This window comes from Anser brachyrhynchus (assembly GCF_964034855.1).
Source record: "Anser brachyrhynchus genome assembly, chromosome: 3".
Classification (NCBI taxonomy): domain Eukaryota; kingdom Metazoa; phylum Chordata; class Aves; order Anseriformes; family Anatidae; genus Anser; species Anser brachyrhynchus.
The window spans coordinates 26,557,555-26,843,528 of NC_137696.1; the positions used below are offsets into that span (position 1 = coordinate 26,557,555).

A 285,974-nucleotide genomic window follows, 5' to 3' on the forward strand; every position below is an offset into this window, starting at 1 on the left:
GTTCTTACATGCATACACAGTGTCAGCAAGAAGCAGGTAAGACGCACCAGACAGATTTAGAGTCTGCTGTCATTACCATCTTTTTCAGAACTTGCAAGTAAAGAGATGCTTTAAACATTTGAGATAAAATCCAGCACAGAATAGTTCAGAACGCATTTTTCTTTGTATTTCAGAACATATTTATTTTTTAAAATCTTCTCTGATTGTCTCTGCTAAGACCTCTTTCCAGGAAACTAAGTCATTCCCTCATGTACGTTGAAACAAGACTACACAGTACTCTGCTGGTGCCCAAGAGTTAAAAATGAAATCAAACTGGGAAAAAGCTGAGCAGTGAATCTGCAGAACAAAAGTGGTATTTAAACTCCTTGCCCTTCCACAAGTCACTCTGTGAGTAACAAGGGCAATGGCACCCCATAACACTATTAAAACACTGGTTAGTTATTTCAGGCTGTCATGACATGCTAGAGTAAACTGGGAGTGAGGCCGGAATCAGACCCAAATTCTTGATGCAATCTCTAAATTGATCCATCTGTAGTTTAGTCATTACTTACTTGCTTTGCCTTGTAAAAGTCCTCTTTGCCACTAAACATGGCTTATAACTTCTAAGGATACAAATATTTATTGCCTCAATAGGCCAAACACATTACACATATTCCTCGGGCTGCTCCTACAAGGAGAAGTGAACTGCTTTCTTTGTGCTTTTGAAATGAGATTGGAAATGTCCTTTTAACTATTATTTTTATGATTGCAGTCATTTCTGATAAAGGGCTGAGAGGATGCCAAGGGGGCTTAGACATCCTTTATCATTCCTTTACCATATGCTCATCTGCAGCCTCAGGGCAGGGAAGAGCAAGGCAGCAAACCCATCGGAGCCAGTCAACAGGCAGAATGCAGGCACTGCCTAAGCACTGTGTCTACCTTCCTCAGAGCTTTAGAGCTCCTATAGGACTGTCAGAAATTCCTGACTCAGCAGCAAGTGTCCCTACATCCTGGAAACACCTTTAAGCTCCACAGTGGCCACTATCAACTCAGATTTCTCAGGGTACATTTCTGCTGCAGAATGTATGTGGTGCTGAGGAGCTCAACCAGATTCTGGCTGGTTTTAGCCTTACAGCAGGGCTAACCAGTGCTGAGTGCTGCACCGGCTCAGGGTGACTATGTTGTTTCCAAATACTCATTTGTTTCTGACCAGGCTGGCCCATGTGGGGACCTACCTACCAGGCAGCGCAGAGCTCCATGCTTCCCAGTTGACTGCACTGCTCTTTGCCCCTTGCATAAGCCCTGCCTCACATTTTGAGCACTTCATTTAAAAATAAATAAGGACTGACTAAATCGGTTTTGCTCTCTTGTAATGACACATGCATGTTTACGTGCCTGGCCAATTTTCACTGGATACACACAGAGGGAGTGAAATGTGTAAGTGCTTTTTCCTACTGTGCGTATGATGAGGTATTACAGAACTAGGATGCTCAGTTGAAAGCAAGGCTCTGGTTCAAAGGAAATGCAGGTGGTTTTGATTGTTTCTGTAGAGCAGAATGCCTGCTTAATAAGAACAAGCAAGTACATGCAGAATTCAGAGGATCAACAAACTGTTCTCATTAAAGGCTCTCTACCATAATGTGCTTACAGACACATGCACACAAAATTAAAGAAATGTCACAACATAAAAATGTGGACTATCAGCTATTGTATTTCAGTTCACTCAGGGATAATTGATCAAGCAGTGCATTCTTTAGTGATGTAACATAAGAAAACTACCTCCTAATTGGCAAGGGTAAGTAAATAATATGACTAGAAGAACAATACACAGTGTAGATGCAATTCAGAGTATATGTGTTCTGTTTACCAGGCCACCACGAAGGTCAATTACTTTGGTCAGCCATTTTTCCATAGTTTTAATATAGCTGTCTAAGCAGTAAAAAATTCTTATTTTTCCACATCTGCCACCTGCCTTGAGTACAGTAGACACGTCTTAATTGGCATCTATTCTTACTGGAAATAATGTACTAGCTACAAGGTGGTCCTGATTATAGGAGACTAGAAGGAATATATTGTTTGGAAGTTGTTCTATTTAACATCTTTGCCAATGACCTGGACTGGGTGATGAAGCACACCCTCATCAAGCCTGCAGATGATGCTAAAGTTTGGGGGGAACAGCCAATAAGCTTGAAAGCATGGCTGACATTCAGAAGGACTGAAACAGACTGGAGGAACTATCCAAAAGGAATTTTATGAAATTCAAGGACAAATACAGAGTCCCACACCTGGGAAGAAAGACCCCTTGCAGTCAGTCCTGACTGGGGACCAACCGGCTGGGAAGCAGCTGTGCTAAAACAGGTCTGTGAGTCTCAGCACAGCACAAGCAGGGTGCCCTGGCAGCAAAAACAGTCAACAGCATCCTGGGCTTTATCAACAGGATCAGTTACTGAGGAAAGGGATTATCCTCCTCTACTCAGCCCTTCTTAGACGCCATCTAGAACATTGGGTCCACTGTTGGTGCACCCAGAATAAAGACTTTAATTAACTGTCTGTGAAGACACTCAAGATGCAGAACAGGTTGCCAGAGAGGTTGTACAGTCTTGACTTGAAGGTTTTCAGCTAGATGAAGCTCTGCTCTGACCTCATAGCTGACACTGGCCTCTTTTGAGTGGGTGGTTGGACGAAAGACCTCCTGATGGCCTTTCCAGACTGATTTGTTCTATGACTCTGCAATTCTGTGAATTACTCTCATGCAGTTTTTTTTGTTTTGTTTTTTTTTTAATCAACTGATCTAAAAAGAATGATGCCAAACAAACTGAATGCTTAACTGATCTCTGGATGCACTAGAACACCTGAAGAAAACATAAGAAGATGAAATATAACAAAAAGAGGTATCAGTTCTTACCATCAATGCAACATTTTCTGCCTTTGTGTCTACTCTACTTGGGATGCAATGCAAACAAGAAGTGTTAGCCTAACCTGTTCTTTAACACATCTAAGAAAAAAGAACACAGTGTCCTTGAGAAATATATCCATAGTCTCAAATGTCCTCACCATTAAAACCAGTTCCTTAATCACTAACAAAATACTTTTCCTGTAATTTTAATCAATCTCTTTCTGTCCTATCCACTGTAGACATGAGGCCAGATTGTTCCCTTTCTGTCTGCCTTTTCCTTATTTGAAGATTATTGCAAAGTTTTCCAAACCCATCTCTTCCAAGTTTTCCTCTTAATTCATAGTTCTAGGCCTCTAATATCCTTGCCTTTCTTTTCACCTTATCAGGTTTGCCTGTCCTGAAGTGTGGTGTTGAGATTTTACCAGTGTTGATTAGGGAAAAAAGATTTCATATGTCTGGTAGTCTATACATCTGCTCATAATTTCCAGTATGACACTTGATTATTATAACATAGTGTGTCTCTCTGAGAGTGGCCAAATAACAAGACATCTGTGGAAGTCCCACCTGTCCCCTTTGCTGCCTTCCTTTAACTGCCCAGTAAGGCATTTCAACTAAGAAAATCAGCAGATGCTATTTTCTTTTTTTACTACTTTAGTTTTCCTCTGTATTTACAAGTAGACATGGCTACCTGTGCAGCCTAAACCAGAGCAAAAGATGGGCAGAAGTGTGAAGGTGAGAAAGACAGAAAGGGAATAGGATATTTTTTGTCTGTCTTCCATAAAAAGTTTGTGTCCTCTCTCAACATTTCTGGGGCGAAGAGCTTCCAGTGAGTGCTCGGTAAGTTTCACAACATTCCTATAGAGCATCTCTTCATCTTTAGCAGAGGGGTAAAGCAAAGTCCAGAAAGAAACTTGCTCAAGGAAATTAAGCAAGGTAGGAGGAAAGCTGGAAATAGGACTATGTTTAAAGCTTCCCATTCCAGCTACTTATTTTCTGCTTTATCGCCACAGCTCGCTTCTCATACCTGTGCTGCTTTGCAAATTTACAACATCTAAGTCATCGAAGGTTTTAAATACTACTACTGCAATTAATGTCCTTACATATAAAATATGCCAATAATGTGGATTTTGTCCAAACTGGGCTGAAGAGATCAAAGGGCATATACAATAAGAGAGGTAAATATTTAAAACCTAGGCAATGCAATATCTCTTTGATTTCTGGCCCCCATAAGAGAATTCCCAAATGATGGGCAACACGTCGGCTTTCAAAACAGAGCAAGATATAACATTATTGAAAAATTAAAGGAGCAAGCAAAATATGGGAAAAAATGGAAAATATTCAGGCCTGATCGTTTGAAGAAGACTTCCCATCCTGTTAGCACTAGTATGAAGCAATATTTGTCTGGAGCTTACAGAATTCATGCATTAGCCTCTATAACCAGGAGCTGCAAAGACACATAGGAGGTCTGCTTACAAACTGGTCTTAAAGCCTCAGCCTCAAATCTAGTCAAAAGTCACTTATCTCTGTCAACTGTTTGTACATCCTTAAATAAAGTGATTAGAAAATCTATTACATGGGTTTGATTTGCCTTTTCCCTCTGTTTCAAAAACAAAAGGTTTTTGAAACACAAAACACAAGTTACCCCCTTTTTCCTACCCAGACCCAGCTGAGTCTCCTTAAGCCATAGCAGTGAAAGGACCTTTGGCCTAGGCTAGGCCAGCGGGCGTTAGGAAAGGTCTTGGGACTTCTCCCACCTGTGCCACGTATTTGTCAGGTGTTATTTGTAAGCAGGACCTTTGGGGAGAGGGTTTTGTTGCTGAACCACTACCTTCGTGTAGAAGAACCCTCCAGGGCCAGACCCACCAGCTTTAGGTGGGGTTCAACCGCCAGAGCTGGGCCCAAAGTCTTGGCCTTGCCCTAGCTGCAAATTCAAACATACAGTTGCTGACGTACTAATCCCACATTAATAGAAGTAAATCTAAGTTTAAAAAAAAAAAAAATCCTCTCTTAAAATTCTGCTTCTAGTAACCAAGCTAAATATGACATAAATATCCTGGACAAATGTGTAGCTCTGGAAATACTGAAATCCTGGCCCCGTGACATGGCTGCTGGGATTCCTGCCATTCGCTAAAAAGTTAAGCTGGGAAACACTTTGTCCAATTACTAAAAAACAATGAAGATATAAAGGAATTATAACCTAAAAACAGAGGTGTTGAAAGAAAGAAAACAGACCAACGTAATAAACAATATTGTTTTAATTAAGGCAGTGGAGAAAAACGTCCACAAGCTTGGATGCCCTTAGTGTGCGTGTGAGCACGCATGCTTCTCTTGGGAGCGGTTTCTGCCCGGGTCCAAAAACAGGTGTCGGAGACACTAGGGACACAAACATCAGCTCTGCTGCTCCAACACTGCTGCAGAGAGCAGTCCTGGCACCACTCCTGACATGTATTCATGGCCTAGACCCCAGCTGCAAAAACCACATCTGGTTGTGTGTGGAGGGTGGACACTGAGATGGGCTTTCGTGCTCTGAACTTCTGAACTCTGTAGGGCATGGGCTTGGATACCCACACTTCGGTTGTTTGTGCAGAGACATTTATTGAGCTCCATCCTGAAAGAAACCACAAGACATTCTGAAGGGCAAAACTCAGCAGCTAAAAATATTCCTCCAGAATTGGATATGATGAGAAAAGCTTCAAGATTTAGGCAGATGCATGTTTCCAAGACCAGCATTTCATTCTTCAGCTCTCAGAAAGTAGTATTTTAGTGCTTTGGTAATTGGTACAAAGACACATTCAACTCCCATTGCATAATATCCAAATGATCAAAGGAGAATTTCTGTTTTTCCTTTTCAGGTGATAACTAACAGCAATAACATGTTTAGTAGCTCACATTTCTCTAACAGGAGTCTCCAGCATGCTTGTGAGTGATGTTTGCTGGAAAGGTGAATAAACAGATACGTCAGCAAAACGATGCAGAGAGAGCAAACGAGGAAAAAGAAAAAAAAAAGGAAAAAAACCTGGGTATCTTTTTATGTGTTTAACTTTGAAATTATGTGACTACAAAGACACATGATTCTTTTCCTTTGCCTTGTGGTTTCTGACCATCTCAGGAATACCTGCAGTACATTTAGATTTTCTTTCACACACATGGAGTCCAGAAATTTACTTTAAAACAAACTATAGGACTTTTAAGATTATCATATGATCACTCTAATGCTGCAACAGAGGATCTATGGCCACTCACTATTTGCACCCTTACCTTTGCTGCAACAATATCCACATACTGTTTCACTGCAGTTTTTTTTGCCTTTTCCCATGTTCAGCTACTTTTTCAACATTCTCACCTCCTAGTCTGAACTGGAGGACCCACCATCTTCACACAAGTTTTCTGCTTTATTATTTCCCTCCAGTCCCCAGATATCACTTTGTATGACTTGTGTATCACTGCAGGAATATATTCCTACTACCCTTAGCCATGCACCACTTTGAAAGACCATTCTTTATCTAGAAGAGAGTGCACTATGCATCTGATTTTACATGTGGTAGAACTGGGCAGCTTGGAGAAAATCTGCCTGGGAGGCATGCATGCCTTCTTTTAACAAAACAGACTGCCCATGTTCACCATGAGCACATGCCCAAAGCAAGCGCTGTTAAAAAGTAAGGAGAATTTTAATAAAAGGAGGGAAATGAAGGCAGCCAGGAAAAACACAGCTTCTTAATTTTGCTGCAAATTATTCTCCAAACCTCCCTTCTCCCAAACCACCTAGATCAAACAATCAGTATGCAGCTTTGACTATGCTGGGTCAATAGGAGCAAACATCCAGCTGTGCCTGGCATGCAGGTGTTTGGGTTATGTTTTGCCAGCTACAGGTGGACTGATTGATGTGGTTGTTTTTTTTCTTGGGAAGGGGGACATGCAGGAAAGAAGGTGAGGGAACAGGCCTGGGCTGGGCATGTTGTGCATTGCAAAGCTTACCATCCACTGGAATTGCAAACTTCCCTTACAGAAACAGTGCTGTATCAAGAGCCCCTTTCTCATTTCCCTGCCCTACCCTTATTACTGGGCAATCTGACACTTTTCCACTACTTGGAGCTTACCTCTGAAGTGCAGCTCACTTTGGGAGGGATTAGGTGGACACATAAACATGTGCTTGCTACCAAAAATTCTTTGAAATACATCTTCAGCTCTGCAGCCCTTCTCAGACACTTAGGCATTCAGGAAGAGCAGGTCAGGTTGCCATGGGCAGGGGTTCCACACAGCACATGGCAGAGGAAGCAGCTATTGTCCTAGATTGCTTATTGCTGCCTGGATTTTTCCTGTGGTTTTAGTTTAAGTAACAACAGTTAATTCCTCCTGAGCTCCCTCCTGCCTTATCATTTCTCAGCAATATGTTAGAAACTGACCGTATCTGAGAATTTCCAGCTGTTGGCATCAGTGAGAGGGCTAAATCGCTTCACTGACTTTAAACCTGAAATGTTTGTATGTTTGATGAAAATTAATGAAATTCTCCTGGTGAAGCTGTTATTCTGAGTTAATTGAACAACTCTGCACCTCTCTGTTAACATTTCCTCTGAACGTTGCTGCAGTAATGAGTCCCTGCCCCAAGGATTCCCTTTCGACTTGTTCAGAAATTAAGTTTAGTTGATGAATTAGCAACTAACAATTAACAATTAGCAAAAGGGCTTAATTCAGACTTCTCTGAGGTATCCACCACACAGTAACATGAAGTGGAGCAATGTGTCTTTGGCATTAGACACTGGGAATGCATGAACATCTCTCCAAAAGTGGTTCTATTTTCAAAAGCAAGCTCTGTAGCAACTTCTAGCTCTTCAGATGATCAAAGAGGGTAATAAAATGATACACGTTGACATCAATCACCATTATCAGTGCCCAATTCAATATGTTCATATTCCCTGGAATACAGAATAAATTTTGCAGACACTTTCTGTCCTTGGCAGGTGTGGAGCAGTGTTCTCCAAGGGAATGCCACTATCTCCCAGAGTGCTGGAGCAACTTCCACAGTTCTCTGTCTTCTCTCTTCCCTTCCAGCTCACCGTCTTCCACTTTCAATTGGTGCACTCTCTCCTCTGCTCCCACAGAAGGCAGGGAGGATGTTGGCAGCCCTGCTTACTTGCAGCTCTCCAGCAGAAGGGGCAACCTCATGCAAGCCAACTCTGCTTAGCTCTTTAATGTACAAAAGCCAAAGTAGTAAAGCCATGGTATGGGCACAGCTCTCAAGACCAAATCTGCTGTTTGCGTGCTGCGCTGCCAGTACTTTTATGCCAATTAATGCTTTTCTGCAGTCAGGTGTTTTTCATTAGCAAGAAAAGAGAGATTCCAGGTGAGGATTTTATAAATGTGTTGACAAATGCCAACATTTTTTATTCAAGTTATGATTGAAATGATTGTAACCTCCTAGGGAAAATGCTAGGAATGTTCTTGATGTGGTTAGCAGGGGGAAAGAATGACTGAGGTTGCCAGAATGAACTCTTTGATTCTGCAGAAAACTGGACACCAGGCCAGAAGGTAGTTTGTTCACATACACATTGTGGATATGCAGCTTAGCACAGTGTGGTGTGTATACAAGTTTATAACTGAACAACAGAGGTGACATTCTGATCCAGGTTATGTTTTAAGCTAAATGCTTACATTCAACCACTTTCCATACCCTGAAGTCCAAATCCTAACCTTCTGTTATAGATACTATTACATATTATCTGCAGGTTCTTCTTCTCATCAGTAACAGAGCACCAAGAAACAGGACTGACACTTGTCAAATGCTTCTACCACCTTTCCTTTAAGATATATGCATACTTAACATGCATGTCTTTATGTTGCACAAGGAGACAAAGAATTGTACCTTTCATTTAGAGCAGATATTCGTATGTTTTTCAATAGCCCCAAGCTCTTGTTTTACTTACAGATCCAGTCAAGACCTCTGTTTTGTGTTGTACTATATGGAGCCCTTGCATACACTACTGAGAGTGGGTGTGTAGTTTTAGCTAATAATTGAACCTGTTCCTTGAACTGGCTCACAGGGGAAGCTCTAACTGTGTGAAATGATTTTCTGCCCAAACAGAGGCATAGAAATGGTAACACTAATCTCATCCTGACTCTCTCATATAGCGAAGCAGTGCCATTGCTGTCTCAGATAGTGTAGTACCTCATCTGGAAGTTGTATTAACAACTCTAGTAAGTTTAAGAAACAGCAGACCAAGAATTTATATGTAGGTTGCCACTAAAATGGAGGATTCCTTCTCTAACCCAAAAAAGCTCCCTTATTTTGTCTTCTTTTACACTGATTTTTATGCACTTATAAAAGTGTTCTATCATGACCCTTCATGTTTAGAGCATCATTATTTAGAAGACTAACCATTCTTCACACCGGGATTCTGTCAACAGTAATGCTTATGTTTTACAAGTGTAGGATTTCCAGACCAAGGCACTTAACAAAGAGCAAGAGCTGCTGCTGAATCCAGGGTGCACAGGTGGAGGACTTGCACAGCAGGAACCCAGTAGCCAGCAGCAGGGCTCAGTGCTGAGACCCCACTTTCACTTTACTTTTGGTCTGCACTGGCACCTTTCACACTACATTTCATTAGAAACCCTTGCATAAGACTCCAGCACTGTGGCAAAATACATTACCACAGCAGTAGAAAGAGGTCATCTGTTTTACAAGTACTACAACCCAGCAATCCTATCACTCCAGTAACCTGCTTATGTGTACTTTCCCAGTCCTTCTATTAATAACCTAAGCTATGAAACTGCAGTTTACTTTCTGTAGGTGAACACCTAACCTAGTAACAAGAAAGTGAGCATGCTCTAAAAATAGAGGCAATGTGACACTTAGCACTCCAAGGCCTGTGTGATGAAGCTCTGGTGCTTGTCAGTGGATGTGAAATGTGTCTCCTTTGTTTTCAGCTTACACACATATTAGAGAATGGCCCCAGAATTTGGTCTGTAACTGACAGAGCCAGGCTGAAGTCAATGTGAATGTTTCTGAGTCCCCCCTCCCCACCTCCAACCCCCGCTCAAAAAAAAAAAAAAAAAACCACTCTTAACTGCAAGCTGTCTAGAAACAATAGGGAGAAATTAATAAATTATTTGTCAGTAGAAGTACAAAAGAATAAAATCACTATGGAAAGAATTTTTACTTTCAAAAGCAGACAGATGCTCTGTTGTGGTTTTAAAGGAGAAGGGAGGAAATGTTGGTTTGGCCCATTTTGATCTCTAAAGGCTTGTAAATCAGTGATAATAAGCTTTCCTAGTCTAGCCTGGGAGAGGCTGTCCTGGAGTGATTCACATTTCAAAGAGCTCAGGATAAACAGAGCACGGCTCTCCAGTGTGTTCCTGTGGAGTAAGCAGGGCAGCACAAATTGGGGAAGACTGCTATTCAGGGTGGACCAAATCTTCCACCAACCTCAAAGCCAGCAGAATAACTACAGCGGAGCTCAACTGCTTTCATATTCCAGCCAAAATCACTCCCTTGTTAAACTCTGGTAACTAAATAAAGGATAAATAAACTAAATAAAGGCAAAGGATGATTGTTCTCTTGGTTTTGTTACTGGGTTGTATCACAGGATCTGTTTCCTCCAAGACCCCATAGGGCTTTGTCTTTTAGACAAAGTCTGTTTATTTGGTTGGACTCCGCAGAAAGACATTGGTCCTGAGAAACAGAAGAGATTTATGGTAAATATAATTCACCAACAAAAGGTAAGCACACCAATCCCTTTTATTAAAGCCAATTCCACAGTACAAGGAAGGCATAAGACAGGGCTCAGAAGGGCAGCAATGGAGAAGGGACCATAGGGCAGAAATATTGACTCTAAGTAGACCTGAAAAACTTAAGTCCTGTGTATGGAGGAAAGTTTTCCAGTATAATTTAATGACTACATTTTAACCAGTAAATAAGAATACAGTATCATTTTTTTTCTCATGACACCTCACTTGTTATACAACAAGAGTCTCAAGTGGGTCTCCAGTTGAGAGAAGAAAACAAAAATTACATCTGTATCGGTGCATCAGATATTTAACAAAAAACAGAGGTCTTCAATTGGATTAGCTGAGAACAGACAACAAAATCTCAAAGAGTTTTGCAGACTAGGCAGACACAGCAGAACTTGAAAGGCAGCCAGCTGGCATAAAAATTACTATGGAGTATCAGGTCTGGGTAAAACAAAATAAATGGTATAAACTCTCCGTCACAAAAGTACAAGAATTTTAGAATCCCTGGAGTAGCCACAGTTTTCCAGGGACAGAAGAGGTGTGTATAAAGACTGCAGACCTGCACAGACCACAAAGCTAGTGCTGAATTAGTAGAGCTCATTATTTCTCTCTCCCTATGTGGCTTTGGCATGGACTTTGCCATGTAGAACTCAACACAGAACTGCATGGCACAAGCTCAACATACCTTATACTGTATATCTACTCACATTTATTTTTGTCATAAATATGTGCCACCTTACTCAAATCTTTTCAGTAGCTTATAGAAACAGACTGACAAAATAGAAAAATCTATTCAGAGAAAAAGATATCATGGTAGCAAATGGGTAAAGTAGCCCAAGGAAGAGGTGGGTCATTAGCAATCAAAGGATGAGATTTTGCATTTTGTGTTTGGTCTGCGGACAGCAAAAACAGAGTACTTTGGAAAGACTGAAACTCCCTCCCTCTTATTTATGTTAAGGTAGTGTCTCGAGACTGCAGTGAGCATTGAAGTTCTGTTGTGCTAGACGTTCCACAAACATAGCGAGAGATAATCCCCCAGCTGAAAATAATTTGAAATCTAACCAAAAATACAAAACAGAGAGAGGAGAAACAAAGAGACAGAGATGGAACGACTTGGCAACAGTTACACAACAAGTCAGTGGAAGAGCCGGAGACAGAATCATGTCTCCTGCCTTTCAAGTGAGTGCCCTCACTGCTAACTCATGCTCCAGCTCTAATCCAGGCAGTTTATATGCTACAAACCCATTGCTTATAACACTGCATATACTGCTGCTCCCACTCTGTCCCTGAAAGGCTCTGGAAAATAACTCTCCTTTCATGAAGGTATAAAAGAAACATCGAAAGACAAAAATAGATTGTGTGGAAGGATGTTGATTCACTTTTTGGAACAAAATTCATATTCAGAACATTAAATGCTTTAAGGTAGCAAACCATGCTGAATTATAACCATCTTGTTATTCACGAGATTAGATCTACACACACACCAAAAAAAAAAAAAAAAGTTCTCAGAATTTAAATAAGATCTATAGAAGAAAACATATACAGGTCCATCCCAGTCCATCTTCCTCATCTTTATTTTTTACACACTACACACTAGAAGAACGAGATTATTTCTGAATTACAAGGCAGTAAATTCTGAAACAACTACTTTACAGACACATTCTGGAAACATCTTGTGGAATTTGCTTGTCAGGAAGGTCATGCAGTCAAACAAAAGTTGGTCTTTATGAAGGGTTGAATAACTTCGTGAATCATTACCACTAACATTTGCTGTTCTGTGAGGGTAAGTATAAAAAATCTTATGTTCTAGAGGCCAAGATGATTCTTTACATTATTCATTTTTAATAGAATGAAAGACTGTGAGTAAGGGATTAAGAAAAATTGTTACTATTGGGTATTTATGCATCTCTCCTAGTTCAGTTTGCTCTTGCACGTTTATGGTGTCCTTTTTTAGTTGTGGATTTATCCTTTTGGGGAGAGGTTTTATGTTAATGATGACAGCCCAGCATACGTACAGAATTTGTTTCAGATGCACACATTCTATATTTGAATTAAAAATAATAATAATAATAATGTCTTTTTGCTCTACAGTTGGTTCAAATCTGTAGTTGCATGGGGCATGAACATTTCATATTTTGTAAATCCCAAAACTTGGCAGCTTCATATTTTGTGCTGTATTATTACTGACTATAACAACACTTCATCCCTTAAAACCATGCCAAAATTAAATCTCAGGTGTGAGGCTTGCCACTCTTACAATGTTCACTTAAAATGTCAACAGAAAATCAAAACAGAGGTCCTTATCATTTATTACACACACAAAGAGAAATCTGTATACTGCCAAAAAAACACTAGAAAACATTAAAACGCTATTATTTCAGTAATTTGAAATTCAATATTCAGTATAATGATGATTCTTGGTTTCAAGTAACCTCTGGAGATGACAAAGAATACCATATTTCTAGCCAGCTCTCCTATGTGCTCTGCAGTACCTCTGGAGGCACATGCTTCTTCCTGTTGACAATCTAAAGGAAAACTATCCCCCTAACCTTCAATGCTCCCGAATTCCATATTCTTTGGCTGCCTAAAATGATTTAAAATAAATTATGCAGATACCCTTGGGTGTGTCTACTGCTGCTTATTTTACTCACAGAAGGAATATGACTAATTCTATTTTAAGGCCAATCAGTCCTGTTAGGTCATTCAGCCTGCATCCTGTATAAAACAAGGCACATAATTTTTGTCACTCCTATACTGAGCTCAATGAATGTTACCTGGTTAAAGCTTGCTTTTAAGTTTTTTGGTCTGAATTCCCCAAGAACTCCAACAACTGTTGTATCAACGTAGATTTTTACCTAGATATTGCCACTTCCTTACAAATCATTAATAAAAATTTTGGAGTTGACAGAGCTCCTACAATCCCTGTAGAACTATAGCAAAAAGAGATTCATTCAGTAAAGTTGTCCCAGGAAATTTGAAGAGAGAGACAAGAAATGTCTCCATTTACTACCAAACATAAGAGATTAATCACCATGATAATTTTAAAAGATGGAACTTTATTTCTAAAAGTTGAATTTGTCTGGGGTGTTTAACGTCAAGATATTGGTTTCTGAACAGCTTTTGTTTCATTGGTTAAAGAAATCTTAAAATTCCCACCCCATCAAAGTAGTTAGGACCCCTAAATAATTACAACAGCAGGTTCTTGTTATACCAGAGAAACAGAGTATTTTTAATCTCTCACTGTAAAGCATTTTGCCAGGCGTTCGCATACAGCTTGCATTTCTTCTCCCCAGTTTTCCCAACCTTTATGAAAGTGAATGTAACCTTCCTAACACTGGCCCAGCAAGCTTTCATAGAGAGACAAGATCAGCCCTGCCTCTCCATTGCCTCCATTCAGCCATGCTAATGCTCACATTAAGTTTCTTCATGCCTCTGTGACCCCTCACATTTGTTGGAATCCTGCTATCTGAGATGTGGTCCTCTCCTCTGCAAGCATAGCCAGCAATCCCAAGTGCACCCAGCTGTTCTCAGGAGGAATTGTCTTCAAACAGGCTCAGAGCAACCAGCAGCCCGCATGAACCAGGCTGCCTACTCTGCCTCACCACCATTTACAACCCCATCGAGTCATTTTTGATAACAGCATCCTACTACAAATGCCTGCTTGCTGTCCAAAGAGCTAATTCTTCAACCACTCATCATGTGCTGCAACACGTTGTGTAACACTTTTTTTTTTTTTTAAACTCAAGTGAGTTTGTGTTGTGTAAGATGAGAATGACCCAAGTTTCATTGAGTCATTTTCCTGCAGAGTTGGGGGGAGAAGTAGGCTTCAGATCTTTGGGGTACCTGTCTTGTAGGCTGGGTCATGGCAGGGATAATCAAGATGACTACATCTTTCCCATAACAACCTCTTTCCCTCAAGTTTTCAGAAATGTAACTACACTGGAGTGAACTCCAGCTGGGGTTGTGTTGTAGTGCAGATACCACACCACAAAGCTTATTCCAGTTTCAAGGACACAAACCCAATGAGTAATTTCAGACAAGCTACAGCAGCCTAAACAAGAACAAAGGGCTGGTATATATAAATAATAACTGCATCCTCTCAGACTGAAGACTCTAAGAGACGTTAAAGAAAACATACAGTTTCTGAGGTTTTTCACCTTAAATAGAAAGACTAAAACACTCACAGGCTGGAAAAATAGAGTCATCCTGCCGCAGGACAGAAGCAAAACAGAGTCTTTCAGCAGATCAGTATTCAGGCATCTCTCCTCTCTTTGCAGCAATTTGGTTGTGAAGCCACAGTCAAGCCCTCACTCAGGGCTGGTGTTTGGGTTAACCATTGCCAGATGATACTGGGTTCTGACTGCTAATCTTTGTCTCCTCAGCCTTGAGGCTGGTGGCCTCACCAGTAGTCTTCATCATTCCAGCTCTCTCCATCCCTGGACAGAGCGGACACCATCACTGTTACCTGAAGCAGGAGTTAGAAGTATAGTTTTAGCTTATCTGGAATAAAGCAGAAATTGCACTAAACATTTCCAAATCAATACTTTTTTTTTTTCCAGTTACTCAGTTTTATCATGTTTTTAGGTTGCAAAGTTCTCCACCTGCCTTTTCCTTATGCTAAACAATTGTTTAAGCTGTTTGACCACAAACAGTTAAGCCATTTCTGAGCACGTTGGCACAAAAGCGTGTTTGTAAAAATTTGCTGTTTTTTTTTTTTAATATATATATTGGCAATCTTTTTTGTTTTGTTTCTTTTGAACAGTTCAGCATCTCAGCAGGAAGTGGAAGAGAGTTAAAATTTGACCTTAGGTCAAAAATGTTTTTTGATGATCCAGTGAAAATCTGCTTTTCTGCTATCAACCCTATAAGATACAGAGCTTGGTTAGTATGCAATTAAATAGTTTGTCAACCAGACAGTGGATCATTCTGGTTTTCATTGTGTTAGCTTTTGAGGTTTAACACCATACCACTGTTCCTAGCTAGCTCTGCTCTGACTTTTCGTATGGTGAAATTAGTTATTTAGGAACTAGTTGGTACTAGAGTGCATGTTTCTATCATTGTCTAGGATAAATAAAACCAGGAAATAAAAACTTATAAACTGAGTGAACTGTTATGAGTATGTTAAAGTTATGGACTGATGCTTTCATTTATGAATGAAGTTGCTTTAAGTCATGATTTAATGAAAGTATAGCAAAGTGGGATTATCTTTGCTTTGAGAGAGGGCATTTATATCAATTTTATCAACACATCCTCTTTCAGCTTTTTTATTTAACCTCATCCAATACTCATCTTAGCTCATAACCTTTGGTATAATATAGAAGGCCAGAACTATCTATATTCACTGAATTGGTTTCTAAAAGGGAAGGAAAGAACAGTGTTTTAACATGCTGCTTTTTCTTTGTGAGAGCAATCTAACACTTTGTGGTTTTATCACTCACCAGGTGCTTACACAGGTGAGGTGAGGCACTCCAACCCGGAGCCTTGCCATCTTAAGATCTGCTGGCAGGATGCAGATATAAGTTGTAGCTTGTGCCCAGCAGGAAGCAACTTGTAAACACAAGATAAAGCAATACATACAAAGGCACTGGCAGAAGCGTGGGTGTTAAAAAAGTTAGCAGTTCTCCTGTCTGAAGTGGTCAGGCCAGCAGATAATTCTTTGGAGTAGTTTCTTCCGCTTCAAAAAGTACTCAAGTGACCTTAAGCTGCTGAGCTGGCAGCAGATATGGCTCGAGTTCAGTGGATGCACATGTCTGCACTGCGTGATTCCACCATAGGGACCCGAGACCTTAGGAAAGCACTTTAATTGAATAAAGCCATCCAGGGCATGGACAGCGCACAAGTTGAGTGGCTGGAACAGAATGAACTGAAAGAAGCACTGTGGCCTACAAGCTGTAAAACTGTGCTGACCGCATCCTCCAATCATTTTTTTGGCGCTGAATTACACAAAGTTGTCTTTTCTTGTTTTGTTGCACAGATATATGACAGATTATTCATTCATTTTTTTTAAAAAAAAGATCATACATAAAAATTATCTTCAGAATGTCCTAGATACACTGCTGGAAACAGCAGCTTAAAATCCTTTGCAGAAAGCATTCCTTTTTTTCTTTCCCTCTGCAAAAGAATATAACAAAAATATATTTCTTCAATTTGGAATGCATGTATACCTGTTTATCAATATAAATACAGATCCACATGCATACAGAAAATGTACGTATATTAAACTACTGCAAGGCAGACTTCCTAGAAGTTTTATTTTGGGTTTTACTATCCTCAGTGAAACAGCCTCAAGTTCCTGGAGTGTTTATAGATTGAGTATACAATGCATGTGAAATATCACTGATAATAACTGACATTGACAGTACCAGTTGCAGAATAATCAGTTGAAATTACTTACTCTCAAAGGCTATCAGTCTCATTTCTTTGCATTTTGAACGGTATCATAACCTTAGTTTTCATTAAACATATTTCTTATACTATATTTTAGCCAGGAGCAAGTATGTCCAACCCCAACTTAATTCTACATGGATGATTAAAAAAAAAAAAAAAAGTTATCCTTAGCAGAAATCAACTATAATTTTTGTACTCCACAGACTACCCCAACTCTACTTGAAAGGATTTGAAGAAGCTTGACCATGGGTCAAGTCAGAGATTCTTATGTCTTCTTCTGACTGCTCAAGGAGTGCAAATTGCATAATATTACAAAGTCTAAATCAGCAGGTATTGTGCAGTGAGGAAGTTTTTTGTTCATTTTTAATCAGACAAAAATAAAAATAAAAAAGAAATTATAAATCCTAAGCATCTTCACTACAGTTTTGTTTTGTATGAGCTTACAAATTCTTCCCCTGGTGAAATTAAAGCTAAAGAAATGAAGTAGGACAAGCTAGAACTGTAGTCTAACACAGTTCATATGGTTACTAAACAAAATCATATAAGAAACATGAAAATGTTATCTTAGCTTATTTAGACAGTATTGTAGGTCGTGCATTATTCACACGTTTAACTTGAGAGTGAAAATAGATGCTGGAAATTTTGCCTCACACTAATCCTTTTGGCTTAGAAGAGACTCTGTGATGCTGTTCCAGCAACATGCAGGCTAAAAGGCTGTCCTGTTTGAATGGGTAAAAGCAGCACCAGATGGAACTATCTAGTGTGAGGTTCTCTTAAGGCTTGAACTTAACCTTAAGAAGACCTTAAGAACACCTTAAGGAGCAAATATAAACTCATAACAGGCTAGATGCTGATTATTAAGTCTTGAACGAGTTACAAATCTTTTGCAGCAATACACAAGAGGCATCAGTAGCATTAACTTCAGATTCTGTTGTCCATGCAGTTAAGCAGACAGTGGACACTCCTGAGCGTTTTTAAAAGGCTGCTGCTCCTGCCCTCTGATGCAGACGGAGGACATGCATCAAACAGTTTTTTGGTATCTTGCAAGGCCCTAAGTCTACCTGAGTGTCACTCCAGAGATGCAGGCTATGCCTGCCCTGCTGGGTTACACTCCTTTACATCTTCTTTAGAAAAGAGAGAGGTTAATTATATAGATGGCAGTCTTCCATGTGAATCTTTATTAAACAAGTGGCCCAGCACAGTATTAGGAAGCATTATTGTATGGTTAGCATGGGCTCTTTACAGATATAAAGAAAATAGAGGTTCCTATTATCATTAAAAGTACCACATACCTTCCTGTAAAATGACAGGAGTTAAATTTCAGGGTATCCTGTGAATTCTAGCCTTGATAATATGAAATCTGCCTTTTCATAAGGCTTTGGCTGGAAATGTTATTTTTCTGCACAAATTGTGTTCTGTGGGAAACCGTTCTTCCTCTTTAACATAAGTGACTTCAACTGAGGAGTTAGGGAGGTTGCCATTGCATAATTCCCTGCTTCATCATACTGCTTTAAAGCTTTATATTTGTTACTATGCTGTATATCAAAATCATGATCATGAAAGCTCACCTGTGACATTTCAGCAAAGTCAGCAAGTATTGCTGCAAGAACCTTGAGTCTAAACACCTTATAAAAACACTTCCATAAGTAAAAAATTACCCATACTTGAAAGCCTGCTCAGTCAGTTTTTTATACCAAGATTGTCACTGAGATTCCTTAGAAGCTGTGGGTTTTAGAAGCATATTTTCATTTCTTTGTCTTATTTTTCTTTCCTTTTCTCTAAAAAGGGTTTTCTGCTCAATGAAACATAAATAGCAGATCTTTCTCATCAAAAGACAGAAAGATATGTTGGATAACACTGAATATATTCCCAAACCATGATTATTTTTAAAGAAATATTAAGGCTTGAAAATTTATTCCTTTACTCCAGTATTCCATTTTGTTTATCAAAGAAATATAGAAAAAAAAAAAGATAAAAAGGCATAGAATTGTTTTTGGTTTGCGATTGGATATGCTATATGAGCTATTTGACCTAAGAGAAACTGTATGTGACACTGAAACATGAAAATTTGATACTCTGGTGGAGCACCTCGTTGTAGGCAGTAAACTAGCCCCTGCTGGTAAATGCAAAAGTTATAAAAACCTCATTCCTCCATATTTCATTCTATCACACTGTTTTTTTTTCTCAAACAATTCAGTGCTTCCAAGTGCTTCTAGAACTTACATAATTCCAATATACATGTTTCAAAGCAAATATGGTATATACATTAATTGCACACATTTTTTCAAAGGAATCATGTAGGTCAGCTGATGTTAGCATCATTAGAAAACACTGTATACCAATTAGTTCTTTAAATGCTGATACTCAATAAGAAATCTGAGTGGAACAAGTACCTTTAATTTGCAATTAAGGACAGCTTTATCCCTCCATAAAAGCATCAATTCCTCAGTTTTAGCTTGGTTCAGCTTAATTCAGGTTTTAACTCCTCATCTATCTATTAGATAGATTAGAGGAAACATGACAAATCCTTCTATTAGAGGAAAACATGACATTCCTGTCCTAATACAAGTTATCTAACCTATTTTTTCAGATGTAGGGATTTTAAACAGGCCATGTGAGATTTCAGAAAGCCATCCTCAATTTGGAATCCTTAGAAGGAGCAAAGCCCGATGCTGACACTCACAGGTAACAGCTGCAGGTAATGATGATTCAGGGGAAGTTCTTCCATAGTTTTTATACAATCTTCTTCAGGATAGCTCAAGCTATTTTCAAACACATTAAGTAGATAGATTGGTGACTGAGGAAAAGCTATCTTTAAATGGTAATTGCAACTATTTTTTACCTTTTCTTTTCATAAAGCATTTCCCATTCTCCTTTTTGCTTGCTGAGAAATGCTGGTTAGTTCAGCAGAGTTTCTGGAACGTTTTTGGTGACATTCAGCATACAGAGAACACTTTCTATTGGCCTTTCATCTTCCAGGAGAAATCTTGTCTTCATGAAGTTAAACACGGAACACCAGCTGACTTCAATGGGGTGTTTGAGGTTCTTCTCTTGCATCTATTACCATGATATGTGAAAATCTTTGGGAATCACAACTAATAATTATGTTTACTATGCATGGGCAGTAATGTCATCCCTTTTACTGAGATGGAAACTGAGACAGAGAGAGGCTACACATTCAATTCTAAACACTAAGGGCTTAAATTCTTAAAGAAGTCTTCAAGTTTTTTTGTTTTCATTTTCAGTGAGTAGATGTTCCCTGTCTTTCAGACAGAGGAATACCTCTTCTGTTAAAAATTTCCCTATATTTGTTGGATGGCAAAAGTGAATTCTGGGAATGTCACTGCTAAACATTTTTGAACTCATATTTGAACTTTTTAGTTAAAAATTATGCTCAAAACTGAAGTCAGCAGAAAAGGTAGAGGTTCCAGCACGAAATTCCATATCAACTTTCCTGAACGGTCTTCTTATTCCTTTCTATCATAGAATCATAGAATATCCCAAGTTGGAAGGGACCCACAAGGATCGTCGAGTCCAACTCCTGGCACCACACAGGTCAACCCAAAAATTCAGACCATGTGACTAAGTGCACAGTCCAAATGCTTCTTAAACTCCTATGTTACAATCCAATCTGTTTAGACTGTCCCTTTCTATTACTTAGTCTCCCATGCAGTGTGGTAACAAATAGTGTTACAAAACATTTCTGTGTCTGGTGGCCATTAAGAGAGTGAAGGGCGTGGACACAATGAGCTTAAGACCGGAGTGTGAAGGGATTTACACTGGGGAGAAATCTATGCAATCAGAAAAGACTGTCTTAACTCCTTCCAAATGCATTGGTGATTGTGTGCTTTTTTTATTCATGTACACAGTGATCTCAGCCTTATGCAGCCCTGCCTCTTGAATGCCCGTATTTCAACTGAATAGGTTTCAAGTAGCCAAGAGGGTTATGAAGCTTAGTAGCCTGATAAATGCTCTAGTTTCTGACAAGCATTTTCCCACCCTAGTCTTTGAAAGCATTTTGTATGTACCACTATAAAGGCTAGAGAAAGTCGGGAGAGTAACTTATTCTATCACTTCTGTATACTTCAGGTGTTCAGTTCTCCTTTCAAATACATCTGGTGAGAGTCTCATTTGCAACCTTTGTCCGCAGGCAAGTGCCAAAGGCCTCTAGCAAGGAAACATTACTCTCTGAAAAGGCCTATGTGCAAATGACACTGCTGGTTTTTGGTAGCCCTTACTCATCTTTCCAGGGCCTTGCATGATGAGGGTGTACTATGGAAGACTTTCTACAGAAAACACCTGTAGCAAGTATGTACACAGGGATTGTTTAACACCAACAATGGGTATGTTTACCAGACCATGATGCATTCATGACATATATTTGCAGATATTCTACAGCATGAATTATATATGAATCACTTAACTTAAGAGGCATCTGTAGTAGACATTAAAAGGGGGACCGCCTGAGATAGCTGCTGATACGTCAGCTCATGAAGCTGAAGAAGGTTGTGTTTGCAGGATTCTCACAAGTCTTTTCTCTCAGGATATGCTTCTACTTTCTAATTTTAAATTTGAATCTGTCTGCTGGAGAATGACTCAGAGAAAGGTTGGGTGACTTAGTATGGAGGAAATTAGAAGTTCAGTCATAGTCAACCCAGACTTCTGATCCTGAGCCTGAGTCACATTAGTTGTACATACTGTAACCGCCACAAATATACAAAGAATCAAATAATTTAAAAAAAAAAAAGTATCTGGGCTTTCATGAAGGTCTGACTCTGGCTTAGTCTGGAACTGAAAAGGGAGACGAGGAAAAAAAGATCCTTCATGCAGTTTTTCCAGTCCTCTTTAATGAAAAAGTGCATACAGAATCTCGGCCTCACCATAACCATCAGCAACATTGTGCTTGGCTTCACTGGGCTACTCAGAAGTCCAAAGCATGTTAAGTATGTTTGGGAATCTCAGTTGACACAGTATGAATAAGGCTTCTTATTTCCTTCAAAAAGCATCATCACAGCTGGTCTCGCTTGTCATTCTCAGAAAAGAGGGCAAAAATGGAAGGGACTGAGAGACAAAGTAGTTTCTCTCTTTATGATTTTTCTAAATTAAAAAAAAAAAAAGTTATGGGCAAAACTCTTACTCCATACTACCATACTAATTTTTAAAGTGATTTAAAAATCAGTTGGAAAGATATTTTCCCCATTTTAGAAAGGGAGAAATGGAGGAATCTATGGAAATGATCTGCTTGCAAAAGGTCACAAATAGAGGAAGACAGAAGTAAGAACTCACAGGCTACCCAGCAATGCACTAGGAAATCCACTAGGAAATGGTGTTCTCCTACCATGCAGGGGATATCCAAAGCAAATTATGTCCTTTTGTAAGATGATTCTTGCTGATTCAGTTAAAAAAAAAAAAAAAACAGCCATGAGAATTCATCATATTACTCTTCCCTTACTTAAAAACTCATATCTTGTGCTAATTTGGCCCCACATGCCCCCACTAAAGACCTCTTGTCATTTTAAAGGTAAAACTGGGATGATACTTTTTTTATTTACTTTTCTTTGCTCGAATCTGAACATAAAGTTAATTTTCTGCAGTAATTTAAACCATGAAATACATAGGAGATCAGAGCCTTTACATTTATAGTTGCTGGAATAACTCCAGTATTCACGATTTCCTTATTTTAAACCTTTTTTTTTTTCCTCACACCTGGGGAACACTGACTTTGTGCAAATTTCACCTCAAAAACAAGACAAAGAAAAGGAGAAAGAAAGTTGCCTGAATATCCCAGAGAGATTCTGAGTTAGATCAGAAACTGTGTCCTTCAGGATGTGCGGGGATCTTCCCAGCTAACCAGTGAGCTAGTGTGAGGAGGTACCAGACTAACAGAGAATTACTGAACTCTTTTCTTGGAAATATTCCTCCTCTCCCCTCCCCAAACACACACACACTTTCACCATCTCATCTTCATGTAATCTTTTTCAAAAGATTAGAGAGGAAGTCAGGGACCTTTGGAGGCTCTCAGGACACATCCTCGATGAGAGGCAGGCTTCACTATCCAGACCCTTCTCAGCAGCTCTGCACTTTGTAACTCTCAGTAAGGGACATGAAAGACAGGTCTGAGGAAGAAAGGTCAGACCGCAGGATGCAAGGGGAGATGCCCCTGCTTCTTGAGAAGATAAAGTATCTATTGCTTCTCAGACTTTCTTATTTTAATAACTTCCCGTAGGAGCACAGTTGTACCCAGGACCATGTCTGCAGTGACAACAGCGAGGAAAGATGTACTCTGTTACCATTAAGAATGCAACAATGAGTGCTGCTGTCATTAATCAGTTACTTCATGGCTGATCCCACTGAAACCAGTGAGCGAGTGCTCTCAGCCGACGTTGAGCAGTTCCTTGGATGGCCTAAGGCAACAGTCCTGTTACACAGTCCCAAAATTATTGCCTTTACTTTAGCTGCAGCACTTGCAATAGTACTTCACAGCCTGAATCAGACAGCAGTATGACCCTCAGTTCTTCTCTCTAACAGAGAAGATGGCAAGTCCTTAACTTTATAATAGAGTTTAAAAAATAAAAGCGGGGAGCCTTTGAAATTTTAAATGGTGCCAAAGAAGATTGCTTTTAGGAAAGAGAAAGCCCACAGCAATATCCCAAGGCAGGTCTCTGACACTCCTGAAATCTGAATTTTTCCACAATCAAAGAGTCATTTTTCTATTTTCATATCAAACCCAGAAAAGTTAACAGCCTATTATTGTCCACTACACTTTTGCTGAGCTTAAATGGAAAAGGACCAGAAAGAAAGAAAAATCACGAGGCTACCCTCTCCATATATTTTAAATCTAATGACTGGTTTGCCTTACTCATTGTGACAGTGAGTCTCCTCTTTAAAAATTGTTCCCAGCAGTGCAGCCCTGAATTTTCTATTCTGTTTCTGCCCCTCATGGGGGAATTGTTATGATAAATTGGAGACCTAGTCTGAGATAATCTGTTCAATAGATATAGTCACTTACTCAACTATATGAGCTCTACTTCTTTGGATGAGTTTCTGGGAATAGGAGAACATGGGTTTGGAGGAAGTTTTGTTTCTAAGAAACTCAAAAAGATCTCTAGAGATCAGATACTCATGAGACTGCAACCACTCTACATAAGAAAAAAAGGAGCATCTTCTGCCCCCAGTGAAATGGGATGATGTCTCCCTCTCACCAAATAAACTGTCTATTTGAATGTTTGTTCAAAGAGAAACCACTTCTACAGCCTTCAAAAGCCACTTTAACAACTTTCTACATAAGTGACATGTAGTGCATTAGACTATTTTCTGGAAGTGAAAGTCTGGTGAATATTTTTGTGTCTGTTTGCTCAGGAAAGGTTTCATATGCAAGAGTTAAAGCAGTCATCCCAAAAATGCTGAATTCTTTCCTCCCGTTTATTAGCATTCCAGTCAGCAAAATTGCAGACTAGTCATACCTCACTAGTCAGACTACCTGAACAAAGAGCAAATAGTTCATGACAAACTTCCAAATCCAAATGAAGTGATTCACAATAACTAAAACTGAATAGCTGGCTATTCATAAATAACTTACACAGAGAACAAAGGTTAACCTTTGGAAAGTCATTTAGTACTCAGAGTTGGCCGAGATCTTTCTCACCCCTTAAAATAAAAAGAGTGACAAAAAAATAAATAAATAAAAAATAGCAAGCTTTGAAAGACAAGCAACCTAATCTCAGAGAGATGAGCCTTTAGATCATGCTTGAAAGGCTATTGCTGGCTGGGAGCAGCAATTACTCTGTGCCATTCTATGAGAGGTGGGACCCCTGTGCCAAAAGCAAGAAACAAGGCCAGAACAAGCACCAACTTGCCACTAGCAGTAAAGAATGCAAGAATGTAAAACTGCTGCTTTAACTAGGCATTTCCGAATTCACAGGGCTCTCTGCCTGCCGATTACTTCAGCTTTCTTATTCTACCTGGCTCCACACAGGTCTTTATGGCATACTCAACACAGTATTTGGTGTTTGTTTTTTTTTATTATTGCAGTAAACAAAGTGCTTGGTATCTCTGACCTATGATATTTTATTTCATCTATCCTTTTCCCCAGACAAAGTGTATGTGTGAATCGAATATTTGAGACTTTCTTGAGCATGATTCATGATTCATCATTCCAGCTGAGTAATATATAACTGTCTCTTCATCTCACACGTCTTGTCTGATGTTTTGTTCCCAATGTGACTTTTCATATCACATCTTAACCTAGTCTGTGATTCTTAAGAATTATTGCTGAATAAGTGTTACAATTTTCTTCTTTTTATAGGGAGCAATTTTTCAGATTAGATCTGTTTAATGAAGACAAAACACTTTTGATATATACAATATGTATGTTTCCTGTGATACATAAAACTGCCCGTGTGTGTGCATACCTGATCATGGTTGACCTGTATTCACCCATCTGTGTGGGGGAAGACAATGTTAAAGAGCTAAACTGTAGGGGATGGGATGTCATTTCACTGATGGTTTTGTAAGGGCCACCTGTATTATTACTACAGCTACATTTGTGATCAGTGTAGCAAAAGAGTCTGTCAGTTATTAGCGTTCCCAGAGGTAGCAAAATAGACACATCCAAAACACTGTCATCTTTTGATTTCCTTTAATCATATGTTTTAAAAGCCTGTGTCTTTGGAGCTGTTTTTAGACGAAGATATCAAATGGATTTTAGTAACATTTTTCTTTCTGCTTCTGCCATAGAATATACCATTGAAAAGAACTTAATGGGTGTGATATACATAGACTCAGTAAGGCTTAGCTTTGCTCTTCTTTACCTCCATAATATATAAAATGTTGGCAATCCAACTCCTGCCCCATTCAGTTTGGTTCAGCCAGAGGTTGTCATTGCCTTTACCTATCCAACCCCTGCAACATTTTTAAGCTAAAGTGAGACAGTTTAATGATCTCTCTGACGTTGATCACTCATGGACTGGAACATCAAACTTATAAAAGATCTCTTACATGTGACCTGCTTATTTCTGAACTAGCACAATTGATCTTTGATAAACTGAGCAATTTCAGTATTTTAATGCAAGTAATACCTCAGTTTGTGAGACAGACACATTACATAAAGCAGAAAAACCTTTCCAAGCTCTGTCTGCCAGACCACTGAGAACCAAGTAGTGAAGAGCAGCATGGGCACTGTTTAGATAAGAGTCATATCTTGGTACCTATACAGGACACAGCAGAAGTTCACCCTGATTACCTCATAAAACTTTACACTAAATTAGTACCCACTTAGCAATGTACAGACTTACCCAGTGCCCTGTGAGATCCCCACAGGGTAGGAAGGATCCTAAAGTGGAGGAGGGGCATTAAAAACTTCCCTTAATTGTTCTGCTTGTCTCTAATGAACATTACAGCCTAGCAGATTTTTGGCAACACATTGCTGAGGTATTATTTTAAACTTTGCTTCCTAAATCAAATAGCCTACTGTTTCAAAGCAATTTTTTTCCCTAGCCTAAGGATTAGCTCAAACATTAACAAAGCAGGCCATGGAGGGCTGTGACAGAAATGGCGTGTGGGCAGTGCTTTTGCTAATTTGACCTCTTTTCACAGAAATGAGAGGAAACTGTGATCTGAAGCTGACATTTCCTTAGAACATCGCCCAGCTTTCCTAACACTGGGACCACAATTCACTGATAACAGAGCTTTGAAGTAGCTGGAGCAGAGCCAGGAAACATTGGAAGTATTCTTCAGAGAATATCTGTTTCAGATTACCCCAATTTATAGTAAGCCACACATGCTAACTTTAGCATTTCTTCTGCCTTTAAAGCTTTTCGTCTTCTGACTGATTGATCTTGAGCCTTTTCCTTTGGCTCAGTACAGCAGCATTTCTTCTCCAAACATTTCATTCCTACTTTGCATCCAACTTCTTCCCCACCATGTGTCACTAGGTCCACTTATCTTTCTCATCCTCTGACCCATATTAACTTTTGCAAATATATGATTTTGCTGGAGCTGAAGCAGAAACTGTGCAAACACATTGCACTGGATAAGGTTAAGCTAGTGCATTTTGTGAGTTTTTTTTTTCTTGTTTGTTCACACCTGAAGCACTGTCTTCCAGTTCTACTCCTCTCCTCACTGCTATCAGAGACTGCATAGGGATGTGTATGCAAAAGATAACACAGACAAGAGTTCAGTTTTCTAGTCCCATTTGAACTGGAGTTGTACATGCTGCTTTCTTATAAAGCAATGCAAACCAATAGATGCTCTCACAAGTGAACCAACTGTTGGTGAGAATCTGATTTCCAAGACACAAGCACCACAGCATGTGGTGTTTCTTCATGCTAAATCTGATCCGAGCCCAGGTACTGAACATTCATGTTCAGCTGTAGGGCTTTACATGCACATCTTCCAATTTGGTTTCATACAAAAGGAATCCAGTCCGTGAGTACCACAACCTTGCACTGGTGCAAATCAAAGTTCAGTAAGAGATGATGGCTAGGAATGCTTTCTGATCCAGTCTGTAACACTAGTGCACTCCTTTAGAAATTCTGGCTGAAGAAGGGTGCCAGAATAATCATCCTGCACAGTAAAAACAGAGTGCTTATTGCAAGTTGTGGCTGTACAAGCATCACTCTTGTCTAGCCAGCATTGTGGCTGGACAAGCATCCCACTTGTCCAGCCAGCACTGCATGTCCGTGGCTCTGACCAAGCACCTCCAACGCAAGTAATGATACATTGTCTGCTCTTCCATCGCTCCACAGGACTGCCAGCAAACATGACTGCCCAATGCATGTAATCATGGCTGACTGCTAGGGCATGAATATTGATATCTAAACAGAGCACATTAAATCTTTGCCAAGTCCATGGAACAATCAGTGCCAGCATGGCTTTGCATCTAACCTATGGAAATATTTGATGTGAAAAAGTCTACAACCTAAAAAAAACAAAAACAACCAAAAAGCTCTGAGACACTGTGTTGCCTATTCCCCAACTGGAACTTAGCATTATCCATTGCTATACAGAGCAAGAAAATGGGGTGGCAAGCTGTTCTGCTATCACACACACATCTTGGAAATACTTAGGTTTGATATATCATATCAAAACAAAACAAAACAAAACAAAACAAAAAAAAAGCAAGCCATGTAAAAAGGTCCCTTCTTTGTTAAATACAACAGAAGCACCTGTCTTCTTAGAGGAAGCCAATATTTTCTTTTATCTCTACTGCTAATAATCCAAGTCGCTTTGCAATCTAATCAAAGTAGAAATAACAAGATGGACTTCTGAACATACTGGGTTGCTATTTTCTGGTCCGTCATCTACTGACTGTGACATTCTTCTCTGTCTGGGGCATGGGAAGATTTTCTGAAACAGTGGGAAGACCAGCTCATGCAAGGGCAAGGAAGGGACCCTACACATAGGAGGTTGTTGCTGTTCCTCAGAAGCCATGAAATAAACAGTGGTAACAAAAAGCATGCATCCATTTGTGTGTCCTGCTCACCAGAAAGGACTGTGTACTGCAGTTAGGAAGTGCAGTAGCTTGGCCACAGCCAGATACTGGCAGCAGCCTGGAAGCTTAGGATAAGCTTTTCAGAATTGGAAAGTACACATAACAGTTTGAAGAATTTTAAAAAGGTCCAGAGAACTCCAACTAAATCTAAGTGCTGCCGTTAAGCAAAAAGCAGTCTCGTATTTGCCCAGAATTAGGACTAACTCCCCACGTTTCTTACCCCTCAGCAGTTCTCATTCTTATATAAAATAGTGTTCCCAGTGGTTTCGGCAGGACTTCCTGTAAAAAAGTTACTGCTGAACATGAGTACAGATATTCACCCAGTGCACGAAGCCAGTAAAGTTTGGGAGAGAGTAACTTCCCTGCTGTTATCATGTGTTTCCGCTCCTTCTCTCCTTGTGAAATTAGACTATGATTTCACAAAAGTCTGTCTCCTGAAATTTCTGAGCTTTCTTTGCTCTCACAAGAACAGCCAAAAAAGTAATAATTTTGGAAAAAGACAAAAATGGAATGAATCCATTTTCCAGATTGAAGCAAGATTTTGAGACCAAATTTACCTACATTTATTTTCAGTGAAACAATATTTCTCTTGATGCATTTTATTTTGAATGGAACAAATACTTAATTACAAAAATGTGATGGATGAGAACTGATCTCACCAAGAAAACTGTAAGTCTTTCATTCCAGGTTGACATACATGATGTTTTTTCCTTCCATTTTTTGGTTCAAATGTAATTGTTCAGACAGCCATTTGGCAGATGGCATCAACATTTTTAAGGGGAAAAAAAAAAAAAGTTGTTTATCAAAAACAGTTGTAGAAGCAAGCAATCCTGTTGGGGCAGACGGAGAAACTGAAAATACCTTAAAAATAATGAAATTTGATAGGAACTGCACTCTCCATGGTGACCTAAGAAGTTCAGTAAAGACATTGTCCTTATTTCTAGTTTTGGTTGCCATCAAGATTATTTTCCCAATTTTAAAATATGCAGTACCTGAAAAGTTGTAACTGGTTGACAGAGACCTTTATTAGATGGCAGTCAAAAGGACTATTTGTCATGAAGAGTCACTTTCAGCTCTTTGAATTGCCTAAATGAGGGCAAACTAGTGCTAGAAAAGAAGTGGAAGGCTCCAGGCAAGAGAGAGGTGTCTGCTTGATCCTGGAGGTCTTTATTTACTGTGTTGCATGGAACCCTGTACATTTTAGTGCATTACACTGGTGAAATGTTACTCTATGTATAAACCAGAATTAAACTACCTTCCAAATTGTAAAAGCACATTGTTAACGGTGGCAAATTTCCCACACACCACTGCAACAACTTTTTCAGGAAGCTGCCATGCAGCACATGAGTTAAAAAATGCCTAAGTACCATGATGTCAAGTCAGGGAGAGGAGGGGTTTTGTCAAGGTCACACAAGGGTTTCACAGGGAAGGTGAAAACAGTTTAGTTCTCCTCTGTCCCAGTAAAGAGCCTTGACAGCAGACTATGGTCTTTCTCTGATGTCAGCCTCTGTAATAAATGATGTCTCCTTGGTGGGGAACTGCCCAATTTGACATCATTAGCAGATTTGGAATTGCTAAAAGGTTTAGGACTTCAGCATGTTTTGTTTTTAATTGAGCATGAAGCTGTCTTGGCAATAATACCAGAAAAAACCTTACACCCAAATAAAATCTGTTTGGGTTGGCTGGTCTTCATGAAGTGATTCAGAACAACAAAGAAGCACCTTCTATCTTCATGTCGGCACAGTTGTCAGGGCTAAATATTGTGGGCTGCACGTCTTTGAATGAGTGATTGCACAACATTTGCGAAAGCGCAAAACATTTGAAATGCATCTTGTGTGGGAAGAAAACAAATGGATAAACCCTTCTCCCTTTTGAATCTATTTGGCTCATTGTAAAAACAGATAAACTGCTGAGTAGAAGACAAATAAGTACGGTCATTCTTGCAGGAAAGTGTGCTTGTGTCACGCTCACCCTGGGTAAAACTAATATATCCTCATTTGGCTTTGGAAAGATTTCTTCTTGGTTCCTAAAATGAACAGTTGACAGTCCATGAAAGCAATCTTTAAAAATAAAAACACATTTCTAAGTTTGGAAAAATAACACATTAAACCCTGAACTTAAAATCATCTTTAATGGCACTATTTTTCCAGAGATCATTGTTCCTACTAGAGCACACAATTTACAATAACACATGCTTTTGAAGAGCAGAATCCAACAAATACTGAAAGACATTTCCCCCTTCTGACTCCTGGTTCCCCAGCTCATGAAGGCTTTCCACATGCTCCATATGCCACACGCTTCAATTTCCAGGATGTATATTATCCATAATTGATTTAATCCCTCAGCATTGGGAACTGTATCTGTATAATAAATGGATTGTGTCTGTTTCTTGTTCTCCTCACTCCCATGATACATGCATTTTACACAGACGACTAAGATGTTTCTTCTGTAGCATCAGCAGATTTATTCAGTAAGAGTCCAGTCCCACCACATGGGAATTTTACTGCTCACTTCAGCAAGAGCAGACTTCCCAGTTTGCAACTGTACATCTAATGAAGCATTTTCACAGATGTCTTAAACCAGTCCATGAAGTGCCATTGAAAGGGTTGCCTTGCCTTTTCCCTGTGTACATTCTTGCTGCCATCCCTATAAAAATTCCACTAACTGTATGGCCCTGTAGTCAGCCCAAATCAATAAGCTGACCTGGCAGAAAGGGAACTCTACCATAAAACAAAACAAAACAAAAAGTCATCATTTTTAGTCGGATCAGCTTGCTTTATGACTGTTAGTGCCAAAGCAAGGGATGGATGTGAGCACCTAGATAGAGGCAGCAGTGAAAGTAGAACAGTTGCTTCTGTAACAGCTTGAAGTCAACTCAGCCTTGGAGGGCCATCAAGAAACATCCTTCAGATGTACTGGACCACATCATTTGCTGATAAATCACCACAGTTAGATCACTGTAGAGGTCTGGACTTAAACCAGCTAACAATTTGACCCATTATTGCCAGTCTCCCCATGAATACAAATATACTAGGTAGTTCTCCAGTGAGAATGAAATATATCCTCACCACCAATCATTTCTGTTTTCAGAAAGGTCTAATTAAGAAGATGAATTCTTAATCACATCTGACTGCAAAACACATTGTACTTATCTGTTCATCAGCCCATAATCATGATTCAACAGTAATTCTGACTCTACCCCTGAAATGGCAATTCCGTCTATCATTATTACTGCTTTTATTTTAAAAAAATAGCAAATAGAATCTACCTATGTGGAATGTAGGAGGACTGTTTTCCTTTCGATATTAAAAATTTATCTTGTAAAATAAGTAAACATTGGCTGAGCCTCAGAGTTGGTATATTGTTTAGGAATGCAGCCTTGCACAGAGCCAAAGGCTTTTCAGAGTCTTAAGAGAAACCTCAGGCACTGGAGTCATCCCCAGTAAGTATATGAAAATGATGTGTACGTGTGTCAAAATGCTCACTTCAACTGTGTGAATATGTCAACATGATTTGAGCTGGTAGGAAGGCAAAGGCTGTATGAAACAATAAAAAACACTTTTTAAAAGGCTGTTTTCTCAGATGTATTAACTCAAAGGAAGGAAGGAAGGACGGAAGGATGGAAGGATGGAAGGAAGGAAAATCAATGGAAAAAAAAAAGGAAAGCTAAAGTAGAAATTAAGAATGAAGTCCTGCTGCTCTATAAGACAAGGTTAGCAGTTTCAAGTACAAAAAAATATAAATAAATAAATAATCTGGAATGCCATACACTCTGTTCATTCACAGCTAAAAGCCATAGCTGTCCATCCTTCTCCAGGACAGAGTTTAAGATAAACTTTACCTTGCCATGATGTGCCATGGCATCCACCTAAATGAGTTAGGCAGTCATAGATACCTCTCATGAGCACTCTTATGATGAAATATCCCAGGTCAGAGGAGCCTGTCTCAGAGATAACCCAACCACTACAGCAACACACCACAACCAAAATGAGGCTGATGTTAGGCTTTGAGAATCTGAAGAATGCTATGCTTTCCGTCTTGATTTCTTTTTTCCATTTCCTGACAAAAAACAGCATTTTTACACACATAGAAATAAAAACACATTTCTCCCTCATATTTCTAATACAACTGAGCAATCGCGATGACTCAAAAGCTGAAATTCATGACCTAGCTGGAGACTGAGCTCCTTGAATTAGAGTAACATGAACAAGATATATTTGATGAAGATTTCTGGCTGGTAAGGGAAGGATAGAAAATGTTTATTGGCCTCTCATTTGTACAGTGAAATAACTTAATAAAGGAAAAGAATTTTTTATCTGTATAAGTGAAAGGTAAGATACAAGATAATGATGTGTCTGACCTCAAAACAAAACAAAACAAAAAAAAAGCAGATCAAAATCCATCTGCACAGATTCAGTAATGAAATGGCTCAGTAGTCATTGCAAAAAGATGCAAGGATTTGTGGTTAGGGAATCAGATGGGAAAATAAGATAGATATGAGCAATTCTGCCCTGAGTAGTGAACTGCCATAGCAGGTAAAATGAATGATGCAAGACGTTTAACAGAAGTTGCAGATGTTTAGCCACCTAAAAAAAAATAAAATAAAATAACTACATATTGTTGAAACTCAGTAGGGTTGCACCGATGACATTCAGACTTGTAAACTTATTTTAGTAAAACATTCAGGGAGCTTACTAGCACAACAGGAAAAATATTTTCTCCTCCTTTTTCTCAAATTAATGAGAAGTCACTTGGAATAGGACAGAATGGAGACCACCAGCTTTCCACAGGTGATGAGAGTAATTCTTTAGGTTCTTCTGTTCAGGCTTGCACGCTCCTGACTATCATTGCAAATTCCTTGAAATATGAAATGCAATTCACAATATATGCTACAAAGATATTGAAAGGAGTTCATTATGAGCAGAACTACGTGTCAAGTCACATGAAAACTAGCATTTTCACCTGCATAATATACAGTCATCGTGAGTTTCACACTTCCTGTTTCTCACTGAAATTAAGTAACAATAGACGAAGAAAAATAGTGATACCAGAAAATATAGGGCGCTTAATACGTATCATGACAAGAGCTGAACAAAAGATTTTGTCAAATCAAATCTACCAAAGGATTTTTAGAGCAAAAATTTCTGCACTGGGCACTAGCAAAGGACTTCAAGATTTGCACTGTTCAGTTCTCCGCAAGAAAAAGCACTGAAGTCCCAGAAACACTCAGACAATTCCAAGAAGAGCACCTGACAGTCACTATAGGATGGAATTACACAAAGTTGAGGTAAGTTTTTTTTGTAGTTTTTCTGATAATTCTTCTGTCTTTGTGACTTTGACCTAATAGTCAGTATCTGTAAATGTTAAAGGAAGTAAACCAAGTTTTGAACTTGTGCCTCCTCTATAAAAAGTCATAAACATCCCCCCATTTTAGCTCATACTCTTAACATAGATAAAAAGAAATCTGAAATACCTTATGAAACACATGTACGGATGACATAAGCACCATTACAGTCACAAATGTAGCCAAATTCTAGAGTCTTCATTCAGTAGGGTAAGGATAATTACAACTACATGTGTGTGTATATATATATATATATATATATATAAACAAATTCAGGTCCACTGAAACATCCTGCTTTGGTAAAGGTAAAATATTGCATTTGATTTTGCCTTTTTAATATTTTTAATCTCCTTATATATATATATATATATATAAACACACACACACACCCCTTAAAAAAAAAAAACTTTCAGAGGGAATTTCTCATTGTTTTTTATTTACAATAAGCCCAATATATAAATGAAATTTACCTCAATAACCTCAAAATAAAAATGCATTAAGATAATGGGACATACTCTTCAACCTTATCAAAGCACAGCATTTATTTTTATTTCTTTATGAAGATTCATTTAAATTAATTATTAAAATCCTTAATTTTTCAGCACCCCTTGCCCAGTCAAATATCCATCACCCCATCTCAGAAAAGTAACATTAGCTTTACTTCAGAGTATTTTTATACATCAAAGGAGCAGAAAGTCCATGTAGTGCTAAGAGCAACCTCCTGCCTGTCAGGACATCGTTAGCACTGGCTGGCACGGAGGTAGCTCGTAGCCCTTTTTCATCTAACAGCTATTCGATGCAGCACATTTGTTATTCTTCGCTGCTGCCAAGGAGACAATCTGTTTTTCATTTCCTCTGAAGAAGAGCACAATACTATGAGTAAAACATCAGATATAAGTAGACAAAATGGTTGAGTGCCTCACTGAACAGAGAAATGGATCTGTCCCAGATATGAAGAATAGCCACACACCTGAGAAAGAGGAAAAGGAAGAGAAAAGCACTACCCAACCCACTGGAGTGTGCAGAGGCTGTCACGAGTTATCCTTTCGTCTTGCAGGTGGGATACTTCCTAGGGCTTTTCCAAACTAATTATGTCCTCTCATAACATCTGGAAAAGAAAACATATGTATACAGATCCTGCATAATGAAGTAAAATGTAGCTTGAGATGGAAAACCTGATTCCCGCACATTTATAGATCTGTACACAACCCGGACACAATTCCCCAGCACTTTATGTCAATTATGTGTGCACTCGTATTTGAAAAATGTCCCTTAACTCACACAGTGAGTTTGTCAAAAGCCTTTTGCTGCTAACAGCAAATATCAATTGATTTGTTACAGTTCATTAGAAGGGAACATCTGGGAGCAAGGAAAGCTGAATGCTCATATTCCTCTGAGCCACTACTGTGAGCAGCTCCGCCTCACCCATGAGGTTGTTTAGGGCTGCAGGACCCTGCTGGAAATGCAAGGATCCTCTAAAAGAAAGCAAAAGGGTCAGCTATTGACTATCTAAAGCTTCTGCTTCATCTCAGGTGGGTGCATTTCCTGTACCACAACTCACTTCTCAGTCTTCTCCATCAAAACTTGGTAGCTTACTAAATACAGTATTGCTATGTCCAGTAACAGACCACAGGCTTAATACTATCTCTGCGAGGCCTCAGACCTTGTCTGAACTCGTCTTACCCTACCTAGAGCTTGCTTTCAGATTTATCATTCTGCAAAAACAATTTATTTTTTTAATAACCAGATGGCTGTTGCCTAATCACCACCTTATTTTGCTTAACTTTATTTAACTGTGTTGTACAGCCATCACTTTTATTGAGACTGTCACAGCAAACAGCCCTTTTGTAGAATGAAATACTTATGAGTGCAGCACAACAATATAGTGTGGGTGAATACAGGCAAGATATGGAAGCAGGAAGATGGAAAATGAGGACACAGGCTGCAGTGCAGAGCAGTCCAGGCATTGGATGGCCAGAAAGGGACATAAGACAGCACTGGAGGTCCTGTGGAAGGCAACATCCCACCAAATGAAGAAATGTAGACCTGAGCAATGGGCTGAATGGGCTCTAGGGGGGGGACAAAGCGAACAAACAACAAACATCCACCAGATGTAAGATGCTCCAAACAAAAATAAATTTGGGTACAGTGTGGAGCTGCAGACTAATGAAAGAAGCAAATGTTAAAACATGTTAGGGAAAAAAAATGTAAAAATAATCCTAAATGTATGCTAGGGTAAGAGGAAAAAGTCTTCAACACTGCCATCAATGTTCTCCCAGTGGAGGACCTGGGACATTCATGTCACACCATAACTCCTCTTCCTACCTTTCACACACAGATGATCTTCATACATGTGCTGGAGCCCCACAAATGCAAATGTGGTACGTCCATCCATATTAGTGATTGATTGGGGGCAGTAAATTCAGCACTGCCAGCAAGAGGAAGATCCTCAGAATTTCTTACCAGCACAAGGGCATGCCTGCATTGCATTTTGTGGGCTGAAGCCAGGTGGCTCTGCTTGTACACCAAGTCTGCCAGACATGACCATCTCCAAACGTGAAATCATACAGTCATGGGTAGCCCAGCGGTAAGCCCGAGCCCAAGCCCTGCTGACAGCCAGGTTTAGACTACCTCAGGTTCAACACTTCCCTAAGGTAGCCACAGTGCTCTGATTACAGCTGGCTGGCTCAGAGCACAGGCTTCTGTCCACCCACAAATCACCTCAGACCTTAACTCACTCATGAAAACTATTTGCATTCCCACTCTTTCCTTTTTGTTTATTCCTCGCTCCCTCCACCCCCCTCTCCCCCACCCTTTTTTTTTTTTTGTCATCTCTTCAGGTGTGTCTCCCCTCCAGGAGGCCACCTGAATGGTTTATTAGCAATTAACACTCCCTATTCTTTCAGTAGCAGCTAAGGCAACTGCAACACTATTAAAAAAAAATGTTATGAAGGGATCGCAGAGTTCTTTGTGAAGAGAGAAGAGGGTGACCATGGTTGGTCATTTGGTCATTCCAAACACTGCAGATTACTGCAAGAAGCACACCACCCCTCACAACATAGTCCTGAGCACAACATAGTCCTCAAGCTGATTTCCGTCTCATCACCAATGTTCCCATGAGGAACAATGCTCATCAGCTACAAGAGGCAAATGAATCTGTTGTTCTCTTGAAGAGCACATTCAAGGTGTTGCCTGGATGGACTCTACTCCATGAATGCTTTCAGATAACTGAAGATGGAGGCATGGCTCAGCAATGCCAAGTGGCTCAGTCTAACAACTGTCACAGCTGACAGTGTCAGGGGGAGGTTTACAGTGGTTCAGCAGTTTGGCTTTAACCTTAACATTTTGGGTGGAGACTGTAAAGAACTGGCAGCTGATGATAGAAATGGAATGAAATCAGAATATCTATCCTTTGTTTATTCATCATCTTAAAATATTAACTGTGGTCCAAGTAGCCCTCCACACACCCCACATCAGAGCACTGGAGCTTTTAAACGTGTACAAATTCAAGACTGGCAGCATCTTGAGTCCATCTCTGAATTAACTAAAACCCTTCTCCTTAGACCGTTAATGGATACTGACAAAATGAGACCAGAATCTCAGCTAGCCTCAGCTTTGTATTTCTGCCCAAATCCAAATTAACATTGGGTGTTACATTACTAAAATGATCCCTAATGAACCCAGGAAATGGCACCCTGGATGAAGTCATTCAAGGCCTGATTCCAGCCAGCAGGCCTCCACCCTAAATATAAATAAATATATATAAATAAATTTAGGGCCAACTGTCCTTATTAGGGCAGTCTATGTTACAGTACCTAAACAGATTTCAAGTATCCCTCTGACTTCAGTTTAATATCTCTCATCTCTCTAATTATTTTCTTTCAAAAAGAGCTGTACACACAGCATCCATATTAAAATCATAAATGTCCACAACACTCCTAGAGATCACATCTGCAGTTTTCTTTGTTCTCTTCAAGGAGATGGCTGCCAGCAAGGAAGATTACACGTTGCCTTAAATTTTCCCAGATTATGTCTGGATCAAACATTATGTTTCAGCCTCTTGTACGCATGAAGAGGGCAGCTGGAACATTTCAGATACAGATGTGAACCTTCCCAGAGTTAATTATTCACGTCACAGTTTGCATCTTCGATTTGAGTTACCCAACTTGTATTAAAGCCCTACATACTGTGCACTAACTTTGTTGTGTCAATACCTTTTGAGGACTGCTGGCTGCAACCAGTGCTTCGGGCATACGTTCCTAGACACGGTTTGGTTTGTGTGGTTAAAGACTGTGAGCCTTTTACCAGTATAGCAGTTATTTAAACAATTAGCAGCACAGAGGAGACTAAGAACAGCTCTTCTAAATACCTTTCTTTACTCTCCATCTTCCCTCATACAACCTCTCCCTTTTTGATGTGAAATTCCTAACCTGAGAGTAAGCGAGGAGACAACAGCACTGTGCAGACTGCCGTGTGCACTGTTTCTACTGGAACTGTAAGACAGTTTACCAAAACATTTTTGAAAGATGACCATTTCTCAAACCTGAAGGAAAAGCCAGTTCAGCTCTCTCCCATGTCATCCACACACATGTTACAGAAAAGCTGTGAGGTGTTTATGATGATCTATTTCAGACTTCAAATGTTCTGGTCTCATGGTCTGACAACTGATTGATATGTGCTTTTGTGGACTTTTTCCTCTTGGATTCCCAGTAAGATAGCCCAGTATCCACTTTCTTGACCAAATGCCATGGGAAAGAGGGTGTGCAAAGACAGTTCAAAGGCTGATGTATGAATTAAAAAGAAAGAAGAAGGAGGCAGCTTTGAAAATCATTCAGCACGACTGTGCACACTAAATATATGAGTCTTTTTATCATGTAAGGACACTTCCCTCTCTGTGCTGGCCTCATACCTTGAGATGAATTTTGCTTTGAATAAGTTTCCCTGGACATGTCTGATTCCTAGGAACTCTTTCAAACTTATTGTCCACTGGGATCAATTTCCAAACAAAATCCATCACACTCAGGGCATAGATTTCCAACTTTACAAGCCATTAGTTAAGCTGGAAGAACAAATTGCAAAAACTACTGTAGGTTTCCCTAAGCTCTTAAGTTATATGATCTTGTCAGTGTATCAGAGGCCAGCAAGACCATTACTGCTGGAATAGCTAATGAGAGGCTGAAAGGAAGGATGAGCCAGCCACTTAGGATGTGGAGTAGTCACTCAAACTCCCCGTGAAACTTCTAGGATTCCCTCTGATTTGATGAGGTGCTTTTCATCCACCACTTACTGCAAAGACACATTTTCTCAGTATAATATCGCAAAACATTTGGTAGCTTATAGAACTGCATTACCTGATTCGTATCCATAACACACTTCACCCATAACTCATAACCCATAAATCAATCCCTTTCTGAGCTTCCAGAAAGGTCAGTTGGGTGTGCATGTGTTTGAAGCTAAAAAGCTACAAGAAAGAAAAGAAAAGTTGCTTAAATATCCAAACTAAAGATCCTAGTTTAGAAGGGGGGAACAGGTTGTTAGTCCTGTGTGTCCCAGAACAGGAATAACATAGCAAAAACTGATCTTGCAAAGTATTCAGTCCAACATCTGTATGAAAGGTATCACTACAGTTATCCAAGCTATCCAGAACTAATCTTTTCAGACTGGATAAAGGGCTTCTGATGCATTTGTTTTTATACCCAGTCATTAAACACTTCTCATGAACAGCAATTTTTGTTAGAATTCCTCATTTTTGAGGATCTCCAAAACACCATGCAAATGATAGAATACTAGAAATTTAAACAGGGAGACAGACACCTTTAAAATCTATGTTTACATGTTTCTGTCACTGAAATGTGTGCATAGATTTCAATTTGATTTACCTTGTATTTCTTACATTTGTAAGAGATGGAAATAGCTCATTAGTTCTACAGCTTAAAACCTGTCACAACAAGGGAGAGCAAGGTAAACTCTGGTAAAGCAATGCCCTGCACAATAACTCAGGAATCTGTCAGTGCATATTTTGTCAAAAGTTGATAGGAGAAGGGCAGAGATGGAGAGAGATCTCTTACATTACATCTTGCTCTCTTACATTAACCAAATATTTCCCTAAACCTAGCAAGATGCTCATCATACCGTTGCTGATGAAACCCCTGTACCTGTGGTGCTCACACTGCTTACAAGTTCAAGCATCTAAGGAAGTGCAGAACAGAGATCCGAATCCAAAAACATGTAATGGATGTTTCCTATGATAGTCTAAATCTGACACCAGAGATCAAGTAACTACTGACCTCTGGTGCATCTACCGTCTGCAGGCCATGGGAAACAGAAAACCAATTTTGGCCATAAAGACTTTTGTGATAGTAAGAAGGAATCACAAAAAGTGAAACACACTGTGTGTCGTTATCACAGCCTATATTGGGCTCAGTTGTAGGATGGACAGGCTTTTATTAAAGATGAGTGAATTCTGGGAGCTGCTAAAAGAACTCATTCACCCAAAGCTCTGAGCTTGTTACTGCTTTCAAGCAAAAGCTGGAAGGTTTTCAGATGACAAGGAAGAATTTTGTAAGCTGGGACAAGAGAATCTTAATCCTTTTTTTTTTTTTTTTTTGATCCTGCGAGCAAGGAAAATTCAGCAGTTTTAGATTATTTGAAGTTTATATTTGGACAGATCATCTGGCACTGACTGTGACCACCTATAGAAATGCTTAACTCTTACCTCACATGATTTTTTTCTACTGAAAAGCTTTTTGAGATTAGAGGTGAAAATACTTATATGAGTTTAGTTTGAGATTTCCAGAAAAATAATTTCACTAAACAAACAATAACCACTATAATAAAACCAAAATGCCAGTGATGGAGTGCTTTAAGTCTGGCATTTATTTATTAATATTTTATGATTCCACAGAAAGACAGACATCCCAAGTTTATTTCAGTATTTATCAACATCACTTTAAACCATGATACTGCTTCATTGGACTGGACTATGTATCCAGTTAATTGTGTTTCCTGTAGGACCAGGAAAGGGGTTCACAGACAGACTCAAGGACTTGATAAGAAGGGATAAAAACTGGTAAAAGGGTATCTCCAGAGGAAGAAAAACAGCACACTATGGTAAAATACCCAAGTATACCTGAAGAGGAGGGGTACATTTCTCCAACATCAAAGGTGACAGAGCAATGTCCAATTCAAATGTCTAAAAAGTGTAACAGCTGAAAATTAAAATAAGCTGTCAGTTTGCTAAAAAAAAAAAAAAAAAAAGGATTTTTTAATTCAAAATAAAATGGACTAACAATTTGCAGATGTTTGGAAAGAAAATGTTAGGGTTACTTGTTTTCAAACCTCAAGCCCTCCCTACCTTTGGTATTCCACTTGCATTTTAATGGCTGTGGTGGCTTTCTGCCACTGCCTGCCCCCTCCATAGCACAAACCTCATGAGTTGGCAGGTCCCACACTCACTTTTGACTTTGAAATCACAACACTTCTGTCATCCTCAGAGTTAGGCAGTGGAGGTAGGGAGAGAAACCCAGGAGCTCGTTATTTCTGGACAAAAGGAATTTATAAAGCTAGAAAATCAAATGTGTATTTACATACATATATATCATACAAAAAAAGTTATACTGGAAAATACTGTGTTGGTGGAATGGTGGAAATCTTTAGTAGTAAATTAAATCCTTAGAGAAAGGAATATAAGACAGCTTTTGGGATTTATGTTAGCAGTTTCTAAAAGCACGTGTATGAAGCCAACCTGTATTGCTAAGCCAGAAATGGACTATAAACAATGATTGGAGTCTTTAAAGTTCCTATATCAAGGCCAATCCTTCCTGTTCCTAGGGAAACAGCAATGCTAGTGACCAGGCAGGTCAACTCCATGGAAGGTGTTTGCCCTCACCCAACACAGGATCAACCTCAGCCCTCCACAATTTCCAATAGAATTAAACAAGCAGATACAGGACATTAATCAGTGCAAGAAGAGAGCTGTCCCTGCAGATGCATCCATACACCCCCCTTTATAAGCCTGTCAGCCCTGAGCTCCAGCTCAGAGTCCCACCTATAGCACTGTGCCTCTGCTCTCAGACAAACCTTAGGCAAGGAACGACATGGCTACTACCTGTTATGCCTACTGGTATTTCTTTTAATACTGTCCAGTTTATACAGGTCCTGTTATCCACCTAGGGACTTTCTTTACTTTTTTCCTCCATGACTGGAATATATGGGATTTTTCCATGTGGAACTTTTTTTTTTTAACCTTAAGTTTTACAAATTTGGCTCCCTGACACACCCAGCTTCCTCAATGAAAGTGGAAAAATCAAACTTCATTATCTTTTCAACAGATTGTTTTCCTTTCTGAAGTTTTCTCTTGGCAAAAGTACTTATAGGAAAGGGGAAAGAAATGCTTTTTCCTGACAAATCTTACTCCCGACCAATGTCTTCTACTTCTGAAAGAGAGGAATGGGGGAGACTTCCCAAAAATTGATTATTGGCATGGAATAGATATTTTAAGTGTGAATGAGAATATAAAAGCTGAGATAATTAAGCTTTTTCACAAAATATTTTCCCCTCTCCAGCTCCAAAAAAGTGTGCATTATCGTCTTTACTCTAGTGTTGTTCTGATGAAAGTTTTTCTTCCCCTGTTTCTGACAACCTGGGAGAAGATCAAGAATGGTGGTGATGAACACCAAAGACATGACTACAGCTGGTTGTATCAAAGCACTGGTAGAAGATTTGCTCAGACAGCTAAGGCTTGCCCCCATTGAACCTATCTATACGGGTCTTTCTTCAGAAATGAACTTTGGAGCCCAGATCATTCTGAAACACATTCAAAATCACCCTGGACACATTTACAATATACACTGCAAAACTGCACAGACTTTTCCAACTCAATCTCTTAACCATTTGTGCCACCTAGTGAAAAAAAAAAAAAAAAGTTTGAGAGAAGGAAGATGGATCTTAGCCTCTCTTAAGAAAATCTTGCAAACCAGCTCTCAAGAATGCTTTGGTAGCCCAGAGCTTTTGTCAAATGCTGATGGACTGCCAGCTTCAAATCTTAGAATCACATGCAAATGAATGTGACCTGTTAATCCAGAGCCACCAAATCCTTTTCTGTGTCACAGGGCGAATGAAATAGCTGGGCCCTACCCTCATCCCCTCAGAGTCCCATAAGCAGAAAGTGTGTGAATTATTCATTACACCATTGCAAAGTCATCCTGATTTTAGGGATATAGGACTTAACACCTAAATTCAGACACCCCAGTATCTGCTGTTCTGCATGAATATATTTCAAATGAACATCTACTTGATTGTGAAAAACACAATGGTATTATCCTGGGGCACAGCTTCCTAAATAGCCTGTTGTTATTTTGGGACCATAACACATTATGAAGACATAGCATTATTCATAGCAATAGCTGTGGTGAGGCCCCAGCCAAAAAAAGGGCGGGGGGGGGGGGGGGGGGGGGAGTTTGAACATAGCTCAGATTTACAGTCTAATCAAATAAGAAGAAAAAGAAATCCTCATTTTACAGGTTAGAGCAGTAAAGTCAAAGTCAGGCAGGGTATATTTTAGGCCAAACCCAGCCAGCAGTGACAGTGAACATGTCTGAGGCTCAGGGTATACATGGATATCTAGATGGTTTAAGGACCTGCATTGGTTTAGTTCTTCCATGGCTGTGATCTGTAAGGAGCCCCATGTCATAGAAGAAGGATTTTGGAATGCGATAGATTTCTCATGAATCTCTACCCCCCTTAGCCACTCCTTTCCAAATCTTTACCTACTGAAGGACCCGTTTTAGTACTGGCAGCTGTGTAACCCTCAGATATGACTCAGGCTGCCGTTGGGATGAGCACACCCTGCTGGCTTTGCAGGGCCAGGCTGTGCATCCCCCAGCCACCAACACCAGTCCTCAGAGATACTGTTCTGCTCTGGAGGGGGAAAAGGGCACTCACACCATGGGCTGCAGGTGACAGGGGGCTCAAAGAGCCACTCAGATCATTTTAATCTTACATCTAGGTTGCTCATCAGGCAAAGCACCTATAAAAGAGAGTCCAAGGGATACCTTTTCCTTGGCCTCATGTCCCTGGACTGCTTCCAGCACTGCTCAGAGCAGGAGCTGAGGAGGACCACAAGGGTTTGAAGTCCTCAAACCTTTCAAAAACATTAGTTGATACGGGTTCAATTTGTATGATTTAAGCTTCAGCTCTGAAGTTTTTTTTCTAGACTCCAGACCAAAATCCCTAACCAAGTGTTTGAGTATTTTGTCATTTATTATATATGAATCGACCCATAGCGATAATCAGATGCTGTGTAAGGCACTAATTTAGCTTACCAGTATTTCAAACATAGCTACTTGAGCACTAACTTTCCCTGCAGAGTAGCAACCTCAGTTCCAGGACAAACGACCTGTACTTGCACTATTAAATAGTGCCATCTAGTGCATACTGGGTGTCAGATTAAGCAACTACTTTCCCAAGGAAAAACATCCTGAAGGTAACTGGTAGACTCAACCTTAAGACAAAATTTCAAATTTCAATTGGCTGTAAAATTTAGGTTTCAACTAATGCAAATTAATTTCATCTGTCCAATATTCATGTCCTTTCATTAAATTCTTACATACAACAAATTCCCAACCACACTGATGTTAGGCATACCTTTTATTGCAGCCATATCATTTTCACAGCCTGTGTCCTGAATTCTAAGTGTAAAACAAAGACAACTCACTAGGGAGTCTCAAGTAAAATATGAAGATTGCTGACCAACAGTATCCAATAAGACGTTTACAGGAGCTAAACTTCTAAATTTACAAACCCTTGCTTTACTCATAAAAGCAACATTTGCCATAGAGAAAGCCTAAAGATATCACTTACAGCACAGAAGACAAAATGAAAGCTTTCAGGGTAGCACCAGGTGATCCTGAGCAGACCTGTGAGAAGGCTCACACCTCAGGAAAATCCAGAGGCATGCTCATCCAGATTCACCACACTTAACACTGGATAATAGTAGAGTTCCAAATCATACTACGATGTATTACAGTGCATGTCAATCACAGAAAAGGGATGTCTAGTGCCCCCATGGCCTCAGCACAGTCATCTCTTCTTAGTATCAAGAAATTTTCTGCACCTCCCTGCTCCTGGATGCTCTACCAGAGCTTTTGTAATGTTAGCTGCAAGTATAATTTAAAAGGCAACGGATGCCACATAAGGAAGTACAACCTGCCCACAGAGGAGAAAACAGAGTTTATCCTTGCATCTCTGTTAAGAGCTGTATGCTTTTTTGGTCCCAAATACACATCAGTATCTTGAGCCACATTCACATGAGCTGTGATTTCAGCAGTTTCTGTGTGGTATATCATTCCTGTAGGAGGTGTTAGCATGCAAAAAGGTCTGTAACACTGTTAGCTGTAGCACTGATAATTCAATAAACAACTGTCTTCTGAATCTGCAGTGATCCAGCTTATCCGCATCAGCAGGAAAGGCACTGGTACCACAGGAGGGCCCGACGCTACACAAGGTAGACAGTCCTGACTGTTTGCTTTGATCAAAGGGTTTAGGGGCTGTTTCAGCTAGAGGAGAGATGTCAGCTCAGGTGTCTTGGATTAAGTCCAGGTACATAATGCAATCTTCCTGCCCACATTTCCTTTTGCTTTCAGTTGGATAAACTCTCTCTCATGCTACAGCCTAAATTATTATGTTTTGCTGCACTGCATGCTAAAAAGCTGCCATATTCCACCCCAAACTTGGCTGTATTTAAAGGATGGATTAACTGTTCTTTATGTATGCAACTTGGAACTGGAGTGCACAGTCCATTGTGTGTTTTAAGATCATTGTTATTTAAAATAGCCATTTACCACTGGTGTCTTCATCTTACACTCAATGCTTGAAAGGTGTATACAAAAAAAAAAAAAAAAACACAGACCACTGCAGAGCAGATTAATATCCACAATGAGACAAAATCAGTGTTTAGTTAGCCTGATTGCTGCAATGTTTTTTCTGGAGGGGGCTGGGAGAGAAAATGGCCTCTTCAGAATTAAGGAAAAAAATAATCCACTTACATCATAGAAAGCTGGAATCACATCAAAGGCTATGAAAGCTCAGAAATTGGCAGCTTGAAATCCACTAAGAATTGAAATGAATTTATACCTTTTTTTAATAGAGCTGGAACAATGATTGAAACAAGTTAATCCCTGAGCAATTTCACAACCTTTTGTTACTTTTCAGAAATCCCTCTCTTGTCCTTACCTCTCAAATAATCTATTTAAATCTTTTGCCTATTTAGGACTAGATTCTGCTCTAAGCATGTGATCTTGCTGAGTTCAACAACACTGTAGAAGTGTTTAGGAGAGCTGTAGAACCTGACCTCTGGTCTTTACGCAGAAAGGGAAACCAAAAAGGGTCAGCACAGTCTGAGGACAGCACATAAGCTGGTTCTGTGAATAGCTATGATTTGCCATGTCCCTTAGGAGAAAGCCAGTCAGCCCTCATTTTTAGAGTGGGAGTACTAGCAACCTGCTTCCTGGCAGAGCTGAAAAGCTACAGCACATCCACGTGACTTTTGGGATGATCTTGTAACAACAGGCTCATCTACCCTTCTGAATGGAGTGATTATAAATGAGTGACCTCTTCAGCTCCAAATTGCCAATGAAGCGTCATACAGTTGCAGGGTGACTGATGAAATTTAGCATCTCAGACCAAGTGTGAAGTCCTGTTGGTGTTTGAATAACCACAGCCGTGAAACAGCCAGGCAAGTTCCTGCTGGCACCAGCACTTTCTACAGCAAACCCTACTGTTCCCTTAAACAGGATGAATTCACACACACAAGCACACATATGCCTTTATTGTTTTCCTGCAACACTCATCCTGTTTGATCTCTGCACATTCTAGGTATAAAGTTACTTCTGTTTCCTCTGATGATAGACACCTTTAGTATCCAGCAGTCCCTCATTGCCCTTCTGAAAGGGCTTGAGACCTCTGTACTGCCAGCGTAACACTACTGCACAAGATCCGATGCTTCTGCAGAGCTGCTAAGGGTTCTAGGAAGGCTGACAAGCACTCAAGGGACATCATTTCTGTAGGAGTATAGCTCTGGAACCTAGGAAAGAAAGAATGGGGAATGTCACAGGCAGATCTTCTAGAGACAAGTGAGACAGGATTGCCCAAGGCTTATGGGCTGGACTATTCCCAAAAGCCAACATCTTCACTACAACACACAGCTTCGAGATAACACACTGAGGGAGGTCAGCATCTGCAGGAGTCAGTGACCGCCTAAAAACTTCATTTATTGCTGAGCACCTTGAGAGGTGGTGAAATCAATTAACACTCAAGAAACTTGCCAAGTTACATTTCTCTGTTACATTTCTCTGTTACATTTCTTCCTATCTGGAATAGATGCTTTTAAATATTTAATGGCACATGAGCTAGAACCCAGTTCTCCCATATGCTCATGTTGGGGCAGCATTGAACCTCAAGCTATTTGGTTATTCTTACCCAGGAAGCATTTAAGTTGAAAGATTAATTGGTAAAATTCTGATTTTCCCACAAATTCTGTAGGGTAGTGTAACATGTTAGCAAACAATGGTTTAGCCTCTTCCGGTTTCAGATTCAAGGTCTTAGTCTGGCTGACAGTCACATTCAGATGATTGCAACTGCCCAGTAGCAATGTCAAGAGAAGGTTCCTTACTGGAACGATAATTACAGTAGTTAATTATTTGCACAGTGTCATAGGTGTGCATAGCAATACATCGTTTAGACAAGTCCCTACCCCAAGGACCTTGCAATCTAATCTAGATGGACACAGTACAGATAATTAAAGAATGACCCATGGAAGTAGGAGCAGAAGAGAACAGAATTTGATCCCATCCACTATGACTGTGGGACATGTTTACCCCTTTGACCACTTACTGTTACGGCCAGATTTGCAAATGCATGGCACACACAGCTGTCGTCGCAGTTCACCTCCGTGGATGCAGCCACACATTTTTATTTCTCAGGCTCTGGTGCCCTCCTGTGGCCATTCGGTTTTACACATTTGGAAGTGTTACAGTCTGCACTTCCATTTATGAGTTATTTGATATTTATGTTTGTGGTATCTTGAAATCCCAGTTATCACTTCTCTGACAGCTGAGTTACACCCTATCTTTTGTGCAACTCAAATAATAAAATTTTCCCTCCGGAAAATATAAGTTGCTCCTGTTTCCTTCAGAGAAACAAGGAGATCATGAAGAAAAGAGCTAAAGTAGCTCAGGACATGTTGATACTATGTGGTCAATAACATTGACAGAGGGACAAACCAACACTTACACCAGAACCATCAACCTTTGGAGGTGCTATCTACATGGCATTGCAGGCTTGCATTAGCCATTTAAAATAAGCAACATTCCCAGACCATAGGAAGAGGGATAACTACTATATAATAGCTAATAGAATACATAACTAATAGCTAAGTGTGTCAAATATTTGTTACTTATATCAAAGTGTGAGGAAATTAGAAGTTGTTCTGACAAGAGCTTGAAAATACATTTCATTTGCTCTGAACAAACCAGCATAGAAAGCTTCTCATTTCCTGAACAACTCTTCTCATTTCTGTTCATCATTTAGATTTTGCTTAACTTCCTCCTTTCAAGACAGAATTATTCTATAGCTATGCACACACGTGCTTACTGTAGTCCTGATTTCTCCAAATCGGGAGAGAAGAATCCTCTACAAGCAATTTCTCTGATTTCCAGATAATCTTTCCATAGTCATAACATTCCTTTTATCAATCTTTTTTTAACCCCTTTTATTCTTTACTCATAGAATGCCATGACTAGTGTTCAAATTCTATTCCTAATTGTTCAAGACAAAACTGGACATTTCAAATTATAATTACTGTGCAACATTAAACTAGCCCATGCATTGCATCTCAACTGATACTAGCACAGTATCAAGATTACTCTACATCATCTGACTAAAACACACCCAAAGCCTCTTCCTGTCAGGATTGTTACGGGCTATGGTAGACGGGAAACATTAAACAACACAGAATAACTCTGCTCAGCTGCAGCATGGACAAGCCTACATAACTGAAGGGCCAGAAGACAGGTAGTCATGTACACCTTCCTGTGCAAATGTCACAAAGGTTGAATCTTTAACTTGCTGCAAGTCACAAATGTACACAATAGTCCCATAAAAAGAAAACACCACACAGGAAGAATTCAGTTTCTTAAACTATACTTCATCCAATCATACTTCTGTGAAGCACATTAGCACTTCAGTCGACAATTTACTGTCTTCCCGTCCCCCCATTAAGAAACTTTTTCTTATGTGTCTTGGAGTCTGAATGCCTCATGCAGTGCAGTATACAGAATAACGTCATGCTGGTAGTTCACGTCTTCAGCCTTTACCTACCCTTTAGCATTTACTACCCTATTCATGTCTTTTTCCATCAGTAGTGAACTGGACATCTGTGTTGCCTTGCCACACAACAAAAGACCGGGGGATTGTACCTAACAAACCAGTATGATCATTTAAGTAGCAAATCATCCTTCTTCTTTACATATTTTAACATTTAAAGAGTGCAGTTTAACAGAAAACAGCAGAAGCCCCAACTTACTCACACACAAAACATACAACCTAACATATCCCAGCCCTTCTATGCTTACAGCCAGTTGAAATTCCTTGTAAAATGCATTATTTTGAAAACAGGTTGATTCTACTTTGGAATAGCAATTCAGCCTTCTGAAACTTTTCTGAAGAATGTCCAGTATTTCTTGTTTAGAGAAAAAGTGAATTGATCTAATAAATAAAGCAATTGGTTTTTATTCTTCTCTCTCATGCCAGTTCCTCAGAGGACTCCAGAAATGAGATCTGCTTGAGATGGGCCCCCATAACCAAAGCACTGCCAGAAGTCAAAGTCTCCGTATGTTCTCAAAGGAAATTCTGTTCTCTTCACTGGCAAGCAAAACCAGAAATACTGAGAGCCTCTACTCAAAGAAGGGTTCCAAGATAAACTGGCAGAAGTCTGAGACACCCTAAGCTCTTCTCTCAAAGGTTCCTGATAAACCCACACTGGCAAACACTGTGAAGCCCTTTAACACCACTGAAGATGTTAAAGCATCACCCCAGCAGTCATCTACTATGCTTCAGCCAGGATAATCCGTATCACTACTTGACTACATAAACTGAGCAGTTTGCAAAAGAAAAAAGCCAGGTGAGGTCTTCAAAAATTTTTTACCATACCTAAAACTCATGACTCCATTTACTGACAAAAATCACAGGCACAGAAAGAGATACTTAGAGGCATAGCTTTCAAAGCACTTTCCTCTATCAAAAAAGATTTTCATTTCTCTCAGATGCTTCTAGCTAAGAAGCTAAGCTAATTAGTCAACACCAAAGCAGATAAATAGCAGATGGTTCATTAAAATCCATCAGGAGAGAAATTGATTTTTAAATTGCCATGTTGAATCTTTGAGGAAATTGCATTCACCGCTGTCCTTCAAACCTCCACCACCAAAATACAGACATACTAGGAAGTCAGGTAAGATAGTGGTGTAATCTTCCCAAACTAACCAAGAACCTACCATCTTATGCAACTGATATAGCACAAGAGTTTCCAGAAGCTGAAAAGAAAGACATACTAAAGCTGTTTCCAAAAAGCTTACTTGGTGACTTCAAGTCATCTCAAGCAAAGGTTACACAAGAAGAAAAAGATTCTATAACAAAAACTTTTACTTTAGTACAAGTCTACTCATATCACTTGTATCCAACTAAACATGTAAAACTCACAAGTTCTATTCTGTAAATACTATTCACTATTCCTAACATTCATTGTTTCATTTAGACTATCCCCAAACAAGAGAAAAGAATGCAGCACAGCATGTATGCACTTTCACACCCTAAGCATCAAAACGCCCAACACCTTAGAGTTATGTGTGCTGCTGAAACATTTCCTAAATGATCTGGGAGTGCTCTCCACTTATCTCTGTCAAACTGTAAGTGCAGAATAACAGCTTCCACAGGCAATAGGCAGAGAGTTACTATGTCATTGTTGTGGACAGATTTGCAAACTTGAAAGGATAGATGTTCTCATACAAAGACTAAAAATAAAACCTGGCACTAGGAAGAAATTACCATCTTTTCTCATTCTTCAATTACACAATCACCTTCTGATTGCCATCTGCTAGCTATACAGCAGTTCATGAATGCCTTCCTCAACAAAAAGGTTCTTAATCTAACACCTTTAATCAATAGTGTGCTAAAACACAGTCAGTGAAAGTCATGTTATGCCTAATCTCAAAAAAAAAAAAAGGCCACTGGAAGAAGACTGTTAGTCTTAAAAACGCCATATAGTACCTTGGGATGGAGAATGGCTGAAGCTCATGCCAATAACTGCCAAGTTCCAAAACACCCTCATGTCCCAGTTCTTCTGTAACCTGCCCCAGCCCTCTTCACAGCTGCATCCTCCAGTAACTACTTCCAGCCTTCATATCCAAATTACTCACAGCTTCCACAAGTGCAGTTTGATCTATGCTAATTTGCCAATTAGTTCTGTATTCTGCTTTCCAACATTCTCACCCCAGCAGACATGAAAAGCAGCCATCCAGTTCTACACCGGGATGACTGAACAGCTGAATGCTTAATGAATTAAATAGTTCAACTCACTGCTGATTAAATCCAAGCAAGGTTTCCAAAGTGAACTACATGCACTGTTTCCCACCAAATAAGCCCAAGTGCAAGGCAGTGAGCTTTAGTTTAGAATTAGTGGAAAAGAGATAAAACATTTGCATGTTAGGGGAAATAGTTTTCAACAGGCTCTAAAACTGTTTTGTTAAAAATCCTATTAGTCATGCTTTACTCAGCTAAAGTTTTAGTAGCCCAGATCAAGTTTGTTCCTTGGAGCTCTTTCAGCTATCCACACAGTTGTTCTTCAGAGTTTTCCTGTCTTGAGCCTAATATTTTTGAATGTGTTTCTTCCAATAGCCCAGTAATTCAAGTGCTGTGAACCTTTCAAACACTGGATTGACACCTATGCTTACAAACACATTGCAGCTTTTCGTCCTCAACCTTGTAAATGAATGCTCCTGTTAAATAAGAATATTTGCCAAAACTTTTTAAAAGAAAATGTGAAACTGAACCGATTTTTATACTTCAAGCCAAAATTTTACCAGCCTTTCAAAACCCCCATATCAGGTTCACTTTACAATAACCTTGGGATCATTTGATGTTTACATTTTTGACATGCTTTTAGAAGGCAGGGCACAGCTCTGTGATTGCCAATTCCAAGGTTGCACTGCACTCCTAGTCCACTGCAAGGGTAGAACCTATAATTTTAAAAAATAAACAAACTTTCAATAGTAGTAAAATCCTGTGGGTGATGCATTTTGGGGCGATTTGCAGATGCTTTGGGTTACTGGAGATGACTGCTTGCCTTAGAGTATATTTGAGCCATGTAACAGCACTCCCCGAAGAACCATGTTCTGTCAGGTCTGATTGCTTAGGAGCTCTACATAATTACATAAATTGCTTTCACTTCTTGTACGTTACTCAAGCATTGATAGAAGAGATTGGGCATTATTTGCCAACATACCCTCTTCTTTACTGCAAATGTGTCATTAGACTAATTAATATTAATATTGATTACTTAGCATTGCATAGCTCAGTAAGGCAATTACCATTACTACAGAAGTTGGCAAAAAATAATTTTTATAAGTAATATTTTGCAAGTCTGAAAATAAGGAGGTGATACATTGTAAAATTTTTCCTTTACCTGGAACAGTCCAAGACCAGGTATTAAGCTTTAATTTCCCTGAACTTGAGTCCCAAATGCAGAGCATGTTTCTGCAATTCATGCTCACTTTAATGGAAATAGAGCTACCCACAGATGCTTCAATTCTGCATTATCTGATCCAGATCCTTCTGGTGAAGATAAAAATTTTACTAAATTTACATATTAATATAAACACAAATAGCTAAACACAGACTAAATGATAAACTCTCCACACATAGCATGGGAGCCTCTACAAAGCTAACAACCTGCTCCACCTTTCAGCCATGTCCAATTGCCTGTATGGAAGCATCCCTGAAAGATGTCCCTGAACAACATCAGAAAGAAGCCAGTTGCCATCCTGCCTAACTTGCATCGTTTTGCTCTCCATGTTGTGGAGCATCCTTTTACAGGATTTCCACAAGCAGCTGACTTCAGCAGTCTCTGGAAACATGGTTCTCTTGAAGTACAGTCACAAAGCACTCTTTGTCTGCAGAGCAAGAGAGAAGAAATCCCTTTATTTTTATTTTTTAAATACCATCCTCACTACAAAGACAGTGGGGAACTCCACCAGCACCACTCAGTGGAACAGCTCTTGTGCCTCTTACAGGTGGGTTAAGTCAAAGCATGATGGAACATTTTGAACAGTTTTTTGTTGTTGTTGTTTTTCTAATGTAGTTTTCCACAGACACATTGATCTCTGGCAAGACTTGTGAATTCAAACATTTATTCTGTGAGGAGTACCTGGAATGATCTAATTCCATACATTTCAGTAGTTTCAAACTTTAGTCAAGTAAACCATGAACAAAACAAATGCCTTCATGTCAGCTGTGATTTAAATCCAAACTAAAATGTTACAAGATAATAACATAGCATATGATATCAAGGCAAATTACAGTCGTCAAAGCTTCAGACAGCTCTATTCTTAAATATTTAATACACAATGCCTTGCAGTGGAATTCTCTATTGTCTGACAATGGCAGAACCAGTTTCACTTTGAATTAAAATCATGTTTTCCTCCCTCCTCTTTGGAATTGAGTTAAAATTCCAGGGAACATAAAAGTCTATAGCAATACCAAGTCATCACAGCCCCAGGCCAGTGCCAAACCACTGCCTTTGTTTCCCATCCCTTTTTTCACCCCCTCCTCATGCCCCCAACACATGCTTATCTCTGTCTATAACTTATGTTTTGGGAATATAAATGAGAACATCTCTATGCTATCCCCCGGATGAGACCAAATTGGCAAAATATAGACCCTCCAAAGACAGAATACAAGGACATATCTGGATCATAAAAGTATTTGTAGGTTATGCACAGAAGCTGCAACATAGGTCTAAGAACAGATCTCCTATACTGACGCTACAGGAAGCAACGTGGACAAGCACAATTCACGAGTGGCACAGCTTATCAAGATGGTCCTTCTGCGTAGGAAGGCAAACTGTGAAATTACTACTGTCTGTCTGACCAGTGCATGAATGTCTCCTCTTAGGGCCCTGTCTTTTCTTATCACATGTAAAGAAGAGTCTGAAAATAGATACATTTGAAAACAACAATGTTTGAAACTCTTACCTTGAGAGGAGTTGTTTGTGATGCGGTCACAAGACATGGAAAATCATAGAATAGAATAGAATCATAGAATCATAGAATATCCCGAGTTGGAAGGGACCCATAGGGATCATCAAGTCCAACTCCTGGCACCACACAGGTCTGCCCAAAAGTTCAGACCATGTGACTAAGTGCACAGTCCAATCTCTTCTTAAATTCAGACAGGTTTGGCGCAGTGACTACTTTACTGGGGAGCCTGTTCCAGCGTGCAACCACCCTTTCGGTGAAGAACCTCTTCCTGATGTCCAGCCTAAACTTCCCCTGCCTCAGCTTAACACCGTTCCCGTGGGTCCTGTCACTGGTGATAACAGAGAATAGGTCACCTGCCTCTCCACTCCCCCTCACGAGGAAGTTGTAGACTGCGATGAGGTCCCCCCTCAGCCTCCTCTTCTCCAGGCTGAACAGGCCCAGTGCCCTCAGCCGTTCCTCACATGTCTTCCCCTCTAGGCCCTTCACCATCTTCGTCGCCCTCCTCTGGACATTCTCCAACAGTTTAATGTCCTTTTTGTACTGTGGTGCCCAGAACTGCACACAGTACTCGAGGTGAGGCCACACCAGCGCAGAGTGGAGCGGGAAAATCACTTCCCTTGACCAACTAGCAATGCCGTGCTTGATGCACCCCAGGATATGGTTGGCCTCCTGGCTGCCAGGGCACACTGCTGGCTCATATTCAACTTGCTGTCAACCACAACCCCCAGATCCCTCTCTGCGGGGCTGCTCTCCAGCGTCTCGTCACCCAGTCTGTACGTATATAGCCAGGGTTGCCCCATCCCAGGTGCAGGACCCGCCACTTGCTTTTGTTAAACTTCATGTGGCTGGTGATTGCCCAGCTCTCCAATCTGTCCAGATCTCTCTGCAAGGCCTTTCCACCCTCATTCGAGTCCACAACTCCTCCAAGTTTGGTGTCGTCGGCAAATTTGCTCAAAACACCTTTTAGTCCTACATCCAAATCATTTATAAAAACATTGAAGAGGACTGGCCCTAAAATCGAGCCTTGAGGGACCCCACTAGTGACCATCCGCCAGCCAGATGTGGCCCCATTAACCACAACCCTTTGAGCCCTGCCCGTCAGCCAATTGCTCACCCACCGTATGATGTTTTTGTTTAGCTGTATGCTGGGCATTTTGTCCAGTAGGATCCTATGGGAAACCGTGTCAAAAGTTTTGCTGAAGTCCAAAAAGATCACATCAGCTGGTTTCCCTTAATCGACTAGATGGGTGATCTTATCATAAAAGGAAATCAAATTTGTTAGGCAGGACCTACCCCTCATGAACCCATGTGGGCTGGGACCAATGACTGCATTGTCCCCCAGGTGCGCTTCAATAACTTCAAGGATCATCCTCTCCATAATTTTACCAGGCACTGACGTGAGACTGACAGGCCTGTAATTGCTAGGGTCTTCTTTCTTACCCTTCTTGAAAATTGGTACAACATTTGCCAGCTTCCAGTCCAATGGGACCTCTCCAGATTCCCAAGATCGTTGAAAAATAATTGAGAGAGGTCCCGTGATGATGTCAGCCAGCTCTTTAAGCACCCTGGGATGAATTCCATCCGGACCCATGGACTTGTATGGATCCAGGTGGAGCAGCAAATCCCACACACGTTCAGGGTCTTTCGGGATTTTGTCATTCCCACCGTCATGGTCCTCCAGCTCAGGGTGCCCTGGGTCCCTAAGCCCATCTTCAGTGTTGAAGACAGAGGTGAAGAAGGCGTTAAACATCTCCGCTTTGCCTATGTCATTGTTGGTGAGGAGACCCTCCCCATCTAGTAGCAGACCTATGTTTTCTTTGGTTCTCCTTTTTCTGTTCACATATCTAAAAAAACCTTTTTTATTGTCGCCCACAGACATGGCCCGCTTCAACTCTAGTTGGGCTTTGGCCACACGAATTTTCTCCCTACAAACACGAACAGCATCCCTGTATTCCTTCCTCATCGCCTGACCCTCCTTCCAGCAGCCGTACACTTTCTTTTTCGCCTAAGCTCCAGTAGAAGTTCCCTGGTCAGCCAGGCCAGCCTTCTGCCCCGCTTGCCTGACTTCCGATATTTTGGAATCACCTGATCTTGTGCTTTTAGGAGGCAGTGCTTAAAGATTGACCAGCACTGATGGACGCCAATGCCTTCAAAAGCAGTTTCCCAGAGGACCTTGCTGACTAGTTCCCTGAGCAGCCTGAAGTCTTCTTTCCCCATATCCATGGCTGAAGTTTTGGTGACAGTTTTCCTTCTGTCACCATAAATTCTAAACTCAACCACTTCATGGTCACTACGACCGAGACGGCCGCCAATTGCCATGTCTCCCACAAGACCCTCTCTGTTCTCCAGCAACAGATCTAGGAGCGCACCTTTCCTAGTTGGCTCTCTTAGCACATGCACCAAGAAGTTATCATCTAGGTGCTTTATGAACCTCCTGGACTTGCTCGTGTCAGCCGTGTGGTGATCCCAGTTGATGTCTGGCAAGTTGAAATCCCCCATTAGGACAAGGGGAGCTGATCTTGAGGCATCTCTTAGTTCTGCAAAGAAAAATTCATCGGTGTTGTCATCCTGGCCAGGTGGTCTATAATAGACTCCCACAATGACATCTCCTTTATTTGTTCGTCCCTTAATCCTTACCCAGAGGCTCTCAACTTTGCCATCCCCAACTTGAAGTTCCACACAGTCCAGCCCATGCTTCACATACATTGCCACCCCGCCTACCCTGCCTGTCCCTCTTGAAGAGCCTGTAACCGTCTATTGCAACACACCATCCACAGGACTCATCCCACCAGGTTTTGCTTATGCCAATGATGTCGTAGCTGCGAGACTGGGTCAAGACTTCTAGCTCATCCATTTTACTCCTCACACTGCATGCGTTTGTGTAGAAGCACTTCAAATGCGCCTCCCTACACGCAGCACCTTGTGTGGCTGACCGAAGAACAGCTCCAAGAGATCCTTCCTTGGCCATGCAACCAGATGTGCTGAAGCACAGGTTTAGATTTTGTCATGAACAGGGTAGGTTTTTCTGGTACACTGGGTAGAGCAGGCTCTACTTTTTCCTGACTGCCCACCAAGTGGGAGAACGTGGTGACTGCCAGCCCCCCCGCCTTCACAGGAGGCACAGAGCAGCTGCGGGATGGCAGACCTGAAAAAGGAAGCACTGGAGTTAGGTACAGGAGAGAGTGGAAAGAGATACGACACAAACTGATAAGAAGGCAGATTTCAGGACTATAACTCCTTCCACCAGCAAGCTGTGCAAGGGGCTGCTGGCAGGAGCTATGTTATGGTGATGTTATGATATCACCTGGAGGTTCACCCAAAAGTTGTCAGGTTTATATTTACACAAGGAAGCACTACTTGTAATATAGGATTACATTACCGATCCTGTAGGAAACTACACAGTGATACACTGCCAGATCAAAGGGAGAGGAGCTCACTGCTGAGGCTGCTACGTGCCTTCCTACAGAGACTTATCACAGTAACCACAACAAGAAAATTTTAATTCTAAATAACTTCTCCAGGACAGCTAAAAATATCTAACATCTCAGATGCTGTCTAAGCATTTCATACATTCCTATGCATATGCAAAATACATAAAAGTCTTCAGTATACACTATTTTGTTACAGGGGGCCAGCCGTCTTGGTCTTTTATGCTCTGCTCTTGTAACAAGATGTGCTGACAATGACTAATGATGGTAATGAAAAGCACATGATGTCTCTGGCCCAGAAGTAGGTGCTGCCTATAACGCTTGCTAAAGCACAAAGCCTGACTTTGTTTCTTGGTTGTAAATTGTTTGCATTTGTTTAATAGAAGTGACTGAAAAATTAAAAAGTCATTTCTATAAAATATTTAAGTCCTCTTTGAGGAAGAAATCATAGCACTTTGGGTGGTGCTTTTTCACCTGAAAATTCATGAAGTACTTAAGTAATATTTTCCTTTTCAAGTAATACTTAACACAATCTCATGATTTCAATTAAAAATAAATAAATAAATAAATAAATAGTGCTTTATAGGATTTTGCAAATGTCATTGAATGAACATTTTGGTGCTGTTTATCATTTATCATAACCATCGATTTAAAATCTTTTTTTTAATAGTAAATTTTAAGAACATTTAATCTTTATTTTATTTTATTTTGTTCTTTTCCCCCAGCCTTGGGCATTTCTTTCATTCATCCCTTTATCAGGCTTTCTGCTTTGTAAAGGGGCAGCACCGGTTCATTTGGAAAGTTTCCACTAGAGGGCTCGCTTCCATAGGACTTCAACAGCACAGCAGGCAAATCGCTCTGTAAGCATCCATCCCTGCCAACCACATCATGCCACTACGAACAACCATACACCCTTGTGCTGGTGAGGTGTATCCACGATTCAGCAACAGCAATAGCTCAGCTGCCCAGTGCATATTTATTGCCTGATTTAAGAGAGTGATTGTTAGACTCAGTTTTTCAAGCTACTTCACATCTGCAATTAAATTTAACCTTAGAATAGAAGGTTGATGCAACCCATCAATGAAGCACAGTTAAATGGGAGGAAGAAGGGAGAAGAGGTGACATGCAAGTATGGACATCTAAAGCCCACTGAAATAACTGGAAGGTTTTTCTGACAAAATGGGAATTGGTCAAGATTGAGGGAGGAGTGAAAATTCACTACACAGTTCTTCATACTGTAAGTAGTTCTTCATATTGTAAAATTCCCAGTTTCACTCAAGAAATGTAAAACACAAAAATGTGCCCCACTGCCCTAGTGTCCATCCCACAAGTGGACACAGCTTCTGCTTTCTAGCTGTCTAATCAACCTTAAAGATTTTGCCCACCTCACAGCCACACTAATTTGCAACAAAGCACACCTGAACCTCACACGCTCCCACATTAGCTGCTGGTCACATTGACAGTGGACACCTGAGAAAATATAAAGCAGGACCAGGTGGCAGCAATGGGGCAGGCAGCTCTATACCCTTTGAGCATATATCCTTCACCTGCTCTGCACAGCTCTGTGATGGGAGCTGGGTCCCATGGTGCACCAACTGTAGTGGTACAACCAGGAATAAAATTATGGCAAGTCTCAAAACATGGCATGGATTTTAATTAGCCACCTACTAGCTGAAATTGTGGGTGGCTTCAGCTTTCATCTGGGAGAAATTAGGTTTCTAGTGTTTCTGGTGGGGGAGGAAAATGACAGAAAAAGCTGAAGAAAGCACATCCTGGAGGCTAAGGTATCCTCTTTCTCCCCTCTCCTGTAACTATTCAAGCTGTCTTGTGGTTTCAGGGAGGGAGGGAGAGGAGTAGATTACGCTCATTCAGCCTTCATTCACCCCAAGTGCCTGCACCAGCACATGTCAGTGTGCTGCCCATTCAGACATCACTGCCCAGTGCAGAAGATCCAGCTTGCAGGACCACTGAGTGCATCAGCAGTATAAATGTGCTGTATGCATCCTTGGCAGTGCCAAGAGCCAATGGTCCTTCTGTACACGTGTTACACATTCCATGTGTCTCTTCTCTGCCCACCATGAGATGTCACAAGTGGAGGAGGGAACTGAGAGCCCTTTGCTGCCAGCAGAGCCATTTACGCAGCTGGTGGCTTCAGCAAAGCACAAGCTTGCTGAGCACCAGTTTCCTCATTTGTCCACGGGGCAGCAGCCCTGCCTTTCATCTGCTCTCTTTCTAATGTGAGTTGATGGCCTTTTCCTCTAGGAAACACACAATATAACCTGGCATGCAACAGTCCAAAATGCTAACTAACAAAGCAGCATGAATTATCTCCCCCCCACCCCCCCAAAAAAAGGGGGGGGGGGGGAGTAACTTTAAAATAAAAATGAGATCAAAGAAAAAGATACAAAAAAGAAATCAAAGGCAGATACCTATCCAAAGGACAGGTTTCCATACAGTGAGAGGCTGGTGTCATTCGGGGCATCAGGCAATGACACCAACAGGGGCAGTATTGGCTGTGTGGATGTTGCCTGCACCCCTGAGGAGAGCTCTGTTCTAGGAACACCACAGGAGCCTGTGGATGCAGACAGCCCAGACTGGTGCCCTTGCTCAAGGCAAGCACTGAATGGGCCTTGTTTGCAAAAGCAACACAAGCGTCAAGGACATGCAAACATTTATAACTTCCAGAGATTAAGAGAGTTCAGGGTATACAATTCATCTTTACATACAAAGAGCAAATTCTTATGAGGTTGTTAGCTACCTCTTATGGGCTGCAGATGTGAACTCAAGCCATGAGGTGAACCCAACAGCTACTAAGAAAGGCTGATAGCAGAGGAACAAACTCATTGTCACCAGGCTTCTCTGATAACTTGCACAAATGGGCCCCAGGATTTGCGTCACCTGCATCTGAAATCTGCTGCGTAGGCAGAGGTTTTGTCATGGTGTCTTGCATGTAGATGGGTTTTCTCATGCGGTGTGGTAAGTATCTCATTCTTCCCATTTTGGTGCTTTTTTTTTGAGCAAATGGAAACATTTATTTTTGAGAAATCTGTGACTTCAACTTTTAGTTGCAGATCCCTACACCACATTCCCTGGCTGCTGCAATCTCCACCCTTCCTTAGTATCTACCTAGCCAGGTAAAGAATTCTTTCTGCAAGGAAAATCCTTTTCACTCGTAACTGGCCCTGTCATAACACTAAGGAAATTTCATGTAGGGAAGGGTCCTGCAGTGTGTAGAAAGTGATGCTGAACAATTGACTTGTACAGCCTCCGTGAGAGACTCAGCAAGGCAGGCTCATTCTGTGAACTCAAGACACTCATCGTTCGTGTCAAGTAAACCTCATTCCTTGTGGGCAGTATCTTACATCCAGTCAGCAATACTTCAGCCATCTCCAAAGAAAAACAGATGTGTCCATTGTACTTGAGAAAGTGCAATGAAAATTTTTTGCGTGTTACAGTTATGAGAGTTATTGGGTTCAAACCATGTTAATTGCTCTGGGTGATCCGCTCTTCAGTTGACGTATCTATCACTTTTATTTAAAATGCTTGAAACATCAAGAATGTGCAGAGATGCCAGCGTCACAAGTATCGTTACCTTTGCACCAACTGTTGGTAGCATGCAACGATGATAACAACTGAACTACTTTTTTCTAGTTTATAGAACAGAGAAGAAACAAGGACATTCACATAGAAAACAAGACAACAACAACAACAAAAAAAGACTGCCACAGACATTGGGGAAGAAAGAGTTAAAAGATGAATTTCAGAAAAACATAAGAAAATATTTTTAAAGTACCTTTAGTCAAAGGGACTGGGTTTGGGGTGAGGGATTGGCCTGGTTTATTTTTTAATTCATAATCATGTTGAGCCTTTTGGAACAACCAAGTTCTACCTTGGCTCAGAGGTAGACAGTCCAAAAGAGATGAATGACTGTGCAAAAAAATGATTTCCAGAAAGATTTTGGAGGAAAGATTTCAAATGAAAGGAAATGCAATAGCCTTTAATTAATATTTCTTATGTCTCTTTCCTTAGACGGTACCCAGACTTTGAAATAATTTTTTTCTACACTGTCTTGCTTTCAAATATTCCTATACATGGAACATTTTACCACTTCTACTGTAGAAGAACTCTAAATTCCTCTGGAAGTTCCTTCTTAAAATCCACTTCTTCCCTGCACATTGGTCTCACCTCCATCATCACAACTAATGTCCCACCAGATATGTTTAATACTTAGCCTTCCCTAAGTTAGTCATTTAGCAATTACAATACCAAGGCAGGGATAGAATGAAAATCTCTTCTTTTCTAAGAAATTAGAATAATGAAAACAATGACTGGGGTGGAAAAAAAAAAATCTAAGTCTATGAACAAGGATCATCATAGTCTGGTGCAATTGGATGTAAAATACCCTTCCTAGGACTTCTCTCCCAAATTCTAATGACAACATCCAGAAATGTATATAGAAAGTCCTTTTAACTTCATGCCTCATCAGAGTTTAGTGATAAATGGACAGATTTATGAAAAAAAAAAAAAAATGTTTCCAAAGGCAAAGAGAAAATGTACTCCCTAAGGCTATCTCTTTGTGACGAAGATCTAATTTAACAAAGATCACCTTGGCTGAGCAATTTCTTAAGACTTTTAGACCAGAAATTTGTTGTGTTCATCTTAGATAATTACAGCATTGCTTTTCTTTCTGTAAGATTTTTTTAGCACCACTATTCTTCAGCATTGCCAGCTAGCAAACATAGTGGCTTATTAAATATTTTATTAAGTAATCTTTTATGCCTCTGCTTGCTATATGAATATGTGGTATTGTTCCAATTACTGCACAGAAGCTTCCTGGAAAATATTATTTCTGTAAGAGAAAATTTTCTAACAAAGATTTTAAATTGTATTTTGGGGGAAAGGGAAGTTAAGAAATAAAAGTACTGTGCAAAGATCTTCCTTTACATACTTCTTCATTGATGCATACTTCAGATGAGGGCTGAGCATTGGGGTCAACAGTTTATTCATTACAATTTCCTGGAATACCATTATAATTTCCTTGAACACTATGAGACCATACACCAGTTAGCTTACAGCAGCCAATCAGCACATATCCCCTGTTCTATTTCAGCCACTTTTATCCAACAACACCTTGAATCATTTGGATATATTACTTTGGGATTGTTTGCACTCAGTACACGTAAGTGTTGCTGGGAGGGGAAGGGAGGGATGGACAGACTAGCACTCGTTAACCTGTCTGTGCTTTAAACAAAGGTATTCTTTCCCTCAAATACTGAGCTGAACTACAGAATGACTGAGGAGTCCAGCAAGAGGTCTCTCTCACATCCAAAAAGGCATACACACAGCACCTGCTCCCTAGGGCAGTGATGTGGGACACCCTGCATGGACTTCAGTGAATTTGGATCTTCAACAGACCGAGAGTTCAACTGGTCATAGAATCATAGAAAGGGTCAGGATGGAAGGGACCTTAAAGATCACCTAACTCCAACCCCACTGCCATAGGCAGAGGTGCCACCCACTAGATCAGGTTGGCCAAGGCCCCATCCAGCATGGCCTTGAACACCTCCAGGGGTGGCGCATTCACTCTTGGCAACCTGTTCCAGTGCCTCGCTACCCTTACAGTGAAGAATTTCCTCCTAATGTCTAGTCTAAATCTATCCTCTTTTAGTTTAAGACCATTCCCCCATGTCCTATCATTATCTACCTGAGCAAAGAGTCCTTCTCCATCCTTTTTATAAGACCCCTTTAAGGGGTTAGCAAAGACATGATATTGCTCTTGCAGAAGGAACTCACCTGTAGCTAAAGTATCACAGATGGCAATGTGACACCGGTAACAATTTGACCTGCAAAACCTTTAATAAGGAGGTGAAAACAAAGAGCAAGAAGGAAAGATTATGAGACCATGTCCCTCCTGGTACAAGAACAGCAGCTAGCATGGTTGTGAGTGCCTCACAGACCTGCTTAACACTGCAGCTCCTCTTGTGCACTGCTGGAGGAGCAGCCCTGGGAGACAATAGAGTGGTGTTACAGGTCTCACTGTGTGCAAGGTTATTGTACAAGTATACAGAACCATAGGTGTAACAGGGACTGGCAGCAAGGACAGAAAATGCTGGCTTTAAACAAGAGTAAGACGTTTTTGTTTGCAAAATATTGGTGAGCAATAAATATAGAAGACCCTGGGAGCCATTCTCAGGTGCTTTCCAGGGGACCACTATTCTCCTAGAAAGAGGTAAGCCCCAACATTTAGGAAGGCATGAATTGGTAGCAAAATGGAGCTTCACTGACAGGATGATTCACCTCACCTTTGACCACCAGTTTCAGTCTTTCTATGAATCATTATTATTAATTATTAGTGAATCAAGAACTAGCCACACGTTGATAACTAAGGTACATGAGTCAATGTGAAACTTAACTTTGACCGTGATCCAAAGCCTAGTTAGATCATCAGGATTTTACATCTACTGTGCTTCAGATTAGATTTCTACTGAGACTTCAGGATATTGTGGTACTGATTCTCTTCTGATTTATTCCAGCATGAACCATAATTAATTCGATTTGCAACATCAACATGAAGCCAGTGCAAGTAAGAGAAGATTTAGCTCAATACAATATTTATCAGGCTTGCATCTCTGGCCTATGTCAAGGCAAAGAGAGCGACAGTGAAGGCCTTGCTGTTACATCACAGCTCAGGAGACTGTATTGATCTTCGAGTCTAAAGGTGGAGAAGGGCTGACTCAGCCCTCACTTTCCACACCTCAATGACTTCCCGCCTAATTCCAATGTTTTACTGGCATCTCACCTTTCCCTGGAGGATTTGGTACATGGTTTGGGATAGGGTGGAATGGTGTCAGTCACCTTCCATTCTCCAGAAATAAACCCAAAGTCTAAGCAGGCTGTTTTAAATGCCTTAAAGTGAGTGCCAAACTGGACCCTGACTGGAGGGCAGCAGGGTATGTGGTGATACAGATTCCTTCCTTATTCAGCAGAAGCCTATTTAGCACCATTCCATAAAAACAAGGTTGCTGAGTGTTGCAGTATGCATTCCAGCACAGGTGGACAGAGCCGTTGAATTCCCACCCACAATGTCAGCACGTTCCCTGACCTTATTTGTAAATCTGAAACTACATCTATACTGCTCACAGTGATCAAGAAAACGTGGCTCTAATTGTCAGGACTGCAAACCCAGCTCTTAAAAGAAGATTGTGGCCAAGTCAGCTTAGAATAGGAAGGCAAGAGAGAAGGTGAAAGGAGGAAACTGGTAATAGGATGGGGAAACTGCAGGGGATAAAAAACATGCTGGTCAAACAGATTTAAAAAGAAAGATTAAAAAAAAAAAAAAAAAAACAAGCATGGAAACATTGTTGAAAAGAGTTTGTGTCCAATAGGCACAAGTGTTAGAAAAAGAAAGGCATTCAACAGTTAGAAACAGTTAGAGCCTGAAAAGATGAGAAAGAAGGAAATCTCAACTATATGAGGATGAAAGAGAATGTAGTATATCAACTGGGATAAACACATCAGATCCCATGTGTCCTGTGATTTTCTTCTAATTTGCATCAGGCCCAGACAGATGCATGGGTAACCACTAAGATAACAATGGGCTGGTGCGGACTTACCTCAAGTACTGTGTGCAGTTCTGGGCACCACAGTACAAAAAGGACGTGAAACTGTTGGAGAGTGTCCAGAGGAGGGCTAAAAAGATGGAGAAGGGCCTAGAGGGGAAGACGTATGAGAAGCAGCTGAGGTCACTTGGCCTGTTCAGCCTGGAAAAGAGGAGGCTGAGGGGAGGCCTCGTCACGGCCTACAGCTTCCAACAGCTTTCAATGAGGGGGAATGGAGGGGCAGGCGCCAATCTGTTCTCTTTAGTGGCAAGCGACAGGACCTGAGGGAATGGTGTCAAGCTGCGACAGGGGAGGTTCAGGCTGGATATCAGGAAGAGGTTCTTCACCAAGAGGTTGGTCATGCACCGGAACAGGCTCCCCAGGGACGTGGTCATGGCACCAGGCCTGTTGGAGTTTAAGAAGCATTTGGACTGTGCTCTTAGTCATATGGTCTGAATTTTGGGGTAGACCTATGTGGTGCCAGGAGTTGGACTCAATTATCCTTATGGGTCCCTTCCAACTTGGGATATTCTATGATTCTATGATTCTATGAACAATGATATCTTAACCCATTCTGATTTTGTTTTTTGAGTAAAAACTAAGGTGTCATTCAGTTTATATTAAATTAGCTTATTTCACTCTGGGTCACAAGTGTCTGACTGAAAATGCAGAGCAAGTATGGAGCAGGTCATTGGGGAGCACCTTTAAAGTACCACCCAATATTGCCAGGGAATTCCCACATAAAGTCTAGGTTTCTCTTACTAAGTAGCTTCTGATCAGGAAAGCAAGTCTGACAGGAGCTGTCAAATGCCAATACTCTGCTGTTTCTTGCTGCCTCCCCAAATTTGTCTTGGTGTGAAGACCCAGCTCTTCAGAGGGAAGCCTGTTCTTGTGATAGTCAAGTGGACCCACACCATGTGAGTCTTCCTGACTCTTTGCTGCCTCCTCACAACGATACTGTCTGTACCAGTCCTTCCTACACTAAAAAGAGGAGAAATAAAGCTTTTTGTAGTTTAGAAGCCCTGCAGACTTCACAAAACACCTTCCTAGTATTACTCTGACATATAAGGACTAAGCTGTCACCTGTTTCAACAAGTTCAGCTTCAACAAATGAAATCAAAGAAGAGAAGGAAGTCATCAGAGAATTGCCACACTTAATTTTAAGGTGGCTTCCCCCCCCCCCTCCACCTTTGGAGAAGCTTTCCAACTTTAGTGTAGTTGTTTGCCTTGTTGGTACTCTTTGCTATCATACTGGAACCCACTATTTGACTACAAAGCTCAAGGCCCATTCAAAGCTCCCAGCAGCAACAGCACTGTGTTTGGGATTTCCAGCCCCACGTGTGCAGTCCAAAACCTGGAATCAGTTACAGAAAGTAACTCTGCAGCATGAACGATGAGGTACGTTTTCCAAATGGCAGGCTAAATAGACCAAGTAGCTTATTAAGAACCCCACGTTGTCTAAAATAAATGTTTAAGTTGTTCTGTGTATAACATTCAAGCTTAGCAGATTTCTGGCTACATGGTGGAGTAAGCAGATAATAAATAAGGGAACTTGTTCATGCAGATTATAAAATCCTTCATAAGACAGAACCTATACTTGCAGACAAATCCCATTCAGCATTCAGTAAAGGCTGTTTTCTGGCTGCTTGTGTTTGTCTTTCACTTAAAACTTCATGCAATATTTCCTGAAATACATTAATTGAATTATATGGACAAAACAAAGTCTACAGAAGGGTATCATCCCTTGACTGCCACAGGCCTGGGACCAGGGACCAAACAAATGGTTTTCTGAAGCAACCAGTGAAGCACATAGCTCGATACAGGTGGCAGCTACCAAGACTGAAAGTCACGCTGAGCACTCCTGTCTCAGAGGTGAAGAGTAGACTCATGAACTTAGTCTCTTCACTAAAGCTAAGCTATTTACATAATAACTGATGTCAGTGAGTTCAGTGATTAAAATATATCTACATGCATAAATTCTGATGTGCTAACTTGTAACTGGACTCAACATCACAAGGTCTGAAGTCAAGATGTAGCAACCAAGAAACAAAAGCTACGCATGCTTCTGAGACCCTTTTCACCGTAATGAGATAACTACTCAAACCAAACCCTGCTAAAAGCAAAATTCACATCAAAAACAAACAAAAACCCCCAAATTAACAGGAAGCTTGAGAACTTCGTCTATGTTTTAAACTCTTCAGGCTCAAAAGTGCTATTCATGTTATGTTTACAGTATGTCTGGCAAAACAAGGCTCTGAGCTTCACCAGTTCTCAGGTGCTTTCCTAATAAAGGAACATTTCATAATATTGCATGCAATAAATTGTAGGACATTTCTGTACAGGTTAATGTTTTTAAATTTTTACTCCTTAGTATACATTCAAACAACTTCAGAGAGTTTCTTAACAATGCTCAGCTGCACAAACAAAATTTGGCCTTTCTAATATAGTCTTATCAGTGATAGCCCAGTGGTGGGGGAAAAAAAATAAAAAAAAAATGAGAGGATGGAGGTATTGGTTTAGTCAGGCAAAATAAGCAGCAGCGATGAGTGTCAGAGTGGAGGTTCATACAGTTCAGTCCTGCAGCTCTTACAATAACCCTTGGTCTCAGAGAAGGCAGAATCACTGGTCTTTCAGATCAGCAGAATTTCTTTTTTAAGTAATCAGAGTGAAAAGCTAAGTGTCTGGAATCTTTACTCAAAATCTGTTTGACTTTTTTCTTTAAAATGTATAACAGAAGACAAATTAGTCACAACTGTTTAATCATTCTTACAAGAAAAGTTGCCTATCTCAAGGGAAGTGCCCTTGTAATCACTTCGGTAAATACAGTTGTATTATTCTGGTATAGGATAACAGGTTCAAAGTTGTAAACCCTGGAAATCTTTTACTATATGAAATGTTATTATAAGCATTAACTCATTGTGTCTGCTTGTTATCATGACAACAGCAGTTCCCTAGAGGTCAGGAGGTTTATGCAAAGGTGCATATCCTTCAGAGTGCTAAGTAAAGAGCACATGTAAATCTCTATTGTAACTGAACCCCAAACACCTGCTTTCCTTTCCCCCCACAGATACAATTCACTGATATTGAGACACACACAGATGCATCCTTCTTGATTTGTATTCACCCCAAGCTCCCTAAAATGCTTTTGATGTCTTGAGACAATCACGCATTGGAAGGACTTTAGGTGCTTGATCGAGTGCTGCTGGTGGGATGCAGCTGGCTGAGGTGGCAAAGGGGCAGAGGAACTGTCTGTGTGCAGGTCAGCTTCCTTGCAGCCCCAGCTGAGGGCCAAATTCTTCCTGTACTCCTGAATTTTCGTGACTCCCATTTCTGAGGTTTCACAGGTATTTTCTTAATGAGCACCTTCTCCAAATGGCTTGCAACGAGTCACCACTGACTTTTCATTTCATGTTGTTACTATTATTATTATTAAAACACACTTCTCCTTGGCCGTGGTAACTTGGTTCAAGCTTTTAATGTCCAACCTCCAGCTCTAGATATAAAATTGAAACCCAGATGTGTCAAGAGCAAGTTCGTGCTTGAGCTGATTGCTTGTTTAAGCCCTAGACTTAGCTGTGCATCTCCCTTTTCAATTTTTCCAACTCAAAGCAGACAGAGCAAATGCTGGGTGGTAAGCAGCACAGGCACAGCTGCTGCAGTGCCAGCACAGGAGAGATGGGCAGCCCTGGACAGATGGGCAAGGGATAAAGGAGATTAAGGAGGTGCTGGGTTACAAGGGGAAAGAAATCTGAGAAGAGCAAGGGGAAGGAAAATAATCGCAAGGATCAACTGGGCCGGAGCTGGGAGCTCTCAGATAGAGTCAGGGTGGAGCAGGGACCAGCAGGCTTGAGGAAGGATGATAACAACATGTTGGCTTATGGGAGTTGTCAACAGACAAAAGAAAAGTGCAGTGGGAATGACTACCTACTGAATCAAGTAGCAAGAGGACTTCCCTTGGAGGACTGACAATTGCCAGCATTTGGCCAGCCACAATCTTGTTCTTTTTCCCCAGTCATGTCCAGCTAACATCTCAAGACAATTTTAAGTTCCTCTCCACCCAGATCAACCAAAGCAGTGAAAATCAGTGTGAACCTCATAAGCCAATTGGTCCCGTTTCAAAGTGATAAGCAGGAGTGATGTAACAGATAGAAGGCATCAGGGATATATCCAGCAAGCTCTGTCTGTATCCCGCTGGGACTCAAGTAAAAACTCTCCTTTGCTGAATGGTAATGGATACACTCACATGTATGGTGGTATATGTGTGTGTGTGTGTCTGGGTGTGCAAGCAGAAATATATGCATATATCACAGAATCACAGAATCGTCTAGGTTGGAAGAGACCTCCAAGATCACCTAGTCCAACCTCTGACCTAACACTAACAAGTCCTACACTAAACCATATCACTAAGGGCTACATCTAAACGTCTTTTAAAGACCTCCAGGGATGGTGACTCAACCACTTCCCTGGGCAGCCCGTTCCAATGCCTAACAACCCTTTTGGTAAAGAAGCTTTTCCTAATATCCAACCTAAACCTCCCCTGGCGCAACTTTAGCCCATTCCCCCTCGTCCTGTCACCAGGCACGTGGGAGAACAGACCAACCCCCACCTCGCTACAGCCTCCTTTAAGGTACCTATAGAGAGCGATAAGGTCGCCCCTGAGACTCCTCTTCTCCAGGCTGAACGACCCCAGCTCCCTCAGCCGCTCCTCGTAAGACTTGTTCTCCAGACCCCTCACCAGCTTGGTCGCCCTTCTCTGGACTCGCTCGAGCACCTCCATGTCCTTCTTGTAGCGAGGGGCCCAAAACCGAACACAGTAATCAAGGTGTGGCCTCACCAGAGCCGAGTACAGGGGGACAATCACTTCCCTAGACCTGCTGGCCACACTGCTTCTTATACAAGCCAGGATGCTGTTGGCCTTCTTGGCTACCTGAGCACACTGCTGGCTCATATTCAGCCAACTATCAACCAATACTCCCAGGTCCTTCTCTGCCAGGCATCTTTCCAACCACTCATCTCCCAGCCTGTAGCGGTGCTTGGGGTTGTTGCGCCCCAGGTGCAGGACCCGGCACTTGGCCTTGTTGAACTTCATACAGTTGACCTCAGCCCATCGCTCCAGCCTATCCAGATCCTCCTGCAGAGCCTTCCTACTCTCGAGCAGATTGACACATGCACCTAACTTGGTGTTGTCTGCAAACTTACTGAGGGTGCACTCAATCCCCTCATCCAGATCATTGATAAAGATATTAAAGAGGACTGGCCCCAGTACTGAGCCCTGGGGGACTCCACTAGTGACCGGCCTCCAACTGGATTCGACTCCATTCACCACAACTCTTTGGGCCCGGCCATCCAGCCAGTTTTTAACCCAACAAAGCGTACGCCAGTCCAAGCCATGAGCAGCCAGTTTCTTGAGGAGAATGCTGTGGGAAACGGTGTCAAAAGCCTTACTGAAATCAAGGTACACCACATCCACAGCCTTTCCCTCATCCACTAAGCATGTCACTTTGTCATAGAAGGAGATCAGGTTCATCAAGCAGGACCTGCCTTTCTTAAACCCATGCTGACTGGGCCTGATCGCCTGGTTGCCCTGCAAGTGCCGCGTGATGACACTCAAGGTAATCTGCTCCATGAGCTTCCCTGGCACTGAGGTCGAACTAACAGGCCTATAGTTCCCCGGGTCTACCCTCGGCCCTTCTTGTAGATGGGCGTCAGGTGTGCTAGCCGCAAATATATATACATATATATATATATATGCAAATATACTTATATATGCAAATATATATACATGTATATATGTGTATATATATATGTATATAGTATATATACATATGAGTGTCATAAAATAATGAGGTTTCTCCATCAGACCCTCCCTGCTGACTCCCTTTCAGACTGCTGCTGGCACTTGCTGTGGAAACAACCTCCGTCCTGCAAGAGACACACTCTGCTCCTCTCACAGCTCAGAGTCCCCAGGCCACCTTTGCTGCAACTGTTTTCTGCTGTGTGTGTGTGTCCCATGCCAAGAAGGCTACCCTCAGCCCTGCTGGCTTCACAGACAGCACAGGCAAGCTGCCGAGCTCCCGGGCCAAGTGAATGAGCCCTCTGAAAGAGCTCTGTGAGCCAGGCTCTTCTTTGTTCCCCTCAGCCTCCCGTGGCTGCTGTCTCACGCGATTGCTCTTTGGCCAGGACACAGAGTGCTCAAGAGATCCAGTATTTGTCTTTCAGAAGGAAACATAACATAAATGCTAGTTGGGGGTTGCAAATATAACATAATTCGGGGAAGCCTTTGACTTCTGCCAGAAATAGTATGTATTTCAGAAACCTGAAAGAACAATGAGGACAGCAGTGTTTGGTCTGCCGGAAGACACCAGCCTTGCCCCCCAAAATCACCCGTTTGTTGGAGAAGCTGTACCCTGCTTTGCAACCAGGAGGTGGAGTTTCTGGGACAGTGAATGTAAGGAACTGGTTGGTTAAGACTGGATTTGATATTTTGGACACCAGGAATGGCAGATGCAAACTGCAAACAAACAAAAATGCTCACATCTGGAGACAATAGGAATTAAGAGAAAAATTAAGGGAAATCATTAAAAAAAAAAAAAAAAAGCCTCAGCACTTTGACAGTCCCTCCCCTTCGTGTCAAAACTATCAGCAGTAAGACAATGTATGCACCACTGCCCACTTCTGGACGGACTCAGAAACAGTGCCTGAAAAGAGCTGATACTCAGGGAATGGGGTCTGTGGGGCTCTGACATGGAGAAGGCAGAGGGCTGGGGAGCAGCTTCTCAAGGCACCCTGCACAGGCTCACTGTTATTTCGGGGACCCTGCATTTCTTCTTGCACCATGACTTATTGACCCAGACGATTTAGGGCTGCCCAGTTTCACTGTTAGAAATGACATGATGCCAGAGATGTTCACTAGCAGAAGGGTGATCCCCAGCTAGTAATGTGTCCGAAATCATTTTGGTGCAAATGCTGCACCTCTGTTTGAAACACAAGAGCTACAGGGATGGATGGTGAGTAATTTGTCACGGGGCAGATCCTGTACGTTGCTGTCCTCTTATGCCAGACTATGTCGTAAGAAAACATTTTCTGTGAATATGGGCAAGTGAAGGAAACTGGTCTATACAGAAAGGATAACATCCCTGTTTCACATGTCATTTTTAAAGAGAAATTGCTATTTAGAACAATTTCTGCAAGATTTCACAACATCATTTGTTTTGCTGATTTGCAGTAGCCTGGTGTGCTTTGTGTTTCAAAACTCGAGGGTTCTTCTCATCTGCACCAGATACTTTTTACAGGATTGATTTTTAATATTTATACTGAAAAAAGAAAAAAAAAAAAGAGTTTGTTTTAAAAAGAGTTTGTTTTCTTTAATTTTGCCATCCTTTAACCACAAAATTTGCTGTACACTAGGCTGTGGTCCTCCTCTGCCATTTCAATAACTTATATAAGGTCTTCACGCTTTCATTTGGCCATACATCCTCCAAAGTCTCATGCCATCATTCTGTTCCCATCTCTTCGCAACAAGGTGGGCAGCACTGTGTGGCCAGCCAGCCAGGTACAGAGCTTTCTAAAAATGGGTGGACAGTAAAAATAAATATAAAAAAATGTTCTGGGACTGGAAGCAGGTAAAGCAAAGTGCAATGCCATATCGAACGTGCCACTTGCCTTGCACTTCTTGTTTTCAGAGCCATGCAAGCAGCTGCAGTGATAGCGTTATCTGCTGAGTGCATTGCTGATCCCGGCAGCCTTTCCCCTCCCAGCCCGCCCTGCACTGATACAGCACAGCATAGGCGTGGAGAGAGGAAGCCCTTCAGCCCCACTGCCTACCAGAACTGTCCACGTCCTAAGAAACCACCACCTATTTCATCTCCTTTGGGTTCTGCAGCTACTGCTACCTTGCAATACACACCAGAGGCTCAGCATGCGAGGGCCACATCAATATTAGTAAATTAAACAGTGTCTGGGGGTGTTTCCAGGCACTGAACCATGACCATCTGCATTAGTAAGCTGTTCAAACATTTCATGGTCTGTGCCAACTAGCACTCTCCCAAACAGTTCCCGGGCACAGTCCAGAGTCAAGGACCTTTTTGCAATTGGCCATTATCAAGCAGCCACCCCCTTTGAAGTGGACAATATGCAAGCTATGCCAGTATATTTAATGTACTATTATAGAAGTAGTCAATAATGCTTCACTATTATAGAAGCAGTTGATAATATTTTACTGTTATAGAAGCAGTCGATAATGCTTCACAGTTATTTAAATATGCTACGTCTATAGACCAAGATATATGCTTCCTTCATCAGACATTTGCTTTCTCACTAAAGAAGAAAAAAATCCCATTAGAGCAAGGGACCACACTCCCATGGCACTGATGTTTCACCACACTTTAACAGAGACAAGTACAGCCACATACTTGCAGGCCTGTTCTAGCAACTTCCAGACTTCACTGGAGAGTTCATGGTGAGCATTACAACCATGCACCTCCACCTAGAATTTTATAGCAAAATAACTCTCTGGTGGTAAAATGCAGTTAGGACTCAACAATAAATTCCGTCTTTGCATCAAAGGGCAAAGCTTGTGTCCCTGAAGAGACAGAGGCTGATCCTTCTCCTTGGACACCTCATTCACTTCTCAACATTTCACTGCACACCTCCTATCCTCAGGTTGATTGAACCTTCACCTTGCCCTAACTAGAAGAAACAGCAACTTCATTCCTATGTTCTAAATTTGAAAGAGATCTTAAGTGACCCTTCATCTTCCCCTTGTGACCACTATTATTTCGCCACTTCCTACCACAGCCTTGGACCAGATCAGGACTCCATCAGATCATAAAGAATTTGCACCCAGCTGTGGGGAACCCATAGCAGTCTCCTAAAATATTCTTAGACAGGTATGTGTCTAAAACCACATGCAAAAGTCCAACAAACTGTAATTGTAAATATACATTACAACCTGAATACATAAGTAATCACTTTGTGTACAAGAAACCATACAGATTGTGGATATTTTTAGGAATATTTTCTTATAAATTTTTAAAAATGTAACCTGTTAGGTCCATCCTGAAATCTTCTTCATTCTTCTGTGGGTTTCTGGAAGATAGGAAAATATCAAAAAGCAGCAGCCCTCCAACACAGAAAATATCTTCTGCTCCAGGAGGAGAAAGATAGAGAATAAGGGGCCTCTGTGTAGAGGAGAAGACCTTGAGTTCCAAGTGCCTTATGCAGACCGTGCAGCATGGAATCTGTCCATTAAATGCCAGGGTTAAACCTGCACCTTCCACAGCTATAGCCCTTGTTCTTCTTGCCTGAAAATGGTGGGTTTTTTTCAGCCTTTACTAATGTAAGTGTAATCTTATCTCTTTGAAGAGAAATCCTAGGATACTTGGGCAGCATTGATGCAATGGTTTTCATCAGCCACCAACAAGAGTTAGGTTAACAACAGAAAACCAAATGTTGACGGTTTAATTGATTTTTCCTTGAATGTACAGATTTTAATTTTACAGATTTGTGTTAGTGTCCTCCAAACCACAAGTGCTCTACCAGCTACAGGCTGAGGGACATTAACTAAGCTTATACAAATTGCCAAGCACTACCACTCCCTTCAAACCTACCATTACTTAAAAAAACTGTGTAGCTACATGGGCAACTGAAGAATCAGACACTGTCAGGTAGGCCCCAGGCAGCAGATGACAGCACTGATGCTAAGGAGAGAGGAACTCCCTATTGCTACCACACAAACAACAGGTTTATTTAAAAATGCAATTTATTTACAACACATTCAAACTTTATTTTGAAAAAAAAAAGTAAAACTGTACATAAAATTCAGTTTTCCGCTAACAGTTAATAAAACCACAGTGAGATTTACAATTCATTGATTCAGCAATCATGGAAATTCCATTTTGGCACATTACTTAAATCACATTGTGAACAGAAAAGCTGGAGGAAGTTTTAAGCAACATAACTCCATAAATGTAACAACTTCATAGAGTGACATCCTCACATCAAGGTGTCACTGTTTAAATAAAGTATTTAACACAAAGTGCTTCCACTGTACAGCAGAGTAAATACTAAAACCTATAGAAATCTTCATAGCATTTGGATTACTTTTCCAGAAACATCCCTTTTACCTGCTTTCTAATAAGTGATCCAAGCTTTCCCTTAAGGTGTTAAGTAATGACTACTGACACCCCCCCCCCCCCCCCCGGTTTCATTATACCTTCTGAGGTTTAGAAACCAACTTTCTTTAAAAAGATGGTTCAGGGGGAGTGTAGTGGAATTTATATATTTATATATTTAATTTATATATTTAAAGTCCCAATCTACTTAGACAACACTTATGCTGAAGAAAGGACATTAAATAATCCCATCCACAGACCTTGGCCTCAGAATAAAAGGGAGCATTCAGGAAGGTAAGCATTATAATAGAGGGAAGGGGGGAAAGTGTGGGAAGAACTGAACAAGGTAAAACAATTGGTTTGCAATGGTAAAGTGCATCACACAGCAAGAACAGACAGCAGGGGGACTTGAATAAAAATGGAGTGAAAAAAAAAAAAAAGCCAGTATATAAAAGAGGTGTTTGTAAATTGTGTTATAGGTACACATCCACAACCAGAAGGATAGCAAAACTGATCTGCTTTTATTGAAAAAAACAAATAAGAAGAACATTAGGAGGAAGGAAAAAATGGCTGCACTACAAATCAAAATAAGTATCTCAAAGGACACAAGGAAATCAACTGAAAACTTGGCAAAACAAAGACAATACTGCTTTTAAAAGGCCTTATATATATAACTAAAAAAAAATATAACATTTTTTTACACAGAAAAGCAAAGGCAAGATCTGCGCTTTGTTACTGAAAAAAGAATTAACAATTGAATTTACACATTTGGTTAAAGAACATATGACAAGGTGACAAAAGTTTGAATTCACTTTAAACAAGGCCCACAACTGATGAAGGCCAGTAAATTCCTTTTGCATACAATGTCATGTATGCATACATGTTAATTTATTCCAGATTTAACTCTTGTTCCAGAACTATCTGCCAAGGCTAGCACGTTTTGTTGCCATACAGTTAAGTCACATATATGGCAGGTTGTGGATCTGGGGGACACAAACTGGCCAGCTGTTTGAAAAATTACCTGTGTTTTAAGCACATTTCCTTTGCTAAAGGACTTTGGGGGGGGGATCACTGCAAGAGAATCTGACTGCAGGAACGGTGAACTCAGAAGGGAGTACTTGAAGGGGACAGGGTAGCACAATCAACTTGCAACAGTCAGAAACTTTACATTATTGAACTGGAGGGGAAAAAAAGCAGTTAAAGAGGCCAGAAAGGAGAATTTATGACAATGCAATGTGCTCCAAGACTGAATTTAGAACAAGTGCCATAGATAAGTGCAAATACTGAAGTGTACTGTATTTCAAAATGAGGTAAACGTACTTCAAGAGAATTGGAAGAGGTACTAACAACTTAAGGGAAATTAGCCAACACAAGATAGACACTTATTGGAATGATGTCTTCTATGAAAGTAGAAAGGGACCACCCAGCAGAGCTAGTTGTCACACATTTAAAACAGAAGAAAAATATTCTGTTGCAGGGCTCAAAGACAGGCAAGGATACTCAGTCAAAAACCCTATCTGGGTACCCTGAAAGCCCCTACACAGAAAATGCGAGGTTCGTCTCATCAGTAACATAGCTCTGCTGGTTTTGCTTGCTAATAAAGCGTCTTTTAACTTTGCCTGTTTTCTAGGCCTGAAGATTTCTATATTCCCTGGTATTTTCCTATTTATTCACAGACAACAATTACAGCACATTCAACCAGACAAGAAAGTTCAAGAATGTTACTTCATTGTGTTTTCAGGTTACACCACTTTTAAAAACTTAAAAAAATAGATAACCACTGTTTTTACAAACACTGGAAGGATAGAGAAAAAGATGATAGTCCATTTTATCAAATACCCCAATATTACACATACTCTTTTTCTCTAATTCCAGGGTAAAACAATACTGACACTCCATCTTTCAACCATTTAGTAAAATGTGTATATAAAAAGATTACCTGATTTAAGACACAAATGCATAATTATGAAAGGGTGTTTGTTTTAGAGGATGTCTTGGAGGTAAGTTCCTGCACAGACTTTGTTGTTATTTTGGGAGAATTCTACTCCAGTTCCCAGAAAACAAGCGAACCTATAAATATATTTGTTATTTAGATTTACAATCCTCCATTTAAACATCACAAAAGATGAAAATAAGTACAAAAAGAACAGAAGCATGAGCTGTCTTACTTCATGCCACACACTTTAAAAGGACAGAGCAGTTCTTGAAATGTTTCCTGATTTACATTAATTTGTGCAATAAACGCAAAGCAAAATCCTGCTGCTGCTAACAGGACCAAACACACTGGAGGATTAAGCTTTTAATGTTATTAACAAATAGTTTAATTTATATAATACAAACCCACATTGAAAGGCTATAAAATACATTAATTCACCCAAGAATTGGTTCAAAAGGGGTAGGTACAAACCTAGAGGTGTGCAATTTAGACTGCAATCACTGGTCCAGTAAATATCATTTTCCAAGCAGCAAAATACCCTGCTGTGTGTTTTAATATTCATTGACTTTAACGTAACCATCCTTATTAAGGAGCTGGCTGCTTTAGAGCCAGTCACGGTCCTACCAGGTCTTGGTATTTTCCCAGCCCAGCAGGAAATCAATTTGCCCTTTCCACTAAGCTGTCCCTGAGGTAAAGACACCACTATTTTTTAAAGGTGTCTCTGTGAACTGCTAAGTAGCCTGTCCAGGCCACATGGAGCACTGAAAAGCTGCTTTTGAAAAAAAAAATGTATTTGAAAGCTTCTGGATCAGATCCACAGTGAGGCTAAGCACTGCCCTCAGTGTGTACTAGGTAGTGGGTTCCCTCTTCCAAAAACCCAGAGAGCAGACCCGACCAAAATCCAACACTGCTGACAGGGCAAGTCATCTTGTTTTCCTTAAAGCACCCTTGCATGTCTTCAGAAAGAAGCAGCAGCAAACAGGAGAATGGAAATGCTTCACTAAATACTTCAAAATGCACCTTTGGGTTTGGGGAGGAGAAGCAGGGCAGAGGGGAGGGCATAGACTTTTACAATAAATCAACAAGAAATAACTGAGATTAAAATAGGAAAATCTCCCAGTATTTCTATATATATATATTATTATACAAAAGCTCCCTCTAAGTTATAACACTGTTTTAAAAAACTTCAAATGGAATTTCTCAATTAATATTAAATTGTCTCTTAATAATAGAATGGCAGAATTTTAACTATTCATAATAGACACATTAGCTTATTTATTCAGCATGAATAAGGACAGATGCTCAGTGTTAAAGATACTGCAATCATTCCACACAACAGTGAATAAGACTGTGGCTATTATAACTTCTGTTGCTTGGGAGGTTGGGGGATAGAGGCAAGGGGTAAGAACTGAGTTGTTTAATCACAACAATGAACAAGATAAAAGTTAATTGGCTGACTACTTGCATTTTTGCTTGCCAAAGTCAGTAGAGACAATGCTAGTAATTCCTTAGTTTCATGACACAGAGCATATTCTTTAGCATCCTTCATCTGTGATTAGGCTGGCTCCAGCAGTTCTAGCAGAGAAGCAAGACCAGGTTCTGCTCTGTCCCCAAATACAGGGGTCACAAAAACAATGCAAGCCAACCCTTCCCAAGTGCTTCCCCTCCACTCAGACACCATTATTTTCATTCACAAACTTCTGAAGCACGACGGTTACTGCTAAAAATGAACTGTCTATGCAAAGTGGGTTTTGAGGATCAGTAAAACATCTCTACTTAAGTCCTTTATAAATATACAGTACTTCAGCCCAGTACAATCATTAACTCGCTACAGGGCTCTCAGGAAACAGCTCACTTTGACAGAAAGGCAAGAGTTTCATTCCCAGTGGCACTGGTCATACACTGCAAGCATCAGGGTGGACAGCAATACACCTCATCCACTCTAACAACAGGAATTCACACATGGTTTGGTAAGGAACTGTGTTAGGCTGTATCGGAAAACTCTTAGATGAATGCACACTTTTCATGGAAATATTAACCCTTATTTCAGATACAAGCTTTTTTAGGTGTATTTTGGTTTACAGCTAAAGCACAGAAATCTTTTTGCCACGTTAACTTCAGCTACAACCACTGATGACCCGCTTTCCTGCCTGGACACCTTTGTTCTATGAAAAAATTTTACAGAGTAGACCAAATTGTTTAAAATCGCGTACTGCTCAACTGCGACTTGTCAGACACTTCACAATTTTTCTCGTCTTTAACACTATTCTCTGTCAGTGCACACTCAATAGGGATTTCAATATCGCTTTTACTTGAACCATTGTCTTTATGCAGTGCAGAAAGGCAGCTATCATTTTTCTCGGTATAGCCATTACTTTTAGCCAGCGGTGCCTCCTGCTGACTGCAGCAGAGCTGAGAGTCACAAGCTTTTGAGATGCAGGGCGAGCTGCACAGGAGGTGGGAGGTCTTGTGGTCAATGTACTCAGGCTGGATGGTCACAGAATGGATCCCTGCTTCATGGAAAACCTTTCTTATTTTATAAGCAGCATCTTGGTAATCAGTAGGGGTTTGGCACTTGACATGAAGAGTAGCAATATTCTTGCCACCTGCAAGCTCCCATACATGCACCTCATGAAGGCTGCTAACCCCTGGCACACGAGCTAGTCTGTCAGCTGGAAAACATAAGAGAAAGATGTTAGATGGTTTGGTGTGCTGGCTAGGCCTCACTGAGAACCTAATCCAAAAAGAGCGGTCTCCAGTCTTTCAAGGAGCTGTACTTAATAAGACACATCTGCTACCTGCTGACTTTGGTTCTTATGCAAGGTGACCATGCAAGCAGTCCCCTCCACTCCTTCTGAGCCCACACCATCTCTGCCCACTGGCCATTTACCCACAGCTTATAGAAGCAATGTTGGAGTACCACTTCCTTGGCCAAGGTCCACGTATTCTGGTTTGTTTAACCCTGAGTGCGGTAGAACTCCAGAAAGACATATGTGCTATGCCACAATTAACCAGTGCAAACAGTGCTAGGGAGCTACAAAATTAGCCAGTCTTAATAGAATTTTCTAAGCTGTTTTGGAAGCCCTTCAGAAGAAGCCACTGCAGGGTTGGGAAATATTATAATTCAATGCCATTTCTTTCACAAACACCCCACATAAAGCATTAACAGCTCAAGACCTGGGTATTTTTGATGTTTTTGGAGTACCACATTCTCAAAATGCATGCTTTAACTAATCCAGAGAGATTTGAGTCATGTTGCTAGGACACAGGCACGTGACCATTTCCTCACAGTTCTTGAGAATTTAGGGCTATTATGAGTAAATAATCCAAACATGTCATTCCAGAAATAACATATGCATTGAAATCTATCATTAAAATTAATAGCATTTCAACAACAAATTTGACTTACTCAGTAGTTGCATATTAACACCTTTGGGAACCATCTGCAACAAAATAATTGAGGTCTCTTTGATGAGTGGGAATGCAGAAGACAAGATGATGACCACCATAATTATTGTCAGGCTCGGATCGATGTAGCACTGCCAGTTACAAGGAGCATTAGGCCCCAGAGGAAGTACATGGAAGATTGTAGCAGCAACTACCACAACCACAGACCCAAGTGCATCTCCCATAACGTGCAAAAGAACACCTGAAACAAATGAAAAATTCCATTAGTTTTTTGGGGTTGTTTTTTTTGAGCAGCAATAATGCTGTATTTTTCAAGTCTGTTCTACCTGACATGAAAAATGCAATATTCCAAGCACTCAAATCATTACCAGATTTTTCAATAACAGCTTTCAGAACAAAACATCAAGGGAAATACTGACTCCAAACCACAGCTGCTTAAGTGGGATGCATTATTAAACACATAGGGTACGCTAGCAACTGCAGTCCAACTCCAATGCCATGGCAACACAAAGTGTCTTTACCTAAATGCCTGCAGATTATTAAGAGATCCTGGCACATGAAATCTCAACTCACAATTAAAAATTGATGACTAAATCTATCAGTTCTACCCTGGAAGCTAAGTCAGCCACAGACCACCCCTGGTGACTAATAATTATTTCTCCTCAATCAGTTTCTACTACTCTGTTGAAATCCCAAAAAATTACTAGAGTGAAACCTAAGGATTGACTATTCTTACAGTTCCAACTGCTCTCAAACTCCATTTTTTTGGATCAAGCTTGATTACTAATATTAAACTTTGTCCCACCAACACTACTAGCGCTCAGACTCACAAAAGACCAGAATCCAGTTCAACGGTTAGGTGCATGGATGCCACAGGTGGTTTTGTTTGGTTCATTTTTTTAAAATGTGCATGTACTGCTCTAAATTCAAAGGAATGCTGTGTACCACTTCTTATGTCTATAGATAAATTTTTGCACTCAAGGTAAAGACAGAAAACAGGCTCTTTTAATAACTCTTCACTGCTCTTTCAAGTGCAATGAACAAAGCACTGTTCTTGCTACAGTTACAATAGTGTAAAAACTTCATTTTTTTCTTTGTTTTTCTCACTGCATAATCTTGCCTCTTCCTGTCACTGCAAGAAAATACTCCAGTTTTTTCTGTCTTTACTGTTCAGACTCAGGTTTCATTCCAACCTGTGCCTAATCTGTAGTACCTCTACGTATATGAGGTTAATTCCTTTGACAATACTTGTTATTCAGAGGATGTGACAGAATAAAACGGGCCAAATCCTTTTAATGTCCCTATTACAAGCAATTTCCAAAGCTCCACTCCAATGTAATCCCTTCCTCCAGGCTAGAGAAGCTGTGAATGGCTTCCTCTGAAACTCATTAACAACACAGCTAAGAGTTTTGACTCCTGTGACGATGGATTCTGGGTTTCTTCAGACCTAGAACCATGCCCGTGCTGCTGCTCCATGCCAGCTCTGTGCAGGAACGCAGATCCTTAGCACAAGGGATGGAGGCAATAACCATCGGGGTTCCTTGGAACCACTTGGATAAGATAAGAAAGCATAAACTCGCACTGAATCCAGCTCTTTCTGCTCGAGTCAGGAGTGTGCTGCCCCATTTGGCAAACTCCCACACAGTTTCACTTGCCGTAACAGTGTTGCAGTGTTTCCTCTTTCATTTATAAATAATCTGGATTCAGCATGTGCCATCAGCTATTGCACTAACAAGAGGGATAGGCAGGATGCAATTTCTAAGGTAACTAACTAAAGAATGGAGCTTAAGAAGAGTGTTCCAGGAAGACTTCTTTTGAATTAAAAAAAAAAAAAAAAAAAAACAGTATACATGTAAGAATTTTGAAAAACTGTGAATTGAGAATGTCAAATTAGAAAAATGCTTATTTAACTGACAGGCAAAGTGGTTAATACATATGTCTCAGTTATGCATCACATGAGGGAAAAGAAACGATCCCATTTCCCTGTAGACCCCCAAACGCTACGGGTATAAAAACAGAACTGGAAGGCAATTTTTATTTAATAGTCATTAAGGTAAGACTATAGACAACACACAGCTTCCAACAGCTTGTGTGGGAAAGTCTGAACTACTCTGCATATGTTCAAGAAGTAAAAGGAATAATTTTAGACTACAATAATTAATCCAATTAGACAGAATATCTGGATTCATGTTCTTACCATTTCTACAGCCAAGGAAGCAGTTCCTCTATCAACCCTGTTTGTCCAGCCAAGTTTTTTAGGGAGGCTCAGATTCTATAGTGTACCTAACTTTTTACCAAGTGACTGTGAAGTGCGTATAGCTATATAATAGCAAACTCAGATTTGCATAATAGCAAATACAGATTTTGCATTTTAGAGACATCTGTAACTCTGGCTAACCAAAATGGATTTTGCAAAGACAAAATTAAAGTAGCATCTAAAGAAAAATTATCTTTTTACAACTTAAGAAAGCCAGGCATCTTAAAATAACTGATAAAAAAAACTCCTCATCCTTCAGACATCTTTGACACTTGCCAGCATCAGTATGCCTAAACACTGTTGTTCAGGCAAATACAGCCTTCCCTAAAACACACTCACTGGTTTCTTATCCTTCTCTCCTCCATCCCTGAAGATGGCAGTTTGCTATGCCAATACTCCTAGCACTTTAATGCCATAAAATCCAGCAACACTGATGCCTAGATATTCAGGCAATTGTTGTCACTCTAGCACGTGGTTTAGTTTGCAAGGTGTCCTCCCCTACACACACATTTGCATAACTCTGCAAGCATTTTTTTAATCTGTTTTGAATAAACAGATAAACAAACCAAAAAAATAGGTGCCTGACTGCCATGACAACCTCATCAGATGAATTCATGTGATGCCAGCTTGTATGACTTTGGAGGAAGACCACACCTTCTCAGATGCTGCTATGTGACCACAAGAAGCCTGAGGCTATCACTTTATTTTTGTCTTTGTAACAGTCCTTTCCTAGAAGGGAAAATCATTGTCAAATACACCACCTTGTGCTCTGTTAGGAATAGGTACATAAATCCATATGCATATAAATACTTATATGCAGGGACTTGGTTAATTTATTCCTAGATGTAGTCATAATGTTTCTCTCTGCAGATAACAGAGATCTGCCAAAGCAGAACATAAAAGGGGCTTGACTCTGTACTAGACTCTCTCAGGAAGAGGTTCACAGTTCAAGGACTTGGAAAAACACATGCAGAGATACCGGTTTCAACACCTTTCTCCTCGTGCTGACTACAAAACTTGTGACTACCAGTGCTGGGATTTAAAGAAGCTCTGTTTTCTGCCTAAAAGCATTTCAAACTTGAGAACCACCCAACTAGTCATGCAACGACAAAGAAAAGTCTCATAGATACCTGCTTGACCTTCCTCTATGGCCTCTAGTGGCTTGAGCTAAGTGCAAGGAGCTTTGCTCCTTTCCACAAAGCCCAGCTGCAGTCTTCTACAGAACCAAAATGAGCCAAACCAGCACCACATAGATTTGCCATTACCCATGCTATCTAACATGACCAAAACCTTTTTGCTAACTGTGTCCAGACACGCAGAGGGGTCCTCAGCTCCATCTCACACTGACATTTGGGGGGAAAAAAAAAAATTAAATGGAAGGTAGAAAGTGTTTAAAGTTAATGCAACATTAGCCTCATGCTGCCATGCCATACATACCTCTGATGTTCAAGGCTTCGGACTTTTTCTCTACTTTCCTCTCAGACCCCTCTTCAGGGCTTTTTTGGTCGTTTGGGGATTCACCTGCATTCAAAGAAGAAACGCTGTGTTGTGTATAAGTTCTACAAACAGAAAAAACATCAACCTTCTCAAGACCAGCTCCTTTCCAAGAGACGACGAGAAGCCAAGCCCGAGGTCACCCCGCACCCCCACGGCCGGCCGCGCACAGACGGAGGGGGGGGGGGGGGCCCGGCGGGGAGGGGCGGCACCGGGGGCGGGCAGGGGGGGCCGGGGCAGGGTTGGGAGCGAAGCGGGGGGCACGGGGAGCGGGGCCGGAGAGGCTGCAGCCGAAAGGCACCTGCTCGGTCGGCGGCGTCCCGCGGCTCGGGCGCCCCCCCCGTCGGGGCGGCGGCGGCGGCAGCGGGCGGCGGGGCCGGGGTGGGGCGGCGGCGGCAGCAGGCGGCCCAGTCCTGGAAGACCAGCAGCCCCACCAGGTTGACGGCCAGGCCCAGGGCGCCGACGATGAGCACCAGCTCGGCGTCGTCGATGCGCTCGGGCCGGGCCAGGCGCAGCAGGGCCTCCACGGAGATGGTGAAGCAGAGGGCGGTGAGGAAGACGGCGTTGCTGAGGGCGCCCACCGCCTCGGCGCGGCTGTAGCCGTAGGTGGCGCGGGGCCCGCGGCGGCTGCGGCGGGCGATGCGGCCGGTGGAGAGCCCGACGCAGAGCGAGATGAGGTCGGACAGCATGTTGAAGGAGTCGGACACCAGCGCGATGGAGTTGCCCAGGTAGCCCGACACCAGCTCGGCCACGAAGAAGCCGGCGGTGAGCACCAGCATGAAGATGAGGCGGCACGTCTTGCCCGAGTACCGCCCCATGGCCCGCACCGACAACGCCGTCGGCACCCGCAGCGACCCCGGCCCGGCCCGGCCCGGCCCGGCCCGGCCCTTAACGCCGCCGGCACCGCCCCGCCCCGCGGACCGCCCCCGACCGCCCCCCAACCGCCCCGCCCCGCCGGTACCGGGGGGCTGCGGGGAGCCCCGGCGGTGGCGGACACGGGGGGCGAGGGGACGCTGGGGGGGGGTGGGAGACCGGGGGCGGCCCCGCACGGGCGGCGAGGAGAGGTCGGGGCGCGGGGGGAGCCCCCCCCGGTTCGCCCGGAGCCCCCCCGGGCCGCCCCGACGGCGGGAGGTGGGTGCGGAGGGGCCGGCCCCGCGCCGCGGTACCGACGGCCTGGGCGAGGAGGGCGAGAGGGGGGAGACGGACGGACAGGCGGACGGACAGACGGACAGACAGACGGACGGAGCCCCCTGCTGGGCCGGGCGGCGGCCGGGGGCGGCGTGCGCCATCCCGCGGAGAAAAGGTGGCTTCGTGCGGGTGCGCCCGGCACGGGGGTGGCTCCGCTGTTCGTGGGGGCTTTGTCGCGACAGTCCTCGGGACAGTGGCAGCCCTGCCTGCAAGGGGAAGAGGACAGCGCCCGGCCGCCGGCACAGCGTTTTGAGGCGAGGGGAGAGGCTGGTGATTACAGGGGGTGCCAGGAAATTAAGCCATTCGCAACTGCTTGGTCCTCAGAAACGACAGCCGATGTCACTAGACCTCCAGCGATCCCAAACTGGACTTGGGGTCATCATACCATTTTTTTTTTCCTCTGTCACTTCAGAAGCAGATAAAGAAAGAAAATCAGAACCAGGCCTAAGCAGAATAAACTTAAATAAAAGATGTGAGGCCTAAAGAAAATAAGGTCCTTGAAGTTACACCCTGTGAGATGCTGAGTGTTTCTGTTACCCAAGACACACAGCAGTGCTGGAGTTGTGCTTCCACAACTACAATCCGTGCTGAAGTGCCACGTCAGGCATTTCACCACGCTTGACAAACCATATATTGCAATCAGGTTATGGACCAGCACGGCTGGGCAACACTATCATGTCCCTCCTACCGAGCTGCTCTTCTCTACAACCAGAAATTAATTAAATGCCACGAGAATCTTAAGTCCAAAGCAATTGCATTGGTACTGCTGTTAACTAAGTTCAATGCTTTGCATGAATACATCTTTTAAACGAGGCCTCTTAGTTCCAACTAAATTCTGTGTACACAACCAAACCTTTTTTTTTTTTTTTTTTTTTAATTATAACCCAAAACACATCTTAACTTGTGGAGTGGACATAAGCAGCCATCCAGGGGATAACCTCTCATGTATTTGCAAGGATTAACAAGCACAACTCCCGGTTACTGGATATTGTTTTCTACATCCTTCCCACATTCAATGCCCAAGTGATGAAAGTACCCTGCAATACTCAAAATTAACAGATGCATAAAAATAAATGAATTGAAAAGAAGACTTTCAAGAAAGGTGTATCATAAAGACGAACACAGCAGTGGGAGCAGATAGCATAATTGCATCAACACACATTGCAGCTACAACATTAGACCTAGCAACATATGATGAGAGACTTTAAATGGTAGTGCCAAATAAAAAGCAGCGTGACAGAGCTAGGAAAAAAGAGAAGAAAACTATGCAAAAATTACAAGAAGTTTAAGCAAAAACTTAAAGACAGGCTATATCTTCTTTAGTATAATTAATGACAGCAAACGCTGCCTCTGGCACTTCACTTTACAGTCAGAAAAATCACTAAAGCCCAGTTTATTGCAACTGCATAGAACTGGAATGAATTATCAGTGGTTCTTATTTTAGGACTATGTATAATACAGTAGCTGAAACATCATTAATCCTCCTGTGCAAAATATACATTAATTCTCTTTGAAAAGTATAACATGTCATAGCCCGGAACTCACTTCAAAAACATACAAATATCGCAGTTGCTTTGAAGAAACCGTACTAAAAATATTATTTTCACCAAATAAGGTTGTGACTAAGTCCCCTCAGATGGAGCACAATTAAAGATGACTCACTGAACAAGTCAGGAGCAGTACATGCTAAGAGCCTCAGCTCCGAGCCTGTGTCTGCTGATCCACTGATTCTTCCTCCTCCTTCTGGATCAGGGTCTTTACTCCTTCCCCACTCCTGCCCAACATTTGATTTACTTTCTGTCCTCTGAGCACTTAGCAAACATTTCATTGGAGCATTTAGTGAACATTTCTTTTGACGTGATCATTTTCTCCTGCTTCTTGTTTCCTGGCTTCTGACCAGTTTATCCATGCAAAGAACTTTCCCTTCATCCTGTGGCCGCTAGAAAGCCTCTGGTCAGAAGCCTCTCAGAAACCCAAGCTTTCAGTCACCCCACAATGCACCCCACAAAGCCTCCCCAAGTCTGTTCATCAATGCACTGCAATCACTTCCAACAAACTCCCAAAACTGTCATCTGAACAAAGTTACATCAACCATTCTTGTTTAGTAAGTCAAGCCACTTTCAATAACAAGAATAATTAATTTGGCTCATTCTCCAGAATAAAGAGCGTGTGTCTTATCCCTGTTGCTCCTTTGCACTTCGATCCCCTTCCACATAGACCTAAAGAAAGTCTTGATCCTGCATGTAGGAGCCACCAATCCTTTTACTGGGGATTTCCCTTGTGGTTCTGCTTGCACTGATCCACTTGCAGTATTGGGGAGTTGGACCTTGAATCCTTTTAGAAAGGAGACATGGTCCCAATTGTTCTGCAGAGTGCTTAGCACCCCTGTGTGTTTTACGCTGGCTGTAGGCATCCAACAGTATAATGCTATAGTACCACTCACCCCTCCACAAATGAGATTGCCTGAGCAAGCTATGTGCTATTAAACAGAACAATCAGCCCAAATATCCCAATTCCCTCTATTTCTGAATACATTGAGTTGAACAAGTCCTTAATAGCAGGTTCAGAAAAGGTTGTCCAATGCTTCTTGAATTATTTGTCAACTTTATTTTCAGCTACAATACTGCTAGAAAACCTGTTGCTGCAGTTTCCCCACCCTAGTCAGAAGCAGGAATTGGTAAAATTCTTCTGAACAAGACAACTTTCCTTCTGAACAGCAAAGTCCCAAAGCACTTCTGCAAGCTTCAGGATTTCTGTGTGCCAAGTGTTTAAGGCTCTCTACGCACCAGTTGTTAGCACTTTTAGGTAAAACAGCCACGAGGGGTCAGCCCCTATATCTAACAGCCTACCCCGACTTTGGCCATGTGGGATGCTTAGGTAGCAGTAGGAGTAGGGTAAGTATATACAGAATCATAGAATATCCCGAGTTGGAAGGGACCCACAAGGATCATCAAGTCCAACTCCTATTGATATCATATCCTATATGATACTTCCCCAAAATACACTTCCATCCTTCAAGTGTTTTCAGCTCAAGTGAGTTTCTGAGCTAGATACCTCTGCATCTAGTAGCCTTCAATGAATTTCTCTTTCATGTACTTGCCCAGCCTTTCACTCATCAGTGTAAACTTAACATGTCTTCTACCCATGGTGAATTCATCTCTTTCTCCCTGGATCCTTAGTTCTTGAATTAGAGAACAGAATGAACAGGCAAGGACTACTGACCTTCCCCATGCCACTCATGCTTTTGCAGGCTGTGATCGCCTCCTCCTTAAACTACCTATTTTCAAGATGACAGGTTAAAATCTACTTAGCTGTTCCCTGCAGAGAAGCCATTACCAGCCTTTGAAAATAGGATATCTCTGTATTATTATGAAATATTAGACAACAGTAGCAGCAGTAACAATAGTAATATTCTTCCACGGCTGAATGAAGAATGAAAATAACATTACTCACAGCCTCGTGTTGCTATAGGATTCAGATAGTAAAATAATAATAATAATCACCAAAACAAAGACCTAATTATGGACACTATATTTAAGAGAGATCAGTTAACACTGCCTATCAAAGTCCTGACTGAGATTACTTTTTAACCTATCATAAAAGCAAAATGATTTATGAAAGCTATTTCGGGAATGATCTGGAAGAACCTAAAGGATGAAAGAAACAAACGCCCACACACCACCAGACATGAGGAAGAAGAGTCGTGCCTCTGTAAGGCTGCAGGAAGAAACTATTACACTTGCAGTGAGAAGCCAAGGCCGACACTAGGCACATTGCATTTAAAGACCATCCCTATCTGTAAGAGCCTGAAATCCAACAGGTGGGTGAGACGGGACCTTTGTGCTTGTGTTTCTCTTCTTGTACAGAGCCCAAACCATGGCCATTCCAGCAACACCTGGCGGCAGCCTTGGGAGGTTCTTGTCTGCACCTCGCACAGCAAATTGCTCTGAGGGGCTCTGTAAGACGATAATCTTTTGTGAAACCTATTTCTGTAGATTAGGAATACTGGGTCAAATCCATAAATGGAAGCAATGTGGCTGGCTTCCGTCACAGATAAATTTGACTGTAAGATGAGTCACAAAATAAACACCAGCGAACCTTACTGCACAATACAGTTGATAGAAGAGCACTCTGTCTGTAGGTCTCTTCTTCCTGGTTGTATGTTCACTGTATTTTTATCTCCCTCTGGTTCTAGTCAGATCAGAAAGGGGTTTATTGGCACACACCAAAGGGCTGAAGGACTGGGAAATCATTAGGTCTGCTTCACTCAGGCAGCAGAAACCTAAAAGTTGTCCCTCCAGTAAGACTCGGCAGTCTGGGTAAGAGCTTTGCCAGCCTCTGCTGCTGCGTGCAGAGGTGGTGGCTCCTGCTTGCTGCAAGGGCAGCTGTGACTCTTCACAGCAGCTCTGGGGTTGTCCCAGGCAGAGATCGCCTTCCACCTCCTTCAGGACATACCCAGTCGGTACATGCTCTACCACCTGGCCAGTGCTTCCTTGAATATTCTGACTATTTGACAATCCACTTCTAAAACTGTGTAGTTCTGCTAAATTTCCCATATCTATGTATTCCCACGTAACCTTTCCAACCCTGATTTAATTTTGGTAACCAGGCAGTTATGTAACATGTTGCAAAGACCATGAGGAGAAGACAGCCAGTCACTGATTTCATCATTGTAAGTTATATTGAGTCTGCAAGAACTTCATTTTCTGTCCCAGCAGCATTTCTAGTCTGAAACTGATTAAAAAAGAAAGAAAAAAGAAAAAGAAAACAACAACAGAACCGTGCCCGTGCAGAATAGCTGTCCAAACAAAACAATAGCAATGAACATATATAGTGTGCCCTTAAAATTGCTGTTGTATTGAGGCTGTTTATGACTTTGAACTTAGATCTCTTTCAGTCCTTTCATTTCCTTACAACTCACCACAGATACTGTGATGCAACCCAGCCAATCTGTCTGTGTCATTACTATGAAGCTGGTTCAAGGTTGAAACTGAATGTAGATACCCAAAGTTCAGTAGTACCAGTACTGTTGGAATCTGGGTTCACAAGTTTTGAACTTACTCTTATATGATTGTTTAAACCATGCAGGGGTACTTTGCTTTCTTTCCTTACAGACTTAAAAATGCTCGTTCTGCGCTTTCCATTTTGGCCAAAAGTTAGCCCCAAAATATTTGGGTTTGCTTGTTTGGATGCAAAATTTTCTGCTTGAAAATAACTGGAGAAAGTAAAACATCTCCCCATTAGATCAGCTTTTGAGGCTTATTTGAAGAGAATAAAGCATTCAAAAAAAAATAATAGTAACTGAAGAAAATTCAGAGCAGCATGCTGCTGTGTAGACTTTCACAGTCTCTTCCCACTTGTCTTGTCTGTCTTGAAGACTCTGCATCAGAGCTTCAGCTAACGTTAACACAGATCTGGTCACCTTTGGGGGTAGCTGCTCAGAAAAGCTTTGGTAGATTTTGGTGAGGTTTATTTGGCACACTATTTAACTAAAGAAGACATCATGCAGCAAAGATATGTGTCCAGTCTTATGTATCTGATAAATGCTAAAAATTACTTTGAAAGTTTCCCTTGCTTTTTCGTTCCACTTGAGAGGACTAACTCCAGTGATGCTATAGAAATCAAAGCCAGAAAATCTAGATATTTGGTTAGAGTGGGCTTTGGTTACCTGCATGCCAATGCCCTAACACCTCTGGGACTTATGGAAATAAACACACATAAAGGGACATATGTCCCCTTATTTACATATATTACTCTGGCAAGCATCTAGGAGTTGAATACCATGGTGCACTACCTAGGTAGCATAAATCTGTGAGGATGCATTGTGTGACTGCAGCAACTGTTTGGAGGTAAACTCAGGTTCTGCATGTGTGACCAGCATCTGGCTGTGAATGTAGTCAGGGCACGGATTGGCATGAAGTGTTTACTAAAGACTGGTGCTCTCAGGGAAGAGTAGCATCAGCCTGATGAAGATATATTTGAAATAGAGGTAAAATAGACGTAGTAATGCTGACCTTCAGGAACAGCTTTCAGGCTTACGTCAGAAAAGCATGGTAAGCCCAAGGTTTCTCATTATAGGTGTTAAACCCAGGGCTCTTCACCATTCCTCGAAAAAGTCCCCAAGCCATCGGGCTGGTGCAATCTGGCACCAGTTCCGCAACACTTCTCAGAGAGAAACTTGTTCAGACCAGAGAATGCATTCTTCTCTTCTTAAATAGAGGTGAATAAAGTGATTGGTTTTAAGCATTTACATGGTGACTTCTGCATTCCAGAGACAGAGCAATCCCACGTATTGAGCACTGGTTTCTTCTGTCCATTTTTCCTTGCAGGAAGACAGGTCTGTCAAGTCACATTTTCTTTACACCACTAAAAATGGGGATAAAGGAACAGTTCCTTTAGGGAGTTGTTTTGAGATCTGCAGCTCAAGCTGCTTTGTAAAGCAGATTTTGTGGGAAGACGATGGAAAAAGAAATTAAGTGCTAACAGAGCACCCATTTCTTCTATACTTGTGGTCACACAGCAGCATAGCTCCAAGTCTCCATTTAAAATAGAGTTTTGAGCATTTTAAAAATATTTCCAATCCCTAGAGCACTTTTATCTCCTGCAGTATATATATATTGCTGGGTCTGCTCAGTCAGAGAGTGCAGAGCAAAATACAATTGTGTTCCAATATCTGCATGGTTCTGCTCACCAGGTCTCCTCTGGAATGGCCCCTGGCATTAAGACACAGGTCAAGCAGCCGCTTATCCACTTCTTTTGGCCTATAAATGTTCTCACATACCCTGGGATCAGTATGTTTGCAACAATATCCACGTAAAATCGAGTTCAGAACATTATAGCAACAAAGCCCTCTCAAATCACCCAGCCAGTTAAAGCTGCTCCCTTTCTTCATCTCAATTCATTCACACATATATCCCCAACCCAATCCTACCTACAAAAGCTTGGGAAAAGAGAGATGCCTCCAAGCAAGGCTCAGAATAAACACTCTTACTCTGCATAAGGTCCAGGAGGAGAAAGAAGGCATGTTTTCCATTTATGTGACTGCTAGCTTACATGCTACCTCTTATCTGAGAGGCAGGCTGCTGGTGCAGAGTGAGATAGGAGAATGAAGACCCAGTGGTCTTATCACGTAAAAAGCTCGTGCAAATGCATGCTACATTGCAGCTACCAACATAAAAGCAAGCCACTTAGCTTTATTTAATGAGTTGTGAACTGTGCGAGGACCATGAGCCCTTGTATTAGAAGATTAGCTTGGTTTCTCACAGCACCAGATGCTGCATGCGCGGCTCAGTACCAAACAGGTTGGGCTGGGCAGTGTCTTCTTCAGTCCCTGCTGCCCCCCTCCCTCCCCCCTCAGTACAGATCACATGACAACAGGACAAATGTTTCCTCCACATTCAATCTTTATTATTTTTCTCAAGACAAACAACAGAGGAGTACTGTAACCAGACTAACGTGGTGCTTTTCAAACTGTGGTCCCCCAACAGTTGAAAATCATATAGAAATGAGCAGAAGAGATGATTACACTGAGCTACACAAACAGAAGTAAACTGATTTCTGTGTGCAGTAAAACAGGCTTCTGCACTTTTATGACTGACTATAAGGTGTATGGTCAGTTGTCTGGTATTTATTGTAAGAGCCTGATTTTATTTTCAGCTGCTTATTACACTGTCATAATCTTCATTTCCGTGCAAGATACCAGACCTCAAAATTGTCAGAAAACTCTGGCTAAAGCTGCTCTGTCACTTCCAACAGAAACAGTAAAAAGAGGGTTTTGTGAATGATAATTCTGGTAGAAGTTTCTTAGGGGAGCTTTAATATTTCTATGTTTTAGCAAGTATTTCCTGGATTTTCAGTCAAAGCAATAACCGGGCTGTGCTGCTTTCCATGCTGCCGTGGATAGCCCAGCCGGCCCAAGCACCTCTACCTGGCAGTTCCAGTAGAGTATAAAAACATTTTATACCTGTAATATATAATGTAGCACGGGGAACTAGACTGCCCGAATCAAGTGCAAAGATAGACCTAGACGTCCATCTCACCATCCAGGATGGATTCAGAGATCATCATTTAAGCAGGCAGGGAGAGATGGGTGCTTACAGCTGGCAGACACAACTAGTAAGAATCTGAATGTGCTCCAGAGACAAAGGAGAATGCATTGGATGAATACTTAGGACCTGGACAGAGAGTCAAAGGATAGCAAGAACCAGAGAAAAGGGAGGAGTGGAGGAGTGAGGGGTGAGAGGCACACCAAGCCCAGCTGGAGGGCCGAGGAGGTTGGCTGGGCCCGCCTGGTTGAGCAAGCAGGGAAGGCTGGCTATGGCAGCTCAGAAAAGTGTGCTTATGCTTGCTTGAGAAGAGTACGTTTTTAAGACGAGAACCTGAGGAGCAGATGTTGCAGTGAGCTGAACGAGGAGAGGCAGAGCAAGGGAAAAGGATGGATAGCCAGGTGGGCACCTGTGAGCAGCGCTGTTGGTGCCCACTGACGCTCAGACCCCAGCAGCCATGTTTGTTGTAGTCAAGGCTCTCCCAGCCCCTGATGACTGAACCGCTCTATTTTTTGCTTTGAGTTTTTCAAAGTGAAGCAAAATCACATAAAAGGGAGAAGAGTGCTGTTTAAGTCCATTCCCTGCATGGGGAACGGAGATCTGAAGCCAGCTCTCCCGCTTCCCAGAAAAGCCTAGCAAGCAGAGAGCTTCTCCGCAAACCTTTAGCCTTCACCGATCACTGGACGCCGAGAGATTGCACAGGTGTCATCGAGGGTATCGCCTGTGCACCGCTGGATTGCACCAGGGTGATTCAGAGACCATGACCATCCCCTTCCATTTTTGCTAGTGCTGTTGACGCACCAGAAAATTTGCCATGATTTCCGCCTCCTAAGCGAGAGGAAAGAGTATCTTTTCCTCATACGCAGAATGAGAAGAGAAAGAGAAGGAATCCCTCTTTTTTCACATTTTTAATACATATAAGAAGTATATGTATAATGTAAAAGTGTTATTTATATGCTTTCAGAATACAATTTTTTGAATAACATTTCTTTTCAAAGAAACATTAAAAAAAATCCTACTCGGGTTGAATTAGAAGAAATAAATGTGAAATTTTACTTAAAGTGAGGATTATAAAATCAAGTCCAGAAAAAGGAGCATTCTCTCTGCAGTATTAAATGGCATTGTTTTGCCATTACCACAGGCGGAGAAGACCTACCTTACCAGAAACGAAGACAAAACCCCAGACAAATCTACACATTGTGTTTATGGCACAGCACAACATTCATCCATGGCTTATACACCTGAAGGCAAAATGGAGCTGCCAGGCACTTCTCAGAGCAAAATCTGGACATATGTCCATGGCTGTGCTGTCCCAGTGAGCCATTAGAAGCAGCATCATCGAAGCTGAGGGAGAACAGCATTTACCCACGTTGTGTGGGTTGTGTGCATTAATTTTGGTTAATTTCCTAGTTGCCTGACACTCTCCATTTTTGGCTTTAAGTGCTGGTGTGTTTCTCCTCCCTGACTGCACCCAGAGGCACAATTTTCTGCTAGGATGAAACAGGTTTTCTTCCACAAAGCCACCACAAACAGAGATCATGACTTTGCGAGGAATTGGTGACAGTCCCAAAGGTAAAAGACCATTAACCCCCATCCTCCCCCCCCTGCTAATTACATCCTGCCACTGCTTTTGTCTAAGAGCAGCTCAAATTTTAAAGAATTGGGCATCTGAAATAATGGACAGACAAAAGCTGTGCGTGTGGCTTTGGTGTAAAACACCAGTAAAATTAAACCTTTAGTATTGTTTGGAGGTAGTTGTAATAAACAGAAATATTGTCCACTTTAAGTCCTATAGGAAACATATTAAACACTTAAATGTAAACTAACAAACTTTATTTTCCAGCATGGGAGAACAAGAACCTCCAAAGCCCTGTCCAGCCTTAAAGCTGAACCTCACATAGAGCAGTGTATAAAAGCCGCTGCTTTGTTAGACAGGTCTCTCAGCTATTCCACCAGGATGTCCAGTTAATGTTTTGCAAATATCTGGTTCCTATCCCAACTCAAATATTTCTCTTTTTAAGAAATATGTTTGTATGTGTGTGCGTAGATATATATACATACATATATACATATATATACACATACAGAGAGAGAGAGAGTGTACACACACATCTATCTTACGTGAAATAAAGTGAGGCATTTTCTGCAGGAATAAAATAAAGGGTCCTCATCTCTTTGGATTTGGAATTCCTATGCTGAGATTTGAAATTTGAAAAACCTGTGCTGAGGAAAACAAACTGAAAGGCTACACCTCCGTGAGCTCAACAGAACCTCCTGCAAATTCTTTACAGAAGACAATGGGCTGTTTGCAGTCTGACATTTTTGCAGGCATGTGGACGAAGTATTTATGTAGCAGAGTACCCCCGGTTCTCCTCTGCCTCCCTCTAAAGCTCATGCTAATGAACAGCAGCAAAGAATTCACAAGTTTTTCATCGTTCAAATATTCTCAGAACAGCCATCTTCAACTGCTCAGCCCCAATTCAAAGAAGGCTGAGACTCCCCTTTCGTCTTGACCTATTCTTTCTTCTTGTACAAACTGTGAATTCTTTGCAAAAGATAATCAGGTCCTGGAAGAAAGTTACAGCAGAATTACTCAATTTTTGAGAGTTATTGCCTGTGGACAATTGGTGTTTCAGGAACACATTTTTCCTAGTAAGAATCTCCTTACCGTCATAGCACATCTGTACTACACCTTGTCCCACGTTTTGCCAGCCAGAGGATTAGGGAAAAAATTTCTCTTGCAAGTCACTGTTCACTTTAGAAAGCCACTCTATACACAACTCACACACTATTTACTGAGAAGCACATTTAGTAATAGCTGCCTTACAGAATACGTGGGAAGCACATACCGGTTCAGGCATTGCATCCATTACCCTTACTAATAAAAGAATAGAAAAAAACTATGACATTTTACTTGCTCATCTCAGAAAAACAGTCAATAGTCTCTAGAAAAGTCATTAATTGGAAACAGCATGCTGAGATGCATAGTGACTGTATTAGATTATTTACCTGTTTCAGGGTCTCCTTGGGGTGCACGACAGTAACAGCAGTCCATGAAGATAACATAGTTGAACACATTGAAGAACAGACCTGCGATCCCGACAATGAGGACAAGCAGAGCTTTCTCTGTCTTCTGAGGATTGATGTACCTCTTGATCGCCTCGATGAAGATGCTGAACATCAGAGCGACAGCAAAAACAGAGTTGCCGAAGGCTCCCAGCACATCTGCCCGGGAGAAGCCGAAAGTGTTTGCCTTGTGCCATCTGACGCGGCTGAACCTCACCCCGAGCAAGCCGATGATCATGGAGATGAGGTGGGAGAGAACTGCAAAGGCATCTGAAGCTAAGGAAAGAGAATTGCCAACGTATGCTACCGAGATCTCGACAGCAAAAAGGACCAGGGTCACAAAGCACATGAAGATGAGCCTGCTGCTCCTGCCCGAGTAGCGACCCATTCCTGCTGCTCCCTGTCCCTGCAGGTCTATGGGACCGAGCTGCGCAGGGGACAACTGCCCTCTGCGCTCCTGCCCTCCGCCTGTCAGTGCTCCTCACACGTGGGAGCCGCTTTAATAGGCAGCGGTAAAGCAATAAATCAGTCTAAAGGGCAACTTAGCACGATTCATCATGTGAAGGCAGCTTGAAGGCTCCACTCCCGTGAGTGCTCCACCCTCAGGAGACATTTTGGCCCTGCAAAAACAAAAATAAAACAACATAATACCAGGAGTACACACCAGCTGCTGTAGAAATGGATCCCTGGGATCCCTGGCACTGGCTTGCTGTAAAGATGGACCAGAACGGATCCCAATGTCTCAGAAAGAAAATAACACACAGAGAGGAGATCATATGGCCCAGAATTTTAAGCAATTAGAGAGGGTTTTTTTTTTTAATGTAAAACATGTCCTCTGATACCTGTTGCAGCCATTTCTGTTGTCAGTAACTTCAGGACTGAAAAGATCCTACGTACCTTTAGAAAAAGACTTTTGAAAACCAAGCTGCGTTGACGTTTTTAAGAACACAGTGAACACACACTGCTTGAGAGTGTAGTTGAAAATGTCCAAAAAGCACATTTTGAAGACAAGGGAATTGTTCCTCCATTTTAGCAATCTACAGGTCTCAGCTGCTTGTAGTGTTGGTACATTTTGACATTACCCATGGAAATGGAGCCAGGTTAGAAGCCATTTTCTAAATATGTTGCCAATAGACATGAAGGTTGAACAATAAACCCAAAGTGCATTGTTTATTTCCTATTTAGAAATCCCTGCCCATCTCAAAATCCCATTGTAATCCTCTTACACTTGCAAAGAAAAGAGATAGATGTGGGGAAAACATGACCAGAAGTTAAAGGGAAAATAAGAGATACAGAAATCCTAGGTTATACTTGGTGCCATGTCTGGAACAGAGTGAAAAGAACCTGAAGCCGAGACTCTTCTTTTCAATCACTGCAGTGACTGTTGAACTCGAGTGTATGCCCTGCTGTTTTTGCACACACTCAAATCCCAGTGTTTAAGGAAATCTGTCCACTAACTGCATACTAGGCAGTATAGATAAGAACAGGTGCCTTCCTTGAAAAGTTTATGATCCAGTTTTTGTTTGGAAAGTTCATCTGTGTGGATACATACACACAGTTAGATACAAGATAAAACGGAAGGAAATGGCATGCAGCACCACCATAGAGAGATAAGATAATAATACTGATAACCTGAACTGACCAACTGTCCTTGCTGGCCTTAGACTTACCAAGTTGAATTAACTTAAGGTCAAAAACTCAAACACTCATCCCCAATTTTCATTTATTTTTTGCTCACTGGGATTCAACAGCCAAAATATTTATGTTTAAAGTTCAGTATGCCAGAAGCATTGCCTGCCAACAGATGTAATTTTTAACATGTGGTCACTTGTCTACCTAAACAGTGCAGCTTCAACTCCTGAGGTTGGTTTTGTTCCCCCTGTTTTCAGAACACCAGTAACAACTTTACAGGGAACTGGTATAGGCAATAACAACATTGAAATTGGTACATGCTTTTCTTCCTCTCCCACCTGTACTACTATTTTATTCCAGCTATTTTTATGGTGCTTTCTTCTTTTTTGCATGAAAGTGATGTTCAACAAAATTATTTTATCTGAACTACATAGCGTGAAAAATGAGATTTTTTCAACAATTATTCTCCTTTCAATGAGAATAGGCCAAGTTCAAACTTCAGAGCTCTCAAAATCCTACCTTATACAAGGTTTCAATTACCAAAACATGAGCTCAAGCATTACCTTTTCAGCAGAGCTAAAGTGCTCAAGTGTGCTCTATTTTGTCAATAGAGTGGCACTATCACTGTATCCCACCATACTAAGTTTAACCCAAATTTATCAACCCCAAGAACAAAGAAAACTATCTGCAATTCTATTATAACAGTTAATCAACCACATTATGTTATTCTGATTCATTTACTTAGTTTCTAGTACATAATTTACCAAGAGATAAAGTTTTTTATACTGGTATAATTAAGAGTATGGATAGTTCTACTTGCAGACAGCTCAATTTGTGCTTTTAGTGGAAGGATATCTGAGACAGAGGCATCTCTGCCAGACAGGCATTAGCCTCTCCTCTGTGGAAGATCACCACAGGAGATTCAATCACCTTCAGGTACTTCAAGTCCTACTATGACAGGAAGAAACATGCTGGGGGGGCAGGAGGGGAAGCTCTGTCTTCAAACCCGTTACGGATTGAGAGTACATCAGTTCTAAGAACAGCATTGTCAACATGTTTACTCATGAATTTAATCAAGTCAACTGGTTGAAGGCTGGCTGTTTGTTCAAACTGATAAAGGTTGCAGTATTTGAGACTGTATTTAGTTTTGCCTTTTCTTTGTTCTGTGCTGTTAGCAGCTTAAACACCTAATTTTTAAAATACCAGTTGTGTTTTGATGGGAGCTGAAACTGCTTATCAGTTCTTAACAACATGTTTTGCCCTGTCAGACTCTTGGCGCTCTCTGGTCACTTATGCCTGAGGACACCGAAGCTGCAGGTTACTGCTTTTCCTCCTCCCTGAGCGCCCAGTGTGTATGACAGTGTAAGCAATAGGCAATAGCTCTTAAAACTAGATTGATTTACCCATTTTTAGAGTCTGGGATAACAACACTCCGGTCCTACTATTAAAACTTGTCCTCAAAATGTATTTCCAGTCCATGTTAGAGGCAGGATACCAGGACAGAAAGACCTTAGGGCCACTCTTCTGTTACATCAGCTGTGAAAGAAAGACGAACGCATAGACTGATGTATTGTTCCCCAAATCCTTTGCTAAATACCACTCCTGAGACTTTGTCTATATAGTGAGAAGAAAAAAAAGATAGATGATGATTTTAAGATGCAACCAAAGCAAATCCTTTAGTACTAATCATTGTCAGAGAATTTCCAAGTGTTCAAGCATTCTGAGCAAGGCGGTCTGAAGTATTTAATCATTTTTGCAATTTTCTCTCAAAACCTGGGGTACGACCACAAGTGATAATAAGCTGGACAAGCCACTGGTTCAATTTCATATTCAGTATTTTGACAATATTTTGAAGGCTGGCCACATGAATCTATGCAAAAGCAAACATTTTACATGCTTTTGAAAAGCTGAGAAGTATGGAGACCTGCACTGTAAGTCTCATATGCTTAAGACTTTTGGACTATTGATACAAAAAATTGGATTTTGGAAACAGGAAGAACAGGGAGACGTAGTATTGATCTAGGAAGTGTCTGGGAAGGATCTTACTGGTCTAATTTTTTAATTGCCAAGTTTTCACTCAACTCTTCAGGACAAGGGGTTTAGGTAACCTTCCATCATGCAGCAAAAACAAGAATGAGGAACAAGCTAAGTATGCACCACTCAAAAGGTACTCTTTTGTGCTATGTATTGCCAGAACTTTCTTCTTCAAGCCAATCTTATGCTAGAAATGAAAGTTTTTTTTTTTTTCTCTTCAAATCATTTCATACCTCTGCAACACCCAACCTTCTCTGCTGAAGCTACATATAGTAAGTGAAGGAAAAGAAAAGGGACTTTAAGGAACATGGCATAGATATAACGAGTCTAAAATCTTTAGCACTGAAAATACTTCCCTTCAGATTGCCTATGCATTACTGATTGCAGTATCGCTATGAGACAGCTATAAATGCCAGTTTATAAGATAACAAAAACAGAGCTTTGCAAAATATCTGCAATGTCATTCACCTACATCTAGCTAACAATGTGGCATTTATTTTAAGATAGTCTTTTAAATGTGTTTCAGGATGGGGGTGGATATATTCTTTGAAACACCTGGCTCGAGGGAGTTTCCAAAAATGATAGAATTTACCTTGTCTAAAAGTTAACAGCAAGTCTGTATTGAAAATTGAAAAATTTACAAGCTTTGAAGGCAAAATTAAAAACAGTCATTTTATGTGTAAATTTTATGTAGGAACACTAAACTGGAGTGTTTATGATGTTCTCTCCAATCTTTCAGACATTTTCTCAGAGAGTACAAGAAAATATGCACCAAAAAGGAAAAAAAAAAAAAAAAAAGACAAAGACATGAGCAAGGTATATTCCATCCTTCCCATTCAGCAACACAGAAAAAACAACCAAAGCATATTACAGCTCACGATACATGTTTATTATTAGAGGTGTTTACAGAAAAGTCTGCGAATTACTGCTAGTCTAAGACTGACAATTGGGGGTGTTTATGGTTTATGGCTTTGTTTTTTGAATCATCTAAAAAGTCACAAAACTGATTAAGTTTGGGGGCTATTTCAGTCTTATTAAAAAAAGTTCAATTCACAGATAAAGGAGAAGGTGCTTTCATTAGCAGTTTAATAACTACGACCAAATAGGGTGTAAAACTTGGCAGGGTTTTTGCCGCAGACACATTTTGCCCCGCTCTGTAGTTCACGGAGAGGCTGAAAAGGTATGCAGAGACTTTTTGCTCCCATGGAGGGGGCACCAGGCTCAAGATCTTGATCCCTGAAATAAAAGCATATTCATAAGTAAAAACCTTTATTTAAAAACGAAGATACAATAAAGTATATTATGCATAAAATCTCAAAAACACACTAATTAGTCTGAAAGTTTCAAATCTAAGGGTGTAAGTATACTGTATTACACAGGACAGCAGGAGCCAAGGACGAAGACTGTACATGAGTGTTACACCCACACGCATCTTCCCTGCCTGCTTTACATTCAGAACATTTTTATTTTGATCTTGGCAGATCCTCTCCAGTTTGGTTAAATTTTACCTGGCAGTGGTCTTCTTGATCCAATCCTCACACTCAATTTCCCCACAGAAAGGAATTTGTACAATCTGAAATGAAAGAGAGAAGGGGTGGAAAAAATGAGCTATGCATCTAAAAAAAACTTCTCCTCGTCTCTGGAAGACTCCTAAACTTTAAGATATCATATGTACTACTCGAAGTTGAAACACTTCTGACTGCTACAATTAAATTTTAATATCCATTTCTCATCAGAGTAATACATAAACATAGCCATCCCTCCACAGTAAGGCATGGAAAAACCTACGCAAACCCAACACAGCACTTAAATCAAGTCAGGGTGCTGCTTTTATTTTTCCCCAATGTCTTCTTATCTGTGGAAAGCATAAATACTATTTTCTATTGGAAATACTCTGTTTTTCAGGAAAAGTTTATATTTTCCAAACTGCAGAAAAAAATCTTTGCTTACATGGTGCAAGATAATGCCTTCTTCATTTTAATTCCAGTACTATGAATTTTCATATTTTCTGAACTAGACAGACATACAAATTTAAAGATAAAACAACTGACAAGAGCACATATTTTCTTGTAGAAAAAAAAGTGATCTATATTTTCCTGCTGTTTTGAATGTTAGATAGCTGAAAAAAATGAGAAAGTAAAGCTGAGACGATCTCATACAGTCCACTCAGTACTACTGTCAGTGAGTGTAGCAAGTCTCTTTTCCCGAGTTTTGTACTCTATTGTTTTTTTCATTTTTAATGCATTTTCAGTGAAATTTGAGTCAAGTACTAAAAATTAAGACTACTGGTAAAAAAAAAAAGCACCCCCACACACCCATTTGAGCACTCATGTAGTGCTAATAGCTGAGGAAAATATAGCTACTAAATTCTGCTTGCAGAATCATTTTAATCCTATCAATACTGTGAATAACGTTTACTGATCTGTGGTTTCCTTTCACCAAATTTACATCCTTAGTGCAGAATTCTCAATTTGCCTTGAACTGGAGCACACCTTTATTAAGCTTCACTTTATAGCTTCACTTTCTTGCAGTGAAGAAAGGAACCATTACGACTCTAATTTTGCTCACATTAATCTTTTGCTAGTTAAAGTTTAAATACACATGCAGTTATTCTTACAGCTTGAGGTACACTTTGCATGCAGCTTAAAAGAACACAGAAGCGACCCATATTTTTAAAGAGTTAATAGCCTACATTTCAATTATAGTCAGCAGAAAACAGTAACAGGAATTAAGCAGGAGTACTTCTGCTTACAAATTTTCTTCTTAAACCACAGCCAGTGCTAACAGTATAATTTGAAAAAATTACAGAATACACGTGGCATAAAATATCCTCCATACAACATATAATGGTAGACAAAGTCATAAAATGACAAACTTCAGTTTTCTCAACTTAGAAATGTAAAAATATTTGTTCATATTTCCAAGTTTATATATTAAACTATATTCAAGTTCTAATATAATATAAATAGTAAAATTCTTTTGGAAATCTCTAGAATCTAGCTGTACATGAAACTGAGTATTGGATATTGAAGACCAGCCATTTTACACATTGGCAGACAGTATCATTTGAGAATTCTGCAGTAGTAGGAGAAAAAAGGGTATACCTACAGCATTCATGAAAATTAAAAGGTAACAATTTATGAACATGTACAAATATGCAATTAACTCCACATTGTATTCTTCCTCTTGGAATGAACTTGATTCTCCATTTCCGCTGATTTTTACATAAAAGCTTATTTTTTCCTCGACTGTTTCTTTGCCTTGAAGACTAGTATAGTTTAAAGGGGTGCTTATTTTGGAAGCATATCTTGAAGTCACATGTAGTATTATTCAGAGAACAGCAGTACTATTTGAACACCTATATGGAGTAGAATTATTTGTTAAGCAAAGACTAAAGATTTTTACGTTAAAATCTACCACCAGAATCATGAGATGCTTTAGAGAGAGCTGCTCTAAGGAAACAATACTTTGTAGTCAGCAGGAAGAACCCCAAACCATTTCAAAAGAGAGTATTTTATGCTTTTATTTAGTTTTGTAAAGGAAGATAAGACAATACTGCTACTTCAGCACCTCTGTACAAGAACATCTAAAATATCCACATCCTCAACCTCATAAGCATGCTAAATCAGTCTCACCTCTGATGTTCACAATCATTCCTTCAAAACTAGCTATAAATCGGATTCAAGTGCAATAGAAGCGAGAAATGAGTGTGATCAAAAGCCAAGGCTAACTTGTAAAACTATTTTTGAAATCAACAAGAGTAACTGAGTTCTTGACACTCTAGCACTTTCCATCAGAAATTCTGAAGTTTTCAGAGTAGACCTAATTGGTATACAAAAAAAAAAACACTGATCTCTCTATAAAATGCACAGTCTTAATGATTGATACTGAGGATTCTACTACTTCAATACATTCGTCTAAATATATGAAGAATTTCACAGGCTGAGAGCCAGTGACAGAATTTCAGGGTTAATGGGAGTGGATCTCTGAAAAAGAATAAGAGGCTCAAATCTCTGGTGAAGATTTAATCACTCACCTAAGTTTTAAATGCTTTGCCAGAACTTAAGTTTTTCACAGGTCTCTAGTATGTCTATAAAGATAGATCAGATGAACTCAATCATCCACCATTATGGGTTATTCTTACTATCAACCCAAGGAGGGTTCTGATTCCCAGCAATTCTCAGTGAACTCAATGGCTTCTACTCAGGTCATAAAGGCAAATCTTCTCTGACGTAAGTAGCATGTACTTTAGACTCTAACTTGGACGCTATCACAAGATTTGACAAGTGTTTTTCACTGTTTTTATTAGCACAATGACAGTAGCTTATCTTAATCTGAATAAAATATTTACATTAATCTCTTTGAAAAGCACCTTCTAATAAAAATACAACACTTTAAATGTAAATTATCAAACTGCAGCAACATAATTCACTTCAAGGCACTGTCACCTCTTACATAGCACTAGAATTTTATATCATATTTAATACATACAGTATTTCAGCAAAAGAAGAAATAAATAAATTAGCTTGGAAAAGCTGACTTTTCTTTGTGCAGCTCTACAGGTGATGCTTCATCTGCTTGTTAGGGGAGAGTTCCGTAACAACTACAACAGTACGTATGTATGGATGGATGTATACACAGTCTTTGAAACTTTTAGCCTCTGATTATCTGTAAGGGACAGGAAGTGTGTGAAGGCACTTAGAAGGATTTTGGAATGAAGTAAATTCCCTTACCTTTCCTGAATCAAGCTCTTTTTGAAAATCTTCCATATTATTGGCTACCACCATATGACTTTTTAGGTCCTCAGAAGCTCTAAAAAAAAAAAAAAAGAGGGAAAAAAATCAGTCAGGGTAGGCTTATACACATAACCTTACTTGGCCAACTGAACCAAGTTTTCAGAGTTAGCCAAAACAAAAATTACAAGAGAAGCTATATATTAATTTGAATCTTCCTAATCAGATTATGTTTTTCCACCATTCTGTCCTCAAAGAGATAACATTTTGATTAATTGCTAATGGGCGGTGCAGATAGCTGCATATTTTACTGTGTTAATTCACAATTGTGCACATCATTTCACCATTGACCAACTGTAGACAGAAACAGATAAATACTACAGGCAACTGTGTTTTGTTTTGTTTTTTAAATTACGTTCTAAATCTGAACAACAGAATGCTTTTTAACTAGGTAAACATATTCTGCCTGTAAACAAACTGATCACCACGGAAGGAAGTACATTCCAGCAGTCAAACTCATCTGCCATGGTGCTTGATCAGCCAGTTAGATCTTTCTAAGTGTGCTTGGGAACAAGAATTTGCAGTAACAGACATGCAGGGGATTTGGGATATGCAATAACTAAGGGTGACAGAACACTGGAACAGGCTGCCCAGAGGGGTTGTGCAGTCTCCTTCTCTGGAGACATTCAAAATCCGCTTGGATGCGTTCCTGTGTAAGCTAATTTAGGTGTTCCTGCTCTGGCAGAGAGATTGGACTAGATGATCTTTCAAGGTCCCTTCCAATCTCTAACATCCCGTGATTTTGTGTGAAACAACAGTTTGAAAAGCATTTGATTTCTTATGAGAAAACAATTGTATGAAAGTCAAGAGGACATAGGGTCTTACCATACACTTCTGAAAATCGATCTTCAACTACTGAAGCTTCTTTGACAACTTTGTATCTTTCAAAATTCCCTACCAAAGCATCTTTTGGAAATGAATCCCATACAATACCATCCAATTAACTATTTATGATATATACTTTTTTTTTTTTTTAAATTAATACTTTACAAGAATTCACAAAAGTGTTTTTAAAGTCAGTTCACAACCTTTAACATTGCGTTTCACAAGCACTTAAGGAAAGTTCTGTCAATATATGTGAACAAGTTCTGGAGGCAGAATATAAAATATCACAAACAGAAAGATAGGCCAAACCTGTCTTTCTGAACAGTCTAACCAATAAATTGAGAAGTTCTTCTGACAGGTAAAGTATACCTGTGATTAGCATAGTCATTTGTTATACCACTCATTTTACCTGTTATATAGGTTAGCGTGGATCTCCTCCAAAATCTGCTTCAGTTTATCTTCTGCCTCATGTTCTGAAAGAGTCAGCTTCTGTCCTGTGTCTCTTCTGACAGCTACAAACTGTTGGCTTTTCATGTCTCGTGGTCCCACTTCAACCCTGACTGGAACACCCTTAATGAAAAAAAAAGTGAGAAGTTATAATGAGTGATTCTCAGATGAGTTAATATTCTCCTTCCTTTTGTTTTCTGAAGCACAGTCCTAACATACATTATTTTAAAAACTTGAGTTTCTTTGAAAGAAATCAGCACATATTCCAGCGCTTTTATTAATTTCTATCTTTCCCATCCACACTCTCTTCACTTGTGCATCATACCTTGCTTCAGTCTTGTTTCACTTTCAAATTATGAATAAGAAATAGCAGAAGTTTTGTTAAACATAGACTTAACATCAGTGTTAATGGTGTGAAATATTTCACTACAAACAGATAGCTTTACATAAAGCTTTTATGCTTCATAAACTTCAGTGGTAAGAACCACGTAATTTCTCATCTCCCTTAAACAGGCAGACAAAAAGTTCCCATTTTACTAGTTAGTTAAGAGTCTACTGAGTTCAATTTATTTTCCTCTACATCCGGATGTCATGTGTGTCATAAGCTGCACATATTTTTTCAGTGGAAAGGGAAAGAGGGCATGGGAGAGTGAGTACATGAGCATGTGTTGTGTTTTATTTGGTGCGGACTTTTTGGTGCTGCCCAGAGATAGGACAAGGAGCAGTAGGCAAAAACTGAAATACAGGAGGTTCCACCTGAATATGAGGAAAAACTTCTTTACTGTGAGGGTAGCAGAGCACTAGAACAGGTTGCCCAGAGAGGTTGTGGAGTATCTTGCTCTGGAAATATTGAAAACCCACCTGGACACGAACCTGTGCAACATGCACTAGGTGACCCTGCTTGAGCAGGGGGGGTGGACTAGATGATCGATCGCCAGAGGGCCCTTCCAACCTCAATCAGTCTGTGATTCCCCACACCCCATATTCTTCATGCCATGAATTAATACATTAAAATCCATCTCAGGGATGCAATATCTACTCCTCCTGCAAAGCTACATAAAAAGCTGTTCAAAGTTATTCCTAACAACTTAAAAATTTTAATTTATGGTATATTACAAAAAAAAAGGTTACCATTATTAAAACTCAGCAAAATATATTTCGCATTTCCATCCCATTTTCTAACTGTAACAATTTTCCAGTGAAAGAAAGATTCCTAACGGCCACACAGGAAAACTACCTAAGAAAGAGCAATTGAACTACAGCCAGACACTATAAAACAACTAGCAATAACTTGTCTGTCTTTGGAGGTAGCGTGAGAAATCTGCTAAGCTGAGAAACAGATAAGGTAAAATACTTTCCAGTTCATTCTTGTACTTATTACTCTAGTATCCTTGTATGTTTTACCCTATTAACTTCCTTATCAGTACTCAGTAAAATGAGTTCACTTTGTCTGCAATTACTTTGAAGATGCAGTTTATGTATTCTACTTGTTCTTAACGTGTCAGAATTTAAGACAAGAAGATAAAATACGTTTTTTGAGGGGGAAACATACAGGTTGAAATTCAGAAGGAGTGAGGGGCACCAGATAACTTGGAATTAGTGAAATAGCACATAAGCCATTTGTGAAGTCATAGCTGCAGGAGCCCTGAACAATGCTGGACTACTACCAGGGCAATAAAGTTTTTCTCTTTGTAAGCTGAATACCCAAAGTGCTTGTCTACCACCAAAGCTCTATGAAAACCGGCATTCATGCTGAGAATACTAATTTATTTTTTTTAATTAGGTCTCTTATTTCTCAACATGATTCTAAATGAAGGTTTTACGTATGTATTTTGATGACATCTAGCTACAATTCAAATATAAGGAGACGTATAAATAGCTTATGCTGAATACTTTAGTAGATTTTATAAAAAGCATCAAGTTTGCCCCCTGCTGCACCTCCTTGGTAAACCTTTTTTTTTTTTTTTTAAAAAAAAAAGCCTCATAACATGGGTTCTTGGTATTAGAGCTTCATTTTTTAAAATGTTAAGAGGTTAGACAAAGAAAGAGAACTTGGAAACAACGGGAAATTTTGACTACTCAGGGAGCTTCTGTCATCATCTTACAATGAAGATAAACATATTAATTTCAAATTCCAAACAAAAATATGATCCTGTAACATCACTCACTACATTGTTCAATTTCTACTTATAGTTTCGCTCCGTTCTGCTATTTTTGTTTTACAAAAGCCTCTTATAGTTGATGAAACAGAGCTGTTTCTTTCAACTACTATACAAAGAGCAACATAATAGTGTTTTTTTAAATCAACAAAATTGCTCCCTTCTTTGTCAGCGCTATACAGGTTTATCTCCTCTGTTCCACTGTGTGCAAAGAACACACTGTTGTGACCCTGGAGACACTTTGTATTTATACAAATTTTTAAACATGCAGTTGATTTGTAGTAATAACGCCATTTTCTAAGTACATAAGGTGAAGACTTGAAAGTTCAAAAATTGCTAATGACATGTTTATCCTAGCAAATAGCAAGTCTCAGAAAACACTTTTCCTTCATATATTAATAAAGAGAAATCCCAATAGAGGTGATCACTGATTATAAGGCAGTAATTGTCCATTTAGAGAAAACATCCACCTTCAGAATAAAAGACACACATACATGCCCCACATTTCAGCTTTGAAACACCTTCTAGAAAAAAAAAAAGTACCTTAAGTTCCCAATGATTAAACTTCCAACCAGGTGAATAGTTGTCTCTTAGATCAGCACGTACACGGATATTAACACTAAGCAGCCTTTTACGATATTCATTACATTTCTTCAATAAAGCCTCTTTGTCGTCTTCAGAAAGGGAATTTGTGATACCACAGGGAATAATTACAACCTGCAATATAATATGACAGTTATTTCACATTATAGTAAACTTAGCTCATAGTTATTATATAAGCTTAAAAAATTATTGTGGCCCACTAATTTATTTCACTATCTTAGAAGTAAAAAATATTTCCCTTTTCCTCGAAATTATATAGATAAAATTATTTTATATGGATGGACTATTAAAGGGAGCTTGTCCACCACAAACACCCTAATGATTTGTATCAAATTTATACAGCGCATTCTGTAATTAGACAGCTCCTATCCTGTGTTAAACTCTTTGGTGCCTGATAGGAAAAGCTCAGGAATTCAAAGACTGGTAAGGAAAAGAAAGGGTATTTTAAGTCATATTATGGACAATTTTTACACACCTGAACGCAAGCTACTCGAGGTGGGAGCACCAATCCCATGTTATCTCCATGAATCATTGTCATTACACCAATAGTTCGAGTTGTAATGCCCCAGGAATTCTGATATGCAAACTGTTTTTCTCCTGGTTTCTTGGGATCCTCAAATACAATTTCAAACATCTTTGAGAAGTTTTGTCCTAGGTGATGTGACGTTGCTCCCTGAAATAGTGACACACAGAAAATTCTGCTCAAGTGAAAGTTAAGTCTCACTAGTATTAGTTTAAGGCTTCCATCTTACTGTATTTACTGGAAAAAAAAATCTTCTAATAGATAAATACCTGGATAGCTCTTCCACTGGCAGATATAAATGCTTCTACAGTTGTCGTATAATCACCCCCAGCAAACTTCTCCTTTTCTGTCTTCTTTCCTTTCACAACAGGTATTGCTAGAAGATCTTCATACACTTGAGCATACAGATCAAGTATCTGCATCACCTATGATGAACATGCTATTTTAAGAATTATTCAGTATTATGTATTTCATAAAATATGAAATTATTTATAACCAAAGTATTAGCATCTAAAACCTTAAAAACAAACAACATTTTCCCCAAAACTGTGATAAAAAAAGATTTCTTCAACTGCTTTGCATTTTGCTTCATTTTCTATGAATGAAATAGCAACAAATACAAACCATGACAGATAAGAAGAGTCATGGCAAAAATGTCAGTCCAATGGTTATATTGACTTCTATTTTCCAACTAAAGTTTGAATGTCTGCTATATAAATAAGGATATGCCATGATATTTAATGAAGCATCTGTTTCTGGGCAAAGTACTGAAGTTGTATTTCTTACAACTAGCAAGTTAACTCGTTATTTAGACTTTCAAGGAAAATTAGAATCCTCTATGAAGGTCACACTCTTCCAACTTGTCATATTGTTTGAAATGACTGAAGCCTTACACACAGGTTACTTCTTAGAGAAAGCAGCTGCTAGCACACTTGACATTTTTCATGAGTGCTCCCAAAAAGAGCTATACCAATTTCCACCAGGTCCTAACTAAAAAGATTTGTTTGTGTTGCCATGGAGTAAGAGAAGATAACTTTCTGAAAGCAAAAGCGCCAGTGCATGTGCTTTTTTACCTCCTCTGCTGCTTCTTCGTATGTTGCAAATGCCGTGTGGCCCTCTTGCCAAAGGAACTCACGAGTGCGAAGGAAAGGTTGGGGATGCTTGAATTCCCAACGCTATAAACAAGACATAAGAGGAAACAAAATTGTATGCCATGATTAGCACTAAAGTGTCAAATTATTTATTTAAAATAGTGTTTATAAATACGTTGCCACTTAAAAGTTCAAAAAATCTGAATAAAGCTAAAAAAAGTCAACTATTTACAGATTTGTACTTAATATCAATATACCTTAGTAACGTAGATTTTATCAAGTGAGAAAAACAGATCACAAACCATGTTTATACTTCTGCCATGAAATATGTGCGGTGATTAGTATCATCATGCCACGTCCACCTAAAATAATTGCCATACACTGCACTTATGATAGAACAGTTCAGTCAGAAATTATGTACTGACATACCACAACATTGCACCACTGATTAAGCTTGATTGGAAGATCCCTGTGTGACTGCACCCACTTTGCATATGCAGGATACATGACTGTGAAAAGAAAGCAGTTTTGGTTCTCTGCACAATACAGCCACTTCATGCCAAAAATTTTTCTTTGATACATGTGAGCTTAACATTCTCTGCTGTGAGAATTACACTTTTATTTATAGTTCTCTTTAAAACATATTTTTTGTCTGAACACATTTTCACTGAAAAGAACTTTAATTTTATCCTGTCTCTCTAGAAAACAGCTTGCTTGATGTTGTTTTTATGCAGGATGTGGATCAAAGTACAATCAATCCAAACCTTAGTATATAAAATAATTTAATTAAAAAAAATTCAAAGTCAATTAATTTTCAGGATATTAATGAAAAAGTTCCTGGAATGTAAATTTCCGAGAGAAGTCCACTGAAGGGAACTAATAGTTCTAGTGACATTTGCTGCAGACAGCAGTAAATTTTAGGAAATATTGTAAGGAGTTATAGTAAAACATTCTAAAAGATGGGTTTCCACTTTTCAAAAGGGACTTTATTTATCAGCTTCACTACATCAGTAACTGTTTTCTTTACAGCCAAACTGAATGACAAGAAGTCTACCTGTTTCACTTGTGGGACGTACAGCAATTGGTTCAGCCAGATCTGTTTTCCCAGATCTTGTGACCCACGCAACCTAAAGGAAAAAAAATAATTAAAAATCAAATAAAACAAGTTTGAAGAAAATTTCCTTTCATAGTCAGCTGCAGATTAAGTGGTTGGGTTTTCTTTGTACTAAGATTAAAATAATGTTTTGAAGTGTACCTCAGGGGCAAAATCAGCAATATGAGTCTTCTCTTTCTCTAGTGCAGCCTGGGATACAAACATGGGAAAGTAACAGTTCTCCACGCCAAGTTTCTTGATCTCTGCATCAAAGAAGTTCTTGATAGATTCCCAAATGGCATAAGCCCAAGGACGAAGAACGTAGCAGCCACTCACATCATAGTATTCTATCATCTCTGATTTTGTGATCACCTTTCAAAAAGAGTTAGATACTGATGTTTCAATTTCATACAGAAAAAAACACTCGATAATTCAAGCCTATAGCATGCAACTCAAGTCTCCTATTTAAAAATATTTCAGCTCAAAATTTAGCAAAGATATGTGTTGACATTGCTTTTGTTACCTGTAAGAGAAAGTTAAGCAGGAACATTAAGTTCTATAATAGATCCAAATAACGTAAACACTTAGCTAAAATTGAATTTCATGAATCCACAGTAAGAGACAGTAGCTAATTTCCATGAACCAACAAACTGCTTTCGCAAGAACTTTCTCTAGCTCACATCAGAAGACTTTTATTCCTTTGAGCTTATGCAAAAATCGTAGTAGTAGCAAGAGATAATTTATAACACTGTTATCTTTTTACAATCTTTCTTACGTAACCTAGTCATCTCTTTTCTGCCCTTGTGTGACAACAAACTCCTTCAGTATCAACAGATCATAACTTTTGTTATACATCATCTTGAGACGAAATAAATCTTCCAAGCCTGTGAAATTCCTATCACTTCACTGACGTTTTGTACACTTAATGAAGGAGGAATTCACGCACACGAATTATGAAAACACAAACACACTCATACTTTTTACAGCCTACTTTAATTTATTCAGCTCTTCAGTCTAGGCACTTTTATTTGAGACTATGATAACAACATAAGAGCAAGTACTTCAATACGTATTTGAAAAAATAGAAATACAAGATAATATATTAAATCAATATCCACTTTGGCTTTGTAAGAGAATGAAATAATTCTTTAATTAAAACTGGTGTGCGCTTACCTGAGAGAACCAGTCCGCAAGATTTTCTTCTTTCTTAGCTTCTAGACCCAGCCTATGGTATTAGAAAGAACCAGATTTGTGCCATTGAGCATTTAGCAGTGAAATTTATCTTAATCTTTCTTCCCCCCCCCCCGCCCTTCCCCCCCCCCCCCCCAACTTTGGTTGGGGTGGGAGGACAGGGCGTGAGGGTAGACTTTAAGGGGGGAGGGAAGGAGGGAACAGAATATTTTAGTTTTATTACATAATGCCAACTTTTCTTCTTCTTTTTTTTTTTTTTCTTCTTTTTCCTCCTGACAGTTCAATATGAATTTGCTGGTATGAATTGCTAGTAGTTCCTCACTGAGATAACGAGTATTTTTAAGAACAGCTCAGCTTCTTTTCCAGTGTTTGAACCCTTCTAATTCTCACTCAAGGTTGTATCAAGGAACCTCATAATGATTCACCAAAAAAACCAAGCACCACCAATAGGAACATAAGACTAACCAGACATACACACAATCTGTTTGTATTTTTAAAAATTTCTTACCCATCCTATGGCTACAGTTTCAATAAACAGATGCAACTTGAGTTATCAAATTAAACATATCAGTCACTCTAAGACAGAAAACTGAAATCTTTAAAAAAAAATCTTTAAAAAAATCTTTAAAAAGAAATCTTTAAAAAAATAAAATAAAAAATAAAGATAACTAGTAAATCTCCAAGATCCTAAAGAAGGCTAAAGTCCCTCAATTTTACCCAGATTCAAATGACAATAGACAAAAGTAAAGCTTCCATATATCTGTAAGCAGAGATGTTTTTTTAAGGGTGAAAAATACATTTCTCCAGAATAATTTTTATACAAAATAACCACATCTCCAACATGTAATCTATATATCTGAAACGGGAAACAAATAGAGTTGCATGATATTTGCTGTGAAAAGATCTCTACACTTTCAGCATGGGGGCAGGAGAAGGGATGCACCGCAATCATCACTGGAGAGTTCCATATGCAATAGGAGTGCCAAGCTCTGGGTTGGGCTTACATACTTCTCATGGTACTCACAGCATACATTTTGGAAACCTTGGTAAAATAAAACAAGCACAAGACTTTTTTCCCCCCTATGGTTTATATTGAGCCAAACATGGCAGCGCATTTGCAGAAGCAAATAATGAAACACAACAAATTCCCAATGACAGCTGAGCCACAATAAAAGACTATGTGCATTGCCTTATGCTTTCTACAGGCTAAGCAGGAATTCTCCTCACTAGGATGATGAGGTACAACAGGCACTAAAAACTTCAGTCACTTGCTTTTGCTTGATCCCAAGTATAAAAATTAATAATTATTTCGTAATTGTTCATGCTTTCAAGAAACCTGTAAATATCTAAAATCTGAATAGAGGTAAACAGTTATGGTTCTTAGCAAATAGATTAAAGATCATATCTTTACCTGGTTTGTTTCTTAGGGCCTTGACCTTCTCCTGATCCACTTGAGGAGAGATCACTACCACTCTGTCCTTGCAAAGGCTCTTTTTTCGGTCCATCATTTTGCTTCTGTTGCTTACTCTGCTTTTCTGACTTGTTCTCTTTCTCTTTCTTCTTCTTGTCTTTGTCATCAGCAGCACCAGCAGAAACTGGTTTATAGTCAACTCCTGCAACAGACTTGTACTGGGCCTTCAGCTGAAGAAGTTCCTTAACAGCTGCATCTATCTTTTCCTTGAAGGACAAAAAAAGAAATTCATACAGAAACCACAGAAGTAAATGCTTTATCAAAAAAGCAAAACAGATCTATGCATTACGGACATCCACAGTGTTGGGGGAAAACCTCTGCAAAAGTTGATACTTAAATGTTTTAACATTTTAAGGACCATATCTGACAGGAACAATTTAAAAAGCACATTTCAGATCTCTGAATTCAAATGTTGCCTATTCTGAATGCACATTTCTAATTCCTATAATCACACTGATTTGGAATAGATTTTCACATTTAAATAAGCATATAAAAATGTAGTATTACAGCATTTTATTTTATACCTTTTCTGCTTTTTCTGCTTTCAATTTCCTAACTTCATCTCCTTGAAGAGCTACTTTGTTAAACAGCGCTTTAGCTTCAGGTGTGTCAGGACCACTCTGTGCTGTATTTGATGCTTGGGGCAAAGCACCTTGAGCTGCTGGCGGATGTCCGGGCTTGTAGTCCTGTCCAGTCTTCTCCTTATAGTCAGCTTTTAGAGAAAGAAGGAGTTTTACTGCTTCATCTATTTCATCCTATAGGGAGGATAAACAGCAAGATGTACTAGTGAGAATTAAAGACTGAACTGACAAGAAGCATTGATTTTTAAGCTAAGAAAGTAAAATTTCCATCTAGCAATCAACAGAGGGCTTCATAGTTAAGGAAAGACTCAAGTACTAGCACCGTGTTGCCCCTAAGCATCAGAAGTGTGTTTAAGCATTATCACATTGTATGAGAATGTTCCCCCTACCCCACCAGGCCAGCTACAACCAATAATTGCAGCAGAATTTACACTGAAAAACACAATAAACTGTTTTAGAAAAGGACTTGAAAACAATCCACAAGACAAAACAATTCTACAGCATAGAAATATAGAGGGGGAAACAGCAGCAGCCCCTGAAAACGCATAGGTTTGTCTCCTGCTCCTTTCCACAGCTCTCACTGAATGTGCTAAGTTTTGGTAAGTCTTGCTATTGTTGTAGCATGCTAGATACTTTTATCTTCATCTGTTACAAACACAGCAAGAAGTAAAATATATTAAAAATTCTGCAGGATTGACATTTGCCATGCTTGTCTATTCATCTAGATGTCAGAGGTAAGTTTGACTTTTTACATCAATAGAATTTAGAATTTATGTCTTGATGTTGAGAAAGTATTCAGTATCAGAGTGAACTTGTGTGATATTACCAGACCATGCAAGTTTGATAGCTAAGCTCTGACCAGGATATAAGGGAGTTTATTACACCGCTTGATCATTACTTGGTGAAATATTTCCCCCCAGCGGCAAAACGTGGTAAGAATTGCAACTGATTACTCTCTATTTACTGTTATACCTTGGAAGCTTTCTCTGCTTTCAGTCTGCGTACCACTTCACCTTGTTCAGCTACATTATCATAAAGTGCTTTGCCATCCACTAAGCTACAGGGTCCCAAGTTACTGCAGCATACAGAAGATGGAAGTGTAGCAGAAGACACACAAGGAGGAGCTGTAGGTGGATTTCCAGGCTTGTACTCTTGACCTGTCTTTTGTTTATATTCTGCTTTTAAATTTAGAAGAATTTTCACAGCCTCATCTACTTGTTCCTGAAGCAAGAAAGGAAAAAAAGCAGTTGCAGATAAAGAGAGAAACAACATAGATACAACACAATAGCTAAAATAACATAACCTTTACTAGAGTGGGCACTAACGTAGCTGTTGTAATACAACTTCCAGAGGTAACATGTTAGTAGCAGTTGTCATTACCGAGTTCTGCAGTAAAACTTTTTAGCCAGAATACCTATGAGCTGTTACTTACAGGATTTAAACAGGCAGTATATATGTAAGGGCTGATTTCAGTGCCATGAAAGCTCCCCATTTAAGCAGCTTAGTTCCATGCAGCTATAGCAGTACATAGCTCTGTGCACAGGAGAATGGGAGCAAATTCTCAGACTCTGAACAAAGAATGGGTTCCCTTGACACACCAAATTACCACCAAATTCATAATTGCTGTTCTAGCCTTCAACTTACAGACCTTTTTTCAAGTTGCTGCCTATATTCTCCTTCACTTAGCTTGTACTATGAAAAAAACAAAAACCAAAAAAGTGTTTATTTTTTTCAGGCTCTCCATGCACTACCACAGAACTTGTGAAGTCAGCTATATCAGCTGAAGAGAATTCAGGAAAGCATTTTATGGAATTTTAAAGTATTTGCTTAGATTTTGTTCCCCAAGTTCCACAAAACCTGTCATTACGTTTTAATCTAAACTGAAAATATTGTTCCACTCAGAAGTATTCACTGCTATTACACCTTTGAAGCTTTCTCTGATTTAAGTTTGCGGACCACTTCGCCTTGTTCAGCTACTTTGCTGTACAGAGATTTGCTGTCTACTGGACATGGAAGAGTAGGAACAGGAGAAGACTGAGCAGGGACAAAGACCACAGGTGGGCTTCCGGGTTTGTACTCCTGGCCTGTCTGTTGTTTATATTCTGCCTTAAGGGATAAAAGGACTTCCACGGCAGCACCTATCTGATCCTGAAAGAAAGAAAAGGGCAGAAAGAGGGAGAAAAAGACGTAGAGACATGAGACTGAAGTGTACATGAAACTCTTTTATGAAAAGACCTGCAGATTATGTACACCTATTCCATTTTCTTAAGTATTTAGTAGAGTTGTTTCACCTATTATTCTCCTAATACAACAAAGTATCTGCAGTTAAGGAATATACAATTCTATCTATCTTGTATAAAATTATAACAAAGTTTAGATCTTCCCATTGATTTAGATTTTATGGTGCCACCAAGACACTATTATGAACAGTATTTAACCACCAGGCACAAAGTGTATTACTTCCCGTCTTTTTTTTGGCTCTGCATTAGAAAGAATGAACACACCTACTAGTAGCTACGTTTCTTATGCTCAGATCCAGCCAGAAAGATGTCTTGAAGATATCGCTTCTATTTGGATCTTTACTTTTCTCTTCTTTTTTAAAAGAATCTCTAAACAGCAACAAATCAATCCTATGAAGTCACATAATTTGACTATATTTAATAAAATAAATAAATAAAAACTGCAGGACATTTTTACCCCAAGGACCAGATTCAGATAATTAATCAACTCATGCATTGGGATAAATGCTTCAGAACTAAGAAATGTTTGTTAATATCAATAAAAATGCAAGTAAATTCCTAGCATTTTGTCATATTTCTAACTAAAAGATGAATATTGGAAAACGCAAGTCTTGATAGAACACAGCTCAGTCTGAATGATCAGTCTGAAAACATTGAATCAACCTATTCACCTCCACAGGCAGAGGACAATGGGCTATGCAAACACCAAAAAACAAATAAAATAATCATCCACCTTAGGTGCTTTCTCAGCTTTCAGTTTTCGGACAACTTCTCCTTGCTCTGCTACTTTATCATACAGAGCTTTGCTGTCCAGGGTACCAGAGGTCTCAAGCTTTGAAGACACACACTGTTCATTTACAGACACTGGAGGACTTCCAGGCTTGTACTCCTGGCCTGTCTTCTCTTTGTATTCCGCTTTCAAGGCCAGCAACTGTTTCACAGCTTTATCAATATCTTCCTTTGCTGCCTTCTTAGCTTTCAAGTCACGAACTATATCACCCTGTGCAGACACCCTGTTGTAAATAACCAGATGGTCTTCAGATGCAGTACAAGTTGGAGTAGAGGTACCACCACCAAGTGGAGCAGACTTTCCTTTTGCAACTGAACTAGCCTTTAAAAAAGAAAAAAAAAAAAAAGCCAAATATTCAGCACGATGACCTTGTACAGTAATACATTTTACAGCACTTTTTAAAAACACAAATTTACCTCTTTCTTCGCACTTTCAGCCTTGGTCTTCTCTTTTGACCCAGATGTTGGCATTTCCTTAGTATGTCCATCAGGAATGTAAATCAAAATGCATGGGGCTTCTTTACAGCTATAAGGACTATAAGAAGATTTATTAAAAAAAAAAAAAAAAAACAAGAAATACAAGATAACACATAAAACATTTATTGCAACAAATGTTCTGCTCTTCAAGTTGCTCTTTCACAACTCCATATTTACCTTTGTATACAGTTGTAGTTATTCAAATTTACATAACTGGAGATCTGTATTGATCCCTGTTACGAACAGCAAGCTCTCTTTATATAATAATGCTATGCTGAACTACAGTGTAATTTTAGATGTTTGATAATTTTGTAAAGAACTGTTACAATGAATATTTGTGCACACTAATGAGGCAAATGACTGTTTTAATCTGTAACATTGTTCCCTAATTTGTATACTTAGAATCAGAACAAGGAAACCTGATCTCTACTAAATCCAAGCTAGCTGAGATGCACCAAAAAGTGCCACACGCTTGCCTTAGACAGTTGAAGACACAGGAACATAGACAAAAGCCATGATAGTCCACAAAAATAACCCACAGAAAAGTGGTGGTAAAGAGGAAGATATTTGCAGCATTGGCAAAGTATTGGCAACATTACTCTTGACATGACGTGTGAACGTCTTAGAACACAGCAAATTAAAGCAAATTCTGTGAAGTCTGCTTGGGCTGTTCTTAAGTAGCTTACCTCACTGGCTCATAGGGTTGATCACAAATAAAGAATCCTCTTCTCTGAAGTTGTATTATGTCCCCTTTTTTTAAATCCCTAAGGCAAGGATCACCTAACATCAGTTCTTCTTGCTGTAAGAGTAAATAAAAATCAGATAAATCAGTCCAAACCTAACAGGGCACAAGAAACAGTAAGAAAAATGGTAGAGCTGTTGAAGGATAGTGGTAATTTTTCTAAGTGTTGATGTGTCAGTTAATTCCAAAGGCAGCAGAACAAGTACTCACAAGAAGATACCATATGATAAGAATGCAACATGACCAAAAAAAAATTAAACTATTGGTCCCAGATGTGTAAGAGCCAGGTAATGCATGAGTATACAAAATTACAATTCAACTCACATTATTACATTTCAGTTCATGTTATTATGAGAAGTTGAATGGAAAACATATGAACAAGATACACACCCTTTCCTTGTTTGACAAATTAAGTTTGTCAAAGTTTTAAAAACAGTCAAAAAACAGTAACAAGAAATAGCAATGGCAAAAAAAATAAAGCTTTGTAAAATATAAAGGGGAAAAATACTTTACCTTGCTATTTTGATTGATATATTGCTTGAAATCCTCATCTTTACCTAGAACTGGCTTAGTGATTAGATGTTCATAATTAACACAGACAGTTGGGATGAGTGGTGCACGTGGAGTATCTGCTAACCAAGTGATCTTAGTGGTTTTTTTGAAGTCCTTATTCTCTAAGTTTAATTTGGTATCGATGGACAGAATTTTTCCACTTGAATTTCTACAGGAAAACAGAAAGGATGAGAGCAAAACCTAAATGATTTGTTCTCATTTGATACTACAGTACATCAACAGATCCACAGAAAAAAAAAAATTGTTGAGAGTTCAATTCTGAAGCATGGAAGATGTAGGAAATGGAAAAGTGTAGTCACTGCTGTTGAAGTTCTCCTTTACTTTTGATTTTTTAAATATCACGAGATACTTCAGAACATGGGAAAAATCTCTACCTATTTGTTTTACATTCTCTGTCTCAACTCACTCCATTCTGCCAGTGTCTCAACACAACTATTTCCAAAATATTATGATGACATTAACAGTCTCCTTCCCTCACCCCAAAAGTTCTGCAACTTACATTTTGATTGGTTTAATTGTTTAGAATGCAAAAGCGTGTATTTCTTACAGAATAAAAATTGTCAAAATTCCAAGTTGTGTGGTTTTTTTTTGTTTGTTTGTTTGTGTTTTGTCTGACAACGCTGTTTCACAGTGGAACACCACCAACACATAGACAACACTCCATAAGGGAGACATGCAGCAGGATGTCACCAACTGGTGATTTCAGACCTGGATCTATAGTAAAATGTGCTCTGTGCCAAACATCCAGCCTTGTGATATATTTCAAAGTAGATATCTCGATATATATGTGGACAAGCACTGAAACTGTTAAAAGATACCTATACTGCAAACATCAACAAAAAGTTGAAAAACAGAAGTTAATTTCATCTCCCAGTATTCTTACCTGTTTAATTTAGTGATGATAATATTGCCCCAATTTATGAATGTAACCACCTCTCCCTCTGTCAGGGTCTCTGCATCTGCACCCTCGATCAGCACTCTGGAGCCATACCACACAGGTTTCAACCCAACATCAGCGTTCTGTGAAAAATGATGTTTATTTCAAAGGAGAGGCTATTACACAAACTGGCTAAATTTAATGCAGTGCTAAAACACTGCTTTCTTTATGACAGAATACAGACGAAGATAAAAGACTTAAAATAACAGTAACAGAAAGCAACAGTATTCCTCTACAACTATCTCTCAGGTTTCTAGTTCAAAAGCGCTGCATATGTTCCTCTGACAGTACATTCAAAAATTATATCCCCAACAATAAGTCCAACACAACTGACAGCGGTTAGTTGTGTTAGATGACCCTATTTCCTTCAAGTCCACACTTCTTCAAGATCTTACATGTAAAGACTAACTAACTTTTAATCAAATGTTCATCTTGTTATGCAAATTCACTTCAAAACAAGTTTCTTAACTCTCAGCTTCACTTTTTTACAATTAATATGGAATTAAATATGCAGCTTCTCTCAGCTGGATAGATTTTTAAATATAGTAATATTATGGTATTGCTTAGAACAATAAAAATATTCAGCTTTATAGCATCCAAATGATGGAGTTTTGCTTTTTTGTTTTTGATTTTATTTTATTTGTCTTTAAATGCAGACAGATGGGAGCTCAGAATTGTTCAACTTATCAGGAGTTTGAAGTTTGTTTCCTCTGGTCAGTAGAAATTTGTTTCTTCTGGTTATTTCATTACATACTGGACGCATCATTTTTAATAGCAATATTTTAGCATGCAGGCTTGTATCTGACCAAACTTCTTTTTGACTCTAAGAGTCACAATTCTCACTTGCATCTACTGAAAACCTGTTTCCCTGTGAATCCACCACAGGGAAAAGGGCAAACTAGAGGCTGACCTTTAAGTTACAAGAAATTGCTACAGGTGTATTCAGAGCAACAAAGTGAAGAAGCAAAAAAAAAAAAAAGATAAAAACTTGAAAAATATTTACTTCCTTCTCAGTTAAGTTTGATATCTAAGGGATGCTTTCAGAAAAGCTGAAGTATAACTTGAGATGTCATGCTCAAAGTAAAGCATCTTTCCTAACTGTAGTGGAAAGAAAAAAAAATGCACCAGCAACACAGGCCCCTTCTCAACAGATATTACTTTGTGAATTGATTTAGTTACTAAGAGTTTCCAATCAGTAAGAACTGAACTCTTGCTGGTAACTATTTGCTATCTGAATTTAAAAGCCACATCCAAAAAATCCAGATAATGGTAGAATTAACAGTTTAATATTTCACTTTTCTACGTAAGTCTAATTTTATATAATATTTAAAAGAAATCTTCCCCTTCATCCTCCCCATATTGCATTCCTCACTCTTATGGATAAGCAGTACCTACTGTATGGTAACCATAAGGCTTGAATTAAACTTTATATTTAAACTTCTCTGTCAAAGTTTGTATTAAACAATAATAAAAATAGTCTTAGCCTCACTCCATGTTTGTAATATCTCACCTCTTCTGAAAACTCCCTTTTGTCATGACTTTATCTATATGCTTTTGTAAATATATACACTGCAGTTTCCTACATCATTCTCTTAAATGAACAAACATGTTCAGTAATTGCCGACTTTCTGACAATTTTATGAAAAAAAGCACACCTTGGTTTTATCTCCCGCCGTCCAAACAAGTTAAAATAAGGGACTCTCCTTGCTGACTGCTCTAAGCCAATGTACTTCCAACCTTACTGATCTGCAATACAAGAATATTAAGAGCAAAGCGAGAACCTTTGGATGTTTAGCCACTTCTTTCACCTCCTCTTGAGCTTCAGGAACATTTACTGGGACCACTGCGTCTTTCAGTAAAGCAGTGTACCGAGGAGCTACTGGGTCTATAACCTACAGAAAACAAATGAGGGGGATCATGAATATATGACATTGACAGAGAAATAAGATATTGTATGAAACAACAATAAAAAGGAATATTAATTGGTATTCTTTATGTTACTGCATTTTTTTAATGTTTGCCTTAATGTTACTTTGATCCAAATGTATAAAAGATAAAAAGCGAGAAAACAGTGGTAATAAAGAGAGTTTCCCTTCTTTACTGAAGTACTTTGAGTAAAAACTGTGCATTGGATACTGCCGTCAGAAGTAACCAAATTTATGAACTGATACCACATCGGGAAGATAGTAAGAAGTACTTTGATAGTTTTACTATTCAAAAATGGTATTAAATCTGGAACACTTTCTAGGTAGCTGAATTTAAAGCAATCATTTATTGGTGCAGTTCTCTCTTTTGTCCAGCAGCACAAGACCCGATCCCATACTAATTTTACAGGCAAGTACTCCAGGAATCAGGGACAGACCTGGCTATAGAGGAAGCACCAATTAAGTCTAAAATTTTAACACAGCAGCATTAGATACTATAATAAGGCAACATCATAATATTGGCTTCATCAGGATATCTACAACTTGAGTCTGGCAAGGAAAAGATACCACCAAAACTTCTCCCTGCATTTTTATTGTTTATTCTTAAACTCAGCCAAAGCAGTTTTCCACGGTGTTTTTCATACCTGAAATACTGGTTTGGCTAACTGTTCTGAGGAACTTAAAAATATAATTCAAGTGAAATAGTTCTCTAGGACCAAAAAAGAGATCTACCAGTTTAACTGGAAGCTAACACAAAGGAAAACATCTGCTTTTATTAACATAAAGTGACTACCCCCCAGTTTATTCCTGCTCAAGTAAAAAAACTATGCAGAAAACGTATGAAAGAATAATTAGGTGCTAAATACTTGACATAAGCAAGTAAGGTGATAGATATATTTTAAGTCACACGTTCATAAGTTGATAATTACTGAAGCCAGACTCCTAGATGTTAGAGACATTTTAAAAAAGGACGTTCGTATGCATTTCAAAACATGTGTTACGTGATTTAATATAAAAATTTTGATAACTAAACAACTGAATTTTACCATGTTTTTACTAGGCTCTTTATTTTACTCATAACCCACAATCCTGCCTCAGACTGCAAATGTTAAAAATTTTGTAAATATACTACTGATTAACGTGTAAGAGTTCTCACACTAATCAAGTCTTTGAGCTTAGAACTACCTGTGTGCAAACAATTGCTTTTGTTCATAATGCAGTTTGCAAGTTATCTGCACAGACAGATGTGAACAAAATTGACTAATAAATGCGGTGCTGTCTAAGAAGTTGGAGATCTAAGAAAGTCAGTTTAAAAGGCAATTCAAAAAATGAGCCCTGACAGTCCATCCCCCCCAAAAATTCAATTCTTAGTCATGGGTATGCAGCAACAGAAAGAACCAATTCATAAACCTTTGTGTACGTAGCAGACCAAATGCAAAATACATGAATGAATACAAGACACATGCCAGACAAGCAAAAGCTACTTAAATGAACAGATCTGGGTACTATCTAAGCAAAAACGAGCAGGAATCCCAATGCAAAATAACAGGTGTTTCCACAATCACACAAAATATGCAATCAGCATTCTAATAATTCGCCTTATTATAGTGTCCAAGCATCCGCTGCCAAAAAGCAACTAACCATGTCAAGATGCAGTATTCCTTATTTGACATTCAGTTAGGAACATTAGCAGTGCTGGCTTTATCTACACAGACAGTATACCCAGCATCTTAGACTTTTGCCACTGAAAGGAAAAGTGGCTGACATGAATCAAATTGAGTAATACATACATTTATGTTAACGGATAGGCCAAACCAGAAACAGGCAGCATTTTAAAGCTAGGAATAATGCATTTTCAGTGGGTTTGTAGAGCTCCTGTTATATACGCAAATGTGACTGTGCTATGAAGCTGCAAAAATGATAGCTTATGCTATGTATGCTTACAGCACTGTAAGCTATATGCTAAGGTAAAAAGCATTGAGTAATACCTTCTTACAGATAGCTCGCAGCTTGAAAGCAGAAAAATGAAATGCAGTTTTCATATCAGCTTTACATATATCATTATCTTTTCCCATACTACTAATTAAGGCAAGTAAGTATTGGTTTAGGAGAATCGACAGGATTAGTGCTAATTCAGGTTAGAAAGGGGAGGTGGGGGGGACATTCCATTTTCCTGAAAGTGTGCCAAATGATGCAACATATTGCAACTGCTACTTGTGTTGATAAGCACTCCAATGAATGCTAGATTTTCTACATATTCCAGACAGAGGATATCACAAGTAGTTTCAAATTCAAGTAAACACCTACCTTTTTGTTAAAGGACCAAATTTTATCCCACTCCATATTCACAACAGATCGAGAGGAGCCCTGGAAAACAAAAAACACCCATGAATATACAGTCTAGCTATTAGATCCATTTAAAACAAAGTCCTTTAAAGACTAAGAACCCTCTACTATTTGCATTCATCAAAACAGTTTAGATAGGCACCTCGAGCTTGCAAAACAAGTAATTTTTTAAACACGAAACCTGTTACAGCATTTTGCAAGGACCTGCTCGTATGTTCTAAAGCAGTACACCTGAAAGCAGCAAGCCTTCAGAAGAAGAAATCTAACAGTCACACAAGTATTTTAACTGAAACTTCATGAAAACTTATTCTTACCAAGTGAAACTCAAATGATCAGAAAAGAAGGAAATACCCACCTGAGCAGCAATAAACTGTTTTAGACCTTCAACTGTCATGCCTCTTCTCAGGACACCACGCACAGTGGGAAATCTTGGGTCATCCCTAGTAGGAAAAATTTTATTAATATCACATGTTAAATTCTACCTATTAGTTAGATTACTCAAAAACTTTAGTAATACTGCTGCATGTGAAAGGCACAGCTTCAATGCACTGTGCTTGTGTGAATGAAGAGTTAGATGAGAAGACCTAACTGAAAAGACTAAGCTCTTATCCATAGAAAACATCTGGTGGAGATTCTCTTCTACTTCACCCCAGGGAGGTAAACCACCTCTTAACGAAGTAGCTCTTTTCATATGTCTGTTCAATCTTAAGTCTCTCTAAAACTGACAAGGTACATGTTATGTCCCTATCACATTACATCCTTTTCAACGGCACCTTAACAATGGAACCTGAAACAACAGGGCTTGATATCTACTTGCTGAGGAGAAACCAGAAAGAAGAGTGACAATGGCAACGTTATCTCTCAGTGACAGAAGTGATAGAATTCTATGATTTTCTTGTTATGCATGAAATGAAAAGGCCTAATCTGAAACTATCTGAAATGCAAAATATGTGTGGTGGGAATACGGATTAAACTTTGCCAAGGCCCTAACACAGAGGCTTACTGAGGGAGAGGTGATCATACAATAGCTACATCAGCAGGAAAAAAAGAAAAAAATGGCTCTAGTAGAGTAGTTGCATGCGTAAGCTTGGAATCTAGGCTTCCAGCAGTCAGAAAAGAAAAACAATCCAAAAAAAGGCTTATATGATACCTCTAGCCAAACCACTCAGAGGCAGATTAGGCACTTGCATAAAATGATACCCCAAAGGCTCAGCAGAGAAGTGCCTAAAACCAGGCCATGAAAGACACTACAACAGGTTGTCTGACTTGGAATTATCCATGAATTTCTTCAGAATCCTTTACTATACGGAAAGGACTTCAGATGGTGTGTTCCCACAGCTAGGTCACTGTGGGAAAGAACCAAGGAGGAGTCTCTCTACACTTTGACCTAACTGCAGAAGTGTAAACCCACTGCTCATCCTTTCTAGGAAAATACATAAGCTACCAGGCCACCAAGAATCCTCTATCTTCTGCAGAAATCCAGTTAACAATCAAAAAAGAATGTAAGATAAAGAAGTGGGGAACAGAAGGGAGGAAAATTTCTGGCATAGCTCAGGAATGTATCTGATGACTCGGTGTGGAAAATGTGTAAGTAGCAAGAGCTAGAGCCCCAGAATAAGCTCTATTTTAACTATTTCAGTTAAAATAAATTATATTTATTTTAGGATATGAACATGCATATACGCAGTTACCATAGCATAGTAAACAGTCACATTGTGCATTCAGAAGCCATTGTAATTAATCTGTTCTCAAATTCTGTTTAAATATTTACTCATGCTGCTTTGATACTTAAGCACTGTCCAAAACAGAAAATGCACGCATCAGTCACAAGAATCTTCAACAACAATGCTGAACTACAAATGAGTAACATACCATCCATCCACGAGCCCTTCGTTGACAAACCATGTAAGCTTTCTCTTGGATAACACAGTGTTGTTGAGGTTTAGCCTGCTGTACTCCCATATATATGGCTTCCTTATGCCCAGTGCCTCGATGATCCAGTAGAATTGTTCATCTCTGTCATGGTATTCAGTTGTTCTAAGTGCATGTGTGACACCTTCAATAGAGTCAACAATGGGGCAGGCAAAGTCATACGTGGGATAAACCCTTGAAAATAAAGACCTTCAATTGGCAAGGCAGAAGAACAAAACACTTTCCTCATATTTAAATGTTTAAAATAAGCATCGTTTATATTTAGATATTAGAAATATTTAGTGTTTGATCCTAAATATCTTCAGATCAAGCCTTCTTTAAAAGAGAATGTACAAAATAAATAACCCACAAAGAAAAACAGAGCAATAACATTTTTAAAACAAAGAAAGCCATCAGGAAATTAATTGATCATAGCATTTATATTCAAGACTGAAAAAATGCTACACTACTACTGTTTTCAAACAAAGAAGTTTCAGAAAGTCAAGAGAGTCATTACATATTCTGACTGAAAAACGCCAGCAGGTTCAAATTGTTAAAAGAAGTTTACTAAGGAGTGGTAAATACCCTGAAAAAAGCAAAAATCACACGCCACACAAGAAGAAATTGAGCATACTTGTAGGTACTACCAGTACGTGGGTGAGGCTGGTTTTTACAACGATAAAGAGTTGGATCCCTCATACATCCATTGTTACTATTCATATCTATTTTTGCTCGTAGACAACAAGTTTGTCCATATTCTGTTCCCTTTTTCATTTCTTCCCACATTTGTAGATTCTTATTAACACCTAAAACCAATAAATCATTTTCTAAGTTATTATGAAGTTGATACAGAAACACACGTTATTACTGCAGAAACAAAAGGCAAAGCCACCACCTCCCTTAGACACATTTTACATTTTGAATTTTTTTAAAGTGGTAATGAATGGTGATGAATTCACACATACTCAGATTTACTACACCTGTCTAAAGGTAAAGCTACTCCAGCCCTGCAGCACTAAACATCTGGGGGTACTGTTGGATGAAAAGCTCAACATGGGTCAGCAATGTGCACTTGCAGCCCAGAAAGCCAACCATATCCTGGCCTGCATCAAAAGAAGTGTGACCAGTAGGTCGCAGGAAGTGATCTTCCCCCTCTACTCTGCTCTTGTGAGACCTGACCTGGAGTACTGTGTTCAGCTTCAGGGCACCCAGCAGAAGAAGGACATGGACCTGCTAGAGCAGGTCCAGAGGAGGGCCACAAAAATGATCGGGGGCTGGAGCACCAGTCCTATGAAGGCAGACTGAGAGAGCTGGCATTGTTCAGCTTAGAGAAGAAAAGGGAGACCTTGTAAGTGGCTTTTCAACAACTAAAGGGGGCCTACAAGAAAGATGGGGAGAGACTCTTTATCAGGGAGTATAGTGACAGGACAAGGGGCAATGGTTTTAAACTATAAAAAAGGTAGGTTTTGATTGGATAGAAGGAGGAAATTCTTTACTTTGAGAGTGGTGAGACACTGCAATGGGTCAGATGAGGATTTGGGCAACCTGATCTAGTGGGTGGCATCCCTGCCCATGGCACAGGGTTGGAACTAGATGATCTTCAAGGTCCCTTCCAACCCAACCCTTTCTATGATTTCCAAGTTTCTACAAGAACCTCACAGTTAGGCAATTAGTTACCTCATTCAACTTTTAATAAAAAATCAAGTTTTGATGCCAAATTAAAAAAGATACAAAAGCAAAAAGGAAGCTTAAAACTGCTTACAGTTATTTCTGTGTTTAGATTCCATTCTTTGCTCACGCTCTGCTTTCATTTGTTCTGCAGGAGTATCATCTACGTATGCCTTCCCTTCTTGAATAAGCTGCTCAGCATATTTCATTATTGTTTCAAAGTGATCTGAGGTATATGTAAATTGATCTGGTTTGATATGCAGCATTGCAACATCTTCAAGAATTACCTGCAAAGCGTGAAATTGTATACTGTAATATTCTAGAAAGTTAATTTTCTTAAACCTTTATCCTCTTCATGCCAGATGAGGTGTTTTAACACTCCATAGTGCAGGAAGGCTAATGCATAAAATTAATATGACATAGATGAAAGGACCAAGAGGCAGGCACTTACTGATTCAGAGCCTATGACTATATGAGATCAGACAGATAACTTCAAGAAAGAGGTAGGACAAGAAAAGGAGATGAAAATTCAATCTGTAAGAAGTAATTTGTTTAAGTGATATATCTAACAAAGACACGAGTATTACAAGAGTTGCATATCTACATACTGTGAAATACAAATTGGAGAAAGGGAAGAAATAAGCTACCAATAAAAGGTATAATAATAAATAAAAGGTTTTAAAGGTAAAGATGATGTAAATTTCTTGCAAGCATGAGACTTAAATGTAATACCTTTGCCCTAAAAATATAGTGCAAAAACAAATTGTGCAACAACAGATCTGTACATCATTTACCTTTGAATTTGCTTAATACAGTGAAAGGATTTCCCTGTTCTCTTATCATACCTTTTCAAAGTCTTCCTTCTCTTTTTCTGGATTTGTGTCATCAAACCTCATAATAAGTTTTCCTTTGAAGTTAACTTGGTAGTGCTGATTTAACAGGGCAGCTTTGGCATGACCAATATGCAGATATCTAAAAATAAAGAAAAATAAATAAACACACCAGCACTATTTTGGTTAGACTTTTTGTTTTTGTAAGGGAAGACGAATGAATGGAAAACAATACATAAGTTAAACAAAAAGAATATTTTTTAAAACATGGTACATTTATGAAAATAGATTATGCTTTTTCTACCATAAATTTACTAGTTAACTGTTTAAAATATCTAAATCAGTAAATTTCAGGGTCACCATGGATATAAAAATAGGACTTGAATTACCTTGTTTTACAGACTAACTTAAACTGACTGTACTGATGATATTTAGTAGCCACAAGATAATCTGAACCTATTGCATTCAGAAGACTGGAATTTTCTAAAATATAATGAAACCACCATTCTTATGTGTAAGCTACTGTTAATTTAAATCAAATATAAACACAACTAAAAATAAAAGTCACTCCCAAAAATTTAAAATATACAAGCCCCTAAAGAACAACTTTAACTAAAACACCAGAATTAAAACACTAAATGCTACTAAAGTAATGTGAGAACATAGAGTTAAACACATATATAACTCATGATAGAGTGACAGTTTATACTGGACTAAAAGAGTAAGATCCACAAGCACAGAAGTCACGTGATACTGAACAGACAGTTTACTGGAGAAGTGTAATAGGAATTTCACAGCTTATCAGTCACTTCTAAAAAGAAGCAGAAAATTAAAAGCTTGACAAAAATTTTGTTTATGAAATTGGTTGTGCATTTTTTAATTCTCTTTCCCATGTATCTATTGATAAGAGCAAAGTTCTATGTACGGGACACATTTGGGAAATAGTATCTCTGCTGAATAAAACATTTCTATACTCCTACGTCATTTCTGACTACCCCTGCATTAACCAGATTGGCAATTATGATGATATAATAGATGAGATCAACAGATCAAAGAGGCTGGCTGTGAGGCTCATCACATCTCCATTGTTTGGTCCTTATGGGCTTGTTCATATCTTGGACTACATATAATTTGGATGCCCAGGCCAAAGTCCTCTGTTATACATTTAGTCTAAAAGCTTCCTAAAGGGATGCTATCCTATACACCTTTCCCCTCTCCAAGTATTTATGCCTCTTACCCGCTTGCTTCAGGAGGAAACCTTACAATGACCTTTCCCATCTCTGCACCAGGAAGTTCAACAAACTTCCCAACATCAGCTTTCTTTTCTGTTGCCTTAAAAAATAATGGAAACATAATTACAGATCACATGAGATGAACAAACAGATATAAAACCGTAGATATGTGCCTGTGCTCCAACATCTCCTTTCAAAACAGACAACAAAAAACTGTCATACTGGACACCAAATTAATCTCTTCAAAACTTTCACATTACTCTTAGTACATCAAAACCAGATTAATTCTGGAGTTCCAAGTTATTCTGTCTTCAGATTTGATCCAGGACTGAAGAGTTCTCCAAGCTGTTTAATTTACTAGATAGAAGAAAACAGTTGCTAGCTAAGTTTATCTCAGTGTTTTTAACCTGATTGTGATTACCAAGTTCTATCAGTTAAAGACTTTGCAGCTCTATCAGGATCGTTGAAATCATTGTTAGATAAAGAAAACAATATAGCTAGAGAGCAGTGCTGACTCAGCAGTGACATTTTTACGTTATTCCATTTAAGCTTTGAACTACACCACTCAAGCCCTTCTAAATACAAAATTGTCAATTTTTTGTTTGTTTGTTTGTTTTAAACATGAGTTTACAAAATAATTTACATTGTAACTAATTCCTTTTAATTCTCTAAGTTAAAAAAAAAAAAAAAGTTCCTTACAGTATATTCATGCAAATAAAGCTACTCGCCTGGAAAGATCTGAGTAAAGCTTACCATTTTGATCTTTGGTGTACCAGAAACCCACTTGGCTCCTACAGACTGAAAAGTTTGTTGTACCTCAAGAAAGCCATACCATCGCTTTACATGGATGGGAGCTTCATTTTTCTGTAATTGTTCTTGCCAGATGTTATTGTCTGTGAGGAAACAAAATTTTCAAGCTATTGAATTATAAAAATGGAATGATTACCAACAGTGGTTTTAAGACCAGTAAAAGATTATGATTTTTTTTAAATCCACTTATTCCTTCTTCTGAAAAGACATTTAGCCATGAGGACATAAGTCATTTTAAACCATATTAAATAGGCAAACTCCCTCCAAACCTAAAACATACTGCATTCATTTTGGATTCAGCAGAACAGAAGGTGAGGCAGACTGCGCAACATGCACTTTTCTTTGTATCACTCACTCCAAAATTATTAACTTTTATTTTTCAAAAACGGAAATACAGGATACCCTTCTAATGTGTCTACATTTGATGTTTTCTAAGGTTTTTGAAAAGTGAAGCTTGTATCAATATTACCATTTATTACTGAAGGCTCAATTTCCACACTAATATTCAGGGAGCAACTTCACTAAAAGGACTCACTAGAAGAAATGCACCCATTTCAGTTTTCTTTCAAGAACTGTAACTTTGAAAAACTACTGAAAGATGCTAGCCTTTACCCTTGAACATGCATTTCACTTTCAAGAGGAATTTTGTCATACTGAATGACGGATTGACACCTATCAATTTTAGGCATACATCTGAGGGAATATAAAAAAACTAATCCATAAAAACAGTTCATCAAAGCTTATTTTATCTTCTGAAGAGTATTTCAAAGTGTAACATATACACCTTTTCGTAACTCAGATTAAACACCAAAGAAATGCAGTCTGCTAAGGTAACATAACTGCAAAGTCTGTCTATACAATTTTACTTCGTAGTCCAAAATTCAAATATTAAACCCAAAATTTTGGGCCATGGAAAAGTGGTAAGCTTTGGAAGCTGGTAATAATGGCATTATTATAGTTAACACAAAATAAGTTTTTGTGTTAAAAATAGTATTGCCATTCATAAATACATCATATAAATTTCCACATATACAAATTCAAAAAACTTACAAGGCTTCCTTACCCATACTATTCCCATCTCTAGTGATGCATAGACCAAAGCAGTATGCACAATAGTTTAGAGTCTAGCATAAGGCTAAGAGTTGCTAATAGTAACCACAAAATAAACAAACAAACAAACAAATGAACATACATACATACATTTGGGAACTCCTGCTATACTATGACAGGAAACCAATGGAAATGAGAACATATACCAATACCTTTTAGGACAGCCCAGACACACAAGTCTGCAAGACTCAGTGAGTTTCCAACCAAGTAGGTTCTCAGAGATAGACAGTGGTTGAGCTCTTGGACTGCTGAAAGAAACTGGCTAGCAGTAGATAACTTTGTAGCACTGAACTCCAGCCAGTGGTCAACCTAGTTTTAAGGGACGTAAGATACTCAAAATTAGTAAAGGAATGAGAAAGAAGTTTGTCAAAAATCTGAAAGTACATTTAATAACCGAACAGAAAATATTAACTGGAATATTAGTCTTACATATATTGGACATTAAATCACAGTAGATACATAAAGAACATTTAAAATAAAATATACTGAAACATTCACCCAGAGCTGTACTAAATGATTAAATTCAATTTCTTCTTTCAGGATGTATTCAAACTGCTGAAACTATACTGACTTAACTGAAGCTATTCCCATTGGAAAAAGAAATAGTAGTTCTTAGGCATTTATTTTATCACATACAGTATACAATAATGGCAATCCTCCAACTATTTAGGTACCACATTTGTGCACTAGTTGATCATTCCGGTATCACTGCTGGGTAAGAATGCCATTTTCCCCTCAGTCCCTATCTTCTCTGCGTCAGTTCCTTTCAGGCTTGAAGAAACCAAATCCCTACCCCATCTCATTTCCCTTCCCCCTCTCCCACAAAAGTCTTTTTTTTTTTCCCTATAAAAGGAAATATATCTTGCTGCATAAATTCAAAAAAATTAAGAATCAGGTCCTTGGTTGATTCGTTGCTCTGTCCGCAAATTGAATCCTTTGGTTCTGTGAGAGACATCTCTCTTACAATCCTCTGTCCCTGTTTCATATTCAAGTGTTCTATAAACAGTGTAAGGAATCTTTCCAATATCTGAGCCTACGTGGCAGGCACAGATGTAATTACATTGCCACAGAATTCAGTTCAGTTGTTTGCAGTTTTGTTCCAAAATATTTTGACCACAAATGCAGCTGTCGATGTACTTCTCCAAGTACAGCATTATTTTTGAAAGATGCAGAAGTGAAAAGTATTTTATCAGAATTACCAATCTTAAAAGTGTGTTTGCAGAGGTTGTGGGGTTTAATTTAAAAATAGGTTTGGGGCAGAAAATTTAAGTAGCTACAAGACACCCTATAACTTTTTTAATGCCTTACAAGCAATATACTAAGGACAACACTTCCCTTGAGACCAGCTATACAGGATGAAGATTGATTTGTACTAGCTTCAAGTAGTTGTAGAAAAGAGAGTTGAATCAAATCCTTCTGTTCCCTCCCCAGCTTTCAGAGGAAATAAATTTCAATTCATCTACTAGTTTCAGTCATCAACTTAAAATTCAGCTAGACTCAGGAAGAATTCCATCTCATTTCATTTCATATCCACAATTTATAACAACTTTTTGCAATTCCTGTAAGCAAGGATGACCAGAAAGTCCCCCTGTGGGAGAAAAAACAGTTCAATGCCTTCATGGCACCATTGGGGAAGCATTATGGAATACAGGACGTTATACAAGGGAACATCCCATCACTGCGGTAAGATTCCTAAGCCAGAAGGCATCCAACTTGGATCTCAAGCACTGAATGAAATCAGGGTCAGAGTTTTATCTGCCATATATGGCAAAAACCAACTTAGTACAAAATCACAAGTACTTTACACAGTGGAATACTTTGTTAAGTTATAACATTACTTTGTTAAACACTTAATTATTTTCTAATTCGTAGCTGCTGTAGGTAGCATACACATATACAATGTTCCTTGGTGTTACACTTAAGTATTACATGGTATTAAGCAATGGCAACAGAGCTGAAAAAAACTGCAGACATCATCTTAAAACTTCAAGTATCCTGTGTTAGGGAAGTGTCAGGTTAAGAGTAGCTGTTGCAGGGGTAGCAAAGGGCAACCCGTTGAAAGCTCAGGTTTATAACTCTTCTTTATAAGCAGCCGCAAGATTTAAAAAAAAAAAAAAAACACATAACCCCCCAAAAACCCTCAGCATCCCACATAATTAGAAACTCAGCCTAATAATAAAATGTAGAACAATAGATGCAAGATCCTCAAAAAAAAAAAAAAAAAAGACTGATCACAGGCAAAAATGGGGGAAAGGCATGATTCTTTCTCACCTCAGTGTGTTCCAAAAGGTTCGAACCATACAGGCCAGCAGAACTAGCAACTCTAGCCAGGTAACGAGCTATTGAATTCACATCAGTAAATGATACATTTCTAAAAAAAGAGAGGCAAAATAAAGGTATAATATTAAATTCAATCTCAACTGTACACACGTAATCGAAACAAGTGTAAGGCAAAGAACAACAAAATTTCTGGTGACCTGGAAACTGTTGTTTCACCCAGAAAAAATATCTAGCGAAAGAACTTATCAATCCTCACTTTTCCATTACCAGATGGAACAACAATCTCTTAATAACAAAGCAATTTTGTTTAAATAGAGAGAAATGAAGAAAATAAAGCTCTTCACATCTGACAGAACGTGTAACTTAAGCTATATATTTTCCAGAATATAAGGAGCTAAATTGACTTTTTTTTTCTCCCCATTCTCTTTTCTTTCCTTTTCAGACATGATGGATGACTTTGAAGAAGATTCCTAGAGAATCTGCAGTGGAATAGAGCGGTCTCCACCCCGGTTCTGAGGGCTAGAGTCAGAGGAGGGAAAAAAATAAAATTGTTCATTTACTTTGCTCAATTCACACTATGTAGAGACCATCCCCTGTTGAACAGACTTGGCTGTACGTAATTCTGTTTTTTACCCAGCCATCTCAACTAATTTGCACTTGCTTTCCCCATTCTGCTATTGAAAATTCTCAAGATCTGGAGGCCAAAGGCTCTCTGAAGAGCATACTTCTTCCTATTTTTAATCTCCTTTCTCCACCCTACATATAGCATTATAAAAATCTGCATACTGTCAGAAACCTAACTTCAAAATAATCTAACATAAAAGTGAATATTTTCATTAACATTTACTGAAGAGCTTTGGAAGAAAGAAGCACCACAACCATCAGTTCTCCAGATAACACTGACCTCCAGAGTCTCACATAGTTTATTAAATCATTATTTCAGTTAATTTCTAAAATGCATTACAGAATGGTTCTGTGCAGAGGTCAGAAATACCAGCATAATAGTAACATTACTCTGAAGCATGCACATGCTCATGACACAAAACAGAAAAGCTGGGCTGCAGTTTGTTACCTGATAGATGCGGGTATACCAAAATACTCCATAAAGCCATCAATGCTTAGCAAAACGGTTTGTTTGACAGCTATTGCCACATGCAGTTTTGAAACTAAGGCTTCAAAAACAACCTTTGAAATACTACTAAGCACCTCAAGTTAGTGATAAACTTTACAGCCAGCTAGCTGACAGCTAAGTTTCAGCTAGTTAGCTGAGAAGTTAATCACCAGATTTTAAATGTACTTTAAATTATTACCTAGGCAAAAAAAAAAAAAAAAAAAAAAAAAGCAATTAAAATATTGTCTTGTTCAGGTCAAGCCTTTTCAACTAATGGTTTCCCCCCCCCAAAAAAAAATCAAAGTCTGAAATATCCCAAGTGAATTTAAAGTCATGCCAAAATAAGATAGCTTCAGCAGAATTGATGCCATGAAATCCATTTACCAGAAGCATTAGTTGAGGTATGCATTCAGCTGATGCTTCTGAAGTTACAGATACACTTTTAACTGACTTTAAATAGAGAATCAATTTTTTTCAAAATGATGGTACAACCGAGCAAGAGAAAATTAATGCAATTCTGAGGTTTGGAAGAACTTCTTAAACATAATTCAATGCCAGGGACCAGATGATACTATTGCACAAAAAATTCCATCTGATGGAATGGTGAATTTAGACCTTTTTTGCCTGGGGACCAAAGAGCTGAAGGAGTGCTTTTGCTTTACATTTCTCACCATTTCCATAGGAGCTAAAATGAGTGGTTTTGCAATGCAGTGGGAGGAAGGCAAATTAGTATAAAATTATTTAATAGAATAGAAGAACAGATTATTTCATAGCTCATTATATAAATTTATAATATTCCAAGATCACCCCGATGTATTAAAGAAGTGTATATGAGGATGTATATCTTCTCATATATACATACGTATATATACTGTCTAAACTGAGAAAGGAGTTTGAATCCAAAATCTAAGACTACTCAAGAGGAAAACACTCATGCAACTAAAAAGTATCCAATTATATTCTTATTATATTCTATAACCCACATAACGTGCACTAAATATTAGTGATGCTGTACCAGTTAACTCCCTGCCACATTGCTCTAGCTGTCATTCAACAGTGCAAATTCAATACCATTGCTAGACTGATCAAGAGACAATGTGTAAGAACAGAAATTATAATAAGGAAAGAACTCTCATTTGAGCTCAAGTCTAACATTTTAACAGTATCTTCTGCTGAAACAGCTCACAAAACATGAGTTTGTGAGCAGGTCTGCGAATAACAGATTATCTTCCCCTATTCTTCTAAACAACTACCAGGTACTCAAAAACTACAGTTAAAATAAATAATACTGAAGTCACCACAGTATTGTTATGTTTTAAGAATTTAATGTCCATGGGACAAAATTTGTCCCTTACTGTAGATACCAAATATCAGAGATTTCCATGGATATGTCAATGGTTTTTAGGATACTGGGATACCTTCTCTTGTTATATCCAGACACCTTACATGATATAGAATCCGAGATTACAATGCAGCTTCCCAAAACGAACAAAGTTAGCCTGCATTTCTGATGTGCATATGATTCTGTACAGATCATAAAAAACACCCTCACATCCCAAACTTGAAAATATTTATTGCAATGAGAGCTAACTTTTAAAAGGACAGACAATAGCTTTCTACAAAAAATTATAAAAGTATTTCGACAGGATGCAGATGGATACAATGGATAGCATGGCACAGCTAGTTAGCACTTTTCTGAGATAACACCATTTGCTTACATGCAGGAGTGAGACCAAAACAATGCCATATAAACTTTTAAAATTCATTCTATCACCTGTGTACACATCAAAGGAATTATTTATACCAGTCTTTTGAAGTATAAAATGGCCTTTCTTTTCATAACTCATGGTACATCAAAAAGGCAAATATTTAAACAACAAAGTGATAGGTACTACATAAATGACTGAAAGAGACAAGAGCGTGTGCAAATAAGAATACATACATTCTTTCCATAGAGGAAATTTAGGATATATTATAAATGTTTTGTCTATGCTACAAAAAGGAAATAGTAATGCAGTCATCAATAAAACTATTCTTCTCTTTCTCCCACCTGAAAAGGTTACCACCAGTGTTAAAACCACGTGATTTTAAAAATTGCTGACCCAAAGCTAGAAGGAGAGATGCAAAGTCACTTACTCAGATACACGAAGGATGGTTTCTTTGCCTTCTTCCACTGAAATTTTGATATCATTCTTCACATGTTCCACCGTCAGCAGAGCTCCTTTAAAAAGGAAGAGAAAAACACGCTCACCTTTCTTTCAGGAAAAATATCTTTTACAGCAGCAACAAAACAGTAACATTCCTTATCAAATAGGACAAAGCACCAGAACTGGCTCCTTCAAGTAAGATTGCTCAGGGGAAAAAAAAAAAAAAATCAGTGTTCAATCTCACATGCAGGAGACTTCTTATTCTTGGCAATCCCTATGGCTTCAAATTGATAATACCCAGCATACAACGATCTGCAGTGAGCTCAGCAATTATCAGCAGCGATACATTTTGCTTCCTAAGGGTACTGTAAAAATGAGTCCTGTCCTCCAGAATATGAAGAGAGCATAATCAAATTATTTTACTTTAACAGTACAGAAACTTACACCACCACAGCCCTGACAAATGCATCAAAAGAGATCAATTATCGAATATACCAGTACTTTCTGAACATGAATGAGACTATTTTTAACCTGATTTAATGTTTATGAAATGATTAGCCATCCAAAACCAAAAAAATTCTGTTCATGACAAATACAGGAAGCTTATATAGGGTTTTCAGAGTACTTCTTCGGTGACAGTAAAGGATGGCCTCTAGAAATAAAAGAATTACTGACGTTTTTAGGCCACATCATCAACTTGAAGACAGCTCTGTCCATATTCGAAGTGGTTTGATGCAAACCTGCTCTGATCTTGATGCTCTATAGCCCAACACAATAGCTCAAACAAAGCACCAAGATAACTTGGCCGTCTTATTTCTGGACTGGCTCTGGTCCAGACCCAGCCTGCTAAGCATAAGTAGAGGAGCTTGTGTTCTTTTGCTCTGCTCAGAAGTACGTCCTGACAGTAAGCTTTCCATAGGCACGTATTACTAAAAGGAAACTAGCCAAAGGGCTACGCTCTAGGTCTGGAAAGGCACCTAACCTGTTACAGTCTGCATAGTGCGCCACCCGCTTCGTCTTCCCTGACAAGGACAGACCACCCAAGGCAGATGATGTGGCAAGCTATTAATACACCACCCCAAACACAAGTCCCCAGAGCTAGGAATCCCCTAGCTCTCACCTCAGCTGCAAACCCTTCTGGCATTAAGCTGACGTTAACAGTAATCCATACGTGAAAGTCAGGATGACGACACTTATGCAACGTGCTTGCAAGACACGTTAAGTATTTTAATAACATGCAGGGCAGTGCTTTGAAAACGACAAGCGCCATGCACGCCCGGCTGTGTAATTAATACTAGCGACACTAATAGCTACTACACTTTTCCCAGCGCGCAGCCATGACGAATAATACCAAGTAGGATGAGTGTGCTCGTCTTCCTAACACAAACGCCAAAGTGTTTCATCGGTAAAACGCAATATTTCTGACATAATTATATAATCTTCACAAGTAGATCTCTAGTGACACTTACCAGCCATCAAGAAGAAACCCCCCAATTCCCCTAAATTAACGTTAACGTAGCTCGTGTTGTGTCACATCTCTATCAAGCCTGCAGAAGCAGGAATCTGGAGCAATGTTACCCAAAGTGTACGTGCTACCATACCTTAAGTCTGCAGTCGTGCAACTTGCATTCAAATCTGAAATGAATTGGGGAATAGCAGCAAAGAAGCAACCGATAAACTAAGGCGACGAACGGGCAGAAAACGTACTCTGAATGTAGCAAGATGGAGAAACGGCACGGAACAAGCATAAAAGGTATCAGTTTCCCGACAGCAGGGAAGGCAGCGAGGACGGTTCTTACGTTTTAAAGGCAAAAAAAGAAAAGGACAGACCTGAGGAAGCGACATTTGCAGCGCCACTCTGCCAAGGGAGCCCGGTCTGGGGGCAGAGCGGGGCAGCAGCCTAGCACGAGTTACGCTGCGGGGCCGAGGCAGGCCCTGCGGAGAGCAGCGGGGCTGAGGCCGCCCCGACCCTCCCCCGGCTCTCCAGGGGGCTGCCCGCGGCCCTGGAGCCGCCCGGGGCCGCGGAGGGGAGGACGGCCGCTGCCCCCCCGGCCCGCCCCGCTGCCGAGGGCCGCATGATGCAAGGCGGCGGCCACGCGGCAGGAGGGGAGCGGGCGGGGAACGGGGTCCCGAGCGCCCCCGGGGGATGGAGAAGGGGCAAGGGGGGTCCGGGGGGATGGAGGAAGGGGGTCGGAGGGAGGACGGGGGGTTCCCGGGTGCCGGGGCCCCGGCCGCGCTTACCGAGCGGGGCGCTGCCCGCCGCCACGGTGAGGCTGAGCGCCGCCATCCTCCGCGGCACCGGGGCGGGGCGGCGGCGGCGCCAGCTCGGCGGGGCGGGGACACGCGTCACGTCCTGGGGGCTGCCCCGGGATCGGCCGCCGGCGGCTGAGCAGGTGCCCGGTGGGCAGTGAGGGAGCCCTCACAGGGTCGTTAGGGTTGGAAAGACCTCCCAGATCATGTGGTCCAACCGTCCCCCTGCCACCAGCATCACCCACTAGACCATGTCCCTAAGCACCACGTCCAACCTTTCCTTGAACACCCCCAGGGACGGTGACTCCACCACCTCCCTGGGCAACCCGTCCCAATGCCTGACTGCTCTTTCTGAGAAGAAATGTCTCCTCAAATCCAACCCGAACCTCCACATAACAAAGGCACCACCTGATGGTTCGCCTCTTTTCTCATCCTGTTGTGCATTCCCTTCCTCACAAGCACCCCGACCTCGCAGTGGGTCTGACCGGCCTTGCGATGGATTACAGAAACACCGCGCTAGCAGCTTCTGGCAGGGACAGACCCAAGTTCACATTGGTGCAAGGACAATGCACAGTCATGGTGCTTTTCTTTTTTTTTTTCCTGCTCTATTTTACAGCCGATACGCCAGCACCTACTTTGCTCTCAGAGAAATGGTGAAATGCTTAATCAGTGGGCCAGAGCTGTCCTGGGCGGCGGGGCAGCGGTATAGCCAGGGCATGACGGCACCCACTCTGCCAGCCGGTGTCCCTGGTCCCTGCTGTGGAGTTTCATCTCCTGTTTTCTTTGTGTCTGCCCCCATTAGTAGGCATTTTAGTTTTCATAAGCATGGGAAATGGCTCCATGCAGAAGTATGTTTATGTCTTGGGTAGGAGCTGGTGTATGCCATGTATGCTCTCCTTCCAGTCAAGCGACAGCAAATGATCAGGGAGATCAGTTACAGCCGAATTAGAAAGGGGCTTATGCAGAGGAAATCCCCAAACATACATCAGATTCAGATGAAAATAAGGATATAGAGACACAGATGAGTATTACTAAGCTCTGTACTTGTATTTTGGTGACGATTTCAAGGAAAGACACACGAAAGCAGGCTTTAAGTTATTCTACATTTTAAAGTGTTTTGCAAATTCAGATGCCAATTTTGATGTGAATCCTAAAGCATGCATATCCAGGGATCCTGGAGAGAATTATGTATAACTGAGTGAAAATTAGTCTCTACTTGCTAGGTAGCAAACCTTAATCGCATTCAATACATGGCATGACTCAAGTTATGAGAAGCCAAAATATGATGAAGGCCCTAATTAAAGCAGGCTGAATCTACCTTGTGTGCTCTTGGTAGTCATACATTTGTGGAAGGAGAAGAAAGGTAAGCTCTAGATGAAAGGAGTAGAAGCATGTGTTATTCTTCCATACGCAGCTTTAATCCAGTGTAATGATAGCATTATGGACTGGCCGATGATGATAGGGTGAGGTAAGTGATATTCTTGCTAATTTATCTGTAAATGTTATAGGGATAAGCTGTCCTCACTAAGGACAGAGCTTCCCCCGTTCCTTTTCCATGTTTGCACATAGGGAGACTGTGAACCCTTCAGCAAGAGCTGCCTTGTTCATATCTTCTGGTGTTAAGATGATCCTGCTTGCTGGAAATAGAGTTAGCTTTAAGCCAGCTAGTTTTAAGAACAATCAGGACAAGCCTGGAGTTACTTCACTGAAGTCATATTGGCATTGCCAATGAGAGGAAAAGATCAAATCCAAGGACTCTATTTGTAGTTAGAAAAGTCAGACTTGTTAGCTATGTTGTTTGATGAAGGTAGAAATAAAGTTGTATAACACGAACACTATCAAAAACTGCATTTGGAAATTTTCATCTGTATGGAAAACATAGCATTTGTATCTTCAAGTTCTGTGATAGCTTAAAGACTGAGCAGACCCAGAGTGTGGTTATTAGGACTTAATCTTGTGGGCAAGGAGGACATAGAAGGGGTGCAGTGCAATGTGCAGGCTACTTTGCTATTCGTAGTGTCAGCAGAGGTTAAAGAAAACAAATCATGCTGGAAGAACTTTGCTATTCAGGGTTTAAGTAAGCAGTCAAATTCAGACACCCACCCTAGCACCACAAGCCTGAGAACTCAGCAGATGCCGCTTTTCTGTGCGCAGCGAACAGAGAAAAAAACAACTGTGTGTAGTCTGTTGAAACTGGCAGCCACTCAAGGCATGCCTCAGTATGCATCACATTTTTAGGGAAAGGGGGGCCCTAAGACTCCTTAATTTGAAGGTGAAGGACTTGCATCATAAAGTCTGGAGAAAACAGAATACAGAACTGCCCCACTGAGTCAAGATACTCCAGAGTCCTCATTCTTCTTAAAGAGACTTCATCTGTATTGGCTAAGGTCACCGATTTTAGCTGATGATACCTAACTTCCTGCTTCCTGTTCTCTTCTGCATTCAAGTAGGCTGGACACTTCAATCCTGCTTCTCTAGCCCTCACACCTATGGGGGAAGGCTAACTGGAACAGTCTTTCAGTTTTTAAAGGTCATTTTATGTAGTCTTGGCCCCTGCTCTCCTCTCTTTTAACCTGTGCTCCATTGGAGGGGAACATCGTAGTGTCAAGTTCACTTGCTCTTAGAAAGGCACCTGGAACTTTTGCTCTCAATTTGGACATGAAAAAATTCAACTTCAGGCATTTCTTTTGTCCCCATATATGAGAAAGTAACCTAGGACCCCCAATTAAGATGCCCCTAACTCTCCAAGATTGAGGTGGCATAGACCCTTGCCAGCGGAATTTCATATCATCAGAGGGAAGCTGGGAATTCCTTCCCCGCACAACATTAACTCCAGCACACACTTTCTAGTTGCAAGTGTGCTAACAAGAAATGTAATAGAAGCAACAGTTACAAATTACCTAATGCTCTCAAATATACCAGTGTATTTAATACCTCATACTTGTAATCGTGTGTCTATTCTGTATACAACTTAACTTGGTTGGTACATACCTTGAACTGATTGAAAGATACAGTCTTTCATAAAGTGAGAGTGGGCATGAAACGCACAAGAGAATCTTAAAATATTCAGTAAGCAAAATAACACGTACAATCATAAAACAGCCAGATGAAAAGGTTACTATTGGGTGGTTGAGTTCAATGAATGCAAAAATACCTTTTAAACAGCTTAACTGTTTTGAAACAATGAAGCATATAGAACCCCTCTAGAACTAACTTAAAACTACCCTAGTTTGGCTAGATAGAAAGGACCACAGCATCATTGTAAAGGATTACATGAATTACTGCTACATAACTATGACAGAAGTCCTGCAGGAAATAAATTACCTCAGGAGTTGTCTGTATTGAAAACAGATCCTGGTCAACAACTTTAAGGGAAGCCAAACAAAAAAGAAACCAGCTTCATTCCATCCTGAAATACACACGCCCCTGCCTATAAAGAACACATTTCACTTCTAAGAATCAAAACAATCAACTTTATAATAAATGGGTTAATCCATCCAGACAAATTCTTACTCCATTTGCATTTAACACAGTAAACTCTTGTTGAGTACATACAACAAAAAACGTTCAACAAAATTTGGTAAATGACTTCACATGATTTTGTGCCCTGAATTTGAAGGTGATTTTTGGATTGCACTGTCACAATTAGCAGTAGTTAACCAGAGTCATATCACATGAAGAATGAACACTCTACTTCCAAAGAGCAGGGAAAACAACTATTGAAGAAATGTCATTATTGTGTTATCTGCTAAACACAGCAAAACAATCTGATCCAACATTTTACGTAGACAGTCTGCAGGTAATTTTGAAATTATTGAACTGTTTAATGTAAGAATTAGGTTCGGATTTTGTAAAACAATTTCAAGCTCAGTTATCTTCTTCTTTCTTTTCCTCCAATCTTACTGTCTTGGCTTTCCAGGCTCAGTGAAGATGCTTTACTGCTTTAAGGCACAAGAGATTGTTTAACGGTGTTAGGAATACGACTGGCATAATAGTCATAATTTCTCAAGGTGGCAAGGACCCCAGCTGAATTCATGTGTTTCACTTCCTTGTTATACTGAAATGAGTTTCCATGGATATCAGTTATCTTGCCTGAAAACAAAACAAAACAAAAACATTTCATTCCAGCAAACAGCAGTTGGAGAGGGATAATCTAATTTGTTTTTTTAGTTATATCACTATACTAAAACAAATCAAGAAGAAAACAAAAGCCAGTCATTCTTTGAGGTACAAATCCCTGTCTTTAGATGTGAAATATGATCTTTTTGCCCAGTTTGAGCACAACAGATTTTTATTCACTGAAACCAAATAACTAATGGGTTGTGTTTTCTTTCAGCAATACTTCAATTCCTCACGTTTCAGGAAAAAGAAACAGCAGCTCTCTCCTATGGATAAAGTAAAATGCTTCATGAGTATTTAATACACTGGCAGTTGCCAAGAAGGAAAGTAAAATTCTCAGTTCAGGTAAAAGCCAGGGTATGTCTATACCACAAATTACAACATAAAATTGAAATACCCCAGCTGGTTTTAAATGAGTTTGGAGAAATCACTTAGCAAGAGCAACACAGATTTTAACGCAAGCTAATTTAACCACAAGATACCTGCATAACAAGGAGGCTAAATACAGCACTGTGCTGCCCCAGATTGGTTGTTTTTTTTGTGCCTGAGCTAACCTGTTTAAAGCTATCCCAGTTATCAACACTACACTGTAGACTACAGAGGAGATAAATAAATCATGTTGTTGTGAAGCCCATAATTTTGCTTGACAGAATTCAGGAGATTAAAAAAAAATATTAGCATATACTGGTTATCAATGCAAACAACAGAAAAAGTATAATCTTATATTCAAATTCTTGTTAGTCAGACTTTTCATAACTTCTCCCTTCCTCCCTATAAAGGTGAAATGACTTTTGTTGACTGGAGACCACTAACTTTACTGAATTACATGAATGACTCAATTTTGGAGTTTGTATATCCAAGGAACAACTGCACGATTTAGTCTATTTTTGCTGTTATAAAGAATGCAATATCCACATGTTATACAACAACATGTTACTAATAATGAACTTTTGCGTCTAGTTAGTAGGACAACGTGATTTTACTTTATAGTAGTAGCCAAAAGAAAAAAAATGTTTTGAAAATACAAAAAACAGTATGCTCAAAATTTTGGATTTTTTTTTTTCATTATTTGACTATATTAGTCCAGGGCAAAACAGATCATATAATGCTTTCCTGAGTGTAATTTGCTGCCCCTTTGCAGTTACTGTTGATTTCAAAGGGCTCAGCCCCTAGAGAACCATGACCACACACACACACATACATACATAATGTAATTTTTCTTTCCAAAGACATGTTTTGAAATTCCTTTCTTTCTATGAAAAGTATAAATGACTTTAAACTGATGTAGTTTCACTTATCTCAGAGAGGATTTTGAATACTATTAACTTACCTCCGACAGCATGTAAAATAGCCTCAGGTGCACATGTATCCCACTTCTTGCATCCAGGACTGGCATATACATAAGCAGATGCCTTGCCTTCTATAAGCTGAATGATCTAATACGAAAACAGAGTGCTAATCATTGCAAAGAATCTAGGCATTTAGAAACAGTGAAAAAATAACACCAGGAAACTGGGATTAGATCAGTTTATTCCATAAGTTTACTCTTAGAAAATAAGTACCAGTTATTTCCTTTCACGTATTATGGAATATATATATATATATTAAGATTTAGAAAGATATACTGTATTACCATCCCAAATGATCTATTTTGATTGTTATATAAACAGTCTAAAGGGTGAAAAATCTGCTTTCAGTTCCAGAAACAAGATTCCTCATCTTGTGCAAGTATTACAAAAGTAAAGTGGAAACTCTCTCTGAGTTATCTTAGAGACATTTGGGCCTATGCACGTGTTTGAAAAAAGGCATTCAAGGGTCTTTTAGACAGCCATGACAAAAGTAAGCTTTCAAAACTATGGTACAAGAGTATTCCCTGTTTGTGAAGAAGGTTTGCAAAGGACACCATGTACTGTTCCTCCATTTATCCTTAGACATGTGTTTCTCACAGGGCTTTTTCTCCAACTATCTAATGTGAACAGCTGGAAAAGTCTAGTTAGGATTAGTTATGATTACATTGAATTCCCATTAGTCATTCTGGTCTTTTCTTATCTTTTTATTTTCTCTTCTAGGAACAGAATACTAGGGAAAGACAGACTTCAGCTACGCCCAGCACAGCCACTGTTACAAATATATCTGTATGAAATTTTGACTCCTTACCCCCATGGCAGACTGAGTGCTAGGAAGACAAGTCATGCTAGGGAAGGAGGAGGAAGTCTTCTGTACATTCATGCAGGTAAACAACAGTTTTCTTTCAAAATACTTCTTCTTCCAAAGGTACCACCTCCCAATCAAACCAAAAGATTTGAAGTTTTCATACCTTATTTCCTGCTCCTCCAACTCTGATGACGCTGTCTGGGTTCATAGCACTGATGCAGTCATTTACCAGGGCACTGCTGTGAGAACGGGTGGTAACAATGATGTGTTTGCCGGCAGGTGCTTCTGTGAGCTGAAATCCAAAGGCACCTAGGCCCAGAACTCCCCAAATCGTCCTGCCCAATGCAGCATTAGCTCCTGCCTATGGAAAAGGTACACAGGTCCAGATGATGGTTAACCACAACAGTCAGTATTTAAAGGACAAATAGAAAAGCGTAGCTAGAGACATCTTTCCATCTTAGGGAGTATAATATTAATACTGTGATATTCATTTAAATGGTGGCACTTAAAAGGAAACACTCTAGAGCCCAGAGCGAAAAATCAGGACACCTCAGTCTCTTTCCCTCTATGGCAATGATGTCATACAACCTTCAGAAGTTCATTTACCGTTCCTCATCTGTGAAATTACGGTGAGACATTATATTCTGCCTCCCTCGACTGAGAAACTAATACGTGCATATTTCTCGACTTAATTCTAGTTTCAAGTGTGCTAACTAGAAACGTAATAGAAGTGACAGTTACAAATCACCTAATGCTCTCAAATATATCAATGCATTTAGTACCTCATAGTTGTAATATGGCTGGTTAATAACTCCTGCTATTGCTTTGCCTCCGTAAGCAATTCCAATGAGAACTGTTACATGGTCAAGGAGACCTGTAGATAAATAATATGAATATAGTTATGATTGAAAAAGAGAAAGTATTAAAAAAAAAAAGTAAACCTTCAATAAAAGTCCATGAATTGATATGCAAAGTGGTATCTTAAAAATACAAACACTAATCAGGATTTTCCGGTGTAAAATGTTGTTTGATTTAGTCAGTTTGCCTCAAGGTCTGCAAAAAAACTCTCCAGAAAGAATTTCTCTATTGTGAGCTATGTTATAATTAATACATAATGAGAAAAGTTTCAAGGTACAACTACACAGCAGCATATAGAATCACAGAATCACAGAATGGCCTGGGTTGGAAGGGACCTTAAAGATCATCTAGTTCCAACCCACCCTGCCATGACCTCCCACCAGACCAGGTTGCCCAAAGCCCCATCCAGCCTGGCCTTGAACACTACCAGGGATGGGGCATCCACAGCTTCTCCGGTCTACCTCTTCCTGTGCCTCACCACCCTCTGAATAAAGTATTTCTTCCTTATACCTAATCTAAATCTGCCCTCTTTTAGTTTAAAGCCATTCCCCTTTGTCTTATCACTCCACTCCCTGACAAAGAGTCCCTCTTTTAGGTACTGGAAATTTGCTATAAGGATATGATGACACTCTTCTAAAACTGGGAGTCTAAATTCTTTAATGGTTTTCAAAACCAGCAACTGGATGACAGTTTTACATCTCTCTCCCTGAAAATGGGGAAAAAAAACTCACTAAAAGATTTTACGTTAACCAACTAAAAGATGCAGCAGGAAGCTAGGTCATTTGAATAGTTTGAAGAGGAGGATGTAAATATAATTGAGCATATTCCTGTGTGTCCAGGAGATTCAATCCTCCAGTTCAAAGTATGTAAGAAATTGTAAGCTTATTTAACTAAAGAATTTTTAAGACAACCTGCCAGCAAGTAAAGGCAGCCTTTTGCTCCTTGAAATAATAAAAACTGGTGGGAACTTGGTAGCCCATCAGGAATATTCAATACTGGTTGGAACTGAATGTAACGATTAAAAAAATCCATAGTACTTACAGAGTACAGAAACAAAATCAGCCTTATGAAACAATATTGTATGCAGCTTCTATCATAAATGTACATGCTACTTTATTGCATTGCTGTGAGTTTTTGAATCTGCAGAACTGAGAAACCAACCTTCAGTGTACTCTTTGGTTCCATCCAAAGGATCAACCCATATTACAAGCTGTTAAAAAAATAAAAATTAAGGAACAGCATAAACAAATACAAATCATGTAATAAACACACAAAGTATGTATTTTACTTTTAGTGTGTTTTATTTCCTTACAAAGGACAGTAAATAAATACATTCAAATTTTTAGCATTATGATATAGGACCGAAGCCTACATTATTAGTATTTTACAAAAAAAAAAAAGTCTTGAAAACTGATTGGAACTTGTCAGCAAATATCTTAACAGAGGTATCAATGTTTAAATTGAACATGGAAATGAGATTACTTTCTCATGTCCAAAGTCAATTTGGTTCAAATAAATCTGAATCACAAGTTGTAAGAAGCAGATTTCCATTTCCCTTTGTTGTACAAAGGGATATCCAGCATTTCGAGCTCCAGAGGTGTGATTCTCAAGACTATATTTCAGGTTTCAGACCAAATAGAAAGATTGGCAACATTAAAATAATCTTTCTTCTTAATACATTCTTACTTAAAATCAGTAACCAGTAAATAGAATAGTGTAAAATATGAAAGCCAACGTATAACATTACCTCTTCCTCTTTAATTCCTGTGTACTGAGCAGGACAAGTTTTCTTCAGTATTTCTTCACAGTGTCCATCTTCAATTAATTCCTCATCCACCTCATCAGGGGGTAGTTCCTAACAAAAGGTTTCTCAAAATCATTAGAAAAAGGTGCTGGACTCGCCTCAATTTGCCTTAGAACTATGGATTGGCTTGCAACTTACTTGACAAAGCTAATGCAATGGAAAGATAAAATGGGATGGATATCTTTTTTTTTTTTTTTTTTCCAAAGAGATATTTCCTTAAACTCGCCAAAGTAAGTTCCACTGCAAGTTACCACATTCTGAATTGTTAGTATGAAATAAATCAGGTACTTACTTCTTCTCCTATGATCGTCACCTTGGGAAACTTCCGTGCCAGTGAAGCACAAATGCTCTTTTGTACCAGTCGGTCAGCCTTGGTCTGCAAGTCATTGGCTCCACTCTGTCAAAGGATGGATAGAAACTTAGGTACTTCAAAACAAAAGTAGTCTAACGACTCATATTGCACCCTGAATATCTACCTTGTAAAGAAAAAGAAGTTAAATTTGACAAATCATTAACCTAATAAACAGTCCTGAGAGAGGCAGGCTAAAGACTGGAAGAAGCAGAGTTTTTCTCCCTGTATACCTCAGAGCTAAGACACACTGGTACGATATTGGAACCATACATGCCAAAAATGCTGCATTCTTATTCATGGATGCAATCATACTGAACGTGTATTTGTGCAAATATTACACTACATAAAGAATAAATTAATACAAGTATAAACCCAGATACAAGAAGAATGAAAGGCAGAAATTAAGGTGTTAATAGGTAAAAATAAGTATTTTAAGGCACACTGGAACGATGGAGCAAATTAGGAAAGAGAAGAGAGACGGAGGTGTTAGTAAAAGGTGATTTAAAGGTCCAATTAATCTAACCTGTAGTTCTTCAAAACACTCATCAACAGTAAAAGAATAGCTGGGCAAAATGTCTTCCTAATCAAAAAAAAATGTAGAAGGGCTACAAAGAGACGCAATACAAATGGAGATCTTTGAGCTGACTGGGAGAAAGAAAACTCTGAACATCAAGAGAGGGATTGGAGGAGCTAGCTAAAAATTCAACTGTCCTTGGACCACTTTTTCCTCATTGTGATAAACGGATGGGAGGTCACTGTTGTGAGGGAAAAGGCGGAACACTGTCTTCCTAGCTTTTCTAAGGCTTTCAGTAAAGCCAGATGGAATTGGTCTCGAGGCCTGCTACCTGCAGAAAGAGCATGAATGATGAGAACTTTATGTTCTTTTGCATCTCTCTTCTCTCCCGACCGTAACACATAGGCACATACAGGTTCTCTCTCCCACTTAACTCTCTTCCTTCCCCAGACACCTTTGATAAAAAGCTAGCAGGAATTCTTTGAGATTGCTAGCTCCTCAGACAAGAACCTTTCCTGTTGGTCATTGTTTTCAACCTAATTTTGTGTGTTTGTAGTATTCATAAAAATAAGGTAGGTACAATCAGTGGTCTTATTTAGAAGCTCTATCACCTGTTACTTCTGCCAGTTTTTGTTACACTGTTCTTACAATTATTTACTTGATCAGAGTTCAAAATTGCTTGTTTGTTGGTTTTATTGTATTAGAAAATGATTAAGCAATGCATCTCTGATTTACTGGGAAATAATACTAAACGCCCCGCATTAAAAACAAACAAACAAAAAACCTAAGCTGATGAAACCAATCAGTTATTTTTAGGTAAAATTACCTTAACATATGTGGACTCTCAATAAATTAAAAAAAAGGAAAAAAAAAAGTAAGCTTAATGAAATCTGTATATGCATTTAAAGTTAACCAGTTAATCTAACTATAGAGAATGGTTCCTTTGAATCTCTGAACAGAAGTATTTTAAGGCTTACTAATGCAACTGCACTACAAGAATTTCCAAGAACCTAAAAGCAGGTTATGTGAGAAAGCATACTCTATTTGTGTTTCTGAGAACACTGCTATGCATCTAAGTTGTTTTGAAAATAGATCATTACCCTCCAGGTTTTCTAAATTCTCTCTCCCCATACACCTGATTTTAAATGCTCAGAAAAAAATGGAAAAAAAGAAAAAAAATGCAAATGTTTTCTCACTGGTGAATATAACTGATCAAATGGGAAAAAAATAAAAAGAAACCTTTCTTTTTGCATCTACTGTCTGAACTGACAATAGAAGTCATAAAGGGTCGGGCTTCTCTCTACAACTGGCTGGAAGTGCTTACTTCCAGAAAAACATAAATATCAGCAACAGCTTCAACGTAAAGACCAAAAATAACCATGAAAAGACCAGGGCAGGTTCCTGGAATGCGCTGATGATAACTTCCTTCTCCAAGCGGAGCCAAAAAGGAGAGGTGCTATGCTGGACCTTGTCCTCACTAATAAGGAGGGGCTGGTGGGGAATGTGAAGCTCAAGGGCAGACTTGTCTGCAGCAACCATGAAATGGTGGAGTTCAAGATCTTTAGGGCAGTGAGGAGGGTGCACAGCAAGCTCGTAACCTGGACTCCGGGAGAGCAGTCCTTGGCCTCTTCAAGGATCTGCTTGGTAGAGTACTGTGGGACAAAGCCCTGGAGGGAAGAGGGGACCAAAAAAGCTGGTTAACATTCACGGATCACCTCTTTCAAGCTCAGGAGCAATGCATCCCAACAAAGAGGACGTCAGGCAAAAATGCCAGGAGGCCTGCACGGAAGAACAAGGAGATCTAGGCCAAACTGAAATACAAAAAGGAAGCCTACAGAGCGTGGAAGCAAGGACAAGTAGCCTGGGAGGAGTACAGAGAAATTGTCCAAGCAACCAGGAATTGGGTTAGGAAAGCTAAAGCACTGACAGAACTAAATCTGGTCAGGGACATCAAAGGCAACAAGAGCTCCTGTCGGAATGTCAGTGGTGAAAGAAAAACTGGGAAAAATGTGTGCCCTCTCCAGAAGGAAATGGGAGACCTGGTTACCCAGCATATGAAGAAGGCTGAGGTACTGAATGACGTTTTTGCCTCAGTCTTCACAGGAAAGTGCTCAAGCCACACCACCCAAGTCACAGAAGGAAAAGGTAAGGACTGGGAGAATGAGGAACTGCCCAGTATAGACAAGGATCAGGTTTGAGATCAACTAACAAACCTGAAGGCGCGCAAGTCCTTGGGACCTGATGAGATGCAGGTCCTGAGGGAACTGGTGGATGTAGTTACTAAGCCGCTGTCCATCCCATCTGAGTAGTCGTGGCAGTCTGATGAAGTTCCCACTGACATAACCCCCATTTTTACAAAGGGAAAATAGGAAGACCCTGGGTCATCTTTGTTGGGTACATGGACAGTGGGATCGAGCGCACCCTCAGCAAGCTTGCTGATGACACCAAGCTGAGTGGTACAGTCGGCATGCTTGAGGGAAGCATCCAGAGAGACCCTGACAGGCTGAAGAGATGCGCCTGTGTGAACCTCATGAAGATCGACAAGGCCAAGTGAAAGGTCCTGCATCTGGGCTGGGGCAATCCCAAGCATAAATACAAGCTAAAACTAAAGGAGGATAGGTTTAGATTAGGTATAAGGAAGAAAATCTTTACTCAGAGGGTGGTGAGGCACTGAACAGGTTGCCCAGAGGAGCTATCGATGCCCCGTTCCTGGTAGTGTTCAAGGTCAGGTTGGGTGGGGCTTTGGGCAACCAACCTGATCTGCTGGCAGGCATCCCTGCCCATGGCAGAGGGGTTGGAACTAGATGATCTTTAAGGTCCCTTCCAACCCAAACCATTCTATGAGTCCATAAAATAATATAAATACTTAATGCAGACCACAACATTGTAACAAACTCATAAAGCTAGAATTAACCTTAAAAATTAATTCCACAACTTCCAGTACTACAGTCAGAACCCAGATCCTGGTTCATCAGTGCAGCATACTAACTTACAGCAAATTAAGAACTTCATGCAGATTATTGTAATTTCATGTCTATTTTCTATTTACAATTAATTTTGAAGCGCCAAACTAACTTTGAAAAGCATGATTTACAAGCAAATCTAAGTTTTTTTTTTTTAAGAAAAAAATTGGTTTGTCCTAACCCAGAATTCACAAGGACCAGTAATGTATGCTGTACTACAGATGTTAAAACACACGTATGGAAATTAATGGGAAAGATGCTTTAGTATGAACTCTGATTTGAAATTTGGATTTGCTATCCAAAGCTTGCGTTTTGTGGGGGAAGTCAGGAAAAAATAATGTGTTCCTTTTAAGCATCATAACATCCTTCGGAAATACCAGTCAAAATACACTTCTACTCCAATGCTCTTTTAATCCTTTAACAGGGATTTTTGTACCAAAGAGGTGAGGTCGAGCAACTTGAATTGATTGTATTGCCCTTGCCCAGTTCTGATCTTCAGAAATACTAGTTTGACCTGTATCTTGATAAAAGAAGTGGAACTGGAACAAAGTAAAAGAAATACCTTCTCCACTATCCCCAGGTCTCCTGCAGCCATTACATTTCTAACAATTGTTGCAGCTTTTTCCGCAGCGGAATATGCAGAGGCAACCACACGCATAAGCAGAGTTGGAGCCGCCATACTGAACGCTGAAAAGAAACAAAAACAAATTTGCATATTTCTTTTAAGATAAGGGAAGACAAGAAGGAAAATATTTTATATAACATTCCAAACAGATACAGTTTATTTTAGCTGAGTAGGAAGGGGGAAGTGAATTACAGTGAGCAGTAATAGTGAGCTGTGACTTTTAAGTACAATTAACATGAAGGTGAGGATATGAAGCTATTTTAGACACAATTTTCTAATATCCACGTCCTGACACTGAACTTAAGTTTTCCTCACTAAATTAAAAAATTGGCATTAAACAGACAAACAAACAACAACACTACAGCATCAGAAACTCGTTATCATAAAAGCCGAGGAAAAGTGCAGTCTACACACAGTACTTATGTACTAAGTTCATTTTTTCAGTTCTGAGCCTGCAGAGCTGGTCTATGCCCAGAATCAAATATAAGACTTCCAGGCAGGATGACAAGAGCAACTTGACTTATCATTTGGTTTTAAACAAATGGGTTTTTGTAGATGGCCTGATTGTGGACACAAAATAGGTTAATAATGTGCTGATACTGCAGATGCTGCACTTGCATGTCAAAGGCTGTTCATCTAAATTTTAGATGTATTCCCTTCTGTATTTCTTTAACTTCTCTTGATTTCTCAAGGAAATCTATTACACCTCCATTCCTGCCCTCAAAAACTGTATGTTCATCTGTATATCATTCTTCCCTATTGCACTGTCTTTGTTCTCCAGAACATTTCAATGCAATTCACTATGCCTTCAATTCCGAATTAAAGAATAACTATCCCTGTAGCTAAAGGCCAGTAATCACCCTTTCCTCCCAGGTTTTTGGTACCTGGAATTATTACCAGGAATAAAAAGTATTGACAATCATTCTGTAACCTTTAAAATGTAGAGATAATTGCTTCGTATGTTTTCCTTACAATTTTTCTACTTGTGTAGACTGCACGTTTTTTTGGAAGAGCTCGCATATATGATTTACTTCCAAGGAAAACACATGAGCACAGAGCTAGAAAAAATACAGGGGAAGTGATTAACCACTGAACAGAATACGATAAGTATTAGGCTCCTCTTACAGTCACAGACTATTTGCAGCACTTTCAGCAAGCATTGCTTAAGTGGCAATAAGTCGTTATACAACACCGCTCCTTTCTTGCTTGAGATATCTACTAAGTATAATATAATGAGCTGATAAGTCCAGCTACTGTATATGATATTGATGTGACCCCAACTTCACCTCTATTGAAAGCAAAGGCAAATGGCAAACGTTAAAGGTATCAAAATCCCAAATGTAGCTAGTTTAAGAGCCTTTTCAGCATTTTAGAAACACTGAACAGGTATCTCTGAAAGTCAGAAGATCTCTGAAGCTAAAAGAGTAGGCCAACTGTATAGGTATATTCAGAAAGCAGAGTTGCTAATGTTAATTATTATTATTTACTGCTCATGGATGGGAGCAAAGTGCTCTGGAGTCATGCAGAATAGCCAAGGTCCATACCCAAAGCATACACTGTCTATCTTGGACAGGCAGTAATGGTTACAGAGGAAATTTTGGAAATGCTATCTGTGGCAAAAAGCTGCTCTCAAACAACTGAAAAATTGTAGAGCAAGTATGTGTCACAACATGTGGAAAGAAATACACTATTTTAACATACCCCCACATGAAATAAGGCAGAAAGAAGTAAAATCAAATGTCATTCTGAAAACATCCGGATCATGAGCACTTTTCAGAGCAGAAAAATTAGGACAATTAGATGGGGAAGCTTGGGCTAAAGAACTGAGCTTAGGAGAAGATAATTCAGGTTTTAACCTCAGCTCCCCATCCTTTGTGTGGCCTTTCATCGCACATGCACTTCTGCTTCATAAAGCAAGGTTAACACTTAATATTTTACTGCTTAGCGCATCAAATGTTTGCATAAAGATTCAAAAGCCTCAGAAAACAAGAAAAGCTGCCTTATGTGCTAGAAGCTTGACCCAGTGTGTTTCTTGGACACATTTTTCTCGGATTTTCTTACGGGAGACAAATCTTTTTTTTTCTGTGGAGAAGCTCTACGATATCTTTAGGCAAACTTTAAAGTATGCCTATGGAAACCAAGATTTACTGAAGAGAAACCGAAATGGCAGGCTCCGCACCCCTCTCCCCGGCTGGGAGTAAGTAACGAGGCGCAGGGAACGCCGTTAGAGCAGAAGGCGCCTCGTATTTCTACAGGGCTGCCCTCCCGTGCGGCACAGCGCCCCGTGTGCCGGGCCTTGCCGCGTTCCTTGCGATGAGCGCCGTTTCTGGTGCATATTACGACAAATTCAATGATCCCACCGCCCCCCCGCGACCCCCGGCCCTCACTCACCCGCTCCGGCCCCGTCCCGCTGCCTCCCGGCCGCGCTCCCCTCTCCTCACCGGTCCCGGGCCCGCCCCTTCCCACCGCCGGCCCGGCCCCGCTCCGCGGCGCGCCCTTGCCGGCCCGGCCCCTGCCTGTCGCGACACACGACAGCGGCCTCGCGCCAGGGTGACGCGACCCAAGGGGCCGCCCCCTCGCATCCCCCACCCCCTCGCTCCCCCGCGGCGCGGCGGGGAAAAACGCGTTGCGGCGCGGCGTGTCCCTCGGCGCGGCCCGTCGGCGCCCGCCGCTCGCCGTAGCGCAAGGCGGAAGCGCGGCGCAGCGCGGAGCCGCGGGGATGCTGCGGGCCTGGCGGGCCCCGCTGGCGGCGAGGGCCGGGGCCCGGCTCCGGGCCGGGGCCGCCTCGGAGGCCGGCGGCCGGCAGCCCCCGGCCGAGGGCGGGTACCGGGACAGCGTGCTGCTGCCCCGCAGCCGCTTCGCCGCCCAGCTGCCCGGCCGGCTGCAGCCCGACACCGAGCTGGAGACGCAGCAGGTGGGGCGGGGGGCGCGGCGCCCTGCCGGGGCGGCTTTGCGGTGCGGAGAGCCGTGACGCGCGGCGCCGGCGTTTGTTTCTCTTCTTCTCTCCGCAGAAGAGCGGCTTCTCCGGGCTGTACTCGTGGCAGAGGCAACGGAAAGCGAAGCAGGAGTTCTGCCTCCATGACGGACCCCCGTATGCCAACGGAGACCCCCACGTTGGCCACGCCTTAAATAAAGTAAATGCTCAGCCCTGCCTCCTGTAGCGGGCCGTGCGCTCTCCTTTACCGTTTGTGTTAATAACACTTCCAGGCATTGGGGCCGGTTTTGGCATACAGGGCTTGTAACTTTCATTTCACAGATAAAAGAGAGTAATGTGGTGACACACAAACTATACGATACCAGGTTGATATAGACACCATACCCTGACGTAACTGATGTATGCCAAGGTATCACACCTATATGCTAAGCGTTCATTTATCATGCTGAATAGTAAATGAGTAAGCATTTTTAGAGAAAGTGTAGCCTTGAACTCGTTCCCAAACCATTTTAGATGCACAGTTTGGGTTTAATGAACTTATCACACATACACATGTGGGTGAGTGTATACTTGTATACATGTACGTGTAAAAATGTTACTGTAATGCATGGTTGACCTGTGCTTTATTTTTTTTTTTTTTGGGTAGTTTACAGTTTCTTTATATTGCATTTAGTATTTTAGTCTTTAGGCTAGACATCAGGAAGAGGTTCTTCACCGAGAGGGTGGTCGCACACTGGAACAGGCTCCCCAGGGAAGTAGTCACTGCACCAAGCCTGTCTGAATTTAAGAAGCAATTGGACTGTGCACTTAGCCACATGGTCTAAACTTTTGGGCAGACCTGTGCGGTGCCAGGAGTTGGACTCGATGATCCTTGTTGGTCCCTTCCAACTCAGGATATTCTGTGATTCTATGATTTTGTTTTATCTGGGTATCTTCAGTAGAACCACAATGATTGAATGTTGGTGGCTTTTAAAATACGCATTTCAGGTTCAAAATAGTACTGCTAAATATGCACGGGTATGTTTAGATTCGATCTTGAGAATGGTAGTGTTGCATATACTACAGAATGGAAAAGAATAAAATGTGACCCACAGCTTCTTAAGGTGTTAGTGCAAAAGGCTGGACTTCTGAAAACCCTAGGTCTTGCGAGGTGATCATTTATATCAAGAAGAAATAATGTGTACTAGGCAAACTAAGTCTAGCTAAATGCTGCTCAAAAATGAGGGCGAGTAGGATTTGCTCACTTAAAGTCCTGCAAGTTTATAAGCTGCATCTTTCAATTATGCTGAATGTGAATTCCTTTGCTGGGAGGTCCTTTGAGGTTCTTCCAAAATGTAAAATGATGGGCAAAAAAAATCAGAAATATGTTAACTGTAAATTAATTACGTTGCCTTTTGTATTTAATTCCAGCATCTTAAGTAATAATGTCGCTCTTCCACATGGGGGAGCTAAAGTGCTAACTGACCCTTCTCTCTTTTCAGATTTTGAAGGACATCACTAATCGTTTCTACATGATGAGAGGTTATAAAGTACATTATGTTCCAGGATGGGATTGTCATGGATTGCCAATTGAGTTGAAGGCATTATCAGAAGTCAAAGGAGCTGAAAATCTTTCACCAATGGAAATTAGGCAAAAAGGTAAACTACTGTTTGCAATATCCTTATTGGAAAAAGTTGGCTTAGATATTTCTACATCCCTTCTCACCATATTTTGAATTTTATTCTTTATATATAGCTTTTATACTTTATTGTGTGCTTTTTTCTATGAGGTATTGGTGGCATTTTTGAGGATCGCTGTATGTATTTGCCAAGCAGACTCAGTACTGGCTTCGTCAGGACAGTTTAGCTCAATATCATACTTCAGAATGTATCTATTGACTCTGCTTTTAATAATACTACAGAACTATAAGGGTGATCATTTCAGAGAAAGTTGGTCTGCATTATATGGAAACTTTCAAAAAAATTCAAGTGCATTATGTATTGGAAGACATCAACATTCTGCTGCAAAACTATTTGCAATGAGCAATTGAAACTGCTTTAGCATGAAATTGCAGCAATGTAATGGGCTAACAATTTCATGTGCATATTGCATTGAAAAGTTTAGATCAGCATCAACAGAGGTGGTTTTTTTCATTCTTATTTTCTGTTATTTCATAGTGCATCTTGAGAAATTGTCTTCATGGTTAAATACATTTAGTTTTTTCCTCTCCCTTATAAAGACAGCTTATCTTCTAGAGACGTATGTGCTGTACGTCCTCATATTAGTCAAAAAATGCCTCCTCTAGGTCTTTTTACCCTTTATGGTACTTTATGTAACTAATTCTCTGAAATACATAATTTTTTGAGCCTTAATAATTATTTAATACATATCAGTAATTAGTGCATAGTTTCAATATGCTCAGCTCAGGCTCTTCTCAAAAATGCCAATAGCATATTTTAAATGATATCGTATTGACCTTACTAGACTAAACCGTATACTTAATGGAACTAATTCTTTCAGCCAGAAAATTCGCAGAAAGAGCAATTGAGAAACAGAAATCTGCCTTCATTCGTTGGGGTGTAATGGCAGACTGGGAGAACTGCTACCGTACATTTGATCCAAAGTATGAAGCGAACCAGCTGAGAGTCTTCCACAAGATGTATGATAAGGTATGCTGAATTTCTGCTGAAGTATGTTTTGAATTGTGTTATGAGTTTTGATTCTCTTAACTTTCTTTTTTCCCTCCCTTTCCTCTTTAGGGTTTCATTTATCAGGACTATAAACCTGTGTTTTGGTCTCCTTCAGCAAAGTAAGAATCAACTTACTATTTTGTCTTTTAACTTCTAACAAGGATATCAACAGCTTTTCATGTTCAAGTGTGTTAATGTATGTTTGATACCTACCCAGAACAGCCTTGGCTGAAGCAGAGCTGGAATACAATGAGCAGCATGTCAGTCGTTCTGCTTATATAAAATTTCCCCTGTTGAAGACACCGCCTAAGCTGACCTCTGTGATAGGTATGATTCTTGGATAGATTTTAAGTCTTAGTGCTTTTATTTTTACGATAATTGTAAGTAAAGCACTTTTTATTTACATCTGTAGATGGATCATCCCCTGCTAGTGTGCTAGTCTGGACCACACAACCGTGGACTGTGCCGGCGAATCAAGCAGTTTGTTACATGCCAGATTCAGCGTACGTCTTTAACTTAGTTCACTGATCTGCGTCGTTCCTTATCGATACTTGACAGTAAAATAAAATTAAAACATTTTGGACAAACATTAAGTTTTATTTAATGCATCTTACTTCTTTTTTTAAGTGATGCAATTATAAGCTTTGTTCTGTATCTCTATTAATATACTAATTTCTTCTTTCATTATTAGTTATTTCTTCTTTCTCATGTTGTTCTGTCTTGAAGTTATTTTGACATTGAGTGAATTGAATATGTAGATCTTAAAACCCATTATGCTGTGTTTTTAGAGAGAAAGTGTTTAAACAGTTTTAAGCTTTTTTGGTGTTCATAATTATTTAGCATCATCATAAATATATATTTGCGTTGTAGATATTCAGTTGTGAAATGTGCAACTACTGGTGAATACTTCATTCTAGCTGCAGATAGAGTTGAATCTACAGCTGCTATTTTGGATACACAGTTTGAGGTTATTTCAACGTGCAAAGGTAGGTTTTAATATTGTTAATGTTAAGTTGCTTAGAAATCTTGTAGGTAACTGAAAACTGATTCCGTTTTGGTGTTTTATTATGTTTGTTTATATTCTGAGAACATGCTTCTGTGAAACAATATGAAGTGTAGTCTGTCAGATTCAGTACTGGTGTGTTGAAATCTACGATGGAGAATTTCAGATACGAAGTACTTTTTAAAATCTGGATTCACACTTGGAAAATTTAAACATGGAATGGAAGTGTGTTTAGGCTCAAAATCTTCATTGCACTGACTGCAGTATGTCTGCCTTTCAGCCCTTGTCCATGAGAATAAGCAGCTAGTTACAAGTATGCTTACTGACTGCCTGATGGCTAAATTCTATGAAAACTATTGAAAAAAAAATACCTAGCGCAACATAACTGGTAGGGCTGTTAGCCATTGTTGCCGTTTAAGATTCTTAAGTTTCTTTTTGTTAAGAGGTGTCTTAACCATTCTTCATAACTGTGAAGACTGTGCATCTGTCATCTGTACTAAGGAACTAAAGCCATTAAGTTTGTATCCTAACATACTGCATAGTAATACTTCTTAACAGGCAGACTTCTGATGCAGTGTTTTGAGTTGGGATTTAATATGTCATTTGTGAATTTTATTCATTTGCCTATGTCTGTGATGCAAAGCTGGAAATATGTGTATCTAGAGGAGGTGAGAAATCTGTTTCTATGACTTTTCATGTTATTCTGGTGTTTTGCCATGTCATTTCTGAGAACATTGTCTCATGTAGAAGAAAAGCTTTTACTTCAAAGAAAAGAAAAGTTTGCAGAATTAAAAATGCAGATTACTTGAAAGCATTTGGATGGGGACCCACAAATAAGATAAAATAGTATTAAATATGAAAGTATCAGCAAGCATATGCTGCTGATCAGTTGTTCCATTTCTGCTCTCTGATGAGACAAGCTGAATGCATGAATCATTTCTCTCTTCTCTCCTTTTTTCTATTTTTTTTCTCCACACCAGGTGCAGATTTGGCAGATGGTTCCTGTGCTCATCCTACAATTCCTGGCAGAGTATCTCCCCTGTTACCTGCAAATCATGTGACAATGGCAAAAGGAACAGGATTAGTTCATACAGCCCCAGCTCATGGTATGGAAGACTACAGTGTAGCTTCTCACCATCAGCTACCCACGGTACTTTTTTCAGCTTTTGTTCTTGATTTCCTGTAACTGTTGATCACGTGCCCATAAAGCTATTGTCAAACTTCGTTTATAAAGCTTGAAAATGTTTAAAAGCATTCAGATAAGTGTATCACTAACAGCCTAAAGGAATGCAGGACTAAGCTTAAAGTGTGTATCACAATAAAAGGATAAAGTTTTTCAGCCATCTGCTAATTAAAGATTCCAGGAAAGTGATAGAAGTTGATTTTTTTTTGGTTTCTATGTGTTTGGTTTCTTTTGTGTGTGTTTGTTTTTATTTTAATGATATCACAGGCAACAATTCTTTCAGTACAAGCTGTACCTTGCAGACTAGTAAATTACCAGTTATGTAGGTATTACTATAATAATTACTAATAATTACTGTTATTTTTCAGTAAAGCTTGGGGTATTCTTGAATAAGAAAAAAATTACAATTAAGGGACTTAATTTCTTTTAATACATAGTATCCTTGTGTGCCAGTGATTTTTAAACATGCATGCTGTTTGGTTATGCACGATCAGTTTATGTTTGGTGGAAATGAAAATACAGGATGTTCTTCTCTTTTGCGTTTTCGAAGAGGTGGCTCTTGAGATGTTCTAAAACCTGTTTATTCTCTTATTTCTTGTTTTGTTTTTGTTGTTTAACTGTTAATTTGAAAAATCATTGAAATACTAACCAGGGATTTGCTGGAAAACAGTTGCAGATTTTTTGCAAACATCGTGCTTGTTTCTTCTCAGGTCAAAATCACTTGTCTGTCTGGTAAACTACTAAATTGCAGTTTGTTAGATTTGAAGTGTACTTAAATATAACATAGTTTGCTTTTCATCAGAAAAGTAGCTACTTAGGGATAGCACTTAACTCGCTTTTGAATACCAAAAATAGTAATTAATTGTCATGTAGTATTTTATTGATACGATTAGCATTTTTATTTTTAGGAGTGCCTTGTGGATGAAAGCGGATATTTTACTGAAGCTGCAGGTCCTGAACTTCAAAAGAAGAATGTACTTGAAGAAGGAAATGAAGCTGGTGAGTATTTGATGTTTAGCCATTTGTTACTTTATTATCAGTTACATTCCTGCAGGTTCTTGAGGGTTCATATGAACATACATTCATATGTTTTGAATATGGATGAGACACAGGCACTTCATATTATGTGTCAATTGTGGAAAGAAATGAATCAACGGTAACAGGACCACTATGGTCAAATCTGACTTGTACCTTGACTCATTTTTTCTGTCAGTCATTAAGATGCTTCAAGCAGCTGGGAGTTTGTTGAAAGAGGAGAAATACGTGCATAGCTACCCGTATGACTGGAGAACTAAAAAACCAATGATTATTCGTGCCAGCAAGCAGTGGTTTGTAAACACAGCAAGTGTAAAAGCTACAGCACAGGTATGTTTTACGTTTTTTTTGTGGAACATTTAAAGGCAGCTGATGTCACTTGGAATCAGGAAAAGTCTTGCTGTAGGTCACTCCAAAATGTGTTCTTCTAGAGTGTTTACAGACACTACCTAGTTTACAAGTGGCAGTTATTTATAGAAATGATTAATGCTGTCATTTTATTTTTTGTCAGTATTGATACATTTCAGGATAAATAAAATGACTGAGATGTTTGTTCGTTGCATTTACAGGGGATGCATAAGATTCTTAAAGAACTACTGAATTTCTTTTCCCCCCAAAGAGTGTTTTTTTTAAACTCTCTTCTGATCTAATACCTTTTAAGCATAGTTTTTTTTTCTACTAGTAAAGTTACCTTTGTTATTATAGTAGCCTTGCATGGCCATACGTCTTCATTTGCTCCTCTGTTCGTTTGGTCATGGTCTTATTTCTAATTACTTAAAAGCACTTTCTTTTTTTTAAGTGAAATTATGTATATCAGCACAGAAAATTCTGACCAGCGCATTGGGCTGTCTTCAGTAACAGTGACTTTATTCTAATTAGGGCATGAGTCATTCATTCCATGTCTGTCATTGTCTAGAAAGAAAAAAAAAATGACAGTTACTCAATGTGATTGGGTGTGAGTGTCAAGATGTAATTTCAAAGACACAATGAGCTATTAAGCATCAGATAGAGATACTGAAGCCACTTCTAACTCACGACAGGGTGTGTCTGTTAGAGAAACAGAGCTGGCAAAAAAATACTGGTTGCTCTCTGGGAACATGTACATAGAGTGTTCTAAGTATGTTACTGAAGAGCAATGTGTGGTGGAGTAAATTAAATATGACAGTTGCCTGAGAACGTATTATTCAATACTGGGAGTAGGACTGTAGGCATGTACCTTTTTTATTGATAGCACAAGCACAGTGTGTCTGAATGCTGAATCTTGTTCAACAACTCACCGTCTTAATTTATAGGAAGTGCTGAAAAAAGTGAAAATTGTTCCTACGTCTGCAGTGAACAGGATGCTAGAAATGCTGGATAGAAGGACGTTTTGGTGTATATCCCGGCAAAGATGTTGGGGTGTTCCAATTCCTGTTTTTTATCAGAAGAACACGGGAGAAAGCCTGATAAACAGGTATTTATCTAACTTTATGTATTGAAAAATGAAAGAAAGAGCACTGTGGTACTGCAGTTATAAAATATTACGAAACTTCTAAATATATAAGTATAAATATATGTTATTACTTGCAATTGTTTATACACACACCTAATTCAGCTAAAATAATCAAAAAATCATTACTGAATATGACTTTGTAAGTGATAGGAATCAACTTACTTAGGTACTTAAGTTATCTGAAGAGTCCTCTTGATAGTAATTGCCACTTTCATCTCCCATCTTCGAGCTAAGTGACATGGCATTAGTCACTGGCTTTTACATTTAAGCAAGGAATAAAATGCAAGTTATAGCTAGATTATAGATATAGATTATAGATGTAGATTATAACTGTAATCTTAGCACTATGAATTGAATAACATAGATATTTTGTCAAAATAACTTTTCAGCTCGTCAGCTATTGAAATTCAGTAACTCACACTGAGAAATCTGAAGAGGAATAACCAAGTCAGTTGCAAAATAAATAACTATACTTTGTTTCAAAGTAAAATGAGAGTGTTTTTGAAGAGACAGCCTTAATAAATGTGAGTGACCTTTGGCTGTGTGAGTTGGTAGGTAGGTCTAATGCTTCAGATGCTAGCATTATTCTGCCATCTTCTGGTTAAGTTAATAGTAGCCAGTTACTGAAAACACTGCATTTTGGGAATGCCAGGCAGTGTAATGTAGAAAAAATCCAGCTATGGAAACAAGAAACCTCAACCAAATACAATCCTTTTTGTCTCTTAAGGCATAATAGGGTGCTGCTTGTACCCATTTTGGGAGCAGAGGAGTATTCTACTGTGAATATTCATTAAGAGGTCATTGGAGTTCTACATTCTTTTTTTTTATTCCATAATTGTCTTGTGCCTTAATATATGCTAGTGTAACTCCACTGTATACATCTTAACCCCAGATTTTTTTTGTGGAAATTCATTACAGATAGTAAGATCACAGAACTTAAATTGTGTTCCAGAACTTTTTTATTATTATTGTGTTGAATAAATATACTGCAAAGAGCCAAACTTGTTTTTCAGAGGCTGGATAGAGAATGTAAGTATAGTGAATAGTAAGGCTTGGGGTGTAGGAAGCAGAGAATGGACTTTAAGCAGTTAGTCCTAAGCTTCACCTGGCGTGATAGGGTGTGTTAGGTGCACAGATATGTACTTTGCCTCTCTCACAGCAGGCAATAACTGTGAGAAATGACTACAATAACTGTAGTCGTTTATGGTACTTGAGTAACACTGAGGCACATCAGGAAATAAATGAATGGAGGCTCTGTGGGGTGTAAAATCATTTTACCTGCAAAAATTGTTACTATATTTTAAAAGAAAGTATATGTTCACATCAAACGTTACAACTTCTGAGGAATATTTATTGTAGTCTATCTGCAGAGTAGGCTTGATGTGTTCCTTGTAATTGCTTAAAATTGCTAAATATGCGCTTTTGCAACATACTAAGAGTATAGTGAAATACACTTCAGCAGTTCTCAGTCAAACATGAAGGGCACCATGAAGCAATAACTCCCGCAGATGTTAGAGGTGTCCCCCAGTGGCTTTTAAAAAAGATATTTTCTGTAAGTGTTTGAGCTATGTGTGAGTATTGTTGGAGTTGTATATGTGCCTGTCAGAGCATTTTGATGTGACAGACTGTGTGTGTAGGTACTGGGCTAGAGGTTGCATTTGTTGGTGACTGAACAGAGGGATGGTATGGCATGTTTGATGGGCATTGATCAAGGGGAAAAACAAAGAGACTTATCCAATATACTTGAAAAGTTTAGATTTATTTCATTCAACTGACAGCTTCTGGTGCTCATGTATAATCAGTACTCTGTAATTCTAAAATATTTTACAGTCAAGGTGAAATTTTCAAAGAAAAAGCGTAGAATACTTGTTAAATATGTAAAGTTAGCCACAGCAGACTTCTGCGGCCAGAGTAGGAAAAGCGCGCAGAATATTGGCCTACAGAAATGACAGGCAAATTTTGAAAGCAGTCTGTCAATTCATAGGTCATTTTCCTGGGCACCAGTTCTTACTGAAATACACAAATAAGCCTAAATATTTTGTTGCATTTCCATTATCATTTCTCAGAATAAGCTGCTGACATATTTCCAACACTTGAGAAGTTTCATATGTAAATTGTACAAACAAATATGATTAAAACAACAATAAATAACTTACAATTCAAAACACAAGCTGTTTTCTTATCTTGAATGCTGGATAAATATGGTTCCAGTAGCATCTGCTCCGCAGTCTTTGAGTGGCTATCAAAAGTAACAGCATCTCCACTGGAAGTCAGTGTAGTCCACATGGAGTTGCTGTTACATGTGAGAGCACCAGTGGTCTGTCTTGAGTCATCCTATCTATGTATCACCTGTAAAAAAAAAAAAAAAAGACTTAAAAAAAATCCCTAAAATAAATTGCTGGATTTCCTTCTGTAAGTCAGACCATATTCATTTCTGCAGGAAACTTCTCTTTTAAAATGCAACTGCTGGTCTCTAACAGACAGGATTTTTGGTAACTGAAAAATATTCTTTCTAATGTGAAAGCTAAGAGCTAGATTTTAATATTACAAATAAGATTATATGCAACAGGTTTGATCTCCATACGAGTCTTCCCATTTGCTGCTGTGGCCCCATATAGCCCTTAAAGAGATTTGAGTGTATGATACTGTTGTCTGAAGTTATAAATTTAATTTTCTGCTGAAGGTTAGATTCATTACATATAGAGTGTACCTCATCACATTGCAAACAGGAATTAAAAAACAGTATAAAATAAAATAAAAAAAGCTATAAAAGAGGGAAAAGAATATTTTTTCATGATTGCAATTTGTGGTAAGAATTATGAAATATAAAGGCACAAGTCTGCAATTTTTCTGCACAAGGGGAGAAAAGGACTTTAAATAGAATAAATGCACAAATGAACGTGATGTTTGATAGCTTTCTTGAGGAAAATGTTCTGATTCTAGAAAATTGTGTAACTTATGAAAAAGGAGAGAAAGAGATCCGGAAGTAAAACTAGAGATCTGTATTTCCAGTAGTAGCTCAGACCAGGCAATAAATGAGAGATACATACTTTATTTTTATCTCGTGCATTAACTTATTTTAAAATTCGCTGTTCAGATATTTATAACAATAATACCAATTTTGCAGATAAGTATTACAAAGGTTATTCAAATGCCTGAGAACTCGTCCCCTTCTCTGTGACTCTAATTAGCAAGTAACTTAAATTTCTGATATATGAAAAAAAATGGTTTTGATATATATCTACCTTGCAGTCTAATTTGCTTTTTAAAATATTAAAACATTTCAGTCACTCATAAGCAATAGCGACTTACCGTAACATAAATACTTACAGCTGAAGTATCAAGATTCGTATAAAAAAAGGAAGGTAACTTGTCTTCTTTACTGTCGTTGGAAAAGAGGTCGAGAGAACATCAGGAACTGTATTCTTCTCCTCCTGGCTATATCTTAATGCTGTCTAATTTCTGTTAACACATTAAATAAGTGTTCAGCATAATCAATATCAGACTTCAGAGTGATTGGCTGGTGTCGTGGTAGCGTGAATTGCCGTAGGGCTTTCGGTGTTAAAAACATAGCAAGTGACACGTAATGCAAGTTCTTCTAGATACGGTGTATGAATACAGGGCAAAGTTTTACAATGGTGTTTATTGCTAACTCTGTGAATTATCATGCTCACGTTGAAGCCCACAGATTATAAAGTGATGAGTAGTTATTTGAGGAAGGTGGTTTTCACTTGCACCTTGAATAAAAGTACTCTGCAAAAATCTTTCTCTTACAATATAGATATCTTCTATATAGTTATTTCTTTCTCTTGTGGTCATGGCTAATTGCATGGATCCTGGGAAAAATGAAAGTAATAGGGTGGGGCTTTTGTTTGTCTTGGATTTTTGAAAATGTAGGAGGAAAAGGTTTCATGAAATTATATCCTCGAAGTCTTAACTATCTTCTCTTTAAAATGTTTGATTGGATGATGGTTCATGTTTACTCATTTTCTGTAGGAAAACTGAACATAATGGAGAGAATGCACTGCCAAAGTATTTATTACTTGATTTGATAAAGTGATATAATTTTGGGAATATTGATCAATAATAAGTTGACCTAACAGTCATGGGCTCCTTATTTCTTGTAAGTGATTCATAACACAAATAGGACCTCTTAGTTGTCTGGGAACTTTAATCTATAGCAGAATCATACCTGCTAGTCACATCTGTGTCATGAAAATGTCTTTGAAATAATTTCATAAATTAATACTATAAACTTTTGCATCACATAATGATACACTTGGTGAAAGGTTAGTTCATATTATGTTTTGTAGAAATGGTGTATGTACAATGGTAGATAGTTGTAGTGTGGTGTTGGCTGCTACGCTTACGGTAAATGAAGACAGTTTTTTATAATGGTTTCCCAAGGGAGACTGACAGCGAGGTTTTACTTCCTTCTTGTTGTTCCCCCTGCGTCTGATGAGAAGAGCAGTTCATGCTTACTACGGGCAATATGGTTTGCACTATCATAGTGCTTCTGTCCCTGTGTTGCCCCCCCCCGCAATTAATTTCCTCAAATATTTGTGATAGACCATAATCTCCTCCACTGAAGAGAGATGTCTAGTGAAGCGGAATTAGAAAAAAAATGGTTATTTTCACTCTATATGAGAGTTAGGTAGTCAGTACTTAATTTAAATATTATCTTTTCCTCTCATTGCTGCAGGACAGTGAGCATTTCCTATGAGATCTGAAAGGATCTGATGCATGTTAAAAGTACATGTATGTCTCTGTACCTATACATTTTATATATATTATATATTCTTTCAAATAAAGAACAGTCTTGATTAGAGATACTTTTTTAACAAACGCTGTCATACAGCTTATCTTGATCAAAGTGAAATGTTCACAGTGAAATGATCAAAGTGAAATGTTCACCCAATAGAATATTGGATAGAATATACTAGCAATAATAGAATATACTAGCAATTGCAACTCCAAAACAGCCTTGCCAGCAGCAAACATTATGGCGTATTTCACAGTTCCCCTCCAAAAGACTTACAAAATTTTAATTCAGACACTACCAATGTAGATCACCAGCCTATATATGTTCTGAAGAACAGGCACTGTATAGAAATGTACTGAATTTTGTGACAGATCTTCTCATGCTAATGAATAACCGTCAGTCTTCCTTAAGACTCTGTTGTTAGTTAGTTTGCTTGCTTTGAAGCTGAAGGAGTCAGAGAGCTACCAAACTGAATGTAGATTTAGAGCAGCTTTGGCACATCTAGGCTTTTGCTCTCCAAAATGAACCAAAGGGGGGTTTCAGGGGTTATTTTCTTTGGAATCCCTCATTTGTCAGTACCCCCTTTTTTAAAAAAAAAAAAAAAACAAAACACCTTCTGTGGAACTCTGGGTTAAATTAATAGTTGCAAGTCAGAAAACTGAATTGTAGAATATCCAGAGTCAGAAGGAATCCACAAGGCTCACTGAGTCCAACTCCTGGCTCTACACAGGACCACCCAAAAATCAGTTCGTATGTCTGAGTGGTGGTGCTTTGGACTGTAACTCCTTAAAGCTCAGAATATCTAACAAACTGATTTCTGCTGTCATAAAGCTGCCTTTTTTTTTTTTTTTTTTTTTTTTTTTCCTGAGAGCTCTCTGAATTTGGAGATTTAGCCAGAAGAAAGCAAGGGATAGTTATTGGCTAGCCTCGGGGAAATTTACTAGGGCTGGATTTGTTGTTTGCATTTATCTTTGAGAAGTAACACTTCACAACTGGAAGTATAGGCAAATAGGCCTCTGTGCAAATATTTCTGAAAGGAAAAGATACCAGTCAGAAATGGAGCTCCTAAATGTTGTTTTACCAAGATAAATGTTAGCAGATACATTACGAAGCCATAAATGGTGTCCCATAATCATTGAACTGGAAAGTGAATGAGATCCATTCAAGTCTGAAAGGGCAAGAATGGCACTGGTATGCCAGCTGGCTGTCATTTTGTGAGTGTTGCTGGTTAGTGTGCCTTCTCTCTATAAAATGTTCTGGGATGTTCTACTTGGATTTACTTTGAAAAGGCTATGATAGATTAATACAAAACTGTTGCTCTGACATAGCCATTTTATGTTCACAATCAACAGTAAAATCATGTTTTCTTCTCACTGTCGTGCCTCATCTGGTGTTATTACATAATAACTTGTTTTACATCTTCTTGGAGAACATAGGTTTTCACGTTTAAACTGTGTGTAAGAGTCCACTAAATGCTGTAGTGATGTAGCTCAGCTTCTTATTAAAAAAAAATATGTATATTCAAGTCATATTCAAGCTGCTGGCATCTTTTCCAAGTGCCCAGTTACTGAGTATTTACAGAAAAAGCTGTTCAGATGCATCTGGGTTTCTCTATGTCCAGGCTTTTACATAACCCTGCAGCTGGTTTCTTGGAAGACCGAAGTTGGAAATCTTTTCTAATACAGGCAGAAAGTCTCTGGAGACTTGCCTGGATTAGAAGCTGGAAAACTCAGAGGTTTAAATAGCTTAATCTCTTTCTCAGTATATCTCACCGCGTTGGATCTGGGATACTTGTAGAAAGATATGGTTAAATCATCAATTCATAAATCCTTTTTTCTCTGCTAAACAGTGAAACAATCACAGATGTCATCAAAATAGTGGAGCAGCAAGGAACAGATGCATGGTGGACCCTTCCTATTGAACAACTATTATCAAAAGAGGCTGTAGCAAAGGTAATTTTTTTACTTAAATACGGAAAGTGCTTGAGAGATGGTTCAGTGATGAGAATATAAAACCTTTGTATATTCTCATGATCCTTTTCAGTCCTCTGCCTTTATGAGAATGTATCCTGTGAAAGGAATATTCAGAAAATGATACCTAAATGTGACAAGAATCCAATTTGTGCCATTAATTCTGGGCTGAGATCTCCAACCTCCTCCTGTTAGGTCAGGAGGAAAATAACATCCTACATAACTAAATTATGAGTGCAAGTATATATTGAGTCTTTGTAATGAAAATAAATCTAAATTTGTATTTAGTTCTTCCTATCTTTATATTGTTCCTTTTACATTTGTGTTTGTAAGCTAACAAACTGCAGTGTTACTCTGCCATCTCTTTTCTTTTTTTGTAATTTTTTCTTGTTCTGTTTGGGTTTTTCATCAGTAATTATCTGCGAACAATTGTGAAAAATTATCTGAATTATTTTTTCCTCACAAAGTTGGTAGCAGAACCTATACAAAACTGGTCTAGAAATGAAATATATTTTATTTCTAGCTTTGAAAAACACTGATGATATGGAGTATTCTATTTGCATTTTTTAATAATTGTTTTTCCAATAGGCTGGTGGTGGTCACGATGTTTTGGATTATGTCAAGGGACAGGATGTCCTAGACATCTGGTTCGATAGTGGAACTTCCTGGGCTCATGTTTTGGAAGGTACAGTATTAGTATGTTGATCTTTCTTTTATAATACTTGGAGAACAAAATATAATTATTTTACATGATGCTGTTGGTATCAGCAAAACTGAGTCAGATTATGCCAGCAACAAACTGGTTGTGACTTCTTGTAAAGCTGCTTTTGCTCGTAAAGATTATGGTTTAATGTTAGCAAGCTCATATACAGTATAGTTGAAGTTGAGATTTTTATAATACGCTATTCTGACCTTGCCATGTGGCATACAATGAAACTCCTCATGAGAACATATTTGTTCTATAGAAATTTCATGGCACAAATAGCCAAGTTATTTCACTGCTAGTTGGTAACTTTTAAATTATTTTTTCAGTAATAAATTTCAGTTTGTGCTAGAGGATTCTGTTTGAAGCAGAACAAAATTGAGATCAACAGCTGAATCTAAGAAGGTTTAATCATTTTAACATGGATATACAAGAGTACTTCTTCATTTCCGATTACTTTCAGTAACTAAATCAATATCTTGTTGCTTAAAATATTTTATTTGCTGTATGTTATTTATAGTTCCAACAACCAGTAGTTGCTACTCAGCAGGTCTGCTACAAGTGAAAAACATTATTATAGAAAAATTGGTAGCGATTTTGCATTCAGCTCAGGTAATATATACGATATAGCACGTATCGATCTATCTGTCTATCTAGAACACTCTGTTTGCCTGGAGAATAGTCCAAAGTCAGGAGTCCTTTCTAAAGGAGGAGTCTGGTCCCATGCATAAAGTCTGTTGGACTTTAAACCCTCAGTACACAATTGTGTGATAACAATCTTGTTGAATTATAAAACACGTTAGTACCAGGGGTTTTATTTCTTAGCAACATGATCAGGCAACAGTACCATCAGCAAACATTTATTTTCTGGAAGACCTTTACATACATTAAGGTTCATGATCTTTTTTTTTTTTTTTTTTTTAAAAAAAAGTTTCTGGTTTGGTTTTTGAAAGAAGTTAGGAAGTAGTGGTATTTTATGTGCACAGTTACATCCTTGCATTCCTTGATGGCTTAACACCTCAGGATGCAAAAAGTATCTGTAATCCTATATAAAGGAAGGACATTGTGTTTAATAAGCAATAGCAGAATCAAGACCCTTGATTAATTTGTATAATGCTCCCATATGGATTCTATAATGTCTAATAAATGTCTTTCACAATACCAGATATCTTCCTTCACTATACCATTAAAAGTGCCTCTTCTCTATCTACTCATGTATTTTCATGAAACTGGCTGGGACTTGATGTGTATGAGGCTTCTTATTTTGCTGTCTGACATGACTGCAGTAGCCCAGCTATGGGAAGGACTAACAAGCAGTATGATTTCGTAAGCCTCTTTATCTTCAGAAATGCCACAAAAAGTTGAGTTACCTTTTGTTCTGTGTAGTTGAGGCTCCCAGACACTGCCAGAAGTGGAAGTACAGAGCCAGAGATTCATATAAAATAATAGATTTAATTTAACCTTTATGAAGAATGCAATTTGCGAGAGAATTTGTTGAATTAATAGTTTTTTATTCTCAATATACTCCAGATTTTAAAACTTTTTTCAGAACTTCTTCCTATGTAAGTAAAAATAATTGGCAAGGCTTGCAAACTGACCAACTGGTGGGATTCCGTTCCAAAATACTTCGTGGGGGGAGGAGATGAAATCGATGGAGAAATCCAAAATTCTGTAGTGATTGTCACAACAGGAAGAAGAACTTCCTCTGGTTTAAACTCATGAAAGCACGCTGGCATTTGGGAGCTGGCATGCTACCTGTGAAGTGCTGCCTATTAATTTTGTAGTAAGAGATCAGCGATAACAGCAGTTACTGCGTGCCTGGTGAGGACAGAGTCATGCATGGCAGTGGTTCTTTTAAAGGGTTGCAGCACATGAGTTGATTTCAGGACAACCTGAAGATATAATAGATGACTAAAACTGTGTGACTAATGTGTTGTTGTGCTGTACTGTGAACTCAAGTTATTGAAAATTAGAAATCCACAATTTTTCTGCCAGTAACCAATAAACAACGTTATGGATTTTCCTGCCAGTTCCAGTCTCACAAGAACAAGTAGTTTGCTGTCAGCTCCGTGACTTGGGGAACTTGGGTCTGAGCTTGCACAGGACTGGAACTACCTGTCTGAGCAAAACACTAATGAAATGAGATGTAGCAGTTTTAAAATTCATCCCTTTAGCTGTTGGTCACACAGATTGCTTTCAAAAAATAGGGCAGGCTGGGAAGGGAGAGGGGAAGAGAGAGCGGAGAGACTCTGCAATATAAAGTTTTTGAATGGATTAAAGGAATTGCTCGGTGACAGCAGCCTCAACGGCCTAAATCATAAGCCGCATGGGTACGGTAGTATTTCTCAGACTTGCCATGCAGCATTTCCTATCACAGGTAGTGCATAATTCCAAGGGAAATGACCTCAAGTTGCTCTTTTTGCACTAAATTATAGTTATCTTTCTTCTTGCAGAGTAGTGTTATCGAGGGCACCACTTCCAGCTAACTGACAAATTGACCAAAGTTGAGATTACTGTGCCATTCTGCACTGGCACCGTGACAGTGAGGTGTGACCTGCACTCTGAGATCAAAGATTTAGTTACTGTAGTCACGAGCCTAAAAATGGACAACTATAACTACAGCGTGTGTAAATTACGTAATAAACAGCTTACACCACTGAGAACACAACTGTAAAATTCTTTAAGAAAAGATCTCTGCTGCTTAAAGTTTTCTGGGGATACTTTTTTCTTCATTAATGCTATGTTTGCATAACACTATTTTCACTGAACAGTTTATTGTTGTGCGATCTACTCCCATTTATTTTTGCTACACATGCTTCAGATATTGTTTGAAAGAAACCATTTCCACGTTCTGTCATGCAACGTTAAAATTTTAGTGTGAATGCTTCGTTTATGAATAAATTCCTTTTCACGGTACCGCTGCTGTGAGATAAGTGTTACTGGTGCTAATACACTGCGTACAAAAAGGTTTGGTAAAGGCAAAATTTGGTTCTAAAGCACTTACTAATTTGAAATGCCCTGTTCTGTGGTATCAGAGACTTTTTGTTTGTTTGTCCAGCTTTTTGATGGTGCTTATTTCAGTAGCTGTCTTTGGAGTATCTCTCAGAGAATTCTTTCCTGTCTTTAAATTATCTTACAGATCTTATAATTTTCCTCATGGGCAGAGTACCAAGTGTATTACAAACTTGAGATTACTATTTTTTCAATGGTAATTTTCATATAAAAAAATGCCCACTGAACTGTATTGGTGTGTAATCTTCTGTCGGCAAAAGTTGTGCAGCTTTTTACCCCTAGTTTTGAGTTGCAGTGATGGTGGTTCTCAGCATAACTTTTTCCCTATCTTATTGACTAATATTTAACCAAATGAATGTGACTATTTTACAACTTACCTATCTATGTGTTTAAACTTTTGTGCTGACTGAGAGACTTGAATTTATCTTAGCTGATTCATTCCTGGCATTAAAATACAATACGTTTAATCTAAAAGTCAAAGTCTGTAAGATCAAAGATACAGAATCTTGAAATCCAAACCAGAAGGATCATAAATTGTAATTCTCTTTAATGACCTATGTACTACAATTCAGTGTAAGATAAACAACGGAAGTCTCTTCTGGCTTGTTGAACATATTTCTCCATTTAGAAAGAAATGTGCGCTGCTCTAAGTAATTTATATATAACCATTGTAACTTTAACAAAACTGAGGAAGAGGAGCTACCAGTATGCTTGAAAGGCAGTCTTTGTATATGCAAATGCTATGTTTGTGTTTTACAGAGATCAAATGTTCAGGCCCCCATTAAACATGCAAGTTACATTAGCCAGCTTGCCAGACATTCTCGTTCCTGTCAAAAAAGACCAATACAATTTGCTGTTTGTAATCAGTTGTTTGTTTAAATTCTTCTCTTCTGTACATCTTGTCATTGCTCTGAAAATGTCGCTTCTCTAAGAACAGTGTGTAGGAAACTAGCTATTTCTTATTTACAGCAACTTTTTGATTACAACAAATGTGTTGCTGCTGTTTTGTTACAGATTTTACACTATAATTTTCTTCCTAGCCACAAGTATTCTTTTTTTAAAATCTTGTTCTCACAGGTAATTTTGCAGTCTGTTAATACAAAGACCGATCCTTACTTCTGCTTCTAAAACCCAAATTCTTTGTAGATTTTTTTGAAGAAATAAACAAACACGTTAAAAACCATTACATCCACCCACGCATTTTTCCTGTAGTAGCTGTAACTGCATGGCCTTGACCTTTGTAATGTTGAACTTCCTTTTATTGCAGGATGGATCTAAATATCGAAACTTCCATTAAGTTAAACAAATAAATCAAGTGTGTCAACAGCAGAAAGAAGCATTGTCTTAGGGGTCCTAGGCAGAGGACAAAAGGAACTATAAGATAAAAACTGATAAAAGATTAAAAAGAAATAATTTTTATCTGAATATCTGGAAAATTACACCAACATCTTTTAGAATCCTGCATTCTTCCAATACAGTGTTACACACTTGTAGGCTCTGTGACTTGGATGTTCTGCTGTGCTCTGCGTTATTCTGTTCTCACTCTGCTGGTGACCTGGCCAGGACTGGGATTGTTTAAGACTAGGAGGGACTAGTTGAGTCAACAAATCTTGCACCCTTTCATACAGTGACTGAATTCCACCAGGAAAGCCGTAAAAGCTTTGCTGCCCTCTTTCAGCCCTGTGGGAAAGCTGGTTTTGCTCTTCTGCTTTAAATGTGCAATGCTTTAAATGTGCAACTAATACTTAACTAATACTTGCTCCTTTTCCTTTTCTTTTCCAATGACAACAGTATTCATTAGCTAGAGTTGTCCCTCTTTGTGTGCAGTTATAGAGAGTAATATTTCCACTCGGCCTTCACATGGATAAGTTAAACAAGCCAGGCTCCTCCAGACTGCCCTCTCACACAACACAACAGGCTTTCTGTTTCCCATGTTGTCTGAACACTTTCCTGAAATTTTTTAACCTTCCTGGAACACCAGTGACCAGAAATGTAAATTCTGCCACAGGTGAGCTGCGGTCACAGAGAAAGCTTCCTGGTCTCCTCTGAAAATACCTGACACAGGCTAGTCAGTCACGTTACATCTGTGACTTGTATCCTGAGTAATTCCCAACTGATGAAGTTTCAGGTTGTAGCATAGATTTTTATTAATTCTGAAGTATGTGATCTTTTCTTAGATCCTTCAGTTTGATTAGGAGTATTTGGAAAGTAATTTGAGTGAAGCATTCTGAGTGTGATAGCTTCTGCTTTCATAACTTTTTATTCTGTTCACAGGAAAGCAAGCTTACTTGTTAAATTCTGGAGTTCAGCCAGTGTTGAATTTTAACAAACTTTGTAATACTAATGAATCACTGGTATCATGTTCGAGTAACCATACACCATTTATAACAGTAAATCTAATTTAAATCTACTGGATTTAAAGAGCAGAATAAGTTTTAGTAATCACTTGCAAATAATTTCTTTTAAGTATTTAATTGTTCAGAGTTACAGGCGGTTGATATCTGAAACAAACACTCTCACAAATCTCTTATTTTTAAAGGTACAGAACAAAGAGCAGATACATACCTTGAAGGAAAAGACCAACTGGGAGGTTGGTTTCAGTCCTCGCTATTAACTAGTGTGGCAACAAGGAAAAAAGCACCGTTTAAGTAAGTGCATGGATTGCAAACATGTCACTAGTTCATTTATTAAATATTTGGCTTGTGATAGTGTGGACAGTAGTGTAGAAAGAAGAAAAATGAAAACGTTACCATGTACCTGACTTTTTTAATGTTCATTATGAAGTTTCTTGTGGGTTAGATTGTAATGGATTTATTGTTTAAAAAATTTGTGTCTTAATAGATGTTTTCTTAGTCATTCAGGTTATATCCTATTACTTAATCAAATACAGGTCTTACAGGTCTGTTCTTTAGCTGTCTCTCGCTTAATAATCAAAGGGATTATTATGGGAGATACAGTATGAAAATCACTTATGACCATTGGCAGGTGTGATAGGACTAGAGGGAATGGCCTCAAGTTGCACCAGGGGAGGTTCAGGTTGGAAATGAGGAGACATTTCTTCTCAGAAAGAGCAGTCAGGCACTGGGACGGGTTGCCCAGGGAGGTGGTGGAGTCACCGTCCCTGGGGGTGTTCAAGGAGAGGTTGGACGTGGTGCTTAGGGACATGGTTTAGTGGGTGATGCTGGTGGTAGGGGGATGGTTGGACCAGATGATCTTGGAGGTCTTTTCCAACCTGAATGACTCTATGAATGTTAGGCTATAAGGCATTCAGAATTACCATGTGCATGTCTTATAACTGTGACATACTGCCTGTCCCCTTGAAGACAAAAAACATAGAGGAGGATAGTATGAGTAAATTTGCAGGGAGGCAGTGCAATTTTAAGAAATACATTGGCTTAAATAGTAAACAATACTTTAGTTTTTAATACATCTGAAACACGTGCCCTGGATATCTGTTAACAATGTATTGGTCACATGGTAAAATGAAATGGGGAAAAGGAAGATATAAGTGCTACTTAGATGGTATATTCCTGGTTGGTTGAACTCTACAGATGAAGCCTCAGGTTTACCAAAGTAGAAGATTTCTTAGTGTTTTCACTTACACATATCCTCACTGGAAATGTATTTTTAACATAGATTTTTTGGTGAGATTTTTTTCTTCTCTAAAATCTTTCCTTCAGGACTCTGGTAGTTCATGGATTTACTCTTGGTGAGAAAGGTGAAAAGATGTCCAAATCCATTGGCAATGTGGTTGACCCTGATGTGGTAGTCAACGGAGGTGAAGTAAGTCAAACTCTTGTGTTTCTTAGAATTACTTGTTAGAATTTTTTCACCGCCAGATTCTGCAGCTGTCTCGTGGCATGTATTTCTCTATACAGCCGTCTTGCAGCAGAACTCTAGAAAGCTTTCCCAAAGAGTTTGGCTACATTGCAATTCTGTTTGGCTGGAGTAAAAACTTTGGGTTGTTTTATGTCAACTGTAAGTGCTTAAAAATTGTTCTATGCTAAGGAAAAAAAAAATATTTAGAGGATGTAGATAGTTCCTTTTTTATTTGAGAACTTTGTTGCTGAAGTGATGGGGAGGTGGGATTTAAAAAAATGTAAGCATTGCTTTCAAATCGATTGGCACTTGCAAGCTGGGCCTAGCAATGCAGCAGTCAGAACAGGGGCTGCATCCCAGCAGCCTGCCTGCTCTCAGCCTGGGCTGGTTATGGATTCAGGGAACTTGATTTCATTCAGGGGTCAGGGAATTTATTCATGTGAATTTATTCCTTCCCCAGACCTGCTGTTGCTCCTTCTGAGGCTTCAAAGGCTTATTTATCTGATTCAATAAAACAGCAAATAGTTCCTGTTCTTTCAAGGAGAGAAGCCATTTCCAGAACTGAAAACAGTATGAAGCAAAAAATATATAATCTTCAGATATTAACATTGATGTTTTAATGTCAGGTATTCAGAGGATTCAAGGCAATATATAAGATAAATTTATCTTAACTTACCTGAGTTCCAGCATTGCTCATACACAAACTGCTGTGAGCACATGCAATAGTCCTGGGTTAAGAGTAAACCTTGCTAAAAGAGGAGTGAAGGCCTCCAAACACGTTGGCCTTCTGGGCACTGTTGCAGATACATTCACAGCACTGACAACGTGGAATTGCAGTGTTCGCCATGCTGCATGACCCTCTCACAAACACACCAGTTTTTCTAGTGTGCCTTTCTATCTCTGCTTAGGATCACACCAAGGATCCCCCCTATGGTGCTGATGTTCTCCGCTGGTGGGTAGCGGAATCCAATGTTTTTACCGAGGTGCTTATTGGGCCGGTGGTACTTAATGCTGCAAGAGATGATATTAACAAGGTAAGAACCTGTGGTGGTTTTACTCGGGTGGGCGGCCGAGCTCCACCACAACCGCTCTCTCACTCCCCTTCCTCAAAGAGGAACGGGAAGAAAATACAATGAAAAGGGCTCAAGGGTTGAGATAAGGATGAGGAGATTGCACAGTAATTATCGTGATGGGCAAAACAGATCAGCATAGGGAGATAGTAAGATTTATTGCCTATTACTAACAAGCTAGAGAAGTGAGAAAGGAAAGAAACCAAAAGCACCTTCCCTCCCATCCACCCTCTTCCACCTCCTCCCCCTGAGTGGTGCAGGAGAATGGGGGGATGGGGGTTATGGTCAGTCTATAGCGCTTCTTCGCCGCCGCTCCTTCTCGGTCACCCTCGTCCCCTGTGCTGTGGGGTCCCTCCCACGGGATGCAGTCCTTGCTGAACTGATCTGGCGTGGGCTGCCCACAGGCAGCAGCTCTTCAAGAACTGCTCCAGATATGGGCCCGTACCACGGGGTCCATCCCTCAGGAGCGAACTGCTCCAACCCGGATCCCCCACGGGCAGCAGCTCCTGCCAGGTCACCTGCTCCTGCGTGGGCTCCTCTCCACAGGCTGCAGCTCTGGCCCGGAATCTGCTCCGGCAGGGGTCTTCCACAGGCCACAGCCTCCGTTGGTGCAGGTCCACCTGCTCCACCGTGGTCTCCTCCACGGGCTGCAGCGTGGAACCCTGCTCCACCATGGTACTCCATGGGCTGCAGGGGGACAGCCTGCTTCACCATGGTCCTCACCACAGGCCGCAGGGGACTTCTGCTCCGGCGCCTGGAGCACCTCTCCCCCTCCTTCTTCACTGACCTTGGTGCCTGCAAGGCTGTTCCTCACTCCTCTCACTCTCCCAGCTGCTGTGTGGCGCAGCGTGTTTTTCCCCTGTCTTAAATATGCTCTCACAGAGGTGCAAACAACATCGCTTATTGGCTTGGCTCTGGTCAGCAGCGGGGCCCTTATCTAACGTGGGGCAGCTTCTAGATCCTTCTCACAGAAGCCACCCCTATGGCTCCCTGCTACCAAAACCTTGCCATGTAAACCCACTACGGAACCAAACATGCTAATATTCTTCATCCTGAGAACGAGTCCTCTTCATATTTCGTGTCAGATGAGTAGAATGCATTGCAAAGGTTTACAATGTTTAGACTAAAAATGACTTTTCCAAACTCATTTAAGTAGGTGCTACTGCTCTTTACATCTGTGGATCAAACAGTAAAGTGTGCTAATGAAAAGACTGCTTTTTGCAGCATGCCTAGGTAACATCTAGTCTTCACAATTTCTGTAGGTCCTTTTGGCATATGTTCTTCATGGTATTTTGTAATTATTCAACCAATCAATTTGAAAAACAACCAAATTTAGTTAATTCATGATAGGATATCATCATTTTGTGTTTTATTTAATGTGCAAACCATCAATATTTAGTTTGTCTTGTCTGCTCCTAGCTTCGGAATACACTACGTTTCATGCTGGGAAATATGGCTGACTTCAATCCAGAAACTGATGCCATCCCGCCTTCAGAGATGTACATAGTAGATCAATACATGCTACATTTATTGCAAGACTACGGCAGCAAGGTATGGGTAAATTTTATTTAGATGAATACGTGTATGTGCAGTGCTTTTGACTGGGTATAGACTCTAAGGAACATGCTTTAAGTGTATGAGTAAAGAGTATGCATCCAGTAAGCAAACTGTGATCACTAAGGTTTCTTTAATGCAATGTGTACTTCTTTTAGCACACATCAATTTCGGAGAGGAAGGCTTTGTTTTTAACATTCTCAACTTGTTTTTGACATCAACCTGTTTTTCCCATGTACCCCCACCCAAGACCTGAAATTAGAAATCTTTAGAAATAGTTAGGAGCTAAACAAACAAAACCAAAAACTTAATCTTAAAACTTAATCTTTAAAACTTAAAACTTACCTGCTGTATTCCAGAATTTAGTAATTTATGTCATTTGGAACCATTCTGCTGAATGGGAAAGTATGGACATAATGTTTGGGGTTGCCCTGCCTCAAATTTGAATAGAAATGATTTATTTTTTCTAACTAATTAATTGAATTAACACTTTTCCCCTCCTACAACCTTAAAAAAAAAAATAAATCTCCCAGACTTCCCTTCACTCATCACAGCTTCACCAAGTTCATCAGGGGTAGTCATTGTATGCTTTGTGATAAAAATCAGCACCCTGTTCTCTCTCTTTTCTCCCTCTCCCAGGTTACAGAAGCATACAAAGAATATGACTATAGCAAAGTTGTTCGATTATTGCAAGCATTCTGTTCCAGAAACTTGTCTAACTTTTATTTCAGCATAATCAAAGACAGGTAAGTTCATTACTGCTGCCTGAAAGTCATGGAAAAGGGGGGAAAAACACCAAATTAATCATTTTGAGATGGAGGTAGTAACACTTCAAGCAAATGTTGAGTGAATCCAGCTACCTCTGGGAACATTTAACAGTTCTGTGTTGTCCTGTAGCACACTAACGTCCACAAGTGAAAGCTTAGCTGCTGTCGGCTTGTCATCTCTGTGTTTCTACATTCTGTCCACTAGGGGTACTGAGTCATTTTGAAAGGTAATCAAGCATTGTACACGTTTAAAACTACCTTTTAAGGATAGATTCTTGAAATTGTATTTCTACCTAGAAATGTGTATATCTACGTTATTCGTGAGTTTACAGGAAAGGGTTTTTTTTAGCATTTACCTAGGCAATTTGATGTCTTTTTACTGATCTTAAAAACTGTTGAAAAATCCTAAGGATGTGACCTTAAGCACAGATTTAGTGTGATAGCCTTATAAGTTTTGAAAGGGCTTTATCATAGGGCAAGGATGTTGGGGGTTATACTGATCAGATCACACTGATCTGTGATTTCCAGAATGCACCTAAAGGAGCAGGAAAGCCTTAGTACTAAATTTTATAGATAAACTAGAACAAAGGGCTAACAGACCTACAGGCTCACCTCCCATTGAAATAGAAAAGATTATTTTCTATACAAGTGAAGTAAATTAACATGCCATGTACAAAGTCTCCTTTCCTATGACAAAATGTGACTGCACATGCAAATACTCTTGTACCTGTATCACTGTGTTTGTCTAGGAAATTGGAAATTAGGAAAAGCTTTCCTTAGGCAAGCTAGGGCAGACTACTATACTTTAAGGGTGCACAATACTACATTCCATTTAAAGTATGGTTCTTGAGTAACAACGATAACATGGAAATACTAAGATAATACTTAGCAGATTTTACCTCTGTCTTGCAGGCTCTACTGTGAAGAAGAAAAAGATCCTAAACGTCGTTCGTGTCAAACTGTGCTAGCGGAGGCTTTAGACATAGTAGTTCGATCCTTTGCACCAATTCTTCCTCACTTGGCTGAGGAGGTTTTCCAACACATCCCTTACAAGAAAGGTAAAGGAGTATAGTTTCTAAGGACTTCTTCTAACGTACTATTTAATTGCATAGTTGAAAAGAATGCAAATACAGAGATAAGCCATTCTTTTTCATTCTTTTAATAAACACTTGAATAGAAAAACACTAAATTAAAAATCCCTTTGTTTGCTTTGCTCTCAAGACTCAGAGGGTGTGTTTCGCACTGGCTGGATTAATGCAAGCTCAGGGTGGAAGAAACCTGGGATTGAGGAAGCAATAGAAGGTGCATGTGCAATGAGAGACTCTTTCCTTGGGTCCATCTCTGGCAAGAATGCTTTGGAATATGAAGTCGTCATTGTAATTGAGCCGGGATTGTTATTTGAATTAATGGAGGTAAATTCGCAACTTAGAATTAGTTGTCTGTGCAAAAAATGTTAATTTCTGTAAACTTTCTTCTTCAGTCTGTGGCTTTGTACTCACCATAAAAAAATTGCAGAATCACAGCATAGTCAAGGTTGGGACTGCTGGAGATTGTATAGCCCAGCCCCTCTGCTCGAGCAGGGTCACCTAGAGCAGGTTGCCCAAGGACCCTGTCCATCTGGGTTTTGAATGCTTCCAAGGACAGAGACTCACATCTTCTTTACACCCTCCTGTCAGATAGTTACATACATCAAGATCTTGAGGCATCTCTTCCAGGCTGAGTCCCAGCTCTCTCAGCCTCTCTTCACATGTGAGATACTCCCTCCAGTCCCTTCATCATCTTTGTGGCCCTTTGTTGGACTCGCTCCGTAAGGTCACGTCTCTGTTTAATGGGATAGGTCAGAACTGGACCCAGCACTGCAGATGTCTTGCCGGGGCTGAGCAGAGAGAAGTCTCAGACCACTTCCCTTGACCTGCTGGCAGTACTGGCTGTTGTTGGTCTGTGTTGCGAGAGCACGTTGCTGGCTCAGGGTCAGCTTGTCCATGGGGATGCTTTCTCTGCCAAGCTGACTGTTGCTGTGTGCTGGTGCTTGGGGTTATTCCTCCCCCAGGGCCACACGTGGCATTTCCCTTCACTGAACTTCAGGACGTTTCTGCTAGCTCATTTCTCTATCCTGATGTATTCCCTCTGTTAGTGCAGCCATCTGGTGTGTCTGACACTCCTCTGAGCTTTCTGTCATCTGCGTGCTGAGGGCGTGCTCTGCCCCAGCACCTAGTTATTATTGAACATGTTGCACTGTGCTGTACACCACACTGACCTGGGCAACGCGGCTCGAAAAATACCTGTTCTAGTGCTGCTGGCAGTGATCTTCCAAAGTAATCTGCTTTCTTGTTGTGAGGGTCGAAGTAACCTGAACACATTTGAACAGGGAACATTGAATGCTGCCATTCACGTGTGTAAGGGGCTGGGGGGGAGGTCTGCTTCCTGGCCAGAGCAAGTAAATTAGACTATTGGTTCAAATCTTCCATGCTGATGAGGAGCCGCCTTCGTTATTCTTAGCATTTATTTTAAAGAATGGAGCATCTTAGAGCTTGCAGCAGCAGACCTCAATTTTGATGCTGGTTTTAAACAATACGTTCTATATGCATATATTTATACAGATGCACATGGGTGTATAAAACTTGTGCGCTCTTCCTGACAAGGCTGTGACAACTATTGCAATCACATACATAATAATTGTGGTTTATTTTGCTTTAACCTTTGGTAGCAGGAGGATGCTGGGGAGCAAACACAGGTTGCAAGTCTGAAAATTAACTCTCTTCCACAGGCATTGCAGGCTGAAGAATCTTCTAGTGTTTCACAGCTCAATGAAATAATGATGGCTTCCCAAACAACCCTGCTGAGTGAGCTACCTAAAGAAATACCTACAGATGCAAACATTATCAAAGGGACCTTTCTGATTAACTTGGAAGGTAAGAGAACTATTCCAGGTATGCTTCTGTGCAGTATCTGGATCTTTTCTGTACTACAACCTATTTGATTGTTTATTTCATGTGTAGAACCGAATACTCTTAACTACACCTGCACTTAATGACCTCAGTAATCGTGCTTTCTTTTACAGGTGGTGATATTCGTGAAGAATCTTCATATAAAGTTATAGCCCTACCTACTGCCAAAGCAAAGTGCCCTCGCTGCAGGAGGTACACTTCTGATTCCTCAAGCACTCCTTGCCCACGCTGCCTGAAAGTCCTTGCTGGAAAAGGAAGCACATGAGGATGAAATGCCTTTGCGCGAGCTGCTCCAACATAATAAGTATTGAAGTGTGTAAAAGCGGTGGTTATCTGAAAGGTCTACGTACTGAAGACTACAGAACCCCATATGCTTAAGCCCCAGCCGGAGCAGAATTATCATGTGCTTTGGGTGGAACCATATGTGTATATAACTAATTGTGTATATCAATTTTCAGCTTAATAAAAAGGATGGTTTAAAGTAACTGATTTATTTGTTCTGATTTACTAATCTGTATTCTCTAAGTTCACTTTCATTTAAGTGAAACTCCACCGTAAGACCTACTGTGTCCGTCTATACTGGCAGCAAGGACTGCTGTGGAACCTCAAAGAAACAGTCCTCCATCCTGGAGCATTTAATTTAGAAAACTAGAAAGAAGAAAAGGTGTTCATCACTACCTACTAAAAAGAAGGAACAAACACAATGAAACCTCAAATTTTATTTAATCAATTTACACAAATCCACAGCAAATTAGACAAAATAGCACTATATACAGAATATTACTTACAATACATTACAGATTTGACTGGTGTTGGGTGTCAGCTCTGACCAATTTAGTTACAGTAAAATCCTTTACACAGCTGTACCAGGATACAGGAATGTAATGCAACTAAGACACATTTTTTTTTCCTCGGGTTTCATGATGACCGAGTCTCTCACAGATTTGTTTCTGCAGAAGTCTGAAGTGCTGTCAGGAAAGGTGGTACAGTCACTGCCCGATCTTGCATTCTTCCCTTTTTCCCCTACAGCCGTTTTAATTTTACTTCCATGACTGAGCTAATCTGAAAGGCAGACCGGTACCAGCCCCTTAGTCTTACTAGAACTTGTAACTATTCTTTAGTCACTGACTTCCTGTACGAGTGTGGTGTCATAACACTCGGCATCAAAACGCTTCAGGAAGCCTCATCATCTACATTAAAGTGCAGTGATAAAAGGGGATGCTGAACAGATGGAGGAGTCTATATAGAACAAAGCCACCTACAGGACCATTTTTTGGGGGGAATCTAACCCTAAGGTGACAGCAGCACACACTCCAGGAAGATAAGACCACCTTCCGTCTCTAACGAGGCAGAATATGTTCTTACATATAATGCAAGAAGAGCAGGTTACAAGATGGAGACAGTAATTTCAACTGACTTCAAGACAAAAAACAGCTTACACCACTATTACACCAATCTTTCCTGGCTTTCCTTTAGGTAGAAAATAAACTACTAAATGATGCAAGATAAATTTTTAATACCACTCCAACAGTGAAGATACTCACTATGCAATTCCCTGCAGGTATTATACATAAGGTTTGCTTCTTTTTTGTTTGGTTGTTTTTATTTTTTTAAGGCTAAGGTATTCAGTACTGTAGAGCTTCAGTGAAGTTGGGTCAACTATTTAAGCAATTTTTGACTACAAGTCAACATGTGCAGAGATCTATAGCATACTACATCTTCTATAAGGATAAGATGGGAACAATCTTACAGTAAGACATTCCTTGACCTACTTAGATTCAGCAGAGCTTAATAATAAAGGAGAGGGTTGTAAATCCAGTTTTAGCTGAAGCCCGACATCCTGGAGACAATGCTGGGAAACTGAAACTGGACTAAAAGATGGGTCCATCTTTGTGTCTGGAGAAGTGAGTTCTCCCTTCCGAGCTGAGTCTGACATGGGATCTTCTCCCTTTGCGTAAGGCCCCAGCACGTTTCATTCTACGTCTAGTGCAGTTGTTATTGTCATGTATAACACAGTTACTAGGAATGAGCCCCACACCCGTTCTATCTTCTGAAAAAGCAGTATTGGCTTTACATGATAACTTATGAGACTGAAGTTTTTCCTCAGGTTTAATTCTACAGCTTGTTTCGATAAATCATACATGGAAAATTGTAACTGTAGCAGTTACTGCTAGCATGAAATACAGAATTTCACAAGATGTGATTTTGTAAATAGACTAAAACTGCTGTCGAATATACCCAATTTAGACTACAGCAAAAAGCGTTCAAGTCAAATAAATAAAGCATTTCAGATATTGACAAGTATACTGGAAACTAAACATCTTTCTACTAGTGCAGAATTTAAAATACGCTCCAATTTTATTAAATTATCTTTCAAAATTCTGGGGTGGGTAACATTGTTCTTTTTGTTGTTTAACAAAAGCCACACAAAAGTTGATTTCTGTAAATTTCAGCCTCATTCTGTAAAATCATGCATTGTAGCACTACACAGTAGAACCGTTCCAACAAAGATGTCATGATGAGATTGCTTCTACGGCCTCTATCAGGTTCAAAGCAAGGCTATACTGCCCGTGATTCTCTGGTAAGTGCTCTATTACTCTGTTAATTAGTTTAGCTGTTGTAGCAATTGGCACTTCTACATTTTGAAGTTCCTGGGGGTCCTATATAAAAAAAAACAAACACAGCATTAGAGTGTTTTTACAGATGATGATCTGCATATATGCCCTGCTGGTCTTGTATAAACCAGATTACTACCCGAGAATTAAGCCGACGCTTTGACCTAGAAGTATAATTTTACTACTGATCATTTTGCCCCTCAGAGCCTTCTTAACTGACTCCTCAAGCTGCTAAACAATATTCTCAACCAAATTTATTCATGCAATCTGGAAAACATCACACCTATGATTTGGATAAGCAGAGCCACTGATTTCTGAATATTGCCACTAAAACAGATTGTCAATAGCCTTTTCAAAACAAGCACACATTTTACTACAACTTCAGAAAAAAAGTATTTCAAAGTCCCAGGGGCAATTCTACATCCAACACCCTCAGTTCTCTCCAGTGAGTCTTCAAATCGTATTGTCATGCTGTGTAAACCAGCAAGGCTCACTGCGTTTATGGAACAGAGTGCCTGTCCTTTGGAGGGAGAAACAGAGAAGTTTAACTGTTGTTGTTACAAAAGTCATTTTCCTATTTCCTTGCCCCATCATGCTCACCCCTCGGAATTCAGTCAAGTTAATGAGTTATTTAGGTACGCCCTAGAAACATTTTCCACAAAAAGTTGAAGTCTGGTATAGTGGATATTTTGACTTTTTAATATCTAGTTTTCGCATGGGCCATTTAACATCCTGACAACGCAATAGAAAGGATCACTCCCAAAAACAAATTAAATACAACTGAGAAGTAGAATTTTGCTGGTTTTATTCTCAAGAACTAACCACAGAATTATAGAATATCCCAAGATGGAAGGGACCCACCCACAAGGACCACTGAGTACAACTCCTGGTTGGGGCCACCCAAAAAAACAGACCTGAACGTTTCCCAGAGAGCAGAGCTCAGCGCCTGCCCCTCCGCTCCCCTCTGAGGGAGCTGCAGGCCGCCATGAGGCCTCCCCTCAGCCTGCTCTGCTCTGGGCTGAACAAACCAAGGGACCTCAGCCGTTCCTCATGCGTCTTCCCCTCCTGACCCTTCACCATCTTTGTAGCCCTCCTTTGAGGCTCTCTAATAGTTTTATGTTCTTTTTGTATTGTGGTGCCCAAACCTGCACACAGTACTTGAGGTGAGGCTTAACCAGTGCAAAGTAGAGTGAGGAACCACCAATTACCAGAGCTCCCCTATTTTTGCTAATAGAACTTGAGTTAAAATTGAGCAACTTTCTCCAAAAACTACTTAAAGAAATCAGCTTTACAGTCTGAATCAACTAGCACACAACACTTTACTCCTTTGAGTTTCTTTATTACTTATTTGCTGGCTTCTCTGTTACAAAAAAACAATGCAAGGACATGCTGCTTTATTTTTCGTGGAACAGAACTAGCACCAGATAAAATGAGAACTAGCTCGTTTCCATTAGTAAGAAAGGTCAATTCAGATGTAATCTGTGTCTGAATAAACAGAACCTTTTGTAAACCAAACGGTTTTCCTAAATCGAGCTTAACTTACCATAGCTTTAAGCCAAGTACATAGTGTTGGAGGAAGTCTAGCAAGAAGTTCCGCGCTCTCTTTTGTCTGTACATGAAGTAGAGAAAAGGCCAGTCTCTGTCCAGCCAGTATGAGCAGCTGTGATGCAAGCACTTCTTTGTCAGTCACCTGAAGAAAGGCCTGAAAATAGAGAAATACACAGAATTAGGTGTTATTTGAGCATGACACAGATCACCTATCTGCAGGCTTGAAAAGGTAAACCTAAAGAAGTTTCTAGATACTAGAAGGAAAAATGGCTTTGAGGCCGTTTCTTGTGTTACCTGTCACTGTAAAGAAAGCATGTTATTAAAAAGCTTCTCAGCAGTAGAAGAGAGAACAAAGACAGAGAATTACTCTGTACTTTACACAGTGATTAGCATGATTTGGAGGTCTGTTTTACAGTTCAGCAACATATTCCTAGCTTCCTTATAATTCTGTTTGCTTTTCTGCTGAAAAAAGTGACGAATTTTCTACCCAAGGACCAGTAAACCTCCTAAAATTCTAATCAGAGGATGCAGATGATTGTGTTTTTTTCTGTCTAAACTATATATTGATCTCATTCTCTTTATAGGCAGTTTTACCTCTCTTGTATGAAGATGAGAGAAAAGATGCCTACTTAAGCAGATTTTCTCAATCCATGTCAAATTGAAGTAGAACATCCCCAAAGGGGGGAAAAAAAAAATTCTCATTAATTTCAGAGCTTAATTCCTACACGAGTAGGATCTGCAAAGGTTTCAGTTCTACTCTGCTCTTTTACTAAGAGCTCATACTAGGAATTTGCACATTTGTTATCACGATTATCTCTGTTAATCACATGCATGAGAATAGCTCATCAACTCTTCGTGGACTTCCACCAGAGGTTCCACCTCAAGATTTTGTCAGTTGTAGAGATTACAAGTGAAGGACAGATTCCTGAAATATCAAATGTAGTATTTTGAATACAAAGAGGTTGTACTAGTTCAGACCAACAGTCTAACTCCCCGACATGTTTCCAGATTACTGTTGGAAGGAAGGCAAACTAAGGAAGATTACTGGTTTAGAGAAAGTACTTCTCCAGCCTCTGACTTTTTCAGTCTGGGGATTTTTTGAGCCTGGCAAGACTTGCCTAACACTTCCAGGCATCTTCAGTAAGTGAAAATGTAATTAGCAGAGTATCTGACATAATGCTGTATTAATGTAAAATTATTAAAAAAGGTATTATTACCTCTTCACCAAGATGATCCATCCCATAACTATATAGTTCACAGACATAATGTCTTCTGACCACATCCTCACAGATTTGAAGATACTGAGCTAGATCCACAGCCAAAGTTGGCCAATTCCTTGCCTTTTCGAAGGGAAACAATTCCTCTTCTGAGACTTCTTTAGTCTTTTGTGATGAACATAGTTTTTGAACTGCTGCACTCACAACTTTGATCAAGAACTTGAAAGCAAGAGGTAAAAATTACTTCAGTATTATTTGAAATTTTAGAAGTTTAGGAACTTTCAGTACAAAACTTATACCTACCTGTTGCCGTATGGATAACACACTTTGATCCATATCCCCACTAGGTAGCAGCTGAATTGAAGTAAGGTCTTTGAAAAATGCATTCTTGCCCTAAAATTGAGAACCAAACACAATCGTCAGAGATAAAAGTGAAGAAAAGTAATTCACTTGGATCCAATACAAGGAAGCTGAAGCATTTTTTACATTTAAACTGCACTGCATCTTCCATTTCTCTTTGGGAATGAAAATTAGTATTTTAAGTTAAAACTACAGAACAAAACAATATTTTGCCTATGCAATCCTTATTCAAGGATTTCCTTTCAAACTTACATAATTTAGTGGGCAGATGTTTGTACCTGATATGCTACTAGCTGGAGATGAAGTCAATATTTATTTCCTATTCCCTGGCTTATTGTTCTAGACTAACACGCTAAGCATGATATGCAGGAAGAAATGCAAACTAGTTAATACAAAAATGCATTTCAATTATTATCAATTGACTCCACTTAAAATTAAATTCTCCTTGACTACAGATTAATCAAATTTCAGGTAAACCGCTGAATGATGGCATATGGCAGATCTCGTTTCAGCCTACCACCACCTCCAGTGATGACATACTCAATGCCAAGCATCTCTGGCAGTCCTGCTCTGTACTGACACACGGAGTAAGAAAACAAAAAAATGGCTGTTTTGAAAGAAAAATCTTTGTAGAGTTGTTCTTACGTAGTGGGGCCCTTCTCCAAATTGAAAGAACAGCCAGGAGAAATACCCAATGGGATGCAGGAAATTATGTAGAAGTGGATTACTGATACTGGAATGGTGCAAGTGACAAGCGTGCAAGTCTAGACAGTGACTTGCGTTATCAGAAATAAGGTAATAAAAGTTTTTTGAAACTTTTAAATACTGCTTTTCAGACTTCACTCAATGTTCCCTAAAGATTTGTTAGGGATTCTCTCTCAAAGCTCACAGGGAAATGGGAACCTTGAGTGTGTGAACCTTTTTTTCTTAGTTGTTTATATGCATCTAAATGACAAGCTGTATTCTCTCCTCAGGAAGCTCAGAATTCTGGAATGATAATCAGCAAAAGTGGATACAACAGCAACACCAACAAAACAATTTTGAACTTAAGTATTTATGTTTTCTCTGATTTGGCTCTTCTCGAAGCAACTAGAAAAACCTGTCATACAGTGTTCTTACCATGCAGAATTTTCAGGCCAACTAATTGTTAAGGAGATGATTTTCATGCATCTGAGGTCACTACAAATCTTACATTCATAAGACAAAGCACCAAGCTTGTCTGTCAGCTTGAATTCTGGTGACAACTTCATTAACAGCACAGTGGGCTAAATGTCTGTCATAAAAGCATGCATGAACAGTATAAGAAGCGAAAGCTAGCATATATTACAGATACCAAGAGGAAGGATAGTAATAAGTAGGTGTATGCATATCAGCTTTCAGAAGACGTACCTTGCTATCAAACAGTGAGAGAGGCTTTACACTCTTCAGAGAAAACCTCATAATAGCGTACAAGATTGTACATAACACAAACTGGTGTTCAACGAGCGGATAGTGAATGCGTTTCTGCTCAAGCGCTAGTTCTACTATTGATACTGGTCCTTCTACTGACATCCAAGCATCTTCAGTATCTAGGACAGGAGCCTGCATTTCGTCACTACTAACATCCGCCTACCAGAGGAACACACACATAGTCAGTTGCAAAATATCACCTCTATTAGTCTTCTATGCAAAAACCACAGCTTTAATCACAAGTTCTTTGCTATGAAATTAAGATAATTTTACATTCTCTAGAAGAGAATATTAACATTTGTCTGAACAACACAGAGACTAGTATAAATATATTATTTAAAAATTAAATTTAATGCGTTCCTTACTTTTCACAGATTAAAAACAAAAAAACTTACCTCTAGCAATGTTTGCAGAAGATCTGAACAGCAGCCAAGAAAAGCCGTCATTGCTGTGTCACCCATACCTACATCCTGTTAACAGTATGTTTTGAATTGTTTCAAATGGAATTGAAACAGGCTGTAATAGTTCTATATGTTTGAGAAGACGGTTGTTGACATAACACATTAAGCTCAGTTTATTAGCCTATTATATTTAGAGCTAAATAAACATTCACCTAAGCACAAAGATTTAGAAACAACAGAAAAAGAGAAAGCTTTCCATTATCTTGAAAAGTTTAAATTAGCTCAATTTAGCTGTTTACAATACCATATTTCTAAAGATGACTTAGTAGCTCACGTACTCACACCTAATACACGCCATTTTCTGAGCAAATCAGTTGCCTTCCAAGAGTTTTTAACTAATAATTATGCATGAAAAATAGTATTTTGTCATGTTATATCTCAAGTTTCAAACTTTCACAGCTTCAAAAACAAATCACAAGCTAGTATTCAAATTAAGGTGTGTGTTTTTGTGTGTTTTTTTTTCCCCCCAGTTAGACAAAAGTAGTATTACTTGCCCTTCTGCATAATCTGTCCTTTGGAGCTTTTCCCACCTGTTTTTAAAAATATATATATTTTAGCACAATGAAATCATTTTTATCATAAGGTATCTGTTATTACCATTTTCCTAATATAAAAAGATAAACTAGTTCCTTACAGCTACGAAATGCAACACACTGGATTGCAAAAGTAGCTAAAATATTCCCAATGAATTCTGTGATGTAGAACTAGAGCTAGAGCACTGTGATATTATAAAGAAACATTGGGAAACAAGGGAAGAGGAAAGGAACAGTGAATGCTGCAGAATATTCATTGAGATGGAAAAGGTTTAGTAAGAATCTTCTCTAAACTTTTCATGCTTTGCTTATGTAAATTCTTTGGAAGAGACACCTCAGACATTCTTGTTTAGGAAAATTACTGCAATGTCACTTGGGTCTAATTTCTACACACTGAATCACATTCTGCACACAATGAATCACGTACATCAGTGAAAGGTCTCTTCCACAGCAGAAAGAAATAAATGTAATTATTATATTGTGGTAGAGTCTAAACAACACCTGAAGTGAGATAGCAGGGTCCTGAATCACAGGAACATTTAAACTCTAATTCTACCAAACTGATTCAACATTTGAAGTGAAGACAACTTCTTGGGACTGATTAAGCACCACCTGTTTGGAAACTGTATTTCTCTGGGAGCTGGGGAGAGGTCAGGCATGCTTTTACTTACATAACACAGACCCTGAGGGCTAATTCACAGCTTTCAAATGTATATAAATAAAAGCTAGCAGTATTTGTTACGACATGATGTTTGTTTGAGGTAATTGACATTGTGAGCAAAAACAGTGAATAAAAACTTTCATGTCTTCTGTGGATGTTAATGTAGGCAGAAATAATTGTGATGGATGTACATAAATGCTGGAAAAGAGCTCTTGCAGAAGGAATATCTGCTACAACTGTACACAACTTTGTTTGTTGAAAGGAATGAGGAAGATGATACATTCCAATTCTTACACAGCTAAGCAAAAATGCAAAAGCAGAAAATGAGAGGAGCAAAGGAGAAGAAAAAAGATAAGTAAATTACTCTCAGTTTTGGTTTGTTTGTTTGCTGTTATGTTGTTTGTTTTTTTTTTTTTTGGTCGGCTAACTTTTTGTTTTGTTTTTAAATTACTGTCAACACCTCTCTGTTTTATATCTGGACTTTTATGCTAAAAATCACTTAGCTGCTGCTGAACATCAGGCCAACCAATAGGTAGATTCCCCTTATACAACCTAAATAGAACTATCATTTACTGACAGTTCCTAAACTGCCTTTCAGTCCTTAAGAGAACTGTCTTCCAGTAAACAATCCATTGCATATTATAAGCATGAAGCTTAGCAGGGACAAAAGACTGGTAAAACTAACAGCAAGCAAGCCACATACAAGAATGGGATTTACCAGTGCAGCAAGAGTTAAAAATGCTCACCACCACCCACAAAATGCTCTGCATTTTGCAGAATAAAAGCTCACACACCCAAAACTTAGACACCCAACATTTGGGAATGTTGCTGCATGTAGAAACCTGAAAGTTTCACATCAATAACTTACCAGGAAACAGGCACAAAGAAACACTTATTTTCTGAGCTTAAATTTGATGTGCACGCAAACAGTTTCAAACTGTTTCACACTTTTTACTTAGCAATTACGAGCTAATGCCGCATATAAAGCCTCAGTATATCAGCCAGTGTCTGCTACTACTTAAAGCTACGAGTTGATCAGTCCAAATGACAGATTTAATACTTTGAAGTGTGCATTCCTTCCTCAACTCCCAAAATTAGCTTACATAATAAATCAAACAAACATGAGATTTTTGATATTTAAGTCAAAGATCTTCCAAACACTTTTTGTTTAAAGCCATAGCTTAAAAATACCAGATTTGCTTTCAGTTAATATTAAGAATTCATCCTCAAACCTACAGTCAGAGCGTGGCTCTTACCTTGTCCATTAGATATGTAGCAGAAGAAAGCCTTTTCACTATGAATGTATTCCACATCATCAGAGCAATACCTAGAACAAACACAAACTTGTGAACTCTGTGCGACCAGAAGAGAGATTTCAGGTAATGCAAGTATGGAGCAAAAAGCCATAGGCCAAACTTCCTTTAATAGTGGGAATTTAAAAAAAACAACAGATGATGAATGAAACAAGAAGGAATTGTTATCCTCATTGCTTAATGCCTGAACTTCAGATTTCTCAAGGAGAGACTATCTCAGCAATCAAATCCAGTCAGAAGTGCAATGAATCATTCATTAAAACTGTTGTATTTATGCAGACTGGGTTAAACATTGCAGTTATGCAGAAACTGAGACTAAGCATGGAGGTACAAGACTAGCGCTTTAGACATAGAATGCGCCTTATTTGCATATATAATCTACAAAAAAAGGGAACTCGTCACATTCACTTAAACAGAGTGTTAAGAAATGCATAAACTCTGATTGCAAGGACCATGTGCCACTATTTTAAATGAAAATAAGAAAATATGTTTCAAAACAATTTTTAGTTTTTAGTTGCATGTCGACTTTATCTAATCAACGTATTTCCATGTTTCTGATGGAAACGGTTAGTCTCAGCAAGAAAAATGTCAGCAGAAAGTTTACCGGGGGTGGTGGGGGTGCTGACAAAAAGGCCATCAATACTATGAACTACACCTGTTTACACTTGTCTATAGGCAATCGTTTAACCTGTATGGTTTTTATGATTTCAAAGGTCATTTTTTGATTGCTTCATACTTACCATGCTGAACGTGAGCATTAATGATGCATCTAAGATGGTCTATAGACCTAATGAGAAAACATGCTTCCTTATGTAAAACAAAAAAAGTAAAAGAACAAGTTACTACATTATTCAAAACCTGTTTTAAATGTAAGCTATCGATTCTTAAGGGGCCCAAATAGATTATTTTAAAGCTACTTGTTTTTGACTTACAGAACTTGTAAATTATTCTGATCTTGCAGTCTTTTCTGATGACAAATATGCATGCACATGGCAAAGTACATTCCAGCGATCACAAACACATTATGATTTCTTCACTATTTTCAGGGTTTTGTTACAGTATATGTACCACTAACATTCATTGCTGAAAGATACCTCCAGTGACTAGTAACAGTCCATTTTTCAGATACAAGAATCTATTTGTGCTAGAAAATTTTTTCCGCTCCGTGTCATTATGGTGGAGTAAGTTTTTTTAAACCTCAAATTAATATTTTCTATAGCAAGGCATTATGTTGCACAGATCAGATCAGCGCTGATGTCAATTTTCGTATCATCTTAAAAATTTTGATATCATAGAACTTAATTTTCTAATATTAGAAAAGCTATAGGAGAACAATGGAAAACAGGAATTTTGCCTTTTTTTTTTCCCTGACAATTCCCAGCAGTAGCTAGAGGGAAGAAGAAAAAATCCAAGAAGAATGTTCAAGAAACCTCTCTCCTCTTTAAATGGAGTGGATCTCGTCTGACAAATTGACTATTCTGTGATCTTTTTTAGCACATACAGAGCAGAGGAAGGGTTCATCACTATTTTGTAGGAATTAATAAAATTTTGTATTCTCACAAAACAGAGACAGAACACTTCTTCATGTTGCTTACTTGAAGCAGTTTTGAGAATCTGCTAGCTCAGAGGTATACTGTCCTGTCACTGTGAGGTGCCATTCGACTTCGGACTCTATTCAATTTGTACTTGACACTTACCGCAGAAAAAGTGTAACCAGTACGCTTTCAAACTCAGTGTTTTCTCAATGAAAGTTTTTATGAACTAAAACTTGTGAAACTAGAGATTTGTTCTTAACCATTACTCCCTGAAAATGAAATTCTTTTACCTCTGGGTCCTTATTCCACTGCACTACATATTCCCAGCAGCAATGTGCATGGAGTACATCCAGTTCAAGACTACATGGAAACTGCTGATATGCTAGTTGCAGCAGCTCTAAGGAAAAAAAAGGAAAAGTTACAAGACAGACCTCTTCCCACTATAATTTCTGCTATTCACAACAGCAGCATCTAAAACAGCTCTGAAAGCATTTAAGATTTGAAAGATTCACGTTATTTTCTTACCTAGGATTGTTTCCAAGCCTTCATCTACTTCTGGTTCCTCAAGAAAGATATTTGTATGCATTTCTACAGATTCTTCAGTACTCTCTGTATTGTTTCTGTGTTGTGCCAAATTCAGTACAAGAGGATTGAAGCCTTGCTTAAAAACCCACTTTGCTACAGTGTCAGCAATACCTCCTGGGAGGGTAAAAACAACAAAAAAAAGTCTGGGATACACTGAAAGTATTTCGTAAGATTTGTAGCTCAGAATTGAAAGACAATAGAAGAGAGATGACTATTAACTAATACCATTAATTATATTAGGATGGCTTTGCCAATCAAAAAATTCTTAATCAACTTAGAGGTTTACAATCAATGTAGTCCTTTCAGTAATACCCTTTCACCATTTTGAAACAGCATTCTACATGGTTTACTTTGTTTTTTAAACTAAGAAATGTTACCAGCAGAACAATTTCCAGTGCAGTGTATTTCACAAAGTAGGTAAGGATATCTCAGAAGTCTATTAGAAGGACAACCAACATCTTTCCAGGAGAAAAACGTACCTTTTCCACCTTCCAGCAATTTCTTTACAGAAATCCTACCCAAAGGCTCGGTCTGTAGAGATGAAACTTTTTTCGTCCTCTTGCTCACTTGGCTATGCAGTAGTGTCTGAAGTATCAGACAATCCTCTAACTGTTTCAGCAAAAGTTGCCAATATTCAGCATCAAGAGAAAGTGCTTCCCAGGATTCCGTGTCTGAACCTACAATTATTTGGGAAAACTAACAGAACATAAAAACTGTTTTAGATCTGTTCACTTAAAGTAACATGGTTTTGTTTAAGAAATTGCACAGTATTAAAATTGAAGGCTATATCTCAAGAGCTACTCTATTCTAAAAACAATTTAGCCTGAGATGTGTTATGAACTGTTACGGAAAGATAAATTAATACCCCACACTGCTCACAAGCCACACAGATTCTTAAATAAGAGTATAAGGAAACAAAAAGGACATGAAAGGCCAGCTTATAATCCTATATTAAGTTCATGTTTGAAGGGATTCTAACCTACTTTTTGACCAAAGAGATTTAATTCTAAGTCCTTGAATACAATTTTTCATTCCTTACATATGATTACTCAACCCACATTTCAATATCCTACCATATAAAAAAATAGTTACCATGCCTCATGCATCTGGAAGAATTGGATGATACCTTATCTATGCCTTATTTTGATATTCTCATGTTAATCAGCAAATAGTCTGACAGGAACCCCAGGAATTTTTCCAGGAGGTTGTAGATCTGATTTTTAGTTTTATCATAGAATCATCATAGAAAGGCTCAGGTTGGAAGGGACCTTAAAGATCATCTATCTAAAGATCAGGTTGGCCAAGGCCCCATCCAAGCTGGCCTTGAACACCTCCAGGGATGGGGCATCCACAAGTTCTTTAGGCGACATGTTCCAGTGTCTCACGACCCTTACAGTGAAGAATTTCCTCCTAACGTCTAGTCTAAATCTATCCTCTTTTAATTTAAGACCATTCCCCCTTGCCCTATCATTATCTATCTGAGCAAAGAGTCCCTCTCCATCCTTTTTATAAGTCCCCTTTTTTTTTATAAGTCCCCTTTAAGTACTGAAAGGCTGCAATGAGGTCTCCTAAAAGCCTTCTCTTCTCCAGGCTGAACACCCCCAGCTCTCTCAGCCTGTCTTCATAGGAGAGGTGCTCCAGCCCTCTGACCATCTTTGTAGCCCTCCTCTGGGCTCGCTCTAACAGCTCCACATCTTTCTTGTGCTGGGGGCCCCAAACCTGGATGCAGCACTCCAGGTGCACCAATACAGAAAACTCTAGAGTTCTCAAAATCCTGGCCATTAGCAGTTTTAGGCTTTATGCCAAAAGAGGGCAAAAGAAAAAAGAAAAAGAAAGGTAAAAAGATAAATGGTTGTATGGAAGGCAAATTTTATGACTGCTGCTTTTTTTCTTTTAAGAACAGAAGAGAAGGTTACAAAGGAGAGAGAAGATGGGTAAAGCATAGCATGTTGCAACATATCAACATTCCTATTTGGACAACATGGGGAATTTTAATATACAGAGTTGGATTAGTTAAGATGAATGTAGAAAAATGCTACAACACTTCCCAGCAATCTAGTTATAACATATAAAACAATCTATTTACAAGCCGTAACATCACCTAAATCACATCTAATTCGAGTTTGTTAATACAAGTAGTAAAACACACATAAGTCTAGGGCTGTTTAAGAATGAAATAACCTGTTTGTAGTTTTGCAGTGTTAATCACAACTTTGTAAAAAGATCCTTATTGACCCCAAAAAAGCCTACCCATTACCTTAAGAAGAAATAACATAAGAGATAAGAAAATTCACCAGTATATTAAGAACACAATTGTGCTGAAACAGGTTTACCATCCACCTCTGTGAATTTCTCAAAATTGTATAGGCTTTAAGTTTGTCAACATTATTTGCTATCAAGAGAAAAACTCACTGTCCAGTTCCCCTGTTCCTATCACATATTTAAACATGTGTAGCAAGCAATTCCGACATATCTTTCACTTACCTCAGCATAATATTCTTCACATTCAAATACAAATTTTCAGGCTTGCAGCATGGCATGCTTGTGCCCGAGTCAGAACAACAACAAGTGAATGTTGAGGATGTTACTCTATTACAAAGACAGCAATTTTCATGGAGCTGACACAGTATATAACACTGAGATGAGAAGTACACAGTGACTGACCTTCTTCTCTGTCACACTGTCAATTATCTGTGCAGTAACAGAGTTTCCAACGTGAGCAGATAATAAGGCAGCTGCATTATTTTCAGACTGAATACAAGCTGTTCGCATTTGCTGCCACCAGGGGGAAACAGACTGAGTGTCCCAGGACTCATCGATAGCAACTGCAGAGAGAGAGACAGTAGGAAACTCAACTTGGGTCATGAGATGTTAGAACTAGCGAAACAATAACCAACCCTAAAAGCAGCACTTATTAATACAGCATGTATTATGAGCAATTTCCAATTACTCTACATTACATTGTTCTAGATGTGTAGCATACAAGTCCTAGATTATATATCAAATGTAATATAAAGAGCAGAACATGAATTACTCATTCTCTGAATACCACTCGGAGGAAACAGGCAACAAATCTAAACCACTAGTCAGTAAATCCTGCTGAACACTTAACTAGATTTAAGGAATATAACGAAATAACACTTAACAATGCAGCCGGCTTCCTTTGTGATTTCAAAACACCATACCCATTAAATGCACCCACTCAAGCTGGCTCTCTTCAGGCTATCTCATGTTCAGCAGAATTAATTTGTTCAGACAACAGCAACAGCTTATTCATGCTTCCAGTTTCAAGCTAATAATGGTGTCCTGTGGTGAACTACATATAAGGGAACCTGGCAGAGACATAACTACAGCAGTTTTATGTGAGGTAGGAGAATCCATATTTATTCATTCCATTATTTGGGGTAACCTGTGTGAAGTTGACTTATGGAGCACCCCTCAAATTACAGAGTTGATCACTAAACAAATGCTGCTAAAATAATGATGTTAGTGTCTCAACGTGAATTAAAGCAACTTGAAGGAGTTCTGAACACCAGGCAGCAAAAGAGAGAGGCAGAACTATACACAGCAAAAAAAAAAGGAGGAAAGCAATATGGACAGCCACCTTCTGGTGCCAAATAGTAGCTGTGTCTACTTGGTGGTGAGTGAAAAAGCAAGGCATGAAGCAGGCCTTTAATTGCAACAGTCCTCAGACTTTGACTGCATTTTCAATGTTTCATAGTTGCTTGTTACAGAATATATCAAAATGCAATATTTAGTTCTGTTACATTTTTTTGAGTGAGGGAACTAAATGATAACATGGATTCATCAAAAAAAACTAATAATAATTAAACACCAAAAAATTCTAATAACTAACATCCACACACAAAAAAAAAAATCTAATAACTAACATCCGCGGTGTTTAAATGTTCCAAGTGTACATTTCACCTTTCATTTTGCTCAGGAGTGACAGCATAGTATAAAGGCAACTGGTAGAGTCTGGTTTCTCTAGAATGTCTTTTTCCCTGGAAAGCCATAAATTGAGAAGGAGTGACTGGAAAAAAGAGAATACAAAATTTAATTAAAACAGAAGAAACTCTGTGATATTGCAATACCTAATGCAGTCACTTCCTTGAACAAACTGGGTGTCATGGAGCTGAACTGTGATATCAATGAGTCCTTATTATATTAATATAGAAGGTTAAAAATATATTGCATAAGGAACTCTGACAGACTGAAAGGAAACTATACAATCAGTATTTTCTAAGATATCTGAAAGATACTTGTTTGAATGCACAGACAGCTCATATAAGTTTGTTAGCAATCTTAACTTGGTAAAAAATAGTAGTTAATATTACAGTTGAAAATCTTAACACAGCAAAGTAATACATAAATTTTAATTACATATTAATTAAAAGTAATAGGTATTTCATTCATCAGGTAGTTGGTGGAAGACAAGTAGCAAAAAAAATAAAATTACATGCAGATTAAAGAAAGATGATTGTCTCAACACTACTAGCGATTCTGACAAGTCTGACTTTTTAAAAAAACTTCTTTGCTTGATGTAACAAGGAATTATAACAAATGTCTCTGTACCTGAAATTAACTACTCACATTATTTTTGCTTCTCTTTGTAAAATAAATTTTCAGCAAAATTTTACATGACAACACTTATAGTCTATTCAGTGCATATTCTAGACATTTCCACTAGCATAGCCACATTTTTCTACCACAAGATTTTTTTGACATCTGTTAAGTGGTAAGTGTAAATATGAGCAACTAAAGAACCGCATGTGGGGGCATATGAACATGAAAGACAGCCTGAGAATAGCATTAATCCAAAGGTCAACATTCATATTTTTCCTTTCAGTGTTCTGTTTCCAAAACCAGAGTGTTTTAACATACATAATAAATAGCTTACCAACAAGATTTGAGGGCTAAAACCTGCTGATTCCAACGCATGACACATTTCCTCTGTGGAACTCTCTCCACACAAACACTTCCAGAAGAAAAAGTTGCCTGAAGTAAAAAAAAAAAAAAAAAAAATTACTGAACATGATGAATGAAATCTATTGCCACAGCCTCTCCCTTACCTTTATACAAAATACCATCTATTGATCAGGTCCCACTGAGTACAATACAAAGAACTAAGTTATGTCTAGGATACTCTGACACTTTACCCTTAGTGGAGAAAGTGGTTTGTTTCAAAGGACGAATGTTTCTACCACTACAGGAGACAGAGGAAAGTGGATTTATAAGAGAAGTTATTGTACTATTAATAGTTCAATTCAAGGAGTAGCTAGAAGTGTTGAACAAGCTTATCCACTAAGTGACCCATAACTGTGTGGAAGCATGCTGTATCTAGTACAGCAAACTGGATGTACTTCAAGCAATTAAAAAACAGAAAACCAAAACAAACTAATCACACAATCCAAATTTGATCAGTGCTACAAAAGCTGAGTGTCTCTTTGAGGAAGAGGAAAATTGGAAAAACGTCTTCAAGAAACCATCCGAATTCCTCAGCACAACATTCATATTTAGAACAACAAGAAAGACTTCTATAGGTACATCGGGGATAAAAGGTCAGGGATAAAAGGAAGACGAGGGAAACTGTGGGCCTTCTCCAGAAGGAAATGGGAGACCTGGTCACCAGGGATATAGTGAAGGCTGAGGTACTCAATGACTTTTTTGCTTCAGTCTTCACAGGCAAGAGCTCCAGTCACATAGCCCAAGTCACAGAAGCCAAAGGCAGGAACTGAAAGAATGATGAATCGCGAGCGCAGGAGAAGATCAGGTTCAATATAGCTAAAGAACCTAAAGGTGAACAAGTCCATGGGACCCAATACGATGCATCAGCAGGTCCTGAGGGAACTGGAGGATGTAGTTGCTAAGCCACTAACCATATCTGAGAAGTTGTGGCAGTCTGGTGAAGTTCCAACTGACTGGAAGAGAAGAAACATAACCCCCATTTTCAAAAAGGGAAAAAAGGAAGACCCTGGAAACTACAGGCCAGTCAGTCTCACCTCTCTGCCCAGCAAGAGCATGGAGCAATTCCTCCTGGAAACTATGCTCAGGCCCATGGAAAATAAGGAGGTGATTGGTGACAGCCAACATGGCTTCACTAAGGGAAGATCATGCCTGACAAATCTGGTGGCCTTCTACAATGGGGTTACAGCATTGGTGGACACAGGAAGGGCAACTGACATCATCTACCTGGACTCATGAAACGCATTTCACACACTGTGCCCCATGGCATTGTTGTCTCTAAATTGGAGAGACATGGATTTGATGGATGGACCACTCAGTGGGTAATGAATTGGCTAGATGGTTGCACGCAGAATTGCGGTCAACACTTCCATGTCCAAGTACGAGCAGTGTTCCTCAGGGGTCAGTATCGGGACTGGTGCTGTTTCACTTCTTTGTCAGTGACATGGACAGTCAGACTGAATACGCCCTCAAAAAATTTGCTGATGACACCAAGCTGAGTGGTTTGGTCAACACACTGGAGGGAAGGGATGCCATCTGGTGAAACCTTGGCAGGCTGGAGAGGTAGGTCCATGCAAACCTCATGAAGTTCAGCAAGGCCAAATGCAAGGTCCTGCACCTGGGCTGGGGCAATCCCAAGCACAAATACATGCTGGGTGGGGCACGAATTGAGAGCAGCTCTGAGGAGGAGGACCTAGGGGTATGAGTTTATAAGAAGCTCAAAATGAGCCAGCAATGTTAACTTACAGCCCAGAGAGCCAACCATATTCTGAGTTACATCAAAAGAAGCGTGGCCAGCAAGGCGAGGATGGTGATTCTCCCCCTCTACTCTGCTCTTGCAAGACCCCACCTGGAGTCCTGCATTCAGCTCTGGGGCCCCCAGCACCAGAAGAACACGGACCTATTAGAATGAGTCCAGAGGTGGGCCATAAAGATGATCAGGAGGCTGTAGCACCTCTCCTATGAAGACAGGCTGAGAGAGCTGAGATAATTTAGCCTACAGAAGAGAAGACGCTGGGGAGACGCTATAGCAGCCTTCCAGTATTTAAAGGGGGCCAGCCAGGACAAAGCCAGGACAGGCCTCTTTGTCAGGAAGCATAGTGATAAAAAAAAAGGAGTAATGGCTTTAAACTATAAAAGGGTAGGTTTAGATTAGATATTAGGAAGAAATTCTTTACTATGTAGGTGGCAAGGCACTGGACCAGGCTGCCCAGAGAAGCTGTGGATGTCCCACCCCTGGAAGTGTTCAAGGCCAGGTTGGACAGGGCTTTGAGTAACCTGGTCTAGAGAGGGGTGTCCCTGCCCATGGCAGGAGGGTTAGAACTTTAAGGTCCCCTCCAACCAAAGCCATTCTATGATTCCATTCATTTTTATTTTAATTACAGCTAAATACCCTAACAAGTTATTGATGATCCTTGTTCAAGGGGTGGGAGGAAGTACTTCTACCTTAGTTCTTAAACCCAAGTACAGTGTTATGGTAGAGAAAACGCAAACTCACTTGAGCAGATTTAAGATTACTTAAGAAACAGACTTATCTTCATATAGATGAAAGCCAAGCTCTTCTGCCTAACTTTTCAGTTTTGATTCCTCTCAAAATCTGTCAATTAAGGCCAAAAGAAGCAGAAGGCTACTAAGTGAACACCACGCAACAATGCCTGTGTACAGAATTCCATGCCTGCACCAAAAATTCCCCAGAAAAGAAGTCATGTGGAAAGACAGTGCCTTTGAAACAGATTTAACCCAACTTACTTCCACTAGATATTTCTCAAGAGCCTCTCAAGGTCACTTTGGAACAGATCTGAAAACTAAAGCTGAGTTCAGACAGCAACTCTAATCCACACCCCAAAAGACACCTCACAGCAAGGTTCCTGACATCTCCCACCATCAAAATTTCTTATTAGTGTTAGAAATCTCCCCAGCTACACAAATAAAGGGTCTCTATTGCCTCATGTAATGGTCCTGGCCAGCACGCCTCATCTCTGAGACTAAAGTCACTCCTGTCATTAACTGAACTCTTGAGGTGCTGTAAACATAAAGGAAACGAGAATATAGCTGCTCTTTAAAGTACCTAGTTACCACTGCCCAACTTAGTGGTGTTACTAAATGAATGAAGAGTGGTAACATTGCTTTAGGGTAAACATATCCACATATGTAGTTCACTTGTATTAATATCTACCTAGGTAGAAAGACTTGTCGCATGGCTAAAGGTCAGAGTCTAGAACTATTACTGTCACAAACATCTTTGAGGTGGGCCACCTTGTTAAAGGGCTCCAAGTTAAGACTAAAATATTAATTTATTACATCTTAGAATATAAACAATTTTTAAGGTAACCTGACGAGCAGTTCAGTAGTTCTTACCTAAAGCCACATATTTGCTGTCTTCCATATTTTTCACATTAATCACATCCTTTTCACACTCTAAATACTCCAAGAACATTTTCACAGACAATACATCATCATTCTCATCAGCAAACTGAACAGGAGTTTGGGTGTTTTCTTTCTTGTAGTTCTCCAGCAACGTTTGGAGCCTCTGAAAATCTTTTTCTTCTAGCCGAAGCAATTTAGCCAAGTCCTTTAAAGCAAAACCCCAAAAAAATCCCATGTCCCAAGAGTAATGAAATGTTTTTTTGTTTTAGAGAAAAACACAGTAAAGACTTAAACAAGAGTCCGAAGAGTGAAAATATTTCATTTTGAGCATTAGAAATATATATTTGTAAAAGGATAAAATGATCAATAATCAGTTACAACTATAAGTTATAATTATAATCATATAACATATAGAATATATAATGATCATGCATATAATATTCATAATATATAATGTATATAATTCTATTATAATAATTCAGTTATTCATAATGGATTAAAAAGACCTTGTTTAACTTTATTTTTAAGGACTTTAGTAGGCATGTTTCCCACATTTAGATCTTGCTCGTGGTATAACTATTGCCCATATGGGCCTATTTGCTTGATAATGCCACTGTATATCCTCTATTAGTTTATAAGCACTTGTCATCTACTATTTAAAAAGCAAGCCAAATTACAATGCTGACCACAGAATTCTGCTTAAGAGCCCATCTTCTGATGTTTGTGCAAACATCAGAATTTATTATTTCCACTGGTCCCAGAATACCTCTCCCAAATTAAGTTGTTAAGAATATGCTACTCTGGATAAAGGACTGAAATCAGGGGATCCTGGTTCTATTTTCACTTCTGTCTTGACTTCCTGTGACTACCAAATAATTTTAGGTATATGATTTACTATGCATTTATAAGGTAAATAAAAAAAATAGAAGGTATTATAAAACAAGTACTTCATTAAAAGTTTTAGCCCACAAAAATGGATCTAGTTTACCTACTTATTTTTATCCAAGGCCCTGAAAACATACTTTTATGCTTAAATCATCTCTCAATTCTACAAGATAGCTGAATTTTGAATTTACTCACATTATCTGAGGGTGTAGTGTCTTCCTGTATGCTTTGGGAATTTAGCTTGCTCACTAGTTCATAAAGATGTAACAGCTTTAGCTTGTTTGCACAGAACTGCAGTAGTCCTTCATCCACACACTCGAGCTCTGAGGAGGAAAAAGACCCTGCATTTTAACTTGTATATATAGCCTGAAGTAGTGGAACATATTTTGCAGCCACATTAAACTTCTCCTTTTGGGAATCACACCAGAGGACTTATATCTCAATCTAATTTCTGATGCACTGCTGTTTGCGAAGATTACTTCTAATTCCTGGCATTATAAAACAAGAACTATTTTTATGAGATGTATTAAAGAGAAAGATATCAGGCTCATTTGTAAAACGAATGTGGTTGATAATGTGGAACTGAACAAAATAAGTATTTGTCTTTTCCTGAGTTAAGGCCAAACCACAAAATGCCCCAAATTAAAAGACACTAAGTCTCAGATTCTTTTATCAAGAAGTAATTACCAAACTATAACCTTTTATTTGTTCTGCCAGTATTTTAACATAGCACGTCCATTGTACCAGAACAGAGCTTGACATCTATTTATATGAATTAAATTTCATCTCTGCATGACACTGTCATTTTTATTTCTACAATCTTAGTCTTGGAAATCTAATGTAATCACTTCTGAACTTCGAATAAAGCAATCTGAACATATGCAGCTAACACCAATGCAATGTTGAATAAAAACATATTCCAACTTATCTGCTAGAAAAGAAAACATTTCACAGAGATTCTAAAAAAGACCTTTCTATACAGAAGGTATCTCTAAATACATAACTTCATCTAGAACAGCTTCTAAATATGATCTTCTTCTCCCTATGAAATTTAAACACTATTGTCCCAGTGCTATTAAAAATCCTACAAAGCAGAAAAATGCAGTGTTTGCCACACACAGTCACTTGACCTCTTCTTCACAACCACAACATTCATAGAGCCTGGCATCTGTTTCTCATTATCTTTTGCCTACTAAGCACACTGCAAGATATGCCACTGCTCTTGTGAAATTAGAAGACTGGAACATTAGTCAAGTTTGTTCTTCATTGTGACTGTGAGGAAATAATGTTATGTATGACAATAAAAGATTAATGGGAATAATACACAAAAATACACACTCAGACCTAAGTATACAACTCTGTCAATTCCTCTTCAGTGGAAAAGGGCACTTAAAAAAAGAGTTCTTACAGAACTGCATGTGTGAAAATCACTCTTTCCTTTACACACCACTTCAAGAAAATGGTCAAAGCCACAAAAAATGTCCCCAACAATATTTCCCCTCAAAGCTTTTAAACTATGAAAATGTGTTGCCGCATTCTCACTGAGGCTGTCTCAAGGGAAACAGCCATTCTAATTGGCAAACAGTTTACTCAGGACTTTGCCACAACAGTGGTAGGGATTTCTTGACTCCTATTGTTAAAGGGTCTTCTCCTCCTAACAAGCTGAAATGAATCCAGGGAAGACAAACAAACAAAAAAATGGACAGATTTCTACTGCTGAGAAGTCCTAACATACACAAAGTGGCGGGCACATGCTTCTCCACTTTATGCCACAATATCCAGCTGGATCTCCTAAATGAAGTCACCTCAAATACAAGGAGGATTCTCCCGATTTGGTAAAACCCAAGTGCATCATTTCAAAGAAAGAACCTCACAAACTTTAGCAACAAGGTTGTTTGGTTTTTTTTGAATGGGTAATGACAATCCCGAGACTGTCCCCAGCAGAACATGAAATACAATATCAGTGAAGCTTACCAAGAGAAGACACTAGGCATCTGACCAGAACTCAGATACTCAGTGCCTCCAGTACATTAAGATTTACAGATCCAAAGCACCAGATCTTTACTGTCTTCCTAGGAAAGAGAGAAAGCGCTAAAATGTCTTCACAGCCTGTGAAGCCTTTTTTCTAAAGGAAGCTTTTTTTCTAGATGCAAGTACTCAGCCCAGTTATTTTATTTTTCTTTTTAAGTACAATCAAATTGTTAGGTACGTGGCAAGTATAGCAAAGCATATTTGTTGGCAAGCTATTTGCTGTCTGCGTGGAAAAAAGATCAATTTGTAGAAGCAACATACTGTGAAAGCTAGCATGAAAACTAAGCAGATCAAGTCTGATACCCCTGTGGAACAGAGTAGTTCTACAATTGCCTTACAGCACTGCAGACAGTGCAAATGCCTCTCCATATTTGCAAAATAAATATCCACCTACCCTGTTTTTCTAAATTATCCATTAATGTCTGAGTGATGTTTGTGAGAGATGAAAGCGGCACGCGTTCACTTGTCAATATACTTTCCAGAGCCTGTCAAGCAGACATTCAACAGAATTAAACATTTATTTCATTTTACTGTTAAAACATAAAAGGTAAACCAACAACAGCAAAACTTTGACAACTATTTTCAGCTTTTTTTTTTTTTGGTCTTCACATATACTTGTGGCATATTTTGATCCTATAGTAAGGTGTGCTGGTCTGCTCTATTTTTATTATTTCAATTATTATCATGGAAGATGCCTTGAGGAAGTCACAAGTCAATATAATAGCTCAATCATTTGCTTCAACTCTAGGGACAATTAAAATATTTTTAAATATTTAAAAAGCATTTAGCACTAATCTAATAACACATTTTTCTAATATTGAAGTGTACTGACTTTAAATATTTACCTGTTTCTTTGTAGCAGGGTATTTAATATCAAGTATTAATTCCTTCGCTTCAGCTTCAATCAAGTCTGCAAACAAAGACAACGATGATATTAATTCATATTTTTCAAAATGGATTCTGACAAACAAGTCAACCTGCACCACAACTGAGATGTACATGATCAGTTCATGCTATAGAGCTGGATACAACATTACAGAAGGTGCCAAAATAGGCTTGGTGAAAATGAAACAACATAACAGCTCATTGGCATCTCCAAATCTATCTTTTTTAAGAATTATATATTATTTAAAGGAAGAAGGATATGTAGATTCAAACGCTGAGCATTACATAGCATAACATGTTGCAAACAGATCACGTTTCTAGCAAGCACTCAAAGGAGATTTTAATATTTTGATCAAAGATTTAACTAGCAGACAAAACTTATACTGGATCTTTGCACGAGATAAATTTAATCTAGTAGTCTACAAAAAAATACAAGCCACTTAAAGATCATAATTCATAGCACATGCAGCTGTTAGAAAGCACTGTTATCACGCCTGTGTTTCTATACTTACAGGACAAATAATAGACAAACCATTTAATAAATAATTTCTTCAAACTGTATGTTAAGAGAACCTACCTGGATCTGAGGCTTTAGCTTTGAGTAAAACATTTAACTTCTTTACTAGATGCATATCCTTTGCTCGCTCACTTTTTTTATCACTGTAGAGAAATAATTTAACTGTATGAAGAAAACTGGAGTTTTCTATTTTGCATTTATGATACTTTAAGGTAACATTATATTAATAAAAATAAATTTAATATTTGAAAAAAATAAGGATATTACCAGAGTAGTACTTGGCCTGAAAATGAACACAAGAATCACTCTCAATAAATAAAACAGTTTCTAAAAACAATAATGAAATCCAGTTGCTTAAATAGAGTCCATAAAGTCCTTACCTCAATGCAAAATGAAAAGGTACATGGACAGTTTTTACACTTCCGGCGACTGGATCAACAAGACATATCTGGTAAGTCTGGGGCTGCCATCCCTGACTGGTCACATTGTTTAAACCCATTATTTTATAACCAGGATACAATAACCTGAAACCAATGAAAAAACCACGGCATTTACAGTTAAGAATGAAATCAGCAACCTTCAATTTTCATATACTGAATAAAATGATTTTTTTTTTTTAAATAAAGCTAAAGTTTAACAACTGCTATGTGTGTTTATCAGTAAAGTGTGTAGAGTGATGGAGCATGACAGAATCCCATTCTATAAAACAAGATGCTGCTTTCACTGGAAACACTGCAGGGAATGCAGCAAGAGCCTGCCAGCGCTTTCCGCTTTTGTCACTGGAATATGCATGTACTGGTGTACTGCACCAACACAGCTAGTGTGCCCACATCCTAACTATGTCTTACCGACAATGCTTCCCCACATTGAAGGCCCCAACACGAGGCCCTTGCTGTGTGCTCCACACTTCCAAAATTCCTCTCCTTGGAGCATAGATGACAAGGAACTGAGCCACTCTGCTTGGACACTGTGCATTTCCAAAAGGAGAATAATCCACTTTCTCAGTTTCCCTCTCATGAAGGTCCTCTACAGTCTGTATCCAACCAACTTCTGCATCACGGTATCCTTTGTAAGAGAAGATAGAAATTCATTAGTGTACAGAAACTAATACAAGATGAGGATACATTACCACCGTTTACCAGTGGCAAGCTGTCAAACTTTGTTTCAAACTGTGCAATTCTGGCCAGTAGCCAGACTCCTGTTAAGCTTTGGTCCCTGCACTCAGAGCAGGGCCCATCAGAGGACTCCTCAGAGCCACATGCTGCCTCCTGCAATGCTTTTGCAAGAAACAAGTTCTTCTGGGAGAAGCCACAAAAAAAAAAAAACACACCACAGCTCACCAGGTATGTTTTTTGACATTACATCAATGCAAAAACTTCTCAGAGAAGAAAGATCTGTGGCCAAATTTCTTACATTTCAAAACTAAAGAGAAGATTTAATGAAGGAAACTTGCATAGTCAAGTAGGATATGTAAGTTTTTGTTCATATGTTTTTGTGATTAAAATGTAATTCTCAGTAAACAAATAGATGCTCATCTTCTCTCTCTCTCTGGGTAATGCAAGTACTACCCACTTACAAACTTCATAAACAAAAGAGGAAGAAATGTTCTGCTGACATCACTAAATGCAATGGTTTAGCAAGTATGAATGAATACTTCAATCCACAAGTGAAACATTAATGCATAAAACAAGCTTACGACAAGATGTATTACACTAAGAAGGTTGCAAAGTATTCACAACTCTATTAATGATAAAGATATGGTTCAAAATATTTAATTCATTAGAAAGATTTGCTTAAGACAAACAAACAAAACTATTTCACATCTCAACACTCTCACTCAAAGCTGCAGTAGGGAAAGGCTGGCGAATGTGTCTGACAAACAAAAAAACCTTGGGACTCTGACAGTACAAGCTAGATTATACAAAGCTCTCAGTAATGAAGAAAAATTTTATAATTTTTTAATAAAAATTTTATTTAAAAATATAAAAAAATTACTATAGCTATTACACTGCCAGCATGTCCCTGAAGTTGCTACTATATTCACGACCACTAATCTGAACTATCAGGAGAGAGGGAGATTTACTAACTATTCATAAAACGTATCTCTCATCTCATTAAAAAAAAGTGCAAAATTTTAATTCTGTAGACGGGAACAAGGTGTTGTAAGATTAGGTATGATTACAATTTGAAAGCTTAACATCTACATTTTCTAAAAAAAACCTCAGTTCATAAGACACTGGACACCCACTTACTGTGCAGTCACCGTGATGAAATGACGGTCTAATGAATTGTGTATCCTCTAAACAGAGGTTTGAAAAATCATTTACTTTCTCAGCAGAATTAAAGACGACACTACAGCTTATCAAGAGAAGGTATCTTGGATAATAGAGCTAAAGATCTTTAAAAAAAAAATAGGCCAAAAGCTTTCTGCTGTGATACAGACTGCAGGCAAACTATACAAACCAAACTGTTACTGTATTCCATTTCAGTATTCCAGGGATTGGTACAATACCCATATGGAGTTTACAACAAATCCATCTTTAATATTCGGTTTGTAATAAGACAGCGTACTGAAGTCTCTCATAATAATAGAATAACATTTGGAATTCTAAGTCTGAACATGAGAAGCCACAGTATTTTGAAAAGTATCATTTGCTATATTGACATGCGCTACCATACCTTTCCACATGCGAACTGCAAGTCCTCTTGTAACATCCAGTAAAATAACTCTTCCAAAATCATCTGTTACTGCTGCTAATGTGTTACATGGAGAAAGACATATTCTTTCACCATGGCGACGGGAATCTGGTAGTCCAAACCTAAAAATCAAAGAAAAACACTAGATAGATATTTTTTGAGAAATACTAAACAGTATCTCATAAAGACTAATTCTTCTCTTCCTATTTTACTTTTAGGGTGCCATAAAGATTTGGGTAAAATGAAAAGCAAATGATGACAACTCTTTGTGCTGTCTACTGAGAGATCTTGAAGGTCTGTTAATGTCCTACTGAAAACCAAATTTCAGAAACTAGGATAAGCAGCTGCCTTGGCAATGTGTTGTCACACAAGGATCTCAGAGCAGTGTGTTACTTTGTAAGCCCCCTCTGACTGCCAACTAGTCTTGAAAATACTTTAAATTCAATCTTGATTGTTCTTCCTGATTTCTTAGTCTTTTATCAGCCTTTTTGAAAGCATTAAGTTACAACCTTTTTCCCCATTCTCCCTCCTCACCCAACAGGAAATTGGGATGACTTTTTTTTTTTGAGAGAGGTTTTAAGTTACAAGCAACAAGCAACTCATGCAGCTTCTTTGAAGTACTTCAGTGATAAACTTCAGGGGATGTTCATGTACCTACACTATCACTAAACTGTGCAAACTGTTCTTTTACAGCAACAACAAACAAGTTTGTTCAACAGAAGTTGAAGAAACGTGTAATTTGCACAGAATAAAACTGAAATGAAACAAGCTTAAAACAAGTGATCAGCAAACTATCATCACTGTTTAAAGTCAGAAAAAATAAACAGGTTCAGTTATGCACTTTTCAAAATAATTCAAATAATTAAGAAAACAAGATTTTTAAAGCAATTGAGACAGTATTTCAAACTTGCCTCACTGCCAATGGGGTTGCTGGTTCAACTTTTGGTTTCTGTTTTTGGGCAGGTTCTTCTTCATGTTTGCTCTTCCAACCAAGCCAGCCACTTGCAATAGAAAAAGGTATTAGGAGAATTATACTAATGTTTCTGAAAAAATTCCTCAAACTATTGGGTAGTTACTAAAATAAAATAATTTAACATCATTTTTTATTTCATTACCTGGCAGCGTGAAATAATGCTGAAGTCAGTTTACTTGCAACTGCTAAGGCAACATGAGACAACAGAGGCTGTGAGCTACCCTGAAAGAAAGAAACAAAAAGTTTAGGTAGTTTTTTAGGCCTCCTATGGACCTTCAGCTTCGAAAGCATAGCTTTAAGACTCTACAAAATTTTAATTCATTGCCCCCAGAAGAGCCATTCTGACATCTTTACCATTTCGAAATCCTCCCATAAGTCACTGGTAGCTCAGTAAGTTTGTCTGCAACGGAAGTTAAATAAACTCTGTGTATGAGTTATCATGGAGAGTTAGCTGGCATATGGCTTTGATGTCCTTGCAAATACCAATGTTAACAGTTCTGTCATAAACATGTTGCAAAAGCAAGTACAAAATCAAAATTCCAATTCTAGCATTTTCAATCAACTTTTAACCCTGATAAGGCCAGCACACACGTAGGGTCTGAATGTACAAGACACACACAGCTACATTGCCAACCTTTTCCTCCAATACAAGAAAAAAAGGAAGTTAAGTGTATTACAGGTAACATTAAGCAAAAGCTGTAGTTCTCTCCTACAAGTAGCAGTGCCACTGTATGAAGTCACCACAGTATACTCAGGCCATGTACATGACCAAAGCCCCAAAGCCTCCAAAAATCCCTAACAGACATGTTTACACAACCACAACCTAATTATAAATAAAACCTCAGGTTACCTAATTGGCAATAAATTAACAAATTTCTATCAAATTTGTTTTAGGATAAGTAATTCATTGACAGAAACCTGTGGTAGACGTGACTACCATTACCAAATGACTCCAGTTTCTCATCAAGAGGGGGAATCATCAGCATACAATGGCTATAAGAATAACTTTGAAATACTTATATAGAAATAAGAATTACTACTTATTCAAACAGTTTCAGGAAGTCAGCTTTGTAGTACATACCTCCAGGGCAAAAAAGAAACCAGTGAAAGGATTGGATCCAACAGTAACATACTGAGACATAGCAGGAGGGCTGTTTTTTATAGCTGCATTATATCCACCTATATTGGAGGCAGTCTTCATTTGGTCAAAAGGACATAATGTCATGATGCCTAACAAAAACATTAAAGCGAGCGTCTTTTACTTTCAGAACAAAAACATGCAATGCAAGTCTAAATACATTCCTGCCTTGCTTTCTTGACTGACCAGCCAAGATTTGGGAAGGAGTACCTCTAACCATATAAATTCCAAACAATACAGCACAAACAACCTAATGTATTTTAGTTAATTATAAAGCATAGTTTGCTTGTTTAGAAGAGCAAAAGTAAGACAAAGTGCCCTAGTTTTCATTAAAAAAAAACTGAGCAAGATTTGTTGTGATGATAAAAAATAGGAACAATCTTACATGATGAGAAAAGTGAAGATTCCCACATATTTCCTGAACATTAACAACTACAGAACCAGCAGAGATGCATGCTGAAGAACAGTATCAGTATTGTAGAGTTCAGCTGCAAAACACATCTATTGATGGTTAACCAAATCCACTTCACTTGCCTGTTTAGCCCTCTTTTGACCTCCCACATGCTTTTGTGAAAAAATGGAAGAGTAATGAAGTTTACTGTCACTCAGATCTGCCTGTCTGACAAGAATCTGGACTTCTGCAAATTCCTAAGAAGTAAAAGTTAGAGTCTAGAAGTACGTTTGCCTTTTTTTGGAAAGGCACAATCTCAAATTTTAGTTTCTTGATATGCTAGATTCAGGTAAAACCCCCATCAGTCTGAACTTGCCTGCCAGACAGTTCTTTAACCTGGCAGAAAAGGGAAGAACTGCATCAGATCTAGTCTCTCTGGTCTTCTAATTTGGCAAGAAACAGACAAGACAGCTAGCACTGTAATATTCTTTCTCTCCCCTCAAATGGACAGAGGATGCTCAAAGAGACTAGTAAACAAAGTACAATGTACTTTTGATGGTGATTAATGATATCATTCATTACACTAACCTTCTCCCACTATTTTTATCCAAACAGTACCACTAATAAGTGCTCTCACCTCAAGCTTAACAACACTAAACCATTCAATTTCATTCAAGCCAAATATTTGAAAATAAACAGAAGTGCTTACCAATACTAGCATGGTCAACAATTGTATCCACATCCTGCAAACCCCATTTCTTATAAGCTAACGGTGGCGGCTGAACATTCTCATTGCCAGATGCTGCAGCTGACAAAATTTGATAAAACACAGAAAAACCTCTACTGAGTCAACGGCAAAGCAATAGCACAATAAAGGAAAAAAAAAAAAAGAAGAAATTTGAAGTTTATGTTTAGAATGTGCAAGACAGTCAATACCACTCAGGCAACTTGCACTCTGAGGACATTTTCTGTTGTGGAAGCAATCTGCAAAGATGCAATATATGCATCCACATTAAAGGACAAGCAAGGAAGATACAAATTTCACCTTGATTTGATATCTGACAAACATAAGTAAATTTCATGTAATGTAATGTTCTATTAACAAACTCAGAAATAAGTATTTCCTCTTAAACCTACCTCTTGCTACCTGATTGCGACATGCACGAAGGGACTGAAAGAGGCTGAAACCATCAATTGTCACAATTGCTGCCGGATACAAGATACTTAGTTCTTCATTCTGTGAAAGCAAATGGGAGAAGACAGTTACTGCTGTAACAGTACAAACTAGAAAAGAAGCTGTTAACTACATGAAAAAAAGCATTACATCCAAAGAGTTAATTTCTAACAAGCCCCAGGCAACAAAACTACTAAAATTAAGTATTAACACTGTCCCATATATGAACAGTTATTTAAAGCCCATCATTTTATACTTTTATCTTCTTTCAGTGACTTATGTTTGCTTAATGTATTTTATGTCTTAGGGAGAAAACAAAAGTTACAGTAGCTTGTGAAGGCCACAGAAAGACACGTTTATCTAGAATACAACTGTCAAGGTTTTACACACCAAATTCTCAAAGTAGATTAGCACCTGAATTACCACTTGGGCACAAAAATGTTAATTTGGTCATATAAATTCAAGATTCAAATTCCTTAATCCTTCCGTATTTCAAAACTGATCCTAAAATGTCATACTAAAAATCACATGAACATTTGCATAAAGCAAGCTTGGAAGTTTCTGCAACTTCATTAGTTTTTTGCATAAAGCATGTCAACTCAGCCAAGAGCAAAGAAAAATGACTTTTCTACTAAATAGCCTGCGCTCTACAAGTACCTTCTCTATAGGAAATAGAATTACATGCAGATTCTTAGCACCACCTCCAATAAACACTGTTTTTTAATTTTCAGCTATCTTCTCTGTGAAGCAAGTGCTTACAAATGAGTACGTATAGCTCTTGGCATCTATCAAGATGTGTTTTCTCCTTTCCTCGATATATTATCATATTTGTGCACATAAATGAAAAGACAGGATATGAATGAATCCTTCCTTTGCAACACTGTCACAGACAAAACAGAAACAAATCTACAGAGCAAACTCAAAAAATAAAAGAAATGCTGAATCCTCTAACTATACAAGCAAAAGTAGTTCTAGAACAAGACATTCACCGTCTCTTGTTCTATAGAATTTTCTACCCATCAAACACTAGTAAAGAATGTAGAGGATTCACAGAGAAGACTCCCTTCCATACCCCTTAACACTGCCACTTCGCTTTTGAAATAATCTGACAAAACCTGTTCTGTGACACCAGGATGCCTGGGAATTTCATAGGTTCTGCACTTAAGCTGCAGGACAGGATCTTCATTTAAAAGCTGTGCAAGAAGCAGTACTCCACTCTAAAAGAGAAAGAATAATCACTGTGAACAATACTGTCCTTTTTCTTAGGGAAGGCAAAGAGCAATAACTACAGAAATGGATATTTTATAGAAATATTTATTACAGTAGCTGCCTTGTGGGCCTGCCATGCTGAGAAACATACCTCAGTATAAAATCGAACATAGCCAGAGGTGAAGCCAACCACAATGCAGGTCCAGTCAGGACGACCTGTGGAACTCCTGTTTCACAAAGACAAACCAGAAGTTAAAAACAAATCCTGTTCTAAGCTGCAGACGTAAGTGTAATTAATATAAGGAGACTGACAATGCACATTCACAGGAATATCAATTCTTACCTCTTCTGACTTGCCAGTGGGATACACAATACACTACTCACACATTCACTAGAAACAGAAAGATAAAACTAATAAGCATATTTTATCCTCCAGTTGTGAAAGTTTGCTCTACATGACAGATCTTGCCCAGTCAGCATTTTTAATATTTTAACAAAATATTAAATCATCACACAATTTATCAAATTCATACCAAAAAAGGCAAAAAAACCTTTCTTTTAAAAAAATACTTTAAATTACGAGTTCACACGAACAGTGCCCAAATGGATTGCGTAAGTACTTATTACACCTTTTTAATGCTCTCTTTCATCATTCATAGACTGATTACTCTGACACCACTCTTCAGTAAATATTCAAATCAAATGACACATACGTAAATATGTTTGTTCTGATCTATACTGATATATACTGAGGACAAGTCTTAAAAAAAAATTAAACCATATTTATCAAAATACACTTCTGAAGTACATTATGTAATTAAGTATGATTTTACAACCACTGCATTTCACCACTTCATAATTTGAGAGAATTTCAAGAACATGGTCTTCTCAGCTACAGAAGAATCTGAGCACATTCAATGTACAGCAGGCAGTGTGCAAAAGGCAAGCAGAAGGGCAGGCCACAATATTTCAAATCGAAAGTTATTTAACTGTTACCACAATAGACAGTTTTTCTGGGGAAACACAAGCAGTACAGAGGTTTTGTGAAAGAGCATATAAATTCAAGATGACATTCCAAACATCACTTTAAGTGTAAATGCCTGCAGTATTGTTGGTTATTTGCATTTGAGGTCACTTTCACTCCCCATGGAGCAATTAAATTACCAGACTAGACAATTACAGAAAGAAGCTTTCTAAATGCAAGTTTAACATGAGTTGCAGTAAAACACAGCTTAAAATCTATGTTAAATATCTCAGTGAAATCTCATCTTTAATAGGAAAGCATAGCCACCACAGGGTATTTTCAGTTGAAGACAACTCTGGGCAGAAAAATTCAAGTCTTTAGACAATCTGACAGTATCTGTTATATTTATGCTTACCCAGAAATAAAACCCCCACCTACAGGAAACCCTTAAATCAAGCCATAGCAAGCATAACCATTTATCTAAACAAAGCTACCCATTCCGTATGACAGCATCTCTTGGGGCTCTGACAATACTAAGACTCCAGAGTTGTTTGGTCTTTTTCCTTTGTTTGTTTTTAATAAAAATTTACAGGGTAATTTCATTGGTAGGATAGGGAAAGGTCCTAAATACACACCATACACACCATAAAACAGCTCAAATATATGGCAGCAGCAAGTTTATTTTTACAGATTGGAGATAGACTGATTAAGTCAATGCCTCCTACAGAATAACAGAAGGGTGAAGCCAACAGGCATGTTCAAAGGCAGACAGCACCTCAAGACTGCAAACTCCATAAGGAAATCCAAATCCTATTCCATATGGGAGATTCCAGAAAGCATCAGTCTGGTTATCTGAAGACAGATCTAGCAGAAATTTCGTATAAACACCAAATGTATGACCAAGGCAAATTTTCCAAGTCCTCTTAATGACTTGGAGCCTAAAACCATTCCAAAAAGTGACAGAAGCATGTAAAAGACTTTTTACTATGGAGGTCAGAGATGCAAAGCATAGATGAAATTCAACGCATCTAAGAAGATTAATACATTAAAAAGCATGTTAATGTTGATCACTGTTTGTAACTTCAACTGACTTCTTAAAAAGATGGCTTCCTATTTGCTTGAGGTTGTGAAAATGAAAATAAGAATTTCTAAAACAACTTCATACATTTCCAGTTGCAACATGTCCTGACAAAATACCATCTCTAGTATAGAGATGGTATTACCTACAGTAAAAGAATACATATACTTTTTTCTTCTAGTGACAAGAACCTGTAAAAAGCCCAATAATCCAGATTGGTTCAGAATGTCTAAGTTATATGGAAATACACTGATTTGCAGACAGCACTTCTCAATTTTATGAACTTGTCCTAAGATATCACACTGCCCATGAAGCAGACAAAGGTCACACAACTTACTAGTGTTGTTTTCAACATTAAAATGTATAAAACCATGAATGTGCTTAGATAATAGCCAAAAACTATATGCTACCAATTATTAAATACAAAAACATTTTAATCACAGCTACATTTCAAGACCTACCCTTCTTCAACATTCAGAGAGCCACTCCAGCCAACAGCATACTGCATTTCTTCTTTGCCCTGGTCACTGTGCTTCCATTTAGCTGCCATTAAAAATAGACAGCATCTATTAAACTGTAATGCCTTGCATCTCACAGATATAATTCTATTCTTAATCCTTGCTTCTGTACAATACATCCTACCACACTTAGATTAAGCACCAATTACATACCTTGAAGATTGTAAATAAAACACTGTTTTTAGTAACTTTTCTAAAGAAATCTTGTTTCTAAAAAACTCAAATAGAACAATATGCTATTAAAATCCTTCTGAACACTTGGTTTTGTTCAAAAACCTCCATACAACAACACCCACTTCCTGAAATTTTAAAAGGTTCAATTAATATAACAGGCATCTTTGGGATAAAAGTATTAAGCAAGGGCAAGCTGCTTCTGGGATGATTACTGAAGTTGAGCTTAAACAGATAGCAAAACTTTAATTTTAACTCCCCAAAACAGGCATGGGAATCCTACACTAAATCTGACAACTTTTAATGATCACATCATAACCAAGGTTAGAAAACACTACACTTTCTTATTCACAGGGTTGAATTGCAACTGACATTTTACTGTTGAATCATCTTCCAGTTGCAAATGTACAACTAACGCTGCATGGGATTTGTCTGATGCCTAAAACTTGAGACACAAGGACAACCTACCACTGTGTGGTACGGTTACTACAGAGAAGTTCAGCCACAGCAGTTCTCTAGCAGGTGAGCTAAATCATCTACTTATTCTTGATCCATTAGGAACTTTCTGAGGAATACCGCTGCCGTTTTATTTTCTGTGAAAAATTAGCAACTAACCTATGTGTTTTTTAGAATATATAATTGCACATAACTTGCATTAATTTGTCATGCTGCAAAAGCATTTGCCTATTTATGCAACTCCAAGCTTCAACAATCTGTTGTGGTTTTTTTTTGTGGTTTTGTTCTTAAAGGATATTAAAGAATCACAGAATGGTTTGGGTTAGAAGGGACCTTAAAGGTCATCTAGTTCCAACCGCCCTGCCATGGGCAGAGAGGGACACCTTCCACAAAATCAGGTTGCTCAAAGCCCCATCCAACCTGGCTTTAAACACTTCCAGGGATGGGGCATCCACAGCTTTTCTGGGCAACGTGTTCTAGTGCCTCACCACCGTCATAGTAAAGAGCTTTTTCCTTATACCTGATCTAAATCTACCCTCTTTTAGTCAACGTCATCCCCCCTTGTTCTATCACTACACTCCCTGACCAAGAGTCCCTCCCTATCTTTCCTTGTAGGCCCCCTTTAAGTACTAGAAGGCTGCCGTAAGTTCTCCTCTTCTCTAGCCTGAACAGCCCCAGCTCTCTCAGCCTGTCTTCATAGGAGAAATGCTCAAGACCTCTTATTGTCCTCATGGTTCTTCTCCAGACCAGCTCTAACAGGTCTGTGTCTTTCTTATGCTGAGGGCTCCAGAGCTGAATGCAGTTCTCCAGGTGGGATCTCACAAGAGCAACGGGGACGAATCATCCCATAGCACTAGGTTTCCCAGCATCAAGTTCATTTCCCAGCATCAACCACCAATTGCATGTGTTAAGAGCAATACCCCAGGCATAAGCACGTGTAAATGGAAGACGGTTGATCAGTGTTTATATATTATTCAGTGTACCTCTAAAAACAGTTTGAGAACTCTGCTTTAGAGTAAAATAAAAAGCCAAGTATTCTTCAGGATGGAGAAGAATTTTTTATCAATGCTGGAAATCTTGAAGACAATCCACCTCAATTTTCTCTCCTTCAAGCAATCGTGACTCAGTTCATTTTTTTCAAGGGAGAAGAAAAATAAGTTAAAATATTTTAGTAAAGGATAAAACTAACAGAAAAGTTTTGTTCCGCTTATTGGGCATGATTAACGTTAACATCTCTGATTAACAGAGTATTTATACAGCATATTTTGGATTTAGTTATTAATGATAAAATATTTTTCTCAGATAACACTATAGCTGAGAAATAAGGACAAAATAAGTAACTTACCAAGCAATACCTAGAAAATACACGACAGGTACTACAGAACGTTCCAAAATTCTTCAAAATATGACTTGGGAGGGTAAGTAGACAGGAGAAAAAAACTAGATCTCACTACTACTAAATGTACTAACACATATACTTAGTAGAATGTATACTTACACACTAAGAAAACTGCTTTCTGCTCATTTGCTATTACCATCAGGTCATTTGTTGGTGACAAGGACAACACACAGTCTTGAAGCCAGTAATTTTTCTGGTTCTTGGAAGCAGATTCCTCTTCTTCCTACAGGTAAAGCTTTAGTTAATGCATGCAATTATTTTTACATACAGAAAAACCTGCAAGGTTCATGACACTCTGACTTGCTCTCATTACCAGTCCTGAACGCACAATCACCTTTCAAGTTGCTGGCCCTCCAACTTGCATAAAAAGCCATGATACACAAAAAGGCAACCTTGCACTAATTATATTTGCATGTTTGCAAATCAGAAAACAGAAAAATCCCCACTGGGAGTTAAGATTGTAAATAATATTTATTTGGGGTTTTCCCTTCTACAGTTCAAACACAGCAAAAGCTTTAGACTATATTTAATAGCAAACTAAATGGTTCACAGCAGTAAAGTACAAATCTCAGTTTAAGCTAGCTTCAACCCAGACTTTGTAAGAAACACCAGAGGATTAAATGGAGAGCTGGTTGTTTTCACCTACAACTCCTTAAAATGAAGTAACAGGAAAATCCTCTGTTAAAAAAAAGCTACTTCACACACTGACCAATGACCCCGCACTCTCTATGCATTATTACACTTATTACACTCCATTGCTATGTGTGAATTGTACAACATTTCCCTCTCAGCTGTATTCCTGGTGACAGCGAAAAGGACCAGAGCGATCAGCATGGAGCTGGGACAGGAGAGGTTCAGGCTGAGTGTTAGGAAAAGATTCTTCACTGATAGCGGTCTGGCACTGGAACAGGCTCCCCAGGGCAGTGGCCATGGCACTGAGCCTGCTGGAGTTCAAGAAGCGTTTGGACAACGCTCTCAGACACACAGTCTGGTTTTTGGGTGGTCCTGAGCAGACCCAGGAGTTGTACTAAATGATCCTTGTGGGTCCCTTACAGCTTGGGATATTCTATGATTCCATGAAACGCTCTAGGAAAAGATCTGTGCATGACAAGTAAAAGAGACTGGCTTCTTCCCACTCCTATCCATCATCAATATGAATGGCCTAGTTCTTGCCTATGCAATATGAACAAGATCAAGTTCCTTGCAGAAAGGCAATCCTGTTATGAAGTCACAAAAAACTTTTTCCGTCCATAGAAAATGTACAGTCATGCGACCTCAGCAGGGATACCTGCGGTTACAAGGCTGCAGTCCCAATTGCTAATAATTTTTATCCAGCTATTTCTAACACACACACTGACAGAGAGCACACTGGCATTTTTCAAGACTTTACAAAGAGATAATGATAATGATTTCCTGGGATACTCATGACTTTTAACTCCTTGTGTCAAAGGTAAACATATTAAGTGCAAAAATATATAAGCAGAAACCAAAGAAAATCCTTGCAGTTATTTTTTAATGTAATGTGTTTCAAATTGAGGAAATAGAAACCAAAAATCAAAGATTTGTTTAAAGATTAAAATGAATTAATATACCTCAGAACTCAAAAATATCTATATGCATAAACAAGTATCTTGAAACCTAAAAGACTTAAAATATGGTCAACACATTACTGACGAAAGTGTTAAAACAGAAAAAGCACGTAACTTGTAAAAGCCTACTTTAAAAAGTGAAAAACAGCATGATTAAAATCAGCTCTTAAGATCAGACGTCAGCATCACCATCCCTACTAAATAGGAAATCAGTTGCATAAGAAGACACCTTGCAGAAGAATTTTTTAAAAATCAATGTCTTTATAAAAGTTCCATGAAACAGATACTTGTTCAGGTGACTTGAATAATTCCCAGAAGAGATGCATTTTACACTACCTATAATGCAAATCAGAGAGTTTTAAAAACTATTATATTGTTACAATATTCTAACAGTAATATTGTAATATATTGTTAGCAACATAACATTGTTATATTACAATAATAGTTCTCAACTCTGTGCTAGACTGATGAACTCAGTTTTGGTGTGTGGTCTCTACTTCGACGAATATGCTTCTACACAGACGCACCATTTTCATGTGGATGACAGTTCCGTCCTTCTTAAGAGTTTAACCTAGAACCACCAGCAACTTTGGATGAAAACAAGCAAGCAGAGAGGACTTCACCTGCTTGGCCAGAAGCACTCATAGGTCTTTACCAAGAAGGGTGTGAACTACATTGCAGAAGTTTGCCATTTTAAAAAGAAATGAATAAAAACGATGACAGTTACGACTCAGCTACACCTGCTAGACCTATTTACATCATACGTAGAAAACATTGAGGGAATTACGAGCATTATGGTACATGTAATAAAGATGCAGCCTGAGAAACACATTAATTTCATGAAAATCATAGTGGAGTTGAACACCCATGCTATTCAAGAGATTTTATGCTCCTTTCATTCCTTGACATCAGCTTGAGAGTGATTCATCCCTGGGAGAAACCACGCTCGTTTTAACTTCTCACCTCAGCTGTAGCATCTGTTTCCCTGCTCAAGTAAATAGCTGAAAAGATGCTGTCACACTCCTTGGGCGTACTTCCCGCATATTGAGACAATTACAACAGTTAAGAGTTTTATTAACAAGGTGAGGTCCAGATTCCTCAATGTACCTCATTAGCTCTAACATGGACTTAATCAAGCAATTTTGTTCAGATGATTCATTCAGATGCGGAGGATTTCCGCACAGACAGCTTTCCTAACAAAACATCGTATTCAAGTCAGCTGGCAGCTAGAAGTCTCTCAGCCTTACCAACAATCTGAGACCAGCTGTGTTAATCCCAGCAGCACTAGCTGGGCAGAGGGGTGGTTTCTTTCCCTTTAAGGAGCAACTGTGCTGTCCTCATCCCGTCTGTATAATTTGGTCTCTCCTGTAATACCATCCAGACATCACAACATAAGAGGAGTACTGCAAAATCATTACAAGATGTTTATGTCAGTGGTTCGGGATTTAGGAGTTCAGTTTAGATCCATTATAAAAGATTATATTAGTTCTCTTAAGAAAATCATCAACTGAGCAGCATCAAACACTGCTGAGAGGTAGGCATCAAGGCAATACTTGTCACCATTCCAGTTTTCTTCACACTAAAGCATGAAATTCTGATAGTCTTACCTACAGACCATGAACTCACAAAATTACTTAAGATCAGGGATAATGCACTTCAAGACTGGAATTACTCCTTATGATGCATTTCTCTACTAAAATAGAGTAATACGTTGTTCTGATTATGGTTGAATGTACCGAGAATCATAGAATCATTTAGGTTGGAAAAGACCTCTAAGATCACCTACTCCAACCTTGTTGCTATCTCAAAACAAGCAGTACTCCTGAGGCTGTTGCAGTTCCCTTTTCTTAAGCATCAGGTACCAGCCCGCTCGTTTATAAGGAAGCTGTCTTCCAAATCCCAGAAGAACATTTAGTTCAGTGTTTGTTCTCAGCATGGTATTTTTACATGCAACTGTGAACCAAGATTTTTCTAAGAGTAACCTAGATCCTGAGACTAGATGGATGAATTTGTCACTCCACAGTTACTGCTCAGAAGCTGCACGGAAAATGGGACAGAATTGGATAGGCCTACTAAAAATATATATAAGTAGGTTACTTTATGATTTTTATTTCTAAATATAAACTGAAGCTGGTTCTGTTGCCTAGTCCTTAATGTCTATGTTTCACCAAAGTTGAGGTGGATTTTAAATACTATAAAGATGCATTGTTTTTACTTCCTCAGAAAGGACTGCAAGACTGTTCGCACCAAAGGGACACCAAGTGAGACAAAAACAAGGCTTCCTGTCTCTGGATAACTATAGGCAAAGACTAGGCAACAGCATCACAGAGAGAGAAAAAAAACTACAGAATACAAGAGTGAGTAATTACCACAATAACTAAATCATTCAAACTATATTTAGAAATAATTATGGGAGCAATGGACAAGAGCAGAAGTGTTTAAAATGCTGTTCAAGATCCATTTTAGCAAGTTGATAACTACCAAAGGAGAAAAAAAAAAGCAAACACAAGCAAGTGAAATAGTCCTTTAGAAAAGGTAATTTAGCAATCAATCCTTATGAATATGAACTTACAGGTTCTGGTAATTCTGCTTCATCCCAGGCTCCCCAGCCACCATCTTCCCAGTTCGTTGGTTTACCTGCTTTAAACAAAGAATATTTGTCACATGAAAACAGCATAGGCAAGGAAAAACAGTCAAAATGCTTCAATAATAGCAGATACTAAACAAGTACTACAGAAAAAAAACACATTAAGTGGTAGAAATGGATGTCTTATTTCTTTTTATTTCCACATTTGAAACTATGACAAAGTAAAAACTAAAAAATCTAATCTAAGTACAAATTGGAAACAGGCATAACAACACCCGTGTTAAATTAATTCTGACAGACTGCATCTAGAACTCCGGACCACAACAGCTTACAGTGCCTGGTGCACCACATCGCTGATCCTTCAGCAGGGCCTCTGCGCGCTTTACTGAACAAATTAATCAATTTTGTTTTTTCTCAGTTTCTCCACAGCCATTTCAAGAGAGCCAAGATGAATTTCTAGTTATATACAGCAAACTGAAATGCAGAGTTGGGAGATAAGGACAAAAACCCTGTGTGTCCACTTGACAAAAAACTTTCTACAGTAAGTATGGAGACCTACCTTGCTGTAAAATTTAAGCCTTAGCTTGATTTCTAATGGTTACTACTCCAAAGACAGAATGTTGTGGTTTAACCCGGCTGGCAGCTAAACACCACACAGCCGTTCGCTCACCCTCCCCCCTCCCTCTCTGGGATGGGGGAGAGAAACGGGAAAGTGAAGCCTGTGAGTTGAGATAAAGACAGTTTATTAAGACAGGAAAATAATAATAACAATAATAATAATAATAGTGATAATGGTAATAGTATTAACAATAATAATGTGTAAGAAAACAAGTGATGCACAATGCAATTGCTCACCACCCGCTGACCGATGCCCAGCCTATCCCCGAGCAGCCGGCCCCCCACCCCGGCCAGCCACCCCTATATATTGTTTAGCATGACGTCAGATGGTATGGAATACCCCTTTGGCCAGTTTGGGTCAGCTGTCCTGGGTCTGTCCCCTCCCAGCTCCTGCTGCACCCCCAGCCTGCTCGCTGGCAGGACAGAGCAAGAAGCCGAAAAGTCCTTGGCCTGGTGTAAACACTGCTCTGCAACAATTAAAACATCAGCATGTTATCAGCGCTCTTCTCATCCTAATCCAAAACATAGCACCCTACCAGCTACTATGAGCTACTTAACTCTGTCCTAACTGGAACCAGGACAGATATCCACCCCTTATTCCATACCATTTATGTCATGCTCAGGTTACACTCTGTCCAATACATTCTAATTAATCACCATTTTCATCTATGATATATAGCAATCATGGTAGTGATGACATACATTATTATATAATAATTAACATACTACAATTCAACTCATGGGCTATTCTCACCCAGTATCAAATCCCCTTGAGGTACACACCGGACCTCCCCATTCTTTTGCATTACCCACCAAGTGCATCCAGGTCCCTGAGCAAAAGCAATTCCACGAATGGGTTTGCCTTTTCCTGAGGCAGGAGTAGCCCAGACTGTTTTACCCAGCATGTTTCTTACGTGCACTACAGGAACTTTATCCCCTTCTACAGTGCGTAACAGGTTTGATTGGGCAGGTCCAGCTCGGTTGGCAGATCCCCTGGTATTGACTAACCAGGTGGCCTTTGCCAAATGTGTATCCCAATTTTTGAATGTCCCAGCACCCATTGCTTTCAGTGTAGTCTTCAACAGTCCATTGTATCGTTCAACTTTTCCAGAGGCTGGTGCATGATAGGGGATGTGATACACCCACTCAATACCATGTTCTTTGGCCCAAGTGTCTATAAGGTTGTTTCGGAAATGAGTCCCGTTGTCTGACTCAATTCTCTCTGGGGTGCCATGTCGCCATAAGACTTGCTTTTCAAGGCCCAGGATAGTGTTCCGGGCGGTGGCATGGGGCACAGGATATGTTTCCAGCCATCCGGTGGTTGCTTCCACCATTGTAAGTACGTGGCGCTTGCCGTTGCGGGTTTGAGGGAGTGTGATGTAATCAATCTGCCAGGCCTCTCCATATTTATATTTCAGCCATCGTCCTCCATACCAAAGAGGTTTTGACCGTTTGGCTTGCTTGATTGCAGCACATGTTTCACAGTCATGAATAACCTGTGCTATAGTGTCCATGGTCAGGTCCACCCCTCGATCACGAGCCCATCTGTAGGTTGCATCTCTACCTTGATGGCCTGAGGTGTCATGGGCCCATCGGGCTATAAATAATTCACCTTTATGTTGCCAGTCCAGGTCCACCTGAGCCACTTCAATCTTAGCAGCCTGATCCACCTGCTGGTTGTTTTGGTGTTCTTCAGTAGCCCGATTCTTGGGCACATGAGCATCTACATGGCGTACCTTTACAACCAGGTTCTCTACCCGGGCAGCAATATCTTGCCACAATGCCGCAGCCCAGATGGGCTTGCCCCTGCGCTGCCAGTTGTTCTGCTTCCATTGCTGTAACCACCCCCACAGGGCATTTGCTACCATCCATGAATCAGTATAGAGATAGAGAACTGGCCACTTTTCTCGTTCAGCAATATCTAAAGCCAGCTGAATGGCTTTTACTTCTGCAAACTGACTCGATTCACCTTCTCCCTCAGCAGCTTCTGCAACTCGTCGTGTAGGACTCCATACAGCAGCTTTCCATCTCCGATGCTTTCCCACAATACGACAGGACCCGTCAGTGAACAAGGCATATTTCTTCTCATTTTCCGGTAGCTTGTTGTACAGGGGGGCTTCTTCAGCACGAACCACCTCCTCCTCTGGTGATATCCCAAAGTATTTGCCTTCTGGCCAGTCCATAATCACCTCCAAGATTCCTGGGCGACTGGGGTTTCCTATTCGAGCCCGCTGAGTAATCAGTGCAACCCACTTGCTCCATGTAGCATCAGTTGCATGATGCGTAGAGGGGACCCTTCCTTTGAACATCCAGCCTAGTACCGGCAGTCGGGGTGCCAGGAGGAGCTGCGCTTCAGTACCGACCACTTCCGAAGCAGATCGAACTCCTTCATATGCTGCCAATATCTCCTTTTCAGTTGGAGTATAGCGGGCTTCAGATCCTCTGTATCCCCGACTCCAAAACCCCAGGGGTCGACCTCGAGTTTCCCCAGGTTCTTTCTGCCAGAGGCTCCAGGTGGGACCATTCTCTCCGGCTGCGGTGTAGAGCACATTCTTTACATCTGGTCCTGTTCGGACTGGCCCGAGGGCTACTGCATGAACTATTTCCTGCTTAATTTGTTCAAAGGCTTGTCGTTGCTCAGGGCCCCATTCAAAAGCATTCTTCTTACGGGTTACTTGGTAGAGCGGGTTTACAATCAGACTGTAATTTGGAATATGCATTCTCCAAAACCCCACGACACCTAGGAAAGTTTGTGTTTCTTTTTTGCTAGTTGGTGGAGACATAGCTGTTATTTTGTTGATCACATCCATTGGGATTTGACGGCGTCCATCTTGCCATTTTATTCCTAAAAACTGGATCTCTCGTGCAGGTCCTTTAACTTTATTCTGTTTTATGGCAAAACCGGCCTTCAGAAGGATTTGGACTATTTTCTTCCCTTTCTCGAAAACTTCTTCTGCAGTGTCACCCCACACAATGATGTCATCGATGTACTGCAGGTGTTCAGGAGCTTCCCCCTGCTCCAGCGCAGACTGGATCAGTCCATGGCAAATGGTAGGGCTGTGTTTCCACCCCTGGGGCAGCCGATTCCAAGTATATTGGACTCCCCTCCAAGTGAAAGCAAACTGTGGCCTGCACTGTGCTGCTAGAGGGATGGAGAAAAATGCATTAGCGATATCAATTGTGGCATACCACTTGGCTGCCTTTGATTCCAGTTCATACTGGAGTTCTAGCATGTCCGGCACTGCAGCACTCAGTGGTGGCGTGACTTCGTTCAGGCCACGATAGTCCACTGTTAGTCTCCACTCACCATTAGACTTTCGCACTGGCCATATGGGACTATTAAAAGGTGAATGAGTCTTGCTGATCACTCCTTGGCTCTCCAGTTGACGAATTAGCTTATGGATGGGACTCAGGGAGTCTCGGTTGGTGCGATATTGCCGCCGGTGCACAGTTGTGGTAGCGATCGGCACTTGCTGTTCTTCAACCCTCAGCAACCCCACAACAGAAGGGTCCTCTGAGAGACCAGGCAAGGTAGACAACTGTTTAATGTCCTCTGTCTCCAAAGCAGCTATGCCAAAAGCCCAGCGGAACCCTTTTGGGTCCTTGAAATATCCTCTTCTAAGATAGTCTATGCCAAGGATGCACGGAGCATCTGGGCCAGTCACAATACGGTGCTTTTGCCACTCATTACCGGTTAGACTCACTTCAGCCTCCAATACAGTTAACTGCTGGGATCCCCCCGTCACACCATAAATACAGATGGGCTCTGGCCCTTTATAGCTTGATGGCATTAGAGTACATTGTGCACCGGTGTCTACCAAAGCCTTATACTTCTGTGCGTCTGACGTGCCAGGCCATCGAATCCACACAGTCCAATAAACTCGATTGTCCCTTTCCTCCCCCTGGCTGGAGGCAGGGCCCCTCTAGTCCTGGTCAGAATCTTCATTTCTGTGTTTAAAGGACTGCCTGCTGGAAGTTGGAGCAGCAAACCTTTCAGAGAACTCCTTTTTCCCAATTGTTTTCCTTTGCAATTCACGTACCCGTGCCTCTAGGGTCGCAGTAGATTTTCCATCCCATTTTCTCATGTCCTCTCCATGGTCACGTAGGTAAAACCACAGGGTGGCGCGGTGTGTGTGCCCACCATATTGTCTTCCTTGCATAGATGAACGTTTACCCCTAATAGCTGAGACACTGGTTTGTACAGGTGGGGAGGAAAATAAACTCTCTTTAAGTTGGTGGATCTCTTCAGAGAGTTTCTCCACAGCTGAGACACAGGCCTTTAGGGAAGAGGAGAGATTTCCTTCGTACTGCCGGAGTATTTTAGTCACTTCATTCACTGTGGGATTCTCCTCCGTTTTCCAGGCTAGTATTGCCAATGAGTTGGCATATGATGATGGGGCACTCCGTACAAACTTCCGCCACATGGGTGGTGTACACTGGACTGCATCTGGATCTGCGGATGTTTGTGCGTCATCTAGGTCCTTATAAATTACTTCCCGTACGGCCAATTCCCTCAGGTACTGAATTCCCTTCTCCATGGTGGTCCATTTGCTTGGTAAACATACAAGTTCTTCCTTGAAGAGATACCTTTCCTTCACAGCTGACAGGAGACGCCTCCAGAGGCTGCGAGATTGTGCTCCATCTCCAATTGCTTTGTCAATGCATGCGTCCCTAGCAAGGGATCCCAGCCGCCTGGCTTCCTTGCCCTCCAATTCCACATAATTGGCTCCCGTGTCCCAGCACCGGAGCAGCCAGGTGACAAGCTGCTCGCCTATACAGCGACCAAAATCTTTTCGCACATCTCGTAGCTCACGCTGGTATAGAGTCCGGGTAATTACTGTTGATTTTTCGACATCCTCATCCTCATCTTCAGTCTTCTGCACCTTTGATGGCCGGTGTAGAGTCCGGGTAGTTACTGTTGATTTTCCGACATCCTCATCCTCATCTTCAGTCTCCTGCACCTTTGATGGCTGGTATGGAGTCCGGGTAGTTACTGTTGATTTTTCGCCATCCTCATCCTCATCTTCAGTCTCCTGCACCTTTGATGGCCCAGCCTCGTCTTCACTTCGCCCAGACTTAGCAGAAGACTGTCTGCGTTTTAAACGACCTGAGCCTCTATACCATTTTTTCACCTTGTCTACAGGGGCAACTTGCACTGCTACAGCTCGTTTCTCTGACCCAGACACAGGGTCTGCCACAGGGCTTGGAATACACTCTGCGGGGTCAACTTGCACTGCTACAGCTCGTTTCTCTGACCCAGACACAGGGTCTGCCACAGGGGTTGGGATACCCTCTGCGGGGTCAACTTGCACTGCTACAGCTCGTTTCTCTGACCCAGCCACAGGAGTGGGAGCAGCTGCACGAGCTGGGGCAGCTGCAGGAGCTGGGGCAGCTGCAGGAGCTGGGGCTGGAGCGGCTGCAGGAGCTGGAGCGGCTGCAGGAGCCGGAACGGCTGCAGGAGCTGGAGCTGGAGCGGCTGCAGGAGCTGGAGCGGCTGCAGGAGCTGGAGCTGGAGTAGCTGCAGGAGCTGGAGCTGGAGCAGCTGCAGGAGCTGGAGCGGCTGCAGGAGCTGGAGCTGGAGCGGCTGCAGGAGCTGGAGCTGGAGCGGCTGCAGGAGCTGGAGCTGGAGCGGCTGCAGGAGCTGGAGCTGGAGCGGCTGCAGGAGCTGGAGCTGGAGTAGCTGCAGGAGCTGGAACTGGAGCGGCTGCAGGAGCTGGAGCGGCTGCAGGAGCTGGAGCTGGAGTAGCTGCAGGAGCTGGAACTGGAGCGGCTGCAGGAGCTGGAGCTGGAGCTGGAGCGGCTGCAGGAGCTGGAGCTGGAGTAGCTGCAGGAGCTGGAACTGGAGCGGCTGCAGGAGCTGGAGCTGGAGTAGCTGCAGGAGCTGGAACTGGAGCGGCTGCAGGAGCTGCAGCTGGAGTAGCTGCAGGAGCTGGAACTGGAGCGGCTGCAGGAGCTGCAGCTGGAGCGGCTGCAGGAGCTGGAGCTAGGTTGCTAATAACATCAATTGCAGCTCGATAGGCACAAGCCAGACCCCAGCACGCTACAGTGATTTGTGTCACTTTGGAACTGCCAGAGTCATGACACCTTTTTTTCAAGCATTCTGCCAGCTTTTTAGGATTTTGCAGTTGTTCAGGGGTGAATGTCCAAAACACTGGAGGTGACCACTGCTCTAGAAACCTGCCCATATCCTCCCACACTCCCTGCCACTCACAACTATCCCGCCTCAAGACAGATCTCCGGATGAGATTCCTAAGTAGTTGTTTAACCCTCCACAAAATCTGAAGCGCATTCAGGAGACATAACAACAAGAGCAGGCTGGTCTGAGTATCCCAAGGATATTCAACATCTCGGAGAACCACCGTAACTAACTCGGGGGATAAGAGGGTGGTGGTGAAGGAGAAAGGGAGAGTGAACAGGTAGGGAAACATGTCTTCCCCTGTCCCCTTCACAGATTGGCTCCCTAACGAAAACAGGCAATAGGTGTAATTGCTAATAGTTTCCGAGATATGGGTTCCAAAGTATAGAGTCGACGTCAGTGCTGAGTACAAATACCAGGTTAAAGTCGTGACCAGATATTTCATCATTTCATAAGCCATTGTTACACCGCACAGTACCATAACAATCTTAAACCAGGGCCCGGAAAGGATAAACAGTGCAACAGGGAGCACATACAGAAAGTAACGCACCATAAAACTCAATTTGGAATACAGGTACAGCAGACTGGAGATTAAGGCAATCAACATCGTGACTAGCAACTATTAAGCAGGTCCAATACTTATACCAATTTTAGTTTAACACACTCTGGTCAGATTTGTCGATATCTCAACCCTTCGGGCCCCACGTTGGGCGCCAAAAAGACTGTTGTGGTTTAACCCGGCTGGCAGCTAAACACCACACAGCCGTTCGCTCACCCTCCCCCCTCCCTCTCTGGGATGGGGGAGAGAAACGGGAAAGTGAAGCCTGTGAGTTGAGATAAAGACAGTTTATTAAGACAGGAAAATAATAATAACAATAATAATAATAATAGTGATAATGGTAATAGTATTAACAATAATAATGTGTAAGAAAACAAGTGATGCACAATGCAATTGCTCACCACCCGCTGACCGATGCCCAGCCTATTCCCGAGCAGCCGGCCCCCCCACCCCGGCCAGCCACCCCTATATATTGTTTAGCATGACGTCAGATGGTATGGAATACCCCTTTGGCCAGTTTGGGTCAGCTGTCCTGGGTCTGTCCCCTCCCAGCTCCTGCTGCACCCCCAGCCTGCTCGCTGGCAGGACAGAGCAAGAAGCCGAAAAGTCCTTGGCCTGGTGTAAACACTGCTCTGCAACAATTAAAACATCAGCATGTTATCAGCGCTCTTCTCATCCTAATCCAAAACATAGCACCCTACCAGCTACTATGAGCTACTTAACTCTGTCCTAACTGGAACCAGGACACAGAAAAAGTACTATCTTGTACATATTAGCAGGCAGTCACAGAGAGAAAATAAGGGGACAATATGCACTTTCCAACCCTTCGAGACTTCACGTACACATCTCCGAGCATCATACCAACTGATGTAAGAAGCCCTGCAACATCATAAGAACCATGCGTACACAATTTTATGAGAAATATTTCTGTATGCAAGTAAAATATCTTCCTTTCCTTAATGATGTGGGTTTTTTAGTCAATTGCAGGATCAGCCAGTAGCAACATAAGTTCATTTTAACAATGAATGACTGCACACATGGAAATTCACCTATGATAAACAAAACACCTGAGACCAGGATGATGCAGATTCCACAACCACCCCAAAGCAGCCACAACAAAAGCTGAGGCTGTGGCCTCCAAAGGCAAAAAGATCACAAGGACACTGTCTATTTACCTCTCTGCAAGACAAAAGAAAATCAGCTAGACACCAATCGGTTTCAATTATGTAATTCAGAAACCTCAGGGAATCCAAAAGCTTACAAAATAACTCAAATACCTGAGAAAACTGCAATTTGTTGAAACAGGCCTACTTCTCAGTTGCCTTATATGGGTTAACATATTAGTCGTATGTAAAAAACGTTTGAGATTCTTTAATCAAAACACAGAACCTAATGAGAATTAGAAAGCATTAAGTACTGCACAGGCATTAAGGATTAAAAAAATGTAGACTTCCTACAGTCAGTGAGTTCAGCACAATTCTCAACCATCACCGGCACCCGCAAGTAGATTGGCATCACTGCAGCAGCTTAAAGAAACAAGTATTGAATGTTACTGTTGATGTTAGGGCTGATGTTACTGCTTCAGATTTCATAAGACATCAAGACCTGCCTGAGGATTTCACTCAAGTTCTTCATTAACTTGTCATGGCTACATTGACCTTAAGAAGAAGTTTACGCATCATGTCTCAAATTAGTTCAAATTTAGTTTTAAGCAAGCCAAGCTTTCCCATTTTGGATGGCCAAGCAGTATGGATAAGAAGGTTTGTATCAAGAACACTCCAATTATAATTCCTCTAAAAACTCTGATTCCTTTAGCACCAAAAGAAAAAAAGCTAATAAGAATCCAGTATGACAGAATAGAAATCTGTACTCTGTTTACAAAAGTTTTTAAAGCTTTTGTATGGCTAATGAAGACAAAAGACTTCAAAAAATATTTTACCTTATTTCTTAAGCTTTCCACCAGTGCTGTTAAGAAGGTGTTTCACAAGACTGGATGACAAAAGATCCACTGTATGAATAATCTGTGTTAAAACTGAAACATCTGCACCATCTACAGAAGGGGTGAGTCAGCCAGTTTTACCGCATCATCATCAATACAAAGCTGACGGCACCGCTATCTCAGGCCTAACTATAAAAGCTTCCAAGGGTCAAAGCCTCATCTTGTGCTTGAGCTTAAGAATTTTCCAGTGTACAAATATATAAAGGATAATTACAGCAAATACTGTTGAATATAAACCGCAAGAAGAAAGCAGTAACCAACTTCAATATTTAGTTTAAGGTAGTATGGTGGTTTTACTCATCTGGGCAGCTGAGCTCCACCACAACCTCTTACCATCCTCAAAGAGAAAGGGGGAGAAAATATGATGCAAAGGGCTCAGGAGCTGAGATAAGGACAGGGAGATCACTCAACTATTATCGTCACAGGCAAAACACACTCAGCGTAGACAGATTAATGAAATCTATCACCTATAACTAACAAGCTAGAGAAGTGAGAAACAACAACAAAACTAAAAACACCTTCCCCCCTGCTCCCCCACCCCCCCCCCAATCCACCATCCTCTACCTCCTCCCACCAAGCAGCATGGGGGAATGGGCAATGGGAGCTGTGGTCAGCGTATAGCACTTCATCTCCGCTGCTCCTTCTCGGTCCCTCTCTGCCCCTGCTCCCCATAGGGTCCCTCCCACGGGATGCCGTCCTTCCCGAACTCATCCAGTGGGGGCTGCCCACAGGCAGCAGCTCTTCAAGCACTGCTCCCACACGGCTCCGTACCACGGGGTCCATCCCCCAGGAGCAAACTGCTCCAGCACGGGTCCCCCACGGGTGGCAGCTCCCCCCAGACCCCCTGCTCCTGCGTGGGCTCCTCTCCACGGGCTGCAGCTCCGGCCCGGGGCCTGCTCCTGCGGGGGCTCTCCATGGGCCGCAGCCTCCTCCAGGCCACATCCACCTGCTCCACCGGGGGCTCCTCCACGGGCTGCAGCGTGGAGATCTGCTCCGTGTGGGACCCATGGGCTGCAGGGGGACAGCCTGCTCCACCAGGGGCCTCTCCACAGGCCGCAGGGGAACTGCTGCTGTGTGCCTGGAGCACCTCCTGCCCTCCTGCTGCACTCACCTTGGGGGCTGCTTCTCACTCCTCTCTCCCAGCTGCTGTTATGCACCAGTTTTTTCTCTTTATTAAAATCTGCTCTCACAGAGGCCCAACCAACATCGCTTATTGGCTTGACCCTGGGCAGCAGTGGGTCCCTTTGGAGCCAGCTGAAATTGGCCCTAATCTAACATGGGTCAGCTTCTGGATTCTTCTCACAGAGGCCTGCAGCCCCCTGCTACCAAAACCTTGCCACATAAATCCAATACATTCCCTACAGCACAGAGCTGACCAGCCTTTCCAAGAAACCTCAATTACAACGCTGAGATGAACACCCAACATAGAACTTCCACTGTGACAGTTCTTGCTGCCTCTTTGTGAATAGTTACTTTCAATGTTGTCACCATCTTCCTCATGTGAATCTAGACCAATCAAAAGAGGATGGAAAAATGAGGTAGAGGTGAGGTATCATCTCACTGATGAAGCTACAGAGATCTTTCCCAGCTGTGTTCTCCCCTGCAAAGCTAGCATCTCCCCCAGCTTACAGCCATTAAAAGCTTGCTCCATCATATCCGTCCTCGGCATTATACAGACAGGCCCTACATGCTTCAATCAAATGCCTTTCCCAAGCACCTGAATACATTCCTTCCATACATTAATTCTTCTGAGAAAAACTGTGTCCCTACCCATATCAGACACCTCACCTATGCACTGAAACAGTGAGTGAAGCAGGGTATTAAACAACAGACAACTAAACTCTGGAACAGTGAGTGAAGCAGGGTATTAAACAACAGACAACTAAACTCTGAACCAATGGCCAGAGAAGCAGAGGGACACACTTTTGTACCTTATGCCACCAAAGCACTGTGTAGTTCACTGGCACCAATGAATCACACAACATCCCACAGAAGCTGTCAGCTTGCCAAAACTTTCCTGTGCACCAGCGCTTGATAACATTGGTCAAGTGAGAGATGACTTGGTATCCAAGTTGCCTACAACAAAGATTTTGAATCAATCCCCCACAATTTCCTTTAGTAGTCCTGTAGATCAGGACTAGCAACTGTGGAATGAGACACCAATAACGATCAACACCTAAGCAACTCTTGACTTGTAACATGTTCATTTTTCCAGCCCACTGTTGGGAGATGAAGCTTTGTTGTGCAAGCCTACATTTCCATTACCTCTATCTCAGGCTAGTAACAGATGTCTGGTACATAGCTCTCCTGTGTTAATAAAGCAGCTGCAGCAACATGACAGATTTTGCTTTATTGTGGAGACTGCAAAAACAGAAGTTCATCTACTGGGTCTACAAAAACTACTTCATTCTTCAATTTGAAGCATACAGCACTGAAACTTTATCATCAGTACATCTGAAACTTTAAAGGTGCTCCCTATGCTGCACATTTGCAAAATTGACGTTAAAGCATAAGAGACTTTGTTTCAAGCATATTATCATAAACTTAAGACCCAAAAGAATAATTTCTATACTGAGGAGCATGTTTTGTTTAGAAGACAAGAAAAGAGGAAAGAAACCTTAGCAAGAGATCTATACTACTGAGGTTTAACTAGCATTTAACACGTCAAATTCAATATGAAAAGTGTTTTTACTCTGCTTAAGACTTTCTCCCCAAAGTGCAGAATGTATCCGAGTACAGAGAAGTGCAGAGAAGGTACCAGAGCAGTCTGTTTGTCCAAGCTGGAGAGCTCCTCGTGGAAACCAGACCCCCAAAGCTAGACATCAGACTACCCCTAACTGCATCGATACAAGGCTTTAGAACAAGCAAGTTAATAGATTTTTTTTTTTTAAATACGAGAGAAAATTTAATACACGCACAAGACAATCTGTCTTCAACAGGATTTTATATGTTGTCTGTAAAGTATCAAGCTGCATCAGGTAAAAATCTAACGTATACACACTTTTTGCATATAAAAGTGATAAATAAAACCAAGTCGTATCAATTCATTTCATACAGTAATTATGATCTTCCAGTTTCCTTCTCATCAGTACCTTAAAAATTTATAAAATTAATATGTAACAATTTCTTGTAGTATTATTAGGTGAAGAGTTTCAGATTTTTTTCTACATACGTTTATAGCTATCCTGATACCGCCAGATTGCATAATAAGCGAAGAAATACCAGTTTCTCTTCTGTACAGGCCAAGGAATTTTAGAAATAGTTTTAAATCTACTTGCTATTCAGTAATCTGAGGAGATTTTTCCTCAAAGTTCCCCTCAAGTGGGAACTGTCATATATACTAGACAGCCTTGCCAGCATTACTAGCAAACCCTTTCTGAGATCGGTATTATGTTTACTCTTTCTTATCACTTCAAATGTCCATAACAAGTGAAAAAAGAAAAGATGACATTTAAGCTAAATTAGCTCACTAATCTGAAAAAGAAATTGAGAATTATTTGGAACAATTTATCCTCTAGATGGTCACAATTGCTTTAACTTATTCTTTTTTTTTCACTGTTTAAAATTGATCCATGTAATACATAATGTTTTTTTCTTTTCTTTTTTTTTTTTAAATAATGCTGCCAATTTCTATGGTTTACTGTTACAACTTAACCCTAAAACCAAAGTTTAAGGTACCATTGAAGGGAAGGAATCTCATGATACTACACAGCACAGGATACAAATTAGACACACGATATACAAAACACGGTATTTCATCTTTCTTTCAAATGAAAGTCACAGATCAGGTTATTGTAAGAAAGAAAGAAGAATATCCAGCTAAGGGGATGTTAAAGCTGCAAAAAACCCTCAGGTGTGAAGACGGTTAGGACAAAGTACTCTGATGCCACTCTGTCATGTGTTGAGAACATCACTTAGTCTTTCCAGTACCTCAGAGTGTATTAACAATTACGCATGAAACATAATACAGGTATAATATTTTTGATATTTTACAGGAATACAGACATGGCAAGAAAGGAAACTTAAATGTGTATGATGAAATCTGGGGAGGGAGAATCTGACTAAAAAGGCAATACGGAAAAGATTGTCAGAAGGCACTTCGAGAGGAATATACCAAATTCAATAAGAGGCACACAGATACACTTAAGAACCCTGCTGTTAAAAGCAATTTAGAAATTAATTTTGTAATGCATTTTTTTCTTTTTAACCTAGTTTCCAACTCTGAAATAAAAAGCCTGGCTTTCTGTATTTCTGAATTAAATTAGTTGATCCCGATAAAGCAAAGTGCATAAGCACAACCCCAAAGATGAAGTTTCGAGGAACTGAGCAGAAGAGCGTCTTTCAGGACACTGTCAATTTAACACTGCTGGATTTTGAAGAAGAGTTCTTCTACCAACATTAAGCTATCATTCCTACTGTAAAAGAAGAACAATAAACAACCCACATAAGGGTCAAAACATTCCCCACACTTCCAACAGCCCAAGCCCCACTCCAAAATAAGTAGCAGCATCTCGGAATTGTACACTGGGCTGTGAACCGCCCTGAAGTGACATGCTTATTATCAGACACGTAGGCATCATTGCTTGGGAACTCCCAAGGAGTAGTGGTGGTTTGTGGTTTTTGGTTTTTTTTTGATGAATTTCATTGAGGTAGTGGGAGATAAATGCATTTGGGAACTATAAATATCTGCAAACCAGGAAAGTATTAATTTTTTTTTGTTCTCTTTCACACTGACACCTCCAAACTCCAGCAAGCACCAGTCCTACCTGGCTATGGCACTAAACTGCTGTCGTCAAGCCTATCAAGAGATTTAAAATGCACAGTTCAAGCTCAGTGTCTATTAGAACAGGCACGCTGCATCATTTTAAATGAACTGCAGATAAATTCCTCAAACAAATTATAAATATTATAAAAAAGTGCTATACCTTTATTGCTTAGTTTTCTGCTCTTTGCAGTTACACATCCATCAATTTCTTAATGCTACAGTTTTGTTATGCCTGTGAAGCTTGATCATATTTTGCAAATTGCATGGATTTAATGTTTTTTTTTTATTCACATGCAGTGTTTTATTATAGACAGCTGTATAACGGAGCTAACCGTTACAGCTGTTCTTTGATCTGGCCAATACATCATCCAAGAACATCTTCTCCACAGCAAGCTGTCAAATTAAATGCAATACAAACACTTCCTATCCCTAGTATTTGCACACTGGAGGCAGTAGTCTTCAAAGCCACTTAGATATCACTAGGCTCAGGCTCCACAGAGGATTCATGCCTCATTATCAGCAATAACTTTTCCCAAGAATCATCATCATCATGCTTAAGAGTCCCATTCTTCATTAAAATGTGAAACAGCAAATTTCTTTTCCCCCCTGAAGAATAAAGGGATGAGAACCTGTTATTAAGCACCATTAACCAGTTTGCTCCGTAACACTGGCAAGATCCGCCCTAACACTTTTTATTCTAACATATCCAATAAAAAGTAGCTAAATGTTTTTATCACAGCAGAGCAGTCACTACCTCAGTCTATGGACGTTTAAGCATTGTAGTATTAGGTGTTTCAATGTATGACTGCATATTGCAACTGGGGAGAAGGACACAAACCCTTCCTTCCAGTGCTTCCTGACCTGCTCCACTGGCACCTGCAGAACTGACTTTACATGAAGCTCAGAGGAGGACATCATTATTTTTTTCTTCCACTTTATCAGACAAGTATATAATTTGCAAAAATTAGACAAACTGTTGGGCTACTGATAAAGGTTAAGTGAAGTTGTAGTTGATAGGATGCTTTCTATCATCTTTTTCTACAGCTGAACGTGTTTAAATTTTACCTGCACAAAGGAAGAAAATAACTTACCTTAAAAATCTGCATTTTTATTCTATGTCATTTTACCTACATCCATATTTTTAATGTACGGAGCGTTTCGATAACCCTTTTAAAATTAAGCCTAAATGTAGATTAGCCTAGCATGTTATAAGTAAATGAAATATGCTGCTATGTTAAACTACAGCTCAAAATGAAAAAAGTGGCCAATGCTAGAAGAGCAGAAAAACTTCTCATCTTCAGATGAAAAGTTCTTCTTTTGACAACTAAGAAACAAAAAGAAGAAAAGATACACAGCTTCTAAAAAAAAAATCCCAAACCTACACGTTAAAGGAAGCACCTCTGCAAAATTTTTTTTTTAATCCAAAATCTGACAGGAGCTTTAAATAATTAAAAAGTTATGACTCCAAGAAAAAAAAATATTAAGTTACTGTTTAACAAAAAGGTTTAGTATGTACTTTACTTTTCCTAACGTTGTCAGCATTTTTCATTTAGCTATAAAGTTTAAAAACTAGTCAAGGAGTTTCCATACAAATGCAGACTAACTTTGAAAATAAAAAACTAGAAACCTTCAGCTTGTGATTTCTTTCCAGCAAAAAGTTCTTCCATGCAAACCAAGAGCCAAAGCATACCACAAAGAGGAAGCAAAGTAATTTTGAACTGCCATGCAACAAGCCAGTTGCTTACAAGGAAAAGTGACTGGATTAACACAGAGGTGAAAAACAGTAAAGGATCAGACAATCAAAAAACAATTAAATATTTCCAGCCATCGCTGCAACTCGGAGCACAAGACCTTGAGAGTAGCAGTGAGTGTAGCAGATATGCCATCGCAGCCTAACAGGAGTTCCCAAACCTTGCAGCTCCAACGATTCAGGTCCTTAGGCTGCAGAGTAGCAGCAATGCAGACTTCAAGAAACAAGTGCAAAAGGGAAAAGGATCTCCTATTCCACGCAGACAGATCTATTTTTTCTAACTTAAGACACCTCCACCACTTACTCATTTCTAACTTAGACACCTCTGGAAGTTGTACCAGCGTTTCTCCCGGACAAAGATGAATGCACTAACAATTTCTGCTTCAACATAGCTAGTTCATATTCCTACGTAAAAGTCACTTTGAGAACTATTACTCACATTCATGCTCTTGAGCCAAGGAGGTGGTTGCAATATTAAAAAAAAAAAAATACAGCTACAAATCCAAAAGACTCAAGTAAGTCTAAATTTTGAAAAATTCTAAATTCTGGTACTCTGCCGTCATGTCTGACCGACCACATAAATATTCCTGAATACTATCTACTCATTAAAATGGATGAACAGTGCATTTTAGGATGTACGTTGTCCCTGATACTACCATGTTTTGTGGCTTTCCAATATACTACATGCTTCCTCTCTTCCATTTGACAAATCCACACCACCACAAGTGTCCAGGAGTTACTTTACACCAATTGGCCTTGCATGTGCGACCAAATAAGAGAGAAATTCTTTAAAGCCTTTCAGCACACACTTTTAGAAACACAAACACGTTACCATCTGTTGCTTTTATCTTCTGTTTTTATCAAGAAGCACGGACAGGACGCTAAAGGTACCAGAACCCTTCCTTTAGATAGGGATGACACCAGAAGAGGAGCCATACGGAACCTGTGCGCATTTTTTGGAGCACTGCAGCAGCAAAACAAGCACAGGTAGGGGAACATAAGTGTTTTCTATCAGAAGTTTTGAATAACCTAAGGTATGACAAGTGGGACTGATTATATAAAACTCTTACAGAATTACCTTCTGTCAAGTGCACTTGAACAATAAAGCATAGCAAGTCCAACCCTGAGCACAAAAAGCGACCATCAATAAAACAGGCTACGATACGCAAGTTTCGGTGGTAAATTTACCTGGCTGGACATACGTTGTTTTCTTAAAACACTTTAACAGCTGTTGCGTGACATCTCCTTCTCCTAACCCCCTCCCAAACCTCGTGTGTCTTTAAGTCAGCACGCCGCTGCTCCCTCTCAGAGCCCTGCGCGCAGACCCTCCACCAGCACCCCGGCTATCCGCTGCCAACGCCGTCGCCCCGTACGGCAACACACCAGCCCCGCGCAGCCCCCCCTGCCCCGGCCGGCGGCCCGCTCCGGCGGGCAGCCCCGAGCGCCCCGTCCCGCACTCACCGCCCCCCGCGGCGCCGCCCTGCCGCCGCTGCGGGCAGAGGAAGTCCCGCGCCGCGCCCAGGTCCCGCAGGCGGCCGAAGGGGACGAGGGCACACGCCATGGCGCCGCCGCCCGACCCGGAACCGCTCCGCGCCGCCCGCCCTCCCGCACGGCACCGGCGGGGCGCGTGCGCGGGGCCGGGACCGCTCCCTCCGTCCCTCCCTCAGCCCCGCTGCTCCTCCTCCTCATCCTCCCTCTCCTCCTCCTCATCCTCCTCCTCCTTTTCCTTCTCCTGCTGCTCCGCCGGGTGCCGACGTGGCCGCTCAAGGCGGGGCCGCCGTTTGCCGAGGGCATTCGGGGCTCGGCTCCCCTCAGGGCCCCGGCCCGTTAGAGGCAGCAGTGGTTAGGAGGAGTGGGATTTACTGGGGGCGCCGACAGTTAACACACAGCATCGAAAACCCCCCTCTAGGGCAAGGAGAAGAAAAGCGTGTGAGAAGAAGGCCAGGGGATGTTCTCTGGGCCTCGAAGAAAAGGTGCTGTCAGGAGCCCTTTATGATTTTAAATAAATCCTACTTTACTGTGGCTTCTTATTACTGCTTACTTTTAGCATACATCAGTGTAGTTCGGGGTTTGAGGTAGGCTTCTTGGGTGCTGGTTAAAGACCATCTAAGACCGAGCACTAACTCTTCTATTTACTAAGAGAAGTTTAATTCAAAATCACTTCAGATTTTCCTGAAGGCACAGACCATATACACAGTCTGGGTATACAGTCACAGGCTATAACCTCTAGAAAATCTCCATCAAATTTTCAAATAAACTGTCTTTAACATCTCCTGACAGCTTCTAATGTTCTCACCTGTTCTATTTTGCTGCAGTAATCAGAACCCAGTAACAGTTTTGCCCTCAGCGACAGCTTGGACATTTATTTTTACGTTTAAAATCTGCGGCTCCTCAGGCAACACACAGGTTAGACGTGGATTTAAGCAGATGAATAATCCCGCACCTATTCAGAATGGCTGAATCCTGCGTTTTTCTGAGCAGGCATAAAATGGCATGTTGTGTACCAAAGGAAGGAGGCTCTTGGAAATTAAGGTCACAGTGGGAAATGTTGAAAGCAACAGGTTTGGAGGAATGACTAATGACTTTGAAAACACTAATTAAACATGTAAAGCCTATGGGAAAAAAAAATAATGGTAAATGTGTAACATATGCAAAGGTGCTAGTAATGTCAAGTGAATAAATAAAGAGCATACAAGAAATTAAATGAAGAACATGGTTTGTCATTCTTCTAGGGATACTTTCATCACCTCATGAAAATATCCTCCTCTGAGACTAGTGAACAATGTAAGATGCTGTCATATCCCTGCCTGGTTTGCTGTACACAAAGAAGTCGTGTTACAAAACTGCCAAGATACTAATTAATGCATAAAATAAGGCAATGAATAACTCAGCAAATTAATTAATATTTAAGACAGGATTGAGCTCTGATGAACCCAAGTTTTCGCTTTGGCTATGGAATTACCTTTTGTGTGTTTGTTGTACCATTTTCAATACGTATTAATTTAAAAAAAAAAGTCATAAATAGTAATCAATGTTCTTAAAGACATTCAGATAAACGTTCAATCAATACCCAAAACTAACAATACAATCGTAGTGACAACAATACTTTGCATTTATGTAGGTTCCATCATTTGGAGCCCTAAGTGCATTTTACAAAAAATGCAAAATTAGGGCTGTTAGGGGTTTTCACTTGGAGAAATGAAGGTAATGAAAGATTAAGTGATTTGCTCAGGGTCAGTCCACAGATCCATGAAGTACTGTGAGTGAAACTCCGTTTTTCATCGTCAGTGATGATCTCCACTTGTTGTTCATTCATGCTAGTTAGCGTAAATAAATATGCAGAGTCCTGAATTTGGTCTTTGATAATAAGTGAAAATGAAAACGACCATTTACTTAATAGTTATAGCAGACTCACGTATATTGTCATCTCAGCTTGATACCAGCAATTACCTTCTCAAATCTATCATATATGGCTTCCGAGTAACGCAGTTAGCCCTGTCTTGGGATATCTGTAGCCAGCCTCTCTGTCTATCCAGGGGATAAGGCGCTGAGCTCTTTGTTCAGAGCACCCAGCAGGCACGAGTCAGAACTGGGGCAGGGCCAGAAGCATGAAGATTAAATAGTGCTGTCACAGGCAGATCATGAAATTTAGTAAATGCTGCATTTTGAAGAGCAGAAGACAGAAAGATGCCTTCGAGGACTATGTATGCCACTGGTATTTCTCTCTTCCTATAAAGTTCTTGCATACAGTGAAGTGCATTCTAGGCCCCAATTTGTGGAAGGAAAACAACATACCAAAGAAATGACTTCCATTTAGTCACTAGGCCAGATGTTCTGACTCACAGCACATGCAGAAGAGGAGTGAAGACAGGGAGGGCTGGACAGTACGTCTCTGGCTGTTCTGAGCTGGGTTAAGTCCGCACGTGAGCAATCTTTTTTCCACTCTGCATACTTAGGCAGGCAAGCGTAGCAGCTCCAGTTGAGATTTATCTACAAGAGCCTATAAGGCTTAACAAAATTCTGTATATGCCTTGCCACAAATTCATCCTTTGAAATTTGTAGTAGTGTGGGAGTCATGAAGATTAGCGTGCTCTTCACTGAAGATTTTATTCACAAATTTGTATAGAGAAATATGTTTACTATCCCAAACTTAGACTAAACAATCAAAACAACAAAATCCTTCCCCACAAAATGACAGATAATCTGAATCTTAAATTTATTTTCCAGATTTTTATTTTTGAAGTAACAAGATTTTTAAGATCACATAGATCTTTTGTCATCATTGAATGTTTTTGATTAGTGCTGCACTCTCAGACTCTTCTTTGCATTTCTTGATTTTTGCCTAAAGACGTGGTTTAAGCAGCGTTTTAACAGCCAAAGTACGTGGCCCCACAAATATACCTATAGAGGATGATGAAACCCCCCAAAAGTTGTCATCCCACAGTTTGCTCTGCATTTTTGAAGAGCAGTCCTGAGACAGAAAGGATCTGACCTGTGCTGCGCCAGTATTTTTTGTTCCAAAAGCCAGTTCTGGAAATGAAAGCAAACCCTGCCTTGCTAATGTACTTGCCAGTTTGTAGCAGTGTGGTGTGCAGCTGCAAAGCCATGAGGGATGACAATCTGTCTTGCCCCTTTTTTTCTCACCTTTCTGGGCCAGGCTCACACTGGCATCCTTGCCTGCCTGTTATCTGTGCCTGCAAAGGGCAGGTGTTGCTACGCAACTGTGCACCAGCCACCACAGGCTAGCTTTCGGACAGAGAATTAACTAAATTAGTTCTGATGAAGACAAGATACATCTGGAGAGCAGCAGGAATAAGGAAAAAAGAAATAAGAATAAAAAAAAAAGCTACGACTTGCACTAGTGAAAAGGTGGCCAATCAGAAAGGGTAGTTTTGAAGGGAAAGAGGGAATGACATACATGGCCCAAGTGGAAGAAGTAAATACAGAATTAAGTGTTCTTCAGGGCAAGCACTGTCTCCGTCTCTGTGCATCACATAGCATGGCAAAGCTCCAAATTTAGGGGGCTGGCTTCAGGATACTGCCATAGCATAAAAAAAGAGAAAAAAAGTGATGCCACAGAACCTTCCACCTCACCCTCTTGCTAGTCCCAGTTAAGTATGGACTTTAGGAGGTAAAGAATATGGGAAGAAAAGCTAGACAATTTAATAGCTCACTTTTCTGTCCTGGGAAATTGTTACCTCCACTGCCTCCTTGAGCCACCCTGGCTTGCATGACATCAAGCATGCAGAAGCCTTGGGTGACTACTCAGTGGCTGGGGACTTGCTAAAATTTTTTTTTCCTAATCCTAAGAATATAATTATTGGATTAATGCATATACCATAATTATTTTTTCTTGCAACAGGGGCATTCTGTGCTCACTGAGCATGGCCAACTTTTGTCCTTTTGTATTGCCCAAGCTCCCCAACCTCAGAATCCAGACCGTAGCATTCCATGGAAAAGCACATCAGCTATTAGGTTAAATATTTGCATAATTCCTCTAGAGATAAGGGCCAAGCAAAAATATACAACTTTTCCTGAGCATATTCATGTTTTGTCATTAATTCACTGCAAGCTTACTTATTCCTATCTGTGCTCACTGTTCATGAATATTTCAGCAAATAATCTCATGGGCTGGAACAATCCCAGAAAGAAAAAAGTATACAAATACTGAAGAACATTGCCAGAAAAAAAAAATCTATGCTATGACTGTGATTCTGCCATTTATAATTCTCTTCCCCTCCCCCCAGTTATGGAGCATGTGTGTACCCCACTCAATTTCTGGTCCATTCATGACAAATCAGTGTGAATAAGAATTCAAATACTGAATATTCAGACTGGAAAATTTGCAGGCCAGCGATTCTTTGTTACAATGAACCTGAGAGAGATCCTAAAACAGCTTAACACAGTTTTCTGGTGTTCAGAAGACTGAAAACAACACCAGAGAGAAGTAAGGAAGGTAATTGCTTTTCAGCATTTGAGCTTTGCTTATAGTGGTGATCAGTCCATCATTTAGTCCCTTTCTCTCCTGCTCTTAGAAGTCAGCAATAAATTTTAAGAGTTCTTTGTTCACAAATGTATCTTCACACAACTTTACAAATACTACTTTGAGTTTTACTCAGCCCCTTTAAAATAAGATAGTGACATCTCATAGGCTTAGTCAGAGATGGAGTCCAATGAGAGGGATTTCTTGTATTATATCTCTGAAGTACATTTTTAAAATAATTGGTTATCTGAGCAGAATATTACATATCTGTCTTTTCAGTACATAAATTAGAACTCTCTGGAGTGGTGATTAAAAGTTATGGACCTCTCTTTCAGTTTTGGTGTTGTTAAGAAAGCAGCTGACATAGCCATAGATGCTGTATCAGTACAACTTTGCTAACATGCTATCAAACAAGCAAAAATATTCATTTCCTGTGTTTGAAGTTCATCTTTTCAACGTCTTCATTCATTACTGTGAGACTTTGATGTCACAGATCTGAGAGAAATATCAGGGAAAGGATCAGTAGAAATATAAACACAGAAGAAAGGAAGCCTACTCTTCATGATCCTTAATGAAAGAAAACCTGAACGTCAGCAAAGCAAATTTAGCTTCTCCGAGGATGAGTTCAGACTGCCATCTGGGGGATTTAGGTCTGATAAGTCTGGCTGAAGGGCTGAGAAATTTAGCCTGCATGGTGAATCTAACTGGATGCCTTCCATGCAACAGTAGCCAAAGCATTTACTGCAAATATCTTGCCCAGTGAATTTTGTACTGAGTTGTTCAGTTTGCAAACTCTTTGTGAACCTGGCCTAATTTCTGACTACTTGCAAGATTGTTTGGATGGATAATTTTCAACCTACAACCTGTCTTCAAACTTCCTTTCAGTAATACTTATTATTTTAAATAGCATGGGTATGGTAGGTTTGATTGGACTTGCAAACTGGATTAAGGCTGTAGACATAATATTTCTGTTGAAGGGCTTTCTTCATCATCTTCCCACTTAACCAAGGTAACAAATCACATCAAAATCAGAATGCCACTTATTAAGGTGTATTTAAACATCTGTAAAAGTGTTTTCTTGAATGAAAACGGTATTTTGTCTTTAAAATTCCCCATTGGGAGCATCAGTAAATAACCAAGCTGTTTATATAACCAGGGAAATTTAATGCCTTTTAAGACATGACCAATTTACGTCCTGTTGTCATCTGTTCCATTCAATGGGATTTCAGTAAATTTTCTGATACCTAAAGGTAACTCTAGAGAAAAGACAAGGTTTTGCAGACCAGTCAATCTCTCACTCCTGTTAGAAGACACGTGGAAAAAGGAGCACCCATAAATGCCTGAAATGACATACTGCATGCACAAAGCAAGTAGCTGCCTATGGCTGAGCTGGATTACATGGTTGTAATCCAGGTCTTGGATAGAATGATATGAAAATTGCATGTCTCGTACCTCCAGAGAGAAATGAACCATCTCTACACAGAGAAGGGAGCCAGGTCTTTAAGCTCTACGTAATTTCTTTAACTTCATAGTGCCATGGGCTTGTTAGATTGGCCAGTGCCACGAGCACCGAGTATGCCAGTGGGCTAGCAGCTAATCCAATTAACCTTAGCTGCTTTGTATCTAAAACGGGAACTGAAACACTGGATGACAATCCTACTCTGCTTCGCTATTTGAGCTAGAGTTCTCCTTCAGATCTGAAGACCTACACAGCACGAAAAATAAATTCTCAACAGAAATGAGGTTGCCAGAGAAAGAGTTTCTCTTCCCACTTTTAAACTACCTGCACAGAACAGGGTGTGTTTATCGTGCATAGATTACATAGAGGGAGATTACAATGCTTACATAAACAGCTTGCTAAATTGGCATTTAAAACAAACATTTACAGAAGATCCAGTCTGGAAGTACCTATTAAACTGATTAAAAATCATAAAGAAATATTAACTCCCTTTTTTATGCAACTGTAGTTGTATAGGTTTCAGGAAGAAAATTTGATTTCCTACACTTTTTATTTATGATGTTATCCTTTCAAGAGTCTGTCAAAAAAGTATTACATTTGCATGGAGTGGAAACAAACTGAGTAGCTAGCACAGAAACCTATTCACAATCTCATCTCAGAAGTTGCAATAATTCTTGTTATAAATCATCCACGTGGTTCTAGGGAGAAGACATCCTGAAGATAACATGCCATTGAAATTTAGGGTGTTGGGTTTGGGTCAGTTGTTTTTTTTTGTTTGTGTTCTATTTGCCCCCCCCACCCCCCCTTTTTTTTTTTTGGTAAATTCAACTGTGGATAATTAACTCCACAGCACTCGCCTCCTGTGTGCATTTGAAGTCTAGAGATACTAAGGGAGAGAATTAAAAAAAAAAAAAAAAAGTCCCCAGAAACACTTCCTTGCCTAGAAGGGTTGTTTTGCTTTGTTTTTAAAGCATGATAGTGCTGGATGGAAGGCTTCAAGCCACACATACTGATAGTCCCTCTAGATTTCTGATGGCTGCTTGGCAGTTCCAGCTTGCATGTTCTCTTCCTAAGCGGTAGGGAAACAATAGCAGGACACGTTTCTGGAGTTACAGGAGCCAGGAAGGTGTGTAGTTCAGAGTAAGATGAGGTCCTGTGTTTTCCAGTTGACGAGTTAAAAACAATATGTGGTTCCTAAGTATTGCTGTTAGAGGGCAGCAGATATCCTAAAAAAAAAAAGGTCTCCAGACACTGTATGACCTAGTTCTGCCACGGCTTTGTAGCATCCGCAGTGGGAAATCTTGAGCAGCAGAGAAAGATTGCATAGCACTCTTTTCAACCTCTGTTATTAGTCAGCTATGATTCTAAGTTTTAATTGTTCAGGTTAATATTTTCCATGCTTCACCTTTTTCTTATCTTGGGCTTTCTTGAGAATGTGAACAACTTTACAACCCTTGGCAGGATGGAAATTAATCTAGAATCTAACATTCTGCCAATGTTGAAAATATTCCCTACTATGCATTTCTTCAAATTGCCTTCAAATTTTTCTAAGGCTTGAGAGAGGAATTTGTACATGAGTAATGCTGGAGTCTAGAGCTTCTTTAATTTCTATAAACGTACCAAATTCTATTACAAAACCCTGATACAATCATTTGACTTTTTGAGTATTTGCTTTTTAAGCTTCCAGATATCTCATCAGTACTGTGCTTTTACTGAAGCCTCTTTGTCAGGATACCTGCACATCTTTCTCTTCCTCCAGCTCTCACCAGAATGAATATCAGTGGTGTCAGGGAAAATAAAACAAAACAGTCTAGGATTCTGGAAACCACTAATTTAAGTTTTACCTCTTTCAATGGCTGTTACTTAGCAGTGTCCACTCCTAAGCAAACCCATGTATCCTGACCTTGGAGACTGTCCTGGGGCAGGTGAGTTAAGTACTACAGAGTCGATTCCCCAGAATAGGGACTATATGTTTAATTTAAGTGTTTGTCAGTTTAACTACAGCACTTTCCAAAGGAAATTATCTGCAGGCCTAGCTCTGATACCTATAATTACTACTCTAAAAAGGACATTTAATTTGCTCCTCTGGAATTTCTGATTGAACAGTTCTGACCCGAGCCTTCAAAATATTTTCTTTATGAAAAGGTGTATGATCTCCATCTAAAGATAGTGTGCAAAACAAACAAAAAATAACAGCATTTTACTTTACTGACTGCTTGAATCCAAGAAATCTAATAAATGAATCCAGGCGTCACTGTTGTCATTACACACAGAATTGGTGAAAGTTTGGTTTTCTTTCATAAATTGGCTAGGCCTCAAAACGTGCCTGGTTTTGCTTGTAATTACTTGAAATAATCAAACACCAGATACCTGGAAATGCCACAGTCAAGATCATAGCCAACAGCTGCCAGCACAGTCAGAGGATAATCCTCAGATTACAGTTATTTTTAGGGTTAGGATTCAGGTTCGGGTGGAGTGAAAGCCTAGAGGTGGAATGGTGCTACGGAAGGAAACTGTGGGCTGCAAAGAGAAGGGCTTTCAGAAGTTCTTGTAGTGAATGTGCTTGTCAGAGGCTCAGCCTAATTTAGGGTTGGGAACACCGAGAGAGTTTGGGTCCAGCTGAGAGAGAGGCAGCCCTGAGCTGTGCTTGGAGGGAGGCCGGGAGGGGGCTGCCGAAGGCGAGCATCAGCTGGGAGGAGAACTGTCCTCGGGGGAATTTTTCCTGGGGGCACACAGAGTAACCGTGATCATAACACATAATTATGCGTAGCAATCCTAGCAGAAACACTGGCCAGAATGTGAATAACCATTCTGAAAAAATGATAAAGATGACACAGGGTGGACATCATATCGTTAAACGTGCTAGCTTCCACAAGAGGCAGCCTCCTTGACCACTTTTACTCTAACTGGTTAAAGAAATTATTCATTACCGCATTAATCATCTTACTTTTCATCTTTTCTGTGGCAATTTAAGAACTCATTCCACTTTCCCCATACTCCTATATTTTGAGTCCTCTTCTAACCCATTTTTTTTTTTCTTTTAATACACAGGTATTATTACACCAAGGTCAGTGACAGCAACATCTGGCCTGTATTTCTGATGTGCATTTAGTTTCATTAAAGAAATTAGTTAATTTGTAAGTGTGCAAACAGGTGTTAGTACCAGGAATAATTTGTTTCAGCTAAAAGCAGAAATGAAGATGTCAGTGTACTTTATACTTATTTTTACCCAAGGAACAGGGTAGCTTGTGGGAAAAACAAACAAACAAAACATTAAACACCGGAAAAAAGAAAGAAGTGCCCATTACCTGGTGAAGGACTGTGGCACTTTCTCCAGAGGACTGCTTTCTGCACCTTGTCTCAGATGCCACACACTTACCTCTGCAAAGCTTTGGGAGGCTGCAGCATACGTAGATGGGATTTTCCCCCCATTGATGCTTCCCTTGAGGTGTTTTTGGCCTGGCTGTGCATCAGGGGGAGCAGCAAACAAACACCTGGCGCATCCCACTGCTTGTGGGGGAAGTGGAGAGTGTTGGTTTAGGGCCAGGATTGCATCCTAGCCAGAGGATGCAATGAGGGAAGGGCTGCTCTCTTCTGACCTGTCCTGCTACACCTCCAGCTACAGGGTTTGCTCAGGTCATTTCTGGAGAAAAAAAAAAGAAAACAAAAAGGGCTGCAGTGAGGCTAGAAGAGCAATCTCCCCTGTTGCTCTTCTGCCAAGCCAGTACTTTTAGACATGTATTACTGCTGTCTGGATACTCCAACCTACCTGAACGTAAGAAAAGAGTGATTTGAGCAGACAGCCAAAATGCCCACTAATTAACTTCTTCCAATGTTACTGTCAGAGCAGGCTGTAGCTGGAAATAATTAGTTAGAACAGAGCTTTAAAGCTTTATTAACTGTTTCATTTTTTAGCTGCTTTGTGCTAGCTGGACACGTTTTGCAGCTAGGAGAACAACCCTGTCGGCACTCTGCTGCTGCCCTGGCCTTTGATGCAGGGCTGCTCTGTGGCTGCATCTCCGCAGACTGGGGGGGATCTGACACAAACACCAAGCCAGCACATCAGACTGAAATAAGGGACGCTGCGTTTTGCAGACCACTGGCAGGATAAAAGCCCACAGCATGCCCACTGGTAAATCAAGCACATTCCTTCAAGCCAGGGAGCAGGGCCTGAACTTCTGCAAGCAAAGGTTGAAAAGCACTTTTCATCTGGAGTTAGAGAAGGAACACAACTGGCAGTGCTCTACATGGCTGCTCCAGGTTTTACGCATCATTCCCCAGAAAACAAAAAAAAAAAAAAAAGAACAAAAAAAAAAAAAGGACAATTTTTAGGTGGCAGGCTGAGCTTTTCTTTTCACTTGGGGAAGATTAAAAGATTCAAGACAAGCATACTAAGATCACACAGCTGCAGCCACTCCCCTTCCTAGGAAGGGAAGGGCAACATTCCCCCCCCCCCAACTTCTACAGAGGAGATCTTCCTGTGTGCCTTATGATAGCACCTGCTGAACAAGGGATTTAGGGAAACCAGAGCTGTCCTGGCCAAGCAGAGAAGCACAGCGGCACCAGGGCGTTTGGGGTGATGTTCCAACCTAGCTCAGCGCCGTTTGTTGGGGTCCTGTATATCATCTATCTTTTCAACTGTCTGCGACAGTCTGATGATGTTTAATTCCTCTTTATTGCCCTAAATTGTGTGGCAATATCCTGTATGCTCTCCATACCCTGTGAATTTCCTTTGTAGCCAATATCCCAGCTATCAGCAAAGACTGAGAATCTACCAGCTTTCTAGAGGCCCGAGTGCCTTGAGTGCCTTTTAGCAGCTGTCCTGTTGCCCACAGGCACTCCACCCCCAGAGAAACCTGGAGTACAATCACACACCCCCCTTAGCTCGGGAGGTCTGTTTCTCTTTCTGCCATATAGAAGAAAATCCTTGCTTAAGCAGCTCCCAAATGCATGATTATTTTTTTCATCAGAGCTGCATTTCTCACCTTGAGCCCCCTGCCCCCATGCACAGTTACGCTAACTTTTACACTGTCCTGATTCCAGATACGGACGTTGTGTAAGGGGAGCCTGAGCAGCAGGGTCAGCTTGGACATGAAACTATGCCTAAAATTACTTTTCAGTCTTTCTGTGCTTTCCTTAACCACAAAGCCCACATCTCCCAGAGGATGCACCCCGTGTGCTTCTTTCCTCTTCACCCTCCACAACCGCATGGCTCTTCTCTCCCAAACAGGAGGCAACCTTTGAATTTTACTCCTTTATTACCAAAACCACCTCCCTGATCACTCCCACAGAAGCTCTTGTGCTCCTTTTTCTCCCTCCCCTTGCCCTACTCCCAGTTTCAAGTCCTACCTTTCTCCCAGGTGAGTGTAGTTTTGGTTTAATACCAAAACCCACTGACCTTACTTGATTTCTTCTTGTTTTGGTTAAGAGTGTTTTTTCAACTTTGAGTCTCTATTATACAAAGTAAATTAATAGGCACGACATTACAGTAAAATACTCTCCCACATCATAAAAGGCAGGGTTTATTTCATTTTCACTACAAAGCTGACAGGTGTGTAGCCTTTCCTCTTCTTCAATTAAATCCAGATTCTTTCTGAACTCTATGCAATTATATTATAATAACATTGTAAGAAATTATCTTGTTTGGTAATTTACAATGCCTTCTTGTGAAATAAGTTTCATTATATTTTGAAATTCTCTCCTGAAATAAAGCTAAAGTTAGTGTTACTGCTACCCAAGCCTACTCTGTGTATGGGGAAGTTCCTAGCTTGTTTAATAAACAGTATAGCTTAAGAACAGGTTTTTTTCTACAAATATTAGGCTTTCTCTTGTATGTGTTGAGGTTCAGACTTACGGCCGATGTTGCCCTCCGTGCTGCACCCCCAGCCTCGGCCCTGCTGATGCTGCAGTAGGCGAAGGCAGGAGCTGCTCCCTCGCTTGGGGGCACTCCTGCAGAAACAGGGGCATCCCACACACAGCCGGTACCAATTACAGAAATGATTTAAAGCACAGAGGACTGATAGAAAAATGTCTCAAGTATGCTGTTGGTGCTGATATTGATGTCGTAATTGTCCAATGGATTTATAAAGGGGGTTGGATTTGATCTCAGCTGTTAACGCTTTCCGTGCCACAGGAATCAAACATACCAGTTTTCTATTAAGGTTGTTTGCAAGGTTACGTGGGCCTGCTCCTTGTCATATTATATGTAATTCCCTCTTCCCGAAGTATTCTGGACAAGCGTAGCTCCCAGGAGCAGCAGAGGGACAGTGCTGCCCAGCAGAGACAATGCATTGCTCATTCAGAAGGAAAGCACCCTCTGCCTCCCTCCACAAATGCAGGCTGGGGCAGATCATAGATGCAAAGCTGCATTACAGAAATCTGTTTGCAAAGCCAGTGCTGTGTCTTATCTTAATTTAAAAGGCAAACATAGCTGCTGAATAACAGTTTACACACACACACACACACACACACACACACACACACAAAAAAAGGGTTTCAAGTAATCCTCCATGGAAAACTATAAAAAAAAGTCTTCATTTGTCATGTTTCCACATTGGCAATGGTGAGACAGTCTCTTTTTAAACATATCCAAAGCATTCAGAGGCATTTCTTTCAACTGTTGACTACTGAGTATAGTATCTTTTTTTTTTTTTGACATTTTGGGTCACATATAAAATATTTTTATCTTCTCTTAGATTATCTATTATTATTATATATTAAATTATAGCTTTTACATTATTTTCTGAATATGAATTCATTTAGTTATCCTACATGATTTAGCAAGGCCCCACTCTGCTCTCCTCAGCCAAAGAAGATAATTTCTTTTGTCTCTGTTAAAATTTTGATAATTCTTCCCTATTTGTTCATGCATCATGAAGGCACTCAATTGCTGTAGTTCGTGTTACTTTATTTCTGACAGGTTGAAATTACATTTGTCAAAAATAAAAAAATACTAAGGCAACTCCCCCAACAATATAACATTAACTCAATTTATTGATGTGCATCAGGTTGGACATATTACCCCTGGTTCACAGCAGTTAGAAGGACAAAACTGCTATATATTTTGTAATCCACAATCTGTAATATTCTGGTACAGGTCAGATATCTGTGAAACAATTTTTATAAAAGCATAAGGAAGTCTTCCTGGCACCTTTCTGGTTAATATATTCCCAAATGTATTGAAATGTTTCTGGTTAAGTGATCTTCTCTATTTGCTTTGTGGCTTAAAATATCTCGTGGTGGCCACTGACTTCAAATCATGTGTCTGTGTGTCTTGTTTCAGAGGTCTCTTTGTCTCTCCTGATTTATTGTAAAACACAGTGAAAGAGTTGCAGTAACTCCATACTGAAGTTTAACAGCAAGCTGCAGCCTTGTCTTACTTAAATATCTAGGAAGCTGATAGCCAAACTAAAAATCAAGTGTACCTGAGATTCAATAGCTTTTTTTTTTTTTTCCAGACAATATCTGTATCTGTTTACCTTTCTTCAGCATTTGTTTTTATCCCAAAGTATTTATTTTAAAATAATGTTCCTCATCCTGAATAGCACTTTAGTAATATGAGTCAAAAAAGGTGGAGTTGAAATGTGAGCAGCAAGCCCGGACTATACAGGATTGAGAGACTTACTTTCAAGAATGAACATAAAAAAGGTCATTCCATGCAGGCCTTGCTGGAGCAAGGATAAAAGAAGGCATAAAGCTGTCTTTGCAGCTCCCGGTTTTAGGAGTAGGAGGCATCACCCCTGGAAATGCTAAGAGCATAGTGAACAACGTAGGCTCAATCTGCCCTGCTGCAGCTGGCCTTTAGAGATGCAGCGCGCATCATCTATCCAGTATCTACCAGTGCCGTGGCTGGAACACAAGCAAATCGCCGTGAGCTTGTAAAGAGGCTCCCTAACTTTTATTAGTAGTATTACTATTTGCCATTTAAAGGATAATAAAAATGATTAGGGTGAACTTCAAATTTTAAGGCGAGTGCTTTTAAAAACCAAGCAAGTACCTAAAGAGATGTGTGTTACATATTAGCAACATCTGCACCAACACTATGAACACTGCAGAGAAATGCAGCCAGATCCTCAGGAGATACTATGTCTGTGGAGCAATACCAGTTTACATTAGCTGTGGGTAGAGGCCAAAGAATTCAATGACCTCTGAAATGAATCTGGTAATGATAATACAACTTCTGCTGTAATAAACTATATTAAAAATAAACAAACAAAACCCCTGCCAGGTGCTGTTTAAAGCTGGAATGCTTTATCAGTCTCAGAAGAGGCAAAAGACCAAGTGAACTAAAATCTTATTCACAAATGCAGGCTTTTAAAGTCAAGGCTGGGAAGCACTGGGGTAGAAGACACAGAATTGCTTTGATTGTCAAGCCCTGAGAAGCAAAGATGGGGTGAGCTTCTAGAGTTTTCTGTGAATCATTTATACGAGTAAAAATGTATTTTAGTCCTCACATCTGTGAATCAGGCACCTCACAGTGGAATTTAATTCACACACTGATGTGGAGAAGACAAGGGAGTTCAGCTGGGTAGTTTTGTTGTTTGGAAAAAAAAAAAAAAAGTAATGCTAAGAAGAATTAGTCCAGAATATTGAAAACTTCCCATAAATGACTCTTTCCGTTCTTTGACCCAGTTTAACTCTGGGCTGAATCTGTGAAGCTGTATGGGAGCATTTTATAAACTTAGATGGGAGCATGATGTGGTTTTATATCCACATTTATACACAGAATCTTGCATAGCGCTCTGCAAACAATGACTTAGATGCTGGTAATGCATCAACTATGTAAGCAAATGTGGCAGCAGCTCTATTTCAGTAATAGCTGGCACAGAGTAGACCCTGTCTGACTGAAAAAGGAATTGTTGGCCAGGCCATCAGAAGAAGAATTGCTCTCCAGCCTGTTTCTAAAGGAGTGATGAATGCTTAGTGTCCTCCTGGATGAACGGTTTCATGCCAGGCATAGGCTTGCTTGCCTTTTGTCCCGTTGTGCTTTGAGTATACGCAATGTCACCTAATCTGTTTCTTGCCTAATAGTGTTTTTATAAACACACATTCATTTTAGATTTTAAGTACTTTTCAAGTTACAACAGCAGCTGTTGAAATGTTTGTTTCTGGTTGAAATTGAGGAGCACATCCTATATCTAATAATATTGCTAGTCATAAGCTTTTTCTTTTTGGCAGCAGATTTGTAACAGTGCTCTTGCTTTACAACGAGAAATTGCGGATCAGCTCTCTTCAGGGGGGAACAACATAGAGTTATAGAGTTACCAAAGTAGAAAGTGAGATAGGGACTGGCTGGTTGTATTAATGATAGTGCCACAGGATGGTGCCAGACATTTAGTTGCCTCAAAACCTTTTGGTTTGTTGCTTAAAAAGTGTTAGCTTTGAATTTTCTCAGGCTAAACTTTTTCTCAGTTGAAGGAACAGTGGAAGTCTATACTGAGCCTGCGCTGGCTCACTACACAGGGGCATTCAAACTGGCTGTCATTGCACCCAGATTGGATAGGAGGTTTTCTGTTTTTATTGTTCTGAAAATATCATTGTTGCTGATTTGGAGTTGTGCATCCCAACATGAGGTCATGGTAGGTCAGCTCAGCTTTGATCCTACCATGTTGATTCTCACCTGAACATGAGCCGGCAGTGTGCCCAGGTGGCCCAGAAGGCCAACGGCATCCTGGCTTGTGTCAGGGACAGTGCAGCCAGCAGGAGCAGGGAGGTGATCGTCCCCCTGTACTCTGGTGAGGCCGCACCTCGAGTGCTGTGTTCAGCTTTGGGCCCCTCACTACAAGAAGGACATCGAGGCCCCGGAGCGTGTCCAGAGAAGGGCTACGAAGCTGGTGAGGGGCCTGGAGCACAAGTCCTGTGAGGAGCAGCTGAGGGAACCGGGGTTGTTTGGCCTGGAGAAGAGGAGGCTCAGGGGAGACCCCATTGCTCTCTGCAACTGCCTGAAAGGAAGCTGTGGGGGGCTGGGGGTCGGCCTCTTCTCACAGGTAACTAGTGACAGGACTAGAGGGAATGGCCCCAAGTCGGGCCAGGGGAGGTTCAGGTTGGAAATGAGGAGACATTTCTTCTCAGAAAGAGCAGTCAGGCACTGGAACGGGTTGCCCAGGGAGGTGGTGGAGTCACCGTCCCTGGGGGTGTTCAAGGAGAGGTTGGACGTGGTGCTTAGGGACATGGTTTAGAGGGTGATATTGGTGGTAGGGGGATGGTTGGACCAGATGATCTTGGAGGGCTTTTCCAACCTTAATGGTTCTATGTCAAAGCCCCCCATATTATCACTGTCTTTCAACCCCCCTGTTGCTCATAGCCACCTGCAATGGTGACTGAGCAATTCGATCTTTGTGGCAATAATGATGCTTTTGGGGTTTTAACATGAGAAAAATTCTTGCAAGTAGAAACTATATAGTTTCATTCAATTCAGTAAAAACTCTAGAAACAAAGACGTCTTAGAAAAGAGATTATGTGCCTGTTATGGCTTGTAACTCACCCTTGAACACAGAGATCTGATCATTACTTTTTTTTCCATTAATGTTTCTGTAAAATTAATTTTCCAGTATTGCAAGGGTTAGTGAACCATTTCTGATATTTTCAGTCCATGACTGGTAATGCTGTTATCATTTCCTGAGTAAATGTTTAGGAAAAAAAATAGAGCGGTAAAACTTTCAGGTCAGATTCTCAGTGAGATCAATGGATCTACAAAGATTGTAGCCACTGCAAACTAGGACTTTAAGTTGGAAAAGGCCTAGATTCATGCTTTTGTAACATTGATGGAGTTCAGATTTCGATCCTGACATAACTGGCCAGTGTTTTGTAATGGGAAGCATCCAAGTCTGGAATTTAAATATCCTGAAGTCTAGAAGTGTTTATGTTCCCATCTGAAGTTAGGGAGCACTCCTATCTCTAATTTGTGGTGTCTCTGCTCCACAGGATTTGTGGTCTCTCTTCCCACAGACAACACCTCCTACAGACTCTTTTTCCAGCTGCTCTTCTGATTTTATAACCAGTCAACCCAGAACAACACACCAGATACGTTCTAATATACAGCATCTCTCCGCTCGTTTATTTTCCTTACTGACAGAGATGAGTGGTTTCAGTGGCAACAAGAGCAACGTGTCCAGCTCCCCTTTTATCTCTGGTTTGGAATACATTAGTCTTCTCTTGTCCTACTTTGGTTTTACATGCCTTCACTGTAACAATGTCTTTTCCAAAACTGCAGGCCATCCGCGAAGGCATATGATGAAAGCAGAAGGAGTGTGATTTTTGTTCATAGTCAGCATCACTCCAAGCCTTGTGCTAGTGATGTTGTTAAAGAGGAAAGGTTAAAAATCACTTGTCAGTATTCATTGAGAACATTGGAAGTATTTTGTGTTTGAAAAATTTGGATGGCTTGCCTTTATGAATAAAATTGTATACAGCAATCTCACAGTGTTTTATTAAGGTAAGAATTCATTATTTTCTCAGATTGAAAGACAAAGAAATTAGAATGCAGAAAGCTCAAAAAAACTACAGAAAAATGAACTGGGTCCAATATCACAGGTAAATTCCTGGACTTCTGAATGCCTGTTCATTCCTTTTGCAATTTGCACACACTATATGAAACGAGAAGTACTTGGTGTTTATCAGGCCATTTTAAACAACGCAATCAGCTGAAAAATCAGCAGCTCAAAAAGTAATCACTCTGGGTCTGTTTTTAAATACAACCAAACAAATATTTTGCCATAGCTTCTCATTGTAGGACAGTGACTATAGATTTAGTACTACTTTGTCATTTTGGAGTAATAAATGTGACATTTTAGTTTAAAGAATACTATGTAAATGCAGTATCAGTCAGACTTATTGCAACAACAGATACTTCCATGAACACAGTTGTTCTTGAAATGGCATTATGGGATTCAGGTTTTCCCAGACACTCTTCTTTGCATCTGTTGCAGGGTGTGAGGTTGCCTTTCTTCCCTTTATCCTTCAATGTGGCTAGCAGAATGCAGTATCTGATCTCCTATTGTTATTCTAAATGAAAATAGAGACATAGGGGTGTGGTATATTACTGCATAAGTAAAGCTAAAATTTTTATCTGAAGAATTCTGCATTTTCCTAAGCATACTCAAATTTGGAACATCACTGGGATTGCAACAGATTCTTAATGGGAACAAGAAACTTGGTGTTTACATAAAGTCTCTGTGGTGACTGTCTGGTTTCTGGAACATGTGGTAGCATATTCATACTCCACACCCTGCATGAGTGATATAGTTATAGTAGCCTTCTTACAAGTGTAAATTACAGAATAAAATCTGCATTCAAAGTAACTCGTAGCCCTTTCACACTGCCTGTATACCTGCCTGCTTTAGGATTCCCTTGCTCTACGGAGGTGTAAGAAGGCCTTAATGAAAATGAAACTCATGGCCTGGTACTTTGATTGTCTCACTTGTCTCTCCTTTACGTCACCCTTTCAACTACATAGCCAAAGAGAAGGTGGGTGGGAGGAGGGGGGGTGTTGCGATCTAGTGTTTTGCATTGCAAAATGCTACCTAATTTGTGATGACACTTTTTGCAACGTTATTACGGTGATAGTTCCTAAATAGGCCTGTCTATAAGTAATGAAATAATAACCAGCTAACACTTTGAAACTTCCTACCTCATCCTTGGGATGCTTAGAAATACTGAGAAGCTGTGTTGGCTTGTGATTTCCACGGGAATTTCATGCTGCCTGCCTGGCGTCAGGCAAGGGAGAGCAAAAGACGCAGAGACTCCACGTTTAGTGATTGGTTTTCTGCTGCCCTCAAGCATGTAGGTTGCTTATAGCTAACCAAAACAGGTAAAAACCCTGCACATTTGTTGCTTCCCTGACACTTCTAGCCGGGATGTAGTCACTTTCTGCCATTTAACCTGGTGCCTTGCTTGATCCTGCCTTGGCTGCTTGTCCTAGTGCAATTGTTTATGTACCTCTCCTGGGCAAAGCAATCTACGAGTTTGCTCATCGTGTACCATTACGTACCATAATGAGTGAACACACTCTGGGAAAATGCATGCTGAGTACAGGGTTTGGGTCTATGAAGCAACTTTCACAGAACTTTGGGGAGTTTTGGTTAGAAATCATTCCTAATTATCTGGAACAACCTTTGACAGTGTGCAAATTCTGACGTGCATGCATTAAAGGAATAAAGGTAATACTTCATACTGCTGGGGGTATTATCGTTATTCCACATAATGTGCACCATCACAATACTGACTTAAAATTGGCTTAGCACTGAGTAATACATGACTTGGAGCAGTCATTGAAAAGTCTTTGCGAATTCTGTGGCAAAGGCTAATGTAAATAAAGGAAGATCAAAGTAAACTTTGAAGTAGGAAGGGAGCCTGACATAGCCTATCAAGACATACTGTACTCAGGCATAACCCAACAAACTGGAAATATTTCATTTTCAATTTCCTGTCCAGGATACCAGCCTGAAGACTTACTTTTTTATTATTATTCTTATACTTTTTGTTTTTCACTGCCATTAAGTAGAAGCTGTGCTGGCAACTTACTTTACAAGCTTTTCCTAAAGATATGAGGTATATTTTCTTTTTGTAAGCACTATTGATAGCATTTTACCATGCAGCAGAACAGTGCAGCTTACCAGCTGCAAGATGAATGCAGTCAGTGTCACCCCAAAAACACCATGCAGCAAACAAGGAGCAAAATAAAGGCACAAAAGAAGGTGCCAGCATGTAAGTATATTCATGGATTGGGCAGCGTCCTTTCATTCACCTTCATTTTCATCTTCACATAAACCTCCCATAAATGCTGCAGCTCTGGAACCAGCTGTGCAGAGTCCTATTTTCCAGACCTGTCACATACACTTAATAAATTCTTAGATTTTGTTTCCAGCCTCATATGTCTATGCAGGCTTGTAAGGGAAGCAAGACCCTTCTTCGTAACCATGCAGGTCTTCACAGTTCTCCATCTCCAATGCTGGAGGCTCTGCAGGACAATCTTTCTGCCTCTTAGGCTCCCCAGGGCATACGGATGGGGCTTTTGCTCCACCATTTCATTCCACTGAAGAAGATGAATGACCATTGTTTTCCTGTGTGACTTGATTTAGGTGTTCCTGCTCCGGCAGGGGGATTGGACTAGATGATCTTTCAAGGTCCCTTTCAATCCCTAATATTTTGTGATTCTGTGATTCTGTGATCAACTGCAGAAAAAATCAGCTGCAAAAATCTCCATCTACTGTAAGTGCACGCTTCCACACACAATCACACCTAAAGGCAAACTGCTGGAGTGTCTTCTCGATGACGTGTAATGCAGCTAATCGACCACTGGGCTATAGCAATGAGCTAGTGAGAAGCAGAATCTTTCTTGGTGAATTATGTCTTTTGGAGAAAAGCCCGAGCAAGAAAATCCAAATCCTAACCTGGATTTCTCCGGAGCCCTTGGGCATTAACATCCCATAGGTTAATGGCTATCTTTTATTGCTGTATGATAGACAAAATTTAAGTGAATTGGATTTATTACTTGGCAAACCATTAGTAATGAACTCTGATAATTTGGTGATGTGAAAGTGGCAGAGATGTCCTGCCCTGTTCGCTGCTGGAGACCCGGCAGGGCGCAGTGCTGGGGGAGCGGTGTGGCTGCCTTCATCCGAGCAAGACCACGAACAGCAATCTGGCAGCTGCTTGCCTTCCCAGCTGAGAGCAGAAGGCACAAGGTAGCAGAAAACTCCTTTGTACTCCCACTGCATAGCTCTGCTGCAGCCAGCTGCACACCTGGAAATCAGGACCCCCTTCTGAAGTGTTCTTGAGCATACGGTGAGAGCAATCACCATGAGAAAAGCTCTAGATCAAAGTGATGGCCAGTAGATCAGTTCTAGCATAAACACTGCCATTTCCAAACAGTCCTAGCTTCTTGCGGAGATTAAAGTAAATCCCATAGTATTTCATCCTAGCTATAATCCTAAATAACAGCAAATCTAGATGTGCTGTATTAAATTATGTAACTCCTCCATTATTTTTTGTCTTCCCTGTCTCAAAGAACATCAGGAGCTTCGACATTCAGGTACTCAGCATCGGGGTGCACTCGAATGCCAGATGTGTTGTTCATATGGAGGACTGGACACCCCATAACAAGCGCTGAACCACTTGCTGAATTTATTTCATTACACGCTCTCTTCCAGAGAAAGAAACTACCCCCAGCTGAGCAATTGTAGGGCCTGCACTCCCAACTACGATTGCTAGGTCAGTGCTTTCATTATTATGGGTTCTTGGTGGAGGCATAAACCACCAGAGCAGAGAGCTCTCGTGGTTTGTACAGCTGAGCAGAACGCACAGGCTACCTAGTTTAGATGTGTTTTATTAACACTTGAGCATTCACTTCATGCATAGATAGCCTTTGACACTGTGGGCACGTATATAACAGAGCCCCTGTTATGCAGTATATTTAGGGGGGGAAAAAAAAAAAAGATTGTATTTTTTAAAGACATGTGCCTTTGCAATGTGAGGTGTTGCTGTGTCATCTCTCTGCCTTAAGGGTTGTGGTATGACTGGTATATCACTGCTTGTAGGAAACTAGACTCTGGGGATGCAGCTGTGTTGCCAGAAAGTCTGCACACTACAGACATATCTTTTGAGCACTGCCAGTAAGCTGTGGCTGTGACTGCATCCCTAAGGGTTCCTGAAGTGTTTTGGACTGTAGGTGTAGCTCTGTGCTGCCAGAAAGCCTTTGGTTGTGGATGTCTTTGTCTACAGGGCTGAGAAGTTGTGGGATGTTAATGTATCAGCATGGGCTATAATAAAGCCTGGGTGCAGAAGGTCTCTCTCTCTCTTCTACTAAAGGCCCTTGGGCCATCCCAGAGCTATTTGCCTCCACAGCATCTGGGACATATGCTGTTATGTTTGCCCTAGTATATCTCCATGGTAATAACGTTCTGGGTGCGATAACACGTTTGTGCCATCTTACCCTTGTATTAGCGTAAGCGCCATCCCTCTGAGGATCTTGAGACAAAAAATTTCTAATTAATCAAAAATAATCAAAAATCAATTAATTATTTAATTTCTAGTTAATTTAATTAATTAACCTAAATAATTATTTTCGATTAATTTAATTAATTAGAATTTCTAATCAATAAAAAAATTCTAAATTTTCTAATAAAGTTTCTTACACTAGAGACAAGTAAGGATTATTATGCCCATTTTACAGATGCACGTTGCCATGTTTACCAGAACACTAGTGTGCCGCCTGCTGGTAATGTGTTTAAAACCTTCGTGCCTGTTCAGGGTGCCTAGCTAGCTCTTAACCACATATAAGACTGATCTGAATAGCAGCTGAAACTAGCACTCTGCAGCAAATAATGAAACTTCAGCTGGAGCTGTTGGCAAAAGGAGCTTAGCTGGCATGTATACAGCATACACAGAAAATACCACATGCATTCTTTTTCCTTTTTTTCAGGAACAGCATTTTCTGGTCCAAGGGCAAGCCCTAAATGCACACTCTTGCTCCAGATCTTGGGCAGCCTCAGCAGAACCTAAGCACCAACTTGAGCATGACTTTGTAGCACAAGATAGCGGTCTGTGTAATGCGCAGGCCCAAAGGAATGAGTTATCCTGCAGGACACGGTGTGCAAAAGCCTAACAGGGATCCCATCCAAATCTTTGTAGTTCTGCCTGCTGCGTATTTCCCCCTGAACAATTAACTGGCTCTAAGGCTGCGGTCTAGACAACACTTCCATTCTGAAGCTAAAAATAAGGAAGTGTGAAAAGGTGCTGAACCTTTGCTGAGGTGGAACAGGCTAAAGTTTTAAGAAGGCTATGGGGATTCTGCTTTTTATGTTTGCTTATTACAGTCGTACCTTACGTTTTTTCCTCTGCACTGGAAGAAATAGAGATTGCCTCATTCAGTAGTAACATAACGCTGAGTACTTTTTTCCCTGAGTACTCAAAAATACAGATCCTGATATGTGTTCAGCCAGGAGATGTTTCTGATCATGTGCCCAAACGAAAAATCAGGCTCCAAATACCCATCTGGATTCAGAAATAAACTCGGCACCTCAGGCTCATCACTCAAGGAAAGAATGACACATACAAGCATGACTTCATGGTCATAAGGCCTTGAAAATGTACATCCAAAATGTTTGTAACAATGTACATTTTATCAGTTTTGGAAGATGCTAAAAATAAGAGCCAAACGATGAAGCAGTCTGGAGTATCTGCAGAGAAAAAGTGCTTTGTGCCAGTAAGTCAGGGATATTAGCTTTTGGCTCACAAGTGTGAATTATTTTCTGGCCATACACCCAAAGGTGGATCATGCAGATCCTGCAGAAATGCAAGAGAGTAGATGCCACTTGCTTCCTTATGCTCAAACCCCATTCTAAAAACTCTACCAAGCATTTCATATTGCATATGTTTCTACCTGTTTCTCTTCCCTTGAAATAAATATAGAAAAGCAGCCAGTCTTATTAGATGGACTCAAAGTGAATTTCCAGATGCTTTGATTTTTATTTCTTTCCTTGTCTTCCTTCCCCCAGGTAAATCTGCTCTATTTTTCTAATGAAACCTGTAGGATGAACTCATTACTAATAAAATTTGTTGTGATAACCATAGGAAATAGAGCCATTTTTCCCCCTAGAATTGGGTGACTATTGCAAGAAGTTTTTACATAAATATTTTTCAGTTTGAGCATTTAGATTAACATGCTTCAGGCACAGCTGCTAAGTAGGCAACTGCACTAGAATTGACAAGCTGGAGAAGCCCAGGAGGTGGTTTGTGAAGAAAAAGAGCGAGCAGTGGGGTTTGTACTGCTCATGGCTGAGTGCAGGCTCTGTTTCACTTCCAACACCAAAGGACCAGATGAGCTGTGCTAGCCCCCTGCTTTGCTTTGAGTGGAGCTCCTCACATTTTCTAAGCACTCCAGTAAATTAATTTAATGGCAGTCTTGCATGGTAACAATGGCATTATAAGGAAATACCACAAAAAGATTTGTTTTTTGAACCTGCAGCCCTGCAGATTTACCTTGCAAAGGTATTTCCAAGAGCTACCTTCCTTCCATCAGAGAGCAGAGCGATACCTTGTGAGCTTTGCGTCAAGGCAGCTCGAAACGAGAGATGCAAACATGCCGCTGAGCCATGGATTGTCTCTTCATCTTGCATAGACACTTACTCAGCCAAATGGGGCACCCTCAGCTCCCCCTTCAGTATACAGGTGAGCCTACTTCTCCCTCCCTGGCCCTGCTGAGGAAGGCTGGCACTGGTCCCTAGCCTCCTTCAGCTCTCTCCCGAGCCTGCTGCAGGTGACCTGCCAGTTGGGCTGAAGGCCAGATTGCAGTGCTCTGTCCTCAGGCAATAACCGGCGAACCCTAAGGAAAATGGGTGAGAACCATGGGGCTGGTTTGCAGTTTCTTGACCCACAGAAGAGCAAGATTCTCCAAACAGGGCTAAGGATCTTGTAGGAGACCGGAGAGACTTCAGCCTGTCCAGTACACTAGGAGAACCATATTCCAGGTCACCTGCAGGATGTGTAAGGGAATAATGGGGGGAGAGGAAGGGGAGCAAATAGCTTGGAGGATCCTGAGCATCTTTCAGGCAGGGAACGAAACGAGGTGACAGCCAGGGACACTTGGACTCACTCTTCTCTGTCTGTCCCAGACCTCCTGCTCCATCTGCTCCAGCAGCTTCCAAGTGCTGTATCAGCTCTCGCAGCTGTGACAGTGGTGCGTGAATCCCTCTCTTTAGCTTATTTGTAATCAGCTACATTTTTGATGTGCTGCCAATATTCTTCTTTCAGCAATTCTACCAGGAGTGAGGCAATAGTAAGTATTCAATCATTTATACTGTGGCGATACCTGAAGAGAAAGTCACAGAACAAAAAAAGGAGGTATTTGTCTGTACCGACTCTTTTCCTCCTGCCAGATTTCAAAGCACGAGATGCATAATAAAGGTGTTAGGATTCCTCAGAAAGGGCGTCAGGAATCTTTTACCTCATGAAGCGCTAGCCCGGTGGTGGGGATCCCTGTGAATTGCCTATGTCTATAAAGCTGACAGCTGAATTTCGCCCATGTGCATTAAACAGAAGGTGTTAAGGGGAATTTAACCCTATGTGAACGTAAGAACAACGCGGAGCTCTCCGCATCAGAAACCCTTTTGTGAGAAACGTCACGTCTGACAGCAGCGATCCCACCCTCCTGTCCCAGTGCCACCCTTCTGCGTGCAGGTGAAGGTCGCAGGAGCAGACAGGCCACCAGAAGGCTTTTAGCAGCTTTACATTGCATCACGCCGGGCAACCACCAACAGGAATAGTAGTGCTAGTTGAGCTGGTATGACATCGGTTTTGTTCTAACCCCAAAGCCTGTCTAAACCTATTCCATCAACACTTTTTGTCATGTATGATAGGTGTAGTGATTAATGTGGAGAGACCGCGTTGAGAAGGGCCGGCCCACACCCTCATCCACGTGTTATCAGTTCCCATTTACAGAAAACATGTCCGGGCAAGACTTGGCTACATGAGTGTGGTGAGGTGTTTTCTCAGGAAAATAATGAGATTATTCACCCAGAGATGAGGGTGCTCGGTTTAACCTCCCCACAGAAGGGCAGGCTCCTCAGTGACCCAGGCCTTTCCTGATGATGCCATGCAGCTGTGTCTTCTGTGCTGGGCCTCAGCCTGAACCTTCTGGCTCAGGTGTGTGGCTGCTTTTCACTCAGAAAGCAGAGCTGGAGGCTGCACAGTGCTTTCTAAGGATGGTTGCAGTGCCCAGCTTTCTTAGAATAAGTTTAACTGATTATTAAGGTTTTTTTCTTAAAACAAATAATCACTGCTGCAGATGCATGAAAATACTTCTTACCAGGGAAGAAATAATACGTTGAAGAAATGCCTCCACAGTACAGTTGTTCATTATTAGTTTGTGCTACTCTTTCAGATTTAGTGCTGTAGTTAAAGTGTTTTCATCTGGATAAAAGGTTTTAGTTTTTGATGGCTTATTCACTGAATTAAGCTGGCATATTTTTGAATTCCAGTTTAGACATTTATAAACATTTGTTTCCTTGATGCCATCAGTTCCCTCAGCCCCAGCTCCAGCACGGAGGTACTTTTTACAGTGGGAATGTAGCTATTTTCACTTAATGTTATGTTTATTTTGACATTTCTGCCTGTGCTCTTCCCCAAACACTCACTCTGGGGCACCTTCACAAATGTTTGTTGCACAGAACATGCTGAGGTCCCAAAAGAAAAGCAGAGCAGAAAGACTTCATTTCAAACCAAGTCTCAAGGCAGTGGGAATTTTAAAGAGGCAAGCACATATTTTTTAACTTTTTTTCCCTCTTAATTGTCTATAATTTGTCATTTTATTTTTTAGTTTCTTGAGGATTGTTATGAGAGAATGGCAAACGAGTAAAATGCAGTGCAGTTCAAAGCAGACTGACTGCCAACTAGATTTAAAAAAAAAAAAGGCTGTAATAAATCAGTAAATCAGTGAGTCATCTGGCATTCAGAGGAAAAATGTAGGATGTACAGTAGGAAGGGAAAGTACACCACGGAAGGGGTTGCTGCAGCATGCCCCATTTTCCTGCCATGCCCATGTTACTGATGGCTGGAAGCAGGCTGCTGGGCTTGGGCCTTAACCAGCACGTAAGATAGAAGCTGCTTCTCCAGCATTTCACAGTAGCAAAGGGAAGAGGAAAGTTTGGCACTTGCATCAAGGGTATTGTCAGAAAAATGGTGGAGAAAGAAAAAAATGGTATGAATTACATCTAGGTGTTTGTATGCACGGCATAGATTGACGTAGATCGGAAAACATTTCAGAAAGACAAGCAAAAGTCATTAGTGACTGTGACAATGGGGAGACAGTAGGGCATGAAGAAAAATGTCTTCTCTTTTAATTATACTGTAGACTTTTTCCCTTGGGTTCTCTCTTGGTTAGAGTATTAATGCTTTGTAGTTAATTAGCAATTCTTTCCTTGAGAGCAATTGTATTATATTAATTAATATAGCATTGTTAACCTATTAATCCTGCCAATTGGCTTGAGGTATTGCACAAATAGTTAAAAACAAATGACAATTAAAATGGATCCGTTATTTATCAGTGTTTTAACATTGAAGTAGACGACTCAGCCCAGTAAATGGAGACTGCAGGAGCCCTGCCTGTAGGGGTTTCTCTGCAGGCACACTAAAGGCCATTTAGAAATGCAGGTCCCAACCCTGAGATACTGTCTCAGGTGAAGTTAAGTCCTGATTCAACAAGCCTTTTCAAGTCATACATAGCTCTCAAGATGTGAACTGTCTCACAGGAATTGAAGGAATTAAAACATTTCCAGAGACCTAAGTGGTGTATTGCAACCCTGGTGATGCTGACCCAGCTATCAAGGTTCACTTCAGGAGGATTTTCATGTGCATGTGGATCTACAGCATCAAGGCCACTTTGGCCATCAGATGGCAAGAAGTGCTCAAATTTTCAAAACAAACCTTCAGACATCATTATAAAATAGCTTCTGGGAAGATGTGGGAGACAGTAAAGCAGGAAGAAGACTTGGTTTTGAGACAACCAGTAATTTAATGTTCTGCAGAGGGCCATCAGTAAAATATAGGGAGTACTGTGGTTGAGTCTAGACAGCACTTGCACTGAGCTATACTCGTGGTACGACATATTGGCACCTCCTATAAGCTGCTGTTTTATTCTCCAGAAACTCAAGCTTCGTTAAAAGAAACATAGAAAGATAGAGAAAATATTTGTATAAATAAAAAGGCACAGTCTGGGCAGAGAGCAGGGCTGAACTTGCACAGGGCTTGGGACACTGCCACGGGGAGGTCAGAGGAGTCAACACCGCAATGATAGGTGAACTATCAACATTTTAAGTGCTGTATATACTTGTGTAATGGCTGGGTGCATGGAACAGGCACACCCTGCAATCACACCCCCGGCTGCCAGGGAACAAAAGATCTCTGGTAGTTTTAGAAGGTGTGCATGCAGCAGCAAAGCTGTCTTCTTAAACCAAAATCACAAGGTCTACCCTGCTCACTGTGACTTGCCATCTTGTAGAGATATTTTATTTTTTCCTCCTGTAAAGAAGGGACCAATCCTTCAACATCTACTGGAGTTCTCAGGTACATTTGACACATTAGGCAAAAGCAGAGTTCTGCCCTTGTAAGCTTTCCATCCTCCCAGGTGAGGGTAATTATCCAGAAAGCTGTGGGAGTCATTTGGATGGGTCAGTTCCACGTGGAATTTTATTTTGAAGAAAGGTATGATTCTGACAGAATATCATCAGCATTATTTTTTGTATTATATTGGACAATAAACTGTAATGCATTGCAGCCTGGTTTTAACAGAGAAGCTTCACAGTCATATTATAAACAGGAACATTAGCAGTTTTATCATCTTGTTCCAGGTAATCATCTTGTTCCATGTAATTATTAGCTTTCGCTTCTTGGATGAAGTAATCTTTTAAAATCTGTTCCTATTTAATTAGCCACATTCCCTACTGACTGCCACAGGCATCTCCTGTGCAGGTGTAGTCTTGAAGCTGTAAATTCACTTTCAGAAGTGATTCCAAAAAGGAGCTACTCAGGCCGGAATCAGCAGCAGAAAACCTCTTCTCCGTCAGTCTTGCCATTCAAGACAAGAAGGCGATCAGGATGTGTAACAAGGACTACAGCTTACTTTTGGGCAGGAGACCAACCAAGCAGTGAGACCTGGTCAGGGGTAGGTGAAGGGATAATCATTTAAAAGATGGAGCAGAAAAGAAGGCATGCTGCACTGCATTGGACTGTACCGCAGGCTGACTTTTCTTGTAATGCCTCTGTGCTCAGTGCTTAGAAAGCTTGATTTTAGCTCCCATGTTACTCGGGGTTTAGGTGTTCTTATCATCTTGTCACTTACTTAGCATCATCCAAAAGTAGATCCTAATTAGCTGATCAAAAGGCAGGTCTCACAGTGAATAATAGCCTGGGGATGGGCTTTATATCCCCACTGAGGGATAAATCCAGTGATCACACGTGCACGTTCATATCCTGCCCTTAGTCCATGATGATCTGCTCCATGTCATCTCAGGCTTTAATGCCAATGTAAAAGGCATTAAATCTGACAGCAGCATACAGCCACTCCCAGGATTTCAGCCTGTTTCCTGACTGGCTGTTTTTTTGTTTGGTTGGTTTTGTTTTTGTTATTAAGGCAAAGAGGGATGGTGCAGCGCTGATTGTCACGGAAAGAAGAGAGTGGAAAGAGAATTAAGGATATAGGAAAAAAATGGGGCTTTACTATATTGCACAGTAAAACACAAATTAGTCTTTGAGCACCTCTGCTATACCACAAAGTAGGGTGCAATTAAATATATTCAGTTCTACCAGTCATGGTGATCCAGCAGTCTCCAGCATTCAATGAAACCAGTGTCTGAGGGGAACAAAAAGGAACAGTAACTCTCTGTCCTGGTTGGACCCCTTAAGGAGATGCTGCTGGCAAGTGTGGTATCCCTGCATTGAACACCTTGTCCATGAGTTTCCCATTTGCTACCTCAGTACATTTGTGCCTACTCTGAAGCACCCAAACTTTGCCCAAACAGAGCTTTAGATGACGTCTGACTTAGTGAAAGTAATGACCGTCTGCTAAGAAATATAAGCCACTTTAAAAAATGAAAGCTGGATCTTCCTAGTGGTAATCTTTTCATCTCCACAAGCAGCTGATTTTCTTTAGGTGCTATAAAAAGAGACTTCTGGGTCCTCTGTAAGGGAGAGACTGGTAGGTCACATTCTGGTCTGTTTTCACAGCTAGAATAAATAGCCTAAGGTAAAGGGAATCCTCCTCCACTCAAAAAGGTTTATTCTCCTGACCCCAGGCTATAGCAACAAAGAAGTCCTTTGAAATTACTCCACAGTCCATGATAACCCTTGTGAATCCCACATCAGGAAGGGATCTGGCAGAGTTACAGCCACTGGTGGTGCCATTATACTTTCTTTGACCCCCATCCAAAGCACCTCTGTGTTGCAGAAGACCTAGTCCTCGCTGAATGCCTCTGTACCGCGTGGGCAGGGAGAAAGCCATGAAGGATCTCCTCTCTTCTCTTCTTGCTCCTCTCTCCTCCTTGCTGCTGCACTTGGCTGCAGTAGGTGTAAAAGACAACCTTCATGCGATAGTATCGTAATTATTATTGGTCTTGGATGATATCCCAAAATGATATCAAGCTCACTATAACATATAAGAAGTCATTAAAAGGATTAAATCAAACTTAAGCTCTGTCTAGTTCTCAATATCTACTGCCTACCTACTTGCATCTGAAATGGGAGGAGACTGTTCTTTGACAGAGAGCCTGTTTTTATTTCCACAGAAGGAATTTCACAGAGGTAAATCCATCAGTTTAAGGAGAGATGCTCTTGTTTGGAACTAATATAAAAAGAATGACAATCAAGCTCATAATATTAATATATTAACTTTCTCCTTGGCTAACCACCATCACTCCTTGTCCCCATCATAAAGACATTGATGCTGGTGTGATTTCTGGATATAGTTAAATGGGGACCAACTCAATGAATTTTTCTGTGGGTGAATTGGTCACATACCATTCTGTGCATGTGGCTGGCATGACTGAAGGACCGTCAGACCCCTTTTCTGCTTTTTCTACATATTTTCTTTGATAGCCTGACAGTGTCTGAGCACTTCAAAAGCATACAGGGGTTCAACCTCACAGTGACCTTGTGCACTGGGATAGTATCCCAGTTCACAGGGGGTTACACATTCACACTGCCAACCTTTAAGCTTCTCACTCGGTCCATAGGAGCCTTAGGCTCCTTACAGAGTCAGTTAAGGCTCAAGCTACCTAAATTAGGTATTTTGAATTATTGCAAAGAGATTAAAACCCTGACTTTCAAGCATGGCTTCTGATATGGGGAAATGCCATTTCTTATTGCTCTTGAAGCATCTTGTCCTTGATGTGCTCATAGGAAAAACTGCAGATGCCAAGGACTTCAGCTGGAGTTGGAGGCATTAAAGGCCAGGCCACAGGTAGATCAGACTGGCACACACAAACGCACACAACGGAAGCAGAAGCCACTTTCGAAAACAAGCCCTAAAGCTTTCTACTGAAGGAGGTCTGGGATAAATAGAGATTACTCCCCAAAATTTTGAGCCAGATGGCATGCCTTCACCACAATATTGTCCCTTGCTCTTCATCAGAGAAGCTGCAGAAAAGTATGAAATCTACAGGTCAAGCCAAAGTATTTCATATGTTTTTTAACCCATAATGCAAACCTCTGAAAAAGAGTGTATGGCAGGTACGATCAAGTACTTCCGTCTGGGAAGTTACTGTCCATGTAAAGAGGGGCAAAATAATTTTTGGGAGTGGAATATATTTGGCATCTTCCTACAAATAAACCACTTGTTCATAATGACAAAGATATGAATAAGCATGTTAGCATCTTGATCTGCAATTATTGATTTTTTTCCGTAAACGATCTTGTGGTTGCACTGCCTCTGAGAAGTGCAGGGTAATATTGATCATTATGGAGTTGTTAACTACTCGGTAAGGTCTCTATCATTGATTTTGTCTTTTACCTTTTCTCTCCTCTATTTCAGATTTTCTTTCTCTTTCCCAGAAATTCTGCCTGTCTGCTTAATATTGTGCTCTGCTTTATATTTCACTGCCTACAGTGAAACATACTTCCCAGATACCATAAGCTATAACGTGCTGGGCCATGCAATAACGTAGCTCACATGTATTCGCTGCATATCTTTGGTGCACAAAGCATCAGTCACTGCTGGAAACTTGCGTAGTCTAAAAGGATTTTCTTGTGGTGAAAGAATAGGCAGGAAGTTAAATGTTAAGGTTGTGATCTGCCTTGTGTCCTCAGAATTCAAGGAGAATGGAATTCAGAATAAAATACCACGTAACTGCAGCAGTCAGTACTTCTGGATCCCCATGTAGAACTGACGATGCAGGTGAAATAGTGTGAAACATGAGAAAGCAAAAGCTGTGCAATGTGCTGGTATACATTAAAGCTGAGAAAACATATTTTTTATTTTTTTTCCATTCTCTTCCAGTTATTTTATCATCAGACATTGCTACAGGGAATGGAGGGATGAAATAGACTAAATCCTGGCATTTTCTTAAGTCATTGAATTATTAATGGAAAAACAAAACAATAACATCCCTATTAACCTGTATGAAGCACCTCTTGACATAAACAAAACAAAAACAAAGCCAGTAGGGACTCCTGAAATTGCTGGCATAAACTACTTGATAGTGTAGAAAGAAAAACACTTTGAAAAGACTTCTACAAACCCTCAATAAGTCCCTATATCTTATGTAATCCTGAAGTGCCTAACTGAATGATATAGATGTAAACTTTCATATCAGGGATCAAAGGTAAAAAATGTCCCCAAATTCCTCAACAAAAAACCTCCAAAGTCCTCTGCTTCTCTTGTGAATCTGGTCCGCGTTCCTTAGCAAGCAGAAAACTAGATGAGTTGTAAGTCTAGGGACAGGAGAAGATTTCACAAGTTCCAAAGCAGTAGGTTTCTCCTCTCTGTTTTTAAGGCTATCTGCCTTGAAAAAAAAAAAAATTAAACTCTGTTTTCCTTTCTCTTTCTCCCTTCCTCTCCCTCTTTATGATGTTGAAAGGAGGCCTGAGAAAACTGAACCTCTAAATCATGTCGCCTTGCTTTCCTTTCACCTCATACTATTTGGATTGTTGATTCTCTGTCTTCACTAGCTTTGCATGAAAATCTGTTGGCATCCTGTAAGGGTGTGTGTCGATACATCTCACGTGTTAGGTAAAATCGACAGGAGGATGTGATGCAAAGGGAAAGATATGGTCGGTGCTGGATAGCTTCATAACAGGGACTTCCTTCCACCAACATGTTAATGAATTCAAAATCCAGACAGCAAAATGCTTAGGAGAATATATAAAAAGAAAGATAGAAGCACCTGCAGCTACAGCTAGGCCTGGATTTGGGCAGAAGGTTAGAGAGCACCTTTCAGGTAATCATAATCACAGAGAATTAAAAAGAAAATATCTCTTTCAATGTTTTTTAATTCTGTATTGCAGGTCACTTTCAGATGATATTCTGGGGGCGGCACAGTGACTCGTCCCGTGTTCTCACCTTCAGACGTATTTGCACTTTTTGAAGAAGGCTGTGTTGCTCGTGTCTGTCATCGCTTGTTGCCGTAACTTTTTAATTAAAAACTGACAACGTGAAGAAGATTGAATTTGCAGTTGTCAGTGATTGATTTATATGAAGTTTCTTGAAAGATCTCTCTATGAATGGAGGCTCTTTGTTACTCAACCAAAAGGAGAACGTGCAAGCCATGGACATGTTCTCAGAATCTGAAGAGGCATTATTAGTCATGACAGAGCATGAGCTTTCATTTGAAGTGCTCATGAAATTTGGCACGATAGGTTCCATTTTAAAATCAATCTGGTGGATTTATAGTTTCCCCAGGCAACTAGTCAAAAGTAATGCTGTATAACTATTTTTGGGGTAAAAGTACCATGCAGTGCCCATGGTTTTATCTGCTCTTCACTGGTGCAGCTAATCCTTTTTCTCAGCCTCGGGGGCACAAAGTGAGACATGGAGCAGAAATTTGACATCATCCAGCTGTCTGACAAATCAGATGACTTGATGACTTGTAGAATTGTTGTTAGAACAAAAAGCTGGGATAGGCAAATGATTCATAGCGCAATCCAGCTAATGATCTATGTGGAGTCTCTGGAATATGAAATCAGTCAGTGGCATTTTTAAGAGACCAGCACCATGCTCATCTCTAGCAGTAGTTGCTTGTATTTGTCTTCATTTCTTCTGTTAAAATTATCTGTGCAATGCTGTTGGATGACATCAACAGCAGTTGACAAAGATGTTCCTACAATATATATTGCTGTGATGATTTGTTCAACTTCCTAATTAACTCTCTTCCACTTTATTAGTTATTTGGCCAAAGAGAATTGCTACAGTATTTTTGTTCTCCTAACTGTATGTTCATCAAATTACTTTGTCAAACGATAATCAATGTTTTTTTTGTTTTGTTTTTTTAATGTCCCCTTTAAGAATGCTAAAATGAAATTCAGTATTACTAGGTACTGGTACAATATCACTTTAGCTTGAGTTTGTGAAATACACCACTGTCTTTACTGGTGTTGCAGGCAGGGTTAGCTGGCATGGTGGTAGAAGCCTCATTACCAACCCGCAACAATTTTCCTTTAACTTGTGCAGTGGAGTGGCCTGAGAGATTTTAAGGGAAAGCTTAGTGAAGATGGATCATTTATGATTTTAACAAAACAGCCAAGTTTTACCTTTTGGATCGGAACAGAAGATGTGTGCATTGGTCATGTAGCTTTAAATCTCCAGAAAACACCCAGCATGTGAGTAGCTGCATGGAAGGTTACAGAACCTGTATTTTCTCACAGAGAGGCAGGTAGCAATCTGCTATAAACATGCAAATATTTAGTCTGAAGAAATCAGAGCTAGCTGCTTTGGTAACAGAAGTGCTGACTATGAAGTTACAGTGTGCGGCTAGTGACCATTGCAGGCTGTGATATGAGAGGATATATTCAGTCCTGCAGTGGTGCTAAGGAACAAATCTGAATTGATGTCTTAGAGTTGTAAAGCAGTTTTCAGAGGTAAAATGAAAACTAGCAGAGCATTAAGCAGATGTGTCATACAAGGTCTGTAAGATATTTACTGTGAGGAAGTAGTTACCAAAAGCAACCAAATCCTAATGGTCCTGCAGAATTTCTGTAGTCAGAACCACATCCCCCCTATATCTGTTTCCTACATTGGCTGTTGCAGCTCGTGGGCTCAAATACAGGACAGAGACGCTGCCACCACACACTGTCATCGTTGGCAAGCTGTGGGTTTGGGACTTGCCAGGTTCCCCAGGCTAGGCTTAGATCAGGAGATAGAGGACTTGGGGTCAGACTTCATATAGGGCTAGTTTGGGGGTCCCCAGGTTAGAATATAATGTGTGAAGTTACCACTTTTTGATATTTTAACAGTGTCACTACCAGCATTGTAGCAACTGTGCCCTAGCATGTCTTTTCTATGAGCTAAGGTTTCACTGGCATTCGTCCAGACCTTCAACATCTCTCTCAGAAGAACCACCAGAATATGGAGTCCTTTAAAGAACTCTTCCAAGACAAATAGGGAATAATGAAGACCCTGTGCTGGTTGCTCTACCAAGGCAAAGCTAGAGAACACCAGATGACTTACCTACCAACAAGCTAGACCACCTTTTTCCAAGCATTGCAGGAAGTGACTCTGAACACTATGTGGTGGTTATCTATTCATAAAGCACCAAAGACTGCAGGTCAGGTACTGAAGGCAGCAAAACAAACAGTGTAAATCCCACTGAAAGCTCTTTTGATCTTGTGTATGCTTTGGGATTCGATCAGGAGACTTACGAGCAGACAACACTGCACAAACCTTCAGGGCTGAAAATTGCACAAGAGCACAGCACAAAGAGGAATACTGAAGCCACTAGGCCACCACCGTGACAAAGTCCTTTCTCTTGCACAAGGCCTTTGTAAGACTATGATTCCTGAGACTTGCCCTCACTGTAATGTCCTCCTATACAAAAAGAAGCTGGGGTCACAAGGGAATGACTGATCTGCAGACCAATGTCCTGTATTTACATGAAATACCACGATCCCCCCCCAGACTAAATTACCCCTTGCCTTGCCATGTTCCAAGGCATCTCCTCTTTGCTACACGAAGCCCTAGAACAAGCACAAATGATTTGTATTACACCTCACTGCCATGTCTGGACTCCAGAGTGTGACATGAAGACGGAGTGTTGTTAGGAAACAGAAACATTTTATTGCAGTTGGCCTGTGACGGCACCCCAGGCTGCTGCACTCTGGAGAAGATAATACACCATTCAGGGGTAAACACAGGGCCCTTCCCACAACAAGAGACATACAGTCCCACCCCCTGGAGGATGGAGGAGAACAAATGCATTACCTATATTGGTGATTCTTAACCTTTTTGATTTGCAGACCTCTAACACTTTTCCAGCAGAGGTCCTGGTTTATACAAAATTAATTTGAACCCTCTGCTTGCTTTATTACTTACCTACATAATTACCACAAGGTGAATTCAATAGAGAATTATTATTCAAGAAACAGTGGGCTGCTTATACTTTTACATTTATGTTGTTATTATTCATCTTGAAATAAGCTTATCCTGATGCCACTCAGTTGCAAAATTTCATCGCAATACAACCTATAAATAGCATAATATCCTTCTATGCTGTTAACTCCAAATATGAGTAAATGCAAACACATATTCTTGGTTACACAACATTCCTTCCCTCCAACTATTTTCTGGTCTCTAAAAGCAGGCATAGGATCTTTTTTCCCTGACCACATGAGACAGCTTGCCAATGTACCCTCTTTGGCTTACATATGTCCAGAGGATCTCTTGACCTACTGTTCCACACAATCCTTCAAAATCTTTCTTTTCCACTCACAAATGTACAAAAACCATCAGGCAGCTAGCATCACAGGCTCATAAATCTAAGAAACATCAGCTTTTGCTCAGGGTTTCCTACTTATTTCTGCTATTTCAGAGCGTATTTATAGCACTCTGTAAATACATAGTTCAGAATTAGACCCCTGTTTTCCCCTGCCCAACCAACAGGCAAACAGTTTCAGAAAGTAGAGATGCATAGGGCAAGCTGTTTTTTCTGTAATGGTATGGAGCACTGAACTGACATGTCAAAAGCCACTGAGAAATAACCATTCTCACTGATGATGCCATTGCATGAAGGGTGTGAAAAGAGCCTAGGTTCACATAAATAACCTCTACAAGAAGGAAACCAGGGAGGTGATCGTCCCCCTGTACTCTGCTCTGGTGACGTCGCACCTCGAGTGCTGTGCTCAGCTTTGGGCCCCTCACTACAAGAAGGACATCGAGGCCCTGGAGCGTGTCCAGAGAAGGGCTACGAAGCTGGTGAGGGGCCTGGAGCACAAGTCCTGTGAGGAGCGGCTGAGGGAACCGGGGTTGTTTGGTCTGGAGAAGAGGAGGCTCAGGGGAGACCTCATTGCTCTCTGCAGCTACCTGAAAGGAAGCTGTGGGGAGATGGGGGTCGGCCTCTTCTCACAGGTAACCAGTGATAGGACTAGAGGGAATGGCCTCAAGTTGCGCCAGGGGAGGTTCAGGTTGGAAATGAGGAGACATTTCTTCTCAGAAAGAGCAGTCAGGCATTGGGACGGGTTGCCCAGGGAGGTGGTGGAGTCACCGTCCCTGGGGGTGTTCAAGGAGAGGTTGGACGTGGTGCTTAGGGACATGGTTTAGTGGGTGACATTGGTGGTAGGGGGGTGGTTGGACCAGATGGTCTTAGAGGTCTTTTCCAACCCTAATGATTATTTGATTCTGTGATTAGTAATCAGAGTATTAATGTGTGCTGAAGGTATCTGATAAAACCCATTTGTCTGTCAGTAAAGAAAAAAAGGCCTTTTCCTAAACTGTTTGAAATGCGGTACCAGTAACAACCTCCTGTGCGTTGCTCTGCCTTGGGAAGTGATGCAGCAACAACCTTCTCACAAAACCACAGTCGCTCATATAACAGGCACCTCCACAGCTGACCAGTCATTATAAAACTGGCTTGCTACAGCCACCAGCAATTCAGAGTGGCAAAGGGAGAGGAGCTTTTGTGTCTGTGCCTGTTGCTGATGCAGGCCTGAGTGGAGCATTTAGATCTCCTGGGGACGAGTTGCTCTTGTTGGTCATCCCAGGAGGGTGTCCACATCGTGCTCCACTCACCACTGCACCAAAATCGGTGCTGCCCCGAGGTGAGCTGTTGCAGATGAATGCTCTGCTGAAGTACTTGCTCAGTTTCATCGTGACCAACGCATAGAGAAGAAGCAGGGCCGTTTGTTTCCACTTCCCCAGCCCCTACACTTTGTGGTGGCCACTCCGTGGTGTGCTGTGCGAGACATCCCCGGGTACAGGACAAAGCAGTATGTCACCACAGCAGGGGCTGTATTCCCAGAACACCATGCTGTTCATTCAAGCAAGATCATAGCTACGTAAACACAGTGGTCAACAAGGAGGATACTATAAACCAGCATTGTGGCTTGGCTATATTTAAACTCCACAAAGTTTAACGAGGCTTGAGCAAACAAAACAACGCAGCGCAATATCTGTGTGTAAACGTGTCTCTGTCACAGAAAATAACGCAGTGCTGGTTCTGCAGGGGAGGCCTCTCCCTCACCCGGATCCAGAGTGACACCTATGAGCCACTCCAGCAGCCTTCACACAAACCTGCCTTCCACTAGAAAGAATCGCATGAATGCAGCAGGCGATATAAATTCAGATGTAGCTCATGGAAAATGTTTCAGAAGCCGTTTGGCCTCGATCCAGCCTCGGGACAGCTGAGCGCCTGTGCGAGCTCCGGGCTCCTCACTGCGAGCGTTGTCCCAGTGCTGACAGTGCCGTGGCTGTGCAAGCGCACACCGAGGAGGCTTGGCAGGACATTTCACTTTACTCAGTTTGTGCAAAATATTGGTGTAGCATACGATGTTTTGGAGTAACCGTCTGAGTTATCAGTAAAGCTCTTTGAATGTGGTGATATTCCTCCACTGCCTGAGGCGTGCAGAGCCATCTGTTTATCGGATGTGAGTATGAGGGACTGGATCACGCTCCAGACATTTTTCATGTCATCCCAGCACACGCTGCCTTAAGAAAAAGAGAAATTGAAAAGGAAATTCCTGAATAAAAGCAAAAAGTTCATGCCATATATGGTCATGAGCATTTGAGGATGACATACTGATAAAAAATGAAGATTAGAGTTGCACAGTAGATTATTGCCAACGTTCTGATGAACACTTTTGGCATATCTCATTTTATGGTGTCCAGTGCCTCTAAAGTATTAAAAAGAACTGCTCTAGAGACAATTAAAATAAGTGGGATCCACCTTGTGACTCCATTGGGATTTGGAACTTAAGTGCTAAACGCTGTCACTGTTTTATCACAAGCTTGGGTACTTCCTAGTGAATGTTACGTGTCTTAGATTTGAAGATCAGAACCCTTGAACAGATCACAAGAATTCCAGAATGAGACAGGCATAGAAACCTTGATAAACATATCGGATGGGAAACAGATAGATCCAGTATACTATAAGCATGACAGCAATGGGCATAAGTAAAGATGCCATCATGGTCAATATCAGGTTTTTGTGGTGTTTTTTTTTTTTTTTTTTTTGTAATTGACTAATTGACTTCTAAACTGCCAGGGGTGAAACTCTTGTCCCACTGAAACCAATGGGATTTGTGTCACTGACTTCAAGACAGCCAGGATTTTACCCCGTGCAATTAGCTATGAAATGAAGCCAAATCCCATGTCTGCCTTGAACTTTGACTGACTTGAAATCCAGTTTTGAACTTCATAGCCCATGTTCAGCTTTGTATGTAACAGATGCAAAGCAGAGGCTGTCATCTTGAGAAATACATCCGTAGGGGAGCTAGTCCCAGAGACAGCTTTAGGAAAAAAGAAAACCACAATCAAAAAATCTGCTTTTCATGTTGGTCTTGCTACTGCAGCTAACTGTACTGGAGTATTTGTCTCCACTTCCCTCCAATCCAAATGAATTTTCCCCCTTTTCTTGAAGGAAAGCATTTGAAGCCACCAAAATATTGCCAAAATTCTGCCTGTTAGTATCACAGACCAGTAGGAGTGATTTTTACTAACAAAAGATGATTTATGACCATATTTAGAAGACAACCAGGTTCATGATATTTTCATGGTAGATGGGAGTTTCTCTTGGAGAATCTTCCCACATCCAAGCCCCCATTTAATAGAAGAAAAAGATTCCTCTGTTGATGATTCTGTAACACAAGAAGAGCTTGGGTTTTAAAGTGCATATTTAATATACATGCATGATTTTATTTGCAAGTGTAATAGCTAGTTGTACATAAAGGAAGGTCTGTATCACCTCATTGGTGGTAAGCAATAAATTATTGACAGTAAGAATATGTGCCCAGTGGCTGCAATTCCTTTCTAGAGGGAACATGGAGGGACCTTAGTTTCTGGAGGATGTCCCCAGGTGCACTAATTAGTAGGCTGTTTTTCACTGTCCTCTCTCTCTCCTTTCCATCATTAATCTGTCTTCTCATGTCCATGTTCATTGTACATCGAACTTGGTGGAATTTAATCTCAAATGAAGGGCAGAGTGACACACAATGACACCCTGCTGTGGGGAACTGAGAAAAATATGCTGCAATCAAAAATTAATAATGGATTTACAGGCTTGTCATGGCATACTTATCCATCTTTCTAAGCTGCTAACTGCAGAAGTGACAGTACAAGGAGCCAGCTGAAAGTTGGGGTGCATCCTGGACTTGTTCCTGACTGAGAATATTAAGAAATAAAAGCTGCCTGGGATGAGAGTACTTGCAGAAGGCTGTTTATATGATTTACTGATGGGAGAGAGGAAATTTTGTTATAGTCGGGCCGTGACAGCAGCACCATGAAAATATTTAGCAATGATATGTTTCCTTTATACTCAAAATATGCTTTAAGACAGCTATCCACACACTGTTGCTCATCAGTTGCATGCGATTATCAATATCCTTTCCCACGCATACAAGAGTAAAGACAGAAACTTTCACCTAAATGTCATCTTTGAAGCTTTTTAGCAGTTGTATATTTCTGTTTAGTCTTTTTCTGGATTTTATTAAAATCTCAGTGGTAAAAGCACTCCACTTTTTTTTCTTTTATTCTGTACTCTATGGCTTGATAAAATATTTTGCCACCAGGGAAATACAAGTGAGGTATTAATGGAAGCACAAAACCGTATCATGAATATGGTATAGGCTGTTTACCTGTGTCAAGAAGAAATGACACGCTGCAATGTGTGTGCTACCATGAGATAACACGTGCCTTCTGGGAATTAGGAAACACTGCTTTGCTTGTGCCTTCAGCACACCAGGAGGAATTATCTCATGATAATAAAATAAGTAACCCAAAATGTCTAATTCCTGCGACAAAATGGCAAGGAAAAAATAAACAATTACTTCATTGTTATGAAAGATCACGTTCCTTCCCACTGACAGAAACATTAGTAATTGAAGACGTCTTTGGGTTTTGTATGAGCTGTCTATATGCCTGTACATAGCATATCCATGTATGTGCAGTTTTATTATGCATACAGATGTAAATATATAGTGTTATGTACCATTTTCAGATGTGTGCAGACATTTGAAAGAAATCATTTACACCTACGTCTTATAAATTATGCCAATATCTTTAACTTTGTAACTGTTTAACATGACGTCACCCTTTAATTGGAATTTGGAATTGTTTTGAACACGTAGCATGATCGCACCTTTTAAAATGCTCTAAATGCTAATGCTGCAATAAAAGAACAGCTTTTCACTGCCAGGATTTACGTACAGGCTTATAACTCCGTTTTGGAAACATTTGACGAGATTTAATTTTGCAAATAATTAAGCATATTTAAAGGGTGATATCAATGTAATTGTTTCTATAAATTGATTTTATTTATTTTTTTACAGAATGGTAGAGGGAAGCAGCTTTAATCCACAATGGAATACCTTTTGTCCCTAACTTTTCTTGTTAATAGGTACTAGTTATTGAACTTTCTGTTGATTATCCTGCAGGATTCCGACACATTGTAAACCACTGAACTTTTGAGCTTACAGGGGACTTAGATACTTGAACTATGTCACAGAAAGTCAAGCACATGGCTGTCTCATTGTTCTCATCAGCTCTGGGTAAAATTCTACTACTCTGCACCATGGCTTCTTTAGGAGTTTGCTGGAAGCCAAGAAACGGAGAGGAGAGGAGAGGAGAGGAGAGGAGAGGAGAGGAGAGGAGAGGAGAGGAGAGGAGAGGAGAGGAGAGGAGAGGAGAGGAGAGGAGAGGAGAGGAGAGGAGAGGAGAGGAGAGGAGAGGAGAGGAGAGGAGAGGAGAGGAGAGGAGAGGAGAGGAGAGGAGAGGAGAGGAGAGGAGAGGAGAGGAGAGGAGAGGAGAGGAGAGGAGAGGAGAGGAGAGGAGAGGAGAGGAGAGGAGAGGAGAGGAGAGGAGAGGAGAGGAGAGGAGAGGAGAGGAGAGGAGAGGAGAGGAGAGGAGAGGAGAGGAGAGGAGAGGAGAGGAGAGGAGAGGAGAGGAGAGGAGAGGAGAGGAGAGGAGAGGAGAGGAGAGGAGAGGAGAGGAGAGGAGAGGAGAGGAGAGGAGAGGAGAGGAGAGGAGAGGAGAGGAGAGGAGAGGAGAGGAGAGGAGAGGAGAGGAGAGGAGAGGAGAGGAGAGGAGAGGAGAGGAGAGGAGAGGAGAGGAGAGGAGAGGAGAGGAGAGGAGAGGAGAGGAGAGGAGAGGAGAGGAGAGGAGAGGAGAGGAGAGGAGAGGAGAGGAGAGGAGAGGAGAGGAGAGGAGAGGAGAGGAGAGGAGAGGAGAGGAGAGGAGAGGAGAGGAGAGGAGAGGAGAGGAGAGGAGAGGAGAGGAGAGGAGAGGAGAGGAGAGGAGAGGAGAGGAGAGGAGAGGAGAGGAGAGGAGAGGAGAGGAGAGGAGAGGAGAGGAAAAGGTAAGGTGACGCTGGGATTTGACTTTAGGATTAGGAGGGTTTTATGTTAGTTATTTATTTGTGTCATTTAATGTATATGATGTCCATTGAGAATGAAAAGACAGTAGTGGACTACTTACATTCCTTCCCTCAACTAACATTGAGCAAAATATTAATAACAAAA

At 40.0% G+C, this 285,974-nt stretch overlaps 6 protein-coding genes and 1 long non-coding RNA gene across 13 annotated transcripts in view; 1 reads left to right on the plus strand and 6 right to left on the minus strand.

Moving 5' to 3' along the window:
- LOC308193388 overlaps positions 1-28,798 on the minus strand; it is a 61,214-nt gene extending 32,416 nt beyond the window's left edge. For both annotated transcript variants that reach the window (XR_013949595.1, XR_013949596.1), the window contains exons 1-2: positions 28,699-28,798; positions 14,785-15,065 (exon numbers count right to left, since the gene is read on the minus strand). This is a non-coding gene — a long non-coding RNA (uncharacterized lncRNA). The remainder of the gene's footprint in view (positions 1-14,784; positions 15,066-28,698) is intronic.
- A 50,448-nt stretch (positions 28,799-79,246) lies between these two features.
- On the minus strand, positions 79,247-85,797 carry LOC308191389 (calcium/manganese antiporter SLC30A10-like). Its single transcript, XM_080583705.1, has 4 exons — positions 84,663-85,797; positions 84,305-84,388; positions 80,612-80,851; positions 79,247-79,874 (listed from the first exon to the last, which is right to left on the minus strand). Exons 1-4 carry the CDS (start codon positions 85,648-85,650, stop codon positions 79,402-79,404), a joined length of 1,785 nt encoding a protein of 594 aa, XP_080439831.1. The 5' UTR covers positions 85,651-85,797; the 3' UTR covers positions 79,247-79,401.
- A 10,167-nt stretch (positions 85,798-95,964) lies between these two features.
- LOC308191391 (calcium/manganese antiporter SLC30A10-like) lies at positions 95,965-97,182 on the minus strand. The gene is made up of 2 exons (XM_080583707.1): positions 96,604-97,182; positions 95,965-96,161 (listed from the first exon to the last, which is right to left on the minus strand). Exons 1-2 carry the CDS (start codon positions 97,046-97,048, stop codon positions 96,109-96,111), a joined length of 498 nt encoding a protein of 165 aa, XP_080439833.1. The 5' UTR covers positions 97,049-97,182; the 3' UTR covers positions 95,965-96,108.
- Positions 97,183-101,193: 4,011 nt separating this feature from the next.
- On the minus strand, positions 101,194-140,623 carry EPRS1 (glutamyl-prolyl-tRNA synthetase 1). Of its 5 annotated transcripts, none has more exons than XM_080583695.1 (34): positions 140,473-140,623; positions 138,221-138,305; positions 134,965-135,064; positions 132,846-133,002; positions 131,527-131,666; positions 130,779-130,873; positions 129,557-129,683; positions 128,806-128,998; positions 127,678-127,849; positions 127,005-127,238; positions 125,488-125,572; positions 125,094-125,153; positions 122,643-122,753; positions 120,808-120,944; positions 119,865-120,072; positions 119,296-119,408; positions 118,550-118,667; positions 118,077-118,454; positions 117,027-117,251; positions 116,076-116,324; positions 115,047-115,277; positions 114,463-114,728; positions 113,034-113,085; positions 112,023-112,232; positions 111,822-111,894; positions 111,197-111,276; positions 110,750-110,851; positions 109,946-110,101; positions 109,629-109,826; positions 109,094-109,267; positions 106,354-106,514; positions 105,060-105,138; positions 101,835-101,899; positions 101,194-101,562 (listed from the first exon to the last, which is right to left on the minus strand). In XM_080583695.1, the coding sequence occupies exons 1-34, from the start codon at positions 140,516-140,518 to the stop codon at positions 101,412-101,414; spliced, it is 5,031 nt and encodes a 1,676-aa protein (XP_080439821.1). In that variant the 5' UTR covers positions 140,519-140,623; the 3' UTR covers positions 101,194-101,411. The 5 variants fall into 5 exon arrangements, with proteins under 5 accessions (XP_080439821.1, XP_080439824.1, XP_080439822.1 ...); XM_080583698.1 differs by lacking the exon at positions 140,473-140,623 and adding an exon at positions 140,062-140,171; XM_080583696.1 differs by lacking the exon at positions 117,027-117,251.
- A 3,308-nt stretch (positions 140,624-143,931) lies between these two features.
- On the minus strand, positions 143,932-156,418 carry BPNT1 (3'(2'), 5'-bisphosphate nucleotidase 1). Its single transcript, XM_080583706.1, has 9 exons — positions 156,262-156,418; positions 153,808-153,932; positions 149,709-149,813; positions 149,360-149,467; positions 148,774-148,822; positions 147,537-147,628; positions 146,918-147,115; positions 145,931-146,036; positions 143,932-144,573 (listed from the first exon to the last, which is right to left on the minus strand). The coding sequence occupies exons 2-9, from the start codon at positions 153,922-153,924 to the stop codon at positions 144,425-144,427; spliced, it is 924 nt and encodes a 307-aa protein (XP_080439832.1). The 5' UTR covers positions 153,925-153,932; positions 156,262-156,418; the 3' UTR covers positions 143,932-144,424.
- Positions 156,394-185,278, plus strand: IARS2 (isoleucyl-tRNA synthetase 2, mitochondrial). Its single transcript, XM_080583704.1, has 23 exons — positions 156,394-156,784; positions 156,882-157,004; positions 158,287-158,443; positions 159,306-159,454; positions 159,545-159,594; positions 159,693-159,802; positions 159,888-159,978; positions 160,346-160,461; positions 161,459-161,628; positions 162,570-162,660; positions 162,875-163,026; positions 163,989-164,149; positions 170,800-170,902; positions 171,509-171,605; positions 177,175-177,283; positions 178,316-178,418; positions 179,363-179,488; positions 180,944-181,075; positions 181,718-181,824; positions 182,758-182,903; positions 183,067-183,257; positions 184,613-184,757; positions 184,907-185,278. The coding sequence occupies exons 1-23, from the start codon at positions 156,590-156,592 to the stop codon at positions 185,056-185,058; spliced, it is 2,976 nt and encodes a 991-aa protein (XP_080439830.1). The 5' UTR covers positions 156,394-156,589; the 3' UTR covers positions 185,059-185,278.
- A 219-nt stretch (positions 185,279-185,497) lies between these two features.
- Positions 185,498-243,573, minus strand: RAB3GAP2 (RAB3 GTPase activating non-catalytic protein subunit 2). 2 transcript variants are annotated; one of them, XM_080583703.1, is made up of 35 exons: positions 243,352-243,573; positions 226,049-226,113; positions 221,987-222,110; positions 219,805-219,886; positions 217,645-217,692; positions 217,453-217,528; positions 217,208-217,309; positions 216,056-216,155; positions 215,628-215,726; positions 214,471-214,619; positions 213,532-213,611; positions 213,328-213,417; positions 212,399-212,538; positions 210,568-210,784; positions 210,100-210,243; positions 209,780-209,862; positions 209,163-209,227; positions 208,712-208,802; positions 206,482-206,609; positions 205,393-205,606; positions 201,971-202,068; positions 200,998-201,103; positions 199,735-199,895; positions 197,550-197,766; positions 197,011-197,184; positions 196,776-196,882; positions 195,691-195,757; positions 194,894-194,964; positions 192,938-192,973; positions 192,378-192,452; positions 191,923-192,141; positions 190,477-190,566; positions 190,174-190,392; positions 188,952-189,110; positions 185,498-187,453 (listed from the first exon to the last, which is right to left on the minus strand). In XM_080583703.1, exons 1-35 carry the CDS (start codon positions 243,449-243,451, stop codon positions 187,307-187,309), a joined length of 4,143 nt encoding a protein of 1,380 aa, XP_080439829.1. In that variant the 5' UTR covers positions 243,452-243,573; the 3' UTR covers positions 185,498-187,306. The 2 variants fall into 2 exon arrangements, with proteins under 2 accessions (XP_080439829.1, XP_080439828.1); XM_080583702.1 differs by having other exon boundaries at positions 226,049-226,116.
- Between the last annotated feature and the right edge of the window lie 42,401 nt (positions 243,574-285,974).

Excerpts from the sequence above, each read along its gene's own strand:
- LOC308191389 (XM_080583705.1), bottom strand. The coding sequence starts at position 85,650 with ATGGCGCACGCCGCCCCCGGCCGCCGCCCGGCCCAGCAGGGGGCTCCG. Across the intron at positions 84,389-84,662 it reads GGACGCCGCCGACCGAGCAG|GTGAATCCCCAAACGACCAA; the intron begins GTGCCTTTCGGC and ends CTTTGAATGCAG. Across the intron at positions 80,852-84,304 it reads CGAAGCCTTGAACATCAGAG|GTGTTCTTTTGCACGTTATG; the intron begins GTATGTATGGCA and ends CATTTGTTTCAG.
- LOC308191391 (XM_080583707.1), bottom strand. The coding sequence starts at position 97,048 with ATGGGTCGCTACTCGGGCAGGAGCAGCAGGCTCATCTTCATGTGCTTT. Across the intron at positions 96,162-96,603 it reads CCAAGGAGACCCTGAAACAG|GACCTGATTATCTTTTGCAA; the intron begins GTAAATAATCTA and ends ACTTTCTTCCAG.
- EPRS1 (XM_080583695.1), bottom strand. The coding sequence starts at position 140,518 with ATGGCGGCGCTCAGCCTCACCGTGGCGGCGGGCAGCGCCCCGCTCG. Across the intron at positions 110,102-110,749 it reads ACGAAGAAGCAGCAGAGGAG|GTGATGCAGATACTTGATCT; the intron begins GTAAAAAAGCAC and ends TGTTCATCATAG. Across the intron at positions 101,900-105,059 it reads AAGAGCTTGATTCAGGAAAG|ATTGTACAAATTCCTTTCTG; the intron begins GTAAGGGAATTT and ends CTTTCATTTCAG.
- BPNT1 (XM_080583706.1), bottom strand. The coding sequence starts at position 153,924 with ATGGCGGCTCCAACTCTGCTTATGCGTGTGGTTGCCTCTGCATATTCC. Across the intron at positions 149,814-153,807 it reads ACCTGGGGATAGTGGAGAAG|AGTGGAGCCAATGACTTGCA; the intron begins GTATTTCTTTTA and ends ATCCTTTGACAG. Across the intron at positions 146,037-146,917 it reads TTGGAGGAGCAGGAAATAAG|ATCATTCAGCTTATAGAAGG; the intron begins GTATGAAAACTT and ends TTTTCGTATTAG.
- IARS2 (XM_080583704.1), top strand. The coding sequence starts at position 156,590 with ATGCTGCGGGCCTGGCGGGCCCCGCTGGCGGCGAGGGCCGGGGCCCGG. Across the intron at positions 159,979-160,345 it reads TGTTACATGCCAGATTCAGC|ATATTCAGTTGTGAAATGTG; the intron begins GTACGTCTTTAA and ends TTTGCGTTGTAG. Across the intron at positions 162,661-162,874 it reads TGAAGAAGGAAATGAAGCTG|TCATTAAGATGCTTCAAGCA; the intron begins GTGAGTATTTGA and ends TTTTTCTGTCAG.
- RAB3GAP2 (XM_080583702.1), bottom strand. The coding sequence starts at position 243,451 with ATGGCGTGTGCCCTCGTCCCCTTCGGCCGCCTGCGGGACCTGGGCGCG. Across the intron at positions 209,863-210,099 it reads CCTTTTCATTTTGCATTGAG|TGATAAAAAAAGTGAGCGAG; the intron begins GTAAGGACTTTA and ends ATTTCTCTACAG. Across the intron at positions 201,104-201,970 it reads TTAGCCCTCAAATCTTGTTG|TCACTCCTTCTCAATTTATG; the intron begins GTAAGCTATTTA and ends TCTTTTTTCCAG.